Source organism: Leopardus geoffroyi, chromosome D2 (genome assembly GCF_018350155.1).
Source record: "Leopardus geoffroyi isolate Oge1 chromosome D2, O.geoffroyi_Oge1_pat1.0, whole genome shotgun sequence".
NCBI classification, from domain to species: Eukaryota; Metazoa; Chordata; class Mammalia; order Carnivora; family Felidae; genus Leopardus; species Leopardus geoffroyi.
In genome coordinates this window covers 57361208-57615937 of record NC_059334.1, presented here as the reverse complement: position 1 = coordinate 57615937, position 254730 = coordinate 57361208, and the positions used below count along the sequence as shown (strand labels likewise).

General features: G+C 48.6%; 2 protein-coding genes across 8 annotated transcripts; one reads left to right on the top strand and one right to left on the bottom strand.

Annotated features, from left to right (window-relative positions):
• The first annotated feature begins 74421 nt into the window (after positions 1-74421).
• CRTAC1 (cartilage acidic protein 1) lies at positions 74422-232631 on the top strand. 7 transcript variants are annotated; one of them, XM_045438475.1, is made up of 16 exons: positions 74422-74595; positions 92654-92853; positions 158820-159016; positions 172323-172459; positions 177913-178069; positions 186656-186790; positions 190117-190262; positions 192913-193049; positions 196765-196847; positions 197747-197847; positions 198263-198431; positions 208012-208157; positions 208830-208872; positions 211446-211589; positions 212054-212071; positions 225054-225704. In XM_045438475.1, exons 1-16 carry the CDS (start codon positions 74572-74574, stop codon positions 225302-225304), a joined length of 2088 nt encoding a protein of 695 aa, XP_045294431.1. In that variant the 5' UTR covers positions 74422-74571; the 3' UTR covers positions 225305-225704. The 7 variants fall into 7 exon arrangements, with proteins under 7 accessions (XP_045294431.1, XP_045294436.1, XP_045294439.1 ...); XM_045438480.1 differs by lacking the exon at positions 225054-225704 and adding an exon at positions 219688-220500; XM_045438483.1 differs by lacking the exons at positions 212054-212071; positions 225054-225704 and adding an exon at positions 232594-232631.
• On the bottom strand, positions 226151-236932 carry GOLGA7B (golgin A7 family member B). Its single transcript, XM_045438484.1, has 5 exons — positions 236611-236932; positions 235818-235907; positions 229703-229828; positions 226586-226738; positions 226151-226499 (listed from the first exon to the last, which is right to left on the bottom strand). The coding sequence occupies exons 2-5, from the start codon at positions 235902-235904 to the stop codon at positions 226320-226322; spliced, it is 546 nt and encodes a 181-aa protein (XP_045294440.1). The 5' UTR covers positions 235905-235907; positions 236611-236932; the 3' UTR covers positions 226151-226319.
• Between the last annotated feature and the right edge of the window lie 17798 nt (positions 236933-254730).

Genomic DNA, 254730 nt, shown 5'->3' with positions numbered 1-254730 from the left:
ATGGTGAAAGATCTGATGAGAGTTCATATATACACACACACACCAAAAGGATGTAATTGGCAACTAAATTTGGTTGTTTTTGTGATGTACAATATTTTAAGATAGTAGCTGGAATTATGATTAAAAACATTATACTAGGATATGTCAGATTTTTAAGAATTTCATACGAATATAGGGGTGCCTGGGTGGCTCAGTTGGTTAAGCATCCAACTCTTGATTTTGGCTCAGGTAGGTCATGATCTCGTGGGTCGTGGGATTGAGCCCCACATCGTGCTCCATGCTGACAGCATAGACCCTGCTTGGGGCTTTCTCTCTCTCTTTCTCTCTGCCCCTCCCCCCATAAATAAAATTTTTAAAAACGCTTAAATTTTTTTTTCATACAAACATATATCTAAAGAAAGTTTGGCATCACTTCCTATTTGACAATGCTTCCCATGCAATTTAACATACACAAAAAGTTACATGGTTGTAAAAAACAGTTCTTTTGATAGAGAAGACTAATTTTTCTTAAGTAATCGAAAACCTGATAAAGACAAAACATAGTCTTTGTTTTCTAGGCAGATGACATTAAAGGTGAACAAACTTGGCTTACAATTTTTTTTATTAAGAGCAGACAATCGAAAAGTTTGTGATTTTAACGAAGAGAAAATCAATTCTGATTTTTCACCAGTGTACTTTTTTTTTTTTTTTTTACAGTTTATTTATTTATTTATTTTGGAGGGATGGAGGGGCAGAGAGAGAGGGGGAGAGAAAGAGGATTTCCCAGCAGGCTCCACACTGTCAGCACAGTGGAGCCTGATGCAGGGCTCAAACTCACCAACTGGGAGATCATGACCTGAGCCGAAATCAAGAGGCGGAGCCACCCTGGTGCCCCTACCAGTGTACTTTAGATATTAAAATTCTCCTTTTCTTTTTAACTCAAATCTTATCCAATCCTATTTGACTACACCTAAAATTCCTTTCTCAATGTTCTTTTTCCATAAACCATCTGTAACTTTCTATATTCATTCAGCTTTTCCCCTGTCTTTTCCCTTCTTATTCTAGAACAAACATTTTACTTTAGGACAAAAGTACTCTGTTTAAAAAAAAAAAAATTCCTATGTCCTCCATATCTTTCCTTACCCAAAACAAAACAAACAAATAAACAAAACATATTCTATTTTCCTTACCTATTTGCCTATATAGTCATTTTCTTTCACCCTTATCTCTAGTGGTTTTAATTACTTATATTATTAGAACTCTTAATTATGAGAACCCTTAGTTCCTAGTGAACACTAAGAAGTAAGCAATTGTGGACTGGCAAATTTATAAATACATTTCATAATCTGTGGGAGTATATTTTCTTCAGAGTAAATTTTTCAATGTGGCACAAAACATGTTTATTAATGGGCCCCAATAGCTTTTGGCTCTATGTAAAAGAAATTTTCAAGCTAAAAGTAGATAAACTTATATTTAGCATTTAATGTTTATCATCTTTGGAAATAATTTAGATATTTAATGAATATTCATTATTTAGTTTAACTTAGTATGAACATTCATTTTATTTACATCCATTTAAATTACTTGTTTTCAACAATTATTCTTTAATTACATATTAAACAGCTAACCATCACCTTAAGTTATTTTTCTTATTGACGAATTTTTTTTAGTGTTTATTTATTTTTGAGACAGAGAGAGCACCAAAGAGGGAGGGGCAGAGAGAGGCAGGGGACAGAGGATCTGAAGCGGCCTCTGCACTGACAGCAGGGAGCCTGATGTGGGACTCAAACTCAGGAACTGCAAGTTCACAACCTGAGCCAAAGTCCAAAGTTCAACCGACTGAGCCACCCAGGAGCGCCTTTCTTGTTTACAAATTTTGAAGACACGCCTGCTTTTATTAAACCAACAAATTCAAACTAGCTTTTATTTATCAAACATCCCAGATTGTGTGAACTTAAAAAACATTTAGGTTTGGGGTATTTGGGTGGCTCAGTCAAAGTATCAGACTCTTGATTTCAGCTCAGGTCACGATCTCATGGGTTGTGAGATCCAGCCCCGTGTTGGGCTCTGCGCTGACAGTGAGGAGCCTGTTAGGGATTCTCTCTCTCCCTCTCTCTGCCCCTCCTTTCTGCTCTCTCTCTCTCTCTACCTCTCTCAAAATAAATAAACTGAAAAAAAAAATTTTAGGTTACTTTCTATATTTCTGAGACTATGTTTGATGTATATAAATGCTTGATTTTCTTGAAGTCAATTAAATGGAGCTCTTTACAAATTAATTTTTGCAATACCATCCAGAAGTAGGAAAATATCACATATCTATAATATATATACATGGACATACATCAACATACAAACAGATCTCATAGCTGTTGTTTTAAAAATTTTTTAACCATGTCTCAGATAAAAAACTTAAAAGAATAATTGTATTCAAATTACATTTCTGGCAGAGGGGCTAAGTTAAGGCTATTTATTCCAATGGCCAAAGAGTTTTCACTAAAGATTTTTTACTTGCATGCTGTCAAGACCCACTTAGAGCTGTTTGTGGAGTCATTTAATCTTTTAGAAGCTTCTGCAAACCAATCAAAGAATGCATTTCATTGTCTCTGAGAGGTTTGGAATCTCTCTTTTAAGGATGCCCTTTAAGATAAACTTATCTAAGTTAAAGTTTCTCCAAAGTGGTCACTACAGTTCCAAAAGTTCACCCATTTTCCAAAAAGGCACAAGATTTTGGTTCATAGACCACGTGGAACCCGTCTTTACCTTTAGGTTTCCTAAAATGTCTTAACTATGAAGGGTCCTAGTTTTCAACAGCAGTTCCAAAACACAGAGTCACGTGCCCCCACCCTTTTAAACAGAATAGGGTGACTTACCAAGACACTTCCACAAATAAAATCACAATATAGTCCGAGAGCTCCAAACACAAAGAAAGTGGAGCTTGGATCCAAGAGAGACTGACCCTCAAATACTGGGGTCGGCAAGAAAGCAGGGGGCTCGGCGGACTCTGTGGGCACCGGCACCTGTTTGCTCACCGGCCTCCGAGTCATCAGGCGTCTTCTCTGAATTCAACTTCTCACACCATGAAATGTCAAAAGTTCAGAAATAACAGCAGCAATACCGATGACTCACCAAAGTAGTCATTAGTAGAAGTTGAGTGTGCACACACCAAAAAAGGCAGTTTGCAAACTGGGAGCACTCAAGTCAAAACATGCAATGGGGCTCAGAGGTCTATTGTTAGAAAGCACATCTACAGTGAGAAAGCGGTCACTGCTTATTCTTCACAATGATTGGCTATAATGCTAGAATTTCCTTACATGATAGGGAATTGGTCAGTGGTCACCTCGTAACAACCTTGGGAAGCAGCTTCAGTTTTGCTTATAGTTTTCAGAGGCATTACCACGCAATGACCCAGGTCAAGTTAGTCTCACAAAATAAGCTAAATTAAGTTTTGTTTTTATGACCAAACTGCTTTTGTCTGTTGAGGGAATTTTCAAAGCTGGTCTCCATTTGTTTTTTATTTTAACACTCCTTTACCCCAGACCTTGGCCCTGAGCCTGGGGCTTAGAGACACTCAAAATGGTTTTATTTTCCCCAATAACAGTGAATGAAGCTGGGCCTCTTGAATAACACAAAGCAGGCAGTTTTAAGCATCAAGCACCTTATGGGAAAGGATGTATTTTCTACTTGTTCACGAAACAAGTTTTGTCTGCTGACATCCCCTCCTTTAGACGGACTGTGTCTCCCTCATTCCTGCGGTTGGTCAACCACTGCATCCTTCACCATGGGCCACAGGGGTGGGCATATGACTCTGGTTGAGTCAACTATAGCACTACATCCTTTGGACCCACTGTCTGGTCCATATGTGGGTACAGGACCCAAGCAGGGTCAATAAGAATCCTTCCATGGGATCTGCATGCAGATGCAAAGATAGGTTGTGAGTCCTTTTGGCTCATAAGAAGGAGTCATCCTTCCCACCAACTAGACAGATCCGGCGTCAGAAGGAAGCCACAGAAGCAGGGCCCGGAGCTAGAGAAAAGGAGATAGCATGCCAACTTCGGTATTTTAACCCCTGGATGCAGCAGTGCTTAAACCCAGACCCACTCTAGAACATTTCATTTATGGGAGTCGATAAATTCTTTTTTTTTTTTCCTTTAAGCTTGTTTGAGTTGGGCTTATAGACCTTGCAGCAAAGAATCCTGACAAACACAGTCTGTTCATTTCAGTTTGTGTGTTTCCCATATGTATTTCACCTTATCACATTGACTATTTTTAAGAGCCCACAAAATGTATTCTGCACATCTTTGTACGCAGGGCACCAAGACCCAGCATACAAATCAGGAGGGAAAGATTTAGAAAAACCTGTGTTTGTCCTAAGGGACATTCTAATACAAGTGAAGGGTTAGGAGAAGGAAAGAATTTCATTTAACCAGTATTTTTAAATTATCTGCTATGTACCAGATGTTTTCACAAGTAATTGTAGTTCATCATCCCCAACCCTAAAAATAAGGTAGTCATATATGTACTTTACAGATAAAATCATAGTTCAGAGAGGTTAAACAACTTGCCCGAACTACCCAGCTATTAAGAGATAGAGAAAGCTTTCAAACTCAGGCCTCTAATTCCAAGCTCAGTGGCCTTGCCACGGCACAAGCCTGCCTCTTAGACAGGAGATAAGACAAGCTCAGTGCCAGGATAAGGAAAATAGAGGAATTCATTCATTGATCCATTCAAAAAATTCTTATTCAGTGTCTGTTATTCACTAATGTCTGTGAAAATCCTTATTAAACCAGGATATACTACATACATGCAAAATATTATCAACACGTGCAAGTCCCCACACTAGGCACTATAGAAGGGGGGAATACAAATGAATAAAGCAGCCTTTTGCTCAGGGGCATACGATAAAGTAGACCTAGAAACACCACATGGCAAAGTATGATTAATGGCATAAGACAGGTTCAAAGTGCTTTGAGAGTTCTGAGCAGGAAATGTTCACAACTGATTGAGGGAGCCGGAAAGACTTCATCAAAAAAAAAGTGTATTAGGTAAGTGCAAATGAATGTAGTGCTAATGATGTGTTTACCCAGATGCCAATGGGATTTTGGAAAGAATGGGAAATAAAAATGAAAAAGACAAGGCAGAAGGAAGGAAGGGAGAGAGAGAGAAAGGAGGGAGGGTGGGAAGGAGAGTGGAGGGAGGGAAGATGGGGGAGGGGAAGGGAAGAGAAGGGAAGAAAGGAAAAGGAGAAAAGAAAGGGAGAGACACAAGAAGGGAGGAGAAAGGAGGTGAGCAAGCATACGGGCATGCAGGGGCAGCATGGCCACGGGGCTGTGGCCTAGGTAGCAGGCCACAGAATGGGTGTTCTAACCTTTTGTTCCACAGACACTTTGTTAGCGCAAGCAGGCCTCTGGATTACTCACTCATGCATTTTACTTATCACTGCAAAATAATTTAAATTATTACTTAATCCGGTAACCCCCACATCTTAGATCAGAAGAAACCTTGTGATTGCAAAACTCTAGAGGTTTTTAACTTGAGTGGGAATAAGAATCACCAGGGGAGCTTGCTCAAATGCAGACCCCTAGGCCTTCTCTCCAAAGATTCATTTTCAATAGTACTAGTTTGAGTCTAGGGAATTTTTTTTTAATCTAAATCCAAGTCAGTTAACATATAGTATAATAATGGTTTCAGGAGAAGAATTTAGTGATTTATTACTTATATGTAACACCCAGTGCTCATCCCAACAAGTGCCCTCCTTAATGCCCATCACCCATTTAGCCCATCCCCCCACCCAACACCCCTCCAGCAATCCTCAGTTTGTTCTCTGTATTTAAGAGTCTCTTATGGTTTGTCTCCCTCTCTGTTTTTATCTTATTTTTCCTTTCTCTCCCCTATGTTATCTGTTTTGTTTCTTAAATTCCACGTATGAGGGAAATCATATGATATTTGTCTTTCTCTGACTTATTTCGCTTAGCACAATATATTCTAGTTCTACCCACATTGTTGCAAATGGCAAGATTTCATTTTTTGATTGCTCAGTAATATTCCATTGTATAATATACCACATCTTCTTTATCCATTCGTCAGTTGATGGACATTTGGGCTCTTTCCATAATTTGGCTATTGTTGATAGTGCTGCTATAAACATTGGGATGCATTGTGCCCCTTCAAGTCAGCATTTTTGTGTCCTTTGGATAAATGCTAGAAGTGCAATTGCTGGGTCGTAGGGTAGTTCTATTTTTAATTTTTGAGGAATCTCCATACTGTTTTCCAGAGTGGCTGCACCAGTTTGCATTCCTACCAGCAGTGCAAAAGTGTTCCTCTTTCTCCACATCCTTGTCAACATCTGCTGTTTCCTGAGTTGTTTATTCTGACAGGTATGAGGTAGTAACTCATTGTGGTTTTGATTCGTATTTGCTTGATGACGAGTGATGTTGATCTTTTCATGTGTCTGTGCCATCTGGATGAACAGGTGTCTGTTCATGTCTTTTGTCCATTTCTTCCCTGGATTATTTGTTTTTGGGTGTTGAGTTTGAGAAATTCTTTATAGATCGCGAATACTAACGCTTTATCCAATATGTCATTTGCAAATATCTTCTCCCATTTTATCCATTGCATTTTAGTCTTGTTGGTTGTTTCCTTTGCTGTGTAGAAGCTTTTTATCATGATGAGGTCCCAATACTTAATTTTGTTTTTGTTTCCCTTCCCTCTGGAGACATGTCTAGTAAGAAGTTGCTCTGGCCAAGGTCAAAGAGCTTTTTGCCTGTTTTCTCCTCTAGTATTTTGATGGTTTCCTGTCTCACATTTAGGTCTTTCATTCATGTTGAATATATTTTTGTGTATGGTATAAGAAAGTGGTCCAGTTTCATTCTTGAAATAGTCGCTTAGGTGAATCTGATGCAAGTGCTCTGAGGCCCACATTTCGAGAAACACTGAAGCCTAACTCTATTGTCTCACAGGTAAAGGAGTCCCAGAGAGGTCAAAAGACTTGTTCAACGTCACACAGCTAGATTAGTGAAAGATCTAGGCCCAGAACTAGGTCTACGGACTCCTAGTCCATTGTTGTTGTTGTTGTTGTTGTTTCCCCCACTAGCATTACTAGCTATACACCTCAGGCTTTGCCCTACATATTGATAATGTAGGAAGGTAGATCAGCCCTCAGCTTCCAGGAACATCCATATGGACCATGCTCTGAGCATCAGGGTTCTGAAGCACCCCAGGGTGCAAGATTTCTAAGCTTGCTACCCAGATTCAAGTGTTAACTCACAAATAGTTAGCACTAAATAAATATTGGTTTACTTGATAACTCGCTAGCTGGAATACAACAAACAAAAAGAAAACAGGACGTTTCAGTGAATCTACAGGTAAAAGAATAAGCCCTCTTCTCAGGCACCTTCTTACAGCATCTCCTCTCCATAAGGTTACCCTTGATTCAAGCTAATGTAATGAGTATTTATTTAAGCAACTTCTATTTTCAAGGCCCTATGCCTTGTGCTTAAGAGATACAAGAGTAAAAATCTACTTGTCTAATTGGATGAGTGCCACAAAAGTGACGCATTGTAGGGGTTCAAAAAAGAAATATTTACCTATTCAGGGAAATCAGACTATACCCTAGTGAGATGTGTTTTGAGACGAGTCTTAAAGAATAAGCAGTATTTCATTGGGTGAAATATGAAGGAAAGGTGATCCAGGTGGGACCAGCAAGATGTGAAAGAAATAATAAATAGCTCACTTTGGCAGTAGCTTGGGAACCAATGAGAAAGTAATGGGATTATAAGATCAGAAAGATCAGGAAAGACCCTGCAGTGGAAGACTTACAGATTTAGGATGGAAAGTTTGGACTAAATCTGAAGCATTAAGAAATCATTGAAAATGTTTGATTGCTTTGATGTTTTAGGGAGATGTTTCTGATAAAAGTGTTGTGTAGGGGGATCAGAAGGTGGGAGAGCTAGGAGGCAGGAACATCACCCGGGAAGATAGTCAACTTGAGAGAGAAGTAATGAAGGCGAGGACACGACCAAAGGCAAAAGTGACCATAACAGTTGATTGTCTGTGGCGGGAAAAGGACAGGAGCATATGGATGACCTCGAAGTTTCAAAGTTGGACAACTGAATAATCAGGCATGGGGAAGCAGAGAAGTAAAGTTGATTTGGCTTGGGTAATGGTGAAAATGTTGGTGTTAAATGCTAAGATGACAGCTTCCTAGACACATACAACTACTTATCAAAAAGCTGGCCATGCTGGAGTTGGAGATGAGGAGACAGGGGTTAGCTAGGGATGTAGAGGAATCATCCACAAAGATGTGATCATGGAAGCTGCTAGGATGGGTGAGAGCAATGAGATAAAAAAGTATAAAGGGAGAATAGCAAAGAGGGCTATAATGGTTACAAGTTTCAACTGCAAGTAACAGAAAGCCCTAAGCATTATGATTTAAACAATCCAAGGAATTTATTGACTCATGTAACTGAAAAATCCTAGCTTCTGACCACCGCACACAATCAGGGATCTGGATCCACCAGGCTTCAGTTCTCTCAACTCTGATCTAGTCTGTGTTTTGACTTCATCTTCGTACTAGATTGCCTCAAGGTTGTAAGATGGTGGCCAACCGCAATTAGCAATCAGATTTATATGCTTTATCATTTATACCCAAGAGGAGAGAAAGAACTGGCTTCCCTCAACTACGAAACAAAAGTCTTGAGCTTTGCTCTCACCCAATCACCATTGGTCACATGTAAATGTCACATGTTGATTGCTCTGGTCTTCTTTCCCTTGAACTATCACTGCGGTAGGAGGAATTGGCTTATACTCATGGCCTTAGGTCAGTCATCGCTTACCACTACAGCTGGATGTGGGATCAATTCCACCCAATTCCTCTGGCTGACATAGAGTGGGATGTAGAGATAATTTAAAGTTCACTAAAAGGTCCAAGAACAGATTCTTCTTGAGGTTTAACGTTGGTAGGAGAGAAGGAGCTCTAAGGAAATTGCACTGCCACGGAACCCCAGACAGGAGATAATTTCACAACAGTCAACAAGGTGGTGGGGATGATGACTGACAAAAAATCATTTGCTCGGGTGACTAAGAAAATTATTGGTAACCTTGAGATGGCCGCTTCAGCTGAGCGTTGGTCATCAGTGAAAGAACAAAAGGCTGAGAAGGAAGTGGCAGGTGAGAAGGTGATGTGGAGATCATTCCCTCAGAATGATGGATTGTGACAGAAGAAGAGAATAGTTCGGGAGAGAAGGAAAAATTGCTTGTGGCTTTTAGGAAAAGGGAGATGGGGATATTTGCAGGCTTTGGAGAAAAAGCAGGAGGGACAGATGATGCAAGAGTGGAAAGGCAGGTGCAGCATGGTTTTGAAGAGACGGGAAGGAACAAGGTCAACCATGCAGGCAGTGAGGTTTGTTTGGAGAGGAAATTTGGCACCTCTTCCTCGGAGATTGGCCTCAGAGGGGAGCCAGGGTGAAAATAGCAGGAAGCTGAGGAAACTCAGGGACACATGCCTGTAAAATCACCTCTGGAGGGTGAGGGTGGCTGGATGCCGCAGGCGGGCCCAGAAGATTTGGAACAACCTGCAGGAATTCATTAGGAGGCTACAAAAATAGGAATAAAAAGACCGGAGAATTACGAACTAGTAGTCTTCCTGGAGACCAGTCTGGCACCTTGCGACAAAAGCCATAAAAGTGTTTCTAGCCTTTGACCCAATAATCTCTCTTCTGGGAGTATATACCATGAAAACAACTGAAAAGGAAATATAAGCTATTTGCAAAAAGATGTTTATTGCTGCCTTGTTGATAATAGGAGAACCCTGGAAACCATCCAAATGCTCCACAATTGGGGAATGGTTAAGTAAACTATGGAACATTAATACGATGGAATATTATATAACCATTTCCAATGATAAATAGCAGTTCTTGTCAACACATGAGAAAGCGTACACAGAAAAATGTTAGGCGAACAAGGTAGAGTACGAAATAGGACGGATACGTTGATTTCTACCCCCAGAAAATGATGCTAACACAATGCTGTGGTTCATGAAAGGTCACTGAATTATGTAAACAGTTGGTGTGAGGAGGTGAAGAGATTTTTTTCCTCCTTTATAAAATGGCTCAAATACATATTTTTTAAAAAGCTGTCAAGCAGCTGGAGCTAGTCAGCGTGCATTCGTAGTGATGCTGATCTGCAGGGCTCCCGGGCAATCTCCTTCTGCAGAGAAACGAAGAGTGAGAGCCATTCAAAGCCAAAGTCTGGTAAGGTGGTAGGTCAGGAAGGCAGGGGGGAGAAATCGAGGCAAGAGATGACCAAGTTCTTTGCTAAATAGCTCCTTATGGTGCAGGCTTTTAGGGAGGTGAGCAAAGACAGAAGAGATAAGGGCACTCAGGCAGTGGAGGGCAGGGGAGAGACTGAAGACCCCTGGAGGGGGTGGGTTACGCTAATGGAAGTGAGTAGGGGGGAGCTTTGGGGTCCTTGGGTGGCATGACAGAACTGGGGGCCATGGGATGATGAGAAGAACGGACTGAGGTGTGGTTGAGGGGGAGGGTGGAAAGAGGTTCCTGGAGTAAAAAAGCTAGAAGGTCAGCGGTGTTAGATAAACAGGTTTGGAATGAACCAAAAATTATTATAAACATAATGGCCATCCATTCATTTATTCACCCAACAAATACTTACTGAGCTTTAGCCACGTGCCAGGCTCTGTGGTAGGCACTAGGGAACCAACAGTGAACAAAACAGTGTGATTTACTGCACCTAGACCGCACCCTGCAGGGTGGCCCTGAACCACTCAGGTCCTACTATCTGATTGGCATTTAGTTACTTTTGGTTAAGAGAATATAGAGGAGGGAAGGCCATCAGGGCCCACTGACCTGCCCTAGAGCAGTTGGAGACTTGCTACCCCTAGGAGGTGGGCACAGCAGAGATGGAGAGTCAGAATTGGAGAGGAGAGGAGAGGAGAGGAGACACCATCCTCTCTAGAACCAGAGGGAGTGACACGAAGATTGAATGCAGGGATACGTGAAGATACATGAAGATAGAGAGTGGCGTATCTGGGAATGCATGCCTAGAAGTTCTCAGTGTCTTTCATGAAGTCATTCATTTTACCATTTACTGGGCATCTACCTGGGTGCACGGGTCTGGACTGGGGATTGTGGGGTCTGTAGAGATGAAAAAACTCACTACTATTCTCAGAACACTCATAAAGCTGTAAAATCAGAGTTGGTCTTGAAAACTGGGGCTTAGGAAGAGAGGAGGCACTCCTGAATCCTCCAGTGAAGGAAGAAGCTGTGACAAGTGCCCAGGACTCTGTCCCCCTCCAGAGTTACCTGAAACCTGGGGCCGGGAGCGAGAACACTGCCCTGTACAGGTTTTCCAGGCCTTAGCCAGAGGCTACAGGAACACAGGGGTGGGATGCTGCAGGGAGAGGAGCTGAGATGCTGGCTGCATAGCAGGGCTGGGGAGGGAAAGTGAAGGCGGTTGAGTGATGGGGGCTGGTTCCGGGAAGGTGACAAAGATCCTTCTCTAGGGCCTTGCCTTGTCTGGGGAAGAATAGACAAAGGCCTTCAGAGCAAGGGGTATGATGTCCTGGAGGCAGAGAAAGCCTGAGCACAGAGGGCCAGATTGATGGGATCTGGCTTGGGAGCTAGACATCAGCACAGTCCCTCGGCCAGTCCACCTAAGAGACTACTGGCACCAGAGGGTGCAGTCATTTAGTCAGTCAACAAACATTTACTGAGCTCAGACAGTCCTGGCTTCTATTTCTTACTCTGACATCTACTAACCCCGTGTCCTTGGACAGGTCCCTCTACTTCTCCAAGTCTCAATAATGTATATGAAGGACATTCAGAATGCTGAATAAGCCATCAGTACATGCTAGCTAGTATTTTTATTAAGAACTATGTCTAGTTCCGTGAGGGATACAGAGAGGAGCAAGATACAACCCATCCCTCCCTTCCTGCTAGAACTTCCTGTAATGAAGAGAGACAGATATAAACAAGGGATTACAAACAACTAGACTATAGTGCAGTAATTGTTAAAACAGTAGCATGCCTGCTATGGGAGCCTGGAGGAAGAAATAATTAGTTCTGCCTGGAGAGGTCAGGGAAGGCTTCCCAGAGGAGGAGACATTTGAGCTGGGCCACAAAGCGGATCACCCGGCAGAGAACAGGGAGAAAGGCATTACAGGCAGAGCAACTGCCTTGAGCAAAAGCAGGCAGGCATGCAAGGCAGCGTGGGTGTGGGGAATAGCGACTAGCACTCCTAGAGAGCAGTCTGGCAGGGAGAGGTGGGCAGAGAGCTGGAGGGCCGCTTGGGGCCATGACCGGAAGAGCCTTGGGCTCAGGGCCTGGGCTAAGGTGTGGAGATGGCCTCCTGCCGCAGTGGGCAATTTCTGAGGTTTTGTCAGCAAGGGAGTGAGATGTCTCTGGTGGGATGGGGGGAGGGGGCGCGGGGCAGGGACAGGAGGAAGAAGTTGAGAGCAGGTGCAGGGACGCCAGCAGGAGCCTGAGGCTCAGCTCAGATCCTGCCCCCTGCCGCCACGCTCCAGCACTCCCCCAAACATTTCTCCGTTTCTCGCTTGGGGATCCCATCGCTGTACCCATAGCAGCCAGGCCACCCACACATTCCCTGCAGCAGGCGACAGGTTCCCCTTGCGAATACAGTGCCAAGAACCACGGGTCCAGAGTCCCTCTCCTGCCATTCTGGGGGTGCTCTGTGAGGCCCACACCAGTTTGGGGACCGTCGGGAGGCAGCCTTGGACTCTTTCACAGGAAGAGTAAAAGGACATTCCCCACCTGTTAAGTTGATTTTCCTTTTCAAAAAGAGAGAGCTTTGCTGATGAAGAGCGATAAGTGTCTTTCACTGGTGAGGAAAGGATTTTAATAATGTCTGCTGATGACTCTTGCCCTGCTCCACCGAGATACAGAGACTCATTCTTCTTTCCTTTAATAACCCGGCTTGACTGCACTGGGAGGGAGCCAGCTCCGGCCTCTCCCTTTTCCTCACCCCAGGGACACGCAGCTCTGCGCCCCCAGCTCCTCCGTCCCTCAGTCTCCTTCTCTTTCCTTCTACCAGATTCCACTTCCCTTTTCTTCCCTCCTCTGCCTCTCATTTGTCTGAGAGAGTCAGGAGGCTGCGAGACACCTTATTTTTTTTTTTTTTAACGTTTATTTATTTTTGAGACAGAGAGCGAGCGAGCATGAACGGGGGAGGGTCAGAGAGACAGGGAGACACAGAATCCCAAACAGGCTCCAGGCTCTGAGCGGTCAGCACAGAGCCTGACACGGGGCTCGAACTCACGGACCGCGAGGTCATGACCTGAGCCGAAGTCGGCCGCTTAACCGACTGAGCCACCCAGGCGCCCCAACGAGACACCTTATTAACAAGGAACTTGCTCCAAAGAGATAAATGAGCTGGCCAGTAGGGTAGTGAGCTCCCCGTCACTTCGGTCCTGATCACATTGGCTGGAGTTCTTGCCAAGGAGATTCGTGTTCGCAGATACAATGCGGTTCTCAGACATCAGCGTCTTCAGGAATCACCTGTGGAGCTTATTAAAAACATAGTTCCAAGCCCTGCCCCCGAGTTTCTGCTCTCCGGTCTGCAAAGGGCCAAAGAATTGCAGTTTCCATAAGCCCCTCGGGAGACCAGGGCAGGAGGCCATTGGCCAGTTTTTGAGAAACGTGGGTGAGCCTGGACACGTTGCTGCCTCAGACTTGCCTGCTAACCCAAGCTAACGGCCTTTCCTCCAACGCCACCTGTTTGCCGCCGTCCCCGTAAGTCCTGACCCGTTTTGGTGGTCTGGGAGCTCGAACCGTATGGTAGGTTAAACTTGGTTTTGTAATCGCAGTAGCTAACGGTGATTGAACACACGTGTGTAAGGAATCTGGGTAAGCACTTTGTACGCCGCTCATCTGACCCCCCGGCTGTGCACTCCCCCTACTGCCCAGGGCTCCAGGGTGGTCAGGCAGAGCAGGCGCTGTGGCCCCGGCCCCTAAGCCCGCTCCATGTGTCTGACGGCACAAGCCCGCTGGAGAGGGGCTAAGGAGAGGAAACATTTGGGGAAAACTGCGATGGAAACTTCTTTTCCCATAGGAAGTGAGAAGGAAAACGTTCCTCAAGAGAAGAAAGCTAGTTTTCCCGTTGTTTCCCTTCACCGATCTTCCCGTGGGAGGCCGATGGCCCAGATAAGTCCCTCTCCCCCTGTACCCCACGACCCCGGAGCCCAATTCCCACCCCACCCCATCTGCCACTGTTCTCCCAGGTTCTCGGGTCTGTAGCATGGAGATTCCACTCGAAGCCCTCTCTCCGTCAACCCTCACCCTCAACCCTGGTGGCCCCCGCCACAGCCCCTCTGGCTTCGCCCCTTGGTTCCTCTCTGGCCTCACTCCATGCCTGGAAGACTTCTTTCATTATCCTCCTGGCTGGAATTCAGTCCTCCCGCTCTCCAGTATTCTAGGGTGGCAGAGTCAGTTACATCTTCCTAAACTCGTCGCTGTCATCTTGCATTACCTTGCTTAACCATCTGCACTGGCTGTGCATTGTCTTCCACACAGAGCCCAAGTCCCCGGCCGCCCCAACTCACGGCTCCCTGCTTCAGCGGGGTGAATCCTCTTTTCCCGCAGGTCCGACAGGTTTATGGTCTCCTCTCCAGCCACAGGCCTTTGCTTCCGGCCCCTAGACATGCCCCACCCCATTTTCTCGAATGCCAACCCTCCCTCCTTCAGCAGCCCAGCTCCAAGCTCCTCACCCCCCAGAGCCTCCTCTGGCTGAGTCTACCTTCCTTTGCTGTTAATTCCCTGATCCGCGGTGTGCAGGCTAGCAGCCCACACTCTCACACTTATTTATTTGTTGTCTTAGAGTTGTGCTGAGGTCGTTTCAGGTCTGTGTGTTTTTCTCTCCCCAGCCAGATGCTGTTGGTGTTTAAGAACAATAACCAGACCACCTTGTTCTTCAGCACCCCCTCCCCCACAACACAGGGAACGGCTTTAGTAACTTTGCATCAAATTGAAACAATTCCTAAATGACCATCCCTTTAATTACAATGAATGACTCTGAAGTCCAAAGCCAGTGGAGTGTGTGCTTTGTGTGGATGGAAACGATCAGATGATATAATGGGGACAAAGAACACCGGACTAACAGGTAGAACGCCTGCTTCATAGGCGCACATTTCCTCCGGGGCAGCTGTATGATCCAGGACAAGTTACTCCACGCCTCTGTGCTGAGGGGTCAGGCCAGACGTTTTGTGAGACCCTTTCCAGCTCACGTGCTCTGATCTGTGCTGACCCAACCACCCTGTCTCCTAGCCAACGATCAAGGACACGTGCATCTCTCTGGACTTTCCTTTACTTACACGTGAAATGCAAACTAAGGTGATGGCAACTAATTTATAGAGTTGTTGTAAGGATTAAATGCAACAGTTCAGCTCTTGGCCTAGAGCCTGGGCCCATAGAAAGTGATAATAAATGGTAGCTATTATTACGTCACTTGGCCAGGGTTAGAAGAGTGGGATATGCCCACGGGAGAAAAGAAGGTGGTCCCCTAGGGTTCTGATCCAAGTAGGAAGTCCTAGTGTTCATGGAGCCATCTGAGCTCTGAAGAGGTCAGGCTGGGGCACTGCCCAGCGGCCTTGCAGGGGCTGGAATGCCAACTGTCCCATTAATGACAGCACTGCTGGCAGTTGGGGTGACCCTGTTGTATATCCCATCGATTTTCCCATTACCCTTTAGTGCTGTGTATTAAAGGCTTTGCAGATCCACTCTGTTACCTTCTTTCTTTATTATCTCCAGGGCCCGTCCAACTGCTTGGGAGGCTAAATTGGGATGCAGTAAGCCTCTCCTGAGGGTGAGACACCCCTTCTCGGGCACAGCTTGGAAGCCAGGAGCCATGGAGTCCCTCCTGGCTCTCTCCTCGAGTCGTGCACACACTGAGCAGGACCCTGCAGGGAACACAGACTGTGCGCTTGGGGCCCACACACAGGCCACGGCTGGCTGCAGGAGGAGATACCGGTGGAGGCAGGTCCCCACCCCTCTGCTGGGCATCTCTTCTGGTCTCCCCCGATCTCAGTCTGCTCTTGGGGAGTAACTGCCTTTGTTTGGTCCTTCCATCCCATGTTCCTCACCTTGCTTCCTCTCGGCCCCTTCGGTCACTGGCCCATCCCACGATCTATCCTCCAGCTCTGCCTCCCGGAGGTCTCTTTGTTTAGTGATTCCATTTAGTATTCTAGATCCCCCTACATTTGCAGCCTCGCAAAAGAAGCTTTATTCTGAACTTAGGTTTGCCTTGATTTTCTTATTTGTGAAATGGGACTATGGGTCCTCTCATCGGGACCAAGGGGAGATGGAATCCATATGGTTCTCTGAGCAAGAGAGACCAGGAGACAAACACTGCTATTATTTTTGAGGTGGGACCAAAGATAATGAGGTTGCTATTTCATACTACAATCATCTATGCAAATTAATTTTCTCTCATTCACCTTGAAAAGCAAAACAGCAGTTCAAAGATGTACATGCAACCCGTCCATGCTCGGCTGGCATCCACATCAGCACGTCTGCACCCTCTGAGGGCAGGTTGGAGTTTTGGATACGATTGATCAGAATTAAGTCCAGTGAACAAATTAAATGATCAAACGGAATATTATTCTCCTCCCTTGAAATCATATAAAGTAAGGAAATGACTTGATTGTTAAATTGGTACTGAGGGAGTTTTTTAGAACTCAGCGAGGAGTTCTAAAACGTTCTTTGGAGTAAGTGTTGCTTCCCAAGGTGACAGTTTTGAGGGGAAATGCACTTACATGATTAAGTTTTGATCTACTGGTATATTAAACAGAAACTTGTTTGGTGGCAGGTGAAAGACATCTCCTTAAAGCGAAGAATAATTTATTGTCTCAGGGATTGAAACACCCGCAGTTAGGTTCTCTTTCAGGCATGGTTGCATCCAGGGGCTGAAATAATATATTCAGGACCTGGTCTTTCTTGATTTCTCAGTCCTTTTCCTGTGCTTTCTTTTTACTCTCAAGCAGGCCTTCCAAATATGGTGGCTCCCAGCTGCTTAATCTTCAAATCCAGTGGAAAAGAGAGATCCACTTTCCTGGCAGTTCCCAAAAAAGCCTCAGGATGGACCCTCATTGGCCTGGCTTGTGTGATGCCCTTCCCTAAATAATCACCATGGCCAAGGGGATAGAATTCCCTGAGTGACCAGGCCTGGGTCAAATGTGCTTTCTTGAAACCAGATTTATCCCACATGGACCAAGCATGGGAAAGGGGTGTCTCCACAAAGGAAAACAGAGCAAGTGTTTGCTTGGCAGACAAAAACAGCAGACATGCACTGTGGCTTTTTTTTTTTTTTTTTTTTTTTGGTGGGTTTCATAGTTGCTGTATTAAAGTGATGGAATCGTAAAAGATTTTCTTTTAAAATAGTATTTTATTCTTGTATTACAGTTAATAAAATAAATAGAAATACAGATGTCCCTCAAAAGCAATTTATTCTTAAGGGGAAAGAAAAGAAACTGCTTCATTCATTTCTGGTTGCATTTTATGGTGTCCTTGCACTGAAGTGTAAGGGCATTTGTCTGGAGAGGTTTTCAGGAAGGTCTAACCAATTAGCATGGATATGTTCTCATTTGTTCTCCTCTTTATGCAACATCTGGCTGGCATGTTGGGCAACACTCTCCGGTTATAGAATAGAATTAAGGTTTTTAAACTCTCTTTAGAAGTAGAACCCTTTTTGCAAATACCATCTCCTTAACTTGTCAGACAGATGACGATAGGGCTGCTCTGGTGGACCTGGGGTAGGAAACCCAAATCCCATCCCCTAAGCGTTCTCCTTCTCCTGTTCTCACCTTTCCCTCAGCTTCTGATTCATGACTGCAGAATTCTGAGGCTCCAGGAAATGCAATTTGAAAACCACTGGAATATAGCAAAGGAACTAGCTCTCTAGAACAAAGTCTGGAGCTTTGGCTTCAGCACCGTAGATGGGAGATGCACAGAGCATTTATTAAACACTTACTGTTTAGATGCGATGCCTTCTTTGTGTCATTTAATGCCTATGACAACCCCATGAGGAAGGAATTATTATCCCTTTTTACAGGTGGGAATATTGAGGCTCAGAATATCACAAAGCTGACCAGGTTTCAAAGCCTGTCCTTCTGATTCAAACTGCCCCACGCCTGCTTGGATATTCACGGAGAATCTCCTGCATGCCGGGTGCCATACTAGGCGCTTTGATACAGATTATTTCATTTGATCTTTTCAAAGCCCTTTCCCTGAGGGAAAGAATCCAGATCACAAAGGGCACATATTGTATGATTTTATATAAATTTCAAAAATTCATCTACCCAATCTATAACTATAGACCTCAGAAATAGTGTTTACCCTTGGGGGAGCAGGGAGGGAGTGGGTGGGAGCGACTGACTGGGGAGGAGACTGACGGAGCCTGGTGGGGTGCTGGCAGTACTTTGAATCTTGATCTGGGTGATGGCTGCACAGGTGCACATATATATAAAAATCCACCGAGCTGTATACTTAACATTTATGTGATTTATTATATGTGAGTTAAACCTCAGTTTTAAAATTAAAACAGTACATTTTTTTAAAGTATCATTGTACATACAGAGAAACAATGGTTAGGGAAGGTAACTTGTCTAGGGTCCCCCTGTCAGCGTTGGAATCGTCCAAGGACAGTGTGATGCAATCCTCCTGGCATGCGGGCTCACCTAGGGCACGTTTGGCAACCTTCGGGGGAAAGCAGAAATATGCATAGACTGTCATCCAGAAAGGGCTGTGTGTTGCTCAAGATGGTGGTCAGTCACTTCAGAGACTCAGGGCCATGTCCTTACCCCCACCCTGTGCCATCCCCACTGCACCCCTATCCTCTTCACTGTGTGGCTTTGGTTTGACGGGGCCTTAGCTCTCTCTGGTGTTTCTGTGTTGGCCTGATGGCTATGCAAGCCCTCCCTGGGGATAAGGACAGAGCACTGGGCAAGGCGTGGGCTCAGAGCCAGGAAGAGCGTAGGTGGTGAGTGGGTGAGGGAAGGAAAGCCAGGCCGTCCCGAATGCCTTCAGGGATGCTTTGTCTCCTGCCAGAAGGCTTGGCCTCTGCTCCCTCTCACACTCAGAGCCTCTGGGGTCAGTCTCCACGTCCCCAGAGAGACCTTCAGGCATCATTTCTGTCTATTCAAACCCTGCCTGGGTTCTTTGCCTCTTCACTTACACTATAAAAGCGGCTTCTATTTTTAGGTTCCATTGTAAGGGAGACCCTGGGATTCAGGCCAGGGATCCAGGGAGCTGGGAAACCACAGTCCCAGGGGCCGGATCAACTGTATGACTGAGTGGATAAAATGGCAGCAGCCTTGGCATCAACTAGGTATAGATCTAAGTCTGGTGATGAGTCCCTGGAAAGCCCTGAGCGAGCCCCTGGATCCATGGATCGGAGGTGCTGGACGAGGACCACGCTCAGAGTGAAAGGCCTGCCTCCTCCCCTCCCCTCCCCCTCAGTTCCATCCCCTAAGAAGCTTTAGGGACAATCAACCCTAACACAAATTGGACCACATCTTTCCCTTAAAACTCTGAAATGCTTCTCCTCGCATTCGGCAGCTAAGGAGAATCATCAGAGGGTTTTTAAGGAAGGAAATAAGTGCTACACTAGTGTTGGGCATCTCAGCCAAGTCTCGAAGGATATGTAGCATTTCAGTAAGTGACCAGAAAACCCACAAAGAGGACTCAGGAGCTTTGAGTAAGACAGGTTGCCACTGTCAGCGCCAGGAGAGGATATTAGACTTCGCGCACAGGCACTGACAACTAGTGACAAACTTTTTTGAAAAGAAGGATAATCTGGCAATGGTTTTACAAAAAAAAAAAAAAAAAAAAAAATTGTTCTGCGTAAGAAGATCCGGAGAGAAAATATGCTGGTGGTAGGAAGATCATTTATTTAGCCATTCAACCAGCATTTATTGAGCACCTATTATGTGCCAGACACTATGCTGGGTCCTGAGGAAACAGGGTCAAACAAAGAAAATATGGATCTTGCCCTCCTGGGCTTTGTCATCAACAGAAAGGAAAAATACTGAGCAGGAAACTATCAGTGTGACACATGATATGAAGGAGAAGTCCAGGAGTGGTAGGAGTGCTCATCAGGGAAATGTCATCCCGTCTGGGGCAGTTGTGATGGTTCAGCTGAGACCTAATGGGTGGGGACAGGAGGGGCGGGGAGACGGGAGAAGGATTCCAGGCAGAGGTAACACGCATAAAAGGTCTCTGCAGCCAGAAAGAGGAACGGGACACTTTTGGAAGTTTTTAAAAAGTTGAACATGGCTCAAGTTCAGGATGGGGAGGAATCCTGGTAGATGAGGCTAGAGAGGAGAGGGGTGGGTGTGGCTGGGGAGGTTTGAACCCACGGTCCTGTGGGAAAGTCCACCTGCCATTTTATTTTTATTTTTTATTTAAAAAAATTTTTTTAACATTTATTTATTTTTGAGACAGAGAGAGAGAGAGAGAGAGAGAGAGAGAGAGAGAATGAACAGGGGAGGGTCAGAGAAAGAGGGAGACACAGAATCTGAAACAGGCTCCATGCTCTGAGATGTCAGCACAGAGCCCGACGCAGCACTCGAACCCACGGACTATGAGATCATGACCTGAGCCGAAGTCAGATGCTTAACCGACTGAGCCACCCAGGCGCCCCCACCTGCCATTTTAAAGATTACTTTGGTTCCAGGAGGGTGGGTGGGATTGGGCCACAAGAGGGATAAAGGGCCTTCATTTAGGGGGTCACTGTGATGCCAGGAGAGAGGTGATGGAGGCTATGGTTGGGGAGTGGAGAGGAGTGGATGGATTCCAGGTCCTTGTGGAGATAGACTCAGCAGGACCTGGTAGGGAGGGAGAGGGAGCCATCAGGGAGGGCTCCAGGGTTCCCGGATTTGAAGTGACCACACACAACAGTGGAAGTCTCTTTCCCCTTCGGTCCCTCCTGACCACTAAATTGTGCGTTCCAAGCTCTGCCCTTTAACTGGATCAAAAGCTCCGGGAAGCCGAATAGCAGGTCTCGTTTTGCCCTGGACAACATCTATCCTAGGACGTTCCAGGTACGAGATGCTCAGTAAATCGCTGCTAAATGAATGAATGATAACCACTAAGGAAACATCTGAATTGATCCCAACTGTGGCTGGCCGTGGCCAGACGTGGCTTTTCCCCTTTCTCTTCTCCACTCCCCACTAGTGACAGGCAGAGCCCAGGGGCAACGGGCAGGGGTGGCTTGTGGGCGCGGTGCCACCTGGAATACTTAAAACATGAATTGCGAGTCAAGTGGCCCCTCTCACAGTTAATCGATGGCAGCATATCCTGATCGCTTTCATTATTATTATTTTCTTATGCATGTGTGATCGGGAGATTTATTGTTGAGGCTACAGAGGCAAAATCAATTATTCATGTTATAAATTAGAAAATGATTTATGTCTACAGGAGACGGGGCCTCAGCGAGCCGAGCCCATTACAGATAAGCTTTGCTGAAAGGACCAAGATTTATCTGTAAACTTCACAAATTGCAGCTCGCCAATCCAGTCCTGTCCCCAACCCCTCCCCCAGGGCACCCATCCCTCTTCCTGAGTCATTCTGTCTTCCTCTGTCGTCCGCCATCCCCTTGACTCCTATTTCCTCTCCCTGCTTCCCACTGACTCCTTGTTCTTCTTTCCTGTTTTTTCCCTTTGACAAATTCCCCATTGCTTGCTCGTATCTCTTTTGGGGGAAGACACTCCTGAAGCTTCTCAATAAACTTTCTGGTCTCTGGGTACGGCCCACCCTGTCCAGGAAAGAGTCACAGACAGGGGAAGAATCCTCTTGATTCATCTGCAAACCTGTTGAGAGGACTGAGTCACATCTCGCACAGCAGATGACTCCTGCCTCCGGTGAAAACACAACCATTATCCAGCATCTGCAACTGTCTTTCTCTCGGTCCCTCCCAGGGGACATGGTGATGAAGAGCAACGTGAGGCTGTGGAAGGCCACGGGCTTTGGAGTCAAATGGACAGGGAGTTGAATCCTAGCTGTGCTGCCAACAGTGTGACTTTGGGCAAGTCATACTCTCTGAGCCTCAGTGTCCTCATCCGCAAAATGGGTTTCCAGCACTGGCTCTCCCTCCTGGGACTGTTGAAGAAGTGATGGGGACGGCAGCCCCAGCACTGGGCCCGGCACAAAGGGAGTGCCCCCAAGATGTGAGTGTATTTGGGTGGACGAGAGACTGCAAGTGGAATATCCCTCTTCCTGCGTCTCACTTTTCCGTCAAACATCAGTGCCTAAACTCAAAGAGAAATTGATCCATCGTTGGGGTGGCGGGGGGTCCTGTGAGTAAGGGCGAAGTATGTGCTGATGATGACCAGTACAGGCATTGGGCACACAGGGACGAGGGCTCTGCCCCAGGAGTCGGGAAAGCAAGGTTACAGACTTGCTGTCTCATGAACCTGTGACCACAGGTCCCATTACTCTCTGGGTCTCCTTTCCCCCACCTGTTGGATGTGGATGACAATACCTGCCCTGCTGCCTCAGAGGTTTTGGTATCAAAGGAAAGGAAGGCTCTAGAGTTGTTTGGAAAACCTGGAACCCCTCAACAGTCTTGACAAATCACAACACTTTCTAGCATTCTTATTGGGTGACATTATAGGAGAAAATCAGCAAAAAAGACTTTTGGGTCAGTTGGAGGGCAACTGCAGGAGAAATGTGCTTAAGAAGAATTAGTCTTTCTCTCTCTCTCATATATATATGAGAGACAGAGAGGATCCCAAGCAGGCTCCATGCTCAGTGCAGAGCCCAACAAGGGGCTTGATCCCACAAGCCCTGCCCTGAAGAGGCACCTGGGTAGCTCAGTCAGTTGATCGTCCGAGTCTTGATTTTGGCTCAGGTCATGATCCCAGTGTCCTGGGTTCGAGCCCCATGTCAGGCTCTGCATTGAATGTGGAACCTGCTTAAGATTCTCCCCCTCTCACCCTCTCCCTTTTTTATGCATGTTCTCTCTCTTGCTCTCTCAAAAAGAAAGAAAGAAAGAAAGAAAGAAAGAAAGAAAAGAACATTAAAAAGAAGAAGAATCAGTCTCTTAAATGGTTGGGTAAATGCACCTAGAATGCCCTGAAGTAGTCACAGAGCCCCCTGAGGAATCATCACACTGCACCAAGGGCTGTGGTGATCCTACCAGCCCAATGATGCCTGAGCCCCTGGCCCTGACAGACTCCCAGATTCCCAGATCCAAGGCTTTACCCTTTTGAGTGCTCACAATGTGCCAGGCACAGCAGCTGCCCTCTGGAAGCCTACAATCTAATGGAGGAGGCATACGCGAACAAATGACACACATGTAAACCTATGAATTTGCAAACTGCAAGAGAATTCTATGATAAGGACATACAGGGAGCTGTGAGATCCAGGGAGGGGGTCTAGCTCCAGTCTGGGAGTCAGGCAAGTCCCCTACAAAGAACTGGTCTAAGCCAAGACCAGAAGAACCAAAGGGCAAACAGGGGTATGGAGGGGAAAGGGACAGGTAGGATAGACTGCGCGAGCCCCCCTCAGGGAGGATAGCAAGGAGTTAAAGGAAAGAGAGCAGGCCAGTGTGACTGGAGTTTAGTGAGTCAGGAGGTGGGTAATTGGGGGGAGGGGGAGGCAGGCATGGGTCAACTTTGGAGAGAATCCAAAACTGCCTCCAGCTAGCTCCCCAGCTAACACCCAGCCTGCTTTTGAGTGATTGTCTAATTGAAGTTCAGGAGCCTGATCCCAGGGGCATAGTCCTGGCCTGGGAAACTTAGCCACATCCTCTTCCAAAGGGCTGGAACCCTGGGATCTGCCAAGGTTCCTCCTTCAAGAGATCTCGTGTTAAAAGATAGAGCTCCTCCCTCTATTCCGTGGAAGATCACCAGAGACTAGGCTGCAGTCTCCCTGAGGAAGTTCCAGAGTCCACTTAGCACCACCCCAGAGCCCTGGACTCTTTCTCCAAATTCGTGGGCCCCTGGCCCTGTGGGTCCTGAGGACTGAAAGTAATTTTTCTCACCTCCCATGGCTCTTTCTTTACGTCCCTATACCTGGTCTTTAAACTGATGGGAACCCCCTGTGCCCAGTAAGACAGCCTCTACACCTCCTGCCCTAGCCCAGGCAAGGACCACATCCCTCAGAGCCAGCCTTGAGTGCCACTAGGGACACATGGGTCTTCTAATGCCTCTCCTACTGTTGACCAAGCAGCCTCGGACTCACCTCAGCTCTAAAAATATTCTCACTAGATTCAACTTTAATTCTTTCATCTGATTCTCCAAGGAATGGTGTTCAGCTGTTTCTTTAGAGTGCCAGATAATTCCCCCCTGAAATCCCACCAATTTTAGAGCCCAGATCAGATGATCTCACTCTCTACCTCCAAATCCCAGTGGCTCCCCATTGGGCATGTCTATAATGAGGTTCAAAGTCATTAACATGGCAGAGAAGTTCCTTGAAGTGGGGCCCCACATGCCCACCACGTCCCCAGCACTATCTGTTCCCAGGTGTACAGGACCACTTGCCATGCAGTGTCCTTCATCCCTTTCACATGCCATCTCTCACCATCAACATCCTGCTTGTGCATCACAGCCCAGTTCAAACATTGCCTCTCAGGAGGCCCCTGCAGGGATGGAGACAGCATAGTGCAGTAGAGAGATCCCAGGGCTTGAATCTTGTTGAATCTTGGCTTCTCTACTTAATAGCGGTGTCCCCTCACTCAAGACCTAATCTCTTTGGGCCTCAGTTTCTCCATATCTTAGATAGAAGTAGACCATTTCCCTCCCAGGTAACAGTAGAGTCCATGTTTTGGGGCAAGAGCTTGGGGCCTAAATCCAGCTAAGGCGACAGATGAAAACTCAAAAAAAGGCAAAGAGATAGGGAGCAGCATTTTAGAAGCCATTTCTAGGCCTTTTAGGGGCCACAGAGCACTCTTGGAACAGGGCTAATCACTAACGTGAAGCTGAGAGGAAGCCTGTGAAAAAGCATCATAAGGGTTAGATTGCTGTACTCATCATAGTCATCAGCTCTGGATTATCAAAGAAGGACATTGGGGACTTTGGAGGGAGTGGAGGTGTCAGAAGCACTCATGGCAGGAGCTAGCAGCTGCCCCTGGGACACCAACCAGCTTGGATCGGGATGGGAACTTCAGCTCCCGCTGGAGAGGAAAGTGCAGGCGGTTGATGAACTAGCTTTGGCAACGCTTGGTTACCTTGTCCTGCCAATAAAGTCACCAGGATTGAAAAATGAAACCAACTCCCTCCCTTGCCCTTGTCCTCGGGTGTTCTATGTGTCTGAGCTCTGTCCTTTCTGTTGCCAAATTACCTTTACTCCCCTTGCTCTGAAAAGCTGGTGGTGAAATCACTCTAACCCCCCCCCCCCCACCGCCTCCCTCATCATGTAGGTACTACAGCAACACTGGATGTGTTAAGCATGTGGATGGTGCTGGAACTGAAGGTGGCTGGATTCACAGGGGAGGAGAGAAGGGTCTGAAGGGAAAGGACCATCTGGACTCTCACCTTAGGTGAGAAACTACCCATGAGGCTTCATCTAAAGTCTACAGGGAATCAACAGAAGTGTTTATTCACACCAGTTTGGAATCAGGTAGGCCTGGAATGGAATATGGGTTCTGCTACTTAGGAGCTGTGTGATCTTGGGAAAGTTGACTTAAGCTCTCTAGGCCTCAGTGTGCTCACCTGAAAAATGGGGGAATAATGTCTACCTTCGTGAGTTGTAAGGCTTCAATGACGTTACATGTGTAATTTAATGCCTGATTATAAGTGGTTATTGTAAGTAATAGCCATTATTATTATTAACCCTCCCAGCTGAAACTTCCAGCTTTCTCTCAGAACCATGTGATAGGGCCAGGAATTAAAGTAAAGCAGAACTGGGGAAAAAGAAGCTAAGACTGACATTAGGATGGTGATTAAGGCTCAGAGGAAAATAGGTTTGGGTGGGGAGAGACATTGCCCAAGAACTTGAGAGCCCAGCCTCAAATTCCCTTTGGCAAGCCCTCTATTGGGCGGAGGGGGGCGGTGAGCATAGGAATAGAGCAGCCAGCATTTACCTCCCCCCTCCCTAGCCTACACAGGGCAGGGCACAGATAGGGTCTTGAAAACACTCTAGGTGAGGAACCAGGCTGGTATAACTATAACTGAGCCTGAGTTTCTCCTCTTTAGAAATTAGCTCTCTATGCCTCTGTGCAGGAAAAAAAAAAAAAACTGGTACAAATATAATAAATGCTTAATAAATTTTTGTTGCAAGGAAGGGAGATGGATGGTAGGGAGGGTGTGAGAGAAGAAGGGAGGAGGAAAAGAAAGGCAAACTCTAAAGAAGGAAGCCAGCGAGAGCAGTATGGGGGCCAGGCTCACACCTGCTCCCTGTCTGGGAACCTGTGAGGTAGCAGCCTGCATCTGGTCAGCCCCGCTGTCTCAGAAGCTGAGCTGTGTATGTTATAGTCTGATCACTTCCCCTGCTGCTCAGAGGCCTGCAGCTGGTCCACAATCCCTTTGTGCAGGTTCTGGCAAGCTTGTGGGCCCCTCACCTCCAGCCCCAGGCTCAGGCTGGGCAGCATAGGTAGGAGCTAAGAACTCTCAGGCCACTTGCTGCCTCCCTCCTCCTCTGACCCCACGGATCTTTTCAGCTTCCATCCCAGCTCCTTGCCTTGCTTCACTGACCAAGCAGCTCATCAGCGCACTGCCCCTCGGGCTCCAGAGCCTCCACGCCTTTGCGGCATTGGCCTGTCACCCTTCAGAGAGAGCAGCATTGTCTGAAACCTCCCACATCCTCCTGCTGGCTTGTAACTGCCTCTTCCTTTGCCTCCCCATTACTGACTCTCCTCCCTCTTACCACAGTAGCTTCTCTCATCCTCTGGATGTTGGCCCCACTGCCTTTGGAATTAAATCAGAGTATCTGGTTCTGTCCAGTGGGCACTCAGACATCCAGGGTCATCTTAGGAGGACTCCCTCCCCTGAGCCACCTCCAAACTTGATCACATCCTTGGTCCAAAACATTTCCCCCCCCCCTTGCTACCCCACCATTCTCCTCCTGCCAAAGTCTACAGATGATGCTGTAAGTCCCTACACTTAGCTTACCTCTTCCAGTATAGACTGCACATAAGGCTCATAAGGCCACCTCCTCCGGAAGCCTTCCCAGAGCTCAACCATCAGAATCAATCACCAGTGCTTTGCCTACAACAGTTCTAAGCAAAAGTCGCAAGCTTCCTGCATGAGACTAGGTCATGTGTCTGCCTCCCTACCACACCCCTACCTTTATAAACCCCACCCCTAATTTTATAAACAGGAACCTTATTCATCTCTGCATCCCTGGGACCTAGCTTGCTGCTTAAAATAATGTATGTTGAGTTGCCTAAATGGTGGGCACTTCTGGATTGTCTGCTTTATCAGGCACTTGGCTCCCTCAGAAAATGAAAACTCGTACTGTTAAGAAGGACATCGCTTCAGGTTCACAGTCCCCCAGGGACGGAGCAATGACCTGGTAATTTTCCTGTCCAGCGCTGCGGCCTCCAGCGCACACAGCGAATGGCCTCTATGTGCGCAATTCCCATCTGTCGTCACACCGCCATACTGGGACCATTGTCTACCACCACACTGATTTCTACTAGGACCCCCAGATCTTTTCTCATCCATGCACATATATAGCCTCATAGTACTTCCCCTACCTCCACACATACCTTTTCATTTATATAGGTTTTTTTTTTCCTTTTTGCATAAAAACATAATTTTGATCCATTTGTCTGTATAGTTCCCAGGAAATAACCAATTGGGGCCAGTATTCATCTTCATCCTTTTCCCAATTTCTGTTTTCCTCCTACATGACAACTTCAGGTTAAAAACGGCAGGCATTTTTGCATCTTCAGATTCACTCCTTCCACATAGCCAAGGAGTCAGTTCATTCTTGGGAATGTTTCCAGATTCATCCCTCCTCTCCCATTTTTAGAGCTGTCAATGTCATGATCTGGTCCTCAACACCTCATACCCAAGGACAGCTCTACTGGAATGCTAGAGCAGAAAGCGACATTAGAAATCATAATCCAAATTCCTCATTTTAGAGATGGGGAAACCGAGGTTCAGATGTGAACTGCCTAGTATCATGATGAGAGAGAGCAAATGCCCCATAAGGGCAGGCTCCATGTCCGCCATATTCAGCTCTATACTCCCAGCACCTGGCAGAGTGGTACATAGCATTGGACCCAATAAGTACAAGGCTTGACCAACAGAATCAGGCTCAGAGCTGGGTCTTCTGCCTCTCACCCCAGGGCGCTGTCCTCCCTGCCCATGCCGTTGCCACCTTGTTCATCCCCCAGCTGCCAGCCCATCCTAGCCACCAACCTAAACTATGCTTCAACATCCAACAAATGCTTCCTTTGACAGGCAATCCTCCTGCCTCCAAACTTACCATGGATCCCTATTCACTGACTTGTCATGAAACACACTTTCCCTCCCTTCTCAAATCATAGGGGCACTTATGTTTTTCTTTCAGAGGAAAAGATCGAATAGTACATATTGTTGAGGGAGACAGAAAGACAAGAATAGGCTTCAACTCCAAAATTTATGAAAATCCAGACCTGGTCTCTGGGCAACAGGACCCCAGGCCGGGAGATGATGAACTGTTCAAACTGGCCTGATGAAGATGAGGAGAGGGACAGAAGGGAGTACAGGGCCAGGCGAGGCAAGGTAGAGAAGCCAAAACTAAAGGAAACTTTGCTTTGTCTAGGGGAAGCAGAGCTCAGCAGCCAGGCTCTGTCCCCTAGCTGGTAAGCTCTGCCCCTGGGGCTTATCAAGTAGAGAGGTCGGAGCATTCTCAGTCTTCAGAATGGAGACAAGAAGTCTTCACACAAATTGATGTCTCGGCTGAGTGTTCCTTGTCTTGGGGTTGAGAGCTACAATGCCAAAGGGAAGACCACCACCAAGCATCTGTTGTCTTTATCCAACATCCAAGACTGGTCCTCTCCCTCCGCATTCACCTGCTCTCTGGCTGCCAGGACAAAGTATCACCAACTGGGGGTCTCAAAGAACAGAAATATATTTTCTCACAGTCTTGGAGCAGAAGTCTGAGATCAAGGTGTCAGCAAGGCTGGTTTCTTCTGAGGTTTCTCTCCTTGGCTTGTGGATGGCTGTCTTCTCCCTGTGTCTTCACGTGGTTGTTCTTTTGTGCTCACACATGCCTCTGCTTGAATTTTCTCTTCTTATAAGGGCACAAGTCATTTGGATTAGGACCCACCCTAATGACCTCATTTTAGCTTAGTTATCTCTTTAAAGATTTTGTCTCCAAATTCAATCACATTAGGGTCATTAGGACTTCAACATATGAATTTGGGAAGAGGGATGGAATTCAGCCCATAACACCCTCTCAGCGGAGTCCAGGGTAGATGAGGTCTGCAGAGGACCTACGTGGCTTCTTTGTGAAATAAGTCCATGGGTAGGAGAGACTTGAAAGTAAACACCAGCTGATAAATGCCTGTGGGTTTGGGGGTTTCCAGTTAAAGACCTTTGAAAGAGCACTGCCTCTGAGCATTACCTCTTGTGGCAGCAGTAAACAGGTTCTGAGCATTCAGTGTTTTTATCACAGTCCCAAGAAAGGCAAACCCAGGCTAAGTAAGGGATATCCATAAGTCTACCTGAGCAGAACAAGGCTGTGAGTGAGAATCAGCTTGTCCTACTGGCAAATAGGCTGTGGGACCCCAGACAGAATAGAACTCTCGATGATGAGGGTTGGGAGCCAGATAAGCAGCTCACTCAGCAGGACCAAGATGGTGGGAAATAGAGTAAGACAGCAGAGTTAAATATCTTGGGAATGGATACCGGGTATAGACTAGTTGTGTTAATAGCTCCAGTTAATGGCCTTGCTAAATTATACCCTCTACCCTATGATTTTTTAGTCCTGCTCACCTTGACTCTGGACTTGGCCAAGTAGCTTGCTTTGGTCAATAAAATGTTAGCAAACATGTGTGTGAGCAGAAACTTAAAAGGTGCTTGTGTGTTTGCATTCCCTGTACAACTGGGCTCCTTGGCTGTGCACTTCTGCCATACCACGAGAGTATGTTTGGGCTAGCCTGATGGACACTTGACAGAGAGCTGAGTCATTTCAAATATCCCAGTCATCCAAGATCAGCCAACAGCAAGCCAACCTCCCCACAAATGTGGAAGGATGCAACCATTAAAGGAAAACCTCCTAGATGAACACTGTCCCACAGCAAGCTACATAAATGCTTATTGTTTTAAGCTTCTGAATATTGGAGTGGTTAGACAGCATTATTGTAGCAAGTTCAAGAGACAAAGCAAGACAGGCAGCATCCAAACACCAGACAACAGCCAGTGATCAGAAACCCTTGGATCTGAGAGAGTCTGACAATTTGAGACCCTAAAAACACAGACTGGCAGAAGACTGGAAGCCAGAGCAACAGCAAGACTTGAGCCCTGATGTCAAGGAAGATTCCTCCTCACATTGTATCCCCAATCCTCCCCAAGTCCTGACCTTCACCTGCCTTCCATCCAGGTTATTTAGGCATTTGCCTAATCTCCCCCCATTAAATATTTTGGCTTATCCCTCATGTGTCTCCCCTTCTTTCCATCTCCCAAAGGGGCTGAAAAACACACTTGCCAGGAGCCAGAAGCCTGACTCTTCTTATACTGAGTGACCTTGGGCATCTCACTCCCCATCACTGATACTCAGTTTAATTTTCTGTCAAGTGAGGGGTGGGGCCAGATGACATCTCGGGTCCCTCCAGCATTGACATTTTAGGGTTCCCTGTCACTGGTGATCCCAGATCTCTAGTTTCTTCCTTTCACCTTCCACCCTCCAGTTGTTTTCTTTGCCTTCTTGTCTGTATGCAGTTTGTTCCAGCTACCCGAAAAATAAAGTACTGAAAACCTATGCATTTCTGGTGCCATCTATTATCAGCGTTCCCTCATCATCTATTAGGAAGAAACATTTCCCCTTATCTTTCTCTTGTTCCTAGTGTATTTTAAAGAATGTTTTTCTATTTCCTTTTATGTGTTTTGCAGGTTGCATCTCATTTCTTTCTTTGATTTTTCTCTTCTCACACCTATAAATTCTGGCTATTTCTTTGTTCTCTTCTTGGGCAATTGGGCCAAGCTTCCTGTTTTTGCCTTTCCAACTGGCAGATCTGTTCCCTCTGCAGGTTTTTGTCTAACCAATGAGATTTCTCCTTATCACTTACCAATCCTGATTGAGTTGGAGTTTTTTTCATAGGCCTTTAATTCATTCTGTATGCTGGAGAGCTGGTTGGTAGTCACAGCTCTGAAACTTAACTGAGTGACCTTGGGCAGGTCCCTTAGCATCTCAGAGCCTCAGTTTCCTCACCTGTAGAATAGGGAAGTAATAGCAGCCCTTACTACCTGCCAGAGTTATTATGAGGCTCTCAGAAGAAGAAGGTAAAAGTCTTTGGCAAACTGCAAAGAATGATGGTATAAAGACAGGAGTCATTATTTTTGTGGACAAGTGATCTTCTGCCTTATAAAGGTGAGCTCTTCATGTAAAACCAGGAACCAGAGCTACTTTTTGTCCCAAAGAGCCCACTAATCAGGGATTGCCCACCTTTCCTGAACCCTATTTCCCACAGCCTCCATACTTCCCTCTCAGAAGACAAGATAATCTAGGGAGCCCCTGGCCTAACTACCTGGGACTGTGTGTTTACACTACAGGGCTCCAGAATATTTAACATTTTTCTGCGTCCAGTTTGATTCCTTATCATCTTTTTTCTGGTTCTTTAGTTAGGTCCTCCCTCACTTTAGGTGATACCATTTGAGCCATCACCTCATCATCTATTCCCTCTGTGTGTGCCCTTCTCCCCCCACCCCCTGCAACAAGTAAAACCATGAGACTCAGGTTGATCTGTCAGAGTATGTGAACATGACCTAAGGAGGGCTAATCAGAATCTTATCTGTGATCGGCTTATAGAAATTGGAAGAGAGAGGGTACTTTTCTGCTGGTGTTGCTAATCAGATAGGGAGCGATTCCTGGCAGCCATCTTGTCATCACATGATGACAGCCTGTCTCCAGAATAAAGCAAAGCAGAGAATGAAAGCTGGAGGGAGGGGCATAGTCAGGATGACATCATGTGATAAACATCCTACATTCTTTCCCCCCCCCCCGGCCCCATCCCCCACAAGATTCAGCATCAGAAGCTGGATCTACACCTAAATTTCCTAGTCTTCTGAGCTACTTGCCTATCTTTTTGATTAGGCTTGTTTGAATTGTAGAAATTATCACCTTACTGAAAGATTTCTGCCTAATATACCTCATATATCTCAAATAGTTCTGGAGTCTCTCCGCTCCCCTTTGCCACCAATTGGTGCTGTCACATGGCTAAGATGGCAAGGAGACAGACACTTAGAGGAAAAAGGGAAGCAGACAAGCTGGTCTTTCCCTCATCAGTTCACACAAACTCTGTACAGACTAGAAGGTTCCTTCCTCACATGGTGGCCTTAGGGGGTGATCATGAGGGTTTATAAAGACTCCAGGTTTTAGGTGGAAACAGACATGGGCCTTGATCTTGCTCCTGTTTATAAGCCATGTTGTTTGGGATCCATACCCTCTCCGGACTCCTGTCTTACAAGCCTATTTAGAAAGAATGTATGTACACATACAGGCTTATAGTAGACACTCAATAAATGTTACCTATTATAAAAAGTTTCCTAATCCTTCTGAATTCAACTTTCTAAACTGAAATGGTCTTTCTTTTGTGTTTCTTTTCCTGTTTTCTTGGAAACCTTTGTTGTCATGGTTTTTGGCCATTTCCTCTAAGGTTATCTTGAACTTTAAAATACTCAAAGACTTCTTCCCTACTGTACCTGGATGCTGCCTGCATGAAATAAGCCCTCAGTGAATGTTTGTGGGATGAATGAGTTCGTGAATGCTGAATTGAAAAGTGCATTCGCCTCATTAGAGCTCTACTTTCAGCACCATGGAGCTGTCCGCAGTACTCTCTGGAATCAGGGAGTCCAGTCAGAATTTAAAACTTAAATATGGATTGTCTAGCAGACTTCTTTAACTATTTCAAATGTATTATCTGGTGTCTCAAACCTGGAGGTAGGCTCCTTGGTAAGAGGAAACTCTCCATATGTTTTATTTTTTTCCTTATTCATTCATCCAACAAAATTTGATGCAAGTTCCTGTGCTAGGGAGATATCTATTGCCTTCAAAGAGCCTATAGACTCCCAAAAGTAAACTTATAAAAACAAAAACTTTCCTCTAAAAATTTATAGAAACATGATGTCTGATCCATGGGGATAAAAACAGAATCACATGACATTAATGGTGGAAGAAAAACCTTCAAAGTCATTAAATACCCCACTCTCAGCACCTCATCCCACTTTCCCAACTACAATTTATTCATACACACAAAAACGAGTGACCAGTGACTTTTCCAAGGCCACACTTCTGGTTGGTTATTTGCTTTTCCAACAAAAAGATGTTTTCATGCACCTATATTCAAGTATTAAAAAGTTTCCATCTTTGGAATTCTGAAGAGCAACCCAAAATTCTTCATAATTTCTGCTCTGGTCAAGAGCCCTCTGGTACCCTTGTCATGGGTCTACATTGCTCCCTTCCACACCATCTTCTGCATGAGTTTGCCTTGCTTTGTGTTCGAGGCCACACCACAGCTCTTTCACTTTTTCATGTATTTCTTGCTCTCAGAGTAGTCTGGCTGCAGAGCTGGCCCAGAATTTCAGTCATACACATCGTATCATGGTCACCAACACCAGGAACCCCTCCATGGGAGGATGCCTCTGGGAAGTCAGAATCTCCCTGCCAGAATACTCTGTCCTCTTCCCCATCACCTTTGGATACAAAATTGTTCACCATACTTCTTTTCCTTGCATAAACCAGAAAAACTCCTTCATCTTCCTACAATTCATGTCATTAAGTAGAGGTTGTTATTCAGACATGGGACATTAATTTGACCCTCAAAAAGGGAGGCAGTAATCACCTAGTAGGGCCAGAAAAAAAACAAGAACCTGTGTATGATCTTCAATATCCTTTCAGACCATCCCTTACACATTTCTAATCTCCCACTCTACCAGCCCCAGGCTAGTATGCTTAGAGTCCTTTTATTTTTTTTTTAATGTTTGTTTATTGTTGATACACAGAGAGACAGGGCATGAACAGGGGAGGGTGAGAGAGAGAGAGAGAGAGAGAGAGAGAGAGAGACAGAATCTGAAGCAGGCTCCAGGCTCTGAGCTGTCAGCACAGAGGCCGACGCGGGGCTCGAACTCACAGACCATGAGATCATGACCTGAGCCAAAGTTGGAAGCTAGACAGACTGAGCCACCCAGGTGTCCCCCCACCCTGCTTTTTTTAGAGTCCTTTTATATGGATATATTACCCATGCCTAAACTCTACCCATATCTGGCAGGGGCTTCCAGAGGGAGAACTGTGCTTGGAGGGAGGAGAGCAGAGGAGAAAAGAAGTACTTGTATGTTTGTTAGCTTATTGCTAGCTCTTTCCACACCCTCCAGATCGTAAGCTCCATGAGGACAGAAACCAAGTCTATTTTGTTCACATTGTTTACCCAGTACCTGGCACATAGCAAGTATTAAACGAATACTTGTTGAATGAGAAAATAACCACCAAAGAAGAGAACTACAGGGACAAGCAGAGGAGAGGCACTTCCTGTACACATGTCTCTGTCTTGTGGCTAATGGAATGGGATGGATGAGAGGGCAGCCTGTCCTCAGAGGCTTGTCCAAAGGGCCTTTGTGCTCCCTCCCCTCACCAAAGGGCCAGGGTTGCTTTCCATGATTTCTGATCCAGAGCTGACATTAGTCCTCAGAGGAAGACACAACGGGCAGCTGACTCTCTCTCCTTAACTTTGTTCAATCATCTGTAACTCTGACAGATGGCAGCTAGGAAGGCCTGCACGTGAAAAGGGGCAGAGGCAGTGAAAAGACGAAGGAAGAGAGAAAGGAGCTGCCTCTGGAGTTTCAGATTCAGGTCACTTCTGAGTTCCAAATAGACAAGATGGACAGGCTTTTTTGTTGTTGTTGTTTGTCTACCAATACAGGCTGAGAGACATGGATCTGGAGACATGGAGACATGGGCTTTTTGAGCCAGTCTGTAACACTGTATGAGCAAGGCATTGCAGACAATATTCCTAAGGGAGAGGCCAGGATGCCAGAAGTTATCTCAGCTTCTTTAGAAATGCCCACAAGTGCTGTAGGCTCTGAAGGTCTTGGCTTGACAATCTAAGCCTCCATTATTTGACCTTCATACTACTTTACCACCGTCCCCCCGGCCCATTACACTCCTTCTATGCCTCAGGGCATTTTCTTCATGGCCTGCATAATTTTTCAGAGAATTTGATTAGCAACTTCTAGAATTCATACAGAGGAGTCAATGAGCAAGAATAGCCATAAAATATTTTTTAAAAAGAACTAAGAGAGGGGTTTGTACTATCAGATGTCAAGACACATTACAAAGCTATATGAATTTAAATAATGTGGTACTGGCTGAGGTACAGAGAAAGAAGACAATGAAACAGAACAGAATCCAGAAAGACACCCAAATAATTAAGAGGATCTTATATAAGAAAAAGATGCTATAATCAATTAGTAGAGAAAGGATTAACAGTTCATTAAATGGTAAATGGTGTGGGAACAATTAGTCATCCATATGGAAGAAAATTAAGTAGATCCCTACCTCACGTCACATAAAATATATTCCAGATACGTTACAACTTTTATACACCCTCTGTCCTACTGCTTGTATTTCCTTAAACATGGATTTCTTTAAATATGCACTTCCACATCTTTCTGCTTTTGTTTATATTGTTCCCTCCATGTAGAATATTACAAACTCTAACTCTGCTCCCTCTCTCCTCCAAACAACTTTTCTTTGAAGGCCCATATTGAAACCCTTCATGGTTTCCCCCATTGGATTGGAAGCTCCCCCAAGAGAGGAGCTGTATCATACTTCTATATACCTATCCTTAAAATCTAGAAACATTCCTTGTAAGAATAAGGAGTTCTGTAAATACTAACTAATGATAGCGATTATGGTGATGATTGTGGTGATGGTGATAGTGGTGATGACGAAGAAGCTTAACCAGATACTCTGGGAAACATGTTGGATGACTCATGGTTTGCAAACAAAATGATCTTCATCAAGCTTCCAATCAGAGTGAGAGTCAGGACTCCAAATTCTTTCTCTGATATCTATCTATTAATTCTTGATCTGGAATTCAAAACTAAAAATTATGCTTGTTCATTCATCTATTGATATACACTTGGATTGTTTCCATATCTTGGCTGTTGTAAATAATGCTGCAATAAACATATGGGGTGCATATGTTTTCTTTGATTTAGTGTTTTGTTTTCTTTGGGTAAATATCCAGTAGTGGAATTATTGGATCATATTGTATTTCTATTTTTAATTTTTTGAGGAACCTCCACACTGTTTTCCACAGTGGCTGTACCAATTTACATTCCCACCAAGAGTGCAGGAAGATTCCTTTTTCTCCACATCCTTGCCAACACACCTGAAACTAATGTAACGTTGTGTGTCAACTATACTCAAATTTGTAAAAATGATACTTGTCAGCCAAGGCCATCCAAGATCTTTTTTTTAAATTGAAGTATAGTTGGCACACAATGTTATATTAGCTTCAGGTATACAAAATAGTGTTTCAACAATTCTATACATTACTCAATGCTCACCATGTAAGGTGTATGGTGTAGTCACCATCCAAGATCATTGATGGCCCATACTTAAGAAAGTGAAAATGCCACTATTTGGAAATAAGTAGTAAAATCATAGGAATCAAATTTTTAGAAACTAATCAATTAATTAAAAAGCATTTATTGAGCTTTTCTTCTGTGCCAGGATCTATAGAAGATACAAAGAGCTAAATTCAAAGTAACCAGTTACAAAAGATATACAACAGTACATGCCAAATTCTAGTTCTGTAATTAAAAACATGTGTTTGAAATCAGAAATATGTGGGTCTTAATCCTGACTCTGCCACTTGCTATCTTTATGGGCTTGAGCTGATTATTTTACTTCTCTAAGCCTATGCTTTCTCATCTATAAAATGGACATTATATAAGTATCTATTTTATAAGTTGTCATGAGACTCAAATGGAATGTATCTAAAGCACTTAGTGCTTAGCATCATGACAGACATATAGGAAATTCTCAATATATGCTATCAATACTTCTTGTTGTTGTTCTAGACCAGCAATTTTCAATCTGTGGGCAATAGACCCTAGTAGGGGGTCTATATTATAGAAGAACCCCAAGTCTGCATGACAACTAAGAAAAAGGTATAGAATTGATAAATAATATACATCTCACACATGTATGTTACTATTTTTCAAATGGATATAAATGTTGCTGTAATGAAAAAAAAACTGATCTAAAATAAGAAAGGAATATCATTGTTCACTTTATCACTTCATTTTTTTCCCAACTCTAAGCTACCGCTAATCCAAAGACAGTGAGAAAGTTTTGCTTCCTTTTCCTTGGGAAGCTCAGAAACATGTTCAAGAGTGGTAGGCAAAGGACTTTAAAAGACCTTTCTATGCACAAGAGTTTGGAAAGAATTTCCCAAATTTAGAGATTTGAGCTAGAGGTTACATATCCCTCTCACTACCTTCCCTTATGTCTGTAATAGCTCACAGATGGGAACCAAATGACCAGGATCCTTCCTGATATCAATGCTCAGCACGGGGTGACTGTACCACCACTAATCCTCCAGTTTTCCTATAACTGTCATTACAGAAAAGAAGAAAAGCCCCAGGCAGAAGCGGGTCCACCTGAGGAGGGTGCTGGTGAATAGAGACCCAAGGAAAGGTTAAAAGGCTACTTCTTAATAGAGCACAAGGGATTTGGAATTGTGAAAGGCAACATTAAGATTGATTTCCCTGCAAAGTGCCTTTTTCGTAAATGCTATCTTTGGGTGTTTAAGTGGATAATCTTTATTTTCAGGAACTTTTCTGAGGGAATTGGACTTGAATCTTTTAAATGCTGAAGTTTCGTTTATTGAAACCCCCATTGGTCTCTGATGGCCCAATATTTTAGTCTTCTCTAACATTATTGCCAACTTTAGATCTCCCAACTGACAAATCCAGGCACATACTGGAAGGTATGGCTGAGAGGGTGTGTATAAAGAGCAGGGGTCAGGTCAGAAAGACTATAAGCATCTCACATAGCAAGACCCAGACACAGAGGCCAAGTGCTCAGCCTTCCCAGCAGAGAGACATAGAGACAGAGAGAGAGGGGTGGGGGCAGGGGTGGAGGGTAGGGGATGATGAAGGGTTTTGCTTTATCAGTTTCCAGAATTACAGAATCAATAAGCCACTGAAGCTCAGAGAGGGAAGACTCCTTACCAAAGCCAAGGAATGAAGGTCTGGAAGAGCTGGAATTAGAATCCAGGCCTTCTGGCTCATCGGTGACACTCTCTGAATCTGCCACATAGCCCTTTCCCACAGTGACACCATGGAGAGGGAGATCTAAGATACAGGAACCCCAAGAGCCAAAGATGGGAAAAGACGTCTATGCTGACTCACTTTTTGCCATGCAGCTTCTAATTGGTGCCAGAGTAAGGATTTGGCAGAATCATAGAATGGAGAAGCAAGGAAAATGAACAAAATTTCCTATGGAATGTGGTTAGAAATTCTAAACAGGATGACCATTGATTTCTGGTTTCTGTGCCTCTACCCCCAGTAACATTGGAGACCTAGGCTCACTCAATTTCCAGCCTACCTCAGCCATTGAGACACTTTCCCCTGTTTCTGTTCAGGAGAATTGCTTCCAGAGACAGAGACTTAAGAACAGATTCAAGGAGTCTGACAGTGGAATAAAAAGTGGCCCCTGACTCAGCAGTGTTTGGACATCAGGTGTTCTGAGCTCATTTGAAATGTAACATGGTCTCTTCCGGTCAGTGGATGGGAACGACAAGCAGTTTGGTTTACTTTGGAAGAGATGACACCTGGGCAGGGGCTACTGTCTGGAGCCATGTATAATTATATAATCCAGGATATGCTGAAATGTTTTTAAAGCCCATAATTGGACTCTCCTACTCAATTTCATTCACTCCTGTAACAAGCAGAGTTGGAAGACAGGCATCAGTAAATTCTATCAACAAATTAAGATGTTCCAAAAGAAAGGTGAAAATGGGGAGTATTGTCTTTGTTAGCCCTTCTGGGTCCAGTCTCCCAAGATGGCACCCGATATTCCCATCCCTACCCATCCCATCTTGCCCCCTCTGAAAGGAGTTGACCTCTCTATCAAATGTGAAACCACAGGTATTCACTCGTGTCTCCAAAATCCATCCAGTTACCTCCCATCTGCCACTTTTGACCTCTGGGTAGGTAGGCATTCTTGCCTTCCCTGGCTTTCCAAGCTCCATTTTGTTCTGAGTCTCTGGATGGTAACATCAACACCCACCCACTCCTTGTTGATGATCATTGGGTATCTTTCTTGGATCAACTTCCACTCTATTCCTCATACTCCATTCTTATATTTCTTGCCAAGCCCCTTACACAACGGCCCAGAAAGAAGACATCTATTCAGCCTGCTTCTGTGGGATAGACCATCTTCTTGTTCAGGACCACCTTGCTTAAAGTGCACTCTTTCGGCTCCTTTCTCTTTAGCCGCTACAGTTCAGTACTGAAGTTCTACTGTGCCAGATACCAAAGATGCAAAGATAAATGAGACAACAATCCCTTCTTTCAGGAAGTTCACAATTTGTTGGGAGAGAAAGAGCAGTAAGCAAGCAAAACATATCAGTCAAAAGTCAGTTTTACGTGACAAGCTTAGGGAAGAAGAAGGAGGAGGAGGAGGAGGGGAGGGAGGGAGAAGAAGAAGGAGGGGGAGAAAAAGAAGGAGAAAGAGGAGGAGAAGGAGGAGAAGAAGAAAAATAAGGAGGAGGAGGAGAAGGAAGAAGAAGAAGAAGAAGAAGAAGAAGAAGAAGAAGAAGAAAAGAGGAGGAAGAGAAAAAGAGGGGGAGAAAGGAGAAAGGCAAGGGGGTTGAAAGATGAATTTATTAATTCGTTGTAACATATACCTTAAAAACTTAAGGGTAATAACTTCAGGCATAACTTGATCCAGGACTTCTAAAGATGTCCTGAGGAATGTGTCCCTTTCCTCTCTCCACTCTGCTTTCCTGTCTCTACTGCTTTCCTCTGCCTTTATTCTCAGACAGGCTCTGTCTGCATGATGTCCTCCACTCCTATCCAGATGCTCCAGCCTTACACCCCACTAACTCAGCAACCCTAAAGAATATAACTCTGTCCCAAAAACTGCACACAAGTCTAGAGACGGCCTTTCTATTGGCTTGATTCAAGTCACATGCCTATTTGTGAACCAATTACAGTGGCCGAGGGAATGCAATGCTCCACCTGGCTAAGCCTAGGTCACATGCCTGTGAAATTCCATGGACTAAGATTAGAACAGGGATAATTTCCCAAAGAAAAATTGGGATCCTGCGTCTAGACAAAAAGATGTTGGGCAAGCAAAAGCAACAAGTACCCACTCCACAACCAAACCGTACTGTCTTCTCACCTGTACTCCCCCAGCCTTTCCAGGCCATCAGCTGACTAGCTTGACACCTAGGATGGCTGAGCTGTTACTGTGCACCTGTGTGGTCACATGTCACCACTTTCTCATCACATTTGTATACCATTGTTCTTCATTGAAAGGCCCAATGCCACACTCTCTACCAGTGACCGAATGTGGAAAATCGCAGTCATCGAAGCAGAAGAGGGGTGGGGAGACTTTGAGAAAGAACGGCCTTTGACGTTCCTCTCAAAAACCAGGCCCCATCAGCATCTTTTCCTTTGATCCTCAAAGAGCTGACCGGGGTTAATGCCACACTCTACTTGTATGTAACACTACTTTAATTGCACCATTTAAAGGCAAACACTGCTGTTTGTACAATAAAGACTCAAGTTTTTCATCACAGGGTGTTTGTGTATTGTGTGCATGCCTCGGTTTATTTCAAGCACAAACAGCCCAACTTGAACCGTTAAAAGACTTCATCATTTACCAATATACACATATAACCCCTCTGTCTTCCAGCTACCTCCACTCACCCTCAAGACTTTGAAAGCATTCTGCCACCACTCTTGCTAGGCTGCCTAGAACAGGGTTAAACTCTGCGCCATGTTGAAAGAAAACCTATAGGTTAGCTAACTAAGCTATTTGGCTTACATCAATTGTCCCAACTGCCACAACATTGGCAGTGTCCTGCCAAGGAATGACTCAACATTGTCAAGAATTCAGGAGCAGCTAAAAAAGAAATAGAGGTCTACTTTCCAGCCAAGGATGATTCGCTCAACCTAGAAAATAATGTGCTGGCCATAAAAGTAATGGGCTAAAAGCACAATGTGTTTGAGGCCATGCTCTTCCCCACCACTGAACTGGAGTGCCTGAGACTTTGATAAGCAGGAGGCTAGATGAGTCCCAAGACCATCATGAGTCTGTCTGTGTCTGCATCCTGGGCTCTTCCTCGGGGATTATGTCAAAGAACCACCTTCCTTAGGTAGTACCATAGAATTGAAAACTTCCAAGTTTAGAGATCAGACATACCTGAGTTTAAGTCTTGGCGATGCCACTTACTTGCTCTGCAACTTTGGGCAAGCCTCAGTCTTAATATTGTAAAATAGAGAAGATAATACCAACCTCCCAGATGGCTGTGATGAATTAACAAATATTTACGGAGTACCTACCTACTCAGCTCAGACTCTGGGGATATAGCAGCGAACCAGATATGTGGTACCTGTCATCATAGAGCTCTAATTATATAGGCCATACAATAGTGTATGCAAAGTAATTCCACATTGGAAATGCAGGTTGTTAGTTATGATGGAGACCTAGGAATTCCAAAATCTCACTGCTATTTGGGGGAAGGAAGTGATGGAGGGAGGCAGCAGGAAAGGGCCCCACGCTGAAGTGGGCTGAGCTAACATTCTCCCTACAAAGAAATGTTTGTTGACAAACCATTAGTGAGTGCTGACTTTTAAATAGGAAAAGTCGTCTTCAAGGCTTAGTTGGGGTAATCAGAACCCTCTCAAGCTTAAAGCAATCCTGACAGTGGTAGATTGCTGTCCTCACTCCACCCATGAGGGACCTACAGCTCAGAGAGGTTAGGTGCCTTGCTTAAGCTCACACAGCTGGTAAGAGAAGGAGCTGGGAGCAGTACCTGAGTCTGTCCGGTGCCAAACCCCCTGGTATTACACCCTGGGCCATAGAACCTACATCTGCATGACAGGAATGTGAAGCTCTCACACTCTGAAGGACACAGCCTTTTCCCTGAGGTCCACACAGCTGCTAGCGATACTGAGCCCAAATACTGAGCCCAGATACCCTAAACAGTAGTCACTCTTCTATTCATGCAACAAATATTCATTAAGTGTCAGGCACTGTTTTGGCTTTGGGGAAACAACACTGAACAAGATGGACAAAAACCCCTGCCCTCATAAAACTTATATCATAGTGAGGGTGAGAGACAGTTAAAGAAAGGGGAGTGGAACTATATGATAGTTTAGATAGTGATAATAACGAGGGAGAAAAATGAAGCAGGGAAGGAGGCGAGGGGATGTTGGACAGAAAGTTGCAATTCTAGACGGGGCAGCCAGGGAAGGCCTTGTAAAGAAGGCAGAAGTGAAAGTAAGCCCTGTAGATACGTAGGGGAAGACTAAAGGAAGAGGAAGAATCCATTGAAGGATAGAATCATCTGTGACTTGGTTTTAGGCAGGCCAAAACAGGGTCATGGTGGCCATGAGAATGTGCCTGGCAGACCACCATCTGCAGGGACAGGATTGACCAAGGCTCCCAGTGCCGGGCTCTACAATGCATCACCCAGTTGACAGCAAGGCCCTGCTTCCCCTGGGCTGCTCCCCATCGATGACTGAGCAGAGCAGGGATGCTATGGCTGGCTCATGCCCAGGCGATATCAGATCCCTTAGACAGCCAGCCCAGGCTCAGAATACTCCGAGAGCCTTGGTGAATGTTCTTTAGACTGCAGGACAGTCAGGCACACCCAACCTTCCCTCCTGCACTCCGGGTCAGACTTACATTGCTTCTTCTGGCTGTTTTTAGCTCCTTCCCCATTTTCTCTCACACAGGTACTGCCCCCGATAAAACCGATACTCCCTTAAACCTGTCTTGGCCTCTGCTTCTTGGAGAGCCCAGACTAACATAGGGTGGAGGTAAATAAGAAAGAAGGAAAAAAGAAAGAGACAGAAGAGACAAGGAAAAGAAAGAAGAGAAAAAGGAAGAAAAGGGAAGAGAAAAAAAGAAAAGAAAAGGCCTAGGTTTCCAGTAGATTGTGCTCACTGAGCTCATCTTAAGTTATCTTGGGCTGAAGGGTCCCTGCTCCGCAAACTCATCCTTTTATAGGCTTTTGTACTTTCTCTTCTGGGTTTGTTTGGGTAATTTACTAGTGGAGTTCCTTTTAAGTAAACAGGCACAACAAAAGCTCCAGTGCTGTTGCAGCTGACCTAAGGGGGACTGTGCTCATCCACACCCTGACACACACACACACACACACACACACACACACGGCAGAAGCCTTGATGACAGTGGCAAGGGTGGGGGGGATCAGAGGCCAGATGTGGCGGTGGCAGCAGCCAGCCTGGTGGGAGGCTGAGGAAGACAGCGCTGGAGGCCATCACAGGATAGAGCGGGGAGGGAGGAGCAGGGCAGCCGGGAGTACCTCTCCCATCTCTCAGACCCCAGTTTCGGAGATGTTGGGGGGCGGTGGTTGATGTGTGGGTATTTCTGGGGACATGAAAATCCTTTGCAGGGATCAGCAAGGTCCGTTCTAGGCTCAATGACTTCAGTTTCCCTATCGGTTTTAAAGGCAAGTAAGTCATTTCCGGCTGTTCTGCAAACATCAGCTCCAATCGATAGCATGGAATCGTTTCTTTGCCCCATTTGTTTTCAACAGCCCGCCACTGGCAGTCCCCCACACTGACTTTCTCCAGTGGCAGCTGTGTTCTCTGTGCTCTCGGGGCTCCCTGTCGGTGTACGACAGAGGTCCCCAGCCGAGCAGCAATCACAAGTTCAGGCCTTTAATCTCCTGCTCAGAGGGAGGAGGCCCCGGTTCACCTCCCAGAGCAGATTACAGGCACTTACTAGTGCAAGCGACAGCCCTCCTTTGCCTTGTTCTGCGTTTGCTCCTGAGAATAGCGTTTCTGGGTAAGCAGGACCCTCCCTCCCTCACAGACATTCCTGAGGACCTTCCTTGCACACCTCAGCAGCTGCAGGGATGGCTAACAACTAGGTTTTCAGGAGGAAGAGACTCATCAGGAAGAAAAGGCTTGTGTTCCATGTCCCCCTTCCCCAAGGATAAGGTCTGCTCTTGGACAAAGCCCTGCCATGGCTAGATACCCCAATCAAAGCTGATTACCAGAGTGCCTCGTCCTGCCCTCACCCAGACCCTTCCAAGAAGCTCTGATTATTCATTCCCCCATTTTACCACCTACCCACATTTCTTCAGCAAATCTGAGCCCCTCCTACCTGCCCAGCTGTGTTGTGGCACACACAATGCCTGTCCCCAGTGACTGCAGGAAAACAGGAGGGAGGGTTGTATGGACAACTAATTGCCATCACTCCTTTAGCCAAGTTGAAATGGTCTTCAAGTCCTGGAAAACAGCATGGTTGGGCATATGACCTAGAGAAGGGGTGGAGGGAGGTGTTATTTGCTTTGCCACTTATCTGTTTTCCTTTACATATTGGTTTATAACGAAGTCTGATTATACCAGGCAACGGATTTCAGCCATGTTGGGGAGTGTTCTATAATATGGAGGACAAGAGACTCACAAAAACACATCAGCCAAGGAAGAAAAGTGATAAAAATAGAAAAGAAATGTATTAATTAAGCAGTGTGGGTGGAGCTGGGTAATAACCCCACTAGAATATAAGTTCTACATGGGTAGGGAATTTAAACTGTTTTGCTCACTTCTAGATTCCCAACTCTTGGCACAGTGACTGGCACATAGTAAATGGTCAATGAATACATATTGAATGAATGAGTATTGACTACATTGACAAAGAAAGAGATGGGGTTTTAAAATTAAGATCCGGGTCTATACTGTATTATTCATTAAAAACAGAAAATAACGATGAATGTACTTCTTTTTACTGCTAAGTGAGAGAAGACACAGGAAGGGAAGTCATCAAGACTGTGGCCAGAGGGAGACACTGAAAAGAGTGTGAGACCAGCAAAGTGCCACCAGTGACTGGGCAAGGCCCACATTCCCCTCTTGCTTCTCTGACCCATCGTGTTCCTTGCTCACTGCATCCGCTCCGCTACCCAACCACTCACCAAAATACACCCTCAAAACAATCCAGATTATGAATATTGCAAGCCTCTAGATCCCTCACATGCCAAGGCTGCCAAGCTTGGAAGATCAGTGTGTGCAGTGGAAAGGACAAGGGTGGAACACTACTGGATGATCTCATTCAGGCCTCAGAATGACCCTGCAAGGTCAACATTATCATCTCCACATCATGGACAGGGACGATTGAGGTTCAGAAGGTTAAGTAAGATGTCCAACATCACACCATTAACAAACATCAGAACTGGGAGTTATTCCCAGGTCTGACTTGAAAGCTCATTCTAGTTTTATCTCTGCCACTACCCATGCAACCCTGGCTAAGCCAGTTCATCTACTTGGGCCTCAGTTTCCCCATCTGTAAAATGAGGAGCTCATGGGACATCCACCCAGTACGTTCCCACTTCCAGGACTACATTTCTACCAAGGCAGACCTCCCCCAGTCATCCTTTGTGCTGCCTAGATACCCCCACATAACTCTGTAGCTTGGACCCCATCCGGCAAACCATGAGTCCCCAAATCCCACCACTTATCTTCTCCACTCCAAGCCAGCCTGACTCCTAGAGCTACTGTTCATCGTCAGCTTCCTCCTCTCTATACCCCCTCCTTCGCTGGACCTACTCCCTCTCTGCATCCCTCAAACTTCAACCAATCAGGAACCACACCTTCTTCTAGAATCCCAGCAGCTCAGGGAGTGAAATGCCTGGGAGAATAGAGTGAGCCCTCCTCAAATTCTGGAGCCTTCCTTCATGCTGCCATTAGAGTTGCTGGCCAAACAGACAGATGCTCAATTGATCTGTTGCTGCAAATGGTGGGAAGTGGGCAGGAAAGGACATTCTTAGAAGCATGACATAGGCCATGGTTCTTTCTCCTTCTGTCCTTTTCCCTGTACCCCATGGCCCGGGACCTGGAGTTTGGTCTTCTCAGACGTGCAAAACATCACCTGATTATGACAGCACTGGTGCTACATGGCAGGCTGGGGTAGAGGGCAAATGGACCTGCAGCAAGTGGCTGCTGGAGCTGCTGAGGATTGGTTGCCAGGGTTGGGAGCTGGCCAGGGCACCTGGGCGAATGCATTGGCAAAACAGGTCAGTGTCCTGGTGCATCTTCTCTCCCTGGGATTTGGGTTGAGTTCTGGGCTGGAAAACAAAATGCCTACTCCAAACTCCTCTGAAGGGAAACTGAGGGGAGGAGGGGTAGAGGTTGAGCCTTAGAGAAGCAGGTGGAGAGGTCTCTAGTCAGGACTCCAGCAGAATCACAGGCTGCACATCGCCCCAGGCAGCCGGGACACTTAGAGCTGCTCAACCAATAATGATAATGGCAATGCCTTTTATTGGGCAATGCTCAGTGTTTACAAAGCCTTTGCACCAGGGCTCATTTGATCCACACAATAATTCTGTAAAAAAAGTAGGGCATGAACAGTCCCCACTTTACAAATGAGGAAACTGAGACCAGATACAGCATTCAAACCAGGAATTCATGAGTTCTTCCATGGCCCAGGTACTGCTCCTCTTAGCAGGGACACAAACTTAGACATGTCACAAATGACACAGGGCCAGGAAAGGTACTTTCCCTACAGAGAGGCAACATGGACTATGGAGCCAAGCTTACTGGGTTTGGATCCTGGCACCACCACTTACTAGCTGTGTGATGTTGGGCACACATGCCTCTATTTCCCTCTCTCTTAGAAAGGGATTATAATGGCATTTATTTGATAGGTTGTTGGGAAAATTAAATGCATTTTTAAATGTTTACTCATTTTTGAGAGAGAGAGACAGACAGAGTGTGAGCAGGGAAGGGGGAGAGAGAGAGGGAGACACAGAATCCAAAGCAGGCTCCAGACTCTGAGCTGTCAACACAGAGCCCAACATGGGGCTGGAACTCATGAACCACAAGATCATGACCTAAGCCAAAGTCAGACACTTAACTGACTGAGCCACCCAGGAGCCCCTAAATGCATTTAATACTGGCCGCAAAACCTTGGTACCACACTACATAACTACTTAAGTGTTGCCTATTGTTGCCACAATTAGGTGGGGTTTTGAACTCATATCTCAGTAGGCTGAACTGTGCAGGGACACTCTGTCCTCATATCAAAAGAGACCATTTATTCCCTTCAATGTCCAAACTTAGGTCTGGGAACAGGATGTGCTATGGGATACAAGATCACCCCAAGGAAAGAAAGGGCAAGAGAGCAAGAGAAAGGGTTTGTCCCAATGCCTAGAGTGTTGCTGGTCTAAGGCTTCTCCTCAAGGTTCCTTATGTATAAGGAGTCACCCCAAGCCTCATGGCCTTGGGAAGAAAGTATGGGGGTGGATAATGGCATCTTCTTACAAGGATGCTGACATTGGACCTTAGCCCAACTTCACCATCCTCAGGGTGGGCCACAAATTAGGGTGGCCAGGACCAGGTCCATCACCTGACAACTGCTTTCTGCCCCTTCACCAAACCTCTGTAGTGGCCAAACAGAGCTCTTTTTTTTTTTAATTTTTTTAACATTTATTTATTTTTGAGACAGAGAGAGACAGAGCATGAATGGAGGAGGGTCAGAGAGAGGGAGACACAGAATCTGAAACAGGCTCCAGGCTCTGAGCTGTCAGCACAGAGCCCGACGCGGGGCTTGAACTCACTGACAGCGAGATCATGACCTGGGCCAAAGTCGGCCGCCTAACTGACTGAACCACCCAGGCGCCCCTAAACAGAGCTCTTAAATTAGCCTGTTCTATCATCCATGTAGATACAGAACCTGGTCTGCAACTCAGATCCTCTGTCTCTAGTCCTGACTACCCACAATGCTGATTTCAATCTGCACATCAACTCTATTGGCCACTGTCCCAAGCATCTCTGAGCCTTTTTCACCACTGATAAAATGGGGGCCATAATTCTAAATGATCTCACAGGCTAGTTTGGAATTAGTCTGGGAATGGCAGGAAAGGCCTTTGCAAATGGGGGGGGGGGGTGGCTATTCAGACGGAATGAATAGCCAGTTCAGGCTCATGTACAGTGCTTCTAGAAACAAGCAGGGTATGACAGAGCAGGACCTTGAATTCCTGGGTGCTAGAGAAAGACCCAAGGGTGAAGCACCTGGGTGGTTCAGTTGGTTAAACATCCAACTCTTGATTTTGGCTCAGGTCATGATCTCTCAGTTTGTGGGATCGAACCCCATGTTGGGTTCAGCGCTGGGTGTGGAGTCTGCCTAGGACTCTCTCTCCCCCTCTCCCTCTGCCCCTACCCAGTTCATGCTCTCTCTCAAAAAAGAAAGAAGAAAGAAATGAAAGAAAGAAAGAAAGAAAGAAAGAAAGAAAGAAAGAAAGACCAAGTAAAATGGACCCATATTTGGAATGGCCCCAGATATCCACAGCACTGACTCCATTGTGTTTCCACACTCTAAGGAATTCTGCACACCAGATTTTACAGCAATATTTGGAAACTATAGTTTTCCTACAGCTTCACAACCCCAGGGCAGTGTTTCCCAGCCTTTGGGGGACTACATACCCCTTTGAAAATATAATTAAAGTTATAGGCATTCTCCCCAGAGAGATATGTAGTGTGTGGGTGCTCACAACATGTTGCACACAATTTGGAAAGCATCACAGTCCCCTCTGAATACTGCCCCTGAAAACCTGATGCAGGGCATGCCTTTGGGTTTGGAGGGTATGTAGAAGAGACTAAGTTACCTAAGCAACCTGAGAGTAATCAGAATTTTTACATTTATTGAGTACTTCACATTTTACAAAAATGTTTTCCTTTCCATGCCCTCACAGTCCTTGCAGCCATCATGTTCATGATGGAAATGAGGCTCAGAGGACTTAACTGACTTTTACCCAAGGTCACAGAGTTAATACTGATAGCTACAGTTTACTACAACTAGCTTCCAGGTGTTTTAGAGATGTTAAATCTAATTTCCCAACAGTATCATAAGGCAGATGCTAATCATTATTCCCAGTTTGTAGATGAGGAAACTTTAGCTTGGAAAAGCTGAGTAACTTACCTTAGATCACCCAGCTACCAATGGCAGAGCAGGGATTTGAACCGAGGGCTGCCTATGTGCAAAGCCCTTCCTGGACATGTAAGGGATCCTTGGAATATGAAGCAAGCATCTTTGTAATAAAAGGCAGTCTGGTTAACAAAGGAAAGAATTTTGTTTAAAAGGAGCATTTGGATAGTGTAGATATATGGGTGTTTCTCCAATATGGAGCAGGAAAAATTGTGTATTTATATGCACTGAACAGTCATAACAGTCTGCCCAGATCCGGGTCTTTCAACCAGGCCAAAGCACTCCAGGCTCCATGCAGCTGGCTCCAATAATAGCAAGCTCTAGGCTTACTAGGCATATTTGCAGTGAAAGTCATGGACCCTTTCAGAGCATGCCCACTTTTGCTCCTTGATTTTTCTAGCACTTACTTGGCACCCGCCCTCTTGGTTTGTCTCCCATGTCAAGCCCCATGCCAACCCCTCATACCTGATGACCAATTGAACTCAACTTGTCCTTGAGCCCTGACCTCCCTCTCAGATGCTGCTTGAGTACATCCTCTGTACTTGCTCTTGCCATCTCTGGGATCCCCTGTTCCATCCCCCACAAATAATCAAGAATATTCGGTCAACATCCTCCAGCCAGGCATGTGCTTCTCCCCTCCTGGTGGGGTCAGACAGTAGTTCTCAGAGTAAATTAATGGGCTGCATTCTGGTGTAACAATTAGCCTCTTGTAAAGTTGGTTTGGTTAATATGAATCATACATGCACTGATTAGACTCAGCTCAACTTTATGCCTAGGTACAAGGTCTCCTGGTGTCCTTGCTCCTATGCCCTTACTGTGTCAGCAGGGAGATATGACCATTCGGGCATGTGTGCATTTTCACACATTTATTGAACACCTTTTGAATGTAAGGCCCTGTTCTATATGCTGTGGGCACAGAAGGGGTATTAATATTTTTTGGGCTCCTATATTGGACCAGACTCTGGGCTGGGTGCTTTTCATACATTATTATGCAATGATTAAGACACAGTCCCTGACTTAAGGTGTATATTTTTGAAAACATTTGTTGATAAGAAATGTAAAAGTGGCTTAAACAAAAAATAAATAAATAAAAGAAGAAAGAAAGAAAGAAAAAAACTCAAAGTTTCATGGGGAAGAAAAAAATGCATGCAATAATTACCATACATGATAGACTGTTAAAACAATATACTGGAAAGTGTTATGCTAAGTGAAATAAGTCATACAGAGAAAGACAGATACCATATGTTTTCACTCTTATGTGGATCCTGAGAAACTTAACAGAAGACCATGGGGGAGGGGAAGGAAAAAAAAAGGTTAGAGAGGGAGGGAGCCAAAACATAAGAGACTCTTACAAACTGAGAATAAACTGAGGGTTGATGGGGGGGTGGGTGAATGGTATTGAGGAGGGCACCTGTTGGGATGAGCACTGGATGTTGTATGGAAACCAATCCGACAATAAATTTCATATTAAAATAAATAAATAAATGAAACAATATAAACATTTGGGGCAATAGGGCAATCTTTGCTAGTGGGAGAGGTTTATGTACTAATCCTTCAACTTCAAATGGACTTCCCTAAATTTTTCACGGTGGCTCCCTATATTCTCAGTCATTTATACATTCATTTTTCTTTTCCACCTCTGAGATGGGTAAATATCTTGCCCATTGCATGTCAGCGGCAATTCTACTTGTTCAGGCAGCAGATCAAGGCAATGATATGGACCCAATGCATCTTGATTTCAGCATGGCGTTTGACAAATGCTTTACCTGGTGCCCTTGAGGATGTGATGGGGAAATGAGAACTGGGTCACAGGACAGGAAGTGGAGTCATAGCTGGATGAGCAACCACAGTCAAAGAATGTTGATTAGTTTTTCTGTGTCAACCCAAAGGAGGTCTCTAGCGGCATGCCATAGAGCTCTGTCCTTGGTGCTGACCTCATTGGCATTGTTACCTGTGACTCAGAAGACAACGTACAAGGTGTTCTAATCAAGTTTGCAGCAGACACAAAGCTGGGAAGTATAGTTACCACTATAGATGTCAGAATGGAAATAAGAAATGACCTCAACAGGAAGGAACACAGGGCTGAAACCAACATGATGGAATGAGAATAGAGAAATGCAAAGTCCTACATTTAGGTTAAAAACTAATTGCACAAGTACCGGATGGGGTAGACCTGGTTTGGCAGCAGTCCAAGTGAAAATGACCTATTTGTTTGTTATTCTGTAAATTGGCCACTAGCTCAGCCTGGTCCAACTGTGTTATGTGGTTGATACATGATACATAAAGTGAACACAATCTTGGCTACATTAAGGGAAGTAGAATGTCTCTGGTCTAGATCATAACATAGCCTCAATTTGCTCAGAACTGGTCAATCATGTCTGGAGCACAGGGCTCAGACCTGGGCATTACAGAGTAAGAAGGACATTGAGAAATTGGGCCACATCCTGAGAATGGCAGCCAGATGGTGCAGGAGATGAAAGTCATGTCCATAAAGAAGGCTTGAGAGAGCTGGAAAATTTTGGTCTGGGAGAAGACACAACTCAAGGGGCACATGAGCGGTGCTTCAAACATGTGACAGGTTGTCCTGTAGAAGCTGGAGCAGACTTCCTCAGTGGGTACCTCTAGGAAATGTCACGACTTCTCTCTTGTTTCCCCATCTCCCAGGAGAAAGACCCTTCTACAGCCCATCAGGTCTTGAGGGTACTGACCGGGGCATCCTCATAGGGGCAGAGCCTGAGCAGGGTGGGGAATAAATAAATGCACAACATGCAAATATGCCCTTGGTCTCTTGTGCTCTCATGTACCTCTTGCTGGCAAGTATGGCCTTTCCTCGAGTGGAAAGATTAAAAGCCAAGCGTTGGGTAGACATTTTGGCATGGAAGTTGGCAGAGCAGGCCTTTAGGCTGGCTTTGGTTCTAGGCTGTCTTCATTGAGGGAAAAGAGTTGTCCAAAGGGTTCAGTGTGACTCATTGGCACCTTGCATTGGAGATTGGGGCCAAATTCCAAGAGTAATAACCCATTCCTTTGCCTTCCCTTGTTCCTTCTGTCCTGCACTTCTGGGTACCTCTCATGGAAACATGGCAGGATTCCCTTACTGGGTCCCTGGGCAAGAATTATATGAAGTTCCCCAACTGTCTCCAATAGCGATGGAATAATTAAAGTTTATCAAGGTAGACAGACTTACCTACCTGTTCAAGACCTTGTTCTGGTTTGTCAGCTGGGTGACCTTGAGCAAGTTACCTAAACCTCTCTTTTCAGCTTCTTCATTTGTATGAATGAAGCTAATAATGGTTCTTACCTCCAAGGATTAGTGTGAGGGTTAGATGCAATATTACACACAAAGTTCTTGCACATTGCTGGTCACAGAAGAAGAGCTCAGTATTAGCATAATTGTTGACCCATGCTTTGCTCTCTGCAATTACTGCCATCCCTGCGCAGAGATAAGAGAGGATATGGGTGTGTGCAATGTTTATCATGTGGCAGAAACACCACACTTTCTCTTCTAATCAAGAAAGCGCCCAGGAACCCAAGTGAGTAAAAGCAACACTATTATAGGAGTATTCTTAAATCTGCACAATTAAATTTAAGAAGTAAATAATTTGCAAATTTTGCCCCCCCTTTTTTTTTTTAGGAAAAATGACTGGCAGCATTTGTCACAACTGATTACACTGTTGGGCACTGTGACACCTAGATGGGAGCCCCTGCCTGCAGTCCAGTTCTTATAACACTGTGTGTGTGTGTGTGTGTGTGTGTGTGTGTGTGTGTTTGTAGGGGGGGAGAGAAAGGGACAGATACAGAGAGGGAAAGGGGGAAGAGAGGGAGGAGACACAGAGAAGATAGGGTAGAAAGAGATGGAGAGAGAGAAAAGGAGACAGAAAGTGGGGGGGAGGGGAAAGAAAGAGACAGAGAGAGAGAGAGAGAGAGATACAAATCCCTGAGCTCTACCCTTAGAGATCTGTAGTACCCAATAGGTCTTGGAGGGCACTAAATTCCCTGACATATTTTCTGGAATTTTGAGAAGTACAGTTCCGGAAAATAGAACCTGGAGTTATTTATGAAATCAAAGCACCCTGTAAAGGAAGTTTCAATAAAAAAGGAGACTTTTCTGAAAAGTAGAAGCATCCAACTGTGGGGCAGACAGGACCACCAAGCTCCCCGTCACTGGAGGCTCTCACACAGGAATCTGCCACAAAAGCTTACAGGCAGAGCATGTCGTGCTTACCCTGAGGAGGGTGGCCCCAGGCCAGCCGCCTCCCTCCCTCATTGCTGGGAGCCCTAAGCGTCTGGTTGGGATGCCGAGGAATTAGAGGAGAACCCCCACCACATACAGGTCTGAGAAGCAAAAATTTGTCTCAAACAAGCTTCCTTTCCTTTCCCTTCTCTCTCCAGTTTGGGTGGCAGGGAGGTGGGTAAACACTCAAGGTCAAAGCCTTTGTCTCTGGGGCACCTGGGTGGCTTAGTTGGTAAGTGTCTAACTCTTGATCTCAGCTCAGGTCTTGATCTCACGGTCATGAGTTCAAGCCCCTCACTGGGCTCCACGCTGGGCATGAAGCTTACTTAAACACACACACACACACACACACACACGCACACACACACACACACACCCATCTCTGGTAAGCCATTCCTTAAAAGAACTGGAGAAGCCCTTCTCTCAGAAGTGCCTGCATTTTAAGAAAGGGACTCCTGATGGGGTGGCTGGGTGGCTCAGTCGGTTGAGCGGTTGAGCGTCTGACTTCAGCTCAGGTCATGATCTCACGGCTTGTGAGCCTGAGCCCTACATCGGGCTCTGTGCTGACAGCTCGGAGCCTGGAGCTAGTTTCAGACTCTGTGTCTCCCTCTTGCTTTCTGCCCCTCCTCTCTCTCTCTCTCTCTCTCTCTCTCTCTCTCTCTCTCCCAAAAATAAATAAACATTAAAAAATAAAAAAGAAAGGGACTCCTGATATTGGCAAAACCTATGAAACTTGTAGTTAGGAGCTAGTGGGGACATTCTTATCCTGTCATAACCTGGCACTTCAGTGTCTACAAATCCTCATTGCTGGAGACAAGATAATGAGAGGGTATGAGCAGGCCACGCAGTCCAGTCCAAACAGAATATGAGATACTTATGTCATGTAAAATGTCCTAGTAGCCACATTCAAGATAGGAAAAAGAAACCAGTAAAGTTAATTTTAAAAACATTTTTTATTTAAATCAATGTATATCCAAAAACATAACCATCTTAACATGGAATCAGTATAAAAAATTATTAATGACCCATTTTACATTCTCCCTCTCTTTTTGCACTTCTTTTAAATTGGGGTTATAATTTACAACTAAAGCTCACTTCAGTTCAGACTAGCCACATATCAAGAGCTCAGTAACCGTATCTGGCAAGTAGCTACATTATTAGACAACATATCTGCAGTCCCTAAACTATCCCAAAGGCTTCCTAGCTTTTCTACTTTACTACTGGCACATGACCTCAGGCAAGTTATTGAACTTTTCTTTATCTGACTTGCCTCCTTTGTAAGTAGTGATAAAAATAATAGTGTCTTCATGACAGAGTTGCTATGAAGAGTAAATGAGTGAATATGTGTAAAGCATGTAGAATAGTGGCCAGCACAGAGCAGGTTGCTCAGAAACTCAACCCTCTGAGCTCTGTCGCATAGAAAGGGCAAGAGTTTTCATCTCTTTCTTATAGATAAGACAAGAACATTTATTAAGCCCCTCAATATGGCAGGCTCAGAACTAGAGGTCATGATCTCATTAAATTCCCCAGTAACCCAGAGAGGAAGAGATGACTGCCATGTTTTAATAGTGAGGCTCAGAGCAGTCATTGAACTTGTCTCAGGCCACACAGCACGTACATGGCAGAGCAGGGATTCAAACCCAAGTCTCTTGGCTCTAAAATCCAATTCTTTTCACTAAACTGCGTGGCCCAATATGAAGAGATGGCCCATGCTCTTAGAGCAGGTGAGGACAACTCTGGGATTTGAGCTGCCATCTGATCCTCCGGCAATCTCCCCCTCCACGAAGCTGCCCCCCCCAAGGGTAGAAAGTAGGTCACCATAATAGGGTGACAGAGACATTTTTGGTGGGAAGATCCTCCCAGGCGTTCCTTCAGATTACATCTCTTTAGATGGATCCCCAAGTCTGCCAACACTACCGGGCCTTGGCACCCAAGCTGAAGATACAGAGGGGATGGAAGAAATGGGAGTTTCTCCGACTTACCAAAAATACTTCACAACTTTGGAGCCTATTCTTGTCTAGGCTCTGCCCAATGTCTATTGCTCAAGTCCTCAATGCTTTGAAAGAAGAAAGTGGGCGCTCTGGCCAGAAGGGCACAGCAAAAGGGTGCGCCCCATTGCCTCCCCCTGGCTGCCCCTTGCCCCAAGATATCCCAACTCCACAGCCTGCAGGTGAGAGGTGATCACAGGAAAATGACTAAAAGGAAAACAGGAGGCCCAGGAACCAGGATACAGTTATAGGGAGAAAGGGGGGGACGAGAGAGACAGTGAGAGCAATTGAGAACGGCAATGCAGCAAAAAGAGCTTTTAGTGATAATTAATAATTAACATTTCTAATGATGTCCCGGCGACAGGAAGAGGCCAGCACAGGGCTCTGGGGCACGACTCACTCGGGGTGACTGTGACCTCCAGGAGGACCGGCAGCTTCATTAACCTCGGTGAGCTCCCCATGCACCCCTCATGCAGCCAGTGGGCTGCCGGTGCCAAAATGGCCATTGTCATGACAATCAGAGAAGGGGGAGGCTAGGGGTGATTTAAGGGGGATAGGCTGCCAGTATGAGAGGGCGCTAGGGAATTCCTTCTCTGGACTTGTAGATCCAGCTCCTATGAAAGCCAAGTTTCCCTTGGCCAAGGCAAGGAGCAGAGGGAAAGCATGTTCAAAGACACAGAACACTCCTAGGGAGCAGCACAGCTAAGAGCCAAAAAAAAAAAGGGGGGCAAGGCAGTGGAAGGAAATAAAGACCAGAGAATGCTTTGTGGGGCACGGGGAGCTGTCCTAGGAGGGGACAGGTTTGGCCAAAGACAGGAACAGGAAGGACTGGCTATATGGCTATGGCTATCGTGGTAATAGTTAGTCTGAATGGTCCCCCAAAATGCATACATTGAAACCCTAACCCCCAGTGTGACTGTATTTAGAGATAGGGCCTTCCAGAAGTAATTAAGGTTAAATGAGGTCATAAAAGTGAGACTCTAGCCAGATGGGATCAGTGTCCTTACAGGAGGAGAAGGAGACACTAGAGAGCCCCCGTCCTCCCCCACGAGCACACAGAACTAAGGCTATGTGAGAACACGGCGAGAAGTTGGCTGCCTGCAAGTCACAAACCAAATCAGCCAGAACCTTGATCTTGGACTTCCCAGCCTCCAGAACTGCAGAAATAAATTTCTGTTAAGTCACCCAACCTGTGGAATTTTCTTTGGGTAGCCTGAGCAGACCAACACAGTGATGGTTGGAGACATCATGGCAATCAAAAAATGAGGTATAGGCTCTTGGCAACCAACCACCCCAGTTTTCCCAGAACCAAGGATCCTCCCGGGATGCAAGGTCTTCAGTGTTAAAGCTGGGACAGTCTCAAGCAAGCCAGGATGGTTGGTCACCCCAGCTAGTAACAGCAGCGGCAGTAATAGTGATGGCAGACGTGGCAGAAGTGGTATAATAATTAATTGGTGCTTTATATGACATTTATATAATAATTCTATATTTATTCACTTGTAAGCTGCCGCATTCCTAAAGTCTGAGGATGCTTTAAGCCCTCATACGTATACAGGGCTCTACGGGTACAAAGCATTTTCAGAAACACATCTGCCCTGCCCATGTAAGCCAGCTCTTTGCCCACCGAACTCAAGTTTGGTCCATTTTACCCCAAAGGCCAGTATGGACTCAGCTAGGTGGAGGGTCCTTCTGCAAAGCCCCCCTAGCCTGGAGGAGGCTGCCCCCACCCCCCCCCCCGCCCGTCACTAGGTGCCAAGCAGATGTCCAAAGCTTCATTCCCAGAGCTCTAGATTCCTTCCAGCCAGGTGCGCTGGGCCTCGGCAGGCTTAGTGAACTTTCCAGGGGGTTCTGAGGAAGAACCGTGCTCCAAATGCCAAACAGTGGTTCTATCTACTGCTACTTGGGTTTACTTTACTTGTTATAACTTTTTATTTCAATATAATGCCAAATTTACAGAAATGTTTCAAGAACTTTCTAAAAAGAAAAACCTCATATCCCCTTTTCCCAGATTCACCAATTATTCACATTTTGTCCATTTGCTTAATAGTTTCTCTCGTTCTAGGGGCACCTGGGTGGCTCAGCCAGTTAAGCGTCCAACTCTTGGTTGGGCTCAGCTTATGATCTTGCGGTTCATGGGCTGGGCTCACGTTGGGATCGGCAGCTAGCAACACGGAGCTTTCTTGGGATTCTCTCCCCCGCCCCCTGTCCCTCCTGGCTCACACTGTCTCTGTCTCTCTCAAAATAAATTAATAAACTTAAAAAGATCATTTCTCTCATTCTTTCTTAATCTAAAAAATAAAACAGAAAGAAAGCTTTCCTAGTGTGTATAATACACACTGACAGAAAGACATATATAAGTAAATGCATCCGTATATTGGGAGACATATGTGTATTTTGGCAGCTCAATGCCTGCGTACTAATAAAGATGCATCCTCATAACCTTTGGTGGCAAAGATCATGGTTGTCTGGGGCTGGGGGTAAAGGGAGATTGACCGGGATGAGGGGTGATGGAAATGTTCTATATACCATTTATGGTATATACATGTGCCAAAATTCATCCATCTAAATGAATGCTTACAATATATATATGTTACTGTAAGCAGTTTGTACTTCAATAAAGTTGACTTTTTAAAGTGTAGGCTTTTTTATTTTTTAATGTTTATTTTATTATTTTTGAGAGAGAGTGTGAGAGTGCGGGAGGGGCAGAGAGAGAGAGAGAGAGGGAGACGGAGAATCCGAAGCGCGCTCTGGCCTGACAGCAGCGAGCCTGACGTGGGGCTCAAACCCACAAACCACAAGATCATCACCTGAGCCTAAGTCGGACGCTTATCTGACTGAGCCACCCAGGCGCCCCCACCAGGCTCTGTTCTAAGTACTTTACAGAATGAGCTCATTGGACCCTCACAACAAGCCTGTGGTATAAGGGCTATGACGGTCCCATTTTACAGATCAGAAAGAATCTTTAGCTAGAAGCCCAAGATGGCACAGCTAAAAAAGTAACAAAACAGGACTCAGCACCCAGGCAGGCTGGCACCAGGGCCCCTGCTCTTTGACACTAAACTAAACTACCTCCTAATGTGATAGCAAGAAACCAGGTCCTGTGTAAATGGGGACTGTGTGCCACACAGCAGAGGTGTCCCCCGAGTGCCTGGGACCAGCCAGCGGGCAGAGTGAAACCGGCTGTCCCTGGGACTTCGTTGCACAGCACCCACACCACAAGGCTCTGCTCCACGGTTCCCCACCCTCCACACTCCTCGCGTCTGTCAGTCCTGTCTCTAGCTTTTTCCAATTGCCCGGTTTTAGGAAGCACCCACTGATGCCTTCTCGCCTAGTGCTGGAGACAGACGTGAACATTTAAACCACTCTGCCTGTCCCCAAGAGATATTAATAGAAAATAAATATGTGTGTGTGATTTCCCGAAGTTCTTCTATGTTTCAGAAGCTGGAGATGGCCTCCTCATGACCTGTGTGCTTCCCGTAAGTCAGGGTTCTGTGTGAGGAGAGCACTGGACCAGATTTCAGGAGTTCAAGCATGGACTTTGCGACTGAATTGCTGTGTGATGTGAGGAAAGTTACTTCCCTTCTTCTGGGCCTCAGTTTCCTCACCTAAAACAACAGGGGTTTAGATCAGTTCAGGGATTCTTTGCTGATGGATCCCTGGGAAATCCATGGATGGGCTACAAATGTTCAAGGAATCCTCCAAAATTTGTATGCAGAGCGTTTTGTGTATGTGGCTTGAGGGGCCCATAGATTCTTTTGATTTTCAAAGGGACATGCTATTATTCTAAAATTTCAGCATCACTTGCCTGCCAAAATCCTGTCTAGTTCTAACAGTCTAAGATTCTATGTGTTAATCTAAGTCTTTGTACTGCACACCAGCCTGGAACCTTCATTTACAGAGAATGACAAAGGAGACCCAGGACATTTGTGGCAAAGAGAGGACTAGCACATGAGTCTCCTGGTTGTAGTGCAGTTTTTTTCATTCATTCACTCATTTATTCATTCACTCGCCCTATATCCATTATGGTAATTGTGTGTTATTCAAATGATAAGTTTTGACATACGGCATGAGTCCCTACAATGCTCCAGGGTCTAACACAGCACCTAGCACATAATAAATACTTGGTGGATGGAACAGTGAGCAGAGACGCTAACCAGGTCCTGGGAATGGGAATATGGGGAGAAAAGGCTGAACCCCAAATAAGGAGATCCAAGTTTTGGCCTCAGCATGGCTCCACTCAAAGCCTCTTCTGCTCTGCCCTTCTTTTTCCATCTGTGAAATGAGGGAATAGACTAGCTAAGCTCCAAGGCCCCTTCTGGATTTAAGATTCCAGGATGTCAAGACTGGCTCTGGCTACTTAGATGGAGCTGGGAAACAGCAGTGCCTAAGAGCTCCCCAACCCCGGGGAGGCCGCTAGCTCGGTGTATGAGTTATCTACTGTGCTGTAACAAATTAGCCTAAATTTCAGCAACTTAAAACAAAAGGCGCCTGGGTGGCTCAGTTAAGCGGCTGACTTTTGGTTTCGCCTCAGGTCATGATCTCACGGTTCACAGGTTTGAGCTCCACGTGGGTCTCTGTCCTGACCGTGTGGAGCCTGCTTGGTATTCTCTCTCTCTCTCTCTCTCTCTCTCTCTGTATGTGTGTGTGTGTGTGTCTGCCCTCTCCTCTTTCTCTCTCTCTTTCTCTCACTGAAACCCTGCTGCCCAGCACAGCCCTGCAAGGATGAGGACAGAGCTGGGCGGGGGGTGGGGGTGGGGGGTGAGGGCTCATTGGAAGCTACCTAAATAACCCAGGAAAACCTCAATTAGCCAGAGAAGAGTACGATAGTGCCTTCACTTAATCACAATTTTTTCCCTCTTCAACTACCCCCCCCAATACATAAATCTAAATACTATGTCTGATGATAAGGAGACAAAAGGCAAGCAAGTATATTGCTGTTAAAGAATTTAAAAAACCCTCACAGTGTCTATACCTATGAGCTTGCATTCTGACTACATCAAAAATATTGTGAGATACTGAAAAATCCAGAATTATCAATGAATGATCTGTTACCTTTATTTTTGCTTGCTAAGAAAGAAACGCAAAATAAAACATTTTAGGAAGTTTTTAAAAATTAACATTTCTAACAATGCAGCCTTTCTGCTGAACTTCCATCTAATTAGGAAATTAAATTAACCAGACGATTTCACTTCCTCAGTAAATGGGATTGGATTTCTTGTGGTGGCGACTCAGACTCTTTTCTCGATTTCCTTGACATATCCGGCTCTTCCATCCATCTTTCATTCCTCCTGCTGCCTGGAATTCTTTCTGATCCTGCAGTTAGAGTAGGAAGAGGTGGGTTCTAGTCTGTTCCGGGGCATGTCTCTTACATCCAGGGGATGTGGCCTCTCTGAGCTCCTTTTCCCTCAGAGATTAAAGCAGATGATTCTTTAGGTCCCTTTCATTCTAGGACTCCCTACACTGACTATTCTCTCCCTCTTTGCTTTCTAAAATCCAACCACTTTTTCAAGATGCAAGTAAAACGCTTATCACCACCTTGGAGCCTCCCTTATCTCTGTAAACACAAGTGATCTCTTGCTTCTCTATGATACTGCAATTAGATGTAACATTGTTTTATGTATTGTGTGTAATATATATGCACATTTTGTCTCTCTAACCAAACCCTAAGCTCTTTGAGGATAGGGGTCTGGTATTTCTCATTTTTATATCCCTTAGCACTGCACCTGGCACATAGTAGGTGCTCATTCTGTGGTTTGAAGGAAATACAAAGTGTTGTGGTTTTGCAGGACACAGGTGTATTGGATGCCCTTAGCCAGCAGGGGGAGCGCGTCTGCTCCTTAAAAGAAGAAACAGGCTCTGAACCTTTACTCTGTGGAGAGCTGATGGATAGATTTACCTCTGAGAATGAGAGGCCCATGGGACTGGGATGAACGCAGGGACGAAGGAGGGCCTGTTATTTCTCACCAAGAAGCCACCATTTATTTTGTAAACTTGGTAAACAGAATACCATCTCAAGAACAGAAAGTAACCTTCATGATAAATTCAGAGCATTTCCTATCTCTAAAGCTTGCATGGAGTTACAACGGGGATACGTTCTTGATTAAACACTGTGTACCTTGGGGCATTAAGTCTATGATAAATTGGGAGATAGGGACCCACAACCTCATTTCTTTTAAGGATATTTAATTACAAAATTCTGTAACAAAATTACAGCCTTATTAAAATGGTTTCTCACCAAAGAGAGGGTCTAGAAAGAGGATACAATGCCAATGGTAGCTTTTGGGTTTTCCAAGATCTCTCCCTGTGCTGCTGCACTCTATTCAGGGATCAGCAAGAGGAGACAAACATCTCCCTTCAGAAAATAGCTCCTTGGGGAAGGGAGTCTCTCTCTTCACCTATCCCCATGATTATGGGGTGCCAGGCAGCTAGGATCCCAGTATGCAGAGATGTCTGGTGGATAAACTAGCTTCTCTTTAAAAGGACAAACACCTGCCAGTAATGAGTGATGCGTCAGTCACTCACACCTTAGTATGAATCATACCGATCATTTTATTCTGGCACCCCTCCAAAATGGGGGGTCAGGAATGGTCAGTTTGGTTGTATACCAAACGAAGTTGTGATTCTCTGGGGGAGGAAAGCCAGGGTGATGACCCTTTATGGAAGGGCTTTGTGCAGGCAGAGAATGGTGTGGGGGATAAGGAACAGAGGGAGCCCCAAGATGTAGGTGATTGTGCCAAGAACCATGGTGACAGTAACCATCGCTGGGTTTTTCCAAGAGCCTGCTCCATAACCAGTCAAACCGTGTGCCCCAATTTCTCATGAGGAAAATACAGCTCTTTGGCTTTCCTGGCACGTTTCCTCCTCCACCACCAAGAAGCAGAAATAGGCAATCCTGGTGGTTTGACCTTGGGGTCTGGGTCTTTGTTTCACCTCTCAGAGACTGAGACCGGATGTCCTCAACCAGCAAGTAGGGAAGGTCGTCTGACTCCCCTCCGAAGAAATACGCTGCTAAGGACATTGCTCTGCCTGGTGCACAGCGAGCCCTCAGCCACCGCCACCGCTGCTGCCGTCAGTGCCCAGCACACGAGCAGCCCTCGAGAAACACTGGCTGCTGCAATTACAGAATCATTCTGGGCCCTGTACCCGGGGTCGGCCTGCGACACAAGGTCTGCTGCTCATTACTTACATCCACGTTAGCTTTTCACCCCTCAGCTGCCTAATTAGGAGCCAGAGCGTGGTGCTGGAAAAAAACAAGAAATCTGACAACCCCAGCTGTGCTCTCCCTTCCCCCGGTCACTGTGCGAACGGAGCAGTGCTCCTCAGGAGGTAGGCACCACTTCTAGGAATTAAACATTCTGGAGCATCAGGTGGAGGTGGTCTGTAAGTGCCAGATGCTTTGTGGCAAAGCCCCATCACGTGCTGGCTATGTGACTTCAGGCGAGTCGCTTAATTTCCTTTGCTGTTTCTTCTCATCTGCAAAATAAAGACCATGAGGACCTGACGCCACCCACGCCCATTCGGTGCCCAATGCAGAGTAGGAATTCAGTCAACATTAGCTTCCTTCCCCGCCAACTCTTTCTCCTGCTCCCCCCACCCTACTAGGGCCCAAAACACCAGAGCTATAGGGAATCTGAAAAACGGCCAGCTCTGTCTTACCTTTCCAGATTAAGGAAGGACACAGAGCAAGACAGAGGCGGCCCAGGATGAGAGGTCAGGCCGCCCCCTCCCAGTCCGTGCTCATCCGCATTATGGCTCTGCCGTCACATGACCGTAGTGGGGCTGTCAGCTCAGGGTTCAAGTCTCCTGGTTTCATTTACCCTGGTCTGTGGCTCTCCTCATTCTCTGAAATTATATCAAGGAAGCTTTAACGACCATCAGCCCCGGTGGTTTTTCCTTTCTGAGGTCACTCACATCTTTGGCTAGAAACTCATCTGTGTAAGCATCTGTATTCTGCGCAGATTTGCAGCGGACCCTAGGAATTGTGCCTGGGTCTGGGCTTCTCCTTACAAGTGCGGGATTCTAAATTCAAATTCACAAACCGAAGCCTGTTTTCTGGAGCACGGCCAAATGTGGATGAGTGAGAACAGGCAGTTTATAATCCTGAGATGCTAATCTACCTTTCCAGGTTCTGACTGTGGTGGAGGAAGTAATAAAGTTGGAGAACAGAATAGGTTCCAAGCCTGAATGACCAATTAAGCCTCTTTTTAAATGACCAAGAGCAATATCTATAAGATACAAGCTAATTACAAGAATTAACAACAACCACTACCAAAAACCCCCAGACGCTTCAACTATATCAAATGCTGAGGACCAGAAATGCAAGCCATCTTAACAAGATGCTCTCAGAGAGTGCCTAGCCCTGAGAGGACAACATGGTAAATTAATGGGACAGTGAGGAACGGGGCTTACCTCGACGCACCCTGGATGGTTGGTTGGAATAGCATCTTTGAGGAGGTGACCACCATGAGTTGAGACCTGTGTAATGAGTAGTAAGCGATGGGTGAACCTGAGAGAACATTCCACACAGAGCGCACAGCAAGTGCCAAGGCCCAGCTTGAGGATGATCGTGAAGAATAGAGAGCAGGTCAGGGTGGCTACAGCTCAGGGAGCCAGGGCTGCGGTATGAGATCGGAGAAGGAGGCAGTGGCCCAATGGTGTAAGGGAGAGGGAGGCAAGATATGGAATGGTCAGGTAAAAATGGTCTCTGAGGGCAGACAAACCTGGATTTGAATCCCAAATTTTAAGATTTACCAGCAGCATGACCTTGTGCAGGTCATTTAACCTCTGAGCCTCAGCTTCCTCATCTTTGAAATGGGGATGATGTTAATAGAACTCACCTCACATGGTTATGTGAGGAATAAGTGACAGAAGCCACTGGGGTACACTTGGCAATCAGTAAGTTCCAACTTCTACTACGGGCTTCTTATCATGGACCCTCCCCGCCACCCCTCCAGGCCCTGGACCCAGTTCAGCCGCCACCACTCAGGATACCACCAGGTGGCAGTCTTTCAAGCTTTTCCAGCTTCACCAGTGCCTGGTCCTGCCTGGTTTGTCCTTGTTTTTGCCCGTTAGGGAAGTACAAAGACCCAAACACTCTTTGGGGGCAGAGACTGGTTGGGTACAGGGTTACTGGAAATGTTCAAGGAATATTCTCTCATTTCAGCAAGAAAATGTAATGGCGAGAATACCAAGTCATAGCTGCAGAATGCCGATTCTAGCCTCTACTTCACCTGCAGACCAGTCGAGCTTGGCAGTGCATTTGCTCACTCTGGGCCCCAATCGTCCCCGTCTACCTGTACCATGGTATCACTGTGAGGCCCAAGTGAGGCACCGTGTGTGGAATGGCTAGAGTCTGCCTAGAATGTACTGTACAGCTTTGCCACTTAGCTTGCTGTTTACTTAACCTCCTCAGCCTTTTCGTCTGTAAAACGGGCATAGTAATTAGAATCGTAGGCTTGTAGGGATGATTGGAGCGCTAAAAGCACATGAACAGCACCCAGCACATGCAAACGCGGCTCAGTGTGTGCTGTTACCATTGGTAAAGTACCGTGTAGGTAGATCGGCTTATGAGCACAGGCTGTGGGGGCTTTGGGTGTGGTGCGTGCTGGGGAGCGTTTGACACGGGATGAGCTCTCCGAAGGCCACGAGTAAGCAGAGAGAGGGGAGAGCTCTACATGGGGACGGGGAGGGAAGGTGTCCAGTAACCAAGCCAGGGAAACCTCTCCTGCCCTGCAGTTCCCAGGAGAGGCTGCAGGATGAAGGAGGAGGGGTGTCACCTGCAGGCCACATCTCCCCAGCCCGATTCTATTCCCTATCTCTTTCTGCATGAGTTCAGCATCAATTCCCTGCTGTGTTGTAAGCTCCTTGAAGGCAGAGAAGGTCTCATTCATCTTTGTTCCCCCACTGGCCTAACACAGAGCCCACACCTAACAAGCTCTGAATAAATGCTGGCGGAGGCCCATCCATCCTGGACCGTGTAGCGAATTGGTCACATCCCAGAAGCCCCTGGGCTGTGCACTGAGCTGGAACTCCTCCGACCCAGGCTACGAATTGGATGCTCTGCCTGTGACCCGGGGGTGTTGGTGTCTCTGTGCTAATGTCCTTATCTGTAAATGTGTGCAGAGCATGCCACAAGCACGGGCAAGAGAAAAAGCACAGATACCAGCTGGATTTCCCAGGCTTGCCATTTGTCCTGGACCTTTCCCTCCTGCCCGGAAGGCTCTCTGGAGGGGGCACTTGGCAGCAAGCGCTGTGTAGTGGGGAGGATCGGCAGAGTCATGGGGAAGGGCGGCAGGTACAATGAAATAGACTCGGCATGCCAAAAAAAGTGCACCCACATTCCTAGGCCTCCTCTGCCATATGAGAATTTTGCTGAGAGGGAGGGATCACTCCCTCTTTCTGGGCCCGTTTCCTCAACTCCACTACAGGGGAAAATATAAATACCCACTTCTTGGTCGTAAAGGGCATAGTGCCCGGCCCACAGAAAGCGCTTAAATGCTCGTTGACTATCCTGACGAGGCAGCGCATGAGACAAGGCTTTGTAAACACTGGAGCAGCTCTGTTAAAACTTCTCTGCCACAGTACTCTCAAAGCAGAAGAAAGGGTATCCCACAGCCCCAGCCCAGGGGTCTGGAGGGATCTCACCCAACAGGAAGTTTGAAAGGTCTTTTGTCTAAAAGATGCACGTACAGTGCATTTGCATTCAACTCTGTGATGTATCTAGATTTATCAAAATGGAAAGCGTATTTTCAATTTCTTACCAGTTAAATTATCTACCAACACCTCCTCTTGCCCCCTGCCCCTAGCACATCTTCCGGTAAAAGTGGGTAGTCCAGGAAGATGTGGTGCTTTTATCTGGGGTAATTTGTGGTCCTGGAATACTCCCCAAACATCCCTGTTTAAGGAGCACGATGAAAAAGCACTCTTCAGGTTTCATTATTTGCATTTAATCTTGTGGTGGGCCAGCCTCTGCACCCTGCTTTGCTGAGGTAAAATACTTGGCCTTTGTCTGTTTGGGTCCAATCAACTCCCGAGGGTCCAGAATGAGCTCCCTCCCTGCACGCTGCAGTGCTCACGGGGCCAGCCAGCAGGCAGTAATTGGACAGATCAGACAACAAACAGCCTGCGGGGCTCTCTACTCAGAACTCAATGTTGTTACTGCTGTTCTTGTTGCCTGAACCTCTGGCCCCCTGCCTCCCTGGGGCCTGCCCTCCCCTCCCTGCTCCAGCCCCTAGCCTTGTCTTTGAGGTTTTGCCTGCCTCCCGAGATGTCCTAAACCGCACCTCCCCCCCCCCAAAAACCTGTGCCCCAGCTTTCCAGGCAGCCGTTGTTGCCACCTCGCTGGAAAGCCGAATTGTGTTCCAGCTCTTAAAGAGCTCCAGGGGAGCAGTTTCTACAACCTCTGCAGGAATCTGGTTCTAACATCTCACAACTCTCGAGGAGAAGAAAGCCTTCTTTTCATGAAATCTCAATTCCTTTCTGTTGCAATGAGCATGGAGTTGCTTTTATTCTCTATAGTTAGAGCTACACTTAAACAACCATAATTTCTCACGATTTTCTCCTCGCTCACCAGTGTGGGGAATGTTGGCTTTGCTTCTGCTGGTCAGCCTTCATCTACCATGTGTACGGCCCTGGGGCAGGGCTGGGCTCTTCTTGCCTCTGAGGAGTGAGTGGAGTGACACTGAAACAGAGTGGACCCTGCCATCACAGGGGTAGGGCTGAGCCAACAGTGACCCTGCGCTTCTTTGGGTGTCTGGAAGAAGTGACTGAAATGACCCCCGTTGAGGGTCTCTGGTGTGCCAGACCCTAAAGATGTTTACGGGATATGTAAAGCCAGGTCTCTCTGAAAGGAGCAATTACTTGCTCGGCTCTGGACAGTAGGCACTGCCCAAGAGACATCAGTTTGCATCCCAGCTCTGCTTTTCGTTAGCTGAGCCAGGCTGGGCAGGCCACTCACCCCTTCGAGCCATCATTTGTGTCAATGAGGATTTTTTTTTTTTTTAATTCTGTAAAGTTCTGCACAAATTGAAAGACTTACTGTAGATCGGGTGGAGAGATTATGCAGGCAGGGGTACCTACAGATCTGCCAGTGCGGGAATATAAAAGTGAGATGCTGAAGGTCTGGGTGGGAAGAGAAAGAGATGAAAGTGAGTGGCATTTCAAAGGAAGGACGGGCAGGTGGAGGGGACAGATTGTGCACTGAGATTGGAGGAAAGAGAATGACAACAGGTACCATTTATGGAACGCTCACGATGTACCAGGCGCTCTGCTAAGTGCTTTGCCTACGTTATCTCATGTGTTCCTTATGAAAGTCCTGTAATCGTGTTTATTGTCCTCATTTTACCCCGGCATCTGGCCGGTCATAGCAATACCTCCAGACCCTGAAACTGAACCTGCGAGAAATCCATTCTATCTTGAATGGAATGTGGTGTCAAGATGAGGATAGAGTTTTAGGGAAAATCAGGAAAGAACCAAGAGGTGCAGGGAGAAGCAGTGGGGGGAAGGGAGTACTCCACAAACCCCGGTTAATGAAATCACGATGGAGTAATAAAAAATAATGCCCCTTGCAATTTCAAACATGGATTCCTTTTCCCAGACGCCATCAATTCTTGTCCACCTGTTCTTGTTAGCCCTCCACTTCTAACCCACCTCCTCTCCAAATGGTCTGACTCCTCCCTCCTCCCTCTCTTTTCCCAATGGCTCCTCCCTCCCTCGCTCCCTCCCTCACTCCCTCTCTTCCCCGCCACCCAATTACCCTTTCCATCTTCTTTTGTGTCAATACTTGACTCTTTTTTTTTTAAGTTTATTTATTTATTTATTTATTTATTTTTTAATTTATTTTTTTTTTTTTTGAGAGAGAGCATGAGCTGGGGAAGGCCAGAGAGAGAGAGGGAGAAAGAGACAGAATCCCAAGCAGGCTCCAGACTGTCAGCACAGAGCCCGACACAGTGCTTGAACTCACGAACCATGAGATCATGACCTGAGCCGAAAACAAGAGTCAGACCCTCAGCTGACTGAGCCACCCAGGCACCCTGATACTTGACTCTTTCTTCATGACAAGATCTTCATATTCAGTTTACACATTCAAAACAGATTGGAAACATTCTCCTCCACCCTTCGCTTCCTCTCCAATATCCTTCCTCCCCTTTCTCTCTCCTCCTGATTCTTTCCCTCTTTTTATTTACACCTTCCTGTTCACTTTCCTCTCCTGTTCACTTTTCACACATTTCTCTCTTCCCTTAGGATGAAACTGGCCAGGGCACTCCCAGCCCAGGGGCCCCTTGGCATATGCTGCTGGCAAATGCCTGCTTCCACTCCCCAACTGCTAAAGGCTTTATTATTATTATTCTTTAAGCCATGACCATGAGTTCATGTCTGTCAGAAACCTGGCTGGGTTGGCAGCTGGAGATGCCAGACCAGGAGTGGCTGGAACCTGGATCAAGATCTACCCACCAAGGCAGGGCCAGGATCTTGGGAGGTCCTGGCAGTTGATGGTAGGAGGAAGTGAGGCCAGGTTGGGGGAATATCAGAGGAAGCTGGCATGAGGCAGTCAGTGGGCAGAGGCTCAGGAAGGCAGTTGATATCAGGGATATGAGGCAGCAGGTGGTAATGACTCAGCTACAGGGAGGGAAGAATCTGGACCCCAGAACCCTAAACACCTGGGTCATGTGGTTGGGTACCAGGATGGGAGAATGAGACAGAGACCCAGTTATTGGAGCAGGAGTACCAAACAGAGCTCAGTCAGAAGAAAAAAGTAAGAGCGGGTACTAGGACCTGGAGCAAAGGCAAGGCAAGACCAAGGTCAGCAACAAGGCCAGCCTTAAGATTCAAGATGAAGCTTTCCTGCTGCTGACCTCGGGCTCCAGGGAGCCCCCTGACCATGAAAGCTATTGCTGGCTGGCCATCTCAAGCACGAATAGAGAGCTGTGCAGTCGGGGGTTCTCCATGGCCCTGCCTTGTCCCTGTGTCATACTCTTAGCCAGCCTCTCCGATTGCAAAGCCACCCTACAACAGTGTGGGAAAACTTCAAAGCATCCAAGCCACCTGGGTACAGAGTAACATGATTATCAGATGTCTACCCGCAGCATCGCTCCCAGGCTCCCCCACACCCCACCCCGCAGCCCTAAGAGGCTCTGACCTTTCTAACCAGCTTTTCTAGGATTCCATAATGCTCTCCTTTCTCCAGTCTCCTTTCACAGGTCTGCCCTCTCTCCACCTGGACAAGTTTCCTGTAGCATGCACTCCCATTCTAAGCTGTTCTGAATGAGCTCTCTCTGGCCAGCTGGAAGTCCCCCATGGTTTGTGGCTTCCCTACAAGATCTGCACCCTCATCCCTACTTGCCTCCCCTCATAAATCCATTCCATGCATCTGTCACTCCTAAGCCACTGTTCACACAAGTGCATCTGAAACTCGCCAGCCATCTGATTAGTACATGCTCCTTAGAAGAAAGGACTACAGCACATTACAAGTTGGTTTGAGAAGGAGTCATTTCTCCACTGTCCCTTAAACTCCTCACTTCTCTCAGTGTGCGGTTTCTCACTCGCTACTACCACTGCTGCCGCTTGCCCTCACCAAACCATTCTTTTCTTTGGGGGCAACCAAAGCTAATTCCACAAATCCCTCATCTGCAACTCCAAGTTCTCAAATCTCTCAAAATCAAGAGGTGGATTTTTGTTTTGTTTTGTTTGTGAGTCCGTTGCCAAACCTCAGCTGGTGACAAAACCTGACCTCAACTGATGGGACGCCACTTTATCCTCACACCTGCTTAAGTGAGAACATTCATGTATCTTACTGCAGAAATATTAGTGCATCCTGTTAAGGGATACTGCCCAAGACCTCGCAGGGGACGTTTCAGAGTGTATGGTACATTTCCGAATTCTAAAACCCCTTTGGCTTCAAGGGCTGCAGATAAGGGCTTGGGGACCTGTAGCAACCTCTCTGTTCTTTTGCAACAGACCTGTTGGAACAGAAGCATCTCTAAGATCTGAGATTCCCTGGCCTTTTCTTTCCATCTGGAGAGTGAGAAGACAGCCAGGTGGATCAGTGAGGGTGACAAGAAAAGCAAGGATAGCAAATCTTCTGATGTGGAGAAAGAAGGGCTGACTTACTGTGACTCTAAGTGGCTCGTGTAACCCGTCTGAGGCTGGACTGCGGGAGGGAGCTCGTTCCCAAGAGTCTCTGCTCCAAAAGGCTTTCAAGATAACTGAAATGACACACACAAAATGTCTTGAGCTTTTAGGAAACAAAGTGCCACATTAACTTTTTAGTATTTTTTAAAGTAAATATGTTTAACTGGAATAAATGAATCAGCGAACACCGTGTGTTCACTCAGTGCCCGATTTCACACTGGCTTCCATCAAGTAGTCAAGTGTAAGATACAAACTCTGGGCTCAAAGGGGCTTCCATTCAGATAGGATGGCCCAGTTTTATGCCTAAGAAATAATTAGAAAACTGGAGTGCTAAGATGTTGCAGACCTGCAGGAGAGCAGAAGAGGCAAAGCTTGCTGGCCAGAGTGGTTTGGGAAGGTGGTGTGGGAGGTGAGATTTAGTCTGGGTGTCAAAAGATGAGAAAACCTCTTAGGCAAGTGTCCCAGATAAGAATGCACATTTGTGGGAGAATAGTATGGAGAGAGACGTCACCAGAGTGGAGAAGGCTGGAGTCAGGGTATTGGGAGGAGACTGAACACGCCAGATTGGGTAAGGAGTGGGTTGAAAAACGTGTGTGTCTGTCTGCTTATGCAGTCGTAACAAAATACTACAGACTGGATGGCTTATACAACAGGAATGTATTTTCTCACAGCTGGAGGCTGGAAGTCCCAGGTCAAGGCTCTGGCAGGTTTGGTTTCCTCAGAGGCCTCTCTCCTTGGCTTACAGATGGCCACTTCTCTCTGTGTCCTCACATGACCTTTCTTCTGTCCACGTGCAGAGAGAGAGAGGGAAACCTCCAGTGTTTCTTTATATTTTTTTGTAAGGACACCAATCCTAAGGATTAGGGTTCTACTCGGTGATCTCATTTAATCTTAATTACCTCCTTAAAGGCTCTATCTCCAAATACAGTCACATTGGGAGTTAAGGCTTTAACATATGAATTTGGAGGCGGGGTGGGGTGGAGAGACCCAATTCAGTCCATAACAGTGTGCATGTGTCCCGAGAAAGCAGGGTGTGTCTGGGCAGTTTGTGAGAGCAAGATGTCTACAATGAGGCAGGGCAGGGCTAGACTCTGAGTGGACACAGACATGAAGTGAGTGAATGGACATGGAGGATGATAGAGGAATTAGAAATTATAGGACCAGGTCTGCTTGGACCACAGGCTCAACCCTCCCAAGTTCAAGTGCAGAAACCAGATTGCATTCCCTAGAGAACTTCCTGGAAAGAATGTCTCCGTCATTTCCTGCATTTCTCTGTCCTTCCCCAGCACCTCTGGTCTGTTGCACCCTTACTTGTCTAGCTGCAGGGAAGTGTGACATCATTATAGAGCTGTTTTGTGCAGACAGCCTATTCACATCTGGATGACTGATGCTGATAATTACTGCATTGGTTACTAAATCTGCTGGGTTTAGGTGAGGCGAGGCTCCACAGCTGGGGCTGCTGCTCACAGCTTCACCAGCAGAGAGAGAGGTGAGAACAAAAACCAAGAAAGGTGTGCTTAGGTGCTTGGGATTGAGTGAAACTGGTTAATTACCAGTCACTTGCTATCTCCCTGAGTTGAAGTTTCTAGCTAAGGAACACTCATTGATCAGACAGAACACGACAACCTGCAACTTACCTCCACACTAAGAGGGTGGTGGGAACCAAGATGCAGAAACAAGCGTGGAGGTGGCCTCTGGGATGCCAGGGGCATCCATATGACTCAGATGCCCTCCGAACAGGATGACGGCGTGATACAGCAGCAGACCGGACTCTTTATGGAAAGAGCTCCGAATCAGGTGTGTCCTTGGGGCAGAGTTTCTGCTAAATGAAGGTTCTTAATTTGGGGTCTTAGATTAACTTTTAAGGGTCCATGAACCCCCTAAATTTGCACGGCAACATGTATGCGTGTATGTGATTGACCATTTTTCTGAGAAACAAACCCCTACCATTAATCAGATTCTTGAAAGGCTCAAAAGAGTTGATCTCCCAAAGGGAAAAGATTATACACCACTGCCCTAGACCCCCAGAGAAACAGGTTGACATTGGGCAGAGCCCCAGGAAAGACTTGAGATCCCTAATGATCCTGACATGATACTCAGAGATGTGTTTGTGTGTGTGTGCGCATGCATGTGTGTTTATAGATTTTTCTAGAGGGAGGATTCAACAATTTTTGCCAGATTCTCAAAAGGGTCCACAACCCTCAAAAGACTAAGAACCTGAGCTAGTTCCAGTTCCAATACTAAGAACCTTACCTATTTCTTTCCAGAGGACAGTCACAGAGACCGGAAAACAGGGCCCAAAGTAGCCTCTGGTAGTTCTGCTAAAACCTGGCGATAAGTGGGGCCAGGGGCTAGTTGGCAGGAGGGTCTCCATTAAACACACACACACACACACACACACAACCAAAAACCACATTGGAGTCATTTTAAGAGTCCAGTGCCCAGAAGCCAGAGTGATGGTCACAAAGCCCTCAATAGATGAAAAAAACAGTCCTAGCTCCCTCCTTTCTGATGGTGTATTCCCAGGTCTTTCTCTTCCAGTGCCCCCTGACCCAGCTTTCAAAAACGCAAAGACTTTACTCATGGAAGCTCAAATTTCATCCAATAAATCCTTACTGATCACCTACTATGTGCCAGGTCTATTCTAGGCGCAAAACAAAGGACTTGTCTTCAGAGTGTTATCGACCTAGGCCCATTTCCTGCCCAACACACGGGTATTTTGGGCACTGCTGACCTGGCGCTTAGCCGGCACAGCCCCTGGTCCAGAGAGACTGAAACCATCTCGGCCACTGCAGCGGGCTGGGGGTCGAGGTGGGGGTTAGCAGTACCTGTGAGAAAAGCGGTGAGAGGGACTGGAAGGACCCGAGCGGGTAGGCCTACCGGTAGACCCCAGATTAAGCTCAGCCCCGGCGCTGCCGGGGTGGGGACACGGCGGAGGCACTGCCGGCGGCTCGCCGGAACTGGGGGAAGGGGCTGCGGCCCGCCGCCTCGGCCGCCTCGGCCGCCACGCCTGCTCTCCGAGCCGTGCTCGCCCGCTCCCGCCCTCTGGGGCCGTCGCGAAGCTCGGCTCTCCATACTGAGCAGTCCCCGGGAGGCGTTCGGACACGTTTCCAGGCCGGATAAAGATCGGCTCAGCGCTCGCTCCGCAGCGCGAAATCGCGCCATCAGCGCGCCACGCGCGGCCGCTACGGCCCTGCCCGGCGACGCCAGATCACTATCTGGGGGGGAAAGGCAAAGCAGCGCCGCCGCTCCCGCCGCCACCCTCGGCCCTGCGCGCTGGGGTGGCCGCGGGGCCCAGGGGCTCGCCTCTCTCCCCTCCCCCCTGGCCTGCGTTCTCGGCGCTTCCTCCCGAGGGACCCCCGCTTCCCGCCGGCCCGGGGCCCCCAGCGCCCCGCCAGGCGCCCTCGCCGCCACCCACCCCCCCCCCCCGGCCGCCCGCCCCCAGCCAGGCCCCGCTGCCTCCTGAAGGTTACGCGACGCAGCCGCGGGGTGCGGGGGGCGCCCGCCCTCGCCGCCGCCTGCGCCGCCTGCGCCGCCGCCCACCCCAGCGCCCGCCGCGCCGCGCCGCGCCGGCCCGGCCCGGCCCGGCTGCCGGCTGCTGCCACCGCAATCCCCGCTCCTAAATCAGCGCGGGGAGGCGTCCCCTCCCCCCACCGGCTGCCCGGGCTCCCCGCGCCGCGATTGGCCGTGCGGGCGCCCCCCGCCCCGGGCCCCCCCGCTCCAGCTGCTGCGCCATTGGCTGCGGGTCTCCGCCAGCCTTTACATAAGCCCGGGCGCGCTCGAGTGGAGTTGTATAAAGCGAGCGAGCGGTGGCGGGGCGGGAGGCTCGAGGCCAGCCCGGGACCGGGGCTGGGAGCTGGAAGGCGGCGGCGGCGGCGGCGGCGGCGGAGGCAGTGAGTGCCCGCGCTCCGACGCCCCCAGGCGGTGGGGCTGAGAGAGCCCCAAGATGGCTGCGAGCGCTGACCTCGGCGTGAGTACCCGCTCCCGTGCCCCCACTCCCTCAGGCGGAGAAAGTTTCTCCCGCTCTGCGCGCCCCTCCCGACTCGCCCGCAGGGGTGGCGGGGATGCCGCCGGGGAACCGGGAAGACGGACACCGCCACTGAAGGCGGAGGCTGTGTGTCCAACTTGCGCAGGACTCGACCGGCGCGCGGAGCCTCCCCCGCGGGCTGGGGGCGAGGCGGGCGCGGGGCTGGAGGTGGAGGAGAGGTGGGAGCGGGGGTGTGCGGACGACAGCCCACTCAGCTGGCAGGGAAGGTGTTGGGGGCGCCCTGGAGGTCAGCCCTTTGGGGAGGGGGGCACTGGGGCTGCCAGGGGGGCGGAGCAGGTGAGGAAGGATGTGCTGGGGGTATTTGGGAGTCACCCAGCTGGGCTCAGCTCCGAGCCGGGGAAGCTACTGGCCTCGACCAGTAGTAGCTCACCCACTACGCTGCTAGGATGGGGAAGAGCCCCGGGGAGCCTGTGCTTCTTCCCCGGGGAAGCCGAGCTCCTAGGCACAGCGCTCCGTGGCCGAGAGCTCCAGGAGCCAGCCCCGCGAGCAGCGTAGCTGCCAGCTGCCTTTGCTGGACCGAGGTGTGGTCTCCTCGCTCGCAGCCTGTTTCAGGCAAACCAGCTTCAGGCATTCCAGGGGGGAACGGGGGTCTTCCTCGGCCCTTGGGGGCACATGGAGGCTTTGATGGGGCAGCAGGCCAGACTTGGGGGCATGCCCAACAATGCAGCTCGCTTCTTCGCAGTACATACAGTAGTTGGGAACCCTGGTTAGTCCCGTTTCTGCAGAAACCCAACTCAAGAGTCCAAAGTCATCCCAGCCTGGATGGGAGCCTCTCAGAGTGGTCGGCAAAGGCTCCTGGGGTTGGAGGGGGGTGGGGGCACTCCCCTTCCTCAGGGAATGACTAATGAATATTGCTGGCGCCTGTGGTGGAGTGTGCACCTACTGTGGCTCCTGTGCGTCCCAGGAGGTGCTTCTGCTCTCCAGGCAGGACACGTTCTCGAGTCACACTTGAGATGTCTTCTGGGATGGGTGCAGGACTTCCCAAGTGAAGCCGGGTGGAAAAGAAGGGGAAAAGGTTCCAAGAATGGGGGACAGCTCTGTAGTGCCGCCTTGAATTTGGGGAACTCACGTGGGGAGACAAATGCTGCTGATGGGAGATTTTTTTACCCTGATGCCTTGGGGCTGGACATACCCAAGACGGAACCAGAGTGAATTCAGAGTCTTGCTGTACGTCACTCTTGGCCCTGAGGAAGGGGATGATGGAGCATGGAAAAGTGGGAACACGGTAGTTCTTCCAATATAGCTTTTGAGGAAGCATTTTCTCTCTCTCTGGCTTAAGAACATCATTCTGGCAGCAGGTCCCAAAGTCAATTTAAGAAGCAATGAAGGGGGGTTAGGGTCTTGAGGCTGGCACAGTGGACCAAATTAGAATATTCTGGTTTCCAGTTGGCACTGATGGACTCTGGAGAAGGTCAAAAGCATGCTCCTCAGTTGGGGTATATCCTTCACCTGTATACCATTCCTGAACATGAGTGGGTGTTTTGAACTCCTAGAGGAGCTGCTTCAACCTGGAGATCTTTTAGGGGGGTTATCAGTCCATAACCCCAGACCCAGCTCCATTCTCTGCCTGCAGTCAATGTTTTCTGCTACATTTCCCAACACCTTCTCTCCAATGTGGATTTGTGCAGCGAAATACCTGCTTGTTGCTCTTTCTTCCCTTCTCTCCATCTGGGTTGCACCTGGTGTTCTGAACCCTGATGTTTATTTTGTGGCGTCTTGATGTTTGCTTAAGATGTCCCATCCTGCACAGGTTGCCTGTAAATGTGTGGACCAGTAGTCTGTGTAATTCTAGGGAGTGAAACATACGCTGTTGTGGAGAGAGGACCAGGGACCACAAAGGCAGTACTATGAAAGTGCTTATGACAGTCTCCTGTTCTCAATCTTCCTTGCTGCCTGCGATCAGAGGTTAAAGGTGAAGCAGGCTCCTTGGTGTCCAGTAGGGGGCGCCAAAGGCACCCAGGTCAAGACTTTCCCACTTCTTGCTGTTCACTGACCGTGGTAACTAAACCTCTAAGCAAGCCGAGACCACAGCCCCCAACCCTCACCTTCATGATTGAAGCCCTTCTACCACAGGCTTCCTGGACATCAGGTGGTCCTGTCATCTCAGGTGCAATGGGGCAGATGCATGTACAACATTCCAAGGACAGAGAGCTAGTACTCAGCCCCACCTGCTCTCTGAGATCATTCCTTTGTGCTTGGTTCTGGTGTGTCCTTTGAACTTGTTAGCAGCTCCTGGAGTCCAAGAGCATTAGGGCTAGAAGGGAGGATCCTTGAAGAGCACCTAGTCCAACCTCATCCCATACCCAGCACTCACATGCATACTTAATTTACAGACGAGAAAGCTGAAGCCCAGTGAAGGCAAATGTCTGGTCCAAGGTCACAATGGCTCTTTGATGGAAAACACTGGATGAGGTTTCAGGATTTCCAGTTCTCTGCTCAGAGCTCTTTCCACTCTGTGACCTGCTTCCTCTTTACTATGGAGATGGACGTGTGTTCTTGGCACACTAGGTACTCGCAGCTGCTGACATCGGTCAATTAATAAAATTAGTAAATTTGGGGAAATTGTCTTCAAATCAATTATTCAGAGTGAGGAGCAGATAAAGTTCTTGTAATGTACATATGCAGGTAATAGAAATTCCTAATCGTTTTTTTCCCTTTCCTCCATTATCTTATCTCATTATTCCAAGCAGTCTTTTAGGCAGAGACAAAGCAACTCCAGTTCTCCGTCCATGCATGTAGGAATCAGAAGTGCCCAGTCCCTCTCTGTGGCCTTGAAACCCAAGTCAAAGCTCTTCCTTTCTTTCACAAAGGCGTGCTGGAGTAGGGTCTCCCTGTCCTGCATCATACCACTGCCACTGACACCTCCATTACTCAGATACTGGGTGGAGTGGAGAGTTCCCAACAGTTATTTGCCCATTTCCCCATCTTTGCTGCTCCCAGCTCAAGGTCAGAGTGCTAGGATGTTCTATTTTTGCAAAATCCTCGTATTAGGGCTTCTTGGGTGACCTGGAAGATGCTACCATTTCCACTGCCCTTTTTCTGTTCTGTAAGTCTGCCTGTCGACATCTGAGCTGGGCCCCGGGAAGGAGGTTTGCTGAGTAGCCTGTGGGCCACCCCTCCATTTCCTCTCCCCACCCCGTTCCTTTGCGCACTGCATGGAGCTCCTCTGGGTTCCTCCCAGAGCCTCAGCAGACTTGGTGGCGACCCTTAGAAGGAACTAGTGCCTGCCAAGCCCCAGAATTCTGAGAGCCAGATCCTCTTCTGTCCCTAAAGCTCACCCAAGGGATGCTTGTTGCCAGGGAAGATGCTTGAGTTTCCTCTTCTCCTCCAGGCTCACAGGCAAGCTGGGTCTTAGTCTTCAAGGGGGGAGGGAGGTAGTAAGATTACGTGGACCACCAGACAGCAACAGCCCCTCCTTTAAGAAGTGGGGTTCTGAGAGACCGTGCTTGAGATCCACGCCAGCTCCTGGCTCTAGCTGAAGAAATGTGCCTGCATTCCCAAGGCTTGGTCTAGTCTGGATAAGGAGAGGAATATAATTACGTAAAATACGGCTGTAGCATAGGATCTCTAGATTTTGGTTTAATGGAGGAGAGGACATAGAGTTTGAGAAGTGGCATTAGACCCTGAGAAATCAAGAAGCCACTCGTTTCGCGAGCCCCACTGGATGGCTGACCCTTACCTTACTCTCATTGGGAAGGCAATCCGTGGAGTAGAAAGGACACAGGCTTAGGATCTGGCTCCCCCACTTACTGGCTTAGAGACTTTGGGCAAACTGCTTAGCCTCTGCATGCCTCAGTTTCCTCCTCTGCAAAATGGTGAAGATGGCAGCCCTGTGATGAGGGTAGGATAGACAGTGAAGAGCAAGGAAGATAGTCTCTAACATGCCTCTGCCCTCAGTAAGACATACAAAGGTATTCAGCTGGAAGGGGATATTGTTGTGGGATCACTGGGAACCACACCGAGGCTTCCTTTTCCAAGCAAGCGAGGCCGAGTGTCCAGGTTTGCATATCAGCCCTCTGCTCACAGCAACATCTGGGCTGATGGACAAGGCCTTCCTGGCAGGGCTCCCTCCTTGCCTTCTTCCTTCCCCCACCTTGGGGCTTCGTTTGGGGGTTCTGCCATACTTGGGGAAAAGAAATTTTACAGGTCCCAGGATAATTCTGAATGTGATGAAGGGCCCTGAGCTATTGATTCCTAAGGAAGGATCTTTGTGCTGGGAGAAGCCTTCCCCGAGCCCAGTGATTTAAGAGTGCTGACAAATCTGTGCTCACCGAGCCTCCTGCAGGCTGCAGATACAGGCTTCCAGGCCAGCCGGGGCTCTGCGAGGGATTTCTGGGGAGCCTGGCTGGTTGCTTAGGGGACATAAACCTGTGAACTCTCCTTAGGAAAAAGTATGAAATCAATTGGCTTATTATCACACCCAACACACCCTGGACCACTTAGGGCAGTTAAGAAATGAGAAGCAGCAAAGGACTTGGAGGCTGTATTTGAAAACCATACAGAAAGATGTGAAGGGTTTGGGGACAGGAAGTTCACACTGAACCACTCGTGATCTTGACCTTATTGAAGCTCTTCGGCACTGACTAGAGGGCCTACTTTGCCTCCCAGACATTTGGCAGTATCTGGAGATACTGGTTGTCACCACTGGGCTAGAGAGTGCTACTACCATCTAATGGGTAGAGGCCAGGGATGAGGCTAAATATCCTATAATGCATAGGACAGCCCCCCCAACAAAAAAATCGGCCTAAAATGTCAGCAATGCCAGGCTGCGGAACCTGGACTGGAGCAGTACCACACAGAATCGTAGCATGCTAGAAATGGGAGGAATTTCAGACGCGTTCTCATCCCGCTCTCCCATTTCACAGTTGAGAACACTAAGATCTAGAGAGGTAAAAAGACGCAAGGGTCCTACAGCAAGCGGGCAGCCATGCTGGTCTGGAACTCAGATCTACTGTTTGCTGAGACCAACTTACAGACTCTCTCAAAGATGTGAAGATTCACTGTGAGCTGTGAAAACACTTAGAAAATTATAAAAAGACTATTATTAATATTGCTATTATTAAGAATTTGGGAGTTTGGAAAGTTCTATTTCTGACTGTGCCACTGACTCATTGTGTAACATTGGGCGCATCATTCCCCCACCCCCAGGCCTCTTTGAGTGTGTGTGTGTGTGTGGATGGCGGGTGGTCTTAGCAAATGGTAAGTACATCATAATCATTATCTTTAGAGAAAAGTACAAAGATTTGCCCTTCAAAAACCCTAGGCACTTAAAAAGGAGAAGATAAAAATTTTCCTTGAAAGACATCATGTTGACTTCGTAAGAAGCAAAGCGTTTTCTTCTTGGAAAAATTCCAGTACCCTGGCCCTGTAAGTTGGTTCCAGCCCAGGAAATCTGATCAACATCCGGAGGACAAACTGATAGCTCCACAAATGACAAGCGATTGGATTTGTCCCCTCTCCCTCCGGGAGGGGGAGGTGGGAACTTCTTCACCCTTTCCTGCTCAACCCTCTTGGCACAGGGAAGTTCTGCAAAGAACTTCACTGGAGGGTTGAGAAGGCGTGTCATTAATTAGTAAAACCTTGTTTACTTAACAGACAAATTCTTAAAGATCTCTTCCAAGGGACGTTTTGACATATTACTTTAATTAGCCACAGAAGAATTGCAAGTACAGAGAGTGTATAAAATGACCCTTCCTGTTGTTTCTAGTTACTGTTATCTTTGTTTGCACCCAACAAGTACAGTGACAAGGTCATGGGAATCACCGCTGAGCTCAAGGTGTCCCGTTGACCAAGGGAGAGACTGTGGGGACTTCCACCCTAACAGCAGCCTCCACCTGCCTGGAGAGCAGCCCCCAAGTGGAGCTTCCTCCCTCGGCATCCCTTCCCTGCCTTCCTTTGATGTCTTCTTTATAAGGACCTGTTGTGCCAGGTGAATCCTGACTCAGCTGTCTGGGTAGGAAACAGGCCTGGGAGCCCCATCCCCACCTAAATGGGCAGAAAAGCTCCTTCAAGATTGATAGGAGCGGCCTCGGTTGGTGTTTTTCACTGAAGGCCCATCTCTGGTCTCGCTCTCTGTGCGCTGAGGATTGGAGGTAGGCAGTCACTTGAGTCTCTCCTTAGAGGATCAAGGTTACACTCTGGTCAATCCCTGTAATCAGAGGAGCTAAGCAGACAGGCCCTTTCCGTCACCTACAGATTCGTTGTCTAAGTGACGTCGCATTCCCTTTCATCCTGGTCTCTAAGAACAGACTTTCTTGGAAATCGTAATCATGCACCTCTCCTCTGAGAAGCTATATATGTCCAAGGAGGCTTTTGCAAGTGGGGACACAAGAGTCCCTGAGAAGGAGAAATACTGCCTCGTAAGCAATGTCAAGGCAGGCACTGTCTTTTGTTCTTAGCCATAATAACCTCAGTGCCTGGCATGGTGCTTGGCACATGGAAGAACTCCGTGGCTGCTTGAATAAATAAGTGAATGTGGGTGGCTGTTCTGGGGCAGAGGTGGCTCTTGGTATGAAAGCGGATCTCCAAACTGGCCAGTCTTCCTTCTGGCTCCTTCTTCCCAGAGGGCTCTAGAGACCTCAAGGTCCCACTGCTCAAGCAGGGGTTGAGGAGTTCAGGCAGGGCCCACCCTACAAGGTGGTGGCAGGCTCTGAGCCTTGGGCAAGGCTGAGTTTCTCCTCCTCTTTACCACCCTCCACGCGCTCACTCCCCTTCCCTCCACCTTCCCACCAGGCTGCTGCAGGGAAGCTCAGTGTAAGTATGACTTTGCTTTCAGCTGATAGAATAGATGAGAATTTGGATTTCCACTGAAGACAGACTAGGGAGGGAATCACTGCTTCACCAAAAGCATCCCAGGGGCATGCTTCTAAATAGCAAGGTCCACTAATGCATTTTAAGTGATTTAGGAAAAAAACAAAAAAACAAAAATCCCTGACCCGTAGACTTTTAGGCCTGGAAAAGAAGTCTGGAGGTCGTCCAGTGCCATGCCACTGCCCTGCCCCAGGACGCCAGTCCCCTCTGTGAAACTTTTCAGAAGCTCACTCACTTTTCAGAAGCACAGCCTGCCCGTCCTGAACACTGCTGCCCCAAATCTAAATCGCTCTTTCTCATTAAAAACAATTTTTTTTAATAAAATGCAAGTCTGATCATATCTTAGCCAACGCCAAACCCTCTCCCATGGTATGATTCCAGGCTCCTGACCTTGCAGGCTCCACAGGCCACAGCTGCTGCCTCCACCTTTTCCCACACCCTGCACTCCACACCCCCGACCCTGCATTCCAGCAACAACTGCCTTTGCCTAGTGCACCCAAGCCTTGATCTGTAAATCCACATGGAACGCAGCTCCCTTGGAATCTCAGTTTTCCTTCCTTCCTTCTACCTGCCCTTCCTACCCGCCTCCCTAGACAACTCCTCTTACAGGCTGCAGCTGCACGTTGTACCTGTTGCTGCTCTGAGCTTATCCCTCCGAATTGTGCCTCACCCCTGCTCAACTATAAGCTCCTGGAGGTCAGGAGCCATGCCTTAGCTGTCATTTCTGACCTGGCCCATGGGCATCTACTGTTTGAGCATGCATGTGTATGTATATGTCAGTAAATGGAGGGGTCCTGTGTGTGGAAGGCAGTGCTGAAGAAGCCAAAGAACTCCACCAGCCTCCCTAGACAAATGAGTCACAGAAAGAAGCCTATCTCTCGAAGTCTGACAGTCAGTCCCCAGGCATTCCATTCAACTTTGGCAACTACTTCTGGAAGGGGAGTACCTGGTGGGCCTGGGCTCCACCTCCTGAACTGCGTTCCTTCATTCAACATTTGTTAGCAGTAGTAATAGTGTGATTGCTGTTACCGTCACCTACCATGTACGGACTTTGTGTTTGCCAGGCACTGTGCTCAGCACTTAACAGGCATTATCTCATTTCATTTCCCGTTTCACAGACCAGGGAGTCTAAGCAATTAACAATACTTCTGAGGCACCTGCTGTGTGCCCTGTGCGTAAGGCTAGGAGACTCCATTTGTCCTCTCACTTTCGGTAACCCCGTTTCATTAGCCTGCTAGTCTCTGTGGCACCTCCTAGCCTGGGTCCCCTGAGTTTTCCTCTGGCTTTTCTGGAGCAGGACCAAGTCTGCTTCCTATCCGTGAGTGCAGCTGCAGGCAGCATGTGGTGTTTTCCCCAGGTAGAGGGAAAGAGAAGGAAACCTTATATTTTCTGGGTGCTGGGGAAGATGCATAGGACTTGGTGGCCCCTCAGGTGGAGGGCGGCGGGGGGGGGGGGCAGATTCCGAAAGTCTAGCGTTTGGCGATGCAGAAGATGAGGACAGAGACGAGGTGGAGAGACACCCATGACTGAGGCCTCAGAACATATATTCCGTGGGGCAAGGCCTTTTGTTTGTTCTCAGTTGTCTTCCCAGTGTTGGGCACAGTGCCTGATACGGTGTGGGTGTGCGGGAATATGGAATGAATAAATGAGTGAGTGACTGAGGGGCACCTCCAGCTTTCTCTCCCACTTGGGCACAGTATTTGCTTCCCAGCTGGCATCTCAGCTTCCAGCTGCACCCTCCCATGGCTTCCTCCACACCCCACTGCTACACTGGGCTTTCTAACACACCACCCCCAGCTGGGTGGTTCCCTAACCCACTCTGGCTAGTACTGCTCATGAGACCGCCTCTCTTTTCCAGCCTCCTCAGCCACCCTCCTTCCCAAAGATTGCCCTGCCCCATCCTATGCTCCAGCCACACAGAGCCTCATTGCACAGCACAAGCCTGCTTGTCCACGCCTCATGCCGGCCCCTCGGCCCGGGACACTTTCTCCACCTTCTCCCCTTGGCCAACTCACCACTGCCTCTCTCTTGGGCCCCCCCTGCCACCGCAGGCAATGGTGCTTGCTCCTTCCACTGTGTTCCCATCTCACTTGGTTTAAGACAAGTTTGGTATGGTGAGAGAAGGTGTCTGTCTAGTGTAGTGTCCAGAATACCAATTCTGGGGCCGGTGTGCTTAGACACAAAATCTGGCTCCACTACGTACTAGCTTTGTGACCTTAAGCAGGTTACTTAACCTTGCTATGCCTTTGTTTCCTCATCTGTGAAATGGGGTCAGCAGCAACACCTACCTCACAAGGTTACTATGAGGATTGAATGAGATCATCTGGGCGAAGGTTTAGAGTAGTGCCTGGCACCTAGTCAGTAGTTAGGTAAGTGTTAATATTACTAGCCGTTCCTCATGTGGTACTTGTGATGCAAAATTGCAGTGGAAATCTGTTTGCCTGGTGTACAGAGTCCCATGAATTAAGCTAAAGAGAGATGTGATCAGTTCGGAGACGAGAAACAGAGCTCTGACAGGCCTGTGGAAGTGGGGGAGCTGAGAGGAAGGGGGTAGTTAGTATTGCCACTGTTCGGGTGAAAGACAGAGGAGCCGATCTCCGGCAATGGGGGTGGAAAGAACGAGCAGTTTGGAGAAATATCCATGGAGCAGCATGGACGTGGTGATCCAGCAGGTGTGAGGAATGAGGAAGAAGCAAGAACCAATTATGACACTGCATTTCCAACCGGAATGACAGTGTTGGGGTTGGAAGGGGCCCAATGAAGAGCATCCCCCTTCCTTACTCAGGTTCAGAACCAACTGAGAGAGAGAAGCGGGGAGGAAGAAGGGAGGAGAGAGGCAAGCCTCAGGCAGAGATTAGAATGCCACGGTCACTACAGATACTGCTGTTTGGAAGGCCAGGCTTCAGAGTGGGGTCTGTGGGGCACCTCACTGTGGCCCTCCCTGTGGGTGGGGGAAGGACTGAGCCTGCCTGACCCACCTCAGCACTGGGCAGAGAGCAGCCTCTGCAGGGAGGCAGGTCCATAAAGGGCTCTCCTGCCCAGTTCTTGCACACTGACCGGTCTGTGAGTCCCTGCTCAGGCCCTCAGGAGGAGGAGTTGGGGGGAGAAAGGAGGCTGGGAATGCTGCACCAGCACTGGATGTTCTCAGTTGCACCCTGTTGGTGATTTGGGCTGGACGTTTCTTTGTTGCGGGGACGGTCCTGTGCACCCTAGGAAGTTTGGCAGCAGCCCTGGCCTCTACCCACTAGATGCCAGTGGCACCCCCCTTCCCTGGTCTGACAACCAAAAATATCCCTAGACATTGACAGATACTCCAGGGAGCAGGTGGGGAAGCAAAATTGCCCCCAGTTGAGAACCCCTGCTCTAGGCAAGTGGAAGGTCTTCTGGATGGAAACTTCCGGAGTGGGAAATGAATGCTTCCTCCCAACTCATGATCAGGGGATTGGGGCCTTTAAATAGGCAGTGCTAGGGGCACCTGGGTGGCTCAGTCAGTTAAGTGTCTGACTTCGGCCCGTGAGTCATGATCTTACAGTTCATGGGTTCAAGCCCTGCGTTGGGCTCTGTGCTGACAGCTCAGAGCCTGGAGCCTGCTTTGGATTCTGTGTCTCTCTTGCTCTCTGCCCCTCCCCCGCTAGTGCTCTGTCTCTCTCTGTCTCAAAAATGAATAAAAAAGTTACAAATAAATAAATAAATAGACAGTTTTAGAAGGCCAGGAAGGCCAGGGTGGCTTAACAGCCGGGTCCTCCACACCTTTGGGTCTGCTCTCTGCTCCTTCTCCTCTTCTTCCTCTCCGGTCTGCTACCTCCTTAACATCTTTAACTTGTGGCTACAGCACCTACAGCACCCTATCTGTGTGGAAGCACTCCAGTCCCCCCCTGCCGCCGAGCTAAGTTAGGTTTCTCTTTGTGCGTCCTCCTCCATGGCACCCTTCACCCTGTACTGCAAATGTTGACTTCCTCCCTGTGACCTTAGTGCTGCCAAGCAGAATCCCAGGCTCATCGCGGGTCCACAGGGAGTGTCGCTATGGGTAAATAAACCAAGACGGCTTCTGTTGCCTCTTCTCCAAAGATGCCTTAGTTCCAAGCCCTCCTCCATGGGACTCTGAATAGATCTGGTGGCCCAGCCTGTACAGGGCACAGTGACCCTGCAGCTGTCTTTCTCCCTGGAGCCTCTGCCCTCTTACAGTGTCTGGAAAGGGTCTGGGCTCCCTGCTCATCTCTAACATCCGAAGCATCCAGAGCTCTTTTTAGAGTGAGACTCTGCCCTCCTACAATGTCTGGAAAGGGTCTGTGCTCTCTGCCCATTCCCAACATCTGAAGGATTCCGGGCTCTTCTTTTGTGAGATCCCGGGGTGGTGCCCTTGGCTCTTTCGGTAATTGCTAAAGAACTGCTTGCCCTGAAAATTGTCCTGGAAGCCTCTCCCCACAGCTGCCTGACCCCACATCCGAGATCTAGGTTGCTTGGTTACCAGTTTTCAGACCCAATTCAGGGAAGTCCCAAGGCTGCAGAAAACTGAGTTTGGCTGCATGTGACCCCCAGCCAATGTCTAAGGACGATCTAACCTAACACTATCCGTGTGAAAGGAAGGGAAACGAGCGGTGAGCAGCGCTGCCCTGCCTGGCCCCCGGCAGGTGCTCACTCGCTCACCTAACCCTTGAAACCTTGGTGTGGCATATGATTCCCACCTCACAGATGAGGACACTGAAGATCTGAACAATTAAGGAACATGCCCCAGGTCCTAGTTTGTGGGGCGGGGCGGGCGTTGAGATCCAAATCCAGGTCCCTGACTCCAGGCTTTGGGTTTTTCTTTCCCTCTTTTTATCCCGCTGAGGATTGCTCAAGAAGTTTGCTTAGAGAGCTTTTTTTTTTTTAATTATTATTACAAAGCAATTCTTCTCACTGTCTGAAACACAAGTTCTGCGATCTCTTGCCCTTGTTAAGACAGACCCCTCTCTGCCCCTGCCCACTCCTCCCCTGCAGGCGCAGCCCATGTTCCTTATCTAGCTAGGTACAGGTCCCCTGGCCCCACTCCCCGGCCTGCCCAAGCTTTGCCTTTGCGAGTCAGCCTCGCCTCCTCCAGGCCGCTCTGCCCCTACGTCCGCCCTTTGCACTTACACGCTTAACCTACCGCTCGGCACCACTCAGCGCTCGAATACATAGTAGGCACTTAATACCCGAGCACTCAAGAAAACAAAAAAATTCAGTTCAACCTACTTTTTAATTCTATTTTTAACTTCTCCACGCTCTCCCACAAGATTCAGATGTTCACAGTGGTGTGACAGGAGGTTTCCCAAGTCAGCCATGTAAAATGTGAGGTCACTCCGGGTGCCTGCTGTGCCGCGGCTTCAGGCGGTCCCATCCCGCTCGGCTTTCCTCCCCAGACTCCGCGTCTCACGTCTTCCTTTGACATTCTCTAGCTAAGCAGGCTTTCTTAGATACTTCAACAAGCTGCTGACGAATTTTGGTAGCAGAAACATTTTTCACTTTAAATCAGATTGTAGCTTACACTCCCGGATATCTGAGGACCATGCGCCTGGGGCAGTGGTTCTCAGCCCAGGCTGCCCATCAACATCATCTGGGGAGCTTCTAAAAATATACAGCACCCAAGCCCCACCTCAGACCGATGTAATCAGAACTGGGTGAAGGAGCAGGGCCACAGTGTGTTTCTAAACACTGCCCAGGTGATTCTGTTGGCCAGCTAGGGTTTAGAACCGTTGGTCTAGAGCCTTGCTACTAAAAGTGAAGTCTGCAGACCAGCAGCAGAGGCATCCTGTGACATTTTGTTAGAGTGCAGAAACTCAGGCCCCACCCAGACCTACCAAATCAGAATCTGCATTTTACCAAGATCTTCAGGTGATCTGGTAAGCACGGTACAGTTTGAGAAGCATTGCTTTCGGGAAAGAACAGTTTTTAAATAAGTGTTTGACAAGTTGCAAGCCATTTCTGCCGGTTCACATTATCATTTGGACATATTCCTTCCTTTGTACATTTAACAAATAATAATTGAGCACCTACTAGTACCAGGCACCATGATGGTTTTTAAGAACACATTGGCATGCATCTGTCTTTTTTTTAATATTTTTTTTACGCTTATTTATTTTTGAGACAGAGAGAGACAAAGCATGAACGGGGGAGGGTCAGAGAGAGGGAGACACATAATCTGAAACAGGCTCCAGGCTCTGAGCGGTCAGCACAGAGCCCGACGCGGGGCTCGAACTCACGGACCGCGAGATCATGACCTGAGCCGAAGTCGGCCGCTTAACCAACTGAGCCACCCAGGTGTCCCATGCATCTCTATCTTGCCTGCAAATTCCTGCCCATACCCCATTTTCTGTAAGCCTTTGATGGTAGCTATCTCTTTTCTCCTTGACCTGACCCCCCTCCAGTTCCAACCCTTCCCCTCTTCTCACTTTTTTGCAAAAACTGGAGTCAGAAGCCTTCTTTGTCACTCCATATCAAGTGTGGTAATTTAACTTCGAGCTGAAGACAGCTAGTACTTTGAGTGTATAAGGATAAACTGAGCCTGCAGCCCTGTGGATTGCATAACCCTCCCTTGATTTCAGCTCCTTAGATCTGGAGACAGAGGAGAAGGTTCTGGAACTAATCTCATACCTTCACTGTAGTATATACCCTGGTTTCTGGCCTGGGAGCTGTGGGATAGCTGTTCCTCGCTATTCAAAGTGCAGTTTGTAGACTGGAGCCATTGACGTCACCTGGGAACTTGTCAGAACTAGAGAATGTTGGACCCTACTACAGATCTACCTAGTCAGAATCTGCATTTTAACAAACCCCCAGATGATTCGTATGCACATTAAAGTTGGAGAAGTACTGAAGCACTCGTATAGAACAGCGTTTCTTAAATTTTGCGACATATTATGATCACATGGGAGCTTTTAAAACTCTGATGCCCCTGCTGCAGCCGGTGCGAGTTAAGTGGGAATCTCTTGGTATGAGACCAGACATCTATATTTTTTTATTGTGCTAATATATATCGAGAGAACATAAAGTTTGCCACTTTAGCCATTTTTAAGTGTACAGGTCAGTGACACTGAGTGCATTCACATTGTTGTGCAACATCACTATCATCCGTCTCTAAATTTGTCATCTTCCCAAACTGAAACTCTGTATCCATTAAACACGAACTCCCCGTTTCTCCTCTCCCCACCAAGCCCTGGCGGCCAGCATCCTATTTTCTGTGTCTGTGAACGTGACTACCCTGGGTACTGCATCTGAGTGGAATTATAGATTATGTATCCTTGTGACTGGCTTACTCCACTTAGCATAATGTCTTTGCAGTTTATCCATGTTGTAGCATGTGTCAGAATTCTCTTCCTTTCCAAAGGTTCTAGTATTCCATTCTATGTATAGACCACATTTTGTTTCCCCATTTGGACTCTTGGGCTGCTTCCATCTTTTGGCTATTGTGAATAATGCTGCTGTGAACATGGGTGTAGAAATATCTGTCTGAGTCCCCTCTTTTAGTTCTTTCCAGTGTAAACTCAGAAATGGGATTGCCGGATCACATGGCAATTGTATTTGGGGCTTTTTTTGAGGCACTGCTACATAGCAGTTTTCCGCAGTAGCTGTACCGTTTTACATTCCCACCAGCAATACACAAAGGTCTTACTCCTCCACATCTTCACGAACGATTGCCATTTTCCATCTTTTTTGTTTATTTGGTTTTTTTTTTTTTTTTTACTGTAACCATCCTAATGGTATGAGTGGTCTCTTACTGTAGTTTTGATTTGCATTTCCTTAATGGTTACTGATGTTGAGTGTCTTTTCACATATTAATTGGCCATTTGTATATCTCTTCTTTGGAGCAGTGTCTATTCAAGTCCCTTACCCATTTTTAATTGGGTTGTTTTTTTGTTGTTGAGTTGTAGGAACTCTTTATATATTCTGGATATCAATCCCTTATCAGATGTATGATTTGCAAATATTTTCTCCTGTTTGGTGGGTCACTTTTTTGCTCTGTTGATAGTGTCCTTTGATGTGCTAAAGTTTTAAATTTTGAGGTAATCCATTTTATCTGTATTTTCTTTTGTTGTGTGTACTTTTGCTGTCATGTCCAAGAAATCATTGTTGGACAACAGTATTTTTTAAAAACTCCCCCAGTGATTCTAGTATACAGCTACAGCTAAGCAGTGTTTCTCAAACTTTAACATGCATTTGTGTCACCTAAAGTCTTATTAAAATGCATATTCTGGGGGTGCCAGGGTGGCTCAGTCAGTTAAGCATCTGACTTTGGCTCAGGTCATGACCTCATGGTTCATGAGTTTGAGCCCCACGTCCAGCTCTGTGCTGTCAGCTCAGAGCCTGGAGCCTACTTCAGATTCTGTGTCTCCCTCTCTCTCTGCCCTCCCCTGCTCACACTCTCTCTCTCTCTCTCTCTCTCTCAAAAATAAATTAACATTAAAAAAATTTTTAATAAAAATTAAAAAATAATAAAATGCATATTCTGACTTACTAGGTCTGGCGTGGGGCCCAAGATCCTGCATGTTAACAAACTCCTGGCTGATGTTGATGCTGGTCTGGCGAGCAGTCTGTGTAGCCATGGTTTAGAGGAGTACTTGAGGGATTTCTTTCATGTGAGCCCTGAGAGTAGAAGGAGATATTTTCCAGACCTTTTCCTGAGTTTCTTCATGATAAAGTGCGTGTTCTCCCTGCACCATGGGGGAGGCTGTCCACTGCGGGGTGATTTCAGATTCCAATCAGATGGCTGATTCCTCTCTGGCCTTGGCCCCTGTGGGTGAACTACTGTAGAATCCTGCCAAAAGCTGTTTTGTTCAAAATATGTTCAATATGCTCAGAAAAGAAAATCACACAGGTTGGTCTGAAATTTTTGGAAGGAGCTAGGGAGAAAAACTACTGAAGGTCTGCTTCTAAAAAAAAAAAAAAAATCCTTTAATTCATCATAGAATTTTAGAGCTGGGAAGCACCTTTAGAGTCTATTCCAAACCTTCATTTTGGAGAAGAAAGCTGGGACCCAACAAGGCTGTGACTTGTTCAAGGTCACCAAGCAAAATAGAGGTCAACCCATAAGTGTATTACTTCTTTTTAGTCTTGCTTTAGGGTATTTATCTGGAAATGGTTAACACAGAGTAGCTACCTCTTTCATATGGCTCCTTTAATTAAAAGTTCACCTTTTCACAGAAAAGGTAAAAATCAACAGGCTGGATCAGGCTTCTTGCCTCTCGTGGCCTTCATTAGAAAATTTCTACCAGTTGCTTGTATTACCCTAATAGGGGTACCTGCCTCCCTGGTGGCAGTGACCCAAATTGCAGGAATGGTGCCCAGGAGGGACTACCTAGCTCCTAGAAGGTATACCCAATGCCACTTTCTCTTCTGTGTCCATTGAAAACCTTGTAATCTGATCACAGTACTCTTTCAATCCACTACCAATCAATTGGATCTGGCTCTCAGGTTGAAACTCATTTGCTGTCCCTATAATAGAGGTCATACCTTGAAAAGACCAGTGACCTTCAGATCCACCTTACATTTCAGCATGTCTACACTGGTTATTAAATACTCTTTAGCTTCTCATTTTTACCACCAGCTGCTCATTAATCCAATTATAAGTTTCCTTCATCCAACCAAACTTCCTGCCGAGTGGCAGAACTCTCACAGTGATGCATTTGCCTTCAGTGATTAGACAGCCCAGTAGAAGATACTGTCTTGTTCAGACATCTCTGTAATTTAGACTTGACCTCACTCTGACAGTGCAACACCCAACATGTGCCCTGTGAACAGGCTCCAAGAGCCTCCTTCCCAGGAAGGCTCACTGACATTAGTTTCTGCCCTGCAGTTGGAGCCCTGCCCCCTGGGTCTCTCCCCGGCCTCACCAGCAAGGCATTAGAGAGGCTTCTGAATCATGTTTGACTGTGAAGGCAGTGCCTGGGCCCCTCATTTGAGTTTCTGGGTCCTGAACTGAGGCAGGCTCATTTGTTGGCAGGAGTGTCTGTCTCCTTATGGGAAGCCAGCCTTCCCATCTTCTTCATTAAGACCTCAGCCTCACTCAGCCTTGTTCTCAGCTGCCAGACACACCAGCGTGCCAGCAGGAAAAGTTCCATCAAGAAGGGGTCTGCTGCCTTCTGAAGGCAGGAAGGCCCCACTTTGCCTGCAAGACCGAACCTACAGCCTTCATGGGACTTGTTCCAGGAGGGCCTTTAGAACACTCTGAGTTCTGATTCCAGGCCTCCAGGCAGAGTCTCAGGGTGGTGCCATCTGTAGCTCACACAAAGAGGGGGTGGAGTCCTTCTACCTCCTTGGCCGTTCTCATCAGTCTCCTGGGTGCATGTCACCAGCTCCCATGGCCCCAGGCTGCTCGGCAACACCCTGAGTTATGTTAGAGATATAATAATGAATTATACAATGGATTATACATAATTAATTTATAATAAAACACGCACACAATGGTTTAATTTCTCCAAGTGAATGATGTACCACCCGCCAGATCCTGCTGGAATACATTCCCTAACTGACTGTTTCCTGATCTGGAGATGATGGCCAGCTGCCCTAGGGAGGGACCTTGGCCAGAGGAACCTGCCAAGTCTCAGACTCACTCCAGGCTACCTCTGGGGTATCTCCCATAGAAGGATAATCCTTCACTGCCTCTATTGTTGTTCTAGACCAGGGTACTCATGGGGGCTCGCTCCACACCTGGACTATTTGAAAGTGGTTATTTTGTACATTCCCCCAATCTTTCTTTCAGAGTATGGGAGATGCTTATATATTTATACTCGACCATTCCGTCCTTCCTTCATTCACTCAACAAGTGTGTATTGAGTGCCTATTATGTGCCAGCCCCTGCCCTTGGCTCGATGCCAGCGAGTTAGCAAAGCACAAAGATTCTTGCCCTGGTGGAGCTTGCATTCTAGCAGAGGGAGACAGATGATAAATAGTAACCACAATAAATAAGTAGATTACGCAGTATGTTACACAGTGAAAGGTGCTAAGAAAAAGATAAAGCAGAGCAGGATAAGTATGATCAGGTGTGATGCAGGCAGGCTGCAGTTTTAAACATGGTAGTTAGGGCAGGTCTTAGGGGAAAGTGGCAGCCTAGGAATTGCCAAGCCCTCCGTGAACAGGGGGGAAAGGTACTTATGTGCCTACTCTGGGCTGTTTGGTTATCAGAACTTGCAGTAACATTCGCAACTTTTGGTTTCAGGTGTTCAGGATGTTATTGTTCCTGCTGCTGCTGCGGTTTCTGCCCCCCATTGAGGGGTCCCAGCGTGCTGAACCCATGTTCACTGCAGTCACCAGCTCGGTCCTGCCCCCTGACTATGACAGCAACCCCACCCAGCTCAACTATGGTGTGGCAGTCACCGATGTGGACCATGATGGAGATTTTGAGATCGTTGTGGCAGGGTAAGTGCCTCCTACCCTGAGTTTGACAGGTGTATTAGTCAGCTTTTCCTGTGATAAGGCTGAGTAACAACCACCAAAAGCCAGTGGCTTGCAACAACACATATTCCCACCCATAGGTCTCAGCTGGGCTCAGCTGGGGCTCTAGTATGCCATGTCCTTGCCTTTTGCTATAGCGGGGAGAAGATGGAGCATGGATGGTTTTTCGGAAAGAGAATTTGAATACTCTGCTTCAAGGCATTCTCTTCATGTTTTTAAACTTCCTCAGTTATACAAGCATTACTTCCTTACCAGTGTAGACATCCTACATAGGAGTGGCTTAAAGGTGACAATTATGATAGATTGGGATGCTCAAAGCTGCCTTTGCACAGTTATCTTCCATAAGACCAAGAAAACATTAATTGTCCACTTCAAAGAAGGGAGGAAGATGGGAATTCAGGGTAGCTAAACATCCTCTAAAGCGTGCCTTGGTGCCCACTGTTCCCTTCTCTTCTGAGAAGCAACATTGCGTAGAAAGACAAGCATGTGATTTAGAGTCCAGATAGCTTGAGTTCATGCCCTAGATCTACAGCTTTCTAGTTGCATGACCTTAAGTCAATCCCTTACTCACTGAGATTCAGGTGTATCAGCTGGAGAAAGGGGAATAATCATAATGCTTTCTTGTCTTGAAGCCTCAATAGGGTATTGCATGTACCAGTGCATTGTCAATTCTGCCAGTTACCATGGATAGTTGTTATTTATGGATCTCTAATACATTCCAGGCACTGTGCTAAGCCTTCTTCAGAGGCATTGTTTTATTTAATCCTCCTGACAACACTATGAAGTACATATACAAAGAAAGGAAATTAGATGGTAAGCCACCTGCCCTAGTCAATGAAACAAGATGTGGATGGGTCAGGATTCGAACCCCTGGGCTTCCTAACTCTAAAGCTGCTGAACTACAGTTGTGCAAAGTTTTGTCATCACTTCAAAAATCAGCCGACCAGTGAAAACACAAGGGCATGTCAGCGTCATTCTGGGAGGCCCGAGCTTTTATGGCAGCACTGAAAAAAGTCACTGGCAGGTAACATTATTTGTAGCAGTTGCATGTAACAGTAGAAAGCACTGACCTTGGAATTGGAAGACCTGGTTTTAATTCTAACAATACCACTCAATAGTTGCGAACTTCATGTAAGTTACTTAGCTATGTGGTGCCTGCTTTCCTCATCTGTATAAGGTGCCTATTGAAGTCTACCCCCACCTACCACCCAGGGCAGTCGTGAGGATCAGGGGTGATGATGTGTAGAAAAGATACTTTGTAAAGCACACTTCTTCTTCCATTTATTCATTTCTTCTACCCTGTGAAGAGTAGAAGGTACCTGATTCTAGACCCTCCTAGAAGTCTGGATAAGTGCCCTATCCAGTGGAACTTTCTGTGATGACATAGATGTTCTGTGTTGGTGCTGTCCAATATGGTGTCCATTAGCCACATGGGACTGTTGAGCACTTGAAATGTGGCTACTGTGACTGAGGAACTGAATTTTTAATTTTATTTCATTTAAACTAAATAGCCACATTTAAATTAGCATGGTTCTGGGTCTTAAGAGGGAAAAACTAAAGAGCAGAGTGTGCTAGAAAAAGGCAAATCAGAAGTGATTGTAGTGACCCTGTTGCCTGAGTGACCTGAGTAGGGTGGGGCCAAGCAGCTTGTCTGCATTCAGTGCTGTGACGGTCCAGTGTCTCTCTGAATCAGGGAGCAGCCCACCTCATCAAATCATTCCTCCCAGAGCCATGAGTCTCTGGTTAAATGACTTCGATGCATTTCTGAAATGTTCTAGTTGGCCCTGCCTCCTGTTAGGTGACACCAGCCTCCCCTGGTAGACCCTAGGAGTGACAGAGGATGGTGGGGCAACCATCCTTCCCTCCTGCTGGACCCTCCACAAGTTGCTGCTGTGGGCATGCCCTCCCTTCACCTTGGACGCTGGCTTCAAGTGCAGCTCTCCATCACACCCATCCTTTGACGTGCATGGGTTGTACTGCGTCTCCTGAACATGCAGCTTCATTCTTTCCAAGTGCTGGGCACTCATTTCATCTTCCCTTTCAATGAAGTCCCTCTCTCTCTCTCAAGAAACTCCAGGAATTTGCTTCTGTGTCCTCTGTGATGGGGAGGCTAGACCGTCGTTTGTAGTCAGCTTAGAGTAAACCTTGTCTAGCTTGCTGCTTCCTGTGGGTCCTATATAGCACTTGGGAGTCATCCTCTGAAAACAAAGCCCACACCATCCCGACTCTTTATCCTGAATCAACCAGAGATCAGGGAAAGACTGTTCTCTTTAATCCCAGGGGAGGGTTGAGCCAGGTGGGCCCTGTCTGAGAAAGCTTGGGCTGCTGAGTGTTCTTCTGAAAGATGATATTGCCCACCCCCAGCAAAGGAGAAGGCTTGCATGGAGGACAGGATGGCAAAATTGGGCAGCCACCCAGCTCCAGGTCAGGCCTTTTTTGTGGCTGTTGTGAAGCATTGTGAATTCTCAGAGCATCAGAAAGACACATTCTAATTTAAGTACCAAATACATTCCAAAGACAAATATAACTTTTTATTATCTTCAGCGTAGGATGATTTGTCACTGTCTTCTTCTTTGGACTGGATAACCAAGGGTTGACTGTGCAGACATATTTAAATCAGGACCTTGGGAGGTCATTTGGTCCACCCCTTGCCTTCCAATAAGGCCACACCTATAGTTCTTGGAGGCTCCATTTATTTAAAGCCTTCCAAGAGAACATGTGCAATCTTTTTGTAATCTAGCTCAATTATTTATGTCAAGAATCTGTTTGACAAATCTGAATCCCTCATATTAGAGTTTAATAAGCCATGTCTTTTAACTTTTGTTTTGCTCTTGCCTTTGAAGATATAAACCAAGTGGTCACCATCCTTTCAAATAAAAGACAGCTAGGATCACTGCTCTGACTTTCATTCTCTGTGGACATGCCACATTTCTGGCTTTGACTCTTATTCTATTTCATCTATTCTGTACCCATAATTAACTCTGTTTCCTTCTCTATTTGATTGTAGACTCTGTTTAAGAATCATGCTGCAAGAGTTTAAATTTCAAAAAATTAAATGTGAATGCCTTTACCTGGGGCACCTGCGGTCCAGTTCATGACAGGCCCCCTCTGTATTATCTTATAGACCTTTCCACTAGCTGGTCCCTGAAGGCATTTACGTTTGCGACCCCAGGGATAATGGTTAGCTCTTCAGTTTATAAGGCGCCCTGTACCTGAACTTGTCTTAGATTTGTTGACCTTGTAGTGTGTCTGACTCGAGCCCTGTTGCTTTGAGTATTTACTCTTTGAATAGGTTTGTTTTGTTTTGCTTTTTTGGTATCCTCGTTCTGGGTATTGATGGTATTGATTTTGAGCATGTTGCTGGTGAGTTTGTGTTGTGTTTCAGTTTCTTGAGTTAATTGTGATGGAAGGCGTGTGTGCGTGCATCTGACTCTGGGAGGAGCAGAAAATGACCGCCCTTTGTTCTGCGGGGATGGGGGAGGGAAGGGGCTGGCTCTGCTCCTCTGCCACAGCTGGGCGAGTGCCTCTGCATATGGAGGGCTTATCTGCTGACCGGCAGGTGCTGATTGCGGTCTCTACACACAGTCTCCTCCCTGCGGGGTGAGGGGGGGATTTGATCACCCCCGGAGACATCCGCACACGCACAGACCATTGAGGGTCTTCAGGACTCATTCCCTGGGTAAGTAAAAAGCTCAGTAGCTTCCCCTTTCCTCAGTGGAACTAAATACCAAACCTACAGTCTCACATCGTCTAGAAAGGAATTCCTGTTGGTGTCAATCTTGCACAATTCCTTTAGAGCAGCTTTTGTTTCCTGAGATATCCCCAGAGTTCTGAGATAACCCCCCTACCCTTTCAGTTTCCAAGAGAAATTTTGCTCAAATGGAAAGATCATAGTGGTTGTAAAGTTTAAATCACGATTTAGATCAGTTTTTCTACACAGAGCATTCATTTGATAAAACCTTAACACATTCTTCACACTTGGAAGGGTTTCATTTAAAAGGATGCTACATATCATAAAGCAGTGTTTCATTTTGTCCTTAATTTTGCAACTGTGTAAGAAAACTTTTTAATTTACTAAAGTTAATTGAATTATTTAAAAGGCAAACCGTATTCAATTACCAGATTAATCATAATCATATAGGAGATAATTTTGCCATTATAAATAATAAGAACAATGATAAAGAATGAGATATTTATCTATGATTTAACCAAAGCAATATTTATGCATTTTACTGTAAGTATATATAGATGCGTGCAGCATATATAGATATATATCATGTGTATGATAGATGGTAGATAGATAGGTAGATGTAGTATCCATATAAATATGTTTAGATATCGTAGTCTGTGTGTATATGTACATGTACACTTTTAACAAAATAGGAAAAAGAGTTTTGAACTTTCTGTCCTAATTGTTGCTTTGTAAAAACATTTTAATGGATTTGATCATCAGTTTTGACAACTTTAAAACATTAGGTTATTTCATTCAGTTCAGTTTATCTTTCTCTTTTAATTTAAAATATATCTTACAATTTGATAACATGTACCTGTGTTTTGTCACCAAAAAATTCACACAATATAGGTGAAAGTAAAAATTCATCTTTAGCAACCCCTGCTCCAAGCACATGCCAGTCCTCTCCCAGAATAACAGTTGTCTTGAGTTTGGTGTTTGTACTTCGAGAAATTTCTATGTTACATATATGTTCGTAAGTTACAATTATATCATTTTTGGAAGAGCCAAACAGATATGTATTGTTCCAAAACTTGCTTTTTTCACTGTACAGTCTATTTATTGTTCATACATATAGATCTAGCTTATTTTTTTAAGTTGTTTAGTGTGGATATACCACATCTGTTTTCCTACCCCTCAAGTGACATTTAAGCTGTCCCTAATCCGTGACCACTGCAAACAACACTGTACTGTACATCCTTAGCCACATGTGCAAATATTTCTCTGGGATAGATACCAAGAAGCAGAGATGCTATGTAGTTTTTGGATCTTAATCAATATTGCCAAACTATTTCCAATCTCAATCTTTTTCTACTTATTCACAGCCTAGAAATAAAAGGTAAATTTGGGGATTATTGAATTCAACAGCTCTTCAAGCCCCTACTATGTATACAACCCACACAGGCTCCAGGGTCTGAACTTAATCAATTTAGATCTAATAGTTCCCAGAAGGAAAAATAGGCCTATTCTACATCTGGAAAAGGAGCTGCTGCTGTTAAAAACCGGATTGAGGAACTTCAATACTTTCTGATTCAAACTGCTAAGAGGACTTCCTCCAAAGCCTTGTCTGCAAAAATATATTTCTTAAATGGTTCACCCTTAACCTCAAGATTCATTGTCGCTGGTATCATGGGAGAATGATTGCGGGGTGCCGGCTCTTCTGCTCTGGTTAAGCATGGACTACCCCTGATTTTGAATACTAATAAGACATGAACTGGAGCAGGAACCAGGGCTTTTAAACCCATTTTTAAGACTTTTCTAAAAAGGTTACTCAGCAGTGCATGGCAGGTTTTCCAGAGATGGCTTTTTGCTGTATCTGAACTTCCTCTCCCCAGAAGCAGTGGGCAAAAATTCCACCCTATACACCAAGTCATACACTCTCCTGACAGCCTGAAGGTCTGAAGCCCCTTCGCAGTTACCCTGGCTACCCGACCCCCTCCCCTGCAGAGGGAGGTGACAGAAGGTGTGGTAGGAAGAATAATAGCTTTCCAAAGATGTTGTGTCCTAATCCCCACAACCAATGAATATGTTACCTTACATGGCAAAAAGGATTGTGCAGATGTGATTAAGACCTTGAGATAGTGAGATTATCCTAGATTATCCAAGTGAGCCCAATGTAATCACAGGGTCCTTTAAAGTGGAAAAAGGGAAGCAGAAGAGGAGGTCATAGTGTTGTGATGTGAGAAAGACTTAAACTTACCATTCCGGACTTTGAGGATGGAGGGAGGGGGTCACAGGTCAAGGAATATGGGTAGGCTTTAGAAGCTAGAGGAGGTAAGGAGATAGATTTACCCCTAGAGCTTCTAGAAGGGAATGTAGTCCTACCAACATGTTGATCTCAACACAGACCAGTGATGTACTTCTAACATACAGAAGTGTAAGATAATCAATTTGCATTGTTTTATGCTGCTAAGTTTGTGGTGAGTTGTTACAGCAGCAATAGGAAACTAATACATCAGATGCTTGGTGTGATTTTTCGGAGAGGAGATGGCCATCACCTCAGAGAATTTTACTAGTATTATTTTAACAATTTCATAGCAATAAAATAAATACACCACCCTCAAGTATAGTATTTAAGAGAGTAAAAGAAGTTTACCACTAACGAAAGTATGATTTTTAATCAATGACAATCCCTTGTCTTAGGAACATGTGCGGTTTTAGGAAGAATCCCTAAAAAGCACACTTTGTTCCTTAGTGATCAATCACCTTAATTCACCAGGCAGTTCACTGTTTGACAGCTGGTGCCTTGGATGGTTGGAGGTGGGGAGAGGGATTCAGAGCTTTCAAAGATCTCATTGCCCAGTGGTGGGACAACACACTCAAACTGGGTGAGGTCAGAGGCGACTTGCACCCCTAGAGAGATGCAAGCATTCCAGGTTCCAGGAGGTCAGCAAGAGGTCGGCCAGGGCAGAGAGCACTTCCAGGTGAGAATCACAAAGGCCTTGGAGGGGGCATACGGGTGGCATCTGGAAGGACAGGTAGCATGCCAGTCCATGTAACGAGGGGGCAATGTCCTCTCCAGGTCAAAGACAGCTTTAGGCTTACTTGGATTTTGTTGTTTGTTTGTTTTAAAAGTAATTTTTTTAAAAAAAGCATTTTAACAAAAAACTGATTTTCACATAGTGAAGAATATTTATAAAAAGCCATTCCAAAATAGTAATATCATTAAGACCCTAAAATTGCCTCTGCTGAAAAAGGCAAAGCTACTTTTAGTAGTCTGAGTTTTTCATCCATTCAGAAAGTGGATGTATGCCCTGTCTCCAGTCACTTGAAGTCTCTCCTCTCCTGTCTTCTAAGTGGTGGGCTGGGTGGAAGGCCTTCCTCACCCCACTCCAGCCTCCAGATGTCACAGGCACAGGGCAGGCTGGAGGGGCAGCCGAGCCTCCCCACCCTTACACCCCTACAGCAGCAAGGGCGCTGCTCTCTCCCTCCTCCCCCTCCCCCAAACACATCTACACTTCCCTTTGCCATTTTCACTCCCAGCATCACTTCTGCTCTGGGGAGCCTGTCTGACCCCTGCCTCCCTCTCGCATTTTCCCTCACCCCTTCTCCCCATTGCAACTGACCTGGTGAGTCATGTTCTTTCAAGAATGCTATGGTTATAACTTGATCTTCCCTCTGAAGAAGTAGTTAGTTTTGAGGTGCCGATACCTAGGAAAACATTCAATGATGTGGAAAGCTAAAATAGTCCCCAGTTGGGATTTTTGCCATGCCCTCCCCTTGTTTACCCTCAGCTGTTTTGCAGAGGGAAGTTATGAAGGGGCAGGGCGAACAACCTGCATCTTGTGTTTTACTTATAGCATCCCATTTTAGTCATCACAGCAATCCACATGACATGTAGTATTTAACTGAGCCTCCGTCACACATTTTTTTTCACATTTTAGCATCACTAAAATTGGGATGTGACCTACAATTGGCAGCTTGCAGTAGAGTGGAAGTTTTTTCTTTCCTAGAGATACATACAATAATGGTGAGTCCTATCACTGATGACACCTTAGATTTGATGAAAGACTGTAGATAGTATTGTCTCATTTTGCACATGAGGAAACTGAGGCCCAGAGATCTGCTGAAAGTTGTAGAGATGGTGAAAGATGAACTATTATTCTACATCTGCCCACTAAATTAAATGTGTTAATTATGTTGTTCAAATCATAATCTTTATTAATATTTTTTGCTCATTAACAACTGAGAGGTTTGGTTTGAAATCTCCTACTGCTGTAGTCCATTTCTTTCCGTAACTCTGTGTTGCTTTATGTTGAGTCCATTTTATTAGGTGTAGTTTTAGAGTTCTTTTTTTATTATTCAAATATAATTGACGCATAACGTAAGTTTCAGGTTTACAACATAATGACTCAATATTTGTATGTATTGCAAAATGATGACCACAATAAATCTTAAAAATTCATATATTTTGCTGGTGAATGGAGACATTATTATGAAGTCACCCCATCTATTCCTAACTATGCTTTTGGCCTAATATTATTATTATGCCCTCTAACATTTTATATTAGTTATAATATTAATATAGTTATAATTATTACATATAATATATTATAATTAATATAGCTAATATTATAACTATTCCATCTTTCTTTTTGTTAGTGTTTTCCAGGAACATCTTTTTTCATCCTTTTACTTTGAACTTTCCAAAATCCTTATGTTTTAGGTGTGTTTCTTGTGTGCAGCATATATATAGCTTAAGTTTCTTTTTTAACTATTTAACCAAGTCTATCCTCTCACTGATGAGTTCAGTCCATTCCATTTAATGGGAACATTAATATGTTTAAACTTGTTTCTCTCATTTGTTCAATTTTCATTGTGTGCAATGGTTCTTTTCCTTTCTTGCTTTTTATTTTTATTTAAAAAAATTTTTTTTAACATTTTTATTTATTTTTGAGACAGAGAGAGACAGAGCATGAATGGGGGAGGGGCAGAGAGAGAAGGAGACACAGAATCGGAAGCAGGCTCCAGGCTCTGAGCCATCAGCCCAGAGCCCGACGCGGGGCTCGAACTCACGGACCGTGAGATCATGACCTGAGCTGAAGTCAGACGTTCAACCGACTGAGCCACCCAGGCGCCCCTCCTTTCTTGCTTTTTAAAAGATTGATTGAGGAGCTTTGGGTGGGCAGAGGAGAGAGGGGGATACTTGTTTTCTAAATCCTGTTTTTTGCCTCTAATTGATTTGGGATTTATACCCTCTTCTGTTCTTTCAGTGGCTTCTTTTGAAATTTTATGATGTATATTTAACTTAACAAACTCTAAAATGATCTTAACTCCCTTCCATAACATTACAAGGACTTTATTCCTCTTTAACTCTTAAGCACCCCTTCCTGCCAAGCTTGCCCTTGGCAAACCCTACCACTTATAATTATTATTGTTGTTATTGTGATTGTCTAAAGGCAGTGTTCTTAAGTGGGAACACTAGCTCTCTTCAAGAGTCCTGGGTTAATGTAGGATTCTAAGGTTCACCATCCTCACTATGCTGTCAGCTCAAGAGTTAGTAATACTCTTCACAGTGCTCTGAGCCCCTTATTCCCATTTGTTTAGGTCCTTGCTGCCAGATATAGTTTTGACTCCCTTTTTCTGTGGAGTAGTGGTTCTTAGAGATTTCCCTTAACTTTGTGAGCCCAGTAATATATTAAAAATATGTTGTATCTGGAACCTACTTGTTTTGTAGCGATAGGGTCCTTCAGCAGTCTATTATATGGATGGAAACAGAAGTCTGGAGTTGTCGATGATTTAGGATCTCCAAAGCTTCTTTTTCTATTACTAAGAGGACTTGGGAGGGTATGCACAGCTAAAGGAAATAGTATTTAAGAGGTTCTCCCCTTACCTGTTCAGAGATGCTTAAACTCACTTCTTGCAAAATAGAAAGAGCTCTACAGCATGGGAGATTTGGGTGTGAGATGGAGAGGGGTAAGGATGTGTGTGGGGGGAGAGAAGCACATTCAGTAAGCCACAGGCACTCAGGAAGTCAGGCCAGACCCTTGGACTGTGCCTCTCTGAAGGAGCAGGAAGAGTCCAGATCAAAGTCATCTCCAGCATAGATGATACCATCAAAGTTACCAGTGTTTAGCTATGCCAACCAAGGAAATGTGTGACTATACATCAAAAAGGACTTCCCCCTCAGCAGCCATCTTTCCATATTGTTTATAGAGTAGAGTTACAGCCATATGAACTCATGGACAGCTACCCAGTGTGTTTTGATATGCCCTAGTGCTGTAGACGCTCTGTATGCTGGCCATGAATGGGCAATGGGACGATAAACAGGCTAATGAGGATTCTTCCTGGTTGGGAGCTATCCTGGAGAGCAGCATTGCATTGGTCATGTAGAATAGGGTAGCAAAATCTTCTCTTTGGATTGCCACACCACCTTTGTTCCTTCTTTTGGGATAAACATTCCCTCTCCTCTGGAGAAATATTCTAATCACAGGATCCTGTGGGGCTGCCAGTCAATAGTCTGGGGTTCCCTGTGACCTAAGACTGTCCAATCAGTCTTAGATTGGACTGAGATTTTTCCATCCTCAATCAAAGAAGGAAAGCTCTAACTTGCTCTTGGATCATGAGTTGTAAGGATATATCAGCAAACTACTATGAATATATCCATGTCCCCCACCCCATGGAGGAACCTGAGAGAATAAAGATGAAACCCAGAGAGAAAAAGAGGAGAGAATCCTGGGGCATTAAGGCCCTGATTCCTGTCCCTGAGACTCCCAGACCTATGGGTCTCCTGCACCTCTACTTCAGTTCTGGAAGCACCTTTTTACCTCCAATAAATTTTCCTCTAGAGTCTTTTTTCTAGAGTGACTTTTCTTATGCCAAAACTAATGACTTATAAATCTAGACAAAGCAGCCCTTTTGCAGGCTAGAGCAAGCACCCTGTCTGATGCTGTGTTGCAAACCAGACCATAACCGTCCCTAGTCCCAAAATAGACCCTATGGCTATCTAGTCAAAGAGAAGATCCTCAAGAATACGTAAGAACAGTTGATGATCTGTGATCAGTGTTAACTTATGTTTCTGAAGGAGTTTTTGCCAGGTGGTAGGATTGAGAGGGTAACTCAAACCAAAGAAATATCACAATGTTATTTAACTAAGCAGTAAACGTTCTATATACACACTTGTATCAAGGATTCTTTTTAAAATTTCCCTTCTCACATTAAATTGCTAACCGCTAAGGGCAGGAACTTTCTCTTTTCCATCTGTGCACTGATAGTGCCTAGCATGTAGTCAGTGTTCAGTGAATGAATGACATGAAATAAGCAGGGGTCTTATGGATGGGTGGAGGGTCTTGGGTAAGAGAGTTAATGAAAATAATAAACATTAGCTATACTCAGAAGTGATTGATTCAAGGACCTTAGTCTTGAGAGCAACATCAGTAAATTCAATAAAAATATCCTACATGCCTACCTTACATGTGCATAGCTGTGTGCTCAGTTCTTTGGCAGATACAAGAATATAGTCCCTTCCTTCAAACCATCTTTCTTGTAAGAAAGATAAGGCACATATGGAAATAACAGAGCAGAATATCATATGAGCTATAGAAAAGAAACTCACTCCATGGCTGGCACATTTATCAGGTGTATCTTCCCAGTGAATACTCCAGTTTTTCCAGTTTCCTATGAACACTGAATTTCATCTGAGGTTGTAGTAATAAGGCTCTTTCTCCCCTGTATGGAATTCCACTACGGTGTCACAGGTTTGATCTTCTGTTACTCATTATAGCCAAGGTCCCTGTGTTCATTTCCCTTTCATTAAACCACAATAATTGTTTGTTGACAGAGTAGTCCCAAGGAACTGACAGCATCATTGAGCCTCCAGTCCTGGTTCTTCCTGGTTCCTGTCTAACAGCTCAAAGTTAGTGAAATTCTCTAGAATGCACCACTAACCAGTCATACAAATTCCAACCGTGTTTTTCTTTTAAACATTTACTTTTTCATCAGTAATCTGTTGTCTGTATTCTTCCCTCCAAGCCACATAAAGCAAAATGTGGAAGAAGAAGGAGGCAGTCATTTCCTCCCAATTCCCTACAAACAAAATGGGCCATAATTCTAGTTCTCCCAGTACTTTTTCAGGTTGCTTCCTTATCCTGGGAAGCTGTGGCTACACCAGGCTATAGCCAAAGCTGCACTCTCCCACTTCCCATCAGCCTTTGTTCCATCTGGGCTGGCCTGGGAAGGCCTTGGTGAAGCCATTTCAGCACCTGGTTCCTGGACAGCACCAGAGCCCTGGAGCAAGTCCACAGGCTGAACTATGTCATTCCCCCCCTGCATCCCTACATGCAAACCCTTTTGTCTCCCCAAATTAGGAAGACTTTGAAAAGTATGGCAAGTCTCATTATAAAAGTTTCCTTTCCATACAACCCATTAATTTCAATTTTGAGTGGCCTTCAGAAAGCAAGAGCTAGTGAGATAACAGATATCTTAGAGTTTCCAAGGGCATATCTAAAATCTAAGTTTCAAATGTATCTAACATTTGAAAAATGTTGGAAAATATTCAATTAAAACTGAAAATTGAAAATATTCAATTTAAAAACTAAGAAGTAAAAAGTAGATGAGTTCATTTTTGGTTCACAGAGCTAGAAAGCTAAAAAAAAACTTTCAGGAGACACTGGTAACTTTCTGATGCCTATCGGATAATAACACATCCTAGGCTGTGGTGAAGACAAATGATATAAGGCATATAAATTGCTTAGCACAGCACCTGTCACATACTAAATGCTCAGTCGTTGGTGTGTTAGGGGTGATTATGTTTATTTAATGCCTAACATAACAGTAGCAGTTTACCTGGACCAACCCTCATCTGTGTGTGTCTCTGTCTATACCTTTTTCCATCAATGGGATAACACAGCACTGTGGAATATTTTTTGCATTTTAATTAGAAATATATATCCTGTGTTGTTAATTTTAACACAGTCATTTCAACATTATTATATTGTGCTGTCTGCAGACATGCAAACCTGAAATAAGTTGTCTTGTATTTTACTTCATTTCCTGTAAATCAATGTCCCACCCAGGAAAAAGTTTATGTACCCCTATTCCATTATCCAGCTCTTATTCACTCATTCTACAATTTTTAAAAGTAAGCCTCTATGTGCCAGGCACCTTGCTGAGCCCTGGAGGTTAGTAGTGAACGGGAGTAACTCCCGCCTTCACTGAGCTCAGGGAGAATCAATATGCCTGATGAATTAAAAAAATTCCTACTCTGGGAAAGAATTTCAGCTCTCCAACCAAATCTTTTATCAGAACTCATAATTTGTAACCAGAATCATTTCCCATTCCCACTGTCCATTCTTACTAAAAGATGCTAATAAGAAGTAGAATGATAAAACAAATGGGGATAGAAAAGAGAAGGACATGACTGGGGCAATCCATGAATTAGTCAGCCCCTGAATAATCAAGAGATGATATATAAAATGTAAGTTCATGCCTTCTTAAATAATTAAACATATTAAAGGAGAGACAAAAAGACCACATTTCAGAAGAAATTAGTAGCCTTAAGGCAGAGGGTGAGCGAAAAAAAGAGCTCTATAGTAGCATTTATAAGCCTTTTCTATATTGTAATAAACCAAGCAGGTAGCAGTAAGAGGGATGGTTATATGGATTCTCACATATTTGAAGGTAACAGATGCCAACCTAGAGGTCACAGAGTTATTACAAGGCATCTGAGAATCCATCTGTGCATGGGCATTTTATCAATAGACACTAAAGCACAGCTACTGTCATGTGGAGATTTTTTTTAACATTAAAAAGGTATCTTCATATTTGAAAAGAGTTGAAAACCAATATGTGCTCATGTACTGTCAAAAAAAATGGGGTTAAAGGAGCCAGAGAAGGGTCACTGAAAGGAGGAGAGTGAGAGACTTCAGGGAAGAGATGGAGAAAGGGTGTGAGAACACAGAAGTGAGAGACAAAGAAAGAAGAGAGAGAAAACATGCACAAGGCATAGAAGGGAAACGGTGGAGTCATGCAAACCTGCACTATAAACTCCAGCATCTTCTCTTTCTCGCTGTGGGGCCTTAGAACAAGTTACCTAACTTCTGTGAGTTTTGGTTTCCTCATCTGTGAAGTGGAGATGATAATAACTAATCATTTATTTCGTCATAGCAGTCTAGCAGTGGTTAAACAGAATAATGATGCAAAATGCTCGGTCCGGTGTCTGACACACGGAAAGTACTCAATTCTCAGCTACCACCACCATCACCATCATTTCTTACTGGACATTCACCCATGAGATCTCTCAAGGCATACCTGTCAGCAAACACCTGAGTGCTACTTTCTGGTCAATTCTCATCTTTAACCAACTGGATCAGTCAGAACTCTTTGGATTGTACAATACAAAACTAACCCTTGCTAACTTATCTTCCTCCCCACCAAAGAAAAGAAGATCTAGTGGAAGCATATTGGGGTAACTCACATAAGTCAAAGAAAATCTGATTGACCAAGCTTCGAGAAAGCAGGCATAGGGGCAGCAGGGGGACATCAGGACTGACAGGAGCCAGAGCCCAAACACAGCTAGAATCATTCTCTCTGACTTTGTGCCTCTCATCCCTGCATCTGTACCTTGGCCTGTCAGCCTAATTATTTCAGAGCATCTTTCTCCCAGACTCTGGCACCTCAACTACCAGCAACTTCTGGGCATATAGCTTCCTAACCTAACCACTAGAAAGAAAACTTCAATTATAAGGAAGGAATTCTGGGTGGCCATGTACTCCTCCCTGTGGCTCAGGAAATCATCTGGTTGGGAATGGAGAAAGGGTTGATCCTCCAGATATAAGGGGGTCTGTTCCTAGATCCAGGAGAGGAGAGTGCTGAGCAAACAACCTTGATACAGCCACTCATTCAGTAGACATTCATTGAACACCTACTGTGTGCGCACGCCTGTCATCAACACTACAGACACAAAGGCAGCCAAGAGATTTATAGTTCCTGCTCTTATGGAACTGACATTCTAATGAGGCAGGTAACAATAAACAAAGAAATGGGAAATTTTAATTTCTGTCGAGAAATAAGGTACGTGCACACATGCACTCATGCCTCTTGGGAAAATCTTGCACAGCCTTGTGGGGGCACACCTTCATTACCACCCCCAAAGGTCTCAGGCACAGACCCCTTCCGCTTTTCAGGCTGCCCTAGAATACTTCAGTTAAACCACCCACTTCAGCACCCGTTTATCTTCCCTTCTAACCCGCAATTTTAGTCCTTTTGAAACCTATTGAGATCCAGTGATGCAAAAAAGACACCAGCTAGAATTCCAAGAAAATTTGCATGCTCAGAATTATGAACTAAAGGTAGAGAAGTCTGGATAAATGTTCCAGGTGAATTCCAGTCAAGGGAAAAGAACAAAAGAGAAGAGAGACGAGTAATATTGGTGTCATGGAATTCTCGGCCTGTGTTATCTGTGAGAACGTGGCTTAGGAAGGAGTTAACCAGGGTCAATCATGGGGGCAGAGGGTCTACAGGGACCCAACCTCACCCTCACAAGGATACATGCTTTCGTTGGGTGCATTGCATGTGTGTTTGTGTGTAGATGTGTTCCAAATATTTTGTTCTAATGTGAGTATTTTTCAACTATGTGAATGATTTTGTCAACCCTATTTTAAGTATTTCTTTATTTTTTAATATGCTAACGCTCTCTAAAATAGAAGTGATCCAGTCTTCTCAAATTTGGGGAGGATCTGGCATTAGCATTTCATGTGCACCTACTATCTACCAAACACTGTTTGCCCTTCACACGTATTCTCATTTATGGAGATGCTATGATTTCCTATTTATGAAGGAGGAAGGTGAGGCCCACAGGGCTGATCTCTTGCTAAAGGTTGGGCAACTGTTAAGAAGCAGAGCTGGGAGGCAGATCATGCCCCATTTGGCTCCAAGGCCCAGGTTCTTTCCTTCCTACCACTGGTTCCTGAGCCAGGCCAGTCTGGAATGAAGTTGTTTTCACTTCAACACAAAACTAAATAAGGATGATGTAATTTTTTTCATAAAGCTAAAAATATTCCATCTAAAGGACTAACATTTTTCATTCTAAGATTTTGTCCTTTTGCTTTCTTTTGGTATTGGAAAATACTTTTATGGTATCATATCATAGGTGGTAGTTGTTGGGTTTGTTGTTTGTTTTTGTTTTTTGGGGGCTTTTTTTTTTTTGTCCTTAGCTGGCAAAAATAAAACATTGGCCGTCCTGTGAGTGCTGCAAAGTTTGCTTTTTGCAATTGTCCTGTGCCATGAAATTTCAGAGTCTGGAAAGCACTGCTCTTTCTGGGATGTTGGCATCACAAAAAGGCAGAGCTGCCCTTCATTGATGCCTGCTGTATGCGGGCACTGGCCGGGGTGGTCTTTGTACATCATCTCTGATGAAACCCCTAACAGGGGTCTTGCCCTGGTTTTACAGAGTAGGAAACTGAGGCTTAGAGGGACAAGGATCCCTGCCCAGGCTCTCAGGCTCCATCACTACACCTTCTGTCTCCTGTGTGGTGGCAGGTGGCTCAGTCTCCCCATGCTCTGTGCATGTCACCCCAAGCAACCCTCCCCCCACTCCTGAGCCTTATATGAATGAGACACCCGTGCTCCTAGCTGATGTGACAGCCTCTTCTTGCCTCCGTAGTCACTCTCTCCCAGAGCCCACCCCTTCCCTACTTGCTGAAGCTTTGATAGCTTTCAGAGCCTCCACAAACAGCATTTCAGAGCGCTGAGGGCAACTTTTGTGGCTCTCTTCGGGTGTTCTGCCTTGGAAGAACTTCCCGGAGAGACTCAACAGGAAGGTAGTGAGCTGTGTGCTTCTGCCCCTTGCTGGCCAAGGACAGTAAGGTCACATGAGTTCCCTAGAGCCTCGGGGCCTGTTCATGATGGTCTCAGTACATACGCATCGCCTTCCTTCTGTGCGCAGAGTTTGGGGGGTGGTTTTTCTCCCCTGCCCAGGCTGGGGCTGGTTTTCTTGAGAGCATGCACATTCAGTCTGCACAGGAAACCTAGACACTTTGCAGTGGCAGATGCACCTTTGGGTAGACCAAAGCCTGTCCTCGTTCATGCCCAGCTCGTCCAAAGTCACAGCCTCATTGTGTGGCCTCATATGACTGCCCCATGTGGCTATGGCAGCCATACACGCAGACAAGAAGCACGCCTGCTCTCATCATTAGGAAGAGGAGAACAGAACTTGTCCCCTGGACTCATCAGTGCTCTGAAGAAGGAGGATCTCTCTTCTGGAGAATATGGACCAGATGGTAGACCTACATGTTTTTTAGGTGACAGTAGATAAGGGGGCAAACTTCCATAAGCGTATGTAACTGGAGATGGCTAATTAAGCCAATGTAATTTACAAAGTGACAAAAATGTTGACAAATAGAGCAAAACTTAATATTATACCTAACATGCAGAATTAGTAATAATAATAGCAGGACTTACTGTGGTTCATGTTTGTCATTCTAGGGCGCCTAGTATTTACTCCCTTTTCCTAAAACTATTCTTCCTTCCTCGTGGGAAATTGCTTTTCTTCTTTTGTGGGCAGTTTTGGAGAAAGAGTAATCAAGGAATACTGCCCTCACTCTACAGAAGCCAAAAAGATCCCTGGAGCTTCTTCCATCAGATGCCAAGGGGTAGAGCCAAGAGGTGGGCACAAGCCCTAAGCATATCCAATTGGAATCTCCCCTGACACTGTCATTTTGGGGCAGAACAATGCAATGATGGAAGAAACGTTTGGAATTTAGTCATTTTCACTATTGCCCCTGAGCTAGGCTGTCGGAGGGTTCCAGCTCCTTCTGAAGCTGTCTGTTCTGAGCCTGGCCCTTCGGACTGCCCTTTGAACCAGCAACTCCCCATAGACTGCCAGTCAATTACCTTCTCACATAAGTTAGGCAGAGTCATTTCTATTATTTATCACCAAAGAACCCCACTGAGCATCACGCATCCAAATTAGTGCTGTCCTCTTCTTGGTGGCCTGCTGGAAGGTCACACGCCTGGTCCAGTGGTGCTGCCATCGCTCAAACAGTGCTGGGCCTCCACAGTCAAAATGGCCTTGGAGGGCTGTTTCCATGCCACAAAAGAACATGTGACTTCATAACTATGCCTCAATTTGGACCCAAAACAGCATTACCAGCTCAATCAGCTGATTATTCACCAGAGTTGGCTACAAATGCCAAAAAGCCCTTTGACTGTTTCCAAAAATAAAATCCAGCCTGACAGGATGACGATCTGCCACCATTGTGCTTATTCCAAATAATGTGGCATCAGTTTGAAGAAAATTCTCCAGGGAGTCCCCAAAGTATCGAAAACAATGGCAGAAGCCTTGGGATACATATCTGGCATATCTGGATGACCGCTCAGAAGGGAGAGGATATTCATTTGGTTGGATATATTCTGGTACCTTTATTAAATAGCCTGTCTCATTATCTAAGAGTCACACTCCATGGTGGAGTCATGTTTCTAAGCCTAAAAATTAGACTTCGTTTTAAAGACCCTTTGGAAAATCTGAGATATCTTTCTGAGCCTGAGAACATTCCCCGAAAAATCCACCACACACCCCCACACACAGCCAGGTAAGGATTTTCCCCTTCACACTGGAAGCAGATGAGGTGTAACAGGCAGCTGCTACTGTCTGTTGTTCTTTTTTTTTTTTTTTTTCCAACGTTTATTTATTTTTGGGACAGAGAGAGACAGAGCATGAACGGGGGAGGGGCAGAGAGAGAGGGAGACACAGAATCGGAAACAGGCTCCAGGCTCTGAGCCATCAGCCCAGAGCCTGACGCGGGGCTCGAACTCATGGACCGCGAGATCGTGACCTGGCTGAAGTCGGACGCTTAACCGACTGCGCCACCCAGGCGCCCCTGTCTGTTGTTCTTAAGCACAACGTGTGTCCTTTGCCTAAGGATGGGCTGCGAATCTGAAACAACAGAACACAGAATCCATCGGCAAATCCTGCTTTAGCCTCTTATGTAGGCATCATGCTTCCTTCCTTTTTAAGTTTCTCTTAGACTAGGGAAAGGCTTGCCCTTTAGTTTCCCAAAACAATAATGAGGGGAATGCTGTGGGCCCCACATTGAAACATTAGGGTGGGGAGAACACCCCGCCCCCCACCACCACCCCACCTTGATGTGGTTACCTGCCACATCACCTGTGGACTGTGAGCTGGGTCCACACTCAGTCAAATGAGGAATGGATAGATCTGCCATCATCCACCTCCATGCCATTGCCAGGGCCAGGGTCCTGGACCATCCCGACAACTGGAGAATCCCACTTTCAGGCAAGAGTCAAGAGAAATGTGGTCATTTTTGGTGTTTCTTTTGATAGGGAAAAAAAGGAAGAGTGAAGCTTTCAGAATTGACTTCTGTCTCTTGGTATCTTACAATTTCCATCTCTTTGTGATCAAAAGATCACAGCACAACAAGGGGGGAGAGAGAAGAATCTCTACTTTTGGCAGGCTTCAAGACAGTCTTGGATTATTTATTTGTTCTGTAACTCATTTCTGTCAAACATTCTTTTTCTGTCTCTTGTCATAAAAAATTGAAATGCTAGTTTCTCAGTGGATGTCTTGGCTTTAACTATCTGTCTGACCTTGGACAAATTATTTAACCTCTCTGAACCTGTTTTCTTGAGTGTGAGCACAGTGCCTGATACAACATAGGTGCTCAATAAGTATCTGTGGGTGAGTGAGATGAATTCAGAGATCCTTTCAGCTCTAACACTGCGTGACCCTCCTAGTAATTGGGCTCCCTCCACATGGTGGACATCACTATTGCCCCTTGGCATGCTTCACATTCATTTGGTATTTATTCTCCAAAGTATTGTTCTGCCATTCTCTGAGTATGCTCAGTACCACACTAAGCATATAAGGTTCATGTCAGGAGTCTAGAATTGAAGGTTCACATGGTTTTCCAGCAGAATTGTTCTTGGTCACCATTGCTCAATGCTTTTGGCTTTTGCTTGTCAAAAGTTGTTTGCTCATTGACTCAGTGTACTTGAAAACCTTTTCACAGCAACAATTCTCCCACTTCCTGCAACCCTTAGTTGTCTATGGCATGCCATCCATAACAGATGGGCGAGACCATACATTTTGTTCAAATGTTGAGTCACTGTTTGCATTCCTATTTCTCGGTTGGCCAGCACCTGAATTTGCACGGTGAAGGTGCTTCTAGGGTTAATATTGCTCTTTTATGAAGTTGATTTACAAAGTGTGTCCCCTGGAGGCTCACCCCTAATCTGAATTGTCAACTGGGGACTGCTAGAGATTGATGATGGGGGATTATGATTGTCTACATGTTGTACCTTCATCCAATTTTCTGATGTGTTTTGGTAATGATGTTGACAGTTGTGTGAAGATCTGTTCCTGAAATTAAAGCAGCGGCAGCAGCATTTTTGAGCTTGATGATTAGATTTGATTAGATCAGAGTGGGTTTTACTTCTCCCTCAGAGTCAGCAGAGATTTACTGTCCACTGACTGATTTAACTTCATGCTAGAAGATGGTTAGTGACATAACTTACCATCAGAAAAAGAAATGTCAAGGAGCATTGGAACGAAAACCCAACCTTGTTTGACTTTAGTGATGACCTTGAAGGGGCTGAAAATGTACACATTATCAAAGGTTTCTGCCGTAGAGCATCCTAGAGAAAATAAATGTTGACATGTTTGGGTGGACATTTGTAATGATGAGTATCTTCCAGCAATAGCTATCATTTGAGTAAGGCAGAGGCTTTCATGAAATCAGATAAGGTAAAAAAGAATAGGATTATGGTTTCTGAATTTTTCTTGCCATTGGCAAGAAGTGAAAGTAACCACTTAGGAGTCTGAGTCTACATGACTTAAAGCCACAGTGAGATGCTAGGAGAAAGCTCAAGGGTGGTCCTGGGCAGGAATTTCCTATAAGGTGATATGTGTAATTTCACTCTATATATGAATTCTTAAAATAATCACAACCAATAATTCACAAAAACAGAAGATGCAAATGGCCAACAGATAGGAAAGTAACATACAACTACCCAGGATTTTCAAGATACAGCATAAAATCCAGCTGTAGTTTTCAGTAACAAAACTGGCGAAAACTTAAACAGATTATAATACTCAGTGTCAGCAAAGATGTGGTGAAGTGGATATTTTCATGACCTACTAGTAGGAGTTCAAAAATCTGGAAAGAAATTTGTCAAAAGGTACTAAGCGCCTTAAAAATATGCATATTCTTTGACTCTAATTCAGCTGTTATAACTCTGCCCTAGGGACATAATCAGAAATATATCGTCAAAAATTTATGTGAAAGGCTATTTGTTGCACCTTTTTATAATAGCAAGAAACCAGAAGCAACTTTATTATCTATTACTAACAAAATGGTTAAGTAAATTATGGGATACCAACATGATAAAATACTATGTGATCATTAAAAATTCTCTTCAAAGAATATTTAAGGACATGAGGGAATTATTTCTAATATCATAACTAAGGGAAAGAAGCATAATATAAAACTTGATATGGTATGGTCCCAACTTTGTCAAACATTTAAATATGCACAGGAAAAGGCTAGGAGGAAATATACCAAAGTATTAGCAGCTATTCTGGTGGTTGATTTAGAGGTGATTTTAATTTTCTTCTTTATGCTTTTCTATATTTTTTCCAATTCTTGTAAAATTTGCACAAAGTAGATTTTTTATAACCAGTAAAAACTTTTAATGATCATAATCACAGCATTCATAGGGTCACCCAGGAATTTTTTCAGCATTTCAGATCCTCAGAATGAGAATGGGGAGAGCAATTATGTCTTTCTCTTCACCTAATTTGGAAAAATTTAGCAGAAATTCCATGGGCTCCAGATACCTTGTTTTTTTAGTCGCTTGATGATTTTCTGCACCTTGTCAAGAATCAGAGGGATTTTGCAGATTCTTTTGTCTGATATCACAGGATAGAGTTGAAAACGTGTTCCTCAGTAATTGTTGTAACTGAGAAGGTCTCTGAAATGCTCTTTCCAGAGCTCAGTGACAGCTTCATTTTTGTTTAGCAACTGTCCATACAGGAATAGCAAGGGGGCTGGTGGCTACTGTGTGTGTGTGTGTGTGTGTGTGCGTGCGCACACACGAAGGGGTGCACTTAAATCCACATGTGTTATAAAATGTTTGAGGAATGCTGGATGCCTTCATGGGGTCATTTTTCCATCTCTTCTTTGTGCCAAATTACTTTGAGCCTCTGCCTTGGTTTATAGATGCCTCAATTTCTCTCCCTCTGAGTTGGTGTCAGTGTGCTGGAAATAAAAAGCCTTCTACCTCCTGGCTGTGGTGTGAGGAGGTTGGACTACATGATCTAAGGTGTCTTCTGATTCCAACCCGATTTGTTTATATGATACTTGGAGTTGGTCACTTCCTCTATCCCCTCATTTTTTTCTTAAGAACCCAATTGTGAAATTTTTTTAAAAAGCCCAATTGTGATGTTTTGTGGAAGCAAATCCCAGGACTTCCTCAACAGACACTAATGATAGCAGATTAAGTCAATAATCACCCTTCAGTCAATAAGAGTGAGACTGTTGAGATGTAGAGTATAATATCAGAGGTTCAAGAAGCTTAGAAGTAAATGGTAGCTGTGGTCTCTTATTTACACAGGAGGCAGGACCCAAACATAAGTGCATTGCTAGATACAGCTGCCGAAACCCCACCTTATATGAGGGAGGGTGGCAAGTTACATTCTTTGAGCACTTGCTGTGTTCCTGGCATTGTGCTGAGCACTTTACATGAGTCTACTCTGTACTCTTCAGCAATCCCCTGAGAATGATGCTCTTATTCCGCCCCCCCCCCCATTTTAAAGATGAGGAAACAGGTTTAAGAAACTTCCCTGATGTCAACTTAAGTTGTGAAGCTAGAATTCAATCCCAGAGGTCACAGAGGCCATTTGACCAGTATGTCCCAAACTTGCCTAGGAGAATCATCCAGAGTGTTCATTAAAGAGACAGCCCCCGGGCCCTTGGAGCTTCTCTGATAGGGTGGTCTGGGGAGAATCCTGGAAAGCAGTAGTCTTAACAAGTGCCCCTGGTGATTCTTATCATTGGGAAAGCTTGGGAGAGATGGTGTTTCACAAAACTGCAGTGGACCTCAGGCCTGGCTGCAAGTTAGAATAATCTGGGGAGCTTTTTTAAAAGTCCTGGTACCTGGCTCCACCCGGAGACATTCTGACTTCATCGGACTGGGGTGGGACCCACGCATCAGGATCTTAAAACACTCCAGGTGATTCTAAAGTGCAGCCAGGGCTGAGAACCACCGCTCTGCTGCCTCGGCTGATTAAAATTAAATCAGCCTGACTCACTAAAGAAACACTGGTGAAAGAAGAATCACTCGGCGCCAGCCGTCTTCCTCTTCGAGCCCAGCCATCAGAGGAAGTCATGTGAAGGCTGAAGGAAGAAAAGCAAAATACCCAGCAGGGTGTGACAGCGATCCTATTGTCCATTTGTTCCCCAGCTCCTGATTGAACACCAAAATCTGATGCCCTGAAGGTGCTTCATGGGCCAGAGCTGGGATGAAGAGGAAAATTCTCTTTTGCTTCATCACTGCAGTGGTGTTCAAGCTTTGTTGTGTATCAGACTCACGATAAGGAGAGCTTGTTAAAACAGATCATAGGACCCTGTCCCCATTAGTTGGTCCAGGGTGGGGCTGATGCCACCGGCCACTAGGTCTCTGCTTTAGCATTTCGCCTGTCGCTGAACTCACGTGCCACGTGAGCACAAGGACGGCCCAGCCCCGCTCCCTGGCCAGTGAAAAACTGTGCTTTGGAGGAAGAATTTCTCTGAGAGCGCTTTTGGTTGGGTCTTAGACCCTTTGACCATGACACTTGGGGGACACACCACTGAGGCATCCAAACAGATGAGTCAAGAATCTGCCCCTTTCCCCTAGCCCCCCCGGTGCACCTTTAGTCACAGATTATTACACTCATTTCCGGACACAAATGTTCATGCATCAAATCATTCAACAAAATATATGTAATGCCTTCTTAGTGCCAAGCAGTGTTCTAATCGCTGCAAGAGTGGCAGATAAGCAGACCAGATTTTTACCTTCATGGAGCTCTTGTAGGGAACCAACACACTCACACACAGGCTCAAAACAAGATAATTTCAGAGAGCGGTAAGTGACATGAAGCAAGAAAATCAGGGTGACACAGCCGAGTGTGGTATTAGACCTGGGAAGAGCAGAAGGGCCTTTCTGAAGGGAGGACATCTGAGCTGACACTTGTAAGACTAAAGGAATCTTTCAAGGGTCAGAAAGAAGAGTCCCTGTATCAAAAATGTCAAAACTGCGTTCTTAAGAAAATGAGGGCCCAGAGAAAGCGAGTGACTCCAAGGGAGTCAAGGGGCCAAGGGAGCAGCTTGTGCAAAAATTCCTGAGGCAGGAATTGCTTGGTGCGTGTGAAGAGCAGGAAGCCAGCCAAGGTCATAGGTAGGCAACAGCCCCTCCCATTTACCCAGCCTGTACACTCCTGATGTCCATACTTGTGGGGGCCTCATAACAGCCCTGTGATGGAAGAGAAAAGAGTACAGAGGCTCCTGGGTGGCTCAGTCAGCTAAGCATCAGACTTTGGCTCAGATCATGATCTTGTGGTTTGTGAGTTTGAGCCCCACATCAGGCTCTGTCCCGTCAGCATGGAGCCTGCTTTGGATCCTTGGTCTCCCTCTCTCTCTGCCCCTCCTCTCTCTCTCTCTCTCTCTTTCTCCCTCAGAAATAAATAAACATTAAGAAAAAAGTTTTAAGAGAAAAAGAGAGTACATATCCCCATTTTTTGTATGAAACAACTGAGGTGAAAAGAGGTAAAGGGTCACTCCCAAGGCAGCAGGGTTAGTAAGAGGCGAAACTTAAAGGTAGTGCTTCTCAGACTCGCGTGTGCACAGAAATCACTGGGACCTTGTTACAACGCAGATCCTCACTCTCTAGGTCTGGGGTAGAGCCTGAGACTCCGCATTTCTGACAAGCTCCCAGGTTGTGTCGCTGCTGCTGGTCCCTGGACCACACTTTGAGTAGCAAGGCCTTCAGTGGCTATTTTGTGCTTTGGCTGTTTGATCAGGTGGACTGTGTCCTTGCAGTTGACCTCCCCCTGCCTGCACAGGGGTCCAGTAGCAGAGGCTCAAGTCCACTCAGATGATGACGTAACACCCAGGAAGAGGCTGTGGGGACCATTCCGCCCCCTCAGGAGCACCAGAAGGGCCGGCTGGGGTCCTGGCTGGTGTGAAATCCTTCTTCTGTCGTGGGCGCAGCCTCGGGTCAGGACATACATACTGATGACCGCAGCATATTGGCTCCCTGCCACTCTGATTTACACTCATGAAGTGCTCATCAATTCCGATAGGCAACTTCTTGAGTTATTTTAGGTTTTCAGTTTTGATAGCAAAACCAACTCCATAAAGCCAACATTTCTCTTCTTGGTTATGCTCCCACAGCATTGCAGCCTCTAGTTTACTGGTTGCCTTGCTAACCAGATCTTAATTTTCTATGAGGGCCTTAGAGCTGGTGTTCCTCCCCAGAGCTCTCCAGTCTCAGATTTGGACTGGTACCCTGGAGAGTCACCATTAAGATGGCCCCAGAAAAAAAAAAAATACCATAGACTGTAAACAGCTGGCTTTCTCTTTAGCAATAGGAATGTCATTGCACTAGCCACTGTTATCCGGAGAGGAAAAAACCTGACAAGACTTGATTTGGGGGACCTTTCACAGTGCTCTGCCTCCTTGGGTGAGCGGGGCCAGTCCTAAAAGAAACTGTGGAGATCCAATTACAGCTCCTGTGCCTCGCTCCTGTCTTGCTCATGTGCCAGACAGTGTTCCCCAACCACAATATTCCAGACATCACAATTCAGCTGCTGTCATGATGAGCAGCTTGCCACAGGACTTAGAACCTGTCACAGAAGATGCCTGAGTGGAGGCCCCTTTATCAATTACCTTGGGCCCTCTTAGCTGTCAGGGGCCCACCTGGCCCAGCTGTTCAGGACTTCCCCATAAATTCCAGACAAACCCAACACTAATTTGGCAGTAAATTGCAAGTGAATACCAACTGCATGGAAATGCTTGACAGATACTCTCCCTTTTCCTGGGATGTCCTAAAGGTCCAGCAAAGACTCTTGAGTTGCTCTGGGAATTCTCTGCTTCTCACCTTTTGCCAAGATGATCCATGGGCCTAAATTAACAAAAATGACTGAACTGACCTGTATTCATCTACATTTTATTCAATACAACAAATACCTACTGAGCTATGTGAAGGAACCTTGCTAATGACCTGAGAACCAAAGATATGTAAATCTCAGTCCCTGCTGTCAAGAAGACGGGAATCTAGTACAGTTGAGCCCATAGACGCAGTCACAGATATCTGGTGTGCAAAACAGGATGTGATAAACTCAGGATTCATGGCAGGAACAGAGTGTGTTTGGGAATGGGGTGAGAAAGGAGGTTAATTCCTTTTTTTTTTTTTTTTTTTTTTTTTTTTTTTTTTTTTTTTTTTTTTTTTGGAGAGAGAACACATGAAAGAAGGGGAGAGGGGCAGAGGGAGAGAGAGAGTGAGAGAGAGAGAATCTTAAGCAGGTTCCATGCTCAGTGAAGAGCCCAGTGTGGGGCTCGATCCCACAACCCTGGGATCATGACCTGAGCTGAAATCAAGAGTCGGACGCTCAACCAACTGAGCCACCCAGGCGCCCCAGAGACAGGAGGTTAATTGTAACTGGAGAAGTCTAGAAAGGCTTCTTGGAAAAGGTGGCAGTGGATCTGGTTTGCCCATGGATAGACAGAATTTCAACCCCGGGGTGAGTATTTTTAGTGAAATGAATAGTATCTACCATTTATTATGCTCTTACCGTGTGTCAGATGCTGTTCTCAGTGCTTTACATGTGTTGACTCATTTGGTCATCTCATTCACTTCGCGAGGTGGATACATATGTTACCCTCGTGTTACTGGCGAGACAGGTGAAGCCCAGCCAGGTCAGGTAACCTTGTCCTGGGCCAAATACTAGTCTGGGGGTAGGCAGTGAGATTGTGGAGCTGGGATTTGAACCCAGACAACATGGAACTAGCAGCCAGACTGGTAACTACCAAAGCCTATTGTTAACTAGTGAACTCCACGTACAAGACATTTGGTTTTCTTCTTTATTACCCTCTTTTTAAGATCACTAATCAACTCTGTTGAGCTTTGTTAGATGCAGAGTAAGCACTGAGGACCTACTGAAGATGTTTGTTTACTCCCTCACTACAGGCTTTTGAGGCATCTAATCAGCAAGGCCCTCGAGGAGAGCAGGCTGCTGTAGCCTGCCTGTCTGAGCTCTAGAAAGCCAAGGATGGGCTCTCCAGGCTGGCCGCTCCCCCCTCTCCCCGAGAGTCTTTCCAGTCCTCAGAGGCCAGCCAAACCCGTCTCCCTTCCTCTGGGGCTCTGAGCTTGGTGTCCATGGTCCCTTTGGAGTCCCAAGATGTAAGATGTGGTTGGGGGAGGAGAGACCATGCACCGGGGAGATGATTTCTCTTTCTTCCATGGCCTCGTGGCTCCCGTTCGTGGCCCCAGGAGGCGGCAGAGAGCTGGTTCCTCACAGGACCGGCCCAGGAGCAGGCTCTGCGAGGTGCTCTCGGCTTCCTTCTCTGGTGGGAGAGGCTCCTGGTGCAGAGGAGAAAGTAGAATTTAGGCAGCGCCTCTGCGTGTGAGGTGGGGGCTCGTTGTTCCCCCAGCCCTGCACCTGCGCAAGGCTGTGCCGGCCTGAAGGAAGGAGCGCCTTTCTGTCATTTGCACAAAGGGTCCACGGGGACTCTGCAAAGGGGATGTGGCTGACAGGCTGAACAGAAATGGAACCACCTGACGACAACCCCACGTCCTTAAGGAAGAAGAGGTGGCTCAGTCCTAACCTGGGCCAAAGTAGCGACAGGGTTAATCCTCTTACTCCTCTTTGCCGCCAAGTGATGTTGAATCTTGCAGCTACTTCTCCAAAGAAAAGGAAGAGAGAAGGTCTGCAGGCTCCCCATCCCTACCCTTCCATCCCCCCTACAAGCCACCATCTCTGTGCCCTGGAGCTGGGAGGTCTGAAGTCTTTTGAACCTTCCAGCCAGGAGGTAGGTCAAGAACAGGTGCTCCCTGCCTCCCCAAGCCTGCAGTCTCTGAGAGGAGCGTAAGGACCAGCCGAGTCAGTCAGCCCGGCCCCGGGTCCTCCTCTGCCCTGGGATTGGTCCGGGAGCATTTTGTGTTAAATGCCGACATATAAATTTGTAGGTGTTCCTTGTGAGCAAATTGGATTCCCTCACTTGGCCCTTAAGTGCTGCCATTTAGGCAGATTTAACGGGAGGCTCTGGCCACCGCCTCCCCCACTGGCACCCCTCCTTGTGCTGACCCCTTCAGAGTCACCAGGGAATAGATCCTAGGCCAGCCCACCGGAGACAGCCAGCCAGCGGCCGGTGCACACTCCAGCCTTCTCAGCCACCGCTGCCCGCGCATCCTCCTGGCTACCTCCCCACCGCTGCCCGTGCTCCCCCCCTCCGCTCCCCACTCCCGCTCCCTTTCTCCCAGCGCCTCCCTCCGCCCGCCTTCCCCTCCTGTCTCCCCCTCCTCCTGTCTGCGCCGCCGTGGCAGCTGCTTCCAATGCACAGAGATGCACCAATTCATTCAGCCTCGCAGACTCTTTAAGGTCGTTACTAAATATATCAAGCAGAAGAAAGGGTCTTTTTTCCTATCTCTGAGCAGGGAGTATAAATGCCGGCCTTAGGATCCAAGCTGGTCCTCCCTAGTCCCAAATGGGAGGCAGTCCGGAGCCAGAGCCAGCCCGGGGGACAAGGGGAGCCCACCCTCCCACCAGGCAGGGGGGTGACCCCAGGGTGGGAAGGAAGGGACAGAGGTGAGGCAGGGTGGGGTGCAGGGGATGCTGGGGAGACACCGGGAATAAGAGACAAAATCCATTTTATATCTTCAAGAGTTCAACAGCTCTGGAGACAATTTTCGACAGTGCTATTTCTCCCCCTCTAGATTAATTTTTTTTTCTTTATTTTGAAGGAAATTAGAAAGTGTTGCAAGAACCTGACTTGCCAGTGCTGGGGAAGGGCTTCTGTTCAAATGCCCTAAGCAGTGCTGTCTCTGATATTTTTCTAAGTTGTAAGCAGATGACCTTGCTGCTTGAGCAGTAACCAGTGGTGAACTGCCAGACCTTCATGTTGTGATTAGAGGAAATGTACAACAGAGTTAGTTTGTGTTAAGTGCTGGACAGATGCCTGGCCTGCTCCTCAGCCCCTCCTCTTGGGTCATGGTTTCATGGCAGCTCCTCATCTATGCAATCCTCCTACGACACAGACAGCCCCTTCCTGGGAGTCTCTGAGACTTCTTCCCCTCCTCCTAATGTGTGTAGGCAGAGCAGGCCGAGTTGTGATTTAAGAGAAACGCCTCCTCCCCGTGCAGAAATATCTCCCACACAGCATGCAGTGCCCATCGTTTAGAAGTTCTTTGAGGGGAGATAAAAATATAAGTGGTATTTTATCTCCAAATAAAAAGTAGATGAGGTCACTGGAGAATGTGTAGGGCAATCGTTTGTAATTTTTTTGGTGTATGTGTGTGTGTGTGTCATGGGATCTTTTATGCTGCGGCTGTCTCCCCAGGTAAAATGTGCGTACTGTCACAGCCACAGAGTTTTGCATAGAGGCGTTAGGAGGTGCGTGAATCCCTAGGGCCTTTCCTCAGACGTGCTAGACCTCCAAGTAAGAATCCCGGGGCCAAGACAGAGAGCATTTCAGTGACTATTGAGAGAAGATACAGTAACAGTGGTCAAGAAGGAGAAGTTAAGTGGAGAACATTCTAGAAGAGTGAGTGTCATGGAAGCCACAGGCCAAAAAGGGGTTCAGAACGGAGGAAGGGGTGCCCCGTAAATGCCTCAGAGAACAGAAGGACTGGGTATTCGTTACAATTTGAACTTGTCAGGCTGTCACTGGTGACCCGGAAGAAAGGTTTCAGCTGGGGAGAAGGGAAGGAGTCAGATTTTCAAGGCGTGGCCAGCAGACAAGATGGTGAGGACTGTTCGGATGCCCTGTTGAAAATCTTAGGCCAGAACAGGAAGGAAGAAGCAGCAACCAGTGCTTTGGAAACACAGAGGAAGGAACTGTTGCTTTCTGGGTGGAGAATAAACAGAAAGACTTCACAGAGGAGAGGATTTTTGAGAGGTGAGTCATTGAAAAATAAAATAAGAATTCACCGGGTAGAAAAGTTGGGGGGGGGGGACATTTCAGGTGGGAAGAAGAGCACTTCCATGGAGATGGAGGTATGGGAGGGGCAGGAACCGAGTGCTGGTTCACAGAGCGTGTGAGGAGGAAAGAAGATGTCACTGAAAAGCAGGCAGAAACCAGAGGGCACAGGGGCTGAGGAGTTTGTGCTATACCCTGTCAGGCAATGAACACTCATTGAAGAGATATTTTTAACATGCTTTTTTTTTTTTTTTCCTTCTGATTCTAAAAGCAATATAAGCTCATTATAAAACTTCTTTACAATATGGAAAAATATAAAGAAACGTAATTACTGTTAACATTTTGGCACGTTGCTTTTAGTTTTCTTCCCATACACCGTGTTTCATTAAATCTAAGACACCATCATTTGGGAGTGCATTGTTACTTTATGTGCCACTAAGACTGTGCGATTACACTTGATACAGTGCTGCTTTTCAGAGAGAGTGAGACGTTGCAGATAGGTTAACATGTGGGGAAAAAATTCTATGCCGTGGAATCGATAAAATGAAGCTGTGTAGTTTTTGACATAAGTAGTTCCCCTTGTATTCCAAATTTTGTATCGGGCTTCTTTACTCAGAAAGATACCATGAGTTTTCTCCAGGTTATAAAAGTATTTGCAAAAATAATTTTTAACAGCTGTGTAATATTCCATCTTGTGGATATTCTATAATTTACACAACCATTTCTTTATCAACAGGTGTGATGTTGATTTCTATTTTTGAATACTGTATATAGTGCAGCAAAAAATGCAAAAAATGGTGTGCATAGGCTTCCTGTGTTTTTGTTTTTATTATTTTTCTCAAAATAAATGTGCCCTACAAGCTCAACATTGGCATAGATAATAAGACTTATCTTTGACAAGTACATGTTATGCTTTCTCTCTCCAGGGGACATAAAGAAACTATTGGTGAACTTAGCTGTCAGCTCTGTGTTCAATCTTATAGCTTTTTTTTTTTTTCTAATTGTGGTAAAATGCACATAACATAAATGTTACCATCATAACGATTTTTTAAAAAATTTTTAATGTTTATTTATTTATTTATTTATTTATTTATTTATTTATTTTGAGAGAGAGAGAGAGAGAGCACACATGAGCAAGGGAGGGGCAGAGAGAGAGGGAGACACAGAATCTGAAGCAGGCTGCAGGCTCTGAGCTGTCAGCACAGAGCCTGACGTGGGGCCCAAACTCATGGACTGCGAGATCATGACCTGAGCTGAAGTCAGACGCTTAACCGACTGAGCCACTGAGGAGCCCCCCCCCCCCCATCATAACCATTTTTAAGCATACGGTTCAGTGACATTAGGGCATCCATGTTATGTGTGGCTCTCACCACCATCCAGCTCCAGAACTTTTCTCATCTTGCAAACTAAAACTCTGTACCCATTTCCCCTCCCCCAGCCCCTGGCACCCAGCATTCTACTTCCTGTCTCTATGAAGTTGACTATGCTAGCCTAGGTACCTCACCTAAGAGGAATCAGAGTATTGGTCCCTTTGTGATTGGTTGATTTCACTCAGTCTAATGTTCTCAAGGTTCATCTATAGCATGTGTGGCATGTGTCTATAGCACGTGTCAGAATCTCCTTCCTTTTTAAGGCTTATAATATTTCATTGTATGTATATACCACATTCTGTGTTTCCATTCATCTATAGGTGTGCATAAGCTTTTATCTGAAGTTTGGGCTGTCTGGAAGAGATTCCCAGTCATCATTCAAAAGATACGAAAAAAATTTTAAACTCTTGATTCATATTATGGAATTGCTTTCCAAAAAACTTTATACAAATTTATACTCCCTCTAGCAGTGTATAGACATGCATGTCCGCATTGACTATTATTATTTGGTTTATTTTTGCTACTCTGATACTAGAAAAACAGCATGTCATTGTTTTAATATGAATTATTTGAGCGTTCCTAATGAAGGTGAACTTTTTCTTATATTTTCATTAGCCAGATGTGTTCACTCTTTATAAGTTGTCTTTGTGTCCTGTGATCATCTTTGTTTAACTATGTAGTATTTTATTTATTACTTTATATATGCTGCTCATAGATTAATGATTCCCTCAAACAATCACCAATATTATCGTAGCGCCTCCCATCTTGCATCAGGCACTGTCTAGGCACTGGAGATACTGCTGGAAACCATCAGACCAAAACTCCTGCCCTCCTGGAGTTTATGTCCTCGTGAGGGAGACATTGAAGAAGATAAATGAGCAAATGGTGTTATATGTTAGTGTAAGTGCTAAGGAGATGAACTGGGGAAAGGAGGTAAATGCTGGGGCTGGGCATCAGGATGCCCTAGCTGAGGAGTCTGAGGCCAGCCCTAGGGGAGGTGAGGGAGGGAGCCCCAGCTCATCAGGCAGAGGGGCCAGACTGCACTAAGGCCCTGAGGCAGGAATCTGGGGGGAGGCGGAGGAAGGGGGCTGGTGCTGGCACAGAGTGAGGAAGAAGAAAGGGTGAGAAGTCAGGTCTGAGTGTGGCCAGAGCAGCAGCCCCTGACAGCCCTGAGGGCTGCTGGCTCACTTTGGCCTCTTTCTCTGAGTGAGAGGAAGGCCATTAGGACACAGACTTGGAGCAGAGGGGTGACACGATGTGACTGGCACTCTAAAGGAAAGCTCTGTTTCCGTGTTGAGGAGAGACTGTGGGAGGAAAGGGGAAGCCAAGAGAGCTGCTGGGAAGTTCCTGCAGTAGTCCAGATGACAAAGGGCTTAGACCAGAGGTTAGCAGACGTCTGAGAAATAACCAGATTCTGATTCACCGATGAATTGGATGTGGGGGTGTGAGGGGAGGAGGACTCGGAACGTAGGGCCAAGCACCTGGAAGTCAGGAGTTGAGAAAGGAGAGGCAGCAGGGATGGATGAAGAGGGCACCGGAGCTCAGTTTTTGACGAGTTACATTTGAAACGTCTATTAAACATTCAAGAGCAATATCGAGTAGGTAGTTGGATATACGAGTCTGCAGTTCGGGGAAGAGGTCCGGGGTGGAGACATAAATCGGGGAATTGTCAGCATTCAGATGGTATTTAAAGCCCTGATACTGTGCGAGGTCACTAAAGAATGGGGAGTAATGGGCAGAGGGAGGAGGACCCCGAGCACTGAGCAGGCTGCGTCCAGTGTCAGAAGCAACCTGTTCCCTTGGCATGGTTAGCGGGCATGGTCAGCACGCGCCCCGAGGGCTACTGGGCTGGGGGTAAGCAGGTGGCCGCGGGAGGAGCCAAAGACGTGATCACACCTGTGTTTCAGATCTGTGGGCCTGTGGGGTCGCCTATGGTTTATGCCCTCTCTCCTGAGCATGGAGGGAATCTGAGAGCTTCCTATCAGAGGTCCCAGCAGGCAATGGCTAATGTCTCCGATTTCCATGGTTACTTTTGACCAAAGATCAGCTAACTCTTTCATCTAGGGAGCCATCATCAACAGGGCAAAGCACATTGGCAGCCCTTTGATATTGACAGGGGAAACGGCAGGTTTGGGAGAAAGAAAGGAGAAGAAAGGGAAGGGAAAGGCAGGGCCCAAAGGGAGGCTTAGGGCTGAGTGGCAGGCAGCTCCTTTAAGCAGTAATTCTTAAGGGGCTGGGGAAGGGGAGACACATCCAAACACCTGGCAAGTTTGTCAATCTATTTATCCCTGGCCTCCAAGCCTTTGACCCCAGGAGATTTTAGGACCCTCTCCTGCCCCAACATGAACCTCTCCCCATCCCCGACAGAGAACCCTCACTTTCTATTAGATTGAAGCTGGGATGGAATAGCAGTGCTTGGCCAGAAAGGATGCCTTGCCGATCCATGATTCCTTCCCTCTGTGGCTCAGAGACATATCAGTATGAAGAAGGGTGACTCTATAGTTTGCCACTCAAAACAGGGCACTTTTGACATGGGAGAAAGGGGGACCTACTAATAATTACCCAGAACAACATACCTAAATTGGGACTGTCCTGGGCAAACTCTGGTGTTCAGATCACCAGCATCACTTTAAATGCCCATTGAGAAATTCCAGTTATCAGCCTCACCTAAGGGAGATTATTTTAAAAAATAAATCTCTACACTACACCGAAGATGTGCTGGTTCAAAATCTTTGGACAAGGCCCTACCGGGAAGGAAGAACTGCTAACCAAAGAGGGATTCTGCTTCCTGGGAAACTCAGCCTTCCATGTGTTCAAGGTGGTCAGTTCCTAGTCTCCTCTCTTGGCCTCTGGGCTGCCCCCTTTTCCCTGACTAGGTGCTGAGCGTTGGTAGTAAAACATTAAGAATTATCTCTCTGGGGGCATCTGGGTGGCCTAGTCAGTTAAGCATCCAACTCTTGATCCCAGCTTAGGTCATCATCTCATGGTTCGTGGGTTCGAACCCCGCATCAGGCCCTGTGCTGACAGCATGGAGTCTGGGATTCTCTCTCTCTCTCTCTCTCTCTCTCTCTCTCTCTCTCTCTCTCTCCCCCCTTCCCTTGCTTGCTCTCTCTCTCTCTTTCTCTCTCGTATACCCAGGACTCCAAAAGGACAGCAAGATTAACTCCTTATTAGATGTCAGTCCTCTGGCACGTGTCCCTCCCATAAACCAGCATCATCCCCTTTCATAATCCATTCTGGCTCTGTCATCTGTGAATTTAAAACCGTTTTGAGTTTCATTTATATTTTAAATCTGTTTTCTCTTCTTTGGATTACAAATGCCATAAATTTCCCACCAGTTGAATAGTGCTTCGTTTATTTGTTCTAAATGCCAGCTCTCTCCCTGCACGGATCCTAGACTTCTGAAAGGTAGATGACAGTGGATCTTTCCGGGAAGCCGTATATGCTCTTTCCATAAGTGATACTTCTGTTTCAACAGTCATAGGGCAGGGAGGGACCTTGAACATAGTCAAAGTGAATTTCCTTTCCAGTTCTGCCCACCAGATCTCTTTACTTGTAGCTTCCCAGCCTGCTTGAATACACTCAATGACGGAGCACTTACTACCTCCAGAAGCAACCAGCCCCACATCTGCAGAATGTCTTTCTTTAAATGTTGGAGTTTTTTTTCCAACCTTATTGAGATATATACATGTCATATTGTGTAAGTTTAAAGTGTATAACACGATGATTCAATACACATATTTATTGTGAAATGATTACCACAACAAGGTTAGTGAACACGTCCATCACCTCAATGTTGTTGCTTAAAAATCAGCCTCCCCTAGGATAGGATGATTTGTGTGGTAATAGAGTGGAGACATCAGTGTGAACTCCTGTCTAGCTCAATATAGATACATGTGGTTACTCTAGAAATATTTATAAATATGTATACATACATGGGTTAGATACACACATACTTTCTTGCTCTGTCATCTGAGAGGGCCTAGAAGCAAGGGACACCCCAGTAGCAATGAGCACATCTAGCCCCCAGGTCTTGGTTTCTAAAACCATTCTCCAATAAAAGCAACTAGGGCTTCCTGGAGAAATGGCTGATTCTAGGACTGGGGCAGGAAATATATAAGACGAAACTGCAGCACCTGTTAGTGGTAGAACGTAAGGAATTGGTCAAAAATCCACAGTGATGGGTATGTCCAAGAGGCTAGGAGCCAACTGAAAGAGCTCCCAGCAGCCAAAGCTGGAACAATTTAAACAATAACAAGGAAGTGTAAGATTATAACCCAAAGTGTAGAATAATATCAATGAATCTCTACTGATATAAATAAATGATTGAACAAATACCTACATGAGCAAGAATAGATAAACTCCCATATAGGAGAATTCCAAATTATGTAGATACTTCACCTTCAAGGTGAATGAAGCGTGACTACACTCCTTACGTGTGGGCTTCACATAGTGATTTTCTTCCAAAGAGTGCAGTCTGGAAAGCAGGGGGAAGAGTAACTTTATAGTGAAGAAACCTGGCAAACGGTACCTCAGCCACGTGATCAAGGTTAATATCAACAGGGATAAATCAGATTGATAGTATGTGTCCTTGATATGATGTGATGAACATGGCATTTTATCCCGGTTGTCTTCCCCAAACCTGTAGCCGTTGTCTAACCGTGAGAAAAATATCAAACAGATCCCAAATGAAGGACATCCACAAAATACCTGATCAGTACCCCTGATACTGTGCAGGACATCGAAACCAAAGAAAGTGAGAAACCGTCACAACCAAGGGGAGCCTCTGGAGACCTGACCACTAAATGTGAGGTGGTATCCTGGGTTGGGTCTGGAAGAAAAAAGGGGTATCGGGTGAAAACAAAGGAAATCTGAATAGAATATGGACTTTAGTTAATAATGTCTCAATATCAGTTTATTAAGTGTAACAAAAGTCACAGATTAATGTAGGAGGTCAGCGATCGAGGAAACTGGGTGTGTGGAATATAGGGGAACCCTCTGTACTATATTTGCAATTTTTCTGTAAATTTAAAACCATCCCAAACCAAAAATTTTTGAAAAAATGAAAATCAGGCTTTCCTGCCTGCCTCCTCCCATTGGCTCTGCCCTTAGCCTGAATGCATTCTCCTGCACAGCCATCACACTGCTCCCCCTGCCCCATCTGTTTTCTCATTTCCAGTCGGATGCCTCCGTCTCCTTCATCAGATCCTAAGTCCTGGTTTCACCTTCTCCCGCTGACCGGATCACCCTTCTCCAGACAACTCAGTTTGACTGTAGCCTCCCGAGTTCCCTGACTTGTCCAGGACTGAGCACCGCACTCCCAGTGTGGCTGTTCAGCCCAGGGAAGAACTGGGCCCTGTCACCTCCTTCTGCTGATACACTGTATCTCTATTAGTATAGCCCTCAGCGACTTCAACGACTTATACTTTGGGGGACAGCCACCTCACATCTCAATGTCTCCAGCTCAACTGCCCAGTTTATTTTTTTCACACAGCTTCACTGCAACCAATAGAAGGAATAACTTCCTGAAGAGTTGAAGTGGTAGTGAGTGTTCCATCAATGGGGGTATTTAAGTACACTGGGCAGCTACAAAGAAAAGGACGATTTGGTGAGTGCATTTCCAGTCTCCTGGGCAAGTTACTCAACTGCTCTCACCTCAGTTTCCTCATCTTAACAATGAGGGTAACAATAGAACCTGCCGCGTAGGGTGTTGAGGATTGTACAAGTTCGCGTGTATAAAGGCGCTTAGAGCAGTTTCTGGCACCGTGTACTAGACCAATGTTTGCTGTTATTTTCAGCTACTATCTAATATTTGTTTCAAGGGTAGAGATAGTCCAAGTATAAGACCTGCCAGCAGCCCCTGACTCACAGGTCCCTTTTGGGATCCTGGCTCTGACACCAGTTCTGACCTAGTTTCCTCCCCAGCTCTGTGTCATCTGCCCATTTGACCAGCAGGCCCACCAGGGTCCCTTCCAATTCATTTGTGTGCAAGTTGAACAGAAGGAGACTCAGGGCAGAGCCCTTGGAGAGTGTGATGGGGTGATAAGGCTGGGTCGCCTCCCGGCCAGGCTGGTATCACACGAGTAAAATGAAACACCCTGTCTCTGGGCGCCAGATTGGTTTTACCACAAATCATGACAAGCGCCTTACACATGCTAATGACTCACTTCCTTTGGTTTTAAAGACCAGCCATTTCAGGAACATCAGGGTAAATGATGGGCTCAGTAGCTATCGAGAAAGAAGTTAGAGGTGTTGGCATCTGAACTTAATTAGACTCCTGTGCTCTTTATAAGGCCTGATAAGGTCAGGCCAATACATTCGGCGTTAATAACGTTATCAGCACGGCGCGGTCGGCAAGCCTTGCCAAAGTCGATATGTCAAGTTTTTGTGGTTCGAAACATGTGCCTTCGAGTCACACTCAGGCTTGTTACTTGCGCGCCAACAGCTGGTGCCACATCTGGAAAGCCTGCCTCTGCTGTGGCTTCTTTTCTCCTATGAGGGGTTTATGGGACACCCCACCCCACCTCAATCCTTTTAAAAGAAAAGGGTTCATCCATTCATTCTCTGATGGCCTGTCAAGTGGCAGCCCTATACATTTGCTCCAGGGGACCCATGTGGACAAGCCAAGCTCACACTCCAGGGCAGTGGAGCTCCAACATCAGCATGCAGAATAACCATGGGGAGGGCGCGGTGCCTAGGCGAGAGGCATTTCTGGACCCTACGCCAAGCCCACTGTGTTAGAATTGGGGGCAGGAGTGGTGCATGGCCTGGGGCTCTGCATTTCTCTGCATTTCTGGCTCTGCTCAGCAGGTGATCCAAGGCCTACAGTTCAAGAAATACTCATCAAAGGGTTTTTAGGCCCCCATAAGCCAACCACCATAAAGTACTGGATCATTAGTATAATTAGCAAGTTGTTCATTCTGTCTTGAAGGAGCATCGGGTAAGACTTCACAGAGACTTACAGCCCAAGCGCAAGCAAGAGAGAACGCGTAGGTGGGAAGGGCATAGAGCAGTCACTGAGGTCTCATGTGGGAAGGAAATACATTTAAGACATGAGCCTTGGAGACAAACAAACCTGGGTTGAACTCCAGCCCATCCCTTGGTGCCTGTATGTCCTTAGGCAAGTTACCCAAACTTTCTGAGCCTCAGTTTCCTCATCTGTGAAGGGCACCTCCCTCCCTCTACCTCACAGGGTTGACCGGTTAAAAAAGAATAAATATCATAATCCAGGGTATTCACCAAATTGCATGGCATACTGTAGGGATTCCACAACTGATAATTGCTAATAAAAATAGTACTAAAAAGAAATAACAATCAGATAAATATTATTCTAGCTTATTGAGGAGTTTCTGGGTAATCCTGCAGAGGCCATGAGTGGCCAGCCATCAGAGTTTTAAAAGCAAAGGTCATATTTCATTCAGTCAGCTAATGAACATTTATTATACACCTACCACATGCTGGGCTGTGCCAGGCACCGAGGCTGATTAGGTTTGTGTGTTAGAAGGTGGCTCTGGTGGCAGTGTGGGGGCTGGGCTGGAGACAGGAGACCATTACAGATAGCTGCAATAGTCCAAGCCAGTGGTTTCAAACTTAAGCGTGCATCAGAGGCCTTTGGCCTTTTTAAAAACACAGATGGGGGGCGCCTGGGTGGCTTAGTCGGTTAAGTGTCTGACTTCAGCTCAGGTCATGATCTTACGGTGCCTGAGTTTGAGCCCCGCATCGGGCTCTGTGCTGAAAGCCTGGATTCTGGGTCTCCCTGTTTCTCTGCTCCTTCCCCTTTGTGCTCTGTCTCTCTCAGTCTCTCAAAAATAAATAAATGTTAAAGAAACACACACACACACACACACACACACACACACACAGATTACCTGACCTCATCTTTAGAGTTTCGATGTAACTAGTCTAGAGTAGGGTCTGAGAAATTTGCATTTTAAACGAGTTCCCAGGCGATGCTGATGCTGCTGGTCAGGGGACCACACTTAGAGAACCGTTGGTCAGGACCAAAGAAGAGAGCATGAAAACAGAAACAAGAGGCAGGTACTAACTAGGGATGGTGGGGGGCTGGTTCTAGGCAAGGTTTTAGGGGTGGAATGGACAGGAAATGGTGACGACAGGGCCCCACAGACACTGGGGTTGGGCTGCCTCTCAGTATAGCCTCAGGTTTGCTTGTCCCTGGAATTTCTGCCCAGCACGGGGGTCCTGCCGACCCACCAGCCTCAGGGGGGAGGAACTGCAGCAATGTGGGCGGGCTATCCCTTTGGCACCTTCAGTCCCCTGGTCCCAGTGGGGGTTTCCCACTGTGGTTTTTATCTCTGTGTATGTTCAGAGGAGAGCTTCTTTTTTTTTTTTTTTTTTTTTGCTTCTCTATTCCTCCTGGGATGTTGATACCGCCAAGATGCGCGGGTACCGTTCCGCAAGAGTGCCTGAGGTGTGTATTGAATTTCGGTCCCGGATCATTTAATGCGTGGTGACAGAGGGAGCGGATGTTGTTTGGATTCATGTGGAACTCTCCGCCTTTTCTATTTTCTGTACCAAAAACCGCAGAGCCTTGCTCGGCAGCTGGCCCCTGAGTTCCCCGCCTGTAAAAACCTCGCGGCACCAGGAGCCCCTTGTCCCCACGGCATTGCCGAAGCCGCTTGTGAAACCCAGTGGAAAATTGTAGCGTTTGTGCGGGTCTTTGGAGCATCCGTTTCATTTAAAGCTCTCTACCACTCAAGCTGTTACTGAATTAAACATCGACACCAACAACAATCAATAGCCTAATAACATTATGTTCTGAAATGTGTTCTTTAATAATGACTGTGAAGCTCTTTGAGGGTGGAATGACTCTGTGTTGGTGCGCACTAAACGGTGATCTGCATTCATTCCTTTACAGCTGCTAGTTTTGAAAAATGGCTCTGAGTGTTTCTTACCGAGGCAGAGTGTCCTGTTTTCTGTGGATCAGAAACTTCTCTTAGGTACTGGCTGTGATCCGCCCCTCCTGGGCTTGTTCTAGAAGGCTGTTGCTGGCCTCTCAGCCTCTCCTCTTTTTTTCTTGCCTGGAGTGTTGGCTGAAAAACTGGACAGAGAGACCCAGTCGTTGTGACCCGAGGCCCAACTTCAGATGGGCGTGGGGTGGAGGTGTGGAGGCTGCGTGCCCAGGAGTAGGGGTTTGTTGCTTCCCGGGCGCGGTGATGTTCCGAATCTTTCTAAAGAAAGTTCAAGACATGGGAACTGTCTTCTGGGATCTTGTGTTCTAAAAGACACTGGCAAAGAAGGCAGAAGCACAAGTACATGTGGAGGTTAACCAGTTACTGTTAAAATTAGATGCCAGCCTGGGGGGGGGGGGGGGTAGGTGTGTATTGTAGGCTAAGGCATGAGATCAGTGCATGTGAACATTGGCATGTTTATGCTCATATGGAGTCAAAATTCTCTTCCTTAGCCATCACCACTCAAAGGGAAGGAGGAACTAAGAGAAAGTGCATTTTGGCTCTTAGATTTGGGATTGTAAGGCCTCGGAAAGGTTGATGATTTCTTCAAGATCCTATGTCTGGTTGGGCTGCTCCCTGGACACATGCTCAGTCCCTCCCCTCCTTTCCCTCTGACCCAAGATCCAGTCTGCTAATTAATGTTTCCTAATATCACTGAAATTATTTTCATTGGCTTTTGGGAAAAAAAATTATATTGGAGAATTTTAAGCATATGCAAAAGTAGGCAGAATAGTATAATGAGCTTCCTATAATTTTGGTGAGTTTTTTAATGACTGTTATTCCTAATCATTGATATCCCGGAGTACATTGATGTCTTGTTTGGGGTAACAAAGGATGAGGCAAAGATTAGGAGAGGCAGGTAGAATATAATGTTGCAAGAATGTAATGTTGTAGAAGGAAGTATAACTTACAACTTCTGTTGACTTCCATCTTCTCCAGGAGGGGCCTTCAGACTCGAATGGGTAGAACCAATCATCTACTAAGGGACCTGCAGCCTAAGGCAGGTGAGGTGCACATCTGGTCACCTGAAATGAAATCACCGGACAAAGTGCATCTCAAGGGCTGGGGAGCTCACAGTCATGCTCTTAATGACACGTGGTGATCCTGGAAAATGGTGCAGTCAGAGAAGGGAACAGGCAAATTATTTCAGATGGGAGGAGAAAGGAGTGTATCTCTCAATTAAAGAAGAGTGAGTTCAAACAAATGGCGTGAAAGTTTTTAGGACACGGTGTGTGATCACCATGAGCTGGCACTGGCTGCCTAAGAATAATCCACACACCAACTAACCGTGTTTCCCTTGCAAGAAGGCATTTGGCTGGTAGATTGGCAGAATGCTGTAGACATAGTTTATTTTTATTTTAGTGAAGCAGTTACCTGCCTCCCCACATACTATAGTAACTAATATGTTGACCCATGAGCCACATGATCATTCTCTTAGCAGGATCATGCCCTGAGGTTGAATCAAAGGCCTGAGGGAGGCTTTAAGTAGACTGCCTTGGGGCCCTGTCCTGGGTCCTGCCTTGATGAACCCACTTTTATCAGTCACTCAACAGAGGATACGGAAAGCATGCTCTTCAGAATTATAAATGACAGACTAAGACCAGAGGTGAAAGAAGAATGATTCCACATTTGAAGAGGGACGGGTTTCTTATGTAAGCAGTTACTTTTCCCTCAGATACTGGTGTGTGTACAGATTTGTGTGTGCACTTGTACGCACACTATTCTTTATTTTCCAAGCGGGTACTTGGTTTGACTTGGAGGACACTAGTGTTGGTATGATGAGCTCTTCTTCCTACGGAGAAAGGCACAGAAATTGACACTGCTGGCAATGATAGCTACACTTTATTGAACATCTACTATGTCCCAAACGATGAAGCAGGCTGTTCAGAAAAGAGTTAACGTAGCAGGCCTAAAACTGTTCTCCGTAGAGAGCTTTGCTTCCAAGGTTGACCCTTGGCCGGCATCTGGTAACTTGGATTTGGGGAGAATTCCCACTATCCCCAGCACCGATAAGACGACCCACTGTGCCTAAGTTGTTGATACACACTATGGTGTATGCTGAACACCTGCTTTCCTTCTGAGAGTCTGGAATTTGGGTACACAGTGGGCAGAGGATGCCTACATGACCAGCCCCTAAAATAACCTTGGGCACTGAGCCTCAGATAAACTTTCCAAGTGGACGGCATTTCCCACATGTTGTCACAGCCTCTTGCTTGGCAATTAAGTCTGTTCTCTGTGACTCTACTGCGGGAGGACTCTTGGAAGCTTATTCCTCCAGACTTCGTGCAGTACACCTTTTCCCTTTGTTTATTCCACTTTGTACCCCTTCTCTGTGGCTGTGAGTACCATATGCTGAGTTCTGAGAATCCTCCCGGAGAATCGTTGAGCCTGGGGTGGTTGTGGGGACCCCTGATCCACAAGCTTGCTACTCATCCCCTCTTATAGCAGTCCTGCACATATTGTTGGTAACTGCCAGAGCCGGGGCTTGAACCAGGTCTGACTCCACAGGCTCATGTGTTCTGTGTCACAGACCAGCCTGACGCTCCTTTACACTCGCTGCTAATATAGGCCCTAAGGCTTGAATGGAGAGTCCTGCTGTTCTTGGACATCCAGACGAGTCTCCTAGTCTCATCTCGGTGTTATCTGCGGTGAAAATAAACCACGAGACAGCCCTCCTTAAAGCAGCTGGGGCTGGTGGGGGAGGGGAGGAGTCCCATGGAATTTACTCCTGTTGGTCTCATGCCAGTGGATTCTCTGTGCCTCTCTTTTCTTGTTACCTGTCCCTGAAGGACCAGTTGGTCATATTCTCGGGCAAAGAAGGTGTGGCTGTGAGGGCTAATCGAGGGTTAGGGGCTAACCTTGGCTGTAGCCTCACCCCAGTGAGTGGCCAGGAGCCTCTTCCTTTTCCTATCAGATTAACAGTCTCCAAACCCATAAAATGTACACAGAATGAACCCTGATGTAAACTGTGGACTTGGGGTGATAATGTGCCCATGAAGGTTCATCGATGGTAACAAATGTACTTATTGTGGTGAAGGATGTCGATAGTAGAGTAGGGGAGGCTGTGCGTGTATGGGGACAGGGGGTGTATGGGAACTCTCTGTACTTTCTGCTTAATTTTACTGTGAATCTAAAACTGCTCTAAAAAATTAAGTTTATTAATTTTTTTTTTAAGCACATGCTGTAGCTCTCCAAATAGAGTTTAGAGAATGGATTAGGGCAGCAAGAGATCGCTGATTTCTTAAAAGAGTGACTAATTTCTAACGTCCCCCACTGCTATCTCCATTAAATGCACTGGAATGTCTTTGAAAGGGAAGAAATTGTCCCCTTTCTTTTGCCAACTGGCATGTGACGTGCCCATCCTCTCCTCCAGCCTGAGAAGGCAGAGAATGCCCAATTCTGTCTTTAAACTGCATCCTTCACCTAAGGTGCCCTGGGGCTGAGAGAGCCAGAGGTGTATCATAAAATTACGCTTTTTATGAGTATCCTGTTTCCAGAAGCCCCCCGCTTTAATGCTGGGGCTGCAACAGGACCTATGCAGGGGTAAGAGGAGGCAAAGAAGGAAGCGATGTCCCCCTGTGCAGCCCTGGTGGGTGGTACAGAGATGGGAGGGAGGAGGGCCCCAAAGGACGGGTCCCAGTACCCCCAGATTCAAAAACATTTCTCCCTAGTGTCGCAGGAAGTGGCGAGAGGTTATGTATGTGTTGAAGAACTTGCCAGGTCCTGTTTCTAAACCCCTCCCCCACCACCTCCGCTCCCACCCTCACCCCCACCAAATGTGTCTTGACTTCTCACCCACTTTGGACACAACTTCCTGGGTGGAGAGTCCATCACACTCTTTTGTTTCTTTAATGTTTATTTATTTATTTTGAGAGAGAGCACATGTGCTAGCACAGGGGGGAGGGACAGAGAGAGGAAGAGGGAGAGAGGGAATCCTAAGCAGGCTTCTCGCTGTCAGCCCAGAGCCCGATGCGGGGCCCTGGGTCAGGAATCATCATGGGATCATGACCTGAGCCAAAATCAAGAGTCAGACACTTAGCCGACTGAGCCACGTAGGCTCCTTGAGTCTATCATACTCTAATGCAATAGATACAGTCAAAGCAAGGGACAGTCCCCACCGCAACAACATGTGCCACCTTCAGAAGACTGAGTATGGGGATCAGCCAGAGGGAAAACAAGAAGAAAGCCACGTCAGAACAAGCTCCAGGCCCATAGGTCTGGGTTTAAATTAGCTGAGGCTGCTTTCCCGCTGTGCACCCTCAGGCAAGTTGCTTAACTTTGCTGAGCCTTCATTTCCTCATCAGTAAACTAGGGCTAATAATAGTTTCTATCATACAGAGCGGTTGTGAAGATTGAAGGGGGTCATTTGGCTACAGCGCACATGGTTTATAATGAGTGTTCAGTGAGTATCAGCTGCTGCTTCTGTTGACGGTGCTGACGCCCTTAGGAGCAGGCCCTCCCCAGGGCCGCAGGAGAGACACGCTGCTTCTGCCATCCCCCCCTCCCTTTCTCCGTCTGCACTTTACTTGGGTTCCTCTCTCTCTTTCTAAGAAATCTGTCACTGGCCCCTGCGGAGAGCCCCCCAGTGCCAGGCACACCTTGGTCCCAAAATCTTTTTAGAGCACTTCCTTCCCTTCACCAGAGTGATGCCTCTTCTCTTAAAATGAGTGCCCTGCTTCTCCAAGTGCACTTTCCAGAAAGTTCTCTCTGCCCCTGACATCTCCATCTGAGAGTGTATATGTCACCCTGGCACACCACTGTGCCTTGAAGAAATGGGTCTGTCTGTGTTAGTGTTTGTACCTTTTAAGCTGTGGTTGCACGTTTCTGTGATTTAAAAGAGAATCTGGCCCAAAGCAAATTTTTGTTTGTTTGGGTTTTGTTGATGATGGTGGTGTTTTTGTTTGTTTTGTTTTGCTTAACCACCACTGTTTCTTTTCTTTTTTTTAATTTATTTTAATTTATTTTAATTTTTATTTTTTAAATTTACATCCAAGTTAGTTAGCATATAGTGCAACAATGATTTCAGGGGTAGATTCCTTAATGCCCCTTGCCCCTTTGACCCACCCCCCCTCCCACAACCCCTCCAGTAAGCTTCTGTTTATTCTCCATATTTAAGAGTCTCTTAAGTTTCATTCCCCTCCCTGCTTTTATATTCTTTTTGCTTCCCTTCCCTTGTGCTCATCTGTTCTGTCTTAAATTCCTCATATGAGCAAAATCATATGATATTTGTCTTTCTCTGACTAATTTCACTTAGCATAATACCCTCTAGTTCCAGCCACGTAGTTGCAAATGGCAAGATTTCATTCTGATTGCTGAGTAATACTCCATTTTATATATATATATATATATATATATATATATATATATATATATATATACACACACACACACACACACACACACCACATCTTCTTTATCCATTCATCCATCGATGGACACTTGGGCTCTTTCCATACTTTGGCTATTGTTGATAGTGCTGCTATAAACATGGGGTGCATGTGTCCCTTCGAAACAGCACACCTGTATCCCTTGGATCAATACCTAGTAGTGCAGTTGCTAGGTCTTGGGTAGTTCTATTTTTAGTTATTTGAGGAGCGTCCACACTGTTTTCCAGAGTGGCTGCACCAGCTTGCATTCCCACCAACAATGCAAAAGAGATCCTCTTTCTCCGCATCCTCGCCGACATCTGTTGTTGCCTGAGTTGTTAACGTTAGCCATTCTGACACCACCACCGTTTCTGACTATAACATTTATCCTCAATGATTGGGATAAGATCCTGCCCGAAATGATGATGCACAAGAGCGGGCAGTACGAGATCTTTCTCAAGAACACTGGTCCTAGAGCAGGGTCATGGCTGGATAGAGAGCACACACTGCCTCCAGAGACTCACGCACACCCTAGTCTCATGGTACACCACCACTTCACAACTACGTGACCTTCGGGGAGTCACTTGACCTCCTGCACCTCATCTGTGAAAAGGGATAATTGGTTCATTTAGGGGGAACATGAGAACATGCAGATAAAGTCCTCAGCCCAGTGCCTGGCTGGCAGCAAGAAGTCAATAAATGCTGAGCTCTCATTATGACACATTCTAAAATTCAATCAGAACCTGTGCTTAAAGCAGCTGTTTTGGAATATATTGAAGAAGTTGGTGTCAGTCAGCTTGCCTCCTGGAACCCACGTGTTCACTCGTCTGATGGCAAATGTAATCGTAAGCCCTTAACAGAGGCAGGCAAGCTTCCCTGTGCCACTTATGTAGCACCTTATGGGGAGTTGCCCTCGGCCACGGAGGCCAAGATCATCTAGAACCCCACAGATGTTGCTAAATAAACCTTTGCGATGATCGCAGATGTCAGGAAGGTCACACTCCTCCCTCCAGGGCTCACCTTTACAAGTTTTGTCATCACAGCCTCTTTGTGGACTCCAGAGGCAATGGCTGCAGAATCTTGTATTCACCGGCCAGAATGTGACTCAGACCCTTTGGGCATAGGGTGGGTGACAGCGCCCTCAAACACGAGCCAGGAAGAGTGACGTTGCTCATCATTGCCCTGAGATAACACCACCCCTCTCCTCTAGAAACTCTAATGAGGGAAAAACAGCTGGACCCACCTGTATGGAGAAACATTTTTATTTTCAAGGGGTTCCAGATTGAATGTCAGGGGAACTGATCAGTTATGCACAAGCCAATGAAGAGAACAATAAAAAGAATAGCTGTTCTTTTTAAAAACATTTTTTTTAATGTTTATTTATTTTTGAGAGAGATAGAGACAGAATGTGAGTGGGGGAGGAGCAGAGAGAAAGGGAGACACAGAATCCAAAGCAGGCTCCAGGCTCTGAGCTGTCGGCACAGAGCCCGACGCGGGGCTCGAATCCACAGACCAGGAGATCGTGACCTGAACTGAAGTCAGATGCTTAACCGACTGAGCCACCCAGGCACCCCAAGAATAGCTATTCTCTATTGAGCCCTTTGTCAGCACTATAAGTGCATGATCTCATTCAGTTCTCACAACAGCCCTTTGAGGTAGATACTATTATTGTTTCCATGGCACAGATGCAAAATACGATGCTCAGAGAGGTTGGGTAACTTGCCTGAGGACACAGAACAAGGACAGGATAGCAAGCATATTTGAACCCAGGTGAGTGTGCCTCCAGAGGTGGGGCTCCTAAACCCAGGCCCCTGCCCAAACAGCACGAGGCAGTGGGCCGCAGTGCTGTGATTTGCAAACTACTTTCTCAGTGTAACCCTTTGGAACAAAAAAACTCTTCTGTAGCCTCTAATGTCTAAATCAGGTCTGGGTGGAACTGTGGTGAAGAGGGTTAGAGGCTCAGGGTCTTACTCATCCTCTCCTCTTCCCCGTGGGGTCCTTGAAGACCTTTGAGCCCCACAGGACACAAACCAAAAAGCTCCGGTGCAGCTGAAGGAATATGGACTTCAGAGCTTCTGTTCTTTCTTTGTGATGGGGAATGCAAATATTGGCCTTACAGAGCTGTCGGCAAGATCAGTTGAGCTAATGCCTTTGAAGCACCTAGTATGCTCCCCAGCTACTATTATTAGTATCCTAACTGGTATGTCTCATGGGAAAATAAGAGTTAATTCACAGGGGGCTGTAGTGGGTTGGATGGTGGCGCCCCAAAAGGGAAGTCCATTCCCCACTTCCTGGATCCAGTGACATGTTAATGGCAAAAGATGCGATTCAGTTAAAGACCTTGAGAAGAGCTTATCCTGGACTACCTGGGTGGGCCCTAAATGCAAACACATCCTTCCTTAAAAGAGACCAACAGAGGGGGTTTTGAGAGAAGAGGAGGCATTGGGACTGTGGAGGCAGAGATTGGAGTGAGGCGACCACAAGCCAAATGACACCTGTAGCCACAGAAGCTGGAAGAGGCCAGGAAGAGATTCTCACCTAGATCCTCTAGGTCCAGGAACACAGCCCTGCCCATTCCTTGATTTTGCACTTCAGGCCTCAAGGTCTATGAGAGAATACATTTCTCTTTTTAGCCATCCAGTTTGTGGTAACTTGTTACGGCAGCCTTAGGAAGCTAATACAGGAGTGCGCGGCCCCAGCACGGTCCTGGCACACACTTTCTATACGGGAATTGTTCCACACAAAGATGGAGGAGGAGGACACATCAAAGGGACACGCCTCGTTCTTGGATGTGGGCAAGCAGGCTTTGTCAGGAGCCCTCTCCGCTCTTTGAAGACCCTTCTGGGGGCAGAATCTCCTGATCACTGTAGATTCCTACCCAGATTTCCTTCTCCCTCCTGAGCCTCAGCTCCAGCGATCACAACGTTGAGCTAGTTATTTGTAGTACCCAGATTGTCATTTCTGACAACAGGTCTGCATTTATCCGTTGAGTCCGATGATTGTGCGGACAGGAGCATTATTTCTGCTGTCACCATCGAGCTTCATCACCATCCACATCCAGGCCTGGAGGGGGCTCTCGACACGAGCAGGAATGCCTCCTGGATGCTGCTCTCACTACAGCAACTCCTCCTCACTTCACTTCAGTGCTGGCCTTGAACACTGAAAGTGGCGCTGAGCCAAGTTAGGTCCGGTCCGCCGCGTGGGGCTTGTGTGGTCCGGGTCCAGCGTGGGCCTCCATGTTCTCCAGCTGCAAAGACATTCCTCCCAGGGTGATCCCACAGCAGCCAGGCCATTGAGGCTTCTCCGCAAGAGCCATCTGGCATTGGTTTTTCACCTATACCTCCGAGAGTTTGCCAGAGCTGCAAAGTAAAGAAGCAGCAACGCATTTTTGGCCACCGCACCTGCTGAGGGAGTGTCACGTGCTGGTTCTGCACTCAGTGGTATAATTTGGAGAGAGCTGTGCCAACAGGAATCCCTGGTCTAGTTAAAATAATATGTTAGCTCATGACTAGAATAAGGCATTATTGTTGGGTGAAAAGAAACTAGAATTTGAAGTCAGAGGAAGCAAATTCAAGGCCCAGCCCTCCACTTTCCAGCTCTCCAGGCACATGACTAACCTCTGGCCTTTTAGTTTTGCACTGAAAGGGGGAGGGGAGATGAATAATGACCCCTACTGGATCGCTGAGAGGATTAAGTCATACATGTGGGCAAACCAGAAAGCATTCTGCAACTGCAAGGCGTGTTTTGAGTCCTAAGATCAGGGCCACGTTAGCCCAACTTACACATTTTTCCACTGATGGACCACTGTTGAGGGCTGGCCCGCTTACCATTTATTGAAGCTTCTGAGTCTACAGAGACCTCCAGCCAGGCTCCTATCACACGTTGCCCCATCTCCCTTGTCGTACATTGAATTTCAAAAGATGCTGGCTGGTTTTCTCTTATCTCTAAGAAAGAGTATTATGGTTTGCATCTCTCTCTTTCCAAAGGAACCAATACAGACATCAAAAGGAAAAGAAGAAAGCTCGTGCCATCCCCAAGGACTGAGTGCTCGCAGATGCCTAGGCTTGATCTGCCCCTTTCCTGACCTGTGGTTTGGGAACAACTTGGGCACAGCTGCACAGGGCCCGGACCTGCTGGCTCTGGCGAGGGGTGATGGGCACGAGGAGAGGAGAGAGTTTAGAGGAAAAGGCTACTGAAGTGAATCACTGGTTTCCTGTCTTCCCTGAGCAGGACACTCAGGTGGCTGAGCAGTGGGCTGGGCCTGGCCCAGTAGCCCAAAAGAATGAATAGCCCCTTGGAGTAGAAGTCAGCTCGGCAACAGGAAAAGAGCTAGAAGGACGAGGACAACATGTCTGTTATTCTCTACCCTCAGGGAGAATGCATTTCCACAAGTATGGAAGGGAGACTCAGATGCGTTATGAATATATAGACTCAATATATAATCCTTCTAGGTATTTATACCTTAGCCTGTTCTCTACATGTTCAGCTCTAGCAATGTTGTTATAAACTCCTAAATGGCAGAGATGATGCCCATCCAAATTCTTTCGTACTGGACTCAGGATGCCATTTGTCACCTGGCCCTTAAGTGGACCTCAGTAAGATCTGGAAGGACTGAATGGGTCTCACAGGTTGCTGAGCATGAAAACCACCTGGGAGATTATTTGAAATGCTGGATTCCTGGAGTCCATGTCTGGACATCCTGATTCAGTAGGTCTGGATGGGGCTCAGGAATTACCAAGCTCTCTAGGTGTTTCAGATCTAAATGGTCGCCAGGCTTCTCTTTGAGAAGCACTGATCCATGGGGCACCTGGGTGGCTCAGTCGGTTAAGGGTCAGACTCTTAGTTTCAGCTCAGGTCATGATCTCACAGTTCGTGAGATCAAGCCCTGCATCAGGCTCTGTGCTAACAGCATGGAGCCTGCTTGGGATTCTCTCTTTCTCTCTCTCTGCCCCTCCCCCTCTCATTCTCTCTCTCTCTCTCTCTCTCTCTCTCCCCCCACCAAAATAAATAAATAAATAAACTTAAAAAAAAAGAGACAGAGAGAGAAACACTGATCAGATCAACCCTTCTCAAACTTCACTGTGTATGTGAGTCACCCAAGCATCTTGTTTAAATGGAGGTTCTGACTCAGAGATCTGGGGCCCAGGATTTTGCATTTTTTACATGACCCCAAATGTTGCAGGTGCCAGCTGTTCCCACCCACACTTTGAGTAGCAAGGATCTTCCTGCCAGTCTTCTGTAATCACAGCGTACCAGCTCGAGTTGGGGCTTTACTCTAGCTGGATAGTTTAAACGTAAAATGTCTGAATTACCTAATATCTTAGGTTATAGTTGTGTACCTTTCATTATTAATTAAAATAACTGTTTATTTTTAATTGCCATTCAGGTAGGTAATTTTATACTGCAAGCACTTTAAAGAATAACTATCTAGGTACATCTGGTACTTTCTCGCTAATACTTAACACACAACATTTTCTATCGCTAAACTTTTAATGCACATTTGCTCCAACAGCCAGATTCTGATTAGTGTTAATGCATGGCTAAGGGAATTCAAGCCAGCTTGGCAACAAAGACCCCTCTGAATGAATGCCTTTCATTGTTGGCAGCTTTATATTTTTTTAAAGCAAGAGTCTCTTCTAGGACTATTTCCTTCAAATCAAAATGAAGAGTTTAATTCATCAGTTAACACTCCATAGCAACTAGAAGGCTTTTGCTGCCTCCTCCAACTATTATTTCTTAAGACAGCCAGGCATGCCCCCATTAGCTGCAGGATGAGAAAAAACTGGAAGGAACTTGATTTTCCCATTGGGATGGGATCGCAGGGTGTATAGGGAGTGGAATCCAGCAAGCAGTACTCTATATCCACAGGATCTGGAGAGAGCATGTGGAGATCCAGGCAGGCGAAGGGGGATGGGGCCAACACAGCATGGCCCATGTATCCTGATAGGCACAGGGCAGGGGTGGGGGTGGGGAGACGCCAACAGTGACTTAAATTAGAAATTCCAAGGGGCGCTGGGTGGCTCAGTTGGTTAAGGGTCTGACTTTTGGTTTCGGCTCAGGTCATGATCTCACGGTTCATGGGTCCGAGCCCCACGTCAGGCTCCGCAGCTCGCAGCGTGGAGCCTGCTTGGGATTCTTTCTCTCTCCCTCTCTCTCTCTCTCTCTCTCTCTCTCTCTCTCTCTCTCCCCCTCTCTCTCCATCTCTTTCTCTCTCTCTTTCTGTCTCTGCCCCTCCCCCACTCGTGCTGTCTTCTCTCTCAAAATAAATAAACTTTAAAAAAAAAAGGAGAAATTCCAAGCAGACAGTCATCATGGGGGAAGCATATCAGCATAAAGAGGGGCCTGCCACCCAGCTAGAGTCTGGGCCAGGACTCTGGTTGGACAGACCCCTGGGCTAGAAGGACGGGGCTTTTCTAAGCTGAAGATGGCCATCTCCGTTCCCTCGTGAGCTGTGACCGACAGGAGCCCACCTGGTCCTTGTCTTCACGTGAAGCCCTGCCCTTCGCCATCCAAGAGCTGTTCTGTTCTCTCCCCCTCCCCAGAGCCATGGCTAGTCACCTGTGTCTCCTGTGTCTCCTTGCTTGTCCAATGCAGGCATCAGGGCAGGCTGACTTAAAGCAGCTCCTGCATACCTCATGTCCAGTCTAGTGCCCAGCTCCGGACTCCGTCCCTGCTGGAGAGAACCACAGACACCTTCTGACCAGGCCCTCAACAAATTCCTATCGTCGCCCTTTCACAGGGCTTCCTGCAGCTCGATGGGCCTATCATTCAGCTCCTGTCGGGTAGGGTAGAAGAGCTAGAGCTCCCCGGGGGCCCACGCGGCTGCCTGTGCTGCAGACAACAGCCATATATTGTGTGCGTGCACGCACGTACGCGCGCACGCACGGGTGGGTGCGTGCACATGCAAAACCTACGGCTGTGTCACAGTTTACATACGTTAACTCATTTGACCTTCAGGTAGAGCAAATATTATTAGCTCTCCTTTATAGATGAGGAAACTGAATCCTAGAGAATGTAAGCAGGTTCCTTTAGCAAACACTGTGTTAGGGGCTAGAAGAATAAAATATAATCCAAAACTCTGCAGAGCTCAGTCTTCTCTGCTCAAGGCTACCCAGGTAATAATCCTAATAATTCATTCTTTCAAAAATATTTATCGAGTTCCCATTACCTGTGAGGCACCAAGTGTATGTGGGAGAAGACAGACATACTAATTAGTGTTTAGTGAGCATTTGCTCTTTGCCCAACACTGTACTAACAACTTTACACGTATTACCTTCATTCTCAGCACGACCCTAGGGCAGGGGGGCTGATTTCAGGAAATAGGCATGGACAGGCTGGGGTGACTTGCCCAAGGACACCCACACTGTAGACAGTTGCAGAGCGGGTGATATGCCCTCAGGTGGTCTGACTTCTGGGCCACGCTCCTCACCACAGAGCTACACTGCCTCTCAGCCTCTCTGTTCGAACTCCAAGTCCGGTGCGCTTTCTGCTGCCCCGATGTTGCAGCCACAGAGCCCACTCGCTCCCTAGAAAGGATGTTCCCACCACCTTTACCCAGCCACTCCCAGGGACTGAGGGCAGGCAGCCCCCATTCCAGATCTAAGACCGTGAATGCCTGCTTCCATCCTGAGTGTGGCTCCCTGAGACAGCCATGCCTGCACTCCACCTCTGCCTGTGCCTCTGGTGGACCTCCTGGCCCCCCTGCTCTAATTGCTTCACTCCTGGTGCAAAGCGTGTCCTCCCTGCCCCCTCAGCTAACCCTGTCCCGCCCCTGCCTTCTGCCTCTTACCACCCCTCAAGTTGTCCCTACTTCACCCTCTGAGGTGGCTCACCCTGCATGCCCCATTTACCATGGAAAACTGCCATGTATTAGCTCCTCAGTTGTTACTTTGACTTCTTCCTCCTTCCTTAAGCCGTGACTTCCACAGTGTCCTCTGTGGACACTAAGAACCTCACTTCTTTTTTTTTTTTTTTTTTTTTACCTTTTTTAATGTTTTTTTTGTTTTGTTTTTTTGTTTTTTTGCTTTTTATTATTTATTTTTGGGACAGAGAGAGACAGAGCATGAATGGGGGAGGCGCAGAGAGAGAGGGAGACACAGAATCGGAAACAGGCTCCAGGCTCTGAGCCATCAGCCCAGAGCCCGACGCGGGGCTCGAACTCACGGACCGCGAGATCGTGACCTGGCTGAAGTCGGACGCTTAACCGACTGCGCCACCCAGGCGCCCCACCTTTTTTAATGTTTATTTATTTTTGAGAGAAAGAGAGACAAGGCATGAGTGGGGGAGGAGCAGAAAGAGAGAGACACACAATACAAAGCAGGCTCCAGGCTCTGAGCTGTCATCACAGAGCCCGACACGGGGCTTGAACCCACAATCAGTGAGATCATGACCTGAACTGAAATCCAGCGCTTAACTGACTGAGCCACCCAGGCACCCCAGAACCTTACTTCTTCTTTACCTAGGAGCAGACCAAGGTCTCTGGGCACCAACTTCCCAGTTGCTCTCTTCCACCTCATCCTGACTTCTTACCCATCCTGCCTTCCTCTCTTCTTCTCTTAATTCCGGGCGATCGGAGCTTAGACGGCTGATGCTTTAGACTCTGTCTGCTCCACCTCCTACACATCCTGCAGGGTCCCTCTAAATCCACTGCCTTCTGGGGTCTTTTCCTCTTACCCACAAATATGCACAGGCATGGTGCATGGTGGCAAAACTGTCACTTAACTGTGTCCCCTAGCCAGGATCCAAGGCCTTCCTGTGCCCTTCTGGTCCTCAGTGAGTCAGCCACACTGCTGCCCGTCCACTCTCCTCTGCCCTCAACCCAGCTCCTCTCTCTTCTCTAAGGAAACAGCTTCCTTGAAGGTCATCCGTACCTTCCAAGTTGCAAGATCCATTTGCTTGTTCAATCCTTGGCCTTTTTGACTTCTTGAAAGCATTTAGCACTGTTGGCCATGCCTCTCTTTTTAACCCTTGCTTTCTTGATTTCTGTGTCTTCATGACTCTGCTTTGTCTTAGGAGTCATTTGCTTGCAAGGAACAAAAATCTGCTCAAGGCATTTGGGGATTTTTTGGAATAATTCAGAAGAATTTCCATTCTTCTGCACTATCATTTCAGTCTGTCCCCTGGCCAGTCCCTCATGCACACAGCCACCAGACAGTTCTCTTCAAAGTAGTCCTGTTTTAATGGTACATCCTGCCCAGAATCCTCCAATAGCTCCCCATTTCCCACCAGATAAAATCTGAAGTCTTACATGCCACAACATCCAAAGTCCTAGCTGCCATGTACTTTCCAGTTTGCCTTCCTCTCTTTTCCACGACTGTCCAACACACATCTCTGTGTCATCTAGTTATTCTACCTTCTATTCCCTAAGCAGATTTTTCTGCTTCATAGCTCACACTATTTCTTTTATAAATGCCTAACTCATATCTTCTATGAAAATCTTCTACTTCCTTCACGTTCTAGATCAAATGTATCTTCTTTATAAAGGCTTTGCCCCAGCAGAAGTGACCTCTCACTCCTCTGAAAGCTTGGGATTGGGGCCCCTCCTTATTTGCCATATTAGGCTGGAGGCTCTCTGAGCAGAGAATTACATCATGTGTCATGCAGTGTGCCCAACCTGGAAACAGGATCCCAGAAGGGTGGAATGAAGTCATTGGAGAAAAACTGGCTTCTCTTTTTTACTCTTAAAGAAGAGGGAGGCATCCATAGGCTTCTTGCCTCACTGTTCTGCCTCTAAATTGACCCACCTCCTTAACCAGAAGAGAAACAGAGACAAAGACTAGTATCTTTTTATCTAAAAGCTTCCAGGTACTTACGGCATGAGAGAAGAAAGTTTGACTAGACATTTGAAGTATTTTGTGATGAAGCAGTTAAGTGATTTGCCTGAACCCACGGAAGGCTGATCACAGAGTTGGGCCAGGGCTCACCACGTGTCCTCCCACACCCCACACCGGGCTCGTTACTGCCAGCTCTCTGTGCCCTCTTGCCCCCTGCAGCCAGCAATGGAGGGGCAGGCAGGAAGCCAAGAGCCAGACCCATTTCCAGAACATAGTGAGTCAGACGGTCGCTCCACTTTCTGTGTTTACCTCTTTCTGGAGCTTCTGGAGGGGAGTGGGGAGACCTTGAGATGTATCTAGAGGACACAGGGACTCGGTGTTGCCAGGGAATCATTGCCTTCCATCAGTGGGCCCTGGCAAGTCTGTCTCCGGAATGTACAGACCCAGATGAGTGACTGTCTATCTAGAGACACATCCTTCATCCTTCCTGGCACTTCTCTTCCTGAAAATATGTAGCTCCTGTGATGCAGCTCTCACTAGCTTTGGTACTGGTTGAAGGCTGTCCACCACAGGCTCCCTGCTTCTGATGTGAGCATGTGACTCCACCTGGGCTAATCAGAGCCCTTCCCCGAGGCCTCCCACACTGGAACTGAGGAAGGAAAGCATCCGCCATCTGTGCTGAAGCTGAGAGGCAAGGCTGAGAGTGTTGCCACAGGCCAAGCCTTGTGAAGGAAGATGATGTGAGAGAAGGAGGCCGACAGACAGAGGGAAAAGGAAGAGGAATGGAGAAATGAAGTCTTGATAAGCTTCTGGTCAGAACCCTGGTTCCAGTCACCCCGAGGCCTGGGTGTACCCTTTCTGTTCTGGCATCTGAGCCAATAAATTCCTCCATTAGTTTAGGTGGAGTGTTTGCCACTTGCAGCCAAAGAATCCTGATTAACACAGCCTCCATCTGTCGCCTGAATCCCTCCTTTAATAGTTTAAGGGAGTCCTGCCTCCTCTCTTCACCTTTTCTTGAGATAAATATGCAGTGAGGACTAGAGTCCTGGTCTTCACTATCGTCATCATCATCAACCTCATCATCATCATCAACACCAACAAAAATGACCAAGCGCTGTCTGTTCCTGGCATTGTCCTAAGTATAGTGGGGGAAAGAGCTGCAAATGGTAGTCTCTCCCTTCCGGGTGCTTCCATGCTCATCAAAATACAAGAAATTCCAAGGGCATAAAATACATGCTGAGCACAGATCTTCTTTAGAACAAGACATAAATCAATCAGTCTGCATGGAGTTTTTAAAGAACATAGATACTCATCACTACAGATTATTTTCTGACCTTTTGGTGCTAAACATCCCTTTCTTGAAAAGTCATCCACCCCCTAGAATAAAAGGTTTTTACCTCCATCTTAGAGTTACCTTCTTCTTTGTACTTTTTTGTGGGGTCTTCTCCAACCAGGTTAGCTCCTCATTCAGGATCAAATTTGTTTATTTGTTTGTTTGTTTGTTTTCTGGGATGCCCTTTCTAGACCTATCCAATTTACTCCACTATAAAGTCCCCAGCCCCAGATTTCTCATGATGCCTAGAGCCCTCCCACTGCCAAAGTCTCCATTCCTTTAAGCTAATATCTGGCCTCTGGATATATCCTCGTACAGGATACAATCTGTAAATCTCCTGTTTAAATGTCTTCCCATATGTTTTCTGGTCCTATTTAACCTCAACAACTTTCAAACAGTTAAATATGTAAAAAAAGAAAAAGAGCATTACACATATTTCCAAACAAATTATCTATGTTCAACATTGTACATTCAACAGATTTGTCTAGAAAGGAAAGAACAAGATAAACATGCAATTTATAAAGAATGAGAAAGAGGAATAGAAAAAAACAGGGTTGTCTGGAATCCCTGTATTTCTTTTTTTTTTTTTTTGTAAGTTTATTTAATTATTTTGAGAGAGAGAGAATGCACAAGTGGGGGAGGGGCAGAGAGAGAGAGAGAGAGAGAGAGAGAGAGAGGATCTCAAGCAGGCTCCATGCTGTCAGCATAGAGCCCGACACAGAGCTCGAACTCACAAACCATGAGATCATGACCTGAGCCAAAACCAAGAGTTGGGCACTTAACCAACTGAGCCACCCAGGTACCTCAAATCCCTGTATTTCTCATTACCCTCCACTCTCTGCACAGACCATTAGAAATTCTGAGATCCAAGTATCACCCCAGTGCATCCAGGCCTTCCTTGGGGAGATATGCCTACTGTGAACTGAAATGGCTGTCCTAGAGAATTCCACTGATTTACAATACTCTTTCCTGCTTTCCAGGAGAGAAAGCTCCTCTTCCCCTTAGATCTGAAATGATAGGTCATTATCTGAATCTTATTCCAAAAATTTAGTAGCTTAAAAATAATTTCTGATTTCTCACAATTCTGTGGGTCAGAAATTTGGGTAGAGCTCAGCTGGGTCATTCTTCTGCTCCACAGGCCATTAGTTGGTGTCACTGACTAGGCTGTTTTCAAGTGTAGGCTTGGCTGGACTGGACAGCCTGTGAGGTCCTCACTCAGGTATCTAATGTGTAGGTGATCTTCCAGATGGTCTCTCCAGGGGGCTAGACTGGGCTTTCTCAGAGCATGGTTGTCTCAAGGTAGTTAAATTTCTTACATGGTGACTGGCTTCCCCCAGAGACCAAGGGGAAGCTGGTAGGTCTCCTACAGGCTAGGCCCTGAACTGGCTCAACATCACTTCCATTCCACCATATTCTGCAATCGAGGCAAGTCACAGAGCCTTCCCAGATTCAAGGGGAGGCAAAACAGATTCTACTTCTTGATGAGTGGAGTAACGTGTGAATACAGAGAAGAAAGAAAATGATGGCAACCATCTTTGGAGGTCATCTATCACACCACGTTTAACTCCTTCACTCACTTAAAGGGAACATGCTTTTGTTCATTTCTTATCCTTAAATAAACCACCATATAGGGGACCCTGTTCACCTTAGGCAACTCTTCTCAACCCCTTTTATCCCCACATATTTCGCCTCACAATCTCCATCCTCAAACCTAAAATGTTCCTTACATTTCACCTATACTCACCCTGAAGTACTTGTGTCAGAAAACTGTGTATTCCCAAGTGCTGACTCCAAATTAATTTTTACTAGAGCTTATTCTAATTTCGCATTCTGTTATGATAATGATCACTTAGAACTTGTAATATAACTATAAAATAAGGCTGACAGTCCTTTAAGCCAGGGGTTGGAAATCTCTTTCTGCAAAGAGCCAAATGGTAAATATTGTCAACTTCAGAGGTTTACAGTCTTTGTCACAACTCCTCAACTCCTCAACTCTGTTGTATAGGAAAAGTGAAAAACAGCCATAGAAAATACATCAATGAGTGAACATGTCTGTGTCTCAATAAAACTTTTTTAAAAAAATTTTTTTTTAATGTTTATTTATTTTTGAGACAGAGAGAGACAGAGCATGAACGGGGAAGGGTCAGAGAGAGGGAGACACAGAATCTGAAATAGGCTCCAGGCTCTGAGCTGTCAGCACAGAGCCCGACGCGGGGCTTGAACTCACAGACCGCGAGATCATGACCTGAGCCGAAGTCGGTCGCTTAACCGACTGAGCCACCCAGGCGCCCCGCAATAAAACGCTTTTTACAAAAATAGGTAGCAGGCCATATTTGGCCCAAAGGCCATAGTTTTGCTGTTCCCTGCTTTAGACTAAGGAATGAGTATGTCTTTCAGTTTATTTTGTCTAATAATTAGCTTTTGACTTTCCGAAAGTCACTCTTCTCTGAAAATCATTTTTTTCATCTATAAATGAGGATATTGAGGGTCACCTGGGTGGCCCAGTCGGTTAAGCATCCAACTCTTCATTTCGGCTCAGGTCATGATCTCATGGTTCATGAGTTCAAACCCCACGCGGGGCTCGGTGCTGACAGTGCAAAGCCTGCTTGGGATTCTCTCGCTCTCTCCCTCTCTCTCTCTCTCTCTCTTTCTCTCTCAAAATAAATAAATAAATCTTTAAAAATAAAATAAATAAGGATATTGAAGTGAACAAAAATAAAATACCCCCTTATGCCCATAGTTGTGAAAATGCCACACACCTTTAAAACTCTGTAGAGGACATGCCCAAGATGGCCACAAGATGGGTTGTTTCTCCATGATAATGTCTCAGAGTCCTGTTGGTATTTCCATGACTTTATGTCCTTCCAAGAGTCTCTCTATTTGTTTCTGTAGGTCTTCATATCCCCTTATCCATGTGTCTCTGTTTCTATATGGGCCATTCTCTTTATCTGTGTTTATGTATGTGATTTTCTGTCTGTGCTCAGGGTTTCACTGACCCTCAGTTTTCATCGGTGTGCATTCTTGTGTGTCTCTATCTTGTTTCTTTGTGTATACATACATCTTTCTCTTCTTTCTGCCCTGCCTCTCTCCCCTGACTATAATGTTGAATAGCTGCATATTTTTCATTATTTCCTTTTAGAATGAAAAAATTTTCCTATTCTTAATTTTCAAAATAGATATAGCGTATTTTATATAGTTTTCATATTTTATATGCTGTATATTTTTTAAATTTCCATTTATGTACAATGAGATATCACATGTAAATTCCTTAGCACAATATCTAATATTCAGTAGGTACCCAGTAATTATTATGTCCTTTTATCTGGCTTCCCTTTATGTAACTGCCTAAGTGACTTTTTTTTCACATGGGTCAATGATTCTCAACAGAAAAGAAGGTAGATCCTCTGTATCTTTCTAGAACACTTTGTTATTCTGTCCCATCCTTACCCAGGGCACCAGCCCCCAGCCTCCTCATTGTCATTACTATGTACACATCTTGTGGGAACTAGTAAAAATAGGAAATCAAAGTTGATTTTTGCTCACCCACCCAGTGATGATCCCATACCTTCCACAGCTTCTTCTCTTTTGTTCACTTGGCAAGTATTTATTGAGCGTTCACTATGTACTCAGTGATGGGGATGAACAAAGCAGACACCGTCCCTGCCCTCACAGAGCTTATGGTTTACTGGGAGAAATGGGCAATAACTATGCACCTGAACGAGAGCAGAGCAGTGGGTTCACGATTGGATTGGAATACTGGGGAGGGAATGATCTCTCTGAGCTGCTTTTCAAGATGGGACCCAGAGGGTGAGCAGGAGCCAGCCTAGGACAAAGCAGGAGGGAAATGGAGGACACTTCCTAGGACAAAGCAAGAGGTCATGGGGCTGGGGTGGCACCAGGAACTGAAAGGAGACCAGCATGGTTGGAGGAGGTCAGCAAGGCGGCAACAGACCGAGCCAGGCTCCCAGGCCAGGCATAGTGAGGGGTCATTCCAACATTAAAGGGGGCCACCAAAGGGTTTTAAGCAGGAGAGTGGCTGATCTGGTTTATGTGTTTCAAAAATGTTTCTGGCTACAGTGTGGGAGAATCGTTAGATTTTAGGGGCCGGAGGGGAAGCAGTGGAAGGAGACTCTCCAGAGATGGTGACAGTGAGTGAGGAAAGAAGAGAAAGCATTAGAAATATTTTAGGAGGTAGAAATGACAAGAGTGGCCGATGAATTAGATGTGAAGACAAGGGGGCGGAAAAGCAAGGCTGGCACCAGGGTGTCCGTTGCAGGGAAGGGGGGTGCCGAGCAATCATACTTCCATTTTGGGCACATTCCATCGGAGACTAGTGCGGAGCATGCAAGGGGAAATGTCAGGCAGGCCGTCGGATGTAGGAGTCTGTGCTCGGACTAGGGATTCGGGTCGGGGATGGAAATGTGGGGGTTGTCGGTCGTGGGAATGGATGTCATCCACCAGTGGAAGGGGACAGAGAGAGGAGAAAGGGGCCCAGGAGCAGGGAGAGAAGGAAGAACCTGTAAAGAGGAAAAGGAAGGGGAACCAGAGAGAGAAAGGAGCCAGGACAGCATGCGTCCTCAAAGCCAAGAGTGCAGGGTGTTTCAAGAGGGAGTGGAGAGAGAGCAGGCCCTCACACTGGGTGCAGCTGGGATGCCGAGGGAGATGAGGACCGAAAGCTTGTCCCTAGATGTGGCCACATGAAAGCCACCTGTGACAGTAATAAGAGTGGCTTTGCTGGAGTTGGGGGGAATGGGGGTGGGGGTGGGGTGAATGGGTGATGAGAGAATTAGGACCACCTGTGAAGACAAGTATCCAAGAAGTTTGGTCGTGAAGGGAAGAAAGAAACACGCTGCAGAGGATGAGAGATCAAGGGTGAGGTGTTTGGGATAAGAGATACGAGGAGCGGAGGGGGGGCAGGGCTCAGCCCGCTAAGCGTCTGATTATTGATCTTGGCCCAGGGCATGATCTCATGGTTCGTGGGTGCAGAGCCTGCTTGGGATTCTCTCTCCCCCTCTCTCTCTGCCCCTCCCCCTCTCATACTGTCTCTGTCTCTCTCTGTCTCTGTCTCTCTCTTTCTTGCTCAAAATAAATAAACTTAAAAAAATAAAAGAAACACTAGGGTGTGTTTGGAAACTCAAAATGATCAGCGAAGAGCGAGATTGTGCCTCAGCTTTTGTGTTACTTTTCATAACGATGAGAACTTAGAATTGTGTAACTCTTCACAGTTTACCGAGTGTTATCACACACACTATCTCAGCCTTACAGCCATGCCATGAGGTACGTAGCAGCCCTGAGTTAGGGATGAGGCAGTAAGGGACATGTTCAAGGTCACAGCCAGGAAGGGGCAGGGCCAGGGCCCTGTGCCCACACTGCTCCCCTCCCCTAACCCAAAGGCCCTCCCTGTCCACAGCAGTCCTGTCCCAGAGGACGGGCACCAGAATTAGTTGGCACTCACACGGTATGGGTTGTGCCCTACCAGTGTCCCTCAGGCAGGTTTTCTAATTGCCACCAAGCCAGTCACTTCTGCCTGCTGGCCCAGCTTTGATGTTATGAAGTCACGGCTGCTTTTCAAGAACACGAGACCCTGTCCCACTTCCCAAGCCCCTTTAACTGAGCCTCAGCTCTTCCTGAATTTCTGGAAGAAACCAACGATTTCTGGCAGGTGTCAGAGAGAGGATATGTGACATTTCACATCCCTCACCTCCAGCCCCTGAGGGTTGTCAACACGGGGACCACCACCCAGAGAGACCGTGGGTGGGTTAGTGACTGTGGCCAACCTCGGTGCCTCAGTCTCCACATCTGTAAAATCCTGTAAAATCCATGAGGATGAAGTGAGATGGTGGGTATACGGCGCTCAGAAGGGTGCTTGGCACGTGATGACTGCTCTATTGATGCTGCTCGTGATTATTTTCATCCTCTCACTCACTCATACGTTGGACAGACATTTGTGGAGCACCTTCTCAATGCCAAGGATCGCTGTAGGCACAGCAAATGCAGAGATGTAGCCACATGCTTCCTGGGCTCGAGAAGCATATGTTGTAACGAAGGGAAGGGATGTTGGAACACAAACAGCTCTGCCCTCGCAGGAATAAGCGAGGTGCAAAACACCGGGTACCCGGAGAAGAGAGCGCATCCAGGCGAGAGGCAGTCGGTAGGGGCAGGCTGCGGGGGAGGGCGGGAGGGGGAGACCATTCCCCACGGAAGGGGGCAGCTGCAGCTGAGCAAAGTCACAGGAGCTGGAGAAGGCAGAGACTGTTTGGGGGTGGGGGGCGGGTGGTGAGGAACCCGACAGGAGCATCTGCTCCGGGGAGAAGAGGGGAGGGGATGAGACTGGTTATCCTGGGGGAGGATTGTGGGAGGCCCAGATGTCAGTCCAGCAGACCCAGCAAGGGGCAGCCTGGGTGGAGGCAGGACAGTCAACTCTGCATTTACTTCTGGCTTCGCATCAGGGCTTTTTGGGAAGCCTAGTAGGATCTGTTGGTTTGGCTTCGTGTCTGTCGTCCTTAGGGGTGGTGGTGGGAGGGAAGGGGCCACAGTGTCAAGATTCACCCCAGGCCGCCAGTTAGGTTTAGGCAGGACTCCACGGCACCTACCCCTTCCGTAACAGATGGAGGAACTTGAACCGGCCTGGTAACCCCACCCCGCTAACCCCTAGGGAATGCCCTGGAACTAGCACCCCCAAGCTCTCCAAAGAAGAGATGATTCAGGGCCATCTGCTCCCCCAGGGCCACCACCATGGGGGAGCAGGGACCTTGTGGGCACACCTGCCACCGAGGCTTCAGGGCCAAAGGACTGGCCTCCAATTTGCACAGAGCCAGGCCCCTACCTCCCTGTGGCCACATTTGTCGACACGTGTTGTGACCCCTGAGTTAGTCCAGTTTGCAGAACAGAAACCCAGAACCTAGCAAGGGAAACTGACCAGCCTGAGGTTACAAAACCAATCTGGGGGAAAGTCAGGACCTGGGAAAAGTAAATGAAATCGAGGATGAGAACGTGCAAGTGCTGTGGGAATGGCAGGCTATTATCTCCTCCTTCATGGGCATTTCTCATGGTCGCTACTTTGGGGGAAGTCACCAGAAAGATAAAGCAGAGAACCGGGAGCGTTGACACCATGGGCAGTGTGGAAAGAACACGGGATTTAGACCCTGGAGACAGTTAGAGGCCTGGCACGGCCAATACCAGCTGTGTAACCTTGGACAGCTCACTGCCTCCCTGACCCTCAGTTTCCTTTTCTAGGAAAATGCCTTATCAACCCTCCTTCTGTGGGGCTGAGGTGAAACAATGCATCTGATAGTGCTTTTAATGAGCCCTGGGCTCTAGGACTGTGGTGTCTTGTGAGGAGCAGTAAGATGGTGGCAACCAGCAGACCTGGGGGCTTGGAGGACTAGTGTGCAGCATCCTGGCCCTTTCTGTCCCTGGGGGCGGGAGCCAGCTGCTGCCGGTGCTGGAACCCAAGTGTTCTGTCTCTCCTGCCCAGACGCGCCCCATGGGTCATGCCGGGCCCTCGACTTGCAGACCTCAGACACTGTTCATCAAGGCGTGCAAGGCATGACCTTCCATCACTGGGTGCTGACGCAGCTCCCAGTGAGCTCTGCCCCCCTGCCCCACCTTAACACACTGTGGGTGCCAAAATGCGCCTGGCCAGTTGCTCAGCATTCCCCAAACTTCACAAGCTCTGCATCTCAGTGACGGAGGAGAGGCCCAAGTTGGATCAGTTTCAGGAAAACAAGAAGTGATTTCTCTCAAAGACCTTGGCGAGGTCTTTCCGCTCACCCCATCCCCACCCCCTGAGTATTCTGGGCCAGGACAGCCGGAGGCCTGCAGCTAAACATCACTCAGGATGTACACGCTTAGGTTAAAACAAAAGCAGGAGGCCGGGACTAATGGATGGACGTTGGCCAGGTTCCTTAGGAGAGCCTGGCAAGCTGGTGTTCCCTAGAGGTGGGAGGAGGTCTTCAGACGGCTATGCCTCCCGAGGGTGACCTTTCCACAGATGGAAAGGCAACAGGAAGAAATCGACTGTGGGACACCTAAACCCTTATGACTCAGACGTGGATTCTGAGGTTTCTTTCAGTCATTCAACAAGTATTTATTGAGCACCTATTGTGTGTGAGGGACTGTTCTAAGCCCTGGCGAACGAAACAGACAAAAACTTCTGCCCTTGGAGCTGATATTCTAGTGGGATCAGACAGAGAAGGAAGAGATAAACAAGAAGATAGGGAACGGTCTGCTGCTAGTAAAAGCTTCAGGGGAAGAGAGCAGGGATGAGGGATAAGAGTAGTGGGGTGGGGAGTGTTTGCAGGTTTCAGGAATGTGGCAGGAAGGCCTCACTGAGAAGCAACAACAGAGCCAGGGAGACAGCCACGTGGATATCTGGAGGAAATGGCTCCTGGGCAGAGGGAACAGCAGGTGCAAAGTCCCTGAGGCAAGAACATGCCTGGGGCTTCAGTGCAGCAAGAGACTGAGTGGCTGCAGGAGAATGAGACCGGAGAGATGACAATAGATGAGCATTTTAATCTTTCATATGGAGTCCCTTAGAAAAAGAGATCCAACGGATCCACCCACTGACTTTCAACGTGTTTGTAATCTCCGTTCGGGAGGTGCCCATTTCATGCTACTGTGTTTAAATGCCGGGGCTCTGTCAGGAAAGAGTCATTGCAGACCTCAGCAACAAAGCCTCTGCTCTTCCAGGGCTCGTTTGTGCAGCAAGTGCCTGCATCCAGGACCTAGCACCTGACACTTACTAGCTGCATTACCTTGGGGAACGGCACCCTGACCCTCATTTTCTCCAGTGCAGCTCATCGGTTGCCTCGTCTGTGAAAAGCATTAGTAATACAACCTCCCATGCCCACCCCACTTGCTTATTAGATTTAAATTAGTGAGATCATAAATATGAAAGTGTCTTTTACATTGAAATGGGCAAGGTAGATCTAGGGGGGTGGTCATTTTCTTCAGTGAAGCCCGTGGTAAGGGGATTGTCATGGGCTGCCCATCCCTCTGTGCCACTCTGCTTCTCATACTGTGTCCCATGTGGACCCAGCTGACTCTTACTTTAAGTGAGTCTGTATCTGATTCAGGGACACTCACCAAACACCCAGGGACTCCCAAATGAGCCAGGACTGAATTGCGCCCCCACCCCCCACCCCCCCACTGACCTGTCTGGGAGGATTTTCCAAGCCCCATTGCTGAGGGGAGGGTGGGGCAGGGACCCCAGGTGAGCCCAGCTGCTCCTCCTCAACACCCCCTCCCCCTACCTCCTCCAGGTACAACGGCCCCAACCTGGTTCTGAAGTATGACCGGGCCCAAAAGCGACTGGTGAACATCGCAGTGGATGAGCGCAGCTCCCCTTACTATGCACTGCGGGACCGGCAAGGGAATGCTATCGGGGTCACAGCCTGCGACATTGACGGGGATGGCCGTGAGGAGATCTACTTCCTCAACACCAATAATGCCTTCTCAGGTAAGGGTGTGGGGCCCTGGGCCTCTTCCTGCTTCCCACCCTCTTCCTCCCAACACCAGCTGGAGGTAGGGCCTTCCGGGCCCTGGCCTTTCTCAGGCTACTGTCTCCCTGAGACTGTCTCAGGCTACGGGCTCCCCCAGGCATAGACCCCTGCTGCCTCCAGCACCTCGCTCTGTCCCAGCAGAGACCCCCAGGAGGACCCCTTCTTCTCTTGTAAATGAAGCTTGTTCTCAGCTCCCAGGCCCTGGGCCTAGAAACTTTGGAGCACGAATGGTGGAGACCCGTTCTCTCCCTCAGACTTTCTGTCCTCCTTGCCCCCCAGTCCTCCTAACCCCTCCCCTCCTTTCCCTCCACTGCTCACTGGACAGATGGCCCCCCGGAATCGCCCTCTATGCTGCTTCTAGGGGACCTTTCAAAATGCTTTGAAATCCTTCAAGGGCCCCCCACAGCTTTTAGCTGAGCTCATTTATTCACGCCACAAATTCCTGCTGAGCACCAACTCCATTCCAGACTAGAGGTACTAGAGGGGGATACAACTTGGAAGAAGACGGACTTGAGTTCATGGAGCCTTTCCCAGCCCAAAGTGTCTCATCTGACTTACCTGGGGGTCTTGTATAAATGCACATTCTGACTCAGCAAGTCTGCGTGGGGCCCAACATCCTGCATTGCTAACATACTCCCAGGCTATGATGATGCTGCTGGTCCAGGGACCACACTTTGAGTAGCAAGGCCCTACAAACCAAGGAATGGCTGAGGAAAATTGATGCCCAGAAGGCTAAGTAATAGTAACAATAATGGTAACAGCTAATACTTAAGTAGCACCTACTGTGTGCCAGGCCTAGATCCAAGCACTTTATATTAATCGTCTCATCTAAGCCTTGCAACAACTCATTTAGGTAGGTTCTGGGCATCCCACTTTATAGCTGAGGAGACCAAGGCACAGAGGTCACATGACTGGCACAAGGCCACAAAACTTGTAAGTCCCAAGATTCAAACCCCGGGGTCTGACTCCAGATCCATCCTTTAATTAAGATACACCCAAGCCCTGGGGTACTTGGGTGGCTCAGTTGGTTAAGTGTCCAACTCTTCATTTCGATCTCATGGTTCGTGGATCGGGCTCTGTGCTGACAGTGCAGAGCCTGCTTGGGATTCTCTGTCTCCTCTCTCTCTCTGCCCCTCCCCCACTCATGCTCGATTTCTCTCTCTCTCTCTAAATAAGTAAAAAAAAAAAAAAAAAAAAAGGAAAGAAAGAAAGAAAAGAAAAGAAAAAAAAGATACTCCATGGCCTTGCTCAATCCTATGTCCTCAGGACCCAGTGGAGAGCCTGACTCATAGTGGGTGCCTAGTGTTGCACAAGTTGGGGGACTATGTACTTGGGGCTAAATATCAAAATGGTTCCCAGCCCTTGACTCTCCCATTCTCTCAAGCCTGAGCTCAGCCCACTAGAATGAAGTCCATTCCCATGGGGCCACATCTGCTGGGAAGTCCCAGGCCATAATGTCCTCCTGGGGCACTCAGAGCCTCATGTCCCTAAGGAGCCAGGTGGGACATGCGTTGGACTCTTCCAGATGGCAGAAGCCTCTTCGGTTGGTCTAGACAACACCCTATAGTTCAGACTTTATGTATTCACCATCCTGGACCCTCCCAATCTCCTAGAGGCAGGTGATTGCCTGGCTCTGGGGTTCACCTTCCCCACCTCTTCCCCAGCCCGAGCACACACATTAGCTTTCCTTGGGCCCATAATGTTGCCCCCACTGGTTTTTGAGGCCAGGCCAGAATCCAGCCCCTAGACTGCCCTGATGTTGAGCCCTGCCAGTGGCATGAATGGGAGGAGAAGAGGATGGGGCCCGTGCCAGGGGCAGGGGCCGACACAGGCGGGGCTGACTGGCTGGCAGCCAGCCTTGTGCAGCCAAGAAACAATGAGCCACAGCCCCGAGTGGTGTTTTATGGGTTTTCATCTCATCTTGCCACCAAGTGAGGCCTGAGAGATAGTAATTATCCCTACACAAATATCAGGCCATGATTACCCAGCTGGATTTACTGCCCTCTCTCCAACCAAGCCAAGATTGGATTAGGACACAATTAATTGATGGGCTGATCAACCCTTTAAGTTGATCAAGGTCAGGAGGGGAGCAGCAACAAGGGACAGCGGTGAAAGGGGTGAGTCCCCAGGAAGATGTGGGAGGGCAGGGAAGCAGAAATAGGGAGAACTATGGAAGGCGGAGGGGGGGCGGTGTTCAACATAGGCTTGGCAGGCAGGATGCCAGAGGAAGGGGACAGACTCTCCTCCCTACTCACCGAACAAAGAGCACCTGGGAGGAGACTTCAGGTGGCTCTGAAGCAGTAGCCCCTCCCATGCTCTTGGAGTGTTCCATTGTGAATCCTAGGACAGAGGTGCGCGGCCCCAGCTGTACATTAAAATCTCCTGGGGAGCTTTTATCACTCCCAGTTCCCACAGTGCACCCCAGTGCAGTCCAATCTGAATCTCTGGGGGTGGGACCCAGTTAGCAGACTGTAAAGCTTTCCAGGTGATTCCCATGTGCAGTCAAAGTTGAAAGACTAACCAACCCCCCACCCCCGCACCAGTCATGTTAGTTCCGTGCCCAGCCTAGCCTAACCATGGCCCCATTCATTCATGAATGTATTCATTCATTGGACAACTATTTAATGAGCACCTACTGTGTGCCAGGCTCTATGCTAGGCATTGAGGATGCCCTATGAATGAAACAAAAATCCTACCCTCCTGAAGTTTACACTGTATGCCCAGTACAGCTATATATTTCTCTAGGTACCTGACTCTCATGGACTCTAAAGTCCTCATACCGGCACCCCCAGCCCAGCTAGATTTTGAACGTCCTAAGAGCACAGTCAAAACCTGATAAGTAAATCCCGAAAGAACAGACAAGGCATGAGTCATTGGGCCTGAGAGGAGGTGTGCCAACCAAGGTAAGGCAAGGGGAGGCAGCAACATGGAAGACCCCCAGGAGGTCCTGGGCTTCCTGGGTTGGAGGGCACAAGTGTTCATCTGGGAGAGGCTGGAGCTGGGCCCCCAGCGCTGGGGTAAGGGTGACAGTGCCCAGCAGCCTCAGCTCCAGCCGTGCAGCTCCCGGTGACCTTCTGTGGGTTCGAGTTCATTTTTCAGTTGGGTGATTCAGTCGATTCATCGACAGTGGGCAGGTGTGGAGCCGGGATATTTGTGCCATGTCAGCGCCTCCTTGGGTCCAGCTGGCACGATACTCAGCCACTGCCACCCTGCCCACTGTGGGGAACCTGAGATCCCCTCTAGGAGCCCTGCCAACCCACGCCTGCCCTGGCATGTGCCTGGGAGGGACCTGTGGAAGGACAGCCCTGTCCCCTCCCTTAGCCAGTCTTTGGGATGTCAGCACTGGTGTCCTGGAGAAGGGTTGAGACCCTGCATCCTGGCAGTGGGGGTCAGTCTGTACAACACTGGGGTCTGCACCTTACTCACTGGGTGACTTCTTTCAGCCTCAACCCCTTCATCTGTAGAACACGAAAAATTCTATCCGCTTCATAAGCTCAGCTCCCTCCATGAGCTCCATAGACTATATCCAGAGTCTCTGTCGTGGCCTATAACACCCCTCCTTGGTGTGAGCCAGATTGCCCTTCTGACCTCGTTGCCTCCACTCACTCACTTCCTCTTGCTCACCATGTTCCCACCTGAGGCCTTCATACTTGCTGTTCCCTCTGCCTGAAATGCTTTTCCCACCACTATTGTCAGAAATCACTCCTTCCCTTCATTCAGGCTCATCCCCAGATGTCCTACCTACCATCCCCAGATGCCCTACACCTTAAATCCCTATCTGTCTCTGCTACCTTAATTCACTTTATTCTCTTCCTAGCACTTAGCACTACTGAAAGTATGTTATACATTTGTTGTTCATCTCTCCTACTCAGCTCCACAGGTGTAAAAACTTGGTCTTGCTTGCTGCTGTGTGTCCAGGCCCAAAGAAGTGCTTATGTCACTTAATAAACATTCAATACATACATTTGAATGAGTAACTGAGATACTCAATGAAAAGCACTTATAATGGTGTCTAGGACTTAATAAGTGCTCTCCAAGCAATAACCATTATAATCCTGCAGCGTGAAGCAAGTCAGAGGCTTTAGAAGTTTCCTGGGCAGAGGGGTCAGGCCTCCCTCCTGGCCCATGGGAGAGAGAGACTCTAGGAGCAGAAACAGAAAAGGACCATTATGTAAACAAGTACCACCCAGATAAGGGTACCAGGGGGACATGGGTTAAGGATTAAGAATTGGAAGATAGGTAGGAGGGAGGGAACAGAAAGACTGACCACAATCCCAAGAAGGCCTGGGCCACAAAACCAGCTTATGGCTTAACTTAACTGGAAAAATACAAGCCAGTGTGGTTCAGATAATACATTACTTGGTGAAAACCACGTAGGAGGGGATGTAGGACAAAGGAGGACCAGAGGCTGGTGCCAGCACCTCCCTCGCCATCCAAGAACCCAGGACCTCCTGCAGCTCCCAGTCAGAGCCCATTGCCCTAGGGATCTGGTGCTGGCCAGCCTAGCTGCTGTCCTGTGTGGCCCCGAGTTCTCCTGCCCATGTAACCTTGAGTAATGGTGGTGTGGGTAGGGGATGGGCCAGCGGCAACTGTGAGCCCCACCACTTACGTTATTTTTACTCGCTGAGTTCAACAGAATAGTCACTAATAATCTGCTGCCTTCAATCTGCATATACCTCCCTCCTCTTCTACCGAAACAGTAGTGTGTACTCTACTCACGTGGCTGCTCTTGGTTTGTTTCATTTAGCAATCAATTTTGGGTATTATTTCACAGCAGCACACAGATAGCTTGCTCATTCTTTTGATGGCTGTGTAGTACTCCATTGTGTTGATTTGCCGTTCACCAAATCGGTCCTCTGATGATGAACATTTAGGTTGCTTTCAATCTCCTGCTCCAACAAGCCGTGCCACCAAATGAATAAGTTTATGCAACATACCATTATCCACAATGGCGGGTGTGCCTGTAAGGTGAGTTCCTACAAGGGAATCACTGCATCAGAGGAGCATACGTGTGTGGATTTGATAGGCATTGCCAAACCACCCTACAAATGGACAGTCTAATGACATTCCATTTGGCCCTGACGCGAGTGAGCATTTCCCAACATTCTCATCGACACAATGTGTCGTCATTTTTAATATTTGCCAATCTTATAGGGAAAAAATGGTACCTGAATGTAGTCTTAATTTTCATTTTTCTCAAAACGAGTGAGGCTGAGCATATTTTTATGTATTTGAGTCTCTGCTCATCGTCTTTGCCCATTTTTTCTATTGATTATTGGCCTTTTTCTTATTGATTTATAACACCTCTTTATAAATTAGGGAAATTAGTCCTCTGTCTGTAATGCATGTTGCAAATAGTTTCCCCTTGTTTGTCATTTTTGTTTTGTCTTTGTTCATCGTGGGTTTTGCAATGCAGAACAATTTTAGGTTTATGAACTTGGATTTATCGCTGTTTTCTCTGACGGCTTGTGGGCTCTGTGTCGTCCTTAGGCCACCGGGAGGGGCTTCTGTGCCCTCTCAGAGAGAAGGGGTCAGTCACTGTGCCAGAAAGGAAAGGGGACGGGGGGCGGGTTGCATTTCCAGCTTCTGCCCACACCACAGATGAGCCACCTGCTCTTGAAAGCACCCCCCGTCCGGCAGCTCCCTCAGCCAGGCCACTTGCAGCTACACCCAGATACGCTGTCTCTTGCAACTCAGAGTGTGTTCTGTGGCCCAGCAGCACCGGCAACAGCCAGACGCTCAGGCCCTATTCCAGACCTACCAGACCAGAATCTGCATTTTAACAGGATGTCCTTGACTTCCTGTGCCTGGTAAAGCCTGAGTACCTGCTCAGTCTCCACCTTCTATCCTAGTCGGCTCCCAAGGTCTCCTCATCCCCAGCCTTGTTTCCTTTGGGTGCACAGTGCTGATTTTCAGCTCACCCAGCCTGGCTCCCTTTGGGAAGAAGCTCATGAGTGCTCAGGCTCCCTCCCCTACCCCTATGGGGCTTCATTTACATGTGGCCCCATAAGAAGGCAGGATAGATGAGGCTGTCAAAGCAGTTCCATAAAGAGTATGGGGCCCCAAAGGCCATTTTCTCAGAACGAGGTTCCTTAGGAGTCAGGGACTAGACTGCCCTCCACCAGCACCCCTCCAGCTCTTTAATACAAGGTGGGATGGGGACACTTTGAATTCAGGCCACTGTTTGAAGCTCAGCTTTGCCACTTAACACCAGATGTGCATCTCTAAGCAAATGACTTAACCCTCAGAGTCCCAATTTCTCTCTGTAAAATGAAGAACCTACCTTCCTGACACGACATGGAGAGGGCTAAATGAGCTGATATGAGTGAAGCATCTGGCAGGGGTTGGTCAAGATTTCCCTCTTCACCCAGGGATGGAAGGAGGAAGACTGGGGTCAGAAATTATATCACGGTCAAGGGAAGTCTAGGTTCCTTCTTTATTAAAATGTCCTTTGCCTAAACTAGTCCTTTCTTCCCCTGAGGCCATCACAGCTTTGCTGGCTTTCCGTTGACTAAGTCTTATAAAGCATTTTATATTTAATATCAGCTTATACAGTTGTCTCCTGGGATGTGGCTCATTGAGGACCTGGAGTGGTCATGCCCTGTAATTCCCTGGGTGATGATGGTGGCATGGTGGTGATGATGAGGGTGGTGGTGATAATGATGGTCATGATGGGGAGGATGGGGAGGAGGGTCATGATGACGGTGACAGGGGTGGTGAGGATGGTGGTGATGATGAGGGTGGTGATGATGATATTTTTTTTTATTTTCCAAGTTTATTTATTTTGAGAGAGACATAGGGGCGCCTGGGTGGCGCAGTCGGTTAAGCGTCCGACTTCAGCCAGGTCACGATCTCGCAGTCCGTGAGTTCGAGCCCCGCGTCAGGCTCTGGGCTGATGGCTCAGAGCCTGGAGCCTGTTTCCGATTCTGTGTCTCCCTCTCTCTCTGCCCCTCCCCCGTTCATGCTCTGTCTCTCTCTGTCCCAAAAATAAATAAACGTTGAAAAAAAAATTTTTTTATTTTGAGAGAGACATAGAGCAAGTGTGGGAGGGATAGAGAGGGAGGGGGGAGAGAGAAAATTCCAAGCAGGCTCCATGCTGTCAGCACAGAGCCTGACGTGGGGCTCGAACTCACAAAACCATGAGATCATGACCTGAGCCAAAACCAAGAGTAGGAGGACACTTACGCAAGTGAGCCATCCAGGTGCCCCTATTATTTTTATTATTTATGGAATTTATCATGTGCCAGATACTGTCCTAAGTACTTCACATGCCTTATAGAATTTAACTCTCACAACAGCCTGATGAATAGGTGGCCATTCTCCTTATCCAATATTACAAATAAGAAAAAGACAAGCTGATGACTTGCCTAAGGTCACCCTAGGCCAGGGACGTTGCAGGCTCCCTCCTTAACCCCGCTGTTTGGCAGTAATCTCTTTGCCTTATGAAGGAAGTTGGAAGCGGAGCCCTCTTCCCTGCCACACACATAGCTCACTCTTCTCTTCGCCACCAATACCAGACCACAAACCAGGTCATCTCCCTGAGGTGGGGGAGCCCATGGGGGAGGAGGCACTCAGGCCAATGATCCTTAGGAAGAGCCCTTTATGATCCAAATGCACCCTCCTAGTGGCTCCAAGTTATCCTCTGGGGACAGAGCTTGGTGTGGAGGGGATGACAGAATGGTGACTTGAGGGCCACTTGCTTAACACTGCTGCCCTCAATGTAGAACCTTCCCCTTTTATTTGTCTGATGATTCCCCCATCTCTGCCCCTTCTTCCTCCTACACCCGAATGAGTCTGCTCCTGGGACACGTTCTTTCTCCTCTGCCCCAGCTCCAACCTCACTGCTGTGCAAGCTGTTATCCTTTGTGGCCAGTGACCTCTTGGACATGTCTTCTCTCCACTTTGGGACCCTGTCAGATGCAAGTGGCCACTCCCAGCTGGCCCAGCCTCCCTGTTTCAGTCGCTGTCCCTACATTGTGGACCTCTGTCACCCAATCCCCCCTGCCCTTCATGCTCCAGCTTCCTGTAGCCCGTGCTTCCTCTCACTCCCCCTATCATCACAGAGGTGTCCGCCTTTTCTCCCTCGCTAGCTCACTCCTCACTCCACTGCCAGGTTAATCTTCTGGAAACACTGTCTTCCCCAGATCAGAACCACCAAGGCCCCTTCACCGTCAGTCTTGGAATTAGTGGGTCTCTCCTGCCCTGCCATGTTTTTCCTCCTCAACCTCCACAAACTGTCCTCTCTGGCGTCAACTCTGCATCTCTGTCTATGCACCCGGCCTGCCTAGAGCACCACCCCTCCACCTAAGCCACAGAGCGCAGCACACAGAAGCACAGGCTTTGAATCTGTCTCCACCACTTACTAGTTCTCTGACCTTGGGCAATTGACTAATCTCTCTGCCCCCTCAATTTCTCCACCTGTAAAATGGGTCTATACCAGCTCTCAAGGTGGCTGCGGGGTTTCGGCAAGAGGATGGCTGTGAAAGAGAATGCTTCACACAAAGCCTGGCCATGCCAAGTGCTCGATAAACAAGAGTCATTGTTGTTGTTACTCTGACCCTTCAAGTACGGGTACACATGCCTCCTCCATCATGAGGCCCTCCCTGCTCGCTACAGCCCCTTCCACCCTGACTCCATGGCATCTCCAGGATGTATCATCCTGTCCTGTTTCTCGGAGCTCTAATAACTGTGGGGTCTTAGCTAGGTCCCTTGCCTCTTGTGCATCAGGTCAGGGGAATAGTGCCCACCTCGGGGGTTGCGGTGAGGGTCAGTGAATGAATATATGTGCCTGGCACATGACTGAATATACATGAAGTGCTATAGAAATGTTAAGTAATATTAGTTTCACTGTGGTCCCACAGCATCTCCTCTACTTACCCTTCCTGTTGTAGAATGGACTGTAAGCACCCTGAATCGGCCACCAGGACTCCTGCTTCTCTGTGGCCTCCTACTGCACTTGGTACCCAGCAGGGCATGATAGACCCCCCGAGCCTCACCTACAGGGCCTTCCCAGCTGGCCACCTGGCAGTAACTGGCAGTTCCAAGCCTCCTTGAATGCCAAGGTGCCAAAGTCAGGATGGGAATTGGGAGCCCCCAGACCTGCCTCTCACAGGGGCTGTGACCCCTAGCACCCCATGTCTTGCCCATGAACACCCTTCTCTTTCTCCCAGGCCTCTGCCCTCTCAGAGTCTCCCACAGGGGCTCAGGAGAGCCCCCGTCCTCTCCCTTCTTCCCGAGCAGCTGCCCCCCAACTTGGCGAGGGACCCCAGGGCAGAGTGCAGCTACAAGGAGCCAGAAGGCGGGATTACACGCTGACATGGGCCGGAGGCCAGTGCCGGGTGGTTATTGCCAGTGCCATCGACCCACACAGCTCACTGTTTATCTGTCTTCCTGACACACCTAATTACCCAGGTTGCAGCTGCCAGAGCGTTTGCTCTTCCTAAATCACGGGCTCCCATCTCTCCTCACCCAGGCCTCCGGGCCTCTGCCTGTAGAGGGGCTGCCATTGATTTTGCCGTTCCCATTTATGATCTACAAGGCTCTGCATCGCTGTTGCACATTTTACCTTAATTAGTTTATTCTTCTGGGCGTCCCTGGTCAGCTCAGAAGCCAGGAGGTGGAACAGGGGAAGAAGCTAACAGCACATGGCGCCCTGACCTTTCTCCAGAGCCTGGGTGGACATCCAGAGACAGCAGTTTGCTAAGAATGGTGCTAGGTCCACGGGATGTTAATAGATGAGCTGTGAAGAGGGGTTCCATGGCCAACTGTATTTGGGAAAGACTGTATTAAATGATTAAGCAGGGGCGCCTGGGTGGCTCGGTCTGTTAAGCATCTGACTTCAGCTCAGATCATGATCTCGCAGTCCATGAGTTCAAGCCCCACGTCGAGCTCTGTGCTGACAGCTCAGAGCCTGGAGCCTGCTTCAGATTCTGTGTCTTTCTCTCTCTCTCTGCCTGTCCCCCGCTCACATTCTCTCCCTCTCTCTCTCTCTCTCTCTCTCTCAGAAATAAACATTAAAACAAATTTTAAATAAGATTAAGCAGGTAATTTATTGCAAGACTTTTTAAAGGTTTTAATAGACTGATGTCCATGGAGAATCTCGAGGGGGCATGATGGAAGGTGTGGTCTTTCCCAAACTCAGATGATCACAAAATCTTTTTTCCAGCCATCTCACAGACCAGGGTTCCATAAAGCACACTCTGGGAAATGTTTGCCTTGGGTGAGCGGGAGGAATGGGAGGTCATGAAGCCAACAGAGAGGGACAGAGTCATCCTGGTCCCGTTTGTTCCTCTTGTCTCACTGAGGTAGGAACTCAACGGCATGAGAAATTTCTGCCACTGAATGCACGGGTACCCGTGGTGCTCTGTGAGCCCCGGCTGCCGGCAGCTGCCTTCTCACCCCGGCCCGCATTTCACCAGAAGTTAACCAGGGTACTTCAGTGGGGACTAGACGAGCGGGAGGTTACTGTCTAAAGGGGCCCTGGTGTGACAGAGGAGGGCAGGGCCGCTCACTGTTGGGGGAGGCTGGAGACCTGGAAGCCTGCCGGCCCTCCGCAGAGGTGCCTTGAGCGTCAGAAAGCGATGACCAGGCTGCCGCCGCCTCGGGAGCAGCCGTGAGCACAGCGGGCCAGGCCCACAGTCCTCTACCGCAGTCCTGAAATCCAAACCATTCTGAGAGCCTCAGGTATTTTGTTTTTTTTTTTAAGTTTGTGGGAAAGTGAATTGATAGCAAAACCTGTCCTGGGCTGATGTGAGCTATTTATAGACTTTATTTATCCCACTTAGTGTGAATATTCATATATTTTACGGCAGAAATATTAATGTGTTTAATTATAGGGTGCTGCCCCATCCCTCTTGGGGGTGTTATGTAATAAATGGTGTGTGCGCTGTGTTACCTTTCTAAAATGTGAAAAAAAAAATCTAAATTTCTAAATACATTTGGCCCCCAGGGATTGTGATGAGGTGCTGTGGGGCTGCCGTGAGCAATGCTGACCATGTCCCCGGGGCTTCAGTGCCTTTTTTTTTTTATGTGGATTTATTTTAGAGAGAGAGACAAAGAGAGTGAGAGCGGGGGAGGGGCAGAGAGAGAGGGGGACAGAGGATCTGAAGCAGGCTCCAAGCTCTGTGCTGACAGCAGAGAGCCCGACCTGGGGCTCAAACCCACGAACCATGAGATCATGACCTCATGACCATGAGCCGAAGTCGGACACTTACCTGACTGAGCCACCCAGGCGCCCTTTCAGTGCCTTTCATCCTGTAACTCTCACCGCCACAATGTGGGGGAGGAGGCACAGGAAGGAGTCAACTCCCTTGACCCCCAGGTGAGGAAACCAAGGCTGGAGAGGATAAGGAACCAGCAAGGCCTGAGCGGAAATTGGCGTGGGCACAGGCTCAGGCCATCGGAGTCAGCACCTGTGCTCCCATCCAGAACCAACTCCTCAGATGCCCCCGTGGCCTTCCCTCCCAGGCCGCCATGGCTCTGTGCAGACCCCAGATGTGGCTCCTCAGCCAAGCCTCCACAGAACAGACACCTGCAGGCCTCCCGGATCTGCTTCCTGCTCCCCTCAGAAAGGGCCTTTCCCTCCCCCAGATTGGCCTCTGCCCCTCTAAGAGAGTCAGGCTCCAGTGCCAGCTCCCTGGTGTCTGGTGAGCATTTGAGGCCAACTCCAGACCCCACAGGCCACGCACCAGCCCCCGTGGGTCCCTGTGGTCTGAGGAGGTTCCCATGGGAGGCCACTCAGAGAGCAAAGCCTTTTGTTGTCTCCTGGGCAGAGCACCTGAGAGATCCTTTATATCCACCCTCACCTCACATGCTCACACTCCCACAGTCCTCTTCAGTCACTCGTTTCATGCACTGACTCTCGCCAGAGCCCTGCAGTGCAGAGCTAATGTCCCTGAAGAACCTTCAAGAGTGGCCCATCTGTAACATGGCAATGACCACTTGGGTCTAGACCACTTGGTCTCATAGCTACCGCCTTGAGGGAGCACTGTGCTAAGCCTTTGGGGTACATCATCTCACATATTCCGCACGGTAAACTTGACACAGTTATTACTGCTGTCCCATTTCCAGGGAAACTGGAGCTCAGAGATGCTAAGCAACTTGCCTAAAGTCAACAGCCAGCCCCCAGTAGTAGAATCTGGGTAGAACAGAGACCAGGACTGGGGCTTGTGTACTCTAAACCCAGATGTCTTAACCGCTGCAGCATGCTGCTTCCTTCCGCCTAAGCCCATGGCCTCTCCCTTGGGCCAGCCAGAGAGTCAAATGCAGGGGCCTGTCCCCAGGTCCACTCTTCCCCAGGCTCACCTTCCTGACTTCTGCAGCTGCTCCTTGCGTGTGTTCCTATGCCAGTTCTTGCGAGCAGAACACGATCCCTCCTAAAATATGACTGCTCTGGGTCTCACAGGAGCAAGAAATAAACTAGGGGTGACAGCAGAGCGGAGAGCTTTGATCAAGTGGTCTTAGAAAAGCTCGAGCCTCCGGCCACCAGAAGTTCTTCCCTGCTTCCCCAAAACCAAGCTGCTTAGCCATGAATGTGCCTCAGGAGGCCACAGACCCCCTGCAGTTACATGTGGTATATCGTGTGGTGCATGTGTGTGCGACTACCTGAGCTCAGGGTCCTCAGCCTCCATCCACTTCTCAAAGGGATAGAGACCACTGCTCCCTAGGGCCTCCCAGGGCTGCCCAAACCCTGCACACCACCTGGGTGCTGACACTGCTGCCGTCCGGTTCCCCTGGGGGTGGGAAACAGATCTGTCAGAACCCCACTTCCAGCCCCTTCCTAGATCCGGACTTAGAGCTCCACCCACCAACCAGGATCATTTTTTTCTCAGACCCAGATCAGGTCCTGCAATCCAGCAAAGAATGTAGGAGGCAGCTCCTGGGGAAAGAGAGATTCTGGGTTGAGTTTGGGTGCTGAGATATCAGCAATCCCAAATCTCCTGGATGTTGCAGGAACATGGTGCAGAATGTGAAACCCAGCTGTTGAGAGTCATTTCGGACACACAGCAGTGGTAACATTTCTTCTGTAGTTCCTGAGGCCTGGGCTGGCTCTTTTCATAAGCCTCAGAGTCTCTTCTCTCAACTGAAAATACCTGAGTGCCCCCCAGACGGAGCCTCGCCTGCTTGAGTGAGTGCTGCAGGGTGCACTCACCTTGCCGCAGGTGACCCATCCACCTGTGGCCCCAACCACCTGTGGCAGGTGCCCCGAAACATACCTGTACGCTGGCCCGCCATCCACCGGCGCTCCCTTCCTCTTCTCTCCAGGGGTGGCCACATACACGGACAAGTTGTTCAAGTTCCGCAACAACCGGTGGGAAGACATCCTCAGTGACGAGGTCAACGTGGCCCGCGGTGTGGCCAGCCTCTTTGCCGGGCGCTCCGTGGCCTGCGTGGACAGGACGGTGAGTTCAGGGGTGCGTGGGGGGCCTGGGGAGAAAGAGGGGGGCACGCAGTGATGGGAGAGCCTGGAGGGGAGCCAACAGGCAGACGTCCCCCGACAGAGTGAGGCTGTCCGGGGCAGAGCCCAAAGCTTCACCGTGCCTTGCGCATAGTAGATACTACATATCAACAAGACTTGCAGGGTGAGTTGCAGTCTACTTTCATATCCTTTCTCCCTGGAGGCCCTCCCGGCAGCCAATGAGGAAACGGGTCAGGGGCTGTCATCATCGTGTCCGTCGGGCAGAGGAGGGAGCCAAGGCCCAGCTAGGGGCAGTGGCTTGCCTGAGGACCCAAAATAGATTGGCAGTGTGACTAGGACGTGAATCAGACTTCTCTAGCTCTAAACCTCGTGCTCATTCATTTTTTCAACCAGTATTTATTAAGTGCTTACTTTGTGCCAGGCATTGAGCCACAGAGCTCTCCCCGAAAATATTTGTGGAACAAATGAAGGCATGACAAAGAGGTTCATGGGTGGGTGAGTGGAGGGTGGCCCGAACGTCCAAGTACTCTAGTTAATCAAGAGCTCTGTCGCCGCGTTCGCGCCTGCTAGTCCACCGTACCGCAGGGGCCATCCCAAAGCAGGTGGGGAGGAAAGGCTGAGGAGGAGGGCAGGGGCAGATGCAGCCACCTGTCCTATGGGGTGGCCCAGCAGTCCCAGCCAGAGCAGGAGGCTTGCCGTGGAGGTGATTTATCCCTCCTGTCACCTGCTCCCCTCCTGCCCCCTCCTCGGCTTCATAGACAGTCATCAGTAAATCAGGGACCCAGCTGCTGCCTAGCTCCATTCTGGGGGCAGGGTCGAGGGGCCTTGCTCATTTCAGGATTGAGATGGCACAAGGGGGTTGGGGATTCAGTGTGAATCTTCACAGCAGGGGCCTCCAGGCCTTGGGAGAAGGCAGGTGCCAGGTATAAATATTTATTTCTTAACAAGCTGGCACTGGGAACAGAAGCCAAGCTGGGCTGTGAAGCCACATTTAGCCCTGACCTGAATCTTTGCCACCTGGACTCCTGCCTGGTGGGAGGGAATGAGGAGGCGGCAGCTCTGGGAGCGGCCCCCACCAAGAGTAAGAAGGGTCTGGGGGGTACCAGGGCCGGCCGCTGCTGGGAGCCTCTTCCCAGGCTCCTGCTTCCTGTCTCGCTCCTTCTGAACCAAGGCTTCCCACACGTGGCCAAGGTGGAAACCATCTCCGATCTGGTGGCAGGGCCTGAAGGTTAATCACAAAGAGATGCACTCTTGTCCTAACAAGGTCATCTGCACGCCCACGCCTTTAACCACAGGACAGAGGCACCACGTGAAATGAAAAAAGAAAAAAAAAAAAAGAAAAAAAAAAAACATGCTTTGGCACACAGCACTGTAGGCAGGCACTTAGCGGCTTGCTCAACCCCAGCCTCAGGGAACTAGAAAGAACCCCTACAGTCAGTCTGCCACCAGGAAGGGGGCTGCTTTCTGTGTCCAGCCACCACTGCTGCCTCAGCAATCCCTGGGGCCTGAGAACTGTGGAAGGGAGCAGTAAGGTGAGGTCATGGCCGCTCTGGAAATTGAGAAGTAGGAACATAACCTGGTTTTTGGAAACCCAAAAGCAATCTTAATAACGACAGCTAACCTTAATAAAGTACCAACATGCCAAGCCCTGTGCTCAGTGGTTTATATGCATCATCTTCCTGAATCTTCACAATAAGCTTATGAGGTACATGCTATCATTATCCCCATTTTACAGATATGGAAACTAAGGCTTCAGGCAATTAAGCAACTTGACCTTGGTCACATAGTAAATGGCAAGCAAAGCCAGGAATGGAGCCCTGCCTGCCTGAGAATGAATCAGACGCCATGGCTCCCCTGCTTCTGGGTGAACCCACAGCAGACACACATTTCTAACCACAGCCTCTGTTACAGTGTTCATCCTACTCCTTCCTCAGCCCCGCAGCCCCCACTGGGAGCCTTTTAATCTACCTGTTCCCAAAGTGTGGTCTCCAGACCAGCAGCACCAGCATTGTTAGAAATGCAGATTCTGAGGCCTGACCTCCACTCCACCCGCCAGACCGGCTGAGTCTGAACCCACGGTGGGTGGAGGCGAGCAGAAATCTGGGTTTGAACTAACCCTGCGGGTGACTCTGGTGCAGGCTGCAGTTTGAAAGCCATCTCGCACGTAAATGTCTCAACCCTACCCCGTGCCCTTCCTGCCCCCTCCCCAGCAGCCCTCACTCCCTCTCGCCCCCAATCCTGGCACACTTGCCTGCCCTTTGTCTGCAGCTGCCTCATCATTCACCCACCTTTCTGGATCCAGCTGAAAGCCGGTCTCTTACAAGAAGCGTTCCCTGATCGATAATGATTATGCCTCATGTTTATATAGCATTTTTATCTCTCGGAGACCTTTCACATGTGTTGTCTCATTTCATCTTCTCAACAACCCTGCCAGGAAGCAGGGAGAATATGATTCCCCTTTAACACATGAGGAGACGTAGCCACAGGGGGTGAGGAACCTGCCTGAGGACAAAAAGCAACGTAGGGGCAGAGCCTGGATGAGGACCAAGCTAACACCCCTAGACCATGGCTCCGGGAGTGGTTCCTGGGCCAACAGCATCACCTTCACCTGGGAACTTGTTAGAAATGCAAACTCAGGGCCCACTCCGGAGCTCCCGAATCAGAAACTCAAGGGATGAGAGCTAGCGTCTGTGTTTTAACAAACCCTGCAGGCAATTCTGATGTAGGCTGAGGGTGAGCCCACTGCCCTGCTGGGAGTCTCTTTCCAGGCTCATCTCTGAGAATCACCTCAATGTCCCAGAGCGATTGTAGTCAAGGTCACATGTGAGTCTCTGCAGCCTTCTATAGCCATAACACATCTGTGTTTGTCAAGTTTTATCAGCCCAATACATTGAAGAAAGGAACTGGCTATAACGGAAGTTTATCAACATCCTAATTTCTAGCAGAGTGCCTTTCAGTTCATTTGGGCTTAAATTGCCCGTTTGTTGACAGGACTGCTAACAGCTGGGAGGGTCAGGCATGGGCACGGGGAGGGCACACTCTCCCCTTCGGGCCCGTTCATTCAGCCTTCATCCTGTCATTGTACCCCGCTTCTGGGATGGGCAAGAGCCTTTCAGGGTCCTCCCCCAGTCACGAAGCTGTGTTGCAAAGCGGTGCATCTCAGACTTCAGTTTTGCACAGGGATCACGTGGAGTCTTGTGAAAATGCAGCCTCTGATTCAGCAGGCCTGGCGGAGGGGAGGGGTCACCGAGAGTCTTTATTTCCAACCTGCTCCCAGATGACACCGATGCTGCCAGGCCAGGGACCAGGGAGGAGCGAGATTCGTGAAGCACAGAGTCCCAGGTGGCAGGATGGGGGCTCAGAGAACCAAAAAAGAAGGGGCATAAATATCTTTAGAGAATATCTTTTCCACCTTCTCCAGCTTCGGCCCCTGACACACCCTACCTTGCCTTTCATATTCCACCAACACTGAGCCAACTACTTGTGGTTCGCCTACATACATCATTCTCTATCACCTCTGCCTGGAAGGTTCTTTCCTCTACACTTCACCTGGCTGAGACTCCTCTTAGAAAACCTTTTCTGAACTCTGCATGGTTCAGTGCCCTTCCTCTGGGGGCCCTCTTCTGTACACCAGGAAATGCTGTACATATTCTCTTTCTTCTCTAAAATATTTTTAATTCCAGTAGAGTTAACATATTTATTTTTTTAATTTTTTAATTTGAATTCCAGTGTAGTTAACATACATATTCTCTTGATCATATGCGTAATTGTGTTATCGCTGACATGTCTGCATCCCCTCAGGAGACTGTGAGTTCCTTGGTTGTCCTCACCCACCAGTCAGACAGACCCAAGTAGCTCTTAATCAGCTTCCCCAAAGAAAACATGCCGTCAGTGATTGGTTCGGTGGGATGGGGGGGTGGCTTCTGGAGTCATTGGGTAAGAAATAGAATCAAGCCAGGAGGGCTGAGGGCCGAGAAGGGGGTGACAGAGCACAGTCGGCCTGGAACTCAGCTGTTTCTCCTGGGTTGTTTTGTGTTTATGGCTTGCCTTTAAAGTTTATATTTATTTCTTGGGGCACCTGGGTGGCTCAGTCGGTTGAGCGTCCCATTTTGGCTCAGATCATGATCTCGCGGTTCATGAGTTCAAGCCCCGCTTCAGGCTCTGTGCTGACAGCTTGGAGCCTGCTTCGGATTCTATGTCTCCCTCTCTCTCTGCCCTTCCCCCTCTCGTGCACATGCTCTCTCTCTCTCTCTCTCTCTCTCTCTCTCTCTCTCAAAAATAAACAAACATTAAAAAAAATTTAAGTTTATTTATTTATTAATCAAGCCCTGCAGAGCCTGGTGCAGGGCTCAATCTCACGAACCGTGGGATATGACCTGAGCTGAAACTGAGAGTTGGATGCTTAACCGACTGAGCCACCCAGGTGCCCCATGTTTATGGCTTGCCTTTAAATGAGACTATAGGCAACCGAAGAATGAAGACTTTGTCTTAGGTACATTTATAGCAAGAGCGTGTTGCATGTAGTTGGAGTTCAAGATATATCTACTATCTGATTAATTGGAGGGAAATGATGAGAGGAAAGCTAGAAAACCGTTAGAATTTAGAAATCGTGCAGATCTCTTGGGGGAAAGGAGGCATCCATTGAAGAAATGACACCGTTATACTAACAGACAGAAAAGAGTCTTTCATCCGCAGGGTTTCGGACTAGAGCGGAGAACGACTACAGCTGCAAGGAGCTGGTACCCAGGCTTCTCCTGGATGCAAAGGAAAAAAATATTTGAGACAGTGTTAGAAAGACAGAAGCAATATACTATTTCTTTCTGGTTATATGGGAAAACCAGGGGGATGGAAGAGGGAAGGAGGACCCCTGCATATCCGAGCCGCCTATGCTACCGAAACAGAGGAACAAGGAGATACAGGGTGGGCAGTGGGGAGGGAGCAAACTCCGGAATTTGCTTGTCATCTTGGCTGGAGTGAGCTTGAATGGGAGAGAGAGAGAGACTGAGAATAATGGGAATTGGTAGATCAATCAATCAGCAAATATTTATTGAGCAGCTACCCTGGCTGGCAGCTGGAGAGAGCTCAGCTGGAGAGAGGCACATTAGAAAATTGTCTATAAAAAGGTGGCTGTGGGGGAGAGGGAGGGATGTGTTCTTCTGGAACAGGATAGAAGGAGAAGCAGGGCTGCTTTGTATTAGGACGCGGCAGGGCGGGGGGCGGGCAGGTGTCGTGCACTCTGTAGCCTCTGGGAAAAGCACCTCTGGAGTTGGGCCCGTGCGCAGCTTGCAAGGCCATGCACTCTGGACCAGGGAGGATCACCTGACCCGTGAAAGAGCTATGGTCCTACAAAAGGAGGGGGAGAACCGCTTTCCGGGAAAGAGACCAAGATGAGCCCAGACCGGTCTGCTCACCCACCCTCCTTCCCTTCCTCCTCAGGGCTCCGGACGCTACTCCATCTATATCGCCAATTATGCCTACGGTAACGTGGGCCCTGACGCCCTCATTGAAATGGACCCTGAGGCCAGTGACCTCTCCCAGGGCATTCTGGCGCTCAGAGATGTGGCTGCTGAGGCTGGGGTCAGCAAATACACAGGTAGGCAGCGTGACGTGCGGCGGGCTGTGAGTTGGAGGGGTGGGGGGCCGGGGCTGGGGGCTGGGCGCTGCAAGGCTGAGTCTAGTTTATCAGAGCCCACAGGAGAGGGTGTGCTTGCGTCCCTGGGGAGGGCAGGATGAAGGCTTGATTCCATCCCCCCACCCACACGAAGCTTCTCCAACACTGCCTTTCCAAGGGTTGGTGAGATACCTGTCAGGTGTGGGCTTTGGGGGCGTGGGGGACACAGGACGTAAGGTGAGCACATCATCATCCTCTCCCTGGAACCTCTTGCCCCGTTCTCTGCTGTAACCCAAATGATGGGTGAACAGGTTCTGTAGGAGAAAACTGACAAACCACAAAGGCCGAGATTTAAAGAATTCTTTATTGCCAAACAGCAGATGAAATTATTTACTTATACATAAGCGGCCAGGAATTGAGTGCTAAATCCCTAAGCTTCAGCTGGGTCCTGTCTCGGATAACTGAGCTCAAAGAATTGTTTTCTTGTTCCAAAACCTCTCCAGGCCCTTTTTTTGAAGCCATGCTCCCCCCAAATCTCTCTGGATGGGGGACCTATTGTCAGTCTCTGACAGGGAGATCTTTCTAGGGAAGGCTGTTTTTCTAATTCTAGCACGGCTGCTGACTAAACTCTGATAATCTGCCAATAGACCGCTGATGGCAGAGCAATCCAGTTCCTGTTTTGGGTGCCAAAAATCAGGAAGCCGGAGCTGTGCACAACAACTTCGCACGTGAACTTGGGCCTCACTCACCCCGAACCTGTAATTTGGACATAGAAATCCTTCACTGGTTGACCTTCCCGATATATCCATCCCAACTTGCACTGCAGACTTCCAAAGTATAGGCCTGCCTGAATCCAAATCCTGGGGCTGGAAGAATACTTGAAGGGTCGTTTGGGCCATCCCCCTGCCTCTGGACAGCCGGGTGGTAGCATACTCTCAAAGCCCTACTTGGAAAGGGTTGTCACAGCCTCTCCTGAGTTTATGATGCCTTTCTCTAGCCAACTTTCCACCTCGGTGAAACAGGGAGATTGATGTTGACCTGTCTGACAAAGTTTGTGGGAACAAATGGCTAGACAGTAAAATAGTGTGCACAGCTCAAGCCCCATCAAAGTGCTCGAGAGCCCCACACGTGAACGTGCAGTCTTTCTGGCTGAGTGTCAGTAATAAACCATGCTTTCCTGGGAAAAGGAATAAACATGCAGGAGCTTCAGCCTAGATTTGTACAGTCAATTTTTCTGAATAGTTCCCAGCTCTGTGCACTGGGCTGGCTTGGCAATTAAGTGCCTTGATCTGCAGGAGAAGGAGAGTGGGCTGGGGAGATGAAGCACTTGAAAATGATGAGATGGAAGGGAGGCAAGGTCTGGGAGAGAGGGTTATACACAGAATAAAAGAATTCGGGAGGTTGCGGCTGGGTTTGAGCACGAAGGGGACATTGTTCACGCTGGCTGGGCTGGCACAGGGGCCGGCAGGAACCAAGGAGGGGGCAGGAGGGGACCGAGAGGAGACAGCTGAGGAGTACGGATGGGGATGGGAGCAGTAGCCAACTGCGCCGGGCTGTGCTGGAAGGGCCAGGCAGCTCAAGGAAGGGACAGCAGCTTCTGTGGAGCAGGCAGGCAGGCCGGGGCAGCTGGCGTGCCCAGAGGACACGTTAGAGCAGCTTTGCAGACTTCCAAAAGCCATTTGGCTGACAAGAACCTATTTGGCCCACCAAGTTACTATTGTGTCTGCCCGCCTTCCCCAGCCCACCCTTTCCTTGCCCGCCAAGCCCCTCACTTCTACCCTGCAGCCCCCTTTGTCACTCCGATAATGACGCGTGGACATCTGGCTGGAAAGCTAGCCCAGAGCACCGCCCTGAGCCCCAGGGACAGACCCCAAATGTGAGGTCCACCACTGGAGGCTGGCCTGATTGCCGAGGCTCTGGCACATGGCCAGTGCTCAGCTCCAGGCTGGTGCCCTGGGGCCTGGGAAGGGGGAGGGAGGCAGGCAGTGTGATGAGCAGGCCAGGAGGGAAGTAAGCCATGGCCAGATGTGCAGTCGGGGAGCCACACATCCCCAGAGCCAAGCCACACAGTACCCATCTGCCGGACAGACCTTGGAGAAACTCTTGTTTTACAAAAGAACAAATCGAGGTCCAAAGAGGAGAAGGGACTTGCCCAAGGTCACACAGAAGGTTTGTAGAGAAACGAGCATTTAGAGCCCCGACCCCAAAGCTTAAACTGCCACAACCAGCTGACCTTTCTGGTGACCTCCAGCTTCAGCATCCGGCTCCAGCCTGCAAAACGGGAGGGGCTGGTGAAGGAGGAAGGCCTGGCATCCCCCAGGACACAACCCCAGGGAATGGCCCTCACGGGTTTGATTATGACCCCCAGGTTTTGTGGCTGAAGCAGCTGCTTGGCCAAGGCTATGCGGGCAGCAGGGGGAGGCCGGCCAATGGCACTGCCCGCACCACGCTGTCCGGCTCTCTCGGGTGGGGGGATGGGAAGCCTACTCTCCAGACCTGAGCAATTCCACTGGCGGCTGCCACTCTGCTAGGTCACAGTGCCATCTAGCGGCCACCGTGCCCACTCTCGGGGGACTCGCGGGCTGCGGGCCGACATTGGGGTTGGTGCCGAGTTGAATGGAGGGAAGCCCACTCGCCCACAGTCCCTAGTTCAAGGAGAATGCCAAGCCCCAACTTTCCCAGATGCCGGCAGCCCCTTGGAGCCTGGAAGGTACAGGGAATCCTGAGAATTAGTTGTCCATGTGGCAGAGGGCCTGGCATGGAACCCGAGGAGGGGGAAGGTGAGGACCAAGAGGTCTACACTGGCCTCTGCAGCCCTGAGTGACCTTGGGCACATCCCCAGCCTCTCTGAGCACCTTGAACTAGCAGCGTGAACCACTGTCTCACAGCGCTGCTAAGAGGACAGGCTCTGGCGTCACAGTGCTAGGTACCAGTCCTATCCAGGCAGCGATCGGCAGCTTACTAATGTCTGTGGACCTCAGCTTTCTCACCTACAGTGGGGGTGTGCGAATGAAGGTTGGCAAACATAGGACATGGCCGGCACAGGGCCTGGCCCACAGGTAGGACCCTCGGAGCGTAGACCCTATCCTCTGAGGTGCCCACAGGGATGCCAGGGCCCTCTGCTGGGCACCTCCTGGGTGCAGGGAGCGTCCTGCAAGGCACAGGGGGCAGCACAGAGCAAGCCCGCCCAGCCCCTGCCCTGGAAGCATTGTCCATTTGTCCCCCGACCCCCACTCTGCCCTTCAGCCCCGGGTACAGCCATGGGCCTCTTCATGCCCATCTCTATTGGAATCCACTTGTCTTCCTTCTTAACTCTGCCCACCGCCCCCCCCCCACCCCCGCCAGTCTCTATTCCCTCCCCAGGAGCTCTGCATTTGGGCCTCACCCTCTGAGGGAGCATCTGCCTGGGCTGCAAGGTGGTGATTAAAGAATCCTTACAAGAAATTTGGAAAGAAAATGAAGGTGGATTTATGATGTGGGGTGGGGATTTTTGCTGTTGGCTGGGAGTGGTGTAGAACAAAGAGGAGGGCAGATCTGATTTATAGGAAGTCATTATTGGAGAAGGAGATGCCTAAAGCCCAGCTGAGGCCTTCTGGCGGCTCCCCAGCAGCCGACTCCAGAGAAGTGACCGTGGGCAGCAGAGTGGGGGCCACGGAGCACCCCAGTTTGCCAGGGGTGCACTGCCTTGCAGTGGGAGCACAGCCAGATCTGACGAGCAGCACTGGAGTGACGGGCTCCTCCAGCAGGGCCCAGGACCCTCCAGGAGGGCAGCCCCAGACCTGCCCCAGAGCACATGGGGTGTCACTGTACTGGGTGAGTGACAAGAGGGGGCATCATTTTCTTTCAGAACAAACACATATATGTCATATACAAATACAATCTTTTCTTCTGCTAAAATAAGGTTTTAAAGGTCAAGCCTGTGGCTGACCACTCTGGGCCTTACCGGGAGCAGGGATCCCTCTTCTGCCTGGAGGAGACTTCTGTAGAAACATCTTAGAACACGCTGTGGGGGAGTACAGGCTCCAGGGTCATGCAGGTGTGGATATGAACTGTGATCCACTGCCCGCTGGCTGCGATTACACCTCCTGGAGCCCAGGTTTCCTCACCCGGCAAATGGTCAGGTGAGATGAAGCTACAGAATGTCTCGTACACATGACGGGAGAGCAGGGAGGCAGAGGGGCTGCTATTAGATACAAGTCCGTATCTAATACCCTGCCCTCCACACACTCAGAGCCCCACCCAGCATCTGTACGTCTCACAGAGGGTTTATGGGTAGCACCAACACAGTATTATTCTGTGTTTGAATTTTCAGGAAATTTAGGATGAAAGACCCTGTTACCATCCTGCACTATCCTCACACCCCCTTCTCAAACACACACACATACACACACACACATCATTCCTCACCCTTATGTTTTCCAGCATCTTTGCTACTCTTATATAATTGCTTGGATGTTCTCGGAAGCCTGCAGGCCTTGGCATCCACAAGAATCGTAAGAATTTTATTTCTGTTGAGGTCTCAGTAGATTAATCCCATGGGTCCAAATTCCTTGACCAAGGGGCCTCACAAAGCCGCAGTGGTGTGGACTCCAGATGGGCCCAGGAATCCACTCCCAGCCATGCTCGTCCTGAGTTCCAGTCTAGAGGATGCACTGGGAGAATGGGAAGGAGCCTTGGATATCTCATTCCCCCACCCAGTTTACAGGGAGGGAGACCAGGGCCTGAAGAGCACACAGCTCAAGTTCCTGTAGCCAAAGCAGGTGCAAAGGCCAGGCAAGGACCTAGAGGCTTTTCCTTAGCAAGGCAATGCCCACCTCCTCATGCCTGGGTCCTCTGGCCCACAGTTTGGGGTGGTTCAGCAGCACCCACGCTTTGGTTCTCCACAGCCTCTCTTTTCCGTTCTTACCCCACCACACCTGGCTCCCAGATACAATACGGCCTTTCAGCAGGCCACCCCAGTACGGCCTCGATGCAGTCTGAGAAACGGATTGCCTGTACCCAAATTGGACTTGAGTCTGCCTTGCCAAAGCTCAGGGGTTCAGAACTTTAGGGGTGCAGTTCTTGAGGATAAATGAGGCTGCCCCGTGGGGAGCAGGAGCAATGGGCAGCCTCATTTATCCATAATCAGAGGGGGCGCGAAAGGATGTGGCAAGAGGAAGAAGGGCAGTGGGGAGGCATTTCCCCTGTAACTCCACCTCCCCCACCCAGCTTGATGGGCAGAGTGAGAGGCCGCCGGGAAGGGTTGGGCAGGGAGCAGCGTCTACACCCAACAACGGAACAAGGAAGCCTTAGACGCTTGAAAGTCCTGGGGAAATAAGGAGATTTTATTAATGTAGCAGGTGGGAAATTGTCCCAGCTAATGACTCTGTGGCACCTGACATTTTCCAAGGTACCTTCTGAAAACCAGCTCACTTAATATTTATGACAGCCCTGAGACGGAACTGTTGTTATTGTCAGTCTCACATTATAGGTGAGAAAATAGACGCCCAGAAAGGCTGGGTGAGGCACCCAAGGTCACACTCAAACCTCCTGATCCCTAATCTTCTTTCCCACCACCAGGGCTGCCTCTCCAGCCCCAAGTGGGGAAACTGCTTGTCCCCAAGAGGATGTGCCTGCCTCAAATATAAAAGCATTCACTGATGTAAAGTAGAATTTAACTCACAATCGGGACATCATCCTCCAAGGCTAAAATAAAGATGTTCCTGACTGCCCCTCATGCAGCCACAAAAGGTGTGTGCTAAACCTTAGGAGGGGAAGAGCTGGGGGGAGGGAGAACGGGTAGAAGACATTGAATCAGGGACCTCTGTCACTGGCCACACAGGGAGTGGAAGTATCCAGCTACCCTTAGGATGGATGGATTTTGTTGGTTTGAAGAGGACTTACGTGGTCCACCTGGGAGGAGGGTTTCCCCTGCACAGCAAGGGGTGCCAGTACTTGATCGCCCCCGTCTCAGACCCCAGTTGGACTCTCCATCCTGAGGCCGTGGGGGACCTGTTCCCAAGAGGCTGTCTCCCCGACTGTCGACTCACCTGCTCCCCAACTGTGCGGCGAACTTGCCAAGAAGGAGTTGTGGGTAACATCTCTGTTATGGTCCAGTTGCCATGGCAATAAATTGTCACTAATTAGTAGTGTGGTTACCATGGCAATTTTCTAATAATTACAGGTTACAAATGGTACAAGCTTTCAACCCAACCCAATTAGTTAATTAGAAAGATTTAGAAATTTGTCCAAGAGGGAAATAACCTGCTTTGTAGAAAATGAAGAGAATGTGTCACAGCTTGAGAGCCAGAGGCAGAGAGGAAATTGGAGAACACCAGAGTGGGGAGGAAGGACGGAGTTGCATGGTGGCAAGTCCCAGAGCCCCACCTGGAATTTCCGGGGGCCCAGGCAAGGCCGAGGGTTTCTCACTGAAGCCTGTTCCTGGGCTGGAATCTGGCAGGACCAGGGCAGGGACGGCTGCCAGCAGCCACTTCGCGGCTCCTCTGAATGGGCAGAAGTGGTGCTCAGGTTGCAGGCCAGCACCCCTCTCTGCTGGCTTTAGGAAAGGCGTCTGAAAGCCTCCCCACCCCACACTGTGGCTGTCCTAATGAAGAACGCATTTCACATCTTGGATGATGCTCCCCGAGAGCACTGTGGATTCAGTGACTCCATTTTCATGAGGCTTGGGCTCTCCTTGAGAGCTAATTAGATTACCTGGGAGGAATATGGGAGGCCCAGGGCCCAGAATGTGTTAATTTGGAGCTTAACCATGAAAGCAAGAAGAGTGGCACTGCGATTTGCCCCATCTTCTCCTCCTGGTCCCCAACACTTGTACTGGTGGGCAGACTGTATTGCACGGGTGAGAAAGGCCCCATGATTTCCTCCAGGGGCATCTCTCAGAGGACAGAAGGAGTCTGGGGACCGAGAGAACCTCCATCCCAAATTAGCAGTCACTTTATGGAAACCTCTTCCCCATCCAGGCAGGCAGGCAGGCAGGCAGGGCATCACTCAGGTCGGCCTGAGCTCTCATTTATTTAACAAATAACAATAATAAGTCCTTCTGAGTGCTCTGAAAACTATTCTTATTGTACTGAATAGCCCATTAGAGCAGTGCATTTCAAATTTTACTGTGCACATGACCACCCAGGGATCCTTCCAGAAGGCAAGTTCTGGCTGGGGAAGGACCTGAGACTCTGCATTTCTAACAAGGTGGCTCCCTTGCAGCAGATCCATGGACCTGACTCTGAGTAGCAAGGGAGTAGGATTCACAAAGAGACTCTGTGAGGATCTCACCTCACGTATCCTCTTAAAAATCCTAAAATAGAAAAAGCAGGTCACACAACCCCCATTGCACAGATGAGAAAACTGAGGCTTAAAGGGTAATATAAATTGCCCAAGCTCACACTCCTTGTGAAAGGCCTTGTTGGGATTAGAATCCATGTCCCAGTCCTGGTCAGGCTGTTTTTTCTGCCCAATATTTGGGGGTGTGGCTTCCAACTCTTGATTCGAAGCCCAGTAGTTGGGGCTGTTTGTTCAAGATGTCTTAAGATTGGACTTGTTGACACAGCTCAAATTTGATCTTGGAGACATCAAACCCTAATGTAAAGCTGGCTTGATTTCTTTCTTTAAAAAAAAAAAGTATGTAGTTATTGGATTTTTTTTCCTTTCAAACTACAGAAGCAATTCTGTTGCAACAAGCCAGATAACACAAAGACATTCCCAAAAAAGGCCAACTACCGTCCCTCCTTCCCTCCCCAAATCCCACCCCATCTAGCAGTCTGGGTTAACAACTCAAGGTGTGGCCTTTCCCACTTCTCCCCCAACTCGAGAACGAGCTTGTGTAAACATGTTCAGAAATATCATGTATTTTCCTTTTTTTTTTTTTAAATTAAACTAAGATTACACAATACCATTACTTGGTGAATTCCTTTTTCATTTAACAGTATGTCACGGGCACTCCTCCAAGTCAATACATATGGACCTACACAGTCTTTTTAGTGGCTGCAGAATGGTCTGTCGTATGGATGCACCATAATCCATTCAACCCGTCGCTGTTGATGGACATTCAGCCTGTTGTTCCCAGTTGTTTGCTCCATCACACAAAGTTAAGAAAACATCCTGTAGCTTTAGCTAGAACCTCTTCCTAGATGTTCTTAGAAGAGGAGCACACCTGGTGTCTTGACTGGCTTATGTATGACTGGGGGTGGGGGTGGGGGTTGTCAGGAAAATCTGTGACTTGACCAAAATGTGGTGGGTAGACCTGGGCTAAGGGAGTATTGGAATTCGGCCTCTGAAGGGAAGGGAAGGATATGGTGGCTTCTGCGTTCCATAGGTCACAGAATCGTTGCTTTGTGCAGAGTGACTCTGTCTTGCCCCTCACTTGCCTCATCATCAGTGTGGTCATGCTCCACACAAGTTTACAGGACTGCGAGCCCAGATCTGGGCTCAGAGAAGCATCCAGAAGGTTGGAATTTCCCCCCACCCCCAAAGCTCTTCTGAGGCATCTCGCCGTAGCAGCTTCTCGAAGGCCTCCTCGCGGGCCTGAGGCCTTGCCTCTGCCACTCACTGTGGATCGATGTCCTCTCCTAGGGGGCCGGGGTGTCAGCGTGGGCCCCATCCTCAGCAGCAGCGCCTCAGACATCTTCTGTGACAACGAGAATGGGCCCAACTTCCTCTTCCACAACCAGGGCGACGGCACCTTCGTGGATGCTGCTGCCAGTGCTGGTGAGTGCGACCGCTGCCCTGCGACCCTCGACGCCCCAGGCCCACAGGGGCCTCCGGGCTGCCCTGCCCCCTCCAGCGTGGCCCACAGGCCTCAGGGAGAGTGGGACAAGTAGTCGTCTGCACCACACAGGGAAACCTTGCTTGTTATCTTCAGTTCCACATCCCCCAGGCTCAGGCCGCGGGGAATGTTCACCGCTGGGGAAAGGGGGAGCCTGTAACTCATGAGCAGTATCCATTTTCCAGCAACTAGAATTGGCCCGTGTTCCTCTGAGTCCTGCTTGAGTTCTCAGCCTTAATTTCTCCTCTAAGCTGCCTCTTTCCCGGTCCCCTCCCCACATTCACCTTAACCACTGATTTCAATCAAGTAGCCATTTATTGAGCCCCTGCTAAGTGCCAGGCTGGGGGTAAGAGTTGGGGGTGCTGCTCTGAACACCACATCATCCCACCACACACACATACACTCACAGGCATAGGTATTCTAGAGGGGGGAAAAGATGGATAAACAAATAGCTCTAATAAGAGGGAGACTAAAATCCACATAAAATAGTACTTCGGATTCCCAGCTCTCCTCCCCTTCCTCCCTCTTTGTTCATCCCTCATCTGCCTCAGGGCCTTTGCACCTGCCATCCTCTCTGTCTGAAGTGCCTTCTCCCTTTCTCTGTCTGCAGAACTTCTATTTATCCTTCAACACTCAGCTCAGATGTTATCTATGAAGCCTTTCCTGCCTCTGTCTGTACTACCTGGCAAGATTCACACTCCCTCCTCTGCATTCACACCGTCCTGCGTACGCTTCTTGGTCAGGCTTCTGTTTTGCTAAAATAATCTATGTCTACGAGGACTAGGCACTGTGCTGTTCATTCTTGACACCGCACTTGGCACACAGTGGTCACCCAGTAAATTTTGCTGAATGGCAGAATGGACACTTCATAAAAGTTTGTGGATATAATCAGCCTGCCCTTCAACCACTTCCCCCCACCCGCTTCCTCCGCACGTTGCCAATGAAAGGATTGATTTCACCTCTTTCTGGGCAGCATGGGGATGAGCTGTAGCCTCCAGAAGAAGGGGTGAGCGGGAATCTAGACACATAGATCAAAGGTCCTACAAGCTCCAGCTAGTGCTGACAGCTAGCATCAAATCCCTGAGCGAGCACCAGTCTGTTCTCTGTGACTTACAAGTACCTAATCCCCCAGCTCTCTGCTCGGGAGTTCCCATTTTGAACACCACCCCTCCGCTTGTAGCCAGTCAGCTCCCCTCCTGCCTTTCCCTCTTCTCCTTCCCGGCAAAGCCAGAGCTGGAGGCAGCGGCCCTGGCCTGTCCTCCCACCCGGCAAGCACATACACCCCGGTGCTGTATACTCTGGTAGCAAATTTTCTCATTGCTGAAAAATCATAAAATGAAGGGAGGTGGTAGTGGAGAAAGCCTAGAGGATTTGATAAGGTGTTAAAGAGATGGGAGCAGAGGTGAGCGAACAAGTTGGAGCGGGAGAAGGTATCTGGCGGGAGGAGAGAGGAAAGGTGCTAGGCCCGTAATTGAAAGTCAGAATGATTGCAGGGGTTTAACAAGACATGTCAAGAGGGCATTCATCACCCAAACAGATGCTGCTGTGAAATGCAGCCTGGCACCGATTATTCCCGTGAAAGGGAACCAGCTCCTTGTCAAGGTGCCTCGTAGATAGGAGAGAAATGGGCCAACACAGAAGGCCACCGACATTAGGACTGGGGAGTTTTGTAGAGAATTAATGGGGTATTAATCCTAGAGGTGGGAGGCTGCCCCTGCTCCTTTGCGAAGCCTCCTCCTCAAGCCTGGGCCTCACTGCCTCTTCTCCACGCCCCCCCCCCCACCTCCCACCCATCGTCCAGATCCTTCCCTCCCCCAAGGGGATGCTCAGCCTCCAAGGTTCTCAAGGGGCCCCAGCCCTACCTTCTCCTGGCTCCCATCCCCAGGAGCTCTGTGGTTGCAGCTGGCGAGAGCTCCCTGTGCCCTGGATCCTGTGATCCCCCCTCCATTACATTGTCCTGTCACCCACCATCTGTGAGAGCCTGATGGCCACCGGCAGTTTGTCCTCTGAAAGAGTTGGCATGGGCGTCAGCATTTAGAACCAGCATCTACAGCCTCTCAGCTCCACGCGTGGCCTGAGGGCACGTATCTGCTTTGCGCAGCCAGGAGGTCAGGCCATCCCTCTGGGCAAAGCCACCCCATGTCCTCCCCCGGGATCAGCTCAGTGGTCACTGGCTGATGCGGGGACAGCATAAGCAGGTCACACTGAACACACAAGCTTCTCTTCCCAGAGCTCATGAGGCACACTGTGGGTTTCTCTGTTATGGTGTGGTATTTCCTCTGCTGTCACCAATGTCCCCAGTTGCCTTCTGTCAAATTATTTATGTCTCTTCATTCATTCAGTAAGTATTTACTGAAAACTACCGGATCACCACAGGCCCTGAGATGGATGCCATGTGAACACAGGTGAATAAGAAGACAGTCCCTGACCTCATGGAGTGTAAGGTCTAGTGGGGAAAACTGACACTAAGCAAATAAACCACAAAGGGACATAATTGCACCTGTGATGTGCACGGTGGAGGGGAAAAATGAGAGGCTGTCAGGGAAGATAACCAAGTCGTTGGGAGGAGCTGTTTTCATGGGAGTGGTCAGGGGAGGCTTCCTGAGGAGGTGACATTGTAGCTGAGAGCAGAAGAAAAACAAGGAGCCAGGTAACCAAGAGCCAGGGGGAGACATTCCTGGAGCAGAGACAAGCTTGAGCAAAGGCCATAAGCCGGAAAGAGCAGGGCTCATTTGAGGAACGACAGGAACCCAGGAAGGCAGAGCTTATGAGTAAGGGGGAGTTTACTCTGATACAGGGGTATCAGATAAAGACCAGATAAGGTGGGCAGGGGCCTTGTGCTCCCCAGGCAGGAATCTGAACTTGGCCCAGCAGTACTGGGGAGCCACTGAGAGATTTAAACAAAAGAGTGATGACCAACTTACTATGTACCCCAGTGGCAGTGCCGGGCGCCTGGGGAGAACTTTAGTCCTCCGGAATTTCCATGTCTCCTTCCCGTCCCCATGCTACCCCAAAACTGAGTGAAAATTGTGTGCTTGCTGGGCAGATGCAGCTGAAGACAAGTCTGGTTCTCTTTGTAACCACATGGCTGGCCCACCACCTGCCCCTGTGGGGAAATTCTGGGCTGGCCAGCACAGCTCCCCATCTGCTCAAAGGGCAGGGTCAGCGCAAGGGTCGCCCTCCCTGTCTCTTTCCAAGAAGCTCCAGCAAGGTGTTTGTGGAGCCTGCAGGGGGCGCTGCCTTGAGGGTTCCTGTCTTTCCTCCCCAGGTGTGGATGACCCGCACCAGCACGGGCGAGGTGTTGCCCTGGCCGACTTCAACCGTGATGGAAAAGTGGACATCGTTTACGGGAACTGGAATGGCCCCCACCGGCTCTACCTGCAGATGAGCGCCCACGGGAAGGTCCGGTTTCGGGTAAGAGGAGACCTCTCCCTTCCTCCCTGCCCTCCGCCGGCCAGCACTGTGAGTGGCCCTGGCATATCCTGGGGATACAGCCCTGCCTCCGCCTCCCACCAGGCTGAGAAGAGGCTTGTGGCTCTGCAGAACCTCGAGGCAGGAGAGCCACAATGAACGTAGCATCTGGGGGAAGAAGATGGACTCCAGTCTGGTCTTCTAGTGCCTGGAGCAGAGGGGGCCACAGGCAGAGGAGGGGCAGCAGCTTCCCAAGGTGGGCAAGAACAGGTCAATGAAGGCTCTGGAAGGTGGACTTCATTCCTGGATCGGCAGCGTTTTTCCAGGCGGCTCCTGGAAAACCTGATCTTTTCAAGTTTAAGTTCAGGCTAAGCGTGCAGTGGGGAATAGAGGGACAGGGGAGGCTGAGACTACAGACCTCCCAACAGCTGCCCCCCCCCCCCACCAAGGACAGTTGGCAGAGGGTGGGCAAGATGACCTCAAATCCCTCTCTGTGCCCCCTCCCTGAGCTGTCAATAGATTGTGGTGCCAAGAATTCTCCAAAGGGGCTGTTTGGTGACAGTGCCACCCACCTGATGAGCTTGAGTTTGGAGCTTTCTCAGGGAGCTTCCATAGGATGGTTGAAACGGGTCTGAGGGAGTCCAGATTGTTCTGGAGGTATCTGGGTCTTGCCAAAATCCTCTGCAAGAGTGAGACAGTTCTAGCATTTGCCTGATGCTTGATTGTCCCAGGGGAGTGTCCAGGAACCTTATGTCTAGGTGGCCACCACAAGCTCCCTCCCCCATAGGCAGCCACCTTGCAATGCTCAGACCCAGCTGCTCTCTCCCTTGAGACCCAGGCTCTCTGGGAAGGAAGGGGGCATACCCTGAACTTGGGCAGTTGATCCTGGATGATTTTCATCTGTATTCAGCTTTTTCTTCTAACCCAGCTTCTCTGCCAGGGGTGGTTTTCTCCCCAGGCCATTTGACAGTGTCTGGGGACATTCCTGGTTGTCACAAATGAGATGGGTACTACTGGGATCTAATGGGTATAGAGGACAGGGAGGCTGCTAAATGTCCTATAATGCACAGGACAGCCCCCCAGCACAGATTGATCCAGGCCCAAACATCAGTGTGCTGGGTTTGAGGAACGCTGCTAAGCCTTCTGGTGGCCCTGCTCCAGAGCTCATGGGAGCAATAATAATGATAATAGATGCCCCATTTATCAGGTGCCTTCCATGTGCCAGGAACTGTGCTAAGCGCTTTACATACATTATCTCAGAAGCCCAGGCGTCCAATGGGGCGACCCCAAGGGGGCTATGTAGGTTTCCATTTTTATAGGATCAATAGAATAATAACGAATTAGAGATCCTGAGGTCTCTTTTTTCTCCAGCTCTTAAGGCCCTGTTCAGCCTATCCTGGCCAACTGGCCAGGCTCTCAATCAGCCTCATTACTGCGCTGATGGGGACAGCCTCCCTCCTGGCCTCCCCAGAACAGGCAGCTCGCCAGCTGTCCCAGGCTGGCTTGTTCCCGCAGCAGATGGAAGGGGGGACCTGCATAAGAGGCCAAGGAGCAGGGCCAGGCCAAGGGGCAGAGGGGCACCCCCAGAAACACCGAATGTCCCTTCCCAGCCCTTTCCATGCGGTACCTGAGATTTCGACAGGCTGCTCGAATCTTTAAGGGACAAAACCATCTACAATAGATATTCTTCTCACAAACAAAAGAAACGCATCTTCTTCTATTTCAAAGGAAGTCCCGCACCCAGGACCCCTTTGCTAGGTCCACCAGGCCCTGTCAGCACTTCGAGGCCCAAGCTGGGCTCTCCTGGGCTTAGGGTCTCCCCGTGAGCCCTGGACAGGTATATCTGATACTGCAAACCCCAAAGCAAATGTCTCAAAAATATTGAAAGACTTCCAAGAAAAAACATAAGAGAACAGCAAAACCACAGCTAAAAGCCACCTCTGCCACATTCCGTGAGACTGATGGCGTGAGCGAGGCCAGTACAGATCGCCAGGGATCTACCTCATGCCCACTGTGTGCCAAGCATTTTATATGCAGTCCTCACAGCCTGAGCTGCCATTCCTAGCCCCATGTTCCTAATGAAGAAAGTGAGACCTGAGAGGTTAATAACTTTCCTGAGATCACACAGCTACTCAGCAGAGAAGCCTGGATTCAAATGCACAGCACCTTCCAAGGTCCCCCCAACCCCCCAGCTTCTGACTCTCCTGCAGAGGAGGAAGGGCATAGCATCTGGAGTCAGAAGCCCTGGCTCCCACCCCATCATTAGCTATGACCATGGGCGATTTCCCTCCTGCCCCAGGACTCCATCATCTCACCTGTAAAATGGGAATACTAATGTCTGCCCTTTCTCAAGTGCCTGATGGGAGGGCTACGTGTGACCCTGCCTGGGGAACAGCCAAGTGCTTCACTGGTGTGAATCAGGACTGTTCCTCTTACCTCCTTGTCCTGCTATAAGCAGCCCGAGTTCTGTGTGGCCCTGAGTGCAGCCACCACAGGTCCCTTCTGGGGGAGGTGAGACAGGAGGTGTTAGGTCAGCTGTCTTTTCTCCTGGATTGCATCCACACGCATATGCAGTGTGGGGAGTCGGCCTGCTGCTCACCTGCCCTGTCCCACTCATCTGTCCGCTGACCTCTGTGGCCTTCTCTCCTCCCAGGATATCGCCTCACCCAAGTTCTCCATGCCGTCCCCTGTGCGCACAGTCATCGCCGCCGACTTTGACAATGACCAGGAGCTGGAGATCTTCTTCAACAACTTCGCCCACCGCAGCTCCTCAGCCAACCGCCTCTTCCGGTAGACACTTCAGCCTAGCCGGGGGCCTCGCGCTCTTGCCGGCTGGGAGTTGGGGAGGAAGGTGTAGCACTCAGTGGGTAGTTCCCAGGGCTGAGGCGTGGGAAGGTCCCCTGATGAAGAAACAGAGGAGGGAAGGAAGGATTGAGAGAGAAGCTGTGCGATGGAGGAAAGATCCTGGGCAGGAAGCTGGTGTCCTGCTGTTGTGGGGGAAATGGTCAGAGACATGGCCCAAAGCGTGTCCAGAAGCCAAGCTCTATGGGAGAGAAATCCACACAACCACAAAAAGGAGTTACAGAGTCAGATTTGTTTGGGTGCACCTGTGGGTAAGCAAAGACAGGCAGGTGTACTGGCTGCAGGACTTCTCAGAGCCTTTAACATGACCATGAGTGTTTTTATTTTCTGAAAGGTAGATGGAGTATTCCAAATAGATTTGACCACAGGACACTTCTTTCAAAGATTTTCCTCTTGGGACTAGTGCTCTGCAAAATGTGCCTTGGGAAATGCTAGATGAGACAATTCATGGTAGACAAGTTAAAGGGAGTGACAGAATGGAAGAAATCTGTTAAGGATCTGCATCTGGGGAGGAAAGGTTGGCTGTTCAGAGGCAATACTTCTCTAAGAGGGGTCCGGGGACCACTGTCATCAGGATCACCTGAGTGCTTATTTAAAGTACAGAATCCCAGGGCCCACCCAGGTTTCCTGAATCAGAATCTCCAGAGGTAAGGCCCAGGAATCTCTATTTTTAACACTGGGCATCCATCAGGTGATTCCTATCACACTAAAGTTTGAGAACTGCTGTTGGGGAACCTCAGGACCCATGTGACCTGAGGCAGCCCTGTTCCTGGCCTAAAACATGCTAATGGGGCTCAGGACCAGGTGGAGAGAGGAGGCAGGTGGGGCAGGGGGCTTTGGATTCAGGAAATGGGCCCGATCACCTGCTTGGCTCCCCAAGGCCCCCATCGCCCCCATGCCCTACCCCAGGGGGGGCCCTAACTATTAATGAAAGGCAAGAGCTGTGACTAAGCATGTTTTTAAATATAATTATTAACAAAGCATCAATCCTGACTGGATGTAATCACCCCCCGAAGGCACTAGATTTACTAATTAGGTGCCTTGCAAAAAGCTTATTCACAACTTCCAGATTAATTGCGGAAGATCAATTGCTCGTTAACAGAGACACCACTTTCCTTCTCTGGCTAATAAAGTGTCACTCGCCAGGGCCCCTAAGCAGCAGAGGGTCTAGTGCTCTCATCCCTGTGGCCCCAGAACCCAGGCGCCTCCCCTGTCTGCCTGCCTGTCACACCACCCAGCCTCCTTCTGACCACCCCGAGGGTGGGCTGGCCCAGAGCTGCCATGGATGAAGACAGTGTCATCACATAGTGGCCCCACGGGTTAGTGTGTTTGCCTCCACGCAGCAGCCGTGGAAGCCACTTCCGAGGTCCGTGGCTGTGCTCCAAGTCCCGGTGGCAGATGGCTGGGTCCTGAGCACACAGCCAACAGTGTGAGGGGCTATAGCTCGGGCCACCACTCAGCCAGCCCCTCGGGAAGTTTAGCCCCAACCTGTCCCTGTTGCTGAACAGAATGTGGCAGGCTCCTTGTAGGAGACACTGGGGACCCAAAACCTCAGTGGGTTTGGGCTTACAATCTTTCAATGAAGAGAAGGGTAACCAGGGAATTCGTCACCCACAGCAGATGCTTGCTGAGTGCAAGGGGGTCCTGTTAATGGTGGGACAGCAGGCAAGCAGGGACTCTCCCAGGCCAGCCGGAATATGTGTGGTCACACCAGACATGCCTCTGATCTGTTCTCATCACCCCTGGACCACACCTCATCTCTCTCAAGGGGTTTCCTGCATCCGCCTTCAGCAGGTGTCTGTGTCTAGTCCTCCAGAGCAAGCTGTTGAAAATGCAGATCTAGCCACACCTTCTTCTGCTTAAAACCTCTTAGAGACTCCCCATTGCCTTCTCTTTGGCTCATCCCACACTTCCCGGCTTTGTCCCCACTCTCCGCTTCCCCGTTCATAACTGAGCTCCAGATCCTGCCAGCTTTGTTCACTCCTGGGCCGTACCAGGCCTGGACCCTCGTGCTGCCCACCCACTCTGCGCCTTGCTCCTCCCTCTTCGTCTCAATGACACATACTTACTCATCCTTCTGGTCTCAGCTTAGTTGGCCCTTCCCCCCAGGAAGCCTGTCCTGGTTACCTAAACCTGGGTGAGCTTGTCGAGCGCTGCCCTCCCCACAGCCCCCCTGCCTGTGGGCCTTCAGCACGCTGCATGAGGCCCCCCCCCCCCGTCGTCGTGGCCCCTGAGCTCCATCCTTCCTGATGTACACCACAGCCACAGGGCCCAGCGCAGCGGACGGCACGCAGAAGTCACTGCAAAAGAATTTGTTTAGTGAATACACAAATATAGCGGAACTTATCCTCGGGAACCCTTGAGTGCATTGTCACCTGAACCAAGGGATGTCTCTGCCCAGCCGCGAAGAGTCTGCGGGACACAGGTGGTCAAAGGGACCGTGGTTGCTGGCAGGCTGAGGCATACACACCTCCAGCAGGTGCACAGACACCCAAGTGCAACCAGGCACGCCGCCCTCAGCCCACGCCACACACATGGATGTGCTCAGCACAGATGCCCCGTGTGGTGGACGGAGGGTTCTTCCGGGGCAGCTACTCAATGCTGCAGACCCCTTGCAGTTCTGCACACCCCCCCACCACCACCACAGGCTCCAGCTCAGGGGACCTCTGCCCCCTTCTGAAAGTACTAGCCGCCTCTCAGCCCTCTGATGACTCTCTGTGAGGGGCAGACAAGAGCCACCTGCAGTGTTTCGGGGAGAGCGATCACGTCCCTCCCAGCCCTGTCTCCCCCCAGCACTGCTCCACACATCCAGAGCACCCAAGGCTGTGAGACTCTAATGAGAGAAAAATCGGAGGAGAGCTCACCACCATCATCAGCATTCAGCTCAGTGTGGAGAAAGAGCAGGACATTCACAGTGGGCTTTTCTGAAGCAAATATTACCGTGATTCAGAGCTTAAAATAGAGCCCCTGCAGCCCAAGGGGAGCCCTTTCCTCCCTTTTTGCCACTGGACTTCATCCCTGTGTCCCACAAACGTGCGCCCGGAGCTTTCTGCAAGCCTCGCGCTGTGTTAGGTGCTGTGGGAGATGCAAGAATGAGTAACACGTGGTCCCGGCCTGCAAAGACTTGCAGTCTAACTAGGAGATAAGACGCATCCATTCAGAGCTTTAGCACAAGGCAGAAAGTGATAAAGGCCAAGCAGGAAGGCATTGCTTCCAGCAGGACTATCAGGGAGGGCTTGGAGGAGGCGGCGTTTGAGTGGTTTCAATCCTGGGCACACCCAGAACTTGGAAACCGGGGGCCACTGGAAGGAAGGTGAAGGTCAGTTGAAGGTAGCTGCTTCCCTGCCCCTTCTCCATCCATCAGCTGCCCTTCCCCAGGCTGTCTATAATTCATCCATTAGAGAAGGAAAAATCAATATTTACCAATGTAAATTAAAACCCAAGAAGGGGACAGACAGGGTGTAGGCAGGCTCTGAGAACACAGAGCGGCTCCGTAGACATCCAGGCCATGGCTGATGCACAGGGTGCCTGGGGATGTTCAGGGGACAGAGGATGGAGTGAGGGGGCCTCTGGATTCAGGGGGCCCGCAGGTTCCTGGCCGGCATGCTGCTAATCTGGGAACGACCTGTCTCCTCTCCTGCAGTGTCATCCGCAGGGAACACGGTGACCCTCTCATCGAGGAGCTCAATCCTGGCGATGCCTTGGAGCCTGAGGGTCGGGGCACAGGTGAGGGCACCTGAGGGCTCAGGCCCGCACTCCTCTGTCTCAGCACCGCCTGTACGCCAGGGTGAGGGCAGGAGGGATGGGGCAGCCAACTCCACAGCACTGGACTCCTCCTTCCCTGCCGTTCTGAAGGCCTTCACCCTGAGGGAGGGTTGAGCCCCTGGGAGCGCCAGGCCAGAAGCAGAGGAGGCGATGACCTATACTTCCAGTCTCGGGGCTGCTGGGGGCGGGGGTCTGGGAATCGGGGGCGGGGCGGGGGGCGGGTAGGCAGTAGCTTCTCTGGCAATGCCTTGCCGGCGACGCGGGGCGGGGGGGGGGGGGGGGGGGGGGGGGAGGGGGATGGAAAGGAGAGGCTGTGGGTCCTGCGGTCTGACCCCTCCCCTCTTGGCATTCAGCCTGGTGTCCGAGAAAGAGCACTGGATCAGGAGTCCCAAGACCTGGTCCTGCCATTGCCTCATTTGTGGTCTTGGAAGTTGTTTCATCTTCTGGGTCCTGATCTGCACCACCCATAGAAGGGATAACTACGCCTGCCCTCTTCACCTCTCTGGGTTGTAGCAAGGACCAAAAGGAGACCATGCATATGCAAACACGATACATTGACAAAAACTGAAAATGCAAAGGCCGCGTGTAATAGATCAGGAAGAAGTTCTCATGGTCTGAGCGATTTGCATACACGCCATGCACAAGTTCAGGGAAGGGAAAGGGAGCCCTCTTCATGATTTCCTGCCATGAGCCAACTGTTGGGAAGCAGAGATGGGCTTCCACCCTGTCTACCTGCCCCAGCACTGTGCTCTCTGCCTCCCACCCCCTGGCACATGCACCACAACGTGGTACTGACTGGGAGCCCCTCTCCCTCTTGGGTCTCCTGGCCGATGGCCAGAGCGAAATCTGCCTTATTGCAGGGGGTGTGGTGACAGACTTCGATGGAGATGGGATGCTGGACCTCATCTTGTCCCACGGGGAGTCCATGGCTCAGCCGCTGTCCGTCTTCCGGGGGAACCAGGTGTGCATGGACCCCGGGACCTGTAGAGCCCAGCCTAGTGTCTCCCCTGGGTCTAGGGTGATAGAGGGCAGAGGCGCCCGGGATGCTTCCTTGCCCAGTGTGGTGGAAAATGGACACCCAGGAAATAAATTCCCAGCCACATAGTAAACCTCCAAGGGCTGCCTTCTCCTGGGAGAAGCCCTTTGTCCCTCTGCCTTCCACTGGCACTTTTGCTCCAGAAACTGCTTTCCCCAAGTCTGTTAGCTTTTCCCTCATTTTTTCAGTGCCTCTCTTTCCAAACTTCAGCCAGTCTGTCTGCCTTGTTCACCTTCTCTGCCGGCTTCCTCCTCTCTTCCCTCTGCACGTTTTCTTCTCTTCCTCCCTCCCTGCCCCCCCCCCCACCCCTGATACTGGCCTGCCTCTTCCCACCCTGCAGGGCTTCAGCAACAACTGGCTGCGTGTGGTGCCTCGGACCCGGTTCGGGGCCTTCGCCAGGGGAGCTAAGGTTGTGCTCTATACCAAGAAGAGCGGGGCCCACCTGAGGATTATCGACGGGGGTTCAGGCTACCTGTGTGAGATGGAGCCCGTGGCACACTTTGGCTTAGGTGAGTCAGGGCTGGGGGAGGGGCAGGCAGCGAGCTGCTGTGCTTGGTCAGTGGGGTCCCGGTACTGCACCCCAAAGCATGCTCGGTGACGAGGACTCACGGCCCGAGCACCTGCCGCGTGCAGAGTAGTCCAGGTACCGTGACCGCCGCGGTGGACACCAGCCGTGCAGGTGGCCCTGCTCGGAGATGAACCTGAGCCCAAAAGGAAGGTTTTCATGCCCCTCCTCGTGCCCCTCCCCTTGCAGGGGTCCCCACTGCAGTCCTCTGTTGAATGAGTTCGCCTTGGGGTCAGAGTATTTAATCCTCCCTTTGTCCAAGGCTGGGGCCTCGTTCAGACATTGTACCAAACTTGTCCAAACCAGCTGTTTCCCTGGCCTCCTGGGAAGCGGCTTGGTGATTAAAGCCTCATCAAACCCCTGGTGACTTCCCTTAGCTAGGAGCTTGGAGAAGCCATGCATTCTCAGGGGGAGTGACATCGCCCTCAAGGGAGTAAAAATTGGTTCTTGTCTGGGGGAAGGGGAGCAAAAAAATCCTACTCTTTTTTATATGTATAAAGGCACAGATATACATACAGTACATAAACAGCTCTACAGTACGTCTGTGTTATTAATGAGATATCACTACGCACCTATCAGAACAGCTAAAAAAAAAAAAAAACAATAGTGACAATACCAAAAGCCGGCAAGGATGCAGAGAAACTCAATCCCTCATACATTGTTGGTGGGAATGTAAAAAGGTACAGCAACTCTGCAGAATAGTTTGGTGGTTTCTTTAAAAATAAAAAACTAGAGGCGCCTGGGTGGCTCAGTTGGTTAAGCGTCCAGCTTCGGCTCAGGTCATGATCTCAGGGTTTATGGGTTCGAGCCCCGCATCTGGCTCTGTGCTGACAGCTCAGAGCCTGGAGTCTGCTTTGGATTCTGTGTCTTCCTGTCTCTCTGCCCCTCCCCCACTTGCACTCTTGTCTCTCTCTCTCTCTCTCCCTCCCACAAAAAAATAAACATTCACAAAATTTTTTAAATTTTTTTTTTTCAACATTTATTTATTTTTGGGACAGAGAGAGACAGAGTATGAACGGGGGAGGGGCAGAGAGAGAGGGAGACACAGAATCGGAAACAGGCTCCAGGCTCTGAGCCATCAGCCCAGAGCCCGACGCGGGGCTCGAACTCACGGACCGCGAGATCGTGACCTGGCTGAAGTCGGACGCTTAACCGACTGCGCCACCCAGGCGCCCCAACATTCACAAAATTTTAAAAAAAACTAAACTAAACATACAACTACTATAAAACCCAGCAATTGCACTCCTAGGTATTTATCCCAGACAAATGAAAACTTATGTCCACATAAAAACCTATACAAGATTGTTCATAGTAGCTTTAGCGGTAATAGCGCATACTGGAAACACCCTAGGTGTCCTGTGATAGATTACTGGTTCATCAAGCTGTTGTCCATCCACACCAGGGAATAGTACTCAGCAATAAAAAGGATTAAACTATTGATACACGTAGCAACTTGGATAGCTCTCGAGGGCATTATGGTCGGGGCAGGGGAGGCCAATCTCATAAAGTCACATACTGTTGATTCCATTTATATAATATTCTCGAAATGACAAAATTACAGGAAATAGAGTGGCGGTTGCCAGGGGTGGGTGTGACCATAAAGGGACAGCCTGAGGGAGGTCTTTGGGGTGATAGAGCAGTTCTGTATCTTGATTGTGGGGGTGGCTGCACAAACCTACACATGTGATAAAATGACACAAAGCCGTACACACGCACGCACACGCACGCACGCACACATGCACATGATCGATGTCCACTTCCCGGTTTGGGTATTATGCTGTAGTTGCATAAGCTCTAACCATCGAGGGAAACTGGGTGATGGGTACACAGGGCCTTTCTGTACTATCTTTGCAAATTCCTGTGGATCTATAATCATTTCAACATAAAACGTTTTTAAAGAAATGCATTGGGGAGGGGATTGGTGCGGGGGGCGGTCTAAAAAGAGAGGAAGGGGGAGGGGCAATCATAGAAAAAAATGTTGAGGAGTCACGAGTGTCCTTACTAAGACACCAGAGCGAAGAAAGCATTTGAGTCAAATATACCTGGGCTCAAGATCAGACACCCTCCCCTGCGTGTTAGCACCTTATGGGGTGATATAATACTAACATAAAAAGAGCAGGCAATGTGGTCTGAAATTAACGTATATGTTAATATTATACACACATCATATGGGCATAGAAGAAAACTGAAAGAACATGCAAAAAGTGTGAGCAGTGACTCTGAGTGGATTAACACGGTAACTCTTACTCATCCAGGTGGCACTTTATTACTGAATTTCATCCTCACGACCACCCTGTGACGCGGGCACTATTTATCCCCACTTTACAAATAGGAAAACTGAAGATCGTGGCAATTAAGAAACCTGCCCAAGGTCACATGACAGATCAGTGGCAGAGCTGAGACTCAAATCCAGATCTGCCCAACCGTGTGATTTTTATTTTCTTCCATATGTTTTGTGTGCGTGTGTTCCAATTTTTATAGGAGCACATAATATTTTTGCAGTCTGAAAAAGGAGCATAAATGTTGAGGGGGCCCGGGGCCTGGTTATGTGAGCATGTTCTTGGCCTGTTTCACCCTGGATGGGTCGGCTGGCTGTTGAAGCATTTGTCACTTTTAAGGTAGCCATTTGCGATGCTGGCCAAGTACGAGATGACTTTTAAATATGTTGTCCTCCGACGAAACAGCAGTAGCCGACAGTCATTGAGCGCTTAGTGTATACCAGGCACTGGACTTAAGTGCCTTGCATAAGATACCTCACTCAGTTTTTAACCACAACCCAATAAATCGTAACCCCATTCCACAGGTCAGAAAACTGAGAGGCTGAGAGTGGTGCCCCAAATCACATCTCCAGAAAGTAGAGAGGGCTGGATTTGGACCCCGACTCCTTGAACACCACTGTCTGAATTCTTGACCTCTGTGACTTAACTGCTTGGCCTCCCATAGCTGCCGTGTGTGGAGCCAGCCAAGGTCCTCCGCTCTGCCTCTTTCTTCCTGGACATCCACGTCCCCTCATTACCAGGTGACCCGCGTAAGGCCATCCAGTCACCAAGATAATGCCGTGGTATCACAGGTGGGATGTTTATCCAGGCATCTGGCTGGATGTCAACGCCCCAGCCCACTGTGTATAGATCAGGAAATTGAGGTTCCACAGAGCAAATCCTTGGTAAGGATGGGACTGGGGCTGAGGTTCTCCTTCCTCACATCCTGTGGGCTGCCTGTGCTCTTTTAAGACGTTTTTGTGGGCCTCGCTGGGTCTCCTCTCCAGCCAGTATCTGCCCTTGACAAGAGCACAGACCTGCTTTTTCAACCTGGCAGCCTCGGCTGAGTCATGTGCGGGGACCACGGGCACCCAGGAGCCTCCATGCCTCTCCACAATGTCTGCCTCCCACACTCGGGGTAACACGCCGCTGCATCTGGTTCAGAGCCTCTCCTTGATATTTTGCAAGGCTGGGGGGTTTATTCTGGCTCTGAACTCTGGCCCAAACAGCTCGACGGGTCCCCTTGTAGGCTCCTCTCTTGCCAGGATCCACTCCCAGAGAGCCACTGAAGGAAGGCTGCTCTTGGGGACCTGTCCCTGTAGCTCACTCTTGAGCCTGGCAGTGAGACTGAGGCGACCGAGCAGGAAGCAGCGCCAGGAGCAGGTGGACTCTGTCCCCACAGCTCCAGGGCCCCCAGTCCAGGAGGGTCTCCTTCATGGATCCAGCGTAGCACAAGCCTTCCTGGCTGATGGAGGGGCAGCGATGGGGTGGGAAGAGAGGGAGCCAAGAGGAAAGGCCAGACGGAAGGAAGGATTGAGGAAAGCGAGGACCGGGACCACGGACAGGCAGTGGGCTGGGGAAACCGAGAGACACAGAGAGACCTGGGAAAGAGACAGATGAGACAAAGAAGAAATACCCGTGCCCTCCAGGCTCACAGCCCAGGGAAAAAGGCAGATGGACACAGGGATTCTGGTGCAAGGTAGATCCAGATGGGCTGTGCGAGGACCAGCATGGGAGAACTTCGTTCTGCTTCCCAAGGACATGGGCCTAGCACGAGGTCTAGCAGGATGGCGGGAATTTAGAAGGCACGGTGGGCGGCTGATGAGAGCACTCCAGGGGCTAGCCTGGCTTGAACACAGACCCAGAGATGGGAGTGTTCAGTGTGCCCACAATGGGAATGGTCTGGTAGGAGCGGGGCCTAGAGAGGGAGGCCAAAGCCCAACTGGGGGGCGGGGGGAACCAAGAACCAGGCTGGAAGGGGACAGGCGGATCAAAGCTCCCCCGAGCAAGCCAAAGCCAGGCCGTGCCATGCCAAGAGAGAGCGGCCAGGAGCTCGGGAGCCCCAGCAGGGGTGGTGTCCTGCACCAGGAGCCCTGCAGGGAGGGCAATGCTTGAGTTGTTCTTAGAAGGATTTAATATTTTTTCCTGATTGTAAGAATAATGCATATTGATTATCGGAAAATTAGAAATTATAACATGATTAAAAAGAAAGGAAAAATAACCCCAAAGCTCAACATTTTGTTTTGAATACTAAGCAAAAGGTTAACGTTCCTCCCTTCACCCTCTCCCAGTACCATTTGATCCATTTAGTCAATACTTATTTACCGAGCCATCTACTATGTGCCAAACACTAATGAGACAAAGATCCTTGCCATGGGTGATCTTAATTCTAGTGGAAGTAGAAGAAACATATAAACATAATAACTAGGTAAACATATAAACTGTTAGAAGATGTTAAGTGCTGTGGAAAAAAGCACATGCAGAACAGGGTAAGGGGATCAGGAATGTGGAGGGGGAGGGGTGGGGTCACCTGTTCCCGGCTCCCCGCTTTTCTATGTGCTTTTACCACATGCGCTGTGCCTAGGAGCATATTTATAGATAAATACTCCTTGGGAGTTTTTGTTAACAAAAATGATGATACTCTTCCATTATTCCCAAACTTGCTTTTTTTCCCCCCCTTAACAACATAACCTGGACACCGTTTTCGGGCTGCGCATCTCTCCTTTGTTTTCCAAACTCGGTGCCGCACGGTATGTTGCCGTGTGGCGGCATTCATAATTTGTGGAGCAAGTCTCCTATTGACGGGCAGTATGATGGTCTCCAGTCCTGAGCAGTTTGTTTTGTGGCGCCTGGGGTGAGAAGGGGCATGTCCAGAACACGAACGCAAGAAAGGCCTGCCCTGTCCGTCCAGTCACTGAGGCCCAGATGTGGGGCCCCTGGCTGTCCCCAGGAGGGGGAGGTCTCTAAAGGGAAGAGGGCCCAAGGAAACCCCCCCTTCCAGCACTCACGGCGCTCCCGCTCACCCCAACCGACGCTGCTCCCTCCCTCCCTTTGTGAATCATCCTCTGCCTCCCCCTGATTTTGCAGCAAGGTTCGGGGGAGAGTGCGTGGACAAGTGCGTGGGCATGCACGTGTGCCCCTCGGCATGCCTATGTCTTGCTCATCCCTGCACTGAGCCTTGGTCAGGGGACTAGCTTCTCAGACCCTCATGTACCCTCCCCACTCCCGAGGGTCTGGGCTGCATCGCATCACCACGCAGTAAAAACTCACAGACCTCCCTGGATGGCTGTTTCATTCTCTGGGGTTCTCAGGGGGCCCATTCTGGTGTGCTGTCGGCTCCCATCCTACCCACCCCTGCTCAGTGGAGCCCCTGGCCTTGTTTCACCTCCCCTCTGCACCCTGCCCTGGCCTTGCCTTGCTCCTTCTGGCCAGCTGGCCAGCCAGGCTCATAAAGAAGAATTTATGCTCATGGCCTTTGTGGGGTGGCCCACTGCGCACTGTTTGCTCTGCACCTGCATCCTAGCCGCCCCCCTCCACCCCCCACCCTGCGCACCCACCCTACATATCCCCTACCCTGGCTGTCCGATTCCTGGTTTGCAGAGGACTGAGGCCACTCACCCAAACCCAGAAAATGAAAACAAGCACCTACAGTCTACTTGTCCCAGCCAGCCCCCATCGGAGGCTCACCAGCCCACCCCAGGCATTGACAGTACCCCTGCCCCCCCACCCCCCCCCCCCCCCCCCCCCCCGCCACACACACACCACCTTTCTTTAAGCGAATTGTTTGCGAGTGACTCAGAGCTGCCTCCGAGCCTGCTGGTGCTCATTTAGGGAAGGAAAATTCAGTGGCCCACATAAAAATTGCTTTATTAAAGTGCAAAAATATTCCACCAACTGTATTCCCACCATCTGTTTTGCTGGTAATTCTGAAAAGCGCAATTCTCTGAGCCTCCTAGGCCTCTGTCCTTCAGAAGCTGCCAGAGGTGACTCCCTTCTGCTCTTGACCTCCCAGCTGTGCTGGTTATGGGGCCTCCTCTGCCCGCAGCCCCACTCCCTGACACACAGGCCTGGCACGCAGACTGCTTAAAAGCTGCCCTTGTGCAGTGCCTGGAATGACCTGGGATGTCTGGCAACTTGAGAGGGAACAGTCTGGGGACAGGAGTCTGGGTTCCAATCGTAGCTCAGGCACCTGTGAGTCACTTCACCTTGCCAATGTCTACACCTGGAGAGCGGTGATAGAACGCCCACTTTGCAGAGTCGTCTGGAGGGTTCAGATCAGCCTCACACATGAAAGTTCCAAAGTCTCTCCCCATCTCCCCCCGCCCCAACCTGCCAATACGTTTTCCACACTCTGCTTCCCCCACCTGGAACTTCTCCCTACTCTTCAAATACACATGACCTTACCATACCTCTGTACCATGCCGCACCATCTGTCTGGACTGCCCCTTCCTTCCCTCCTCTGCCTCACAAACTCCTACTCCTCCTGCAACACCCAAATGGAATGACTTTTAACACCCGCCTCTCTCACCAAGTGGCACCAATGCTATGGCTGCACGTTCCCAGTTCATTATAATATCATCACTATGTTCATTGCCTCCACGGGATGCAGCTCCCACAGGATGGGACCTGGGTCCATCTCCTTCCTGTTAAATCCCAGATCCCTGCAGGACACCTGGCCCGTGGTAGGGCTGGGTGTCGGGGCCAAGTGAGCAGTAGAGCAAGGGCAAAGCAGATATGGGCTTTTGGGGTCAGACATCCCTAGCTGGGGAACTGTGAGCAACTTACATCCCCTCCCGGGTCTGAGCCCCTTTGTCTCTAAAGTGGAAATTAGAAGTCTAGTACGTTCCCCATGGTGCTGCCGAGAGGGTCCAGTGCCAACAGTGAGATCACCTGGTACAGTTTGGGGTACATATTCTCCAGTATTTTTGCCAAGAAATGAAGGTGCTTTGGGAACTACAGGTGCCCCCATGTCTAAGAGATGGTAGAGATGGGGATGCTTAGGGGACAGTCGGCTGGGGCAGGGCTCACATTCCAAGGAAGAAGGACTGTCCTTCCCAGGAGTGCTAGAGCTCTGGGCCACGCCCCCATCTTACAGATGAGGAAACTAAGGCCCCGGAGAAGGTGCCCAAGTCAGCAAAATCAGCAGCAGCAGAGGAGGGAGTCCTACTGAGATGTGTTCTCCTTGGTTGGCTTCTCTCATAGCCCCTGCCCGTCCTGGGTTGGGAGGAAGGGAGAAAGCGGGACTCAGAACTACATGCTATGAATATTCGGTGACTCTTCTGAGTTATTTGTGGCACTCCAGTCAGGCTGGAAAATGTATTCATGTAGCGGTCTGTTGGCTTAGGTGAGAAACATTTGCTATTCTTTGTCTCCTTTTTTTAATGGAAAAATATTTACTTTTTATATATGCCACTTAATTTGGGCACTGTACAACCTAAAAATGCCAAATCTCTTTAACTTCAAGAGACTATTACAAAACAGAAAAAAAAAGCCCACAGATGATACCCCCCAGTCCCGTGGTCCACCCTTCTTCTCCAAAAGGAATTATTATAGAAGGAGGGAGTGGGGGATTAGAGGTTTATGAGAAACAGTTTCTGGCTTAAGAAAGCAAACCCCGGAATCAGTGAGGCTGGAAGGGGAGAGTCTGTAGGGGAACAGAAGCAGCCCCGAATGTGGGACTCTGTGCTCTGGGAGTCTCTCCCTGGTCCCGCTGCCCCACCTGGCCCACAGAGACGGGCTGCTCACCCTTGATGCGTGTGAGTGTGCCCGCAGCGCCCTGCCCTCATTAATCACGGCGCGGTAGCAGCAAGGCCAAGGGGAAGCAAATGCGGGGAGAGTCCGGAAGCTGTGGCTCGCAGTAGGGAGCTTCCTCTGGAAGCTCCATAGAAGGGTGCCGGGACTCCCAGGAAGAAGGCACAGCTGGGGCCCTCCACCCCATGACCCCTGCTGTCCCAAGCTCCCCACCAGGGTGAACCCCTGCACACAGGAGTCTACACACACACTCCCCTCAAAGTCTGCTTGTGGCTGCCAACCCTTTTCTAAAATACAGGAATCCCTTTTATACATGAAAATGTGCCACAGACTACCCTCCGCCCCCACAGTAGCTATCCTTGTAAAATCCTTTGGCGGACAGTAAGGGCCCAAAGCTGCTGTAAATTCAGCAGCACTTTTCGGTTTCCCTGTTTCTTCTAGGAGTGTCTGCATACATTAAGGGAAAGTAGCACGTATAAGTGGGTGACATTGTTTATTCAGCCCACGAATGATGCTTGAGGGTATGACGGGATTTGTGGACCCCTGAGCACCAGGCCTGCATCTGGTCATCCCTGGTGGGTGACGAGGGGGCTGCACCCGCCCTCCTACCTTCACTGAGCACGGCCCTCTTTCCCAGGTGACTGACTGGGGAAACAACCTCTCCTTGCGGGTGAGGCCCAACCCCCCCCCCCCCCCGCCTCCCGCCCACCCCCATTCATCACCATTAGCCTGACCTTGCCGCAGTGACAGGCCTGATGCCTCAAGCAGGGGGCTGGGGCTGCCTCTGACACCACCTGAACACCTGACCTATCTCTCCAACCTGCTTTCTACCACCGATGTAACACGTTGCTTTAAGGGTGTGTGTGGATGGATTTTCCATGAATATTCTCTGAGCTTCACCATTAGCTTCTGTAAACATCTCAGCTCTATAGGACGGTCCTTCTCCTGTGCCTTCCACCGTCCTGTTCTTTATCACCTCAGCTTTTATTTAGAGCTCAGCTCAAGTGCCTTCCCTCCAAGAGCCTGTCCCTGATCACCCTGGCTAGAAAAGTTCCCCAGCCAAGCCCCAGAACCTCTTTACCGTGTTGCCCTATCTTTGTTTTCTTCACAGAGCTTGTTAATATCTGACATCATTGATCTGTTCATCTTTTTGCCTGTCTGTCCCCACCAGAGCGGAAGCTCCCTGAAAACAGGCACATTCCCAATGGTAAAAGAAAGCATGGCCCCTAGCAGGCTATAATTATAAATGATATAAGTTTAAATACAGTGACATGGCCAAAATTACACAGCAAGGCAAGCGGTACCGCTAAGATTTGAACCCAACGTCAACCTCCTTACCACCAGGCTTTCCCTTCTCCCCTAAAACAGCTTCATGCTGATTGGCCTGTCCGCTAGAATGTAAGTTCTAGTGCTGTGCTGTCCAATATGGTAGCCACGAGCCATGCGTAGCTATGGAAATGCAAATTCATTAAAATTAAATAGAATTTAAAATTCAGTTCTCCTTCTGTCCCGTAGGGAAGGATGAAGCCAGCAGTGTGGAGGTGACGTGGCCAGATGGCAAGATGGCAAGCCGGAGCGTGGCCAGTGAGGAGATGAACTCTGTGCTGGAGATCTCCTACCCCCAGGATGAGGACAGACTTCAGAGCCCAGCCCCACTGGAGGTGAGTAAGGGTGTCCGGGCCTCATAGCCAGAAGAGCGGACCCCCTCCACAGCCCCATGGTCTGAAAGTGGACTCCCAGGAATTTGCAGATTTTGCCTCCAGAATGATGGAAATCTTCTCAGCAAAGAGCAGGCTTCATAATGATCCCTCCATGTGTAGTTTAGGGAGGGATTTGCAGTTTAAGAGGGATAGGTTGGGGCGCCTGGGTGGCGCAGTTGGTTAAGCGTCCGACTTCAGCCAGGTCACGATCTCGCGGTCCGTGAGTTCGAGCCCCGCGTCAGGCTCTGGGCTGATGGCTCAGAGCCTGGAGCCTGTTTCCGATTCTGTGTCTCCCTCTCTCTCTGCCCCTCCCCCGTTCATGCTCTGTCTCTCTCTGTCCCAAAAATAAATAAACGTTGAAGAGGGATAGGTTCTGTTAGGTACCCCAGCTCAGGCACCTGGATCCCGCGTGAATTCAGTATTGGACTGAATACATTCTCGTCCTTCCCCCAGTCTCCTCTTCTCAGTGCAAGGGGAGGGGTCCCAGCAGGGAAGGGCAACCCCAGGCCCAGAGCTAAGAGCACCCCTCATTCTGGACTCAGGGTGACAGCTGCTCTGTGGCTGTGATTAGGGGGGAACCGGAGGTGGGATCTTCTCAACTCACCAGTGTCTCTGCTTCTGCCCACCTTGCAGTGCGGCCAAGGATTCTCCCAGCAGGAAAATGGCCATTGCACGGGTGAGTTGCCTGCAGGCACTAGAGGATGGGGCAGAGGCCAGAATCTCCCTGGGGAATGTCAGTCTGAGCCCTGGCAAAGCTTAGGCTGCAGACAAGAGGGGGAAAGGTGGGGAGGGAAATGTGTTGTTTGTCCCTGGGGCTCCAGATGCCAAGACAACCGCCATGTGACTCACCAAGGTGGGAGTGACGCCAGCAGCCAATAGGCCAAATCATGGCAGTTCTGGGGATGGAGTGCTTCCTGCCACGAATTCGGAAAGAATGGGCTTGGGGAGGAGACGCATAACTGCCTGTACAGTGCTCACGGGGCGGCCCGGCCGTGCGAGGGGTCGTGCGGCCACCTCACGGTGGCAAAGGTGCGCGTGCGTCTTCCGTGGTGGCTTTGGCATGGCCAGCTGGCGGAGCGGCAAGCACGGGAGCTGGCAGGCAAGGATGGGCATGGCCAGGGGCATTGGAGCAACCCGGGCGTGGAGTGTAGTCACAGAACAGAAGGGAGACGGTAGCCTCGTGCAGTACTGGGAGGCAGGTGGCTAGCACACTGCTAGGACCGCAGCTCTGTGAGAGTTCGCTGACTTTCTGAAAGTCCTCCAAGGGCCTGGGGTGGCAGAGGGGCAGCCAAGGGGCTCAGCGTCTGAAAGACCCTCAACCGCAGTATCTTCTGCGTCAGGAACCGGCAGTGAGGGGTCAGGTCAAGGACTCCTCCTGCCTTTAGACTCTTAGGCAGCATTCTTCCTAAGTCTGTTCCGTAGATGCTCGTCAGCCCCAGGCTGAGTGGGTTTGCTACTGAGACTCAAGAGTAAACAAGACAGGGCCGCCTGGGTAGTTCAGTCAGTTAAGCGTCCGACTCGTGGTTCGTGGGTTTGAGCCCTGCTTCGGGCTCTGTGCTGACAGCTCAGAGTCTGGAGCCTGCTTCCGATTCTGTGTCTCCCTCTCTCTCTGCCCCTCCCCTGCTCATGCTTTGTCTCTCTCTCTCTCTCTCAAAAATAAACATTTAAAAAAATGAATTAAAAAAAGAAAAAGAGTAAATGAGACAGACACAGCCCCTGCCCTCATGGGGCTTAGAGCCAGTGGGAGAGGCACATGAATAAACAGGGATGACCGGAAATGTGAGCAGGGCTGGGTGGGGGAGGGGTGGGATGTGGGAGCACAAAGGTGGGGCCTCAACCAGCCAGGGAGGGTCCCAGAAGGTGCCCCAGGGAGACAAGGCCTGAGCTGAGACCTGGGGGGCGATGGGGAGCTCGCCAGGCAGAGAGAGGGGAGAAGGTGGCCTGGTGGAGGGCCCTACACCGGCAAAGGACCACAGGTGAGAAAGTGAAGGAGTGCGGCTCTAAGGGTGGCTTGGGAGGAAATTAGTCCCCTCCACTCTCCACGTCCCAACCCTGGCCACTCTAAAGAGAGGATGCACGTACACAGAACTTCCAGTGTCTAGCCTGTGCACTGGAAGGACCCTGTAGGATCACCCTTCCAGCCACTTCTTTTTCATCATCTAGCGGACAGTTACGTGCCCACGCGAGGTGCTGGGGATGTGGGCCAAGCACCTGCCCTGGAACAGCATCTGTTCTGGGGAGGGGGACCACAAACACGTAACCTGGCAGCCGGATGAGATGGACCAAAAGCGCTTTAAGCAAGGTGTCCCTGGAGACTGTTCTAGACAGAGTGGTCAGGGAGAAGCCCTTTGAATTGAGACCTGAAGGACGAGAAGGTCCAGCCACACGGAGAGCTGAGGGAAGAGCAGGAGCGAGGACCACGAGGCAGGAAAAAGGCTCTGTGTGTGAAAGGAATGGGAAGGAGGCTGGCGTGCCCGGAGGTGGTGGGGGAGCCAGGCGCTAAGTCAGGGAGGGTCTCATGGTGTCTGGATTTTGTTCCTGGGGCCCTTTGCAATTAAGCAGGAGAGTATGATTCACATTTTCAAAAGATCGCCCTGCCTGCTGAATTGCAGATTAGATTGGAGGGAAGAGTGGAAGCCAGAGTGCCAGTCTGAAGGTGGCTGCAGAAATCCAGGCAAGAGGTGGTGCAGGCTGGGAACGGGCTGTGGCTGGAGAAGGAGGTGGGCACACAGAGGGGTTCTATGGGGCCAGAGCGGCAGGATCTGTTAACTCGCCTACAGAGGTAAGGGAAAAGGAGGAACTAGGGATTGCTCCTATCTGTGCTTGAGCGGCTGAGTGGGTGACATGGATTGACTCAGGCGAGATGGGGTCAGGGAGTGGAAGAAGTTTGAGGGCTGGAGCATCTAGATTTCCATTCTGGACCTACTGAGCATGAGATGCATGTTGGGTTCATAAGTCTGGAGCCCCAGGGACAGGCTGTGGCTGCAGATAGGAATCTGGACTCATCCATCTATGAAGGGAGCACCTACAGGAAGTGTGGTAGATAGAAGACCCCGGGCCAAGTGTGACACCCCCAACACGTAGAGGTCAAATATAGAACGAGCCAGCCAGAGGGACCGAAGTGAGGGAGTTGAGGCATAGAAAGAAGAAGGGATATGCCCAAGGTCACAGAGTGGGTGGGGCAGCAGAGCCTGAGTGAGGAGCCTCTGCCCTACACCTCCCTGGTGAGTGACTCCCCTCACCTTTCAGACACCAACGAATGCATCCAGTTCCCATTCGTGTGCCCTCGAGACAAGCCTGTGTGCGTCAACACGTATGGAAGTTACAGGTGCCGGACCAACAAGAGGTGCAGTCGGGGCTACGAGCCCAACGAGGACGGCACGGCCTGTGTGGGTGAGTGAGGCCCAGCCATGGTCCAGTAGGACACAGGAAGTTGTCTTCCACCGGGGAGCTTTGGGGAGGCCCCAGATCAAGGTCCCCAGCCCCTGACTTCTCCTGGCCGGATGGAGTCTCCTTAGACCCCCGTTGGGTCTCCAGGGAAGACCGTGACAGAGGTTTGGAGAAGCCCCCACCACTACTGCCACCATCTGAAGGGTCCCTGGGGTGCTGTGCCCTGGCCAGAGGCCACTGTTCTTCTCACGTCTCCCCTTCTCACATATTCCTACCTTAAGGTCAGCCCGTCTTTTCCTACCAGGGATATAAACTAGCTCCTACTACTCATCTTTGTCTGAATTTCTGAACTGGTATTTGTCTTCTTCCTCCCAAATGCTTCCCCCCACCCCCATCCCACCCCCATCCCCCTTCTCTTTTTCCCACTCTCTCTCTCTCTTTCTCTCTCTCTCCCATCCTTTTTGCAGCTCAAGTGGCCTTTTTAGGTGGGTATCCTTCTGCTGCCTTTAGAATCTCTGAGCCTCTCTCTCGGGCCTCATATCTTTCTCTAGGCCTTGGACTTTGCCTTCAGTTATATGCACTTTAAATCCCATCAATAAAGGAAAAAAAAACTAAACTAAACTAACAACCTTTGTGGAAAACTAAATCTCTCCCGCTGCCTGTCTCTCTCTCCACGCCCAGTAGATTCTGCTGCGTGCTCCCTTTGAATGGACCGCAGGGGTGGCCATCTTTGAAAAGGGAAGTTTGGGAGATGCTGATGTTTGTGTAATCTTGTTTGTGAAGCCTTTCTTTGCATGTTTTCTGAGAAAACAGAAAAGGAAAGTCTCCCCACTTACCCCATCTACCCTCCCTCACTTCTTCAGAAGAATCAAGATAGTCCTGTCTTTTCTGTATCCTCCAGTGTCATGAGCACCCTGTTTTGCCCTTAACAAAGATGGCTCCCAGGCAGTTGCTTGCTCAGTTGATTCACTCATGTATCATGTGCCTGCTGGTTTGGCCTGTGCTGTTTCTGCTCTGTGTGCCCTGACTTCCTGTGGTAGAGAAAGCCTTCTGGGAGTTGGTGGTTATTATGGGAGGGGAAAAGGTGGCCCTTTGGGAACTCTTGAAAAAATGTTAAAGTTTGAACTTGCCAAGTCTTCCAGCCTCTTTCTGGAGAAATTATGCCAATAAACTCTCTGCTGCGTATTAGTGCCTAGCTGATAAAAACAAAAATGTGTCTGGGGCAAGTAAATGCTGGTTGGAATCCTGAAGTAGCAGCAGCTTTTCTGTCATGTAGCCCTTGGAAAGCAAATCACGAGACAGGGAAAGTGTCCTGGGCATGAGAAATGGTTTGGGTATGTGCACCAATGTTCACGTTTGGGGGGCTGGGGTTTGGGCCAGGCAAGGGATGTAGGATGAGCAAGGAGGAGACCTGGAGGGAATATTCTGGGCCTTTTACCTGGGGGACGGTTGCTTCTCTACACTGGGCCTCAGTTTGCATAATCTAAATAACAAGAGATTTGGTCTGGTGTATTCCCAAAGCCCTTTCCTTTCTAAGACCCTTCAGTGTGTGGCTGGACAGAGATACGGCTAGTCTCAAGTTACCCTGATTTCTAGAAAAGAATCTTGCAACTTGGTCTCCTCTGCAGTCTGCTGAGAAACCTGGAAGCCTCTGTAGCCAGAGCACCCTTTGGGAATGATGTAACACCATAGAATACTTTCACAACCAGCCTCGGTAGTGAAGGCTTGTTATAAATCACAGATCTGTCCTTCGTGGGGGAAAAAAGTTGCCCCAAGATATAATAAAATCACACTTAAGCATGCAGCAAGCATTTTAAAAACATATTTAACAAAAAAAACTACCATTTTCTGATATAATAATAATACTCCCAATAAATCACAAAATATGAATTCCTCATAGCTAGTACTGTTTTTACACTCAGAAGACGAGCTTAAATGAAAAGTTTTAAAATAAAAACAACCACATTGTCACAATAAAGCGTGTAACAACTTAAAAATCGCTCCACTTCTGGGAAGCCCGCTCCTGTGTGTTCAGGTAGAAATTAAAGGTCTGGATGGGCCCAGACATGAGGCTCGGAGAGATGAAGTGATCCACCCAAGGTCACAGAGCCAGCTGGTCCCCAGCCAAGGCTGGAGCCCTTTCCTACCACACCATCTTGTCAGGGGGTGACAGACAGCACTGTCACTGTTCGGACTATTCCCTAGTCATTCTGGAAGCTGCTGCCTTTTTAGAAATGCACGAGTAGATCTAAGATAGCGAGAGAAGTAAACCCCAAAACCCATAGAGGCAATGGTTCCAAATGCAGTGGTGAATGGCAAGACGACGGTGTCCACTGACAGACCGCACACAACAGCACGAGAAGTAAGGGACAGGACAGCTAGGGAGACAGCCTGCCAAGGACATCGGAAAATTCAGGATGACAGCAAACTTCAGAGGATACCTCGTCAAGTAATAACCATGAATCCTCCTACACGGAGTTTCTTACAACAGGGTGTGTTTGTGTCGATTTACCCTACTTGGTGGGTGGGGCCAGATGAGTTACAAAGAGGAGTCCCAAATCCCCCCAGCTAGCAAGAGCACCACTACACTATCCCAGCTGCTGGGTAAGAAGGCTTACTCCTGATGTGATTCATTCAGTCAACAAGTATTAGTTGAGCACCTATTGTGTGCCAGGTACTAAGCTAAGCTCTGGGCATACAATGGTAAGTAGAGATGACTTGGTTTATTGTTCCCACATGGCCTCCCTGCAGCCAGATGGAGGAACCCGGTGCATGGGATAAGAGTGGGACTCACAGGGGCTTTCTGAAAAATCTAGCTAAATGCTTGGGTTGCCACACCAGAAAGCAAGCTCTCTCATTCCAGTATTCATTGGGCAAGCATTCACTGAGAACCACTGAGAATACTCCTCTGCCCAGGAATGTACCCTTAACATAACAATAATAGCCACACTTAGTGAGCTTGGCATGTCTGGGCCAGATCTAAGCTCTTTAGAAGAATCAGCTTGTGTAATCCCCACCACAATCCCGAGCGGAAAGTGCTATCAGGATCCCAGTTTTACAGAGAAGCTATGTGGCTTGCCCAGTCACACGGCTGGGACACACAGAGGAAGGACTCCGTCAGAGTAGTCTAGCCCCCAACCTGAGCTCTTAACAAGGACCCTTCCTTCCCATTTGGGGTGACTAACCCATTACACAAAAGCCACAGTCTCTCTGCGTTGCCCAGGGGCCGGGGATGGGTTGGGAAGGAGGAAATGGAGTGTCTGGCGGAGCCCGGGATCTGTGACAAGCGCCACACGGTCACCCTGCAGCTGCAAGATAGAGGTGGCAGTGCCCCTGCTGAATCTTCTCACCAGCCAGCTTGGCTGTCCTTAGCAAAGGGAAACCGTGGATCACCTGCACAGCCTCTTCTCCATCGCCAGCCCTGCTCTGGGGAGGTGCCATTCTGAGGGCCAAGAGTTTGATTATGCGTCACTCTGGCTGCTATGGCCCCCTCCCAGGGTGTGGGCCTCACACCCTGACCAGCACCTCTGGACTGTGACCCGAGCAGGAACTGCACGCCAGCCTCCAAACAGGGCTGTTGATCGTCTCTCTGGGGCCGCACAGACACAGGAGGACGAAGGCTTCACTTTCTCAGGGAGCCAGCTGAGTTTGTCCAGCAGATTCCAGAGTGATACCCCACCCAGACTGTCAGTCCAGGAGGCAAGCCGAGCCCCTCCCCTCCTCTCCCTCCCCAGGGTCAGCCACAGCTCTCTCCTTCAGCGTGGGCCAGAACCCCAGCCACATCCTGTCAGGTCTGCCATTGTGTCTCCTTAGCAACAGACACGTCCCAGGAGGGGAGGCGAGAGAGCGCGGGCTGCTTAGCTTCGCAGATAATGCCAACCTCTCCTTCCGCAACCATCCCCTTAAGGAACTGTGGTTGAACAGCAAAGTGGTCGAAAAGAAGACCACTGGAGAAAAACGAGAAGCGGGAAGAGAAAAAGCCCTCCCCAGGGAACAGAGCTAACATTTACGGAACGCCTATCGTATGCCAAGAACTTTACGTGTGTGTCCCCATGAATCCCCCCCGCCCGTGCTGTGGGCTAAATGTTACTCATCTAGTTTATCACCAAAGAAGCAGAGGCTCAGGGAGAATAAGATCCACAAGGTCACGTGGCCGGTTAAGCGGCAAAAGCTCTGATTCAAAGCGGCAATTGTCTGGCTCCGCAGCCTGTGTTTTTAAGCCTCTTGGGGAACGATCTCCGGGAAACTGACACCTGGGCAAATTATGTAACCAGCTGTCACTCGGCATAGACTGGACACGTGCTGTGTGCTGGGCCGGGTTCTTGTGGCCGGGCCCATACACTTGTGTACAACCCTGGCTGACCCCTGAGTGCCCCATGACGTACAACATGATCAGGATGCAGTCAGAAGATAAGTGCTGTTGGAGCTGGGCAGCAGCCTGAAGACACACGGAGGTGCGGGGCTGGAGGCAGAAGGGCCCTTGAAAGAGGGAGGGGCAGGGAGGGCCTCTCTGGGAAAGAGGCATTTGAGCAGAAACGTAAAGTAAGCGTGCTGGCCTCCAGCCTCGGCTTTCTCATCTGGAAAATGGGGATAGTACCTACCTCACAGTTATCGTATTAAACAAGATGATCTGAACCACTTGACACGGTGCCTGGCACGTAGTCAGCCCCAAAGAAATTTGAAATATTCATAATATTACTAAGCAGCAAAGTTCAGGATGAAGCCTGGGTCTGTGCAGTGCCGAAGGCTCGCGTGGCTCCCGGCACTCCCTGCTGTGGCCCAGGCCACCCGGGAGTCGGCAGTGCGGGAGATGTGGGGGGACACTGGCCACCCTCGGGGAACTGACACCTTTGCAGAGAAGAGATCTCAGGACTGAAAATGGCCATAAGGGAGCAGAGCAAACCCTCCCGGGGCCTGAGCTGTGGGGATGTTCCGCCAAGTTGTCACGCGGGGCCATTCCCAGAGAGAATAATCAGCAAGTAAACCGAGCAGGGAGAGCGTGGCATTGACTGGGCTGCACAGAGCACACATCCACCGGCAACTGGTGAACTGGCCTGGGATTCGGCGCTTGACTGTCACAGAAGCCCTAGAACATTAAATCCAGAGGCACCTGAGAAGTCATTTAGTCCTGCCCCATCCTTTTCAGCTGTGGAAACCGGGGCTCAAAAGGAACAGTGACTTCCCGAGGACCATAGCCGCGCCAGGAATTTGACTCCTGCCTGGGGCTCCTCCTTGCTCACACTGCCTCGTTTTCCAGAAAACTTAAAGTATTTCAGATGCAGAACTTGTTCTTTCCGTGGTGCTGACCCAGAGTCAGAGTCAGGGCAAGGGCCCACCAAGCGAACCAAAGAACCATCCCTGGCGCATGGAACACAGCTGGGCAAGAGCTGAGTGAAAGGGCCAGGTGCACAGAGGGTCCTGCTCTGCTAAGAAGGGAGGCTGCAGAAGGGGATGTCTGGTGGGGACAGAAGGAGGACCTGTATCGCTCTTCCCAGAAAGTCCCTGCCCAGCCCCTCATGAACCCAGCCTGCCTGCCAGAAGGAAAGTCTGGGGCCCAGAATAATTCCTATAAAGGGAACTCATGGTCCTTCTTCATGGCCAGCCCCGAGCAACCATGAAGGACTTATCACCCAGAACCATCTCATGTACCCGCCCCACCCACCCCCACCAAATATCTAAGGACTAACACTCCTCCCTGCACCCCAGACCTGGGTGCAGAGCTCCTGGGGAAGGAGAGAAGCCCAATCACATCGTGCCCAACTGCCCCTGGGGACCGTGGCAGAGGAATAAGCTTGGGCCACGGGGAGGAAGGTAAACCCGATACTTAATCTTCATGGGACTTCCCGGTCCCCTGGCTCAAGATTTATAGGCCTCGAAGGCAGATGCAGACAGGAAAGAGGGAGGAGAGGGTCTCAGAGCCTCACCCCAGTGCAGAACATATCTTGTGTGCCAGAATATTAGAGAACTGGTCCCAAAATCCTATGGTCTTCCCACCCCCCCTCCTCCCTTCCTTCCATCCTTAAAATGTTCTCTTTGCCCTAAGACCCTGTGATCAGATGGCCTGAGGCTTGACTTCCAGACACCCCACCTACATGCCCTGTAAGTGGCCTCAAACAAGCCGCTTCCTCTCTCTGAGCCTCACTTTCTTCCTCCACAGAATGGAAGCATAACAACCTCACAGAGCTGTTGAGATGAAGCATGCAAGGTGCTCAATGCAGTGACTGACTGATAACATGCAGATATTATTATAAAATCTGCCCCAGGCCCTTTAATCTACTGCTTTCACTTCTAGCACTGCCTGATTTGGCAACAATCCATAAGTCATTAACTGGGGCAATGTGAAACCTGTAAGAATCCTTCCCAACGAGACATAGCCATCACTCATATGCAGAGCTCATTCGGGGACCAGGTTACACTGTATCTTCCCTTTGAAGAACTCCGGCGCTGTATTTAGATCTGCACTGGGAAGCACAGGGCCGATCGGTACCCATCCATTCACCTGCCTCTCCAGGGTCTGCGAGCATCCATCCCAAGCCAGGCAGCCCTCTCGCCCACCTCTGAACCATCAGTCATCTCCCCGTACCCATCTTCTCTGTATGCGTCCACTTATCTGTTTGTCCACCCATGGTACTTCACTCTCTAGGGCCCCAGGTCCAGATTTCCAGGCAACGTACTCAGCCCCATGAGGATTTACCCACCTTACAATAGTGGTGTTCAGGGAGCACTGAGCAGGGCTGAGTGGGGTCAGGATGCACACTTCCTCCCCCTCCTCCCCTCCCAGGACAGGTGGAGATCATGAGCAGAGCCATGAGATCACAGCCAGGGCAACTCAGAACAGCTGCCCAGCACAGGGGATGGCCCAGCATCACTGCCTCTACCCTTTTTTTTTTTTAATTTTTTTTTTAAGTTTATTTATTATTCTTGAGAGAGACAGAGCATGAGCAGGGGAGGGGCAGAGAGAGAGGAGGAGACACAGAATCCGAAGCAGGCTCCAGGCTCTGAGTTGTCAGCACAGAGCCCGACGCGGGGCTCAAACTCACAACCGTGAGATCATGATCTGAGCCGAAGCCGGAAGCTGAACCGACTGAGCCACCCAGGCGCCCCCTGCCTCTACCCTTTAAGTGAGTTAGTCAGTGACCACCTGCAGTTGAATTGTTATCATTCAGTGGCCACTCACCTGTCTGCATCTGCCTAAGCAGCCCCTCAGGTCTCATTACTCCAGGGGCCAGAGGATTTCACATCTGTATATCCCTGCCTCTTCCTGCCAGCCTTCCTGGTGGGCTGCATTTTGCATTCACCTGTCAAGGGCAAAGCACTGTGACAGGCATGAGGGCAGGGGGTGGGAGGCACTGGAGGTGAGTGAGATAAGATCCCCACCCTCCAAGAGTTTACCAAGGGACTGGGGACAGAGGGGAAAAGGCCATTCATTGCCATGCACAAGGTCCAGTAAGCTACGTATAACATTTCCCCCTTCCAGGGCCTGGCTCAGGCTGCTCTCAGGTGGTAGCTGGTTCCCAATCACTTTTCCATTACAGAAATCGATAACTTGAATTACTCCAGAATAACTAGCCCCATCATGCCTCTGCAAAGCTAATTCTTCTGTGTCCGCATTTGCCCACGTGCTTCTCCCTGGGTCTGGAATCCGTCTTTATGAGGCAATCCAGGTAGAAAGGAGTCTTTCACCCGACTGTGACACAGTGGCAGAATGAGAGCAGGATTTGGGGTCTGACGCTTAGGTTCAGGTCTTTACTCTGACACTTACTAGCTGTGGGCGCTTGTCAAGCTACCTAACCACCTGGAACATCAGTTTCCTCATCTGTAAAATAAGAATTCAAATATAACCACCCACCAGAGTGTTAGCGAACTAAATGGAATAATAATGTACATGAATGTTCCTGGCGTATATTAGGGAACCAGTGAACCCTTGGACAAATGTCTGTTTATTCTATGCAAGAATCTGAAACCTGGCTATAAATCTGTATCACGAGGCCACTGTATAATGAGGTCCTAGAGTAACTTCGGCAATAACAATAATATTTTACTTGGGAGAAATAGATTCTCATTCACCGAGATGCATTTTCATCGTGCTCTCATTTTACAGATGACAGAGCTGGGACTCAGGATAACTGAGCGCAGCGCTAGGGGACGGCAGACTGGTGCAGCCTTCTGACTCCCCCTTCCCACTCTTCCACCGCCTCCGTGGTCCCTGATTCAAAACCGCAAGGCCCGGTGCAGCTCCAGGCTGCCGCACGCTGAGTTCTGCCATCCGGCAGGCGCTGAAATGACAAGCCCGTTAAATAGCCCCTTAGAGGAAGAGCCGTGAGCTCGGCACTCTGCCCTGGGCTCTGCCAAGAGAATAAATCCTCCCAAAGTTGCCTGAGAAGGGTCGTGTGGAAACGTCAGAAGGCTGCACTCTGAAAGGAAGGAAAGAAACTGACGTTACCGAACGCCTCTGTCATGCCAGGCACATTCTAGGCCAGTTTCTCAGATTCCTCAAAAACAATTGTTCTCAATCATTTTTAGTGGGTGGTCACATACTCCTTTGAGAATCTGCTGAAACCTTCGATCCTCTTCCCCAGATAAATGCATGTTATTTTGCAAATATGTGAAGAAGGTGGGTCAAGGTCAAGAGCTCCTGGTGTAAACCTGGGCTGTTTTAGGATTTTCTTAGGTACCAGGGACCTTTCTTCTCTTTTGGAGGCCCCACCCCTCATCATATCAAACATTGTCATATATATCCACAACTCACACTAAATTACACACACACACACACACACACACAACCAGAGTTAAGTTGAATTACAGTGGACTGTTTGACAGTATTACATTTTGTAGATATGTAACAAAGTATTAATTTCAGCTTTGTGTTTACTTTTCCTATTTTGGACCCAATAAACTTTTTTGGTAAATTTTATTGAAATGTACCATACCTATAAAAAAATACACAAAAGTGTGGAGCTCAATGAATTCTCACAAGGTGAGCCCGTCTGTGTAACCAGCACTCTGCTGGAGAAACAGAGCATGAGCACCCAAGAAGCCTCCCCAGGCCCCCTTCCATTCACTATGCCTCATCCCAGGACAGCTGCTCTCTTAACGTCTAACACCAAAGATTAGCTCTGCCTGTATTAGAATGCCTTACGAGTAGAACCATAACTTGTACTCATTTCCTGTCTTGTTGCTTTTGTGGAACTGATAAACTTTTATTTGGGCCTCAGACATCTTCAGAGGCCTGTAAAAAGGCTCATAGGCTCTGGGCACTGTCAAAATCGGGGGTTCTCGACCTTATTTTCACTCTAGAACCTCCAGGAAAACTTTTTAAAAGCCTAATGTCTAGGCTGCACCCCAGAACAATGAAATCAGAATCTCTGGGGATAGGACCAGACATCAGTGGTTTCTCTTGCTCCCTGGGTGACATTGACTGCAGCCAAGGATGAGAGGTACTGGCCCACACGATTTTGTAAAGTATTAGTACCCCTATCTTACAGCTGGAGAGGACAGTGGGGCTCGAGGGGTCTCCACCACGTGCTACCCTCATAAAGCCTGAATTCCAATTCAGGTCTCACTAGGAGTGGTATTTGCATTGCCTTCATGCTTGGTAAATAGTAAAGTCCAAACGAAGCGTAGGTGCCTCCTGCCAGAAACTTTCCTTACTCTGAGTCCTTCCGGAGCTGTGGTCAAGGGAGCTAGGGTTTCCCAAGAACAAGGCGGTGCCCCAGGAGCTGGACGTAGGGGGAGTCACCGCCAGCTGGACTCCATCTTTGCCCCACAGGGTTTGGGAGCCCTGGGGATGGTTCCCAGGCTGCTGGGTTCCGGGGTGCAGTGCACAATTCTGCCGCTCGGTGGCACCACGAGCCTCTGTAAACCCTGTGGTTTTCACACACCCCAAAGGAAGCTAGAAAGCAGTCTGGCAGCAGTGACCATGGGGGAATGGCAGCCCAGAGCTTCCTGGGGGTTCCTCTGCTCGCTGGGACCTGACACGGCCTGTTCCTGGCTGGCCAGGGGGATGCAGAGACGTGGCTGTGACCCAACCCAAGGAGGAGGCCACTTCCCCCATAACTGAGCCAGCAGAGAAGAACCAGGGAGAGAGAAGCCATGCCTCACCTGCTTCTCCCCGCTCTGCCCTTTACCGAGCTGCCCCCGTGGGCTCCGCAGTTGAAGAGCACAGCCCACCCATGCTCCCGTGTTGCCTAGAAGCTCCAGCCCTGGGCTTGGAGGTACCAGGCACAGCTCCAAGTCCTTACCTGGGAATCTGCCAAATCCTAACCTAGGATGACCGAGGACCTCAAGCTCTGACAGAGTCCCTAAACCTGGGTGAACTTTGCCTAGATTCAAAACCAAGCTCTTCCACTTCCTAGTTGTGTAACTTTTGGCAAGTTATTTAACTTCCGTGAGTCTCAGCCTCCTCATCTGTAAAATGGGAATAATAGTCCACATCTTACGATTGTTGTGAGGACTGAATGGTTATGTGGCCTCTTAGCCTAGCGCATGGCACAGAGTGATAAAATAAATGTTAGCTACTACTGTGTATTACTACTATAAATAATAACCAACAGGACAGAATGTCTTGCCAACAGGACAGAATGAACTTACCCACATGTTAAAGAACAGCCTCCATTGTGACAACCCCACACACCCCAGGTTTGAGCAGAGGCAGTGAGTCCAGCCTGCCCCAGGGCTCAGGGAAAGGCCCAGCTGCCCCTCAGGAGCAGCAGGCACAACTGTGAAAGCCACCCAGAGTCCCAGTCAGCACCAGCCAGAGGGGATGTCCCCAAAGCCCCCACCCTGGGGGCTGGAGCCATTATCCCCACAGTCTGGTGAGATCCTCTCTTGGCCCACAGACCTGAGCGTGTGACCCTGGCCGCCCTGAGGCCTAAGGCAACTTCCATCCAGATGCCATCGGCATGGTGTCAGGTTGAGCACTGGGTCAGGAGATCTTGGTTCTAAATTTGGTACCACTGTCGGTCAGCTGTGTGAACTGGGGCAAGTCACGTGACCTCTCTGGGCCTCCATTCTGTCTCATTTAGATGATCTTAAATCCCCTCCCAGCTCTAGCACGTGGTTTTATCAAAGTATCTGGTACACAATAGGTGCTCAATAAATGTTATTTAGTTTTATAAAATCCAACATACGACTCTGCTAGGTTCTAACACCCTAGTCTTTAAAACTGAACGACTTCTCTGATGCAACCCCTAACAGGGCCCAACCCAGGGTGAGAGCTCAAGAAATGGGTATTTATCTCATTACTGACTTTTGACCTGGCTCTCTGTCAAGCTGCTCCCTCCACCCAAGGCTGCAAGTGCCCCATAAAGGCTCCATATTAGAGGATCCAGAGGGTAGCTTCCCCACTAGACTACAAGCTCTAAGAAGGTAGGGTTGGTCCTGCCCACGTCAGCCTCACTGCTTCTTCAAGAACACCCAGCCCCACCTCCTTGGCATGAGGTGGGTGGGCAGCTGAGCATCCGCTCCCTGTGGTCCCGGGGCATAGAACTGATGGCACCCCATCACCATCGGGGAAAGAAGTGGCACAGAGCCTCAAGCTGGGCAAGTCCTTTTATTGGAAAAAGAAATAATAAAACCAAAGGCCACTGCATCACCTGTGCCCAGCCATCCCACAGGAGAGGCACAGGTCAGACATAAGGCCCGGCCACACAGTGGGCCAGAATGGGCATGGGCCAGGCCGCAGTCCTCTGTGGGGGATCGTGGGACCAGGACCCGCCCACTCGGGCTCGGGGCCTGCCTTTGGCTCCCTGGGTAGGCACCTCCCTCCCACACACTGCTGTCTTGTGCAAAAACAATCAGGCCCCTCTTTGGTTCCAGAAAGCTACCTTCAGCGGCTGGTCTTTCACATGCGCTTGTAGCACCTCCTGCCGGCTGAGGCAGGCAGCCTCTCTGTCTGTCTTCAGGGCACCGGGGCAGGGCTGCTTCCTTCCTACTGGCCGCCCTGGGCCTTGGCAGGCGGGGGCCTCGGTGGCTGGATGCTTCTCTTCCCTTTCGAGAAAGGAGTTTGCCTTTTCCCCTGCAGGTTGCCAGTTCCTTTGAACATCCACAGAAGCCTTGTTTACACGGCCTTAGAGAGCTCCAGAGCCTGGGTGGGCTGAATGGGCAGCGTGTGTGGCCCTGTTGCCTTGTCACCGGGAGCTTGGGAGAGGGACACAGAAGGTCCCAGAAGGTTGGCTCTGCTCTCCTAGACCCCCAGCTTCTCTTCTGCTAGAATGTACACAGTAGAATCAGAAGGTAGGGAGAGCTTTGCAGGCAGGGGAGAGACCAGGAAGAAGAGCCGAGCTGGCAGCCCCAGGCAAGGGGCAAGGAGCTTTAGGACATTTATTTACAAGGGGACAGGCTGGACCCATGCAGGGAAGCAGCCACAGACTATCACATACAAAGATAAGACGGGATGCAGAGAGGGGCAATCATTGGCCTGGCAACCAAGGGGAACAGACAAGTGCACGGTCACATACACATACATACACATGCACCCACAGGTGCAACCACACGTGTACACACACACAACTGCACTCACACACATCCATCCACATGTGTGCTCATACACACACCTACACATACACATGTGCATTTCTGCACATAGCGCACTCACATATATGCACTCACACGCGTGCCTGCATGCACACACACTCATTCTCACATACACACAGGTTCTAATCTCAGGAAGTTGGCTCCAGTTCTGAAGGTTCAAACCTCCCAAGGCTACATGTCTCCATGAAGCATTTCTCCAGACCCCCAAATAACCTCCTAGAGCCCCAGGCTGTGTGCCCCACAACCAGCGCCTGATGTCCTGCAAAATCTCAGGAGTTGGATATTTCTTGGCAAGGCCAAGGTGGCCTCCAGGCTTTGAGCAGAGGAAGGGGAAGCCAGGAGTCTAGAAGAGGTCAGGAGGGGACTGAGCAGCTCCCATCTCCCCAGACCTCGAATCGGTGGAGGCAGGATCACAGACAGGCAGAGCCCCTGCAGTGGCACCAGAAAGAGCAGACACTGGGAGACAGCCACGGGGAGCAGGACCCTGGGGAGAGAGAGTCCTGGCGGGTGTGGGATTTGTGGTGAGGAATCATGCGGGATAAGGGCATTCTCTCTGGGACCTGAGCCCCCCTCCGGGTGTTGGGTAAAGAGCTGCAGAAGCAAAGGGCTGTCCAAATTGTGTTGGCCCCACCCCCACACCCTCACCCCAGCCTTCCCCTGGAAGATCTGGCTGCGTGTGACCAGACCTCCCCCATGGAGAAAATGCTAGGTCAGGAAGTAGGCCGTCCTGCCAGGGGTGACAGGCAGGAGGGAGTAAAGGGGGGCGCGGGTAGATGGCCCGCGGGAATCACCGGGCCAGTCACCCTTCCTCCCGCCCCCCCCCCTCCCTGGGGAGCAGCAGGGGCCCAGAGAATGACTCAGAAGCGGGTGCTCTGGTAGCGCAGCCGCCGCAGGTCTGAGAGGCCCTCAGTCCGGCCGTACACCTCCCTGCAGGGACTCTCGGCCAGTCACCGGGCCCCCGCCCCGCCGCCCCCGCCGCTGCTGCCGCTGCCGGAGCTGCTGCCGCTGCTGGAGCTGCCGCTGCTGCACCGGTCCTCGTAGATGGAGATCTCGATCTGCGGCCGGCGTTAAGGAGGGAGCCCCTGCCAGCTGCCGAGAAGGGGCGGACGGAGGCCAGCAGGGGAGCGGGCGGCCGAGCCGGTACCGCGTCCCAGACAGCGAAGCCGGGAGGCCCGGGGCGCTAGACCCCAGCCCCTCCGCGCTCTCGCGGGCGCTCGGTGTGCACACGCACACAGGGACCTGCCGGGCCGAGCACTGCGCAGGCGCACAACCGGAAGCTTCCGCTTTAGTGGGTCTAATTACCAAACACCGGGACAGGTGGTGGTACGGCGTGGGAAGTGGGAAGACCTCGGTGTCCCGAGTTCTAATCCTGACTCGCTTTCTCTCGAGAGATGGGACGTTAGACCGGTCATTTAACTTGTTACCCATGAATGGCCGCGTGTGTAAAATGGTGGTAATAATGGAATCTTGGGGTAGCTGGGGGACTGATTGAAATAACGCTTGTAAAGCTCTAAGCCCAATGCCTGGCACTTAGTAAAAACTCAATTAAAAAAAGGCCCCTCTCACAGGGCTTTGTAAACAGAAGATTCCGGTCTTTGTGTTTTCTTTCCTCGTTTTCCTCTCAATTTTCCAGTAAAAACATTTTTTTAACACTTCTACTCTGCGAGTGGGCTGTGTGTACACCTTGACCACACTTTTCCAGGTGGAGCGAGCAGGCCTATAACCCAATTCCTGGGCCGGCCGCCCACCAAGACTTCATTTTTCTGATCCGTAAAGAGGGGCTCAGGACGTACACCCAGGAGTACACGAGACCGTAGACATGTAAACGTGTGCAGAGATCCGCGTGTTCCCCGAGGGGCAGTGCAGCTTCATGGTTAAGTGTGGGACTGGGCTCAAATCCTGGCTCTGACGTTCACCGGCCGGGTGACCCTGGGCCAGTGATTTAACTTCAGTGGGCTCGTGGACAGAGGGAAGAATAAGAGTTACCCACCTTGTAGGGGTATTACGAGAATTACATCGTTTCAAAGCAGTTAATATGATACCTGGCATGTATTAAGCGCTGAAGAAATGCAGCCCAGTAGAAGCAAACCCTGAAATTCACAAAAGGCATTGATAACTTATAGTGGGGGAGGAGAGCTGACGACCAGTGATGTGGGGAATCCTGGGAAAATCCCTGAGCAGAAGCCCCTAGGGTGGTCCCTATTTCTGGGTGTCTTCACCAAGGAACCCACCAGTTGGCAGCTCTGGGCCCTTGCACAGAACAGCCAGGAAGGATACGACCCGCATCCCGCGCTCCACGGGGTCAGTGAGCAGGAGGCCTCGAGGGGCAAAGATCTTCTCGTTCTGCTCCTGGATGTAGCGGGAGATCTTCTTGAGAACCTGCAAGGAGAGGGGCCGGCTGAGGATGAGCGGGCAGCGGGGGAACCCTGCAGGAGGGGATGCATGGCAGTCAGGAGGGGAGCCACCTTCTCGTAGTGGGTCTCCATGCAGAGGAAGATGAAGTAGGCCGTGGCACAGGCCAGGCAGCCCTCAAGGTAGGAGCTGCCCCCGATCTTCTCCGCCTCCGCGTAGAAGCTGTTGAGGGTCTTCACGGTCTCCTCAAAGAGCTGCCGCTCAATCTGGAGGAGAAAGGGACAGGGAACCAGGTTGAGGCTAGCCTCCCTGGACCAGACAGTCACAGGTAGGAGGCCGGGTGGCAGTGGTGGGGCCACACGGATGAGGGGAGTGGCACACAGGTAAGATCGGAGAAGCTGCCCGTGGAACACTGGACTGAGAGCCAGGAGACCTGGGGTCCAGTCCAGACCTGACCATCAACTAGATATGTGGCCTTCAGCTGATGACTTAACTACTCCAGCCTCAGTTTCCACAGCTATAAAATGGGAATAAGAATGACTACTTGGCCTCCTTTGGGAGCAGGAAACTCTCACAATATCAGAGACGTGAAGGCTTCCTGAAAGCAGACGGTCAGGCAGGAATTCTGGTGACTTCGTCGCCCCCCCATTTTCATAGCTGCAAAAGTGCCCAGGACCTAATTGGTAGGGGCTCCCCATGTTTGGATGGGACTCCAACTGCATAAGACTGATTATATGAGATCTCAGGAGTATCTTCTCTCAAAGAGGTCACCAAGAACACGACAGCCTCGTGGGTGCGCACAACTGGGAAGCTGTCCTGCCTGCATCCATAATCATAATAGCTAATATTCATTAAGCACTTTCTATGCTTTCTATTTTTAAAAGCACTTTCAGGTACCAATGTAATGTTGTGTATCAACTATACTTCAATTTAAAAACAAATAATAAGATTTTTATCAATTTATCTGGCAACTGTAGATTAAATTATGCCATTGCGGGGCACCTGGGTGGCTCAGTCGGTTAAGCGTCTGACTTCGGCTCAGGTCATGATCTCACAGTTTGTAGGTTCCGTGTCAGACTCTGTGCTGATAGCTCGGAGCCTGGAACCTGCTTCAGATTCTGTGTCTCCCTCTCTCTCTGCCCCTCTCCCACTCGTGCTCTCTCTCTCTCTTTTTCTCTCTCTCAAAAATAAATAAACATTAAAAACATTTAATTGTGCAATTGCTTCATCTGAAAAAAAAAGCTTTGCAGAGTCTGATATTTTTTAAATTTTTTTTTCAACGTTTATTTATTTTTGGGACAGAGAGAGACAGAGCATGAACGGGGGAGGGGCAGAGAGAGAGGGAGACACAGAATCGGAAACAGGCTCCAGGCTCTGAGCCATCAGCCCAGAGCCTGACGCGGGGCTCAAACTCACGGACCACGAGATCGTGACCTGGCTGAAGTCGGACGCTTAACCGACTGCGCCACCCAGGTGCCCCGAGTCTGATATTTTTTAAAAAGTTAATCAAAATAAATGAATAAATAACACACTTTCCCACATTTTCACTTCAGTAGCTCAAAGCTCAGCTCTGTGGTCCTGGCCACCGTCATCTCCGGCCTCTTAACTGGTCACTGTGCCCCCAGCCCTGCCAAGGGAGGCTGCTAAAGTCAGATCATGTCACAGCTCTGATGAAGAGCTTCCAAAGCCTTCTCATCTCTCTCCAAGTAAAATCCAAGAAGTCCTTATATGCCTGCTAGGCCCTACAGGGCCTGGCCCTGCGTCCCCTGAGCCCGCCTCCTGCTTTCCTGCCCACTCAGTCCCCAACCAGCCACAGTGACCGCCCTGCTGCTTCCTGAAAATGCACAAGTCCTTTGCACCTGTGTCCTCGGATACAACACGCCTCCTCCAGACACCCCCACCCCAGGCTCATACCTACAGGCCTAAGGGCTTACCTTATCTCACAGACCTCCCCCACCATTCACCTCTCCCCTGCTCTCCCAGCCCTGTGACCCTCACACACTTATTTTTCTAGTAGTGGTCCCCACTGGAGCTACTACATATTTACTTGCTGTTTTATTCTTCATACCTTCCAATCAAAAATGAACTCATGACTTCACTTCTACATCCCCAGTGCCTAATACATAGTAGTTGCTCAGTAAATACTTGCTGAATGCTAAGTGAACTTGTCCAAGGTTACACAGCTCTGACCTGAATCTGTGCTCTTTAATAATCCTACACTAGATTGGGAGGTCATGCTCCAAGCAGGTGTCAAAGTGTCTGTAGGCCCATTTTTTACATTCCTCAGAACACCCCCTTCCCCACTCACCACTACAGGATCAGAACTGTCCATCACACAAGCTAGCATGGGACCTTCCATGCCCATCTAGGACAAAAGGTCTCCCTAAGAATAGTCAGAAGCTTTGGGGTTCCCAGCCACTGTCCCTACACAGATCTGGAGGGAATGCATAAGAAAACATTATGCTCTACCCCAAGAGTCGCCCTGCCCCAAAGGAGAGGTGTGTCCTTTGATGAGATGAGGAGACCTCACAACACCCTAGAAGCTGGCTACCGATCAGATTAGCAAAGGCAGCCCTGCCCCACCTTCCCAAACCCATTCGGATAGGCCTGGGCTGCTGAATGAAAGAGCTGGGGTCTGCCTACCGCCCTCCAGAGGGCAGACTCTCTAATTCCAGGACAGTGCTACAGCAGCCTGGGAATGAGGACCATACGCACCCCCGAACCGGGAGCAAAACTGGGCAGAAGGAGCTGACTTGCAAGGGGTTGGTGGTCCATGAGACACCCAGGTAGCTGGCTGAGTCTGGAGGGAGGGGCTGTGGGCAGAGCCCTTGGTCGATGACCTGGGCATCGGGATTTCTTAAAGGTCCCCAGGAAATTCTAACATGCAGCTGGGGCTGAGACTGCTGCCAAGAAGTAGAGATTCCTGAAGCTGATGCCATCAATCGGACTAAGGAATCTGTTTTTGTTTCATAAGCTCTCCAGGCGACTCTTGTGCTACTGATGTTCCAGGGCCGCTGAACTAGGAAATCTCTGAGGCTTTTTCAGCTCTAACTTGCAGTGAGGTGACAGCAAGACAATGTTAGGGACATTTTTTAATTCTGCCACGTGAAGTGCCTGAACAAGTTATATGTCACATATTACTTTCATCCTGGAAAAAAAAAATACATTGGAATAAGTCCCTGAGTTCCATCACGGCCTATGTTCCAAGTTTAGAAAAAAGACATCCTTACCCGGCTGTCCAGCTCCGGGGGGAATTTAGTCTGGAACTGACAGATGGTCCCATCACTGTAGTCTCTCTGGATAAAGACCTTGGTGGCCAATGAGGCACTTCGCCGCAGCTCCTGCAGATTATGGACCTGAGGAGGCATACAGGAGACTCACACTCAGGGTGACCATCCATCTAGGTTTGTCCAAGACTGACGGAGGTTTTCAGGATGTGATTCTTACAGCACTAAACCAACAAAGTCCCCAGCAAACCTGAACATTAGCCACCCTACAAGTGCTCCAGGAAAGTCATGGGGAAGCAGAACTGTGGAGTTGACTAGAGAAGACACGTCAAGCTATCCCAGAAAGATCTAGAAAAAGCCTGAATTAGGGCAAAAGCTGAGCCAAAAGGGGATGATGGTTCTGGAATCATCAACAGAGCCAGAAGCAAATTTTAACAAGAGGAAAAGACTTCCTGGTAGCTGGCCCAGATCCTTCTCTCTCTTTCCCCTTCTCCCTCCCTCCCCCTCCCTTCTCCCTCTCCCTCTCTTTCCCTTCCCCCTCCTCCTCTCTCCCTCTCTCCCTCCCTTTTCCTCTCCTCCCTTCTCCTCCCCTCTATTTCCCTCCTTCTCCCTCCTCCTCACTCTCCCTCCCCCTGCCCCACACACAGAGCCTTTCACACTTTTGTTCACTCACCAAGTATCAAATATTCACAAATCATCAGGCCTCGTGCTTGGGGAACCCAGCCCTGAACAAGACTGAGGTCTCAGGCCTCAGAGGTGGGGCTTACAGCAAGGTTGGGGAGGGGAGTAGGACAGAGGAGGACCTGATAGCCCACCAACTGGGAGGGAGATTCGGGTTGAGGCCAAGTTAAAGCCTGGGTCCAAGAGCACCAGGGATAGCTTTCCTCTCTAGCATGTCTCACCACAGGAAAGAAGGGGCACCCAAATGCCCAGAGAAAATCATGGATAAGGTAGGCTGAACCCAGAAATTAAAGAAACACCTTGCCCTGGTAAGGAGAAGTGGGGCAACTCTGTCCCTTGCCCACACCTGCAGTTTTGACATTGACACAAACTCTAGCACTTGAGGGGACTGGGCTCAATTAATAGGAGAACAGGGCCTCTTTCTTCCACTTCCAGCCTTAGTCACCCACATTTGAAAGAAGCATCCCACTGGGTAAAATATGCCAAACATTGGAACCATGTGGAGGCCAAGCCCCAAGGGCAGAGTGAACACACAGCCAGTTCATCCTGTGTAATTAAGGTGAATCTCTTCCGTCATTCAGCTTTCATTTATTGAGCCCCTACTATTGCTGAGCTCTGGGGATGCTGAGCAAAGACAGTCTGTGAGCTCCAGGGAAGAAGACAAGTAAATATATAATAAATTAGCCTGTGATAAATGCTTTAGAGAAGTAACATCTTACCCAGAAATGCTTACTCAGAAACGACTTCCTGAGGTCTGTGTTGAGTCATAAAGAAGGCCAGGAGCTGCCAGTGGTAGGGAGCAGGCAGTGGGTGGGGAGAGGGATGTAAAGTCAACCCAGACAGAGGGAGAAGCTTGTGCAAAGAAAAAAGATGGCAGAGAACACAATATGCTCCAGTTGACTGCAGGCAGATTTCAGCAAGACGGGAGTTGGTTTGTGGATTAGGCAAGAGCAGGGGGGAATGACAGTATAGAGGACAGTGCTATCACAAAGAGCTGGAGGGGGGCTCTACTAGAGGGGAGGGTATAGGACAGAAGACAAACTTGCTTAAAAGCTGGGGGAAAGAGTAAGCAATGAGAGAAAGGTAGGAGAAATAACTGGGAGATCAAGGTTCGGAAAAGGGGAAAATCAGAGAACACTGCAGGAGACTTTCCTACATCCGGCAAAACTTGCTCTGCGCAAGAGATGTGATACCAGAGTACTGGGGCCGAACTGAAGAATATATAGATGCTCCTCTTGTCTGAACAGTCCTTGATTCCTCTAATCAAGGTTTTAATTGAGAAAATCCCCTTGACATTCACTAGGATCGTATGATAACTTTGAAAAATAAAGAAGGCTTTAGTGGTATAAGTGTGTTATTTGTTACTCTGTCTGCTCTATCTGGTTAGGATCTCATACTTTTATATTTTCCAAAGAAAAGGAAGGGGCTGTGGCCTTCCTCTGCCCTTCTAAAACCAACTGACATGAGCCAGTGGATCATGAGGATGGATTCCCCTAGCCCCAGAAGGATCATTCAGGAAGCTCTGTGAGGGATGCATGGGAATTAGCATGACTGGGTAAGAGGCCAGTGGCTGGGGTAAGAGGCCATTTGAAGGGATGCACTATGTTTGTAGTGTCCAGGGAAACACAAAAGCAGGTCTAACCCAAGAAAAGTGATGGTGAGAATGGAAAGAAAGGGAAAAAACAGTGATTCAACTATTCTTTTTTTTTAAATTTTTTTTAATGTTTATTTATTTTTGGGACAGAGAGAGACAGAGCATAAACGGGGGAGGGGCAGAGAGAGAGGGAGACACAGAATCAGAAGCAGGCTCCAGGCTCCGAGCCATCAGCCCAGAGCCAGGCGCGGGGCTCGAACTCACGGACCACGAGATCGTGACCTGAGCCGAAGTCGGACGCTTAACCGACTGAGCCACCCAGGCGCCCCGTGATTCAACTATTCTATTATGGATAGAGCTTCTTCCCCTCTGATGGCCTCCTTTGTCTATGTCCGAGTGCACACATGCACTGTGTGCTACCATGAAGGTATGTGTCTGTGATTGTCTCTAGTGAACACTTCTTCTTCCTCCTAGGCGTACAATTAGATTAATCCCCACCCTGCTTTGCAATTAGGTGTGGCCATATGACTGAATGGAATATGAGTGGAAGTGATGAATTCATGTATAGGCTTAGCTCACAACAACCAGCCACTCTTCTGTTACCTTTCCTCTTTCACAGAAACCAAGGAAGCTGTATGTTGAAGATGATGGGACCACAAATTGGAAAGAGCCTGGGTCCCTGAGTCAGCCTGGAGGAGACCTACTTGCTGATCAGGATCACTTCTCTGGGACTTTACTGAACAATAAACTTCTAGTTTATTATTCCATTAAAATTTTAGGATGCTACCTTGCATAGTATGGTCTCATCTCCTCTTGGCTTTGATCTGTGAGTTCTCAAGTACCCAGAGTAGGAGAGCTCAACACCCTTTCCAACCCCAAAAATCCTGAGCCTTAGAACAAAGCCTCTGGGTGACCAGGGATCTACTTCCCTCCCTGTAGAGTATTTGTGGAGTCTTGAGGAGTTGCTAGAAGATGGTATCAGACTCATTGTATATTCCAGAGCTTTCATCTCCCAGCTCTATGTCAAGCACAATATAACATACTCATCTGTAGTTGGCAAAGAGTAGGACTTAAGGCAAGGCAGCATCTCCTGGCTCTCCCCATCCACGGTGGCTCAGTTGTGAAGTACCAAAAGGCCCTGATGGAAAGAGGGCCCACTGACCTGGGAGCAGGATACCTGGGTGCTAGTCCGGGCCACATGACCCTGGGCCTCCATTTCTTCAACTAGAAACTGAGAAGCTGGAACAACATAATCACTTAAAGCCCCTTCTAGCCCTGACATTCAAGAGGCTTTCTCAGGGATTATGAATGCAAATGTTTATAGGAACTAAGCATGTAAGTGGGTTGGGCGAGGGCTGTAGCTAATCAGAGAACCTGTCTCAAGAAAGCGGCTGACCACTGCCATGTGAGAATGTGAGCCCAGGATGCCACACTTCGACATCTTAAGAGAATGCATAAATCCAGATTTCCTTAATATCAAATGTCTTGATTTTTTTTTTTACGTTTCCAATAAATATTTACATTTGTAAGCACTAAGCAGACCAAATAAGGCACAACTGTGAACAAGATTCACTCCTAGAATTGCCAGGTTAGGACCTCTGAATAAGAAATCCCATCATAGGGGCCCTTGGGCCAGAGCTAGAGCCAGGCTCCAGGCACTTGCCAGCTATGTAGCTTTCAGGAAGCGAGCACAGGTTTTCAGGAGAGATCCATGATGCTCTGATCCCACAAGAGGATCCCAGAATATGCCTGCACCTCTAAGAGACCACAGCTTCTGTGTCTCCCCTGAACAGCGACTCTGGGGTTTCTTAACTGACCCTGACACCTGGGCTTCTCATCTACTTCTTACCTTCCTCAACTCTGCCCTCTCCCCTGCCACCATCCCAGGCTTGCTGGCAGCTGGCTAAGGACACACCAAGAGGCATTTCATGAGGAAGAAAGAGAAAGTCAGTGGCAATACCTGCTGGCACCAATTTTTGAACTGCAGTATGACAGGGATAGGGAGGCAGCCTGAAGAATGGGCCATACACCTGACAGAGCCAACCTGGTAGAGGTGAGGGGCAAGCACTGGAGTTCAGAAGAACATTCCCAGTCCCAATCTGCCCAAGACAAACAGGAGGCCCCATCTGGCCCACATCTCCATCCTCATTAAAAACTAGCTAATTCCAGGGGCGCCTGGGTGGCGCAGTCGGTTAAGCATCCGACTTCGGCCAGGTCACGATCTCGCAGTCCGTGAGTTCGAGCCCCGCGTCAGGCTCTGGGCTGATGGCTCAGAGCCTGGAGCCTGTTTCCGATTCTGTGTCTCCCTCTCTCTCTGCCCCTCCCCCGTTCATGCTCTGTCTCTCTCTGTCCCAAAAAAATAAATAAACGTTGAAAAAAAAAAAAAACTAGCTAATTCCAGAGGATGCATTTGGGGCTCAACTCAAGAATCAGGAGATTCAGCCCATGAACCAACACCATGATCCCTGGCTGGGGTGTGGAGGAGGAGTGAGGATCGTGAGTCAGAGGCAGCCAAGTCAGGCCTCAGGATGGAAACCCAGGCACAGGGCCTCCCTTCTTCTCAGCCTACACAAGGGCCCAAGCCCAACCCACTGTCTGTTGGCTGTTAATTCCAGGCCTCAGAGATCAAACCTCCAAATGCCTTGCTTGGATAACACTACTTGGGTGCATTTAAAAATCTCTCAGGGGCTGGGGGCACCTGGGTGGCTCAGTCGGTTAAGCATCCAACTTCAGCTCAGGTCATGATCTCACGGTTTGTGAGTTCAAGCCCCGCATTGGGCTCTGTGCTGATGGCTCGGAGCCTGGAGCCTTCTTCAGATTCTATGTCTCCCTCTCTCTCTGCCCCTCCACCACTCATGCTCTGACTCTCTCTCTCAAAAATAAATAAACATGTTTTAAAAAATCTCTTAGGGGCCAAACTCCACCACTTAAACTTAAAGAAGCCCCTCCCAGCCAGGCATTTCCCAGTTGTCCTTGGCCATCTGGACTGTTTCCCAGGGCGGACCCTGCTCCCAGTGACACACATTTGCAGAGGTTTGTCACTCAGGAAATGGGCTCATTACAGTTTTCCAAATGAGGTCAGTGTATCACTCAGGAGGCTTCATTACTCCTCTGAGTTCCTCACACACACTCCTCCCTTAATGCTAACTCCTAAACAGAAATTGGGAAGCAGAAAAGATCCAGTTTCCATGCCTTCCATCCAGGGATCTAGGGACATCCATGCTTTCTCTATGTTTCTGCCTCTCTCCTCCTCACCCATCTCTCCCTCCCCCTCTGTCTTTCTGTCCCTCCCTCTCTTTCTCTCCCTCCCTCTCCTCCTTCTCCCTCCCTCTCCTTGTCTTGATCTCCTCTTCACCTCCCAAAACACCTTCTGCTGGAACTGTGGACTTACCAGTCAGAACCCAAAGGGAATGGCCAAGAAGTTTGGCATGAGGTTTTCCTTCTCCCAACAGGTTTTCCCTGGTAATCTTAACTCAGTCCTAACAGTAAAAACAGCCTGGGGAGAATGACTCACTGCACAGCCCAGATAATGTGCACATTCTGTGCCTTGGCAGAGCTAAGGCTTCCTCCCTCAGTACTGCCAGCAGGGTCCACCCAAGGCCAAATTGGGAAATGGGTAATGTTTGTCCTCTGCTCTCCATCCCTTCTGGGCATATCTCTGTCCCTCTGTCCCTCTGTCCCTCTGCCCTCAAGCTGACCCAGCCAGGCTGAACAGGGGGCCTGAGTCCTTCCTGAACTCTTCCACATCCATTCCCCCATCACAACTTCACGTGCCCACCTCGCTGTTGAGCAACGCCGTTGGCTAACTGGATACACCTGGCTGCAGCAGAAAAAAACACTGACCAGGGAGACAGAAGACTCAGTCTCTAGTCCTTGCCCTGACTCTTTTGAGCCATAGTCTCTTGAATACATCTTGCATTCCAGTTGCATTATCTGTAAAATGGGATAATGATGCTACTTCACAGAGATCAAGCAAGCTCCTGAGCCTCGGTTGGCTCGTCTGTTAATTGCGTATAATAACAGCATCCTTGCCCACTTCACAGGGTTGCTCTAAAGCTCAAAGGAGATCATACATGTGATAGTGCTTTGTACACAGGAAAGTGCTATATTCACAGAGGCATTAAAAGCAGAGCCTCTCCCAGGGGAGAGTCACGCATGCCTAACAGCAGCCTCCTAGAAACACTGCCTCAACCTAGAGATGTGAGCCTGCTGGTTGGAATTTCTGGACCATAACAGACCTGAAGTGGAGATATGATGGGACAGACGGCCTCCTGGGATCTGTCAGGTCACATCACAGGTGTGGCTGCCTTCTCTGCCCACTCCTCTGGCCCAGCTATGCCAAGTTGTCCTTTGCTGCCCAATACCAGCGGGCTTTGCTGCAGCCTGGCAGCCTGGCAGCCCTATCTGGAAGGTGACCAGATCCTTGGTCATTTGTCCTTTGTTCTTCCTGCTCTCCTCAGTAACTTTGGCACTTTCCAAGCTTTCTGATTATTTATTTATTTTGCATTCCTCCACCTGTAAAACCAAGCTCCATGGGTCTGCTTAAGGCTTGGCCCCTCACAAGGTCCTAGAGGGTGAGCTCTCCTAACTAACCTTGTGCTTTGTCACAAAGCCAAGCAGTACCAAGCAACTGTACCTTGTTCTGTGGTGGCCACAACAGCAGAATTGCAATGGTGACACTTGGTGTTGATGTCACCCTGCTCACCAGGACGCCCCGATGCAATGCAGAGAGTCATTCAAAAGCCTGTGCTGTTCCCCCTGGCTTGCATCCCAGCTGGGTGAGAAGTAGGGAAACACCACAAAAGAAGTCAACATCAGAACTGGGGAGACCCTGGTGTCCTGGGTTCCGCTCCGAAAATCCAAAGGAAGAAACTTTTCAGCTCTGCTGCTAACATGCTGTGTATCAAATAGGTCCTCCCCTTCTCCATGTGGTAGCTTTACCACTTATAAAGTGGGAACATAAAGAGCTCCACTTCCCACATGAAAGGAGGGAGTACAAGAGAAAATTCCTGACCTCTTAACCACTGCACCAAGATTCTGCCCTCAGCCAACAGGTCCCTGGGTTCAACTTTCAAGTCCCTTGAAGGTGACACACCTATAAGCACACCCTAGAGAAGAAGAAGAAGACAGCTCCTCCCATCAGACCCGGGAAATGTAGACACCCTGGTACAAGAAACTTGAATGGTATAAAAAAAAAAGGGGGGACGGGGAGCGGGGGCAAGAAAGCATAATATGCAAAAGTAGAGACTGGTGCAGGCAGCTCATTAAACCCAACTGTTTGAGGTTTTGGCCTGAGGATTCTTTGTCCCCTCACTCCCCCACGAAGGAAATGTGAAGGTGGACGTAGGTCTGTCATCTCTTAACCAAGCTTTTGGGTTTAAAAGCTGGATGGCTGCACTGCATAGCAACAGCAACCAGCCGCCTTCCTTCCCCTAAAACAGGGGCGAGCTCACCTCCAAACCTCTAGGGAAGTAGTTTTAGGACTAGCAGTTCCAGGGTAAGAGGAAACCCCAGCTGGGGCCCTGGAGCAAACCTGGTGCTAGTGCCAACAAGTGGCCTGGGCAGCCTCGGGGACTCAGATGGGTAAGATAGCCAGAGATGAGATGAGTTCTCAGGAGAAGCCCCCTCTTCCACCCTGCCACTCTGCCCTCCACCCCTCCCCGCGTACTGATTCAGGGAAACCACCCCATCCTACCCTACCCCACCCCCTCACTCCACCCCACCCCACCTCACCCCCCCCTTCTTCCTTTCCCGCCCAGTCCGCCCCTAGCGGGGATGTGTTCCCGCACCAGTCAGCCACTGCCTGCGGGCCGGGCGGTCGCCCCCTACCTCAGTGGCCATGTTCCAGGGGCGCCGACCGCTCCGAGCCTGCTGCGAGGCCGGAGAAGGGGGGCTGTCCGCGGTGCTGACTCGGGGAGCGGGTGGGCTAACCGCGACGAGACGGGGCCCGGGGCACTGTCCGCGGTGCTGATGCGGACGCCGCGGGCCCGGCTAGTTGGTGGGCCGGAGGGCGCCTAGGTACTGGCGACCGCCGCTGTGCTATCCGCGGTGCTGATGCGGGCGCCGGGCCGGGGAGGCGAGGCCGCGCCCGAGGCTCTTCACCACCCGATCGCCGGCTGCCGCTGCTCCTGCAAGCAACGGCCCGGTTTATCTTTGACAGCGGCGGCGGGGGTGGGGGCGGCAGGGGGAGGAGGGGCCAGGCGCCTCCGCGGACCGGGAGGGGGAAGCGCGGCCCCCAGACTCCGGCGCCCGCCCGCCGGAGAGGAGCCCCGCCCGCGGCCAGAGGCTTCGCTCCCGCCCGGCCCCGAGGCCCCGCCTCTCCTGTCAGCCCTTCCCCCTAGTAAGAGCGCCAGGAGCTCTGCGCTTGCTACCACGGCCTCCTGAGACTTCCAGCCCCGGAGAAGAGAGAGGCAGGACGGTTCTGGGGCAAGACACTCAGCTTGCGGAGGCTGACAGTCCTCCACGCGTTCGCAGGCCCCCAGGTGCGGCCTCTTTACCTTTTCAACACCCCTCCCCCAACCCCTCCTCCACCGTGGCCCCAGGCTTCCTCTACCGTATTTTTCTGTTCTTTCTCCCCGTTTCTTCTCTGTGCCCCCCTCCCCAGACTTGCATGGACATTCCCTCCTCTCCTCATCTCGTCTTTTCACTGCTTTGAACCCTATTAGCTAGAGGAGAATGCTGCTGACCGCAGAAAATCATTTCCTTTCTTTACGTGCCTGCATTTCATCCCCAAAGAAACCCTGGGTCCCCTTCTTTCAGGGAGCTCCAGAACTGAAGCCAGTCTCTCCACTGCTCTTCCTGACCCTGGCCCCACCCCTACTCTTCGCCCTCTCCCCTGAAATCCCAGTGTTTACATATACACCACCACCACTCAACAAACACAAGCAGATGGTGCCAAACTGGTTTACCCAGGATGTCGGGGCTGGCCCTGGCGCTGCCTTCACAATTTTGACATCAAAGCTTCCAGCCAAGTGACCTACCTATTTCCTTAATAAACAAAAAGGAAACACCAACACAAGTGCCTTTTTACACATCCATAACACCCCTAGGTCTTTGGGGGAAGCGGAGTCTGTTCCTCTGCAGCTCATGGCTGCATGAGGGGCAACAGCAGCCAGGAGACCTGGATTCTGGCTCAGGCTCCTCCAGCTGTATGACCTTGGTCAAAAGCCTCACCTCCGAGCTTCTTTCTGTAAAATGAGGGCCGGACTTCACTAGACCGTTTCTAGGATCCTTTCTTTTCTTTCCTTCAACCTTTTATTTTGAAATTTTCAAACCCACAGGTTGAAAGAATAGTACAATAACCATACTGTCCACCTAGCTTCAACATTTGTTAACATTTTGCCATATTTTCTTGATAGATATGGAAACATAGATATATGTTTGGCTAAATTATTAGGAAGTAAGCGACAGATATGAAGTTTTCCCCTTCAGTCCTTCACCGTGCCTCTCCTAAGAATAAGGGCATTCTACCCAACCACAATATTATCATCACACCTTTAAAGATTTCATATCATCTAACATGCTAGGATAGTTTACTGCACCTAAAACACATCATTAGCAATGGCCTCTCACAAATTCCCTTCAGAACTTTTCATTTTTAATAGCTAACATTTATTGAGCACTTACTATGTTCCAAACCATATGCTACGTACTTTACTTGTACTGTCTTATGTAATTCTCAAAATTACTCTTTGAATTAAGTGCTATTATTATCCTTTAATTATTCCCACTTTACAAACCAGAAAACTGAGAAAATTGCCCAAGGTCGTGTGGCTTGTGAGAAATGGAGGCAGGATTCAAAATACAAGCAGTCAAGTTCCAGAGCTTGTGCGGTTGATCCTCCTAACTGTACTCCTCCCTTCAACATCTTGTAGACCTTAACCTAGCAGATCAGTAACCATATCTCCAACCGCCTATTTCACAGATGAACAAACTGAGTCCCAGAGGATAAATGAAATGCCAAAGAAGTTAAAGGCAGATGTTTCACCCCATCTTAGAGTTTTGGCCAATGATTTGGCATCAAGGAGCAAACTGAAAATATCTGTGAATCCTATGGTGGTCACGAGTATTAAATAGTTGCACAATCTGATGATCTCACACTTGATTTTGATCATATTCATTAAACAACTATCTGGAAACCACTCTCTTTGCCTGATGACAAGAGATCTAGATGAGTCCATTTAACAAATCTATTCATTCAATGTACATTCCTTGAACATTTCCTATGTGTCAGACACTCTTCTCAGAGCATGGGCTACAGCAGTGTCTCATGCACAAAGACTCTGTTCTTATTGAATTTACATATTAATGGGGATAACAATCAGTAGCCGTAAACAAATCAGTATAAAATATGTTGAGTTGTGATCATTGCTAGGGAGAAAAGTAAAGCATGGTAAAGAGAGGTGACAGAGGACAGTTGCTTTAGAAAGACAGGGAATGTTTTTTTTATAAGGTGAAATTTGGGCAGAGGCCTGAGGTAAATGAAAGAACTTAACATGAAGGTACCTAAAGAAAGAGTGAAATCGCTTAGAGGACAGTACAAGGGCAGGTGGCAGGAAGGAGTAGGCTTGGCATGTTCAAAGAATAGCAGGGAAACCAGTGTAGCTAGACTGGAGTGGGCAAGGGGAAGAGAGATGGGATCTGAGATCAGAGAGGTAACAGGAACCAGGTCTTAAAGGACTCACGGGCCCTGATAAGGGCTTTGGATTCTATTAAGAAAGTGGGATCGACAGCCTTAGAAAGTTTAAGGTAGAGGCATGGCATTATCTAATTGTAGTTTTTTACACAACTCTGAATGCCAGGGCTGGGATGGAAAGGGGAGCAAAGCGGGAGGAAGGCAAGGATGGAAGCAGTGACACCAGTTAGGAGGCTGAAATAGAAGCAGTGACACCAGTTAGGAGGTTAAGAGTAGTCTAGGCAAGATATGGTGGTGGCTTAGACTAGGGTAGTAGCGGTGCAGGTGGTAAGAAGTGGCCAGACCCCAGATATAATTTGAAGGTAGTGCTGGCAGGACCTGTTAATAGACGGGGTGTGGTATAAAAGTGAGTCAAAAATGATTCCAAGTTTGGAAGTCTGAGCCATTGGAAGAAAGGAGTTGCCATTTACTGAGAAGGGAAGCCTAAGGACTGAGTAGGCCTGAAAGGATGGAGAACACAGTTTTGTTTAGTTGATTTAGGTTTGAAATTTGATGTGCATATTATACATCTAAGTGGAGTGGGCATTTGAGGTTCAAGAGAGAGGTAGAGCGTTGGGGAGCCACCAGTATGTGAACAGTATTTGAAAGCGTGTGACCAGATGAGATCATCTAGGGAGTGGATATAGCTAGAAAAATTGTCCAAGAACTGTTCCTGGGCACTTTATTACTTACAGGTTGAGAAGATGAAAGTTGACTGAGAAGAGTGACCAGTGAAGGAGGAGGAAACCCAAGAGAGAGTGGTGTCCTGGAGCCAAGCAAGAAACCTGGTAACAGAGCCTTACCAGCTGTGCCGAGAGCTGCTCATATGTAGAAAAAGATGAGGACTAAGAAATGACCATTGGGCTTGACAGCTAGAAGGTCACTGATGAGCTTGATAAAAGCTGTTTCAGTAGAGAACGGGGATGAGATCCTGAGTGAAGTGGATTTGAGAGTCTGAATGGAGGAGAAGAAGGAGAGCTACTGAGAGTGTAGACAAGTCTTGAGAGGCATTTTGCTGTAAAAGGGAGTGAAGAGTAAAACAGTGGCCTGAAGGAGAAGTAGGAGCAAGGGAGGCTCTTTTAAGATGGGAGTACATTGGGGGCGCCTGGGTGGCGCAGTCGGTTAAGCGTCCGACTTCAGCCAGGTCACGATCTCGCGGTCCGTGAGTTCGAGCCCCGCGTCGGGCTCTGGGCTGATGGCTCAGAGCCTGGAGCCTGTTTCCGATTCTGTGTCTCCCTCTCTCTCTGCCCCTCCCCCGTTCATGCTCCGTCTCTCTCTGTCCCAAAAATAAATAAACGTTGAAAAAAAAATTTAAAAAAAAAAAAAAGATGGGAGTACATTGAAGCTTGCTTGTTGCTGATAGAAATAATCCAGTAGAGAGGGAAACACTGAGGGCTCAGGAAGAAGAGAGTTAATTACAGAAGCAAGCCCTTAAGAGGTCAGCAAAGGTTGGGATCCAGGGCAAACGTGGAGGGGATGGCTTTAGAGAGGACCACAGACAATTTTCCACCACAGATAAAGGGGGAGAAGCAAAGCAAATGGCCACAGATGTGAGCAGGTTGGGTGTTGTTGTATAAGCAAAGACCCAAGCTCTACTCCTTACTCCTCTTCAGCTAACCAGAGGCTTCATGCATCGTGACCTTTCTTGACAAGTCCATTCAACCATTACATATAGAAAGCTTGCTATGTGATAAACATGGTGCTGGCACTTTTCTTGTGTGGCCCAAAGAGAGCTCTCCTTCCCAATGAAATTACAGGACTAGGACTCTATGGAGAACCTTGAGCTAGTCCACACAGGGATGATCCCTTTTAATATCCAGCTCCCCTGACTAGGAAGAGACTGTAACAGCCTCGGCCTTTTATCACTACACCTTCTCCAGTTGCTACACCAATCTTGACAGACCTCAAGGCTTAGAGGCATCAAAGTGGAGACCATGGAAAGAGATCCACAGTTGGAGTGGGGAGTTTCATACCAGGCTGACTCAGAGCCAATGGGCAGCTACAGGATGGGATATTCCCACACTCCAGTCATTTGGACTTTAACTCTTGAAGCAGAAGAAGACACTGAGATTTAATCTGACTAATAATTATTACCCAGCTGCCTTGGGACAAACCAGTCCTATGCAGGAGCTGAGCTCTTTGATGTTTTGTCATAAATTAATGAGTTTGCCCACAAAATAACATCAAAGAAGATCTACTGACTAATTCATTGTTATCATCCTCCAACCTGTGGCTATATTGGAAAGTCTCCAAAAAAAGGACCACAGCCAGAAAAAGAAACCCACTGAAAGATTTGGAAATCATGATATTTGGAAAGGGATGAGAGAGAAATGAACTCCTGCAGACTGCAGAGGAGACAGGAAAAGATTAGCAAATCTCAAGGAAATGAAAACGCCGGGGACACAGAAAGATTCTCAACACTTGGGTCTGGAAAGAAAATGATTGCATGAATATTTGAGGGGAAAATTGTGGTCTGGATGGTCTCAGATGGTGTGATCTCAGAGCACACTGTGGGGACTACGAGGAAGCGTGTGGTAGGAAACTGTGTCTCTGGAGTCAGATGGCATGGATTTCAACCTCTCTCTCTATTTACCATGTGACCATCAGCAAGTCTCAATATTTCTGAACCTCACTTTTCTGATCTGTAAAACAGTGGCAATAATTCTCCCTCCCCAGATAGGATCCCTCCAAGAATAGGAGGTTTTCTCCAGATGTTACCTGACTCTTCCAAATCGGGTCTTTCAGGATGAAAACAGGAAAAGATTTATGGAGATGCCTTGCTGGAGATCAGCAGCGTTTATTCTAGACGAAGCAAGATTTCCTAAGGCACAGAAAAGATCAGCAAGTGTGCTTCATTTAACTCTGTGAGCAGTTACTGAATACCCACTCTATGCCAGGCCGAAAGAAGACCATGGGATGTGTCCAACCCCTCAAGGACACCAAAATATAACCAAGTGATGACTAGGTTCTGTGATAAGTGCTAAGGTGTAGAGAGTTTCCTCAGAGTTAGGCCCAGGAAAGGTTTTACAAACTACATGACATTTGAGCTTGGACTTCAAGGATTAGTATCATATCCCCAGACAGCAGATAAAAGAACATGGTACACAAAGCCAGGAAGGCATGAAAGGTGCCTGGAAACACAGAACCTCTGGGACTTCAAAACTCAGGAAGGCAGCTGCCAGGGATGCAGCAACAGGGATGACTGCAAAGGCCCCAGAAACATGAATGGAGGGGACCCGCCCTAAAAATAGTACCAGAGCAGGCAAACAGTGACACATGTCTAGAAGTGCAGTCACTAGGAGGTGACTAAGCTAATGGGGAGTTGCCTCCCTTTCTTGATTTCATTCATAGTCTCTCTCCACCTCTCTCCCTCTCTTTCCCTCTCCCTCTCCCTCCCCCCCTCACTTCCCCCTCTCTCTCCCTCCCTCCCTCCCTCTCTCCCCACTGGAGGAAGTAGAGTGGGAGGCAAGCGTCTATAAGAATTCACAGCTACCCCAGGAGCAACTGCAGATACTGGAACTATTCACCAAAATGCTCACCTGCCGTTACAACAGCCACTGTGCCGGAGGCCAGGCAGAGCACTCAAAGGACCCCTGTTCCAACAGGGGCTCCAGGGGCCCCCTGAAGTAATAATCATCAGATGATTGACTGCAGGGTGTCACTTCCACACAAGCACACTGGCAACAAACTCACCAATCACTTCAAACCATAGCCAGCTGGGGGAAGATGCAAGGCTTCTGACTAAGAAGTGAAAATTCTCAGAGGAAGTAAACAGGCACGAGCATAAAGGGTTGATAGGTGCTTATAAAGCATCATTAATTACAAGAGTCAAAAGAGATCATGGAGTTGAAACCAATTTCAACTGCGGAACCCTTCGTTCAAACAACATCTTGCATGAAAGTCAGAGATATAAAACAAATAAAAGAAAGGAAGGCAGAGCTTACCTAAGTCCACCAACCCCTCACTCTCTACAGAAGCCGCCAAGATACCCCTCTGAACTCCTCCCCCCAGGGCTCAGGAGAATAGGGGTTTTTTAATCATCAAAGTAACACATGCTTATGGTGTTAAAAATCCAAACATACCAAAAGACTTGTAATAAAGGGCAAAAGGAGTTCTCTGCCTACTCTTATACGCCTTCCTACCTTCCACTGTTTTTCCCCCAGAAGAAATGACTTTTCACTCTTTTGGCTGTTTCTGCTTTAAATTCTTCGGAGAGTTTCCTTTACCTTGCTAAATGATATGCCTGTACTTCTGTATCTTGATTTATTAACTTTAGAAACCTTGTCCTGTTTTCTGCGCTGACAGAAGAGAACTTAGCTCAACCTGCCACCCTCACCTCCCAATATAGTCACAGCACTATTTGAACTTGATTTTATTTTTATCAAAGTAATACATGCAATTAGTTTAAAATTCCAACCAGGGACAAGGGCTTATAGCAAAAACAAAAACAAAAACAAAAACAACCAAAAAAGCCCAGAAGCCCAGTCCTATCTCTTCCTTCCCTCTCATTGCCCCCATGCTCCTTCCCACTAAGGTAGGTTGGCTCGTGGGAGGAGAAAACTTCTGTTTGGTCCTCCCCCCTTTTTTTTCAATTGCATTCACCACCTTTTCTAGCAAAGGCTTTATTGTGGGCTTTACTATGCTCTTTGTTATGTTCACTGATGTATCCCACATATCTAGAATAAGGTCTGACTCAACAAATATTTGTTGAATTCATTAACAGAAAATTCTGTGGAAAAGGGAGAGAACGAAGTAGGGCTTCTTGGAGATAGTGTACAACCAGTCATTTTACAACCGATTCATTCTATGGGAAGGAATGGATATAAATGAAAATTTTATTTTATAGATAAGGCACAGTGCTTCTGGACGGTGCGAGGGGGGTGCTATAAAGATAAAGACCTCAGCTCAGACCCTCTTATTGGTTTTACATGTTTGGACAAGTCAGTCCAATTAATTGCCTTGGAAAGAAAGTAGCTATTGGCTTAGGTTGGTCGAGGCCAGGTGGGAAATGAGTGTTGAGAAGTGCCCTTTGCCAAACCCACCATCCCAAGGACAGTTCCTGCTGTGAAAGGAGGAGCCGAGATGCTTCCTCCAAGGGTGACAGCCACCATGGGCCCCAGAACCACAGGCCATTAGCCCAGAGCTGGGCCCCGGGCATGGCCGGGGAGAAGAGAATTCAGTCCTGAGCCCAAGAACTGCACACTGTGAGTCCTACCTTCCAGATGCATCTCATAGCCCTCTAGCCCCAGGAAGACTTTCCTGAACCATCCCACTCCCAACACAGGGCTTTACACCTCTCTGTGGCTAGCATCTTACCGTGCTTTGCCTGGTAAACTCCTACAGAGCTTTTGGAATTCCTGACCACTGGCCAGGTCACAGGGCGGGTTCCAGTGATTGGAATGTTTCCATAGTCTTCAGAGTTCTGCCAGCCTGTTCACCATTCCCTGCCTCTGTGTCATCTACGACTCCTTCTGGCCCCCTGACATGTTCCTGTATCTATAGCTTCCTGAGCTGAAAAAAATATCACTGTCTCTTCATCAAGGCCATAACACCCCAGGCTCCTGTTTTTCCTGGGCCCGGCACGTCTGGCCCCTGCCCATCCTCCGAGCCCCTTCTTACCACTTCTCTCCCTCGCACCCTCCATGCCAGCCCCAGCCATGATGGACTTGGAGTTTTCAGTCCCCCAACTCTGCTACACTCTGCATCATTTCCAAGCCTTCATCTATGCTCTGCCTGGATCATTCTTTCCCTCTTCTTCACCTGAATAAATCCCCTGGGGGTCTCAAATTTAAAATTCACTACCTTGGGTAGTACTGGTTTTACTTTATTTTTCCATACATTTTGTTCTGTTTATGTTTATTAAAATGTTATTCTTGGGGTGCCTGAGTGGCTCAGTTGGTTAAGCATCTGACTCTTGGTTTCGGCTCAGGTCATGAACTCATGGTTCATGGGTTTGAGCCCCGCATAGGGCTCTGTGCTGATAGTGCAGCCTGCTTGGGATTCTCTCTCTCTCTCTCTCTCTCTCTCTCTCTTTCTGCCTCTCCCCTGCTCACTCTCTATCTCTCTCACACACAAATAAATATTTTAGAAAATGTTATTCTTTGTTGAATCTAATAATAAAAAATTGAGAACTGTAAAAAATTAAATTAAAATAAAATAAAATTTACTTCCCTGGGGAAGCCTTCCCTGGCACTTCAGCCATGGTTAGGTGTCCCTATTATGAGCACCCCATGCTTGCCCTATAAAATAATCATACTTCCTAAAATTTATTTTTATTTCCTATTAGACCATAAGCCCTTTGAGGGCAGGAGTTGTGTCTCCTCAGTTGCATTCCCAGTGCTCAGCATAGTACCGGGACATAACAGATGCTCAATCAATACTTGTACAGGAAGCTGGGTTGACTGATAGGATAGAAGGTGTCTCCATTCAGTTCTCCAACACTGAGCCTCAGGAAGGGAAAGGCATGGTTCCAATCAAAAAGGGCTTTATAATCTTGTTTGGGAAACCCAGCTTAGACCTCCTGACACAGTGAGCAAATGACAGGTGCCCCAGTGACCTACAGAGACAAGCCATGAGTGTTGTGGGTAAGCTGAGGTGGGAGAGATTCCCGGGATCTGGTGACCAGAGCCTGCTCCTGGCCCAACAGACCAGAGGTGGCATTCTGAAAGATGAGGTGTTTCATACTTAGAGGATAAGGACAGGCAAGGCTGGACAGAATTGCAGCTAGAATGAGGGGAGGGGAGATGTGTGTGAAATAGCAGACCGTGCAGGCTGATTTGAACTACTCTAGAGAAACAAGGCTGGAGCCAGATAACACAGAGCCATTAAAGTGAGGCAATGGGGACCTGAGAAGGAACCAAAAGAGTGAGGAGCATAAGGAAAGCAATGTACCAGAATGGGTCATCTGGGAGCATCTAAGGGAGGGAATAGACGGGAGGGGCTGAAGCAGGAAGGAAGCTTTGTGCTGGATGGAGGGGAGGAGATCGGTCACTGCCTAGGAATGAGGGCAAAGGGACAGATTCAAGAAACATTTTAAATGGGGTCACCACAAGCCGCTGCTTCTGACTGAGTGCATCAGATGAAAGAGGGAGATGTGTAGACAAAGGGGATGCAGGACTGTCCATCGCCATGGCTGGGAGATGGCATGGTCAGAAATCACAAAGGCAGATTAGGTAACTCTATACATGCCCAATGTAAAGGATAGAAGCTTCTGCGATTTTTTTAAGACTAAGGGGATAGTGCAAGACTATGGGTTAAGACTTGGGAGGTCTCTCTATAAAAGTCATAGTTGATGCCATAAGAATGGGTCACTTGACCTTGGAAGAGAGATAAAGAGAGCCATGAGAAAGAGACTGACTGTCTTGAGCAAAATGATGCAATTCAAGTCAAAGATCCCTCAGTTTAAATCCCAGCTGGGTCACTTACGAACTGGATGGCCTCAGGCAGGTTCATGAACCTTGCAGAGCCTAGTTTCCATATCTGCAAAGTGGGGATAAAAATGCCATCATGGGATTTTTGTAAGCAGTATATTAAATGACCTCTGGAAAGAGACACGTCCAACTCCAAGTCTGAACGGATGTTCAGCAAAGGCAGATCAGGGGGGAAGGAATCAGTGCAAGAAGAAAAGGGTGTCAGATTAAGACCCAGCATCCTGGAACATCACAGAAGCCCAAGGAGACAAAAAGCTCTGGGAGCCAGGATGAACAGTGGCAGGTATTATAGAAAGTTCAAGGGGAACTGGATTGGCGGGAATTACATTACTGACTCTTTTGAGAATGGGATTTTGAGGAGTACAAAAAGAGCTGGGGAACAGAATACAGAAAAATGCAAGAGAAAGAAATCCACACAAAGTCACCCCTATCACTCAGGATGTTAGGGCTGCAAAAAGATTATCCTAGGAACATGGTTTGAATGATAAAGACATTTAATTAGACAAGAAGTCTGGAGCACGGCAGCTTCAAGGCCACTTGCTCAGAGGCCTTCCTGGACCACCCACTGCAGGTGGCTCCTGTCACTCTTCTTCCCTGGACTCCGCCCTTGGTCTCCTCGCATTTCACATGCCCCTCTTCGTCTGTTGCTTTGCCTGTGTGTCGCCTGGCCCATGCACTAGCGCATAAGCTCATTATGGGTGGGAACGACACGCCTCTTGTCTACCATAGTAGTACGCTCCCTAGCGCTAGGTCTGGAGAATAGCAGATGCTTGATAAATGGTTGTTGAAGGAATAAAAAGACGGACCACGGTAGTGAGAGAGGGCCGAGAGGGGAGACATGGAGGCAGATTCAAACCCAAATCCCTGCTCAGAGAGGGTTCCATCCACCCCTCTGTGCCCAGGAGGGTGTTTGCTAAGCCCCCTCTGCCTTCAGACTGGCGTGTGGGCAGCCCTGGGCACCTGGAAGGGAGGAGGGAAGGCTTTCCAGATGCCCCTGTTATTAGCAGCCCGGACACAACTCTACCCCACGAGGACCCTCCCTTTCTCTATCTGCTCCTAAGGGAGTCTCTCCTGACTGCCACATTGGGTTCTTGGCAACCACCAGTCCAGAAAGATACCCTGAAACTGGAGGATATTCAGAGATGAAATATCTGAAACAGCGCAGGAACAGGGGAAATGGAATAATTGTAACAGATGAAAAGACCCACCTCTGGGCTTTGCCACGTTAGGCAGAACAGGACAGTTGCACGCAAGACTCTAAGGGTGTGAAGCCCCACAGGGGAGGAGTCCTACTGAGGATGACACAAGAGGGTGTGATTATGTAAAATGGAATCAGACGGGAATTAGGGGCTTAGTGGCAGGAACCATTTCCTCCCAGGGAAAACTCTGAGGTTGGGCAGTGGTTTCCTAACGGAAGGACTGAGGCGCCACCCCAGAAGCATTTAAGCCCACCTTAAGTCAAGCCTGGGAGACTCTGCAAGTATGGTGGCCTCATTCTAGAAGGCCCGGGTCAGCTACTGGAGGGGAAGAGGTAATCTGACGGCAGCATGGTATAACGGTTCTTACACAGGCTCTGTGGTCAGAGAGAACTGGATTCCAGTCTCGGTGTCTGACTGGTGAAGTGCAGTGGAGACGGCACTGGATGAACAGTTAGGAAACCTACATCTAAATCCCAGCTCAGCGTCTTACTAGCTGTGTGACACCCAACAGGTCACAGTCCCTCTCTGGACTTCGAGTTCTCCATCATCTAAAAGAGGAAAGTAGACCTCATGACCCTAAGGGCTTCCCCAGGCCTGACACCCTGCAATTTGCAGAATGTCCAGCCCTCCAGCTGCTCATATATGTCTGGATTTCTTTCCCTCATTAGGGTCATTTTACATGCAAGACAGCAGGAAACTGGAATCCTCCGGAAGCCTCTGAAATGGAAGTCGCTGAGTGGCAAAGCATCCGCACAACACAGTGGGCAGGGATTCCCTCACGGGCCCCAGCGTGGCCCATCTGCTTCCTCTGGAGCCCTGTCTTGGGGGGGCAGAAAGAGCCAGCTGGGAGGACCAGGTGGAGATGGTCCCCTCTGCCCCCAGGACCCCAGTCCTGCATACAGATCCATGGCCAGATAGAAGCTGGGCCCTGGGAAGGAGCTCTCGCCTCATGGCCAAGGCAGGGGACCAGCTGGCCCCGGCCTTGCTTCGCACAGACTTGGGCTGGCTGGGCACTGCCTGTGGCTCAGCACTCAGCAAGAAGACAGACCCCGCATCCTGGAGCAGCAGCGGCAGCAGCCTGTTTCTTGGCCCTCACTCTTCATGACCCCAAGCTAAGAGCCTCATCTACATGAGAAGACAGGTGGTACCCTTGTTACACCCACTTTTCAGATGGTCAAGCAACTTGCCCAAGGTGACACAGCTAAGTGTAAAGTCTGTCCAACCCCCATCTGTCTTATACCGGATCTCGTTCTCTTTCCGGGGAGTCTCCACTCCCCTGGTGGGAATTCAGAGACTAGAGGCCAGCGTATTCCAAAATCCCACCCCTGGCAGCCTGCAATTGCATTAGCCACACCTCAGAATTAAAGCACTGTATCTCTGAAGGTCCCAGAGTGGCCACGATGAACAGGAAATGTATCAGAATGTCGGCCACTCCAACAGCTCTTAAGCAAATGGGACATGGAGTCAACAAGTGTCAATAGGGGCTGGGACCAAGGCCATTAGGAGGGGAGGGGACTTCAGAGATACCCAAGGAGGTCCTCCTAAAGGAGGAGGAGCCTGGCCCAGTGGAGCGACCCAGTGACCGTGGTACTTTCCTCCCATGCTTGGACCCAGCCCAGTAATCTAAAAAGACTGGGGATGCACAAGGCCAGGGAGACTCTGGAGAGGCCTCAGAGTGGGGTTCTGGCTGCATGGGGAGGGTGGCGGCTAGAGCCCTGCCCTCAGCATCTCAATCAGGCCACACAGGCTCTGGAGCTTCCGGGCACCGGATTGCTTTTGGACCCAGGGAACTATCTCTGGAAAAAGATGGGACAGGCTGCTAGCCATCCACCCTGCCTGAGCTCACTGGGTTTTCTGGCAGGGAGGGAGCCCCTGAGCGAGGGGAGGGCTGTGTTTTGAAATAAGTAGGGAAGCCTGCAGAGAGGAGATGAGGCCGGTGGAGTGAGTCCACAGCTCCTGGGGTCCTGTTGGAGAGACCAGAGGTCCTGAGAAAAGCCTTTCCAAAGAAGAAAGGCGGGCTCGGAGCCCCTGGCCACGGGCCACCACACCCAGCAGGGAAGGCCAGTCCAACCTACCCTCCGTGCTCCAGAGATAATAATATAAAAAATAGCAGCATGTGTTACTGAACATCAATTCTGAGCTAGACGATAGGGATACAGCAGGGCACAAAACAGACAAAAAGCTGTGCCCTCATGGGGCTTACATTCTAATAGGAGTGACAAACAATACGCAGTACAAATAAATGGCACGTTAGAAGGTGATCAGTGCAAAGAAGGGATATAGAGGAGGGAAAGGAGATGGAGGGGGTGCCAGTGTGGGGGGAGGGGAGGCAGTTTGTAATTTTAGATAGCTTGGCCAAAGACCTCACTAAAGAGATGACATTTGAGTAAAGATCTGAAGGAGGCTAGGAAGCGAGCCATGTGGATTCCTGAGGAGGAGCAGTCCAGTAAACAGAAGAGGGAAGTGCAAAGGTCCTGAGGCAGAAGTAGCCTGGCATGTTCAAGAGGTCAGTGTGGCTAAAGCAGACTGATGGAAGGGAGACAGCGTCAGACATGCGGGAAGAGGTTAGAGGAAGCTTGGGTCATGTAGGGAAGACTATTACAAAGAACTATAGCTTCTGGGATCCCCTAAGGCTTGTGAGCAAAGGAGGGACATGATCTACCCTGTGTTTAACAGAATCATTCTTGCTGCTGTGTTAAGAATAGACCAAAGTAGAGGGGCACCTGGGTGGCTCAGTCAGTGAAGCGTCCCACTTTGGCTCAGATCATGACCTCACAGTTCGTGCGTTTGAGCCCTGTGTCGGGCTCTGTGCCAACAGCTCAGAGCCTGGAGCCTGCTTCGGATTCGGTGTCTCCCTCTCCCTCTGCCCCTCCCCTGCTCACACTCTGTGTCTCTCTCCAAAATAAATAAACATTTAAAATAAATTTTAAAAAAAAGAATAGACCAAAGTGGAACTGGAAAGCCTGGTTACTCTTATTATCACCATCATCATCACCACCAGTAACAACGACAATAGCAATACCGGTTATTAAGCCTGTGTCAGACCCAGTGCTACTCCTTTAATTTTCATTAGATGATTTAAATCTCACAGCAACCCTGGACAGAGAGAGGGCCTTATTTTTCCCATCCCACAGCTAAGGAAACAGAGACTCCGTCAAAGTCAGAAACACACATACACCCCCTCTCCAACCTGGCCCCGCTCACCTGCCCAGCCCTGCCTCTCACACCCCAACTTCTAACCCACCAGCCCCAGACAGCTACCCCAGTTTCCCCAATTCCATAGTCTCCAGGCCTCTGAGCTTTCCTCACATGCTGTTCCACTGCCGAGAATGCTCTTCTCCCACTCCCAACTGCCACGCAAACTCCAATTCATCCTTTGAGAGACAACTCAAGCTCTGCTTCCTTGGGGGGCCCTCCCAGATTGCTTTCAGCTTGGTGGCTCCTGTCCTCTTCCTGGAAATACAAAGCATTGTAACGATCCTGCAGCGGGCCTCCTGAATACCACACGAGCTCAAGGCCAGGGCCAGTGCTTCTTCGCCTCCATTTCCCCAACAGTTTTGCATCCAGGTTCGAATCCTAGACACGGTATTGGGTTATCCTAGCGGAGTTCCAATTTTTCCAGTGCAATTTTATTCTAAATCACATTTCCTTCATACATGTTCATTCAAGGGCACACACGGCTGACCTGGGACGGATCGGCGCAGACCCTCGGGGCTGATGGGAGCCAACATGCTTTTGGAGAACAATGGTTGCAACAGAGGAGGCGGTACAATATACAGGGAGCCCTCTGTGCTTTAGCATCAGCCAGCCCCGAGTTCGAATCCTCCTCTGCCTCTACTGTGTGGCTGTGAGAGCATTCTTTAGCCTGGGCCTTGCTTTATCATCTGTAAACCAGGGCAAATGACGTCCTCCGTATGGGTTGCATGACAGCTGGCAATAGCACCAATGCAATGGAGATGGTGTTAATGCCTCCTTGCTCACCCCCATCCCTAACCCAGCTCTGTCTCCAGAAGCCTCTTGTACATTAACACTTGGCCACCATGCTTTGGCCTCATACTTCTTGGAACTTTTGCAATCATTAACCCGGAATCCCCCCTCTGGCTGGAGGCCCAGCTCTGAGGCGGTGCCTGTAGCTTCCTGGCAGCTCACCTGGCCCTGGCCTCTCACCTCGGAGCCCCTGCCAAGGGTGCCCCCCCGCCCCTCCCCACTGTCTGAGTACATCTATGCATTCACTCCTTCCCTCCCCAGCAGTTGTGGCTCCATTGCTGCAAGGCCTTCCTGCCTGATTGGCCACCTCAGCCACTTCCACGCTTCCAGCAGATATTGGGAAATTTAAAAGGGCAGCGTTCATTTGGGAAATAAGAAGGAGGAAAGACTCCCCCCAACAAATCAGGTCAGAACAACGTTTGATGCCAGAAGCTAGGCAAAAGTCCTGGCTACCGGTCTTTCGAGGTGTTGTAACATGTCAGGTCCCTTGAAAGTCCAACTCCCTCACTTTGCAAATGAGAGGCCCAGATGGGGTAAGGGATTGGCTCAAAGTCACACAGTCAGTGGGGAGGAGCAGGGAGTCTGATCAGGGCTGCAGACCTGCCTGTGGCCATGGTCTTCCCACTGTACCAGGCTCCCGCTCATCAGGGGCTGAGTATGAACCAGACTAGCTGACATAACAGTGTTCCGTTGAAGGCCCTCTGGCTCTGTTTCCCTCCAACCATACCAAAATTTTCCAGGACGGAATCCCAGAAATCATGATGCCTGCGATCCGTGTCCTCAGCGGCCTCCACAGAAGCCATTTGTCCAGGTTCTGGGCAGCTACCCAGTCAATTGATTAAGCTTCACACTCACGGTCTCCTGAGGTGGTTGATCTTCGCCTACCATCACCACGCCAGTGGTTGCAAAGAACTGGAAACCCAAATGGCATGATGCATTTGTAAGGGAAGCTGGGATATATTTAGCCCCAGCCTTCTGAGGTCAGCAGCATACCTGACAGGAGGGCCACGTAGCTCAGAGACACCTGGGTCTCACCCCTGGGAGTCCCTCTCAGTAGGTACCATTGACAAACTCTTCCAGAGATCCTGATGCCGTGCCACATCGGGACCTACTGAACTACAGCTCTTCGCTCAGTGAGGAATCCCTTCCTCCACGTCCTTACATTCATTCAGAGACAAGGAGCTCACTACCTCAAAAGTTAGAAATGTTCTAGCAGTAAGAGCATGGTATATGCCCGGCTGTTATTAGCTTCCCAGGTCCCAGTCAGCCTTCTGTGGTGAAACCAGTCAATGTCTCTTCTTTCTTGGGGACAATAATCAGGCCCTATGTAAGCATACCTTCCAGACGCCTGGTCTCCTTGGCCCAGGGGCTCCTGGTGTCCATTGGGGACAGAGAGATTCTCTTTGTCCAGCACACAGGGCTCCAGATGTGGGTCACTGCTCCTCCTCCTGTCCCCCACTCCCATC

What these genes read in the sequence shown, in the direction of transcription:
- CRTAC1 (XM_045438475.1), top strand. Translation starts at nt 74,572, where the DNA reads ATGGCTGCGAGCGCTGACCTCGGC. An exon ending in CTGCGAGCGCTGACCTCGGC is followed by an intron (nt 74,596 to 92,653) that starts GTGAGTACCCGC and finishes TTTTGGTTTCAG; the next exon opens with GTGTTCAGGATGTTATTGTT. An exon ending in TTTGAGATCGTTGTGGCAGG is followed by an intron (nt 92,854 to 158,819) that starts GTAAGTGCCTCC and finishes TACCTCCTCCAG; the next exon opens with GTACAACGGCCCCAACCTGG.
- GOLGA7B (XM_045438484.1), bottom strand. Translation starts at nt 235,904, where the DNA reads ATGCAACTGGAATGCAAGATGTATTCAAGAGACTATGGCTCAAAAGAG. An exon ending in CTGAGTCTTCTGTCTCCCTG is followed by an intron (nt 229,829 to 235,817) that starts GTCAGTGTTTTT and finishes ATGCCTCCTCAG; the next exon opens with GTCCATAATCTGCAGGAGCT. An exon ending in CCCCGGAGCTGGACAGCCGG is followed by an intron (nt 226,739 to 229,702) that starts GTAAGGATGTCT and finishes TTTCTCCTCCAG; the next exon opens with ATTGAGCGGCAGCTCTTTGA.